Genomic DNA, 236905 nt, shown 5'->3' on the forward strand with positions numbered 1-236905 from the left:
CCGCCCCGCCTCACCCCGCCCCCTCGTGGCTAATAGTCGGCAAATTCTATGCAGTAGCGGAGGCCTGGAGGCCCCCACGGTGTGGCGAGTCCCCGCGCGCTCGCCCTTAAAGACCGCCTTCTGGAAGAGTCCACCCGTCCACCTGAAACGCCAGCCCGTTCCTCTCCTCTGGACCCTCGTGGACATTCCACCCATCCTTCAAGGCTCAGCTCAAAGGTCCCCTCCTACAGGAAGCCTTCGGTGATGGCGATGGCCCGGATGGGACTCACGGGGCGTCTGGCAGCGCTGGCAGGCAGCTCAGAGCAACCAGCAGGGTCTGCGCTCAAGTCCCAGCCGCTTAGGCCCGAGCGGTCAACGGATCTCCTGAAGCGCTCAGTGCCCCCAGGCCCTGTGCTAAGGTGGCTCCCCCCGCAGTGTTCCGTTCTTCCTCCAGCCCAGAGACCCAGGTGGGCTCTGTCCTATGCGGCTTGTTCCTCCAGCCCCCAGGCGGCCCTGGAAGCTGGCCCGCAGCAGGCACAGATCCTTGAAGGCGACTGCAAGGCTGCAACCGCAGGTTTGCAGGGCCCTGGGCCTGGGAGGGCAGCAAAAGCACCAAGAGTGCAATGACCTGCAGCTGCTCAGAGCCTTGGCCCTGGCTCTGCCTGTCACTCAGGTATGTGTGACCTGGGCAAGTCACTTCCCCTGCCTGAAAGGCAGCCTCACCTACCTCATCCGTAGAATGGGGGAAACACACTGATCTACTTTTCCGAGGGGCTGTGAGCCTTACCTGAGAGGCTGGGCCTGGGCAGCGCCTCGAGCCATCTGGAAAGCTACTCGCATCAGTTTCAGAGCTGGCTCACAGGAAGGACACCCACTTGTCCTGCGTGATAGGACCACCAGACCAGAGCTTTTCTTGCTCTTCCTTTTCTGTTGACTAACACAGTCTTTTTATGAAGAAAACAATCCCCCCTCCAGTTGAAAATAGCATTTTTGAGAGTTTTCCTGCATATAAGATAAAACATACTCATAGCAAATTTAAGCAGTAAAAGTAAAAATAGGACTGTATAAACCACCCCGAATCCCCCCCGCAAGAGGCAAACAGAATTACGATTTTGGTGAACACCCCTCCAGACATCACTCCCTGCACACAGCCCTTCTGTCTTTTGTGTGCGTGCACACACACATACACACACACAATTTTATATAAATACCACATGTGCTGCTTTGTAATGTGTATTTTTTTTTCACTCAACAAGGTGTCATGGAATTTTTTACATATAGATAAAGATTTACATTTTTAAGAGTGTTTTGAAAAATACTTTCACATTTTCATCATGTTAAAGGTTAACCTCTCCTTTCCCCACTCCCTCCCAGACCTCCTGGCTTCTCCCCTGGGGGCTGCCCCATCTCTACATCTCTGTCCCAGCCCAACAGGGCTTCACCCGTAGGGGTCCACGGGGACTCTCTGCTCCCAACTAGAGCTGAACCGAGAGGCAGGCTGGCAGGTGAAGGCAAAGCTGGGGATCCCAGGAGGCGGGCATGACCCAGGGAAGGTGGGGGAAGAGAGAAGCAGCCCATCCTCTAAGGATGGAGACCAGGTACACGACAGTGCGAACACCAGGGACTGGCACCTCCTACCCCTTTACCCACCATTTCCCCCATGCCTTAGGGAGGCAGGAAGTTTCTGCCTGCTGTTCCAAGTGAGGCAGCATTGCCTGAAAGAGATGACGACCTTGGGACCCTTGGCTACTTTTTGAGAAACATGAGAGATTTCAGTATGACTTCCCTGAATGACTAATTTCCCCAGGAGACTTGAATGCTGACATCTCTTTGGGGGGACATTTTTGCTAAGTACTTGGCTGTGGAAGGCCAAAAAGAGTCTTGTTCCTCCTTCTCTCCCCCTCCTCTTTTCCACATTAATCCTCAGATCAAGAGATCTATCCATCCCCCTGCCCCGGAACAGGATGCCCCAAGCTCCCACGCAGGTATCTAGGGCAGGGGGGATTATTAATCTCAGGATCAGATGGGCCTGGGAACACGTCCCTGGAGGAAGACAGTGGTTAGGGGCAGTCTCTCTTTAACCTGATGGGCTGTTACGGGATTGTCAACCCCAGATTCCTCACCCCCTTACTCCAATTTCTTCCACCCAAAAAAGAAAGTGCTTGTGAAAAGCGGGGGCTGAGTGGCCCTAGTGTCACCACTGCCAGTCCCACCCCTCTGCCAGCTTGGGTGAGAAGAAGAACCCTGGCAGTGACACCTCCTCCTCCTGTTGCCACCTCATCCTCTTCCCAGGCCCCAGGGCTGGAGAGGTGGGAAAGGAGGAGCAGGAGGCCAGGCCCCCTGGGATCCCTTCACTTCCCCATCACTGTCCCTCCCGGCCCCTCTCCCATCCCATCCACCTGCTGAGCTTCCAGAAGGCTGGTCCACCAGGATAAGCAACACAAGGTGTGTGTCCAGGATTTGAGAGTCATGGTCTCCAATAAATATCACACGTTATGACACAAGCTGGATAGTGAATATGGGAAACTGAATGACCCACCAATTCATGGCCACCATTCATGGCCAAGCCCAGCAGGGCTGGAACCCTGGCCTCTTGACTCTTGATCTAAGTGTTCTTCCCACAAGAATGTCTGCCTTCCATTTTGAGTCAGAACAATAATAATTAATGAAAAGTCATGCAATCCCGTTGCAAACGGTTTGGAAATCAGAAAAGAAAATTGTCCCTAACCCACCAGCTTGGACGCTAGTTTTCTTCACCCTGTTGTCCTATGTACGTTTTCAAGGTTCCTTTTCAAGCTGATTTAAGACTCAAAATGAGAGGCAGCTGAGTGGCTCAGTGGTTCAGCGTCTGCCTTTGGCTCAGGGCATGATCCTGGGATCTTGGGGTCGAGTCCTGCATTCGTCTCCCCACAGGGAGCCTGCTTTTCCGTCTGCCTATGTCTCTGCCTCTCTCTGTGTGTCTCTCATGAATAAATAAATAAAATCTTAAAAAAAAAAAAAAGAGGGGGGGTTGCCTGGGTGGCTCAGCAGTTGAGTGTCTACCTTTGGCTTGGGACGTGATCCTAGAGTTCTGGAATCAAGTCCAGCATCAGACTCCCTGAATGGAGCCTCCTTCTCCCTCTGCCTATGTCTCTGCCTCTCTCTGTGTCTCTTATGAGTAAATAAATAAAAATCTTTAAAATAAATAAATAAGGGATCCCTGGGTGGCGCAGCGGTTTGGTGCCTGCCTTTGGCCCGGGGCGCGATCCTGGAGACCCGGGATCGAGTCCCACGTCAGGCTCCCTGCTTGGAGCCTGCTTCTCCCTCTGCCTGTGTCTCTGCTTCTCTCTCTCTCTCTCTCTCTCTCTCTGTGACTGTCATGAATAAATAAATAAAATCTTTTAAAAAAATGCCTATAAAAATAAATAAATAAATAAATAAATAAATAAATAAATAAATAAATAAAAAATAATAGAATCTTAAAAAAAAAGACTCAAAATGAGTGAGGCCCCCTTGATGTCACACAGCACCTGCCACAGCTGTAGGTCACAGACTGTGCCAGAAGGCTCTTGCAATGTGGATTCCTGTGACCTGCCTCGAGGGATTCGGATTCCTAGGTCTATGGCTGGTCCCTAGAATCTGTGTGTTCAAGAAAGACTCCAGGTGACATGGGCTCCAGGGAGTACACACATCGCACTCTTGGCTCCCCTCCCATTTCACTCCTCCACCCCCGAGCCCTGGGCCATAGAGGGACCTTCAGTGTCCCTGACCTTGCTTGCTGTGTGCCTCAGTGCAGTGGATGGACAGGTTTCAAGGCTTGAGGACGGCTGCCACCCGCATGGGGAAGATTTTCTTATCGAAGCTTCAGGACCAGATAATTCCTTCCTTCCTCCAGAATCAAACAGCTACCTGGGTCTGGGTCTTCTTAAAACGTATGAAGTGTCAGGGCACCTGGGTGGCTCAGTGGATTAAACATCTGTCTTCAGCTCAGGTCGTGATCCTAAGGTCCTGGGATCAGTCTCCCTGCTCAGCGGAGAGTCAGCTTCTCCCTCTGCCCCTGCTTCCCCTGCCGTGCTCTCTCTTGCTACCTCTCTCTCTCAAATAAATTTTTATATATGGAGTGTTGAACTCCCTCAGGATCCAGAAGGCTCCTGAATGGGCTCACTCACATTGCACAATGCTGAGCAGCCAGCTGGGGGCGGGGGAGCCAAAGGTGGGGGCTGTGGAGACTCAGAGGCCCCAGGCCCCAGGCTGTTTCCCCTCCACCCTGGTGGGCCCAGCCTGAGAGGGTAGCTGGGCAAAAGAGAGAGGGACAGCACGTTGGGGATGAGGCAAGAAGGGAAAGAGAACCAGTGTGAGGCCTGGGCCCTTCTGAAGGAGGTATTTAGAGGTGGAGGGGGGCGAGGGCCTTAGTGAGGAAGTCTCAGGTGGGGCAGGAGGGGGTGCAAGACAGAAGAGAGGGAGCCTGAGTGAGAGGGAGGCCTACTGAGGCAAGACTGCCTGTGAGTGTTGAGGATAGGGCACAGGGAAAGGAGGGCGGGCTTGGAACCCCAATTCCAACCTTCACCGGCTGTGTGGCCTATTCCAGCAGCTTAATCTCTCTGGTTTCCTTGCCAGCAAGAAGAGCCAATAGACCTGCCGCAAGGACAAACTGGGTGAACTGGATCTCAGGGAGCTGTGAGGTCGTGTAAAGGTGAGGGGTTTGGCCCCAAGACAGGCCTGGATCAGAGGCATAGGCTGGGCTAAACTGCCTCTTCTCTCTCTTCCAAGCTGTCTATGTCCTACTCTCCTCCCTCCAAGGCCCACGGGGCCCTCACAAAGGGTTCTTCAAGCCAGCCTCCAGCCTTCCACGAAGGGCCCTGGGCCTCATGAGAACTTCTGTGTAAGACTCCACCTCAAAAAGTACAGGCCTCCCCCCTCCTCCCCGAAATGCCCATCCCCCATTCCCAGAGACTCATGTCTCTGAGGCGGGTGGGGAGGAGGGCGGAACTCTGGGATCACAGAGATCAATTAGGCTCAGCCCCTGCCCCTGCCCCCAAAGAGCTCCTAGCAACATGATGCCAGAGCCAGAGTTCTGGAGCCCTGCCCCTGGCAGCCCACCAGCCTGTGCATATACATGACCCACGTGTGTGCACACACAGCACACACACAGCTACGCTAGACAAACCTGTGAGCCAGTGCCCACAGGCGCACCCCTTCTCTTGTCCTACATCCAGCCTCCCTGCCTCTGCTCACCCCTCACCCGCCCTAAATGCCCTCTCCCTTGGGGCCCAGATTGCCAGTCCTTCAGAGAGCATGGCCGGAACCATTGGATTAACAGCCAGGGAGGCAGAAGGGAGGGTGACATGCACCTGTAGGATCCCCTCCCCCCATGACAGCTGCAGGAGTTCTGTGTCCCCAGCACCCAGCACCCGGTGGTCAGCGTGGGCTCATCTCAAGGTCAAAGGCTCTGGGTTCTCACACCCAGGCTGGGTCACCCTTCCCTGCCCCACACCCCTCAAGGCTGGACAGCCCTTACCCTTTGGCTCCAGGCCATGCCTGGGTCTTCCTGCATTTCAGTCCTTCCTTCACCCTCTGTGGGCACCTATCAGGGACCATCTCTTCTATTGGTCTCTGACTGTTCTCACCCCCGCCCCAGCTCTTCACACAAGACCCACACCCCACACGCCCCACATGCATCCACACAGCACCCCACCCCAGCTGTGCTCCCAGGCCAGGTCTCCTGTGTCCTCCTGAAGGGACACTAAGATACTGGGTACTTGAGCATGTCTGTAATTATGGGGGCATGCCCCAGGTTATAGATGGGCGAACCCCAGCTTTAGGGAGGCCCTGGGAAGAGGCTGTGTTCCCCCCCCCTTCCTGGGGAATCTCAGCAGACAGGCCCTTAATCTCAGGCAGGAAGCAGGGTCCGGTTACCAGGAGGGGGGGGAAACACCCTGGGCTTTGGGTGAAGGGAGCTTGGGGTGGGGGGGCAGTGTGGGGAGATGAAGGATGAAAAGAAGGGTGAGTGGGGGGGCTAATCGAGTTAACCCCTTCACAGCCAGGCTCCTGTGCTCTTGGAGACAGTGCAGTCCTGGTCAGAGTCAGGCCTGCCAGGCCAGGGGGCCTCTCTTAGAAGGCCACCCCCAGGGCCTCTGGCCACTGCTCAGCCGCCCTCTCTCCAATGCCCTCTTCTGGCTTCCTGGGAGCCACATGCATCCCTGTTTGTCCTGAGAGTCTATTAGTCTCTAGAGCTTCTGAGTCTCTGTTGCTCTGCTATGTTTGTCTGATTCTTGGCCTCTCGGGGTCTCTGTGTCTCTGCCCGTGTGTGGCGTGTCTTCTGTACATCCAGCTGTCTCTGGGATCTGTAAGAGCTCTGTGTGCTTGGCCGAGGGCAGGCTCCGTACCTACCGCATCTCCTCTCTCTGGGCCTCTGAGTCTGCTTGTCTCTACATCTCCTCAGCTCTCTTTATCAGCAACTTGAGATCTATCTCCAGCTTGGTGGACATGCTGTCTGTCTGTCTATCTGTCTGGGCCTAGGCCTCTGTCTGTGAGTCTGCACCGGGCATGTTGTCTCTGGCCTGAGGCCCTTTGGCTTGTCCCCCAGGTTAACATTGTTGGGTGGAGACGAGATGGGACAGGCTTATGGGCTGGACCAGGGATGGATTAAAGAGGGAGGGAAGAGGGGGATGTGGGCGTGGTGGGCAGAAGGGATGAAGGGACAAATCCCATTCCTAAACGGTGCCTAAAGCAAGCCAAGAGAGCCCTGGAATGCTAGATGAAGCTCCACAGGCCAAGGGAGTGGACAAGGGAAAGAGGGACATGGCAGGGAACACACCAGGGCTGGGAGCAGAGTTGCATAGAAACTGAAACAGACGTCAGTGGGGAAGGACCCAGAACAGCGAGGGAGCTCTGGATTCTGATCCTGGCTCTACCATTAGTCCCTGGTGACCCTCTCTGTGCAGGGAGTGGGGGCGAGGGGACAGAAGACTCCCCTAAACCCGGCACCGGAAGCTGCTTGTCCTCTTTCTGTCCCTGAAGGGGGATCCCAAAGTCCCATCCAGTATGGGCATCCTCTGTGTCTGTGATTGGGCTAGTGGCAGGTCAGAGCAGGGGGGGGGGGATTGGAGGTTAGACAGCAGGAAGGACTTCCTGCCAAGCAGGAGGAGGGTGAGGAGGCCCAGCTCCCCCTCCCCACTCTGGGTGATCCTGGCCCCTCTGTTGGGGCTGGGGACGGAGGGGTAGGGGGCTGGGGCTCAGCAGCTGGGTAATTAGCCCTGGCTCTCAGGTCCTGGGGGAGGGGCCGGCTGGACTGAGAAACCAACGCAAAGTGACAGGGGCAGTTTTGACACGCCGAGGAGCTGACGGGCCCAGGGGGCCAGGGCTTTGGGTTGGGGGGGGAGGTGAAATCCCATCAGATGATTAAAAAATAGGTCAGAGGGAAGAAGCGCAGCGGCACTGGGTCCGTGTGGAGAACGCCATGTAGCTTCCCCGGGGGGCTTGGGCCAAAATGGGGTGGGGGAGCTGGAGAGCATTTGTAGGGGCGGGTGAGCGAGGAGTGAGGACAAGGCCGGCAGAGGCCCTCTGTCTCCCTCAGCCCGTCTCGGGGACGCTCGGAATCCTACCTGCAGTCCACCGTCTGGCCTTCCTGCTCTGTCGGCCTTTACCCCGCCCATGATAGAGGCACAAATTCTATTCCAGAAACTGAGACTGTGGCCCCCTCTGGAAGTCCTTCGGACCTTCTTGCCTCAAGCCCTCCTGCTGCCAAGGCAGCCAACTGCAGACTTACCCTACGCTTCCCTGACCTGCTGGCCAAGCTCACCTGCCGCTGCATCCTCCTCCTCATCACCTTGACGCCTCTGCATCCTGCGTGCGGTCCACTTGGCCCGCCAGCCTGTTCGCAGAGCTTCCATTTCTCTTTTTCCCTCCTTTTTCTCCTTCTCAACTCCTGCCACGAAACACAACAGGGACCCGGGGAAAGTCTAAGACAAAGACAGGGCAAGGAGGAGCAAGGTAGGAGACCCAGGAGCCACACACTTCAGAGAAGAGGAGTGACTGCCTGAGTGGCACAGAACTCAGAGGCACCTGGCAGTGTTCTCTCCCTGGGAGCAGCGTAGAGCCACCTCTCACTTCATCTACCTGAGGTTGGGGAATTCTTTCCGTTGTCTTCCCATAGCCCCTCATCCAACAGCTCAGTCCTATTTCGTTTTCTGAGGTCCCCGGAGCCCGTGAAGATGGTAGCACCTGTGTCATGGGAATGGCAAGGCAGCTCTACAGACGGTGCTCTGTTCCTTGTAAATCCCAGGCGGAAGTCAGGCAACCGGTGTCCAAGCAGAGGGACCCACCAGGCGTTAGCAAGGCCATCTTCAGCTAAGTGGACACCTGGGTTTCTCTCGTGGCCATGGAGGACACCCAAGGCCATGCTGACATGCAAATGGATTTGGCTGGGTCTGACCTTGAGTTTAACCCCACTTACCATCCCAGACACAGATCTGCTGTGACACGCGAGTCTGAGATTTCCTCGGGAGCCTGTCGCCTGCTGCCCACCCCCCCTCAGTTACCCAGGAAGTGTCACAGGGAGTCCTGCCAGCTTCCTTCCACCGGAGCCACGGGCAGCTGGCGCTCTGTGCAGGGCCCTGAGACAGCCCCTGGACCCATGTCTCCAGCCACAGGGGGCATGAAGCTGGTGTGGCCGCCCATCACTGCCCCCCCTCCCCGTGCCTGCTTCCATTTCATTCCAATTACTGGACCAGAACCTGACATGTTGGGTGGGTTGGGGAGGGATGGCTATGGTCGGGCAAGTCCTTAGCAATAGGAGAGTGGCTACAAATGGAGATGCTGAGCCCACAATCTTCACACCTCTCTCTCTCTCTCTCTCTCTCTCTCTCTCTCTCTCTCTCTCACACACACACACAGACACACACGCCAACCTGAGGCCACCACCACCCAAGTCTCAGGGCCCCAGGAATGGGTGGGTTATGCACCAGGGTTCCCAGGCTCCCACTATCCTAGATGTAGTGCTGAGTCCAGCTTGTACACTGTCTCATCCCTGGATTTCCAGTAAGTTTGGAAGTTGGAAAAACTGGAGTGCTCCCTGATTATCCTGCTCCCCACACTGCTGTTTGGGGTGGGAAGGATGAAAAAGAGATCACCCCGAGCAATTCATACCCCTGACTTCACTAGAAGTCACAATGCTATGAGGTCACCTGGGAAGGGATCATTGTCCCCAGTCTGCAGACAAGGAAACTGAGGTAGAATTTAAGTCACTGGTTAAGGTCACAGAGCTAGTGACCCAAGGCTGAGCCCTATGCTTGCACCGTGCCTCTCCTGTAACGGCAGCCGCAAGGAGGATCCTGTTGTTCTTCCCATTTTACAGATGAGGAAACTGATGCCTAGGTTTTCCCAGGCTCTCAGTTGTTTTGATTCCCCCCTCCTTCTCTGCTCCAGGGTATCCTACCCAACCTGATTGTGACTGAGTCCCTCGCCTTCCTCTGGAGGAGGGCAAGACCCTCAGGCCTCCCCGGGTACCTGCTGAGTGCTCCCCTATACTTCGGGAAGTCATTGCTTGTATCTTTTTCTGTCTGATGACCCTGCAGAATTGAACCCCATTACTCAGCACATCCCATCCCACTTATGGTCGAGAGAGGTGGGAGGTAGGGCTTCCCCTGGACTGGCTCAGAGGCCCAGCCAAGGCCAGACTGAGCATGGTAGCAGTGGAGGAAAACAGGTCCAGACGGGAAGAATCCAGGAGTCCTCGTGGGCAGGTGCAGGGGTGGGGGGCCGGAGCACTCCTCACTTCCCTGGACTCCCTACCCCTGGCCACCGGGCTTGCTGCCAGACATCCAAGCTGTTCGACATTTCTGCCCGAGTCGGGAGGGGACCTGGGCAGCTCTTAGGAATGGGAGGAGGACGCCACAGGCCGTGCTCCCCACCAGGCCATGCAGTCTCCCGCTTTTTGGCTTTCTCTCCACGCCAAGTTCGTCACACCTTCAGCTCTGCCCTTCTGCTAACCAAACCTGCACTCACTCTCCCTCCTGCTCTCACCCTGGCACCTGTGACCCAGTGGCCAAGAAGTGGGCAGCAGAGCCAGCTGGAGCTGCCAGCTGCCCCACCCTCCAACGCCAACCCAAATGTCAACTGTCGATGGTTCTAGAGAGCTCTCCATGCCCCTGTCACAGCCTCAGCCATAGCTCTGAAGACAGCCGGTGTGGGACTTAACAACTCCTGTTCTAGGCTGAACGTAAGGAGAGGGCTTTCTTTGACAACCTATATGCGGGAATTGAGGCTCCCATCCTCTGGCCCCAGATCTTCTCAAGATCTAAAGCCCCTTGGGGCACCTGAGTGGCTCAGTGGTTGAGCATCTGCCTTTGGCTCAGGGTGTGATCCAGGGGACCTGGGATCAAGTCCTGCATCGGGCTCCCTGCAGGGAGCCTGCCTCTCTCTCTGCTTGTGTCTCTGCCTCTCTCTCTGGGTGTCTCTCATGAATCAATAAATAAATCTTAAAATTAAAAAAAAAAAAAAAAAGGATCTAAAGCCCCCTGAACCTGCCATCCTTCTCTGACAAATCCAGGGACAATTTCCAAAAAGGTCATCTGAGGCAGAGTCCCTTCTTTGCCGGGGCTATAAGTTCTTCTTCGAGTCTAACCTTGGTCCCTTTGCAGAGGGGTGGAAGGGGGCAGAGATGAATCGCAGTTTCTTATAAACGTGGTGGCTTCTTGTTCCCCGACGACAATATAGCGGAGGAGCTCTGTGGTTCTGGCTCTGAGTCAGGCCCCAGCGCCTGGGCGTCCCCAGTGCCATCTCCCTCCGCCCCGCCCCAGACTGGAAAATCAGGCTCATGCCTCTGCCCGAGTCAGTGCTTCCCCTGCTTCCCCTCACGATCTCGCTTTCCCCTAAAGGGAGGTATTTCCTCGAAGCTGGGAAAAGTCAAGGGGGCAGAGAACTCACCCGGATCCGGGGGGGAGATGGGGAGGCGGCGGACAGTGGGCAGGGGGCAGGGGTGGGGCTCCCCTGCTTCCCTGCCCTCCCCCTCCCCCATTCAGCCCAACTCCCCAGTCCTGCTCTTCTAGCTCAGGATGTGTGTGCACCAGAGTGCAGAGCTTGGTGTATGTGTGTGTGTGTGTGTGTGTGTGTATTCACACACTTAACACACATGTATGGTTGGTATTGGGGGTTGGCCCCCCAAGCCCCCAACGGTGAGGATGGGGTGGAGGAGGGGATGTGTCACACTTCTGGTGTGTGTATGAGTGGCACATATTTTTTCCACATGTGTGTTCTTTCTATGTTCCTTGTCCACATGTGCTCTGCATCCCTCCCAGGATCACAGGTCTGGTGGGTACCCACCTTCCCACCTTGCAGCCTGGCTCAGTAAACAATTCCCTTCCCCTCCTTAAGAGAGAAGAAGCCCCCTGCCTTGGGCCACCCAGAAGGTTGGGGGATTCAGGAGTCAGTGAAGAGGTAGGCACTTCCCATCTCAGAAACCTGACTCCTCTGCTACCCATGGTGGGGGGGGGCACCCCCAGCCCTCAGCCCTCAGCCACTGGGGCAGTTCGCTTCACGGACAGGTGGGCAGCTTCTGCAGAGACTCCACCTTCCCACCTGCACAAAGGCTTAAACAGATGCCAGTCCTGACACCTGTTCCCAGACCCTAGGGGAAGGCAGGGGAGTTTGGGGGAAGCGAATCCCGGGGACAGTGTGGTTAGATGGCCTGAGTCAGCAATCTAGAACTCACGTGTGCCCACCCCCAGCCCGGGGCAGGCGGGGGTAATGCGGGCACCGAAACAGAAAGAAAGATGGGGAGACAGAATGAGAGCAGGAGAGAGAGAAACTGAGACAATGGCCAGTCAGAAGGAGAGTGAGGGGCAGAACAGGGACGAGGCTGGGCACGCGGGGTAGGGGGTGGGAGGGGGGTTCTGCGAAAACCCAGGTGATGGGGTGCGGGCAGAGGGTCAAGGGTGCAGATGCCCTTTCTCTTTCTTCACTAGCAGCACAGAGGCGCCAAAGGTCAGCACTTAAAGAATCTCAAGAAGGGGAAAGGAGGCTTAATGATAAAGTCACCCAAAGGGTAAGCGGAGCAGGGGTAGGACCCACCCTCTTTCCTCCCAGAGCCGGCTCCTTTTCTAAGCCCAGGAATCAGGGAATCAAATGTGGGGAGGGGGAGACGAGGCAGGGAGGGTGCTCAGTCTCAGCCTTCTCGATGAGTGAGGCTGGAGGGAGGGGACTGGAGACTTGTCATGACATGTACTTGCATGACAAGTGCTCTTCTTCCTTTGAGATGTTACAGATCAATAAAAATAGCTAAACTTTCTAAAGGATGCTTTTAGCCCACTTTATATAATATTGAGATGAAGGGATGTGACCTCCTCCCTTGTGGATGCACAGGAAGAAGGAAGGAGGAGAGGGGGCCAGGAATGTTTTATTATCGAAAAGAAAAAAAGACGGGATGCTCTTATCCAGGCACCAGCTGGGCTGCCCAGCTGACAGGCCCTGCCCAGGGGACCCGTGGTGCCCAGTCCCACCCACAGCAGCGCTGGGTTCCTTCCTGGCTCCCTTGAGAATTGGAGCTGGAAGAGCAGATTGAGAGGAAACCCTCTGGGGCACCTGGGAGTCCTCATCCTTGGCCCCCCCCCACCCTAAGGGGTTGGACGAGGCAGTCCAGGAAGGATATTACCCCTCACCTTGGTGATCCCCCAAAGCCCGGGGCCCAGGAACAGGCTGAGACACAGTGCCTGCAACCCACACCATGTGGGATCTCAGATCCCATCCGAAACAAACCACTTTTCCATCTTTGCCTCTGACTTCTCTGAAAATTTGGGGGGCTACTATGAGGGGCTCCCAACCCCTTTAGTCATCCTAAGAGGCCAAGCTGAATAGCAGTGACTGATACTCACCCAACCACAAGCCAATTTTGTGGTTTGAGTTGTTTTCAGAGGAGCAGCAATGCAGCAGCGGGAGGCCCCGGGAAGAGGGAAGGGGGTGACTCCTGGACCCCCCCTTCCTGAGGGCCCTGCCCCCACCCCACAGATGCTTGAGGAAGGCTTTGTAGCCACCAGGAACATCTCGCTCCCTCATTCCCCCCCATGCCCGCCTGGCACCTTGACTGGAACTTGACTGGTTCGGTTGGCTGCTCCCTGCATCTAAGATGAACACTTCTCTCCCCTTTTCATTTCCTTTCACTTCAGGGTGTTCTCCCTTTCTTTCCTTCCCTTATCCTTTTCCTTTCTTCCCTCCCTCCCCCCTTCCTCCCCCTGTTTCCTCTTATATGTGTGTGGCAGGAATTATTAAGGAGCCATAGCGAACAAAGCGGAGGCTGCTAGAAGGGACCCCAAACGTACATGGCCTGCCAGACCCCCAAACCAAACCTACAGACACGCAGGCCCAGCCTCCAGCTCCTGCAGCTGTGGTACCCACTGCCCCCCAGTCCTGAGCAACATCTGTTTGCCTCCCTCAAGTGCTGGGGAAAGATCAGCATTAGCAACAAGGGATACTTCCCACAGAATAGATTTTCGAAGACTCTCAGAAATAGAGAATGCCAAAATGTCAGAGCCAAGAAGGAAATTAAAACCACCTGGTCCAGACCCTTCTTTTTTTTTTTTCTTTTTTCTTTAGATTGAGAAGCAGAAGCTCTGAGAAGTGATGCAACGTTCCCAGAGCATGGTTAGAACCGGAGGTCCTCACTCTCAGAACGCGCTCTAACCGTCTCCCCTCACCACCCTGCAAGCCGTAGCTTCTCTTGCCTGCAGTCCACAGTGTGGATCAGACTCTGTCCTGATGACCAGGGAGAAAGAATGAGCTTAGCAGGGACAGGCAAGGCACAAGGAGGCAGAGGGTTATGTTTTTTTCTGGAAATACACGGGCTTTCTCTCTTTGTCCTCTTCCTCCTGGAAGCCTGCCTAGATTAGCTATGGGCCTGTCACCCTCCACACCTGGTGGCCATTGCCACAGTAGGGCTGCAAGGGTGAAAAAAAGATGGGCCTGTGTACCAAAAGCAGCTCTAAGCTCTGAGTGACGGGGAAGGAGGAGAAGTGAGAGGGGAGGAAGTGGATCTGGACGGGAGGCGGGTAGTGAGAGAAGGTAGGGAAAGGAGGCACCCCATGGGGAAAGAAGCTGCTCAAATGAGTCACAGCTGCTCAGGTGCAGCCCTCCTGGGGGTGTCCATTTGCGTTTAAACTTTATCATGTGATTTCTACAAAGGATCATGGAGTGGCGTCTCACACCAGTTTGAAAGAGCAGATCATACTCACCTCTTTCCAGGGCTCAGTGCCACCATGATGGCAGCTCAAACTGGAGGGCCAGTTGTTAGACATTTACTGGCAACCACCGGATAATGGGGTTGACTTCCAAACCAGGAGCATACGCCTGTGTGTGCATGTTGGACTTCGTGCCTGTGTCGGTACACACCGTTCCCAAGGTCCACATGGGGTCATACGTGAATGGGAGGCAGTGCGTGACTATCCCCGTGGCACCTGGGACATACCCGTGTGTCACTGTGTTCCCAGTTCTGTGAGATTCTGTGTGTGTATGTTGTGTGTGTCAGGAGGAGTGTGTCTCTGCAGGTGGGTACCACTGGGAGCCTGGTGAGGAAGGGTGTGCGGTGTGTGTGTGTAACTAGGCCTGTCGTGTGCCTTGTGCGTCTGGGACTGAGTGTGACAGAGTGAGTCTGCTGGACGGTGGGGAAGAGACCCACATGTGCCTGCTGTGGGGGACTAGGACAGTGCCTGAGACCAGAGATGCATAAATCTCAGAGTTCTGACGATTCATGGTGAGTGGTGGCTGAGAGCCCCTCTGCCAGGTCCCCCTCGGTCCTCTGTCGCTACCAGTCCTGGAGAGAGTGCGATGCAAGGCAGGCGAGGAACTCTCTGAGCCCAGGAGGGAACTGTCCCCTTCCCTGCCCCTCACCTGTGTTTCCGGGTGAACTATCCCCTTCACACTGTCCCCTGATCTTTTCTGTCACCTCCCAGTCACAGTTTGCTTCTGCCGTTTGGGGAGCAGGAGGGGTCAGGGCCTGCAGCATCCCCAAGGCCAAGGGTCCCCAGAAGGGCGTGGGGCGAGATGGGGTGGGGGCAGGCACAATCAGCCCCATCCACCTATCTCTCTATGGGCTGAAAGACAGGGCTAGGTGTCCTGGAGCAGGGGCTCTGGCTGGAATGACACGGGCTCCCTGCATCCCTCAGGCCCTCTGCGGAGCATCTCCACCCAGCCCCTCTGCTCCAGGGAATGTGGGTGGGTTCCCACCCCTCCACCCCTCCACCCACCTTGGGTGGGTGCCGGGTCACCACAGCTGCTCCCCCTCCTCCCATCCCTCCCAGGTCTGAGGTCGGAAGAAGGAAAGCAAGACAAGACAGTGGGAGGAGGGCTGAGAGGAGAGAGTGGCTTTCTAACTCAATTCCCATACCCATTGCATGGCTTGGGGACATATGTCTCCTGCCCCTGAGCCTGCCCTTCTCCCTCCCCCTCCTCCCTGGAGTCTTCAGACCCCCCACCTCCTGCAGCAGCAGTTGGTGACCACCTGTACTGCCCCATGTGGCCCAAACCCCCAAGCCTTCCAAGGGAGGGAAGCATCTACCGTGGAAAGCATCCAAGGAACCAGGTCCCTCTGTTCACCTGGGAACTGTGCCCCAGTGTCTTCACAGGAAGTTCTTCCTAAAGTCTACCCTCACATGCCCTCTATGTGCCCTGCACTATACTGGTGGGAAATCGGGCCTTCTTTCCATCCCAGCCAGCCCTGCTCTTTCAGGTGAAGCTGGATTGTCAGCCAGAAAAGGATCAAGACTCCAAAAACGAAAACAAAAGTGTCCGCTCATCCCTGGCGCTTACCTTCTCTATACACTCCATTGGCCCCCTGCCCCCAGCTACCACAGAAACCCACAGGGCATTGGAGCCTTCATCCCAAAATGAGTCAAGGCCCCTCAGAGGGGTTGAAGTGGGGCACAGGAATTTCCCTTCATGTCAAGCGAGGGCTCTACTTAACATCAACCTCTGTCCAGCCTTCGTGGCTTGTGGGGCCAAGGTTGGCTTCTCCACCTGGAGGGGTCAGATCTCTCGCAGGCAAACCTGGCTAGTCCTGGAAACACCTTCCACCCTGGCCTCTGTGAACACCAGATTTACTCCCTAAGTTTGGTGTTAAGGCAGGAGGAGAGGATCGTAAGTATGGGGCCGGGGGTTGGGGGGCAAGAAGCGCTGAGGCCCTCTGAGCTGTACTTGGCACCTGCCTCATCGCATGTCCCACTGTACCCTCCACATCTTCTTTCCAAGGAAGCAAAGGAAATAGAAGCTTCTCCCTCTGAGGCCTCAGAGGACTCAAAGGGGTGCTAAGAGGCCAGCTGCAAATCTCCTAGCTCTTTCTCCCCTTGTGCTCAAGAGAGCAAGAAGATTTTTTCCAACAGGGAGGGAAGTGCTTGGAGCGGGGTAGAGGCTCCAGGGCCTGTGGAGATGGCTGGCAGGAGTGGAGGCAGCAGGCGGTCCGGCTGACCCCTGTGGGAGCTGGCGTTCCCCCCCTACCCTGCCCCCTGCACTGCATATATTCTCTCCCTCCAAAATAGCATCTCTGGAGGGGGGAAGTGGGGGGGAGTTCTCAGTTCACTGTTCGCTCCTTCCCACATTGTGTTCACAGCTCTCTGGGCTGTCTCTCGCGACCTGGTTTCCCTGCCAGGCCCTTCTGCTCTGCTCCACCCTCACCACTTGGCTCCTCCAGGTCCCAGGACCCCTCTGGCCCAGAGGGAGCCGCCTCTCCTAACTCAGCCCGTCTCCTGCCAGCAAGCTATGGCTGCACGACATTCCTTATCTCATCTGAGACCGAAGTGAATTCCATGCACATAGATGAGCACCACATGCATTTGCAGGAGTCTGTGTGGTAGTCACCGGGGCCGGGAAGAAATACGCCTAAATGGCACAGTCCTGGTCCTCTTCTCCAAGGAGCTCGCAAAGGAGAGGTCTGGCATGGGAACCACCTCCAAGTGAAGGCGGACCACAGGCCTTTCACAGAGCTGGAGGTCCCCTCCTTCAACCTGACCCTCCCATCGACCAAGGGCCAGAGTCTCACACTGGACCCTGGTCCACCTCATGCCACTTCTAGAATCCACTCGCAAGCTCCCCTGCTATGGTTTGGACTATTTCTCACGCAGAACGTTCCCTTGAGCAGCTCCCAGGTTGGGAAATGGCCAATCTGACAGAGCAGCAGGACACAGCCTGGAGAGAACAATGTTGGCCAGAGCTGGGGTCATGAGAGCTGTGAGAGGGCCCCCAGGGAGAGGGTTTCCCAGAGGAGAGAAGGGTGAGGGGACTCAGCTCCGAAGAAGGATTGAAGTAGCACCCGGCATCTGAGGTGTCTGAGCCAAAGGATGAGGGACATCGGGAAGGGGTGTCGACCCCAATCTGAGGAAGGAGGCTGGCAAAGACCTGAACTCCTGCGTCCCTCCTCGCACTGTGGGAGTGTTGGAGGCAAGGAAAGAACCTCCAAGAGCCCCCCAGGGAACCACCTTCCCCCCTTGTTATTTCTGGCTCCATTTTCTTGGTCAAGAAGGGTGTCAGTGGTAATGCAAATTAGGAGGTGTTGGCCAACACCCATCCTGTCCCCACTCCCAGCCTCTCCCCTCCCTCCCCCCATGCCCACACTCACACAGCCAACTGGAACATCTGCAAGGCACGCCTGGTGCCCTTGCCCTTGGCTGAACTGGCACAGAGGGTGGGTGGAGCTGTGGGTTCTCAGGGGTTTCTGCCTCTGCCACAAGGACAGGGCAGCCAGCAGATACCAGAGTCACCCCCACCTCCTTGTGCCAGCCCCTTCCAGCCCTGGACTTGGCCAGGCCTCCTGGGTCATTACCATCTCTATAGACAGTCAATGCCCCCAACCAAAGGCATCTCTGGGGCTGCCACAGACAGTCTGCGCTGCAGCAGCGCAGCGCACAGACTGGCACACTGGTGCATCCTCACCAGCACCCTCCCAGCCCTGAAGGTGTGGTTAGACCTTAAAGGCACTTGGGCAATCCAGGGGCACAGTCTCGAGAGCCTAGAATTTCTCTGGAATCAATACAGAGAAATCGGAGCAAGGGCAAGAACAGGAGCAGGGCACCGGAGGATCTATCACGGTTCCCCGACAGGAGCTGGCTTCTGCCCCCAGACACCTTGTCCCCCCTCTTCCCCATTAGGACCCTCCTGGTTCTCGACGCTTCATACTTGCGTCTGACCTCAATTCTTCCTGGGGAAGCCAAAGTTGCTCTGTTCTTGTCCTTGCTGAGGGAGAGGTGGGCCTGAGGGAGTTGTCCTGCTCCCCCCTACCCTATATAAAGATGTCACCCCCTCTGTTTTTCTTCATTAGTCCTCATCAGCAGGGTGAGTTGTTTCTCATTAACACGGCTGACTCACCCACACACCCCTCCTCTTTGTTAGCGATCAGCTTCTCCCCTGACACATACACACACACACATACACACACGGGCGCGTGCGCTCACATGCGTGAGCACCCCCCCAACTTCTGAAAGGAGCTGTTTTGCTCCTCAGCGGATCACATGATGGTCTACACAGGGACCCAGGAGAGGGGCAGAGGGCTCCATGGCCTGGAAGACCTGGCTGGAGATGCTGGCAGGAGAGGGGCAGGAATGCAGGGTCCCCAGAGATGAGGCAGCTCGTGGGTGAGGGAGAGACTGACGGCAGAGGAGCCAGAGCTGGAGAGAATGTGAATGGTGTTGACCCTTCACTGGACACTTGGAGATGGAACCATGATGTCTTGGTTCCTGTGAATCTCCTGACACCTACCTCATCTGCCCCTGGGCCTGTGCTGGCAGGAGCCAGTGGGTCCCTTGGGCGTCTTCTCCAGCCTCAACAGAGGTCTTCCCTCCACTTTGCTCCTGTGCAAGTTGTCCCAGCCTCATCTATCCAGAAGCCTAGTGATCTGGATCCCTTTGCTCCCCACACTCTCTCAGGCCCTAGTGCCCCCCACTCCCATTACTCCCACAGATAAGTTGTAGCCCGAGTAGCCACCACCTTGTCTGATCACCATCTTCCTTGGCTGGAGGACAGGAGTGTTGCCAGGGCTCCCCAGCCCTCCTCCAGCTTACCCACCTCTCTTGTTCTCTCCTTTGTGTGTGAGGAGCATTAAATGAAAGGCTGCGGTTCTGGAGGACATGGGCTGGGGATGCACAAATTCTCTCCCTTACCCCCACTTCCCTCCCAGCCCCCAGCAACTTCCCACCCTGCACCCAAGCCTCTTCTCAAGTCCCCAGAAATCAAGGAGACAAACTACCACAATATGCACCCTATGTCCCCACACACCTCTCACCCTGGTGACCGGAAAGTGTCCAGGCTGTGGGATACCTGGATTCTCCCTACCTTCAGACATGCCGAGGACCAGAAGTGGCTACCCAGGTCATGTCCCTGCCTGTAGTTCATTCCTAGGTCATCCCTTGCCCTTTTCTTAATGACTGGGATTTCTCTTTGCTTCATGTCCCTGTACCACCCCTAATTCACGTGAATGCTAGCAAATGCGTCCCGAGATCCAAAGATGACCCAAACACAGAAACCTGGGTGCTGCCTTCTTCCCCATGAGTTGACTGAGATGGAAGAGCACCAAGATGCACTGAGTGCCATGTTCCAGAACGTTCCAGAACCTTCTTTCGCATGGTTTATGAAGCCATGTCCCATAGGGATGGCTTTTCTCACCTTCCTTGGCACTCAGGATTTGGCTGCAGATGGAATCAAGGTTGGAAAAACTTTTAGAAGCCAGTTGTAGTTGTTAACTGCATAAAAAAGGGAGCAGGGGAAGCTGGAACATCTCCCTGTTGGGGTTTGGACTTGGCACTGAATGGGGAGGAATGTTTGCCCTGGATCTGGAGCTGAACCTTGGCCTTCGATGAGCAATTGCCCCGTTTTAAGTGAATCCTTGGCCTGAAGGGGTCACGTGGAAATGAAAGGCACCCAGAGTTGGTGAACAGAGCTCAGGCCTTTTCTGCAGAGGGCACAGCCCTGACTGGGGCAGAAGTCACAGGCTTATGACCTGGCTTTGACTTCCCAGGTTGTGGGGCTTTCAAGGCAGCTGCTGAGCCTGGAGGCCAGCCGCACCACTGCTCTCAGAGCCATAAGGACGTGGAACCCGGATTCTTCCTCTCTGAGGCCCAGCCTGGTTCCTGCCATGCAGAAATCACTGGATGAAGACGTAGCTGCTACTGAATCCCCAAAGCTTCAGGACCTCTACCTATCTACCAGACCTGCTGGGAGGGAAAATTCAAGAGTCCCTGACACTTGCTCAGGGCTGGTTGGTGCTCTGTCACAAAGACACCATCTACTGCTCTATACCTGTTTTATTTTATTATTTATTTATTTTTTAATATTTTTATTTAGTTATTCATGAGAGACACAGAGAGAGGCAGAGACACAGGCAGAGGGAGAAGCAGGCTCCATGCAGGGGGCCCGATGTGGGATTCAATCCCCGGACTCCAGGATCATGCCCTGGGCCAAAGGCAGGTGCCAAACCAATGAGCCACCCAGGGATCTCTCTATACCTGTTTTATTTTTTTAATTTTTATTTATTTATGATAGTCACAGAGAGAGAGAGAGAGAGGCAGAGACATAGGCAGAGGGAGAAGCAGGCTCCATGCACCGGGAGCCCGACGTGGGATTTGATCCCTGGTCTCCAGGATCGCGCCCTGGGCCAAAGGCAGGCGCCAAACCGCTGCGCCACCCAGGGATCCCCTATACCTGTTTTAAATAAGCTCCATGTCACAAGTCATTTGTGGCCACTTGCATACCCATGTCTCCACAATCACCCTAAAATATGGATGGATGGCCCATGCATCTCCTCCTTGTTCAGTGCCCACTTTGCTATGGTTGTGGTTCCTTGAGAGTTTGCAAAACCTCCTGCTACCAAGGGTTTTCTCTCCCCACCCCCACCCCCCACCTCAGCCATGGAGGGCACAGACCAAGAGCAGATGGAACAGGTAAGTTTTATTTGGATTTCAACTTGTTCAGAGAGCTCAGGGGCCCCCACCTCCCTCTCCAGGCCCCTTCCCCTTCCCCCACCCTAGGGGGACACTCAAGGTACAATGCCATGTGTCTCTGGAGTCCCTTGGCCCCTTCCTGCCTGACACACCTCTTCACTCCCCTGCGCTGAGGAGGAAGGGAGGGGTGTGAGGAGGCGGGGGAGGGGGGCCTGGAAGTGTTGGATCAGAATGGGACATGCACTGACAGTAGCGCCCACTGCCACCGGCCCCGGGGCTGAGACCTGGGAGACGCTCGCAGTGGTGGTAGTGGTGGGGGGGAGGTTGGATTCATCGTGGGGCAGCAGGCTCTTGCCGCAGGAAGCTCCCCACCTCAGCCCTGGGGACCCCCTGGCCTCCTGCTTACCCATCCTTCTGAGGGTACAACTCTGAGGTAGATTTCACAGAGGGAATGTGGGTCACTGGGGGATGGAAAAGGGGTTAGCTCTTTTGAAGTTGATCTCCAACAGCACCCTGGGCCCATCCGCAGGTTCCGGCCTGGGAGGCAGGGCTGATGACACCCACCCAAATAACAGAGGCCGAGTCACACACGGGCTCCAGGGCACCCGTGGTGTCACCTGTGGTATCAGGGACCCGACTAGGGTAAGGGTGGAGGGGGGCATCTGTCTTAACAATCTGTGTCCTGGTGCTAGTGGGATGTGGGGACCTGGGAGGCTGGCACAGATACTGCCCTGGCCTGGGGGTCACGGTGCAGGGTGTCCCCTGTGCCCCCTGCCCTCAGGGCAGCCTCTGCAGGCTGAATCCTCCCAGTCCTGCAGGGTCCTCCCTCTCCACTCCTACCCTCCCTATTCCCCAGAGGAGCAGAGCATGAGGAGAACAGGACAAGCCTGCAGGCAATGGCCAGAAACAAGATGCCTCCTTCCCCCAAGGGGGCCCTGTGCCAAGAGCCCCAAGCTGGCCGTAGGATGGAGGAACCGGTATCAGTGTACAAGGCAGGCTCCGGGCCCCCACAGGGAGGCACTCCCTGGACAGAGCACAGCCTGAGGAAGATGGACATCTGGGGAGAGGCTGGGGGAGCGCCCAGAGTCCTCTGACACCCTCCCCCTCCCCTGGGCCCAAGCACTAGACATCTTCTTGGATCCAACCCTGTCTTGAGAACGGAAAGGCAGAGGGAGAGGCTGGGTGGGGTAGGCCCCTCCCCATCCCAGCCCAGATCCCTACCTCCCCAGCAGAAGCCAGGGAGCTGGGGAGAGCCTCGGCTGGCCTTCCAGGAAGAGCCAGGGCTGAGTGGTGCCTAGACCAGGGAAGACGGCACACACATGGACTCAGTAGCTAGTGGAGGTATCTGGGGGTCGCAAGGGGCAGGGGCCCCCCACGAGATTCATGCAGCATTCAAAGTGAGTGTTTGGGGGTGATGAGAGAAGATGGAGAAACAGCCAGTGGGTGGGCGAGGCACCCTAGATCTTGCTGTTCTCCAGGTGGGAGTCAATGTGTTTGATGAGGGCATCATCTGGGTACCCGACGGGGAAACCTAGCTGGCAGAGGGGGCAGCTGCGGATATCAGAGCCCACTGTCTCCATCAGCAGCTGTGGAGAGAAAGGGGAGTCACTTATGGTCCCCAATCCTCCCTCGTGGTCCCCACAGCCCAGCCTGCCCTTTCCTGAGACCCAGGGAAGGCAGGGCTGTCACATGCAGAAAAGGTCTGCTTACCCTTTGTTGGGCACCATCCCTCCTCCACCCCCCTCCCTGCCACCTTCCACCAGTTCAGCATCCACTCCCCCAACCCAGGGCACAGGACCCCAGGAGGTGTGTATGCTCAGCCTGCCAGGGCATCTGCAATAATGAGGGAAGCCAAGACCCAGACATGCCCCCAGAATGACTAAGACACGGCTCCCAGATAACTCAAAGCAATGGATAATCCCAAACAATGTATAACCCAAAAATAATTTTCTATCTGGCTTTAGAATATATTTTGGTCCTTCCAGGTGGCAAGGGTTGGCTCTGACATTCAGGAAGCTCATTATTTCAGTGAAACGATAGAGCCCTGAGACAGACTGTCTTCTAGGACAGCCGGGAAAGAGAAGCGGCTCTGAGGCCAGATGGAGGGAACTGGATGAGCAGGCCTGTCCTCGCGTGGGCCCAAGACCTGTGGCAGTCATCACGTCCTCCATCCCTAGTGTAACAGCAGAAGGCTTTCGGCTCACTGTCTCGCTCTCAGGAACCCTCTAATGGATTTAGGGCATATAATCACTGCCCTCATTTGGCAGATAAGTAAACCGAGGATCAGAGAGGGTCAGTAACTTGTGCGCGGTCTCGCAGCTTCTAAGGGTGAGGCCCGGAATGGAACCCAGGCCCACCCACGCGAGCACCGGGGCAGAGGCAAGTGCGGCCCAGGGGAGGGAGCCCCTCGCGGGCGCCCCACTCACGTTGATGGACGGCCAGGACTGCGCGTGCTCGGCGTGGGCGTAGGCGGCGGCCGGCGCCTCGGGGATGGGGAAGCCCGCGCAGAAGGAGGCGCAGCGGATGGTGCCCGCCTCGGGGCTGGGCGGGCTGGCGGGCACGGCCCACTCCTCCTCCTCCGACGGCTGCTTCTCGAAGCGCAGCCGGATGCCCTCGAAGGCGCGCCGCGGGCTGAGCGGCCGGCCGGGCCCGTAGAGCTCGCCGTAGGCCCGCGGCTTGGGCAGCGTGGCGGCCTCGGCCTGCAGCCAGGGCGGGGGGGCGCCCGCGTAGGCCGCGCCCTCCGCCAGCTCCGAGTAGCTGCGCCGGCCCTGGAAGCCCGCCTTCACGTGGTGGCTGGGCGGCTTGGCGTAGGCGCGCTCGGCCGGCGTCCGGTCGCCCGGCGGCGGGGGCGGCGGGGGCCGCGGCTGCGGGGCCGGGCAGGCGGGGGGCCCCGGGGAGCGGCGCTGCGGGCTGGGGGGCTGGCAGGGCGGCGGCACCGGCGAGCGGCGCTGCGGGACGGGCGACGGGCAGGAGGGCGAGGCGGGCGAGCGGCGCTGCTGGGGCGAGGGGCACGGGGGCCCGGGGGAGCGGCGCTGGGGGGCGGGGGACTGGCACGGGGGGCAGGGGGGCGCGGCGCGCGCGGGCGGGGAGGGCGAGGGGCACTGGGGGGCCGGGGAGTGGCGCTGCGACAGCGGCGAGTGCCTCTGGCCTGGAAGAGAAGCGGGACGGGCGGGCGGGGGGCGGACGGTGGCGGGGGGAGAGGGCGTCAGAGGCGGGGAGCCGCGGGCCGCCAGCGCCCCGCTGCCCGCCCCCCTCGGACCCAGCTCCGGGCCTCCCCTGCCCCGCCCCACCTCAGCCCCACCTCGGCGCCATCTCACCGCCACTCCGGGCCTGCTCCTGCAGCAGAGTCCTCAAGATCCTCCCCTGCAGGGAACTCAGCTCCCGAAGCCGGCCCAGCTCCTCAGTCAGCTCCGTGTAAGCCAGCGCCAAATTCACCCTAAAAGACATCCCCAGGCAAGGCTTGACTCCAGCCTGCCCGACCCTGAGGTCAGAGGGCAGGGAGTTGAGGAAGGGAAGGGAGGTGGCTTTACTGTCGCCGCTGTGGAGGGAGAACTGGCTGTGCCCCAACCTCTGGCTCTCCTGGGGCTCTCCTACCCCAAGGGAGAAATCCTCTTGGGCTTTACGGTCTACCTCAAACACTGCCTCTTCCAGGGAGCCTCCCTCTCTTCCCAGTGAACCTTACCTTAGGCTAGGGCTGTGGCTCCCAGACCACAGGCTGGGGAGCTCAGTGATTCCAAGGGGTCCCTGAATGCGTGTGTTCACCAAGCACTGCCTGTAGCCTGAGCACATCTGATACAGGTGTATGTGAATGTGAGCACATCTGATACAGGTGAATGTGAAAACATGTGAATGTTTTTCTAATCTATGCAGAAGCTGTGGTGACAAACAGATTCACCAAAAAACGGCACTGTATTTAGAGTAGCTTTTAGTTAACTGTGAATTTTCTCAAAGAGCGAATACTAAAAGTGTGAGTACAAACTGTGTGTTGGGGGCAGGGGTCCGTGAGGAGTCCTCACCATTGAAAGGCCGGGGACCCCAGTGTTGTACCGCCTAAGAAGACCCCCTTTCGTAAGTAAAGACATGGCCTTCTGGCTCGGCAGAGGAGCCAAGTGATAAGCTTAAACCCAAGTCCACCAAGTTCTCAGTCCACCGCCTCGCATCCACGTCAGAGCTGCCCCTAAGAGTGGTGCACCTCCCGGGATCTCCAGGGAGTCCTTTACACGGAGGTCTTTGTGAGCAGCGGCTACATACCACACACCTCCAGAGGGTGCCACGCACAATAAGCACTTATCAGAAATTGCCCTGTTCTGGAACTGCATTGGCAGTTCTTCAAAAGGGAGCATTATATTCCCAGTACCTTGCCCAGGCCTGGCACCCAGAAGATGGTTGGGAAGTAAAGAATGAGTTAAGCCTCCCTATCTGTTTGCCTTTCTTCTTCCATTTCTTCCTCCCACTGCCTCCTGGGCACCCACCTGCGTGGAGCTGGAACAGGCTCTGAACTTAGCAAAGACTTCACCCACTTCCTTTTCTCTTCCTTTCTCTTTGGGTCACTCTGACCCAGGACTACAGAAGGTTCTCTCTCTCAGCACTGACCTTCCCCTCTCCCAGCCTGGGCTGTGCACCACCAGGGAGCCCTTCCTGACCTCACATGCCTCTCTGTGGTCGCCTTGGGTCACTGCTTTCATCTCTGTTTGGGGCTTGGACACACAGCCTGCGAGGCGGGGGCTTGGTTTCCTTGGATCTCCCCGCTCCCTCACCAAGTCCAGAAGGGACTCCTGAACTTTGTGGAAGGTAGGGCTGGAGGGAAGTGGCAGGGAGAGGCTCAGCCACTCTAGCGGATCTCCTCCCAGGGGATGCCCTCTTGCTCCAGGAGCTGTAGGGAGCTGGGCATGAATGGTGCTGGGGGAGGTATCTCCAAACCCTGAGGAGCCTGTCCCTATTCTGATGTAATGGTCATGGGAGAGAGGATGCGTGTGCAAGGGAGGGAGTGAAGGCTGGAGTGAGGCCAGTTGAGTGTGAGGAACAGGGTGTGTGTGTGTGTGTGTGTGTGTGTGTGTGACCCTGGAGGAGAGAAGGGGAAGTCTTGAGGTTAGGGCTTCAGAGGGCAGGAAAAGCTGAGGTGCAGAGGGTAGATAATGACTGAGCTCCTTCACTCTGCGCTCTCTGCTCACTGGCTGGTTCTCTCTTGCTAGTCCCCGGGGCAAGCTGGGTGATGGGGGAGGCAAAAGCCCCTCCCACAACAAAACTATTTTTAACCCATTTGGGCCAAAGCCAAATTATTGCAAAGAGGCTGGGATTCTGGGGGACAAGCCCACTTCCTAGGGAGAGGGCTCACTACCCATGTGGGGATGCACAGGGATGGAAGGGAGCAGAGAGGAGGAAGTCCTTTGGGGAACCCTGGCCGAGGTGCTGGAGGCTCAATCCCATCATGTCTCAGCCCTCATGTGATGTGTCCTGTGTTCCCTGAGATTAATCTCATGGGTCTTTGGGAAGAAATGGCATCTCCCCCATCAGACCAGAAGGTCCAGCCTGCATGTCCCACGTTAAACTGGGGACTCCCCAAAGACAGGCTCCCCTCTGCAGACTGGGCAAGGAGCTCTGTCTCCCCATCAGACTGGGGGCTTTAGAGCACCATGCTGACCCCTCGTTGGTGGGAGAGGAGGAGGCTCTGAGCAGGGCACTGATGGGAGCATCTCCCCTCTGACTAGCAGCCGCTAGTTTCTCTCCCCATCCGCCTATACTGCTGTATCTCAGTGACAGATACAGGTCGTTGCCTTCACACCCTGCTTTGGAGATCTCACCTGCCACACTCAGTTCCCGGGCTCCTATCTCTCCACTTGCCTTCCTCCCCTTGTCAGCAGCTACCCCAGTTCCTACTGCCCTGCTCCTGACACCCTCCTCACAGAAAAACAGACAGGCCAGCAGGAAGTAGAGGGAAGAAGCCCAGAGCCCAGAATGCCCAGCCCCTCCCCAAGCTCTGCCCAGGTACTGGGAGAGGGGGCTGGTGAGGGCAGGTGAGGATCTTCCTCCTGGAGCACCGGGCAGCCTCATGGGCAGCCTCACAAAGATGTCTAAGACTCCCCTGAGCAAGGTGGTGGGGCCTGACCTCCTGACATCCCCTGGCCCTTAGGAGCTTCAGGACCGCCCCTATCTTCAAGCATCTCTTCCCACCTCAAGATGCACAGGCCCAGGCTGCTAAATTCGCTAACGACCTGAATGACTCACATTAGAAAACACTGCCAATTCAGTGGAAAAAAATCTCAACTTCACAACACAACCAAGGCTTGCGCACATGCACCTGAATACACATTCCATTTCCTGGCTTCCCGGCCCACACCTGAATGCTAGTTCCCACCATCACGACTGTTTGGGAAGCATGGGTCAGGTGAATGGCAGCCGATGGCTGCTCTGGAGCACCTTTTTATCGCTTAAAGTATGGGGGAAAGTTCTATCTACATCTCTCAGAACCTGGGAGGGACCTAGGGAGAAAAGAATGATAGATGATCTTTATGAGTGCTTGACACGGGCCTGGCATCATTCTAAACAACATTCCTGAATCTTGCCAACAACCCCAAAGTGTTGCCACTCCTCTCTCATGTTACAGATGACAAAAGTGAGGCTTACAGAGTCATCAAGCTGAGGAGCAGTGGAGGTACTGAAACAGAGCTCTGGCCCCCAGGCCACTGACCGCTAAGCAATGTACTGCCTTCCAAGAAGATCAGGAAGGGGTGGGGGACAGGAAGGTGGCAGAAGGGAAAGATGAGGAGGCAGCGGCTGGGGAGTTCCACAATAGCCTGAGCATCACCACCCCTGCCCCCGGAGAGAAGAGGAAGGTGATAGATGTTATGGGAAGATCAAGGCTATTAAGAAGCTGGCTCAAGGTCACAGAGCCGTGGTGGCACAAAACAGGGATTCAAACCTGCTCTTGGCACCTCAGCCTGCTGAGCTGGCACCTCAGAGGAGCCAGAGTGCAAATGACAGAGCTGGCAGGAAGGAGGACTCCCTCCACTGCAGATCTTTCCATCCTTCATTGATTTATCCTTTCATTCATTCTTTCCACGAATAATTCAGGGATCTCAAAATTTCATCTAGAAATAATGATCTTTACGGTGATTGATAAAGCAATCGAGATGAGGACAGTCAGGAACATCCTCCTCTGCTGAGAGGCTCTTTCTACCCCAAACCAACTGTGAGGCACATGGATTTGGTGGTGCCTTCCAGGGAAGTTCACTGAGTGCCCGTGCTGGGTGGGCCACCATGAGGGCCAGTGCGGGGCCATGGGATTGGAACTAGGGATGGACACAAAGCCACAAGCAAGGCTGGGGTCAGGCTCAGATGAGGGCTGGGGCTGACAGTTCCATTTTCCATCAAATCAGGACTGTGGACACAGCTGGGGTCAGGACGAGGGGCAGGGTTAAAGGCAGGGCTGGGATCAGTGTCGGGGTAGGACTGGGGTCAAGATCAGACCAGAGCTGGTCCTGGGGTTAGAATAAGCAGCTGACTCAGGCTCGGGAGGCCAACAGACATCCAGCATTCCCAGCCCTTCCAGCTTTGCCCAGAGCTGCCCCCCACCCCTGCCAGCTGCTCCCAGCCAGCTCAGCCTCGTGGGGGACTTTAGGGACCAAACTTTCCACCACCCACGGGCACACCCAGCATCAGTCTTCCCGCCCGACCCTCGGGGAGGGAACCACAGGCACCCGGCCGTGGAGCGGACTTGAGGTTGCGGGCCACGGGGAGGAGGAAGTCGCTCTGCAACAACCCAGTGCTCTACCACTTCCTTTTAGGCGCCTTGAGCCCCTCCACTCTCCTCAACCAGCTATGACTCGAGGTCCACAGAGCCCCTGGCTCTTCGTGGCAGCCTTGCCACCTTCCCAGCACAGCTCGATGTTCGCTGCATCTGGAAAGCCTCCCCAGCTACCACTCAGCCCAGCAGCTCGCACTGGGCTGGGAACCAGAGGGTGGGTGTCGGGAGGGGTGGGGCACATGCATCCCAATTTGCCCAGGACTCAGGACCATCCTGGCTCACACCACTTGCCCCAGCGTAATTACTAAGGTTTTGAAATGTTTACATGTTGAAAATTTCACTTTCAGAACTGATCAGGTTTGGTCAAAAAAAATCATCTGATCATCCCTCGTCCGAGAGCCTCCTACCTGAGGAAGAACCTGAACCAGAAAGATACCACAGAGGTACTATCGGCCCATCTGCTCAGGACCCACTTTGTATTTTCACACTTAACTTCCTTGAACCTCAGTTTGCCCAGCAGTAGAAGGGGACAATGCCCCCGCCACATTCTCTGGGAGAGGATGAGTTTGTAGGTAAACTGCCTCACCTAAGGTCCTGCATGGACATGGACATGGACGAAGAATCAGGAGTGCCCAGGACACAGGTGGATGAAGACAGACATTCATTTTGATCCTTTTTTGGAGATACCAACCAGCTCAATGACTCTGGCTTAAGAATGAAGGGAGTGTACACCACTTCCCATCCAGTAGACTGTGGGGAAGAGCTGCTCTCTGCCTTCCTGGCAAGGAAAAAGTCAGAGGCAGATTCAAAGCCCACCAATCCCTCAGACCACAATGAGAGCTGCTCCCCACCCTTGGGGAGTCCCAGGGCTGCAAGTGCTCAGGGGTTAATTCCTGTGAGCACCCTTGCCCTGGCTGAAGGAGATTTGAAAGAAAGGAAGTAGGGAGGGTGAGAAGCGTGAAGGGGGAGGCCCTGGGCCTGCTGGTTCTGGGGCATGAAACTAAGTTCAGGGTACATGGGGACGGGGGTCTCCGACTTCCGTCCTGACCCACCCCACACTGCCCTTGACCTCTGTGCAGAGTTTCCATCCTCTCTCTCCGAGTTCACACTTCTCCCCCACCACTAACCGCAGCCCACGCAGAGGCTTGTGGGCGGAGAGAGGGCTGGGGGGGGGGGGGTGGCGGAAAAGAGCCAGGGCTGCAGCACTGAGCCCCCCACATCGGGGGGGAAAGCAAGCCCTATGGTTCTCTCCCTCATCGCTCACAGTGAGCCCCCATCTTCTCTCTGGGAGTCCCCCTCCGTCACTGGGCCCTCACTGTCTTCACGGGCCTGCCTACTTGAGCCCCCAGCCCCCTCAACGAACCCCAACTCCACAATTTCCCCTCCGCCCTCAGCACTAGCCACGCCCTCAGAAGGGCCACACCAGGACCTATGACTCTGAGCTGGGCTCAGAGGGGAGGCAGCTGTGGGTTCTGCGCACCCACCTTGACTGAGACCCCCCTCCTCCTACGGTCTTTACCTCTGTGCATCCTAAGGAGTAGGCTGGTCTTCACTCTCACCCTCCCTCGTCATTGCCTTTGGTCCCTGACTGACCTCCAACAGCTCTTCTTCTGGGACACTCTGTCCCTTGGGCACCAGCTACTAGGTGCTGGGCTGACCAAATAGCAGGGCAATCGTGACCGGAGGTCAGACCCGGAGGGTGGCAGAGTGGCTTGGTCTGGTCTGGACAGCCACTTTCAGAGGTACACTAATGACCAGAGCTGGCGGACTGGGGACTGGGATGGGAAGGACTGGGAATCTTTGGGGCCCAGACTGCCTCACAAGCCTGTCCCTTCAGCATGGGTAGGACCACTGCAGGGAGAGTAGAGGGAATTAATCGCAGTGGCAGTATAAGGGAGGATATTTTAACAGGACTCCCAGAGTAAAACTGGCTGCCCTAGAGGTATCCAAACTGAGACAGGTAAGCAGGAACACACAAGGCTCCCACAGATGGGCAGCCTGGATCCAGGGATTTCCCTCGCCCCCCTGTGCGTAACCTAGCCCTGCAGTCCTTTCCTAGGAAAGTCCACAGGGACAGCTCCCACTAGCCTGGACGGTCTGGACGAAGTGGAAGGAAGAGGAGGGGCTGCTGGGGGAAAGTGAGCTGAGAGCAGGTGACTGAGGCTTCAGGTGGGAGGACAGGGGAGGGAGCACTCGGGAAGCAATTACCAAAAGGAGCTGAGTTTATAAGAAAATAAAACTGCCGGGGGAGTGAGGACTTCCTCTGAGAATTAACTCTTGCCAAGCTGGGGCTGTCCAGAAATGCTCTGCTTGCAAAAAAGTGTGAAGCTTGGCAGGCAGAGCCTGGCTGGCTCTGGGGTGAGAGGTCCAGAAGGCACCGATGCAGAGTCCCAATCGTCGGGATGGAGGGGAGGAGCCAGAGGTCACCTCTGGTAAGAGTGGCTCCGGCCAGCCCCTGGGCAAAGCCAAAGCGCAGCTTCCTCAAGCCAAAGGGATGGGGTGGGAAGGGAAGGGAAGGGAAGGGAAGGGAAGGGAAGGGAAGGGAAGGGAAGGGAAGGGAAGGGGCTGTGCTGGCCACAGGGGCAGGCAGCATGGATGCTCTGATCTCTACCAGCACCTTATGGGAGGAGTTCTTTCTCTCGCTCACTTACAGCCCTGACCCCTTGGAATCCACCATTCCTTCTTTGGCCTCCCACCCTTATCACCTTCCTCTCACATCTCTCAGTAATGACTGACCTCTGAGTCTACAAGGGAAACCTGGGGTCACAGAGCTGAAGTCGGTAAAGCAAAGCCACTCAGCATCCCTGGGAGGATTCAGAGCCTGGCTGTTCAGATTCCAGCCCTGCCAAAAAAAGTCCTCTCTCTGGATTCCACCAGCTAGAGGAGCCTTCACTGCTGGTCTGCTAAGAGGGGGTTGGACTCACTGAGCCATAAAAGGCTCTGTGCTATAACTTTTGAGGCAAACTAGGCTTCTAGAATGTGTGTGTGTGTGTGTGTGTGTGTGTTCTGAGTTTGGGCACATGGGCTAGGATGGGCTCTGAGCCTCAGCCACAAGCTAGGGTGCACCACTGCACAGGCACCCCAACACCGCCTAGCAGCCTAGCTGAGGGATCCCACCTACCAGTCCCACAAATTAGGTTCTCACACCCCACTACTATCACAGCTCCACCCAGGCTCTTACCCCAGGGTGCAGAGAGAAGTGAGGGGTACCCCCAGGTGGCCAGAAGCTGGGAGGAAGGTGAGAAGGAAGCCTGCTGGAAGGAGGACCCCTGGGGTCCTATAGCTGGGGATACTGTGGGTTGGAGACTTCATTCCCATCCCTCTCTGGGCCCTGGCCCTCCCCTCCAATGAAAGTATGGAGCCTGTGCCACAGGACTGGTTTCAGGGGAGAAGGCTTAGGCGGAAGAAGGTTTGTGCTCTACTTCTCAGAAAGCGGGAGAGGGTGAGTTCAGGGTGCGGATGTGAAAAGCATCAGGCTCACTGCTATCAGGCTGCCATCGCCCTCTCCCTTGCTGCCCAGTGCTGCCCTAGAGGCCCCCACCATTCGACTCCCCACTGACGGAGCTCCATCCCTACTCCCTGCTGCCCTTCCCTCCCAGCTGGATTTCCAAGGGACACCCCAGCAGAACAGGCTCTCATTCCCCTCCCTGCAGCTACAGAACACAGTAAGCCCCTCTTCTCAGCCTCAGCTCTCTCCTGAAACAGGAAACAAGGCACCACAGATCCTGAAAGAGACCACTTTCTTCCTCCTCACCAGGGAGGGAACAGTTAACCCAACGAACTGGCCTTGTTACTGGGAGAGAAAATGGGGCCCCAGAGAGGCCTAAAAACTCACCAGGGGACACAGAACACAGCAGTAAAGCTGCTGAAAAAATCTCTCAGCCCCTGATACCTCACGGAGACATAAGTTTGGGTGCCAGAAGAAAGCAAAGGCAACATCCCAGAACTTCACCTCCTTCCTGTAAAGGATGCAAAGCCACACAAGCCAGCCAAACCCCACTGCCCTGATGCTAGAAAACAGGGCCTCTGAGCAACACAGAACAGGAGAAGTGAACCAAAAGGGGGACCTGGGAAATGCCGCCCCCAGGGCACAGAGATTATTAAGAGAGAGAGGATTTCAGATGGGACTTACTGATCATCCCCGACTCTTTTCACCCATGCCATGTCCCGCTCTGACTGATTGGAGGCGAGATCCTAGGAAGGAAGACTGAGGTCAGATGCCAGGATGCCAACGTAACCTTGCCCAGCCCTCCCCCCCACACACACACACCGCCGTTTACCATTCCCAGGGCCAGTCTATACCCAGTGAGGAAGTCCTGGGCCTCTAAAGGCTATTTGCTGCAGCCCCCAGGCCTCTATGGAGCTCTGGGCAGGGTCCTGGGTGCCAGTGCCCCTGCCCTTTACCTGGGCCCGGCTCTCTTGCAACTGCTTCAGCTCCCCCTGCAGCCGCTCGCACTCAGCCTGGAGCTGTTCCTCCCGAAGTTGAGCCCCCCGGGCCTCGCCCTGGGCAGCCTCCAGGGCCTCTTCCAGCCGCCGTCGCTCCAGCTCACTCACACTGGCTGTGGGGCCTGGCCAGCCTGCTACCAGGAGGGAGGATAAAGTCAGGCTAGGTCTGGCTGCTGGGACCCTCCACTGACTCCCAGAGCAGAAGAGATTGAAACAGGTGAGCGTGGCAGCATGAGAGATCCAAAGGGGCCAGCCAGAGGCCAGGTACCCCAAGATGCCTCTGCTGAGGGCCATAAAGAAGGAGGGCCTGAGCTGCTACTTCTAATCTTCCTGGAGGCCAGGGACAAAATAATACTGTGGCCTCGAATAGGGCTTCCCTGGCCACATTCAAATCTCCAAGCATCCTCTGGCCTCTGCTAATCAACACCTAGGACAGGATGGGGATTCTGAGTACAGGTGCCCTCTGCTGACACATACGAGAACTGCATGGGGGTAGCCAGGGAAAGCTGGTGGTAAGGGAGGGGGTGTTGATGGGAGACACTGCGTAAGGGAACAGGTGGGAAAGAGGGATACGGTAATTAGGGGAGAAATTTAAGACATTATAGTGGGGTGTCAACTATCAATCCCAGAAGGGAGAGGTGTCCAGTGATGCTGAAACAGGGGGGTAGGCTTGGGGACTCTAGGGCAGGAACATCGGGGGTCGTAGAGATCTCACCGTGACTCAAGCCAGATCCTCCTCTCAGTGCCAAGTAGTGCAGGTCCAGATCAGCACATGGTGGGCCAGGGGTGGGCGGGGGGCTGGGGCTGGGGAAGGCGGCGTCCCGGAGACTTTGCTGCTGTCGTAGCTGCTGTTCAAGGCCACAGATCTGCCGCAGGTGGGTCTCCACCAGGGCCCGCTGCGGGGAGAGACAAAGGGGTGGGGTCTGTGTGGGACCAGGGAACCCCTGAGGGCTTCACAAACCCAGGATTCCCCCACTTCTGGGAAGCCATCCCTCCTAAACTGAGCTGAGGCCCCAAGTCACACATCCCCACTGCACTGCACTCGAAGTGGCCACGAGTGTGAGGTCTTGTCTCCCAACAACTGCAATGCAGATGTTTCTGGCTGTTGCCCCTTTGCAAGGTTAGAGTTAATGCCTCTTCCCTGTCATGAACACACGGGACACTCAGAAGACCACAGGATCCCTCGGTCCAAACAGAGCCACCCCCTCAGAAGGGTAAGGACTTCTATTTCCAGATGTGACAACCATTCTGGACTTTGCCTGTCTCATCTATAACACGGGGATAACCACACTTACCTCGTAATTTTGTTATAAGCATTAAAATGAGTAAATGCATCTAAAGTGATCACATCAGTGCTTGGCACACACTAAAGGCCATGTTGAATGTTTATGATTCTTAAGGCAGAGCATTTTTACACAGATGCCCCGGAACAACCCAGCAATGCTGTTACCATGTGCCCTTTTCAGAGGAGGGACAGAGGCTAAGCGACTGGATCCAGGTCACAGGCAGGAGTTGGCAGAGACCGTGTGCTCTGACTCTGACGCCTGCCCACCTGCTCACACACGTGGCCATCCCCCTACTCAGAATCGCACACGTGCGGAGACCCATCCCAGCAGTCACAGAGACCCGATGACCTCTGCCCTCACTCACACAGCCTTCCAGGCACAGTGCCCCAGGCACAGAGTCGGCCCAGCACGAGACCCAAACATACACGGAGGCCCAGTCTGCTAGGCTGCATGGCCAGGGTGTGCTGGGAGTCACTCGCAATTTGTGTGACACGCTCAGCCCCACTCACCAGGGGGATGGGCACTCAGAGACACACAGGAACCCACAGACACACACACGTAGGGCTGCACACCGTCACACGACAAAGGTCACACCCTCAAGCACCCCCAGCTCCCTGGGCCTCACCATCTCCCCCAGCTCGGTCTCCAGGTCGCTCTTCTCCACGCAAAGTTTTTCATAAGCCTGGATCATCTCCCCAAGCTGTTCCTCCTGTTCCTTATTCTTCTGCAACTGGATGGGGCCCGGAAGGAGGGGAGGGCATGCCACGGTCAGGCCATCCTTGATGTGGGAGCCCAAGAGCTCCCCGAGCCTCCCGCCCACATGGCCAGCACCCAATGGAGGGGTGGGAGACGCCCAGCCCATTCTAGGGGAGACTGCGGCCACCTCTGATCAAGGAGACAGGGGCTGGGGTGTGGGGGAGGTGTTAGAAACACCGTGAAGCAAGGAGCTCAGGGAGCCCAGCCTGGGCTTACCTCATGCTGGAACTGGTTGAGCCGTTGCTGCAGGCTGACCTTCTCCATCTCCAGCAGGGAGCCATCCTTGATTTCATACAGGGAGAAGCCGTGCTCCTCTCCAAAGTCGTTGATCAGTGGGTACTGTGGGCAGGCAGGCCCTCAGGAGAGCTGGCACCCAGCTCCCTGGCTGGGCTTCAGCCTACGGCGGGCCCCCACCCCACAACCTGCCTTGAAGTCCTGGTCCCTCCGTCCCCTGCTCACTCGGGATCCACACAGCCTGGAGACATCTCCCACCAACCACATCTTGAGATCCAAGGTCCCACCCCTTCGGCCATCAGGATGCCTTCCTGACCCTTCCCATCCCTCATGGGAGACCCTCAAGTTCCTGAGTGTGGATCCTGGACTCTCTTTGGGATTCCTGGCCCTTGGCGGCCCCCATCCCAACACACACACAGCTAGCCACCCCCCCCCCCCCGGCTCCCCCATCTTCTCCAAGTTCTGACCTTGATCTCGTAGACTTTGAGACGGCGTCGGAGGGTGGCATTCTCCCTTTCCAGGCCTCCCAGCCGCTCCTTGATGTCCCCATAGGCTGTGATGAGGGCAAAGTGGGAGGCGGAGCACATGTCCCCCCCCAGCGAGGGGTCTCCTGGGGCATCCAGCCACACCTCACTGGGCCCCAGTGCCTCCTGGGTCAGGATGCTGATGTCATCTTCAAACATGGACTCCATGGCAAGGGCCCGTGCCTCGGCCCCCACTGGGCCTCCTGGGAGAGCAGGAGCAACGGTGGAGAGGGCAGCCTGGAGATTGTCCCTGATACCCCTGCGACCTGGGCCGAGGAACGCTGTGGCCGGGAATGCTGTGGCCCGCCGAGAGAGGCAGCTGGGGAGCTCCCATCCCATCTCCTCCCCAAACCACTAAGCCCTGTCTTTTCTGCTGCCTTTAGGGGAAGGTGCTACAACCAGCCAAAGACTTGGGGGTTAGAGGAAGGCCAAGAGGGCCAAGTAAGCCAGGCCGCCAGCAGCAGGGAAGAGTTCCTCCCAGAACTCAGGGAGACCTGTGGACAGGAAACGACTGCCTTCCTGTCAGGACCCTGCCAGGGACTGCCCTGATGTACTCCTCAGCCCCCCTTCACCCCCCCAGGCCTCAATTCCCCAAGCCCCTCCCCCAAGTACCTCCAGGCCAAGTTCATTCCCGGCCTCTGGCGCACCCCCCCCTCCTCCCTAAGCCCCAGTGCTTCTGGGAGAGTCAACCCCACCACAGCCAGGGCCGGCCTCTGTGGGGACCCCACCCAACTTCCCAGCTTCTTCCTGCAGGATCCCAGAGTTCAGGAAAAGGAAGTGCCTCCCCCACTCACAGCAGAGCTGTGGCAACCCTCCAGGCCTTCCTCGCCTCTGACCTGGGACCCACAGGAAGTCCTCCCTGACCTGGGACCCACAGGAAGTCCTCCCAGAGCGTCGGAGGGAACAACACCGTGGGGAGGAGAGGGGAGCCCTGCGAAGGGGCTGCCCAAGAATTCCCTAGCCCGCCAATGTGTTCCAACGTAGGGGAATGGGGAGCCCTGAGAGGGGGCAGGAATGACTCAGGGCTCGGAGAGAGTAGGCGAGGGGGTGCGTGTGTACTTCTCCCGGCCCTGTTTATGAATGTGTGTCTGTGGTTGGCATGTGTGGGGGGGAGTGTGTGTGTCTGTGAATGAGTGTAGGTGTGTCACAGTCAATGAGTGCCTTCGCAGGGCTGCGGCTGGGGGTCGGGAGTGGAGTTGGGAAGTGGCCCGGAGGCCGTGTGTGTGTGTTTGTGTGTGCACGCGTGCGTGAGCGTGTGTGAAGGGTGGGCACGTTCGGGGCCGTGTGTCACGTGAGGCACTATGGGAATGTCCGAGGTGTGTGTGTGCGCGCGCGCCGGAGCGTGTGTGCGCGTAGCAAAGGGGGCTCGGCTCGGCGTGGGGTGCGAGTTGAGGCAGTGGGGTCCGCGACCTCCCACGGCCCGGCGGCAGGAGCCTGGAGTGAGGAGGGCTCAGGCCTGCGCCCCCACCCCCACCCCCACCCCCACCCCCCACTAAGTACCAGGCAAACGCGTGTGACCGGGTCTGAGTAAGGAGTGTGTGCGCGTGTTTGTAGGGCCGGCCCCACCTTTAACCCCTTGCTCCCCGGGCAAATCCCCTCCCCCAACTCCGCCCGCCGGCGCTCACCACACCCCCTAGCCCCCCAGCCCGCCTCCTCGGGCCCAGCCCCACCGGCGAGGGCTCCGTGCCCGGGGCCGCCCCACAGGCGCTGCCCTCCTCCGCATTGCCCCCGGCCCGGGGCGCCGGCGGGGAGCCGCGGAGGGCGGCTGGGGAGGGAGTGCCCGCTCGGCCCCGGGCCCCTCCTGCGGCCCCTTTAAGGGCCGCCCTTTAAACCCCTTTAGCTCGGCCGACAGAAATTGTCGCCCCTCCCCTCTCGGGGGCCGAGACCACGCAGCCCCCTCCCCCACTGCCGGCCGAGCCCCGGCCCCCAGGCGGCCGTCCCCGGGCCGGGGAAGGGGGCTCCCGCGGCGGTGCGGCCTGAGGAGCGGCGGCGGAGGGGGAGAGGGAGGGCGGCGGGGGGGACGCGGGCGGCCGGCGCCGGACCCTTCCCCTCCCGGGCCCGCCGGGGCCAACTCGCGGCCGAGCGCCCGCCCCCTTCCTGCGGCCCACCCTGCGACCCCGGGGCCGGCCGGGGCGACGCTGCCCTCCCCCCGCCCCAGCCCCGCCGGGGACTCACAGCTGCTGCCGGTTCCTGCTTGTAATCGCCGCTTACCCCCTCCGCCTGCTCCCTCCCCAGACGGGCACCGGTGCCCCCACCCCCCTGGCACCGCGCTCCGCTCTCGCCCTGTCGCCGCCGCCGGGTCTCTCCCCACCCCCCACCCCTCCCCCCAGCCCCCCTCCCTCCCGCCCGCCCCGCTCCTCCTCCTCCTCCGCCGCCGCCGCTGCCTCCTCCTCCTCCCCGGCTGCTCCGGGTTTCTCCAGCTGGGAAGGCGCCCGGGACCCCGCGGCCGCCGCCACCACCACGTGGCGAGGGGCGGCCGGCCCCCGCGGTGCGGCGCGGCCTGGCAGCGCGCCCGGCGCCCCCCTCCCGGCTCCCCCCTCCCGGCTCCCCGCCGCGCCCGGCCCGCGCGCTCCGCGCCCCCTCCCCGACGCCTCCCTAACGCAGTGTGGCGTGGCGTGGCGTGTGTCGGGGGCGCCTGCGGCCGCGCAAGGGCTCGGGGACTCGTGGCGGCTTGCGTGGGGGCTGCATGGTTCGGGGCAAAGGGAAGCGATTTATTTGGGTTTGGGTTTGGGTTTTGGGCTTTGCCCTCTTGAGAAGGAAAATACTAGACTGACTCGTCGTGGCTCTTGGGGGCGGTAGCCTTGCTCTGATAATAGATACACTGAGCATAGGGTCTAATCGGAGCGATTAGAGTTAAATTTGTTAACTTCTTCGGAAGTGAGAGTGAACTAAGGAGGTCAAAGGTTCCTTAAGGAAGGGAAACCGCTTTCCTCTCCCTAACACAATCCCCGCACCCCCAGGCCAGTGAAATGAAGAAATGGCACATTTCGCCCTTCCATAAAGATTATGGGAGCACCTGCCAAACTGCTGGGCAGGAGACACAAGTTTTTTTTTTTTTTGTTGTTGTTGTTGTTTTGCCACTTTCCCACTGTGTGACCTTGGGCAAGTTACTTAACCTCTCTGAGCAAAGTTGGAGATAATTCCCAACCCAGGCAACCATGGGAGGAAGAATGGAGAATCAGAACTAAAGGTGCTCTGTGAATCCTCAGGAGGTGTTAATGAGTCATTTCGATTATTCCTTGATGGATTAAAAAACGTGGGCAGAAGCATGGTCAGCCTGGCTGCAGGTAGTGAATGATCAGGAGAAACTCCGAGGGACTCTGGCTGACTCCTGACAGGCCAACCCTGGAAGCAGGGTGTGTAGGCTTTTGGTAAGCTCAGTGTTTAGCTGTGAAGCCTCTCATCTGGAGGGAAGGTTCAGGCTGCTGGGAACCAGAGCGTACTCTTCTGGGCCCTGGAGGGAGGAGGGATGAATGTGGGAGGGGGAGAAGAGGAAAGAAAAGGCTTCTTCCTCCTGAGCTTTTGAGAAGCAGCAACAACAGCAGCTCTGTAGGGAGAAGATTGGATTTAGGGGTGAGCTTGTCCTCCTGGGAAAGCCAGCAGGGGCTGTGGACTCTACTAGGAGGGGGATTCTCAACTGGCTTCCTTCCTCCTCCTCCTACTGGGTTCCTTTTATAGTCTAGAACAGGAAGGCAGGTCAGCTACTTGCTCTCTGAGGCACAAGCTCTCAGAGCCATGTGGGACAATCCACCTTGTCCTCTGTATAGGAAGGCTACTGGGCTAGGTGTCCATCACCCCACTAATCCCGAGGGGTTGGCAGGTGTTACCTTCCTTAATGCTGCACAAGGTTCTCTTCTGAGGCAGAGGACCAGGCAAAAGATGAGAGGCTAGGCTAGAAGTTATGGGGCTGGCCATCCACTGCACCTGTGAATCTGGCAAGCCCTCCCTCACTGGAAAGGGTAATGGTTCCAGGTACCCATCTGAACACTCACTCTACAAAATAAGTTGTCCACCGTTGCTGCTCCTGGGCTGCTCGGGGTACAGGCCTAGGTCCCAGCTACATGGTTTATCCTGAGTTCTAGGTGGTTGGTGGCAAAAGCCCAACAGAGGTTAGACCTGGTTTAGGTGATCCTAAAATGCCACTGCTCCCCTATCTGGACCTGATCTCATTGCATTCTTCGTGTTAAGGTTCTGTTGTGCCAGACAGTTCTGAGAGCAGGGTCTGTATCCTATCCATCTTCATATCTCCAATGCCTTGAGAGTACCTGCTCACTACACATTTTTTCTGGAAAGACTTAAAATATATATATATATATGTAAAGTTTTGGTGCTCATTTTTAAAAAGATTTTATTTTTAAGTAATCTTTACACCCAACAGAGGGCTTGAACTCATGACCCTGAGATCAATAGTCACAGGCTCTACCGACTGAGCCAGACAGGCACCCCAAGGGTTTGGTTTTTTGGTTTGTCTCTTTCTCTCCCTTTTGTTTTTTGTTTTTCTTTGTTCATTTTTTTGAAGGTTTTTAAAAAAATTTTTTTCTTTATTTATGATAGTCACACAGAGAGAGAGAGAGAGGCAGAGACACAGGCAGAGGGAGAAGCAGGCTCCATGCACCGGGATCCCGACAGTGGGATTCGATCCTGGGTCTCCAGGATCGCGCCCTGGGCCAAAGGCAGGCGCCAAACCGCTGCGACACCCAGGGATCCCTTTTTTGAAGGTTTTATTTATTTATTTGAGAGAGAGAGAGAGAGAGAGAAGGAGCAGGGGGAGGGACAGAGGGAGAGGAAGAAGCAACTCCCCACTGAGCGGAGAGCCTAAGGTGGGGCTCAGTGTGGGGCTTGATCCTGAGACTCTAGGATCATGACTTGAGCCAAAGGAAGACAATTAACTGACTGAACCACCTGGGCACCCCTCATTTGTTTTGTTTCTTAAATTCCAGTACGAGTGAAATCACACAGTATTTGTGTTTCTCCAGTATTCTGGTTTATTTTGCTTAGCATTATACTCTTTAGATCTATCCGTGTTGCAAATGGCAAAATTTCATTCTTTTTAATGGCTGAGTAATATTTCTCTGTGTGTGTGTATCCATTCGTCTATTGATGGATGCTTGGGCTGATAAACTAAATGTTTAAGGGTAAGAAGTGCTCTTGGTTGAATGAATAAATGAATGAAGAGTATGACATAACTTTGAATTAGTTAGCTCACCTCTCCAGGCCTGTTTCTTTATTGAGAAAGCTGGGGATTGGTTTGAATTCCTTCTAAGCACCAATGATATTATCAGGGCTAATCATAATATTAGAGACAGGGAAAGGTAAAAACCTTTGATGAAGAGGGGAAGTGAGGTGGGATGAAAGTAGAGGGTGTGGTAGACAGCTGGTCAGGCCCAAATGGTAAAATATTTCTTTTTCTTTTTTTTTTAATATTTTATTTATTTATTTATTTATTTATTTATTTATTTATTTATTTATTTATTTATTTATGATAGTCACACAGAGAGAGAGAGAGAGGCAGAGACATAGGCAGAGGGAGAAGCAGGCTTCGTGCACCGGGAGCCCGACGTAGGATTCGATCCCGGGTCTCCAGGATCGCGCACTGGGCCAAAGGCAGGCGCTAAACCGCTGCGCCACCCAGGGATCCCTAATATTTTATTTTCATGTATTTTTTAATTTTTATTTATTTATGATAGTCACATACAGAGAGAGAGAGGCAGAGACACAGGGAGAGGGAGAAGCAGGCTCCATGCACCGGGAGCCCGACGTGGGATTCGATCCCGGGTCTCCAGGATCGCGCCCTGGGCCAAAGGCAGGCGCTAAACCGCTGGCCACCCAGGGATCCCCAAATATTTCTTTTTCTTTTCTTTTTATTTTTTTTTTCCAAATGGTAAAATATTTCTAAATGGCATTCAGAGGCCCAGGAGGAGAGCCCGCAGAAGCAGGGCCGATTGCCCTTGCGTGTTTCCTCCTTGGAAACTGTCAGGGAGAGCCTGTCTCCCATTCCCGGGACTTTTGCTCTGGAGGAAAACTCTGTCATTCCTGTCCTAACCTTGCCTGAAAAGACTAGGAGGAGGTGGCATGAGCAGCCAGCAAAGAGACTGAATCAAAATATAACCCAGAGGGGCATCCTGGGTGGCTCAGCGGTAGTGCCACCTTCAGATCAGGGCGTGATCCCGGGGATTCCACTCCTACGTCGGGCTCCCTGCATGGAGCCTGCTTCTCCCTCTGCCTGTGTCTCTGCCTCTCTCTCTCTCTCCGTCTCTCATGAATAAATAAATACAAAATCTTTAAAACAAAACAAAATAAAACCCAGATGACTCCAATAGAAGCAGGCGGGCAGGAAAATTGATTAGACACATGTGACAATGCAGACTCCGGGTGCCATCTCAGCCGTCCGGTGCTAAGCCTTAGAAAATTAGAGTTCTCTGCAGAGCCATCCTGGGACTCCACCTGCAGCTACTGGTCTTCCATCAAATCAGAGGTTTGGGCAATGATGGAAAGACTCATTCCTTCACCAAATTCCCAAATTCCTGTGGAGGTAGTACACATCCTCTAATCAAATTAGCAAGGCTTGGGTGGAAATAGTTTTTGTTTGGTATTTTTAAAATAACTATTTGTACTTCATATTGTCCATGACTATTTATTTCTGCTGTTTCCCAGATTGCTTTTTTTGGATTATTATTATTATTTATTTTTTTAGAGATTTTATTTATTTATTTATGAGAGGCACAGAGTGAGAGAAGCAGAGACACAGGCAGAGAGGGAGAAGCAGGCTCCATGCAGGGAGCCCGATGAGGGACTCGATCCCGGGACTTCAGGATCACAACCTGAGCCAAAGCCAGACGGATTTTCAGGATTTTTAAAAATGATTATAGTGAACTTCTGAATACTTCTGAATTCAGAACTTCTGAATATTTGTTATTAGTCATTAGACTGTGCATTCCATCAGAAGATTTGATTTACTTCATTCATTGCTCTATCCCCAGTGTCATGAACAGTGCCTCACGTACTTAATAATAGTTGTTGATAATAGTAGTTAGTAAGAGTGCCTGGCACATACTTAGTAATAGTAGTTAATTAGTGCATTTTCGTGAGGCACTGTGCTAAGAACTTCATCTGGGGTATCTTTCATTGGGATCTCTATCTTTGAACCCGAGATCAGGAAAGTTGAAGAATTTGCCCAAGGTCATACTCAAAAAATTATACAATAGGACAGTGCTCATTGCTATGGAGAGCTTTTTTTTTGGGAGAGCTTATTCACACAGAGTCATTTCTTAATTCTCTTTCCCTCAGGATGGTGACAGGCTGCCCCCTGCATCCAGAGCGCAGGCGGTCCAGTGCCAAAGCTGAGATGTACTTTCCCTTCAGACGAGGTACATTTCACATGGAGGAGAGCTCAGCTCAGGAACTTATGGCCTAGGAGCACCTGGGAGAGGGAACAGCTCAGGCTATGCTGCCCAGGACCAGCTCACAGCACCGGGGTAATTCAGATGTGGAGCTTACTCAGCAGCCCTGTGGCCTTTCTGGCTACCAGGCACCACCAATGCCCCACCCCCAGCCCTGGTTCCCAAAAAGCTTCTAGCTCAGTGGGAAGACAGAGAAGTATGAGGAGATGGTTCAAACTCCAAGTGGGAGGAACGTTGCCGTTAGGGAAAAATGCCACCCCCAACACCTAAATTGTGAGTTTGACCACTCTTGAAAGGTTTACCGTGGATCTCTTAAGGCAGAATGGCTTTGTTGTTGAATTCCAAGAATGCTTCATCCAGGGCTATCCCTGCTTGCAGTTTAAGCTCGCTGGGAGCAGAGGCTCATCGCTCATCCTCTAACCCACATCCCACGTGGTTTGTGACAGACAAGTGACAAGCACAGCCTGTGGAGTCAGCACTGCTTGCTAGCCCGCATGACTTTCAGCAAGGGTCTCAGCCCCTCTGTGGTGGTTTCTTCACCTGTAAAATGGGACTAAAATGGTACTTTTGTTACAGTGTTGATGAGGATTACTTTTACTCCTCTGTGTAAGATGTTTATTACAAGCCTGGATTGGGTAAGTGCATGAAATAGACACCATGTGAGGTCTAACTCTTGACTAATCCTGTTCCTATTCTTCCAATTAACCTAAGGCTAAGAGGCTAGGCTGAAATCATCCAGCAAATGAGGAACCGAGGAAGAGCTAGGAGCTCAGATCTCCTGGAAGCCTGCCATTCCAAGGTTTCTGGATGCTCTGCCTTTCAAAGGCTAAGTGATGCTGTGATCCCAGAACTGTACTGACAAGTATTTATTGGAGGTCTCCTATAAGGCAGGCACTGCTCTAGACTGGGCATACAGTGGTAGGACAGCCAAGGTCACTGCATGGGGGGTTACGTTATAGTTGGGAAAACTGGCAATAAGTAACAATTTAAAATACACTCTTAGGTAGTGCTGTGAAGGAATTGGATGGTGCATCATGTATATGGACAGCAGACACTTGTTTTGTGTCCCTAAAATGCTGACAGCATGTGTCTAGGGCAAGTATGAGAAAAGCTTGGGTTTTGGCATCTGACAGATGTGGCTTTGAATTCAGACTCCATGTGACCTTGGTCTGACAAATCAGTGCCTCCTTTGTCATCAGAAGAGGAACAGGGATTGGTAAAGTTGCTTGAGAATTGATACATACAACATTTTCTGTGCTTAGTGTTTTTCACTTCTGGCAAATTGGGCTGGAAACCCTGGAGCTGGAAACCCTCGATGGGGCCAGGTGGAACTGTAACTTCACTTAGTACTATGTGTTCTTTGAGTGTTTGTTGGGGAGGGGCAACATGGGACGTGGGAATGGGGAGTTACCGGGAGAACTATTGAAAAGTACAAAAAAAGTTCCAGGGAGCAGCAGCCCCTCCCTGCATTAATGAACTGATAGCACTTTTTCTCAGTGCACCTTCAGTGGAGAAATGTTCTTGGCCCACTGCCATAGCTCAGGATTTAATGCAGTCTTAGAATTACAAGTTACCCTTTATAACCCAGTAATCTCCAAAACTGGGCATAGAAATAATATATTAGAACTCCTATTTATATTGACTTTTTCATAGAATTGTTTTTTAATATCTATTTTTGTGTTTTATGTTTCACAATATAGGAGTACAGTAGTACAGGTATATAATTTATAAATACATGGGGGTATGCATGATCAAAAATTTCTGATGGGGGGTGCAATCAGAAAAGTCAAAGGCCACGTAGAGGGCTAAGGGAAGAAAATTATGGTCAGCCCTCATTTTAGTGCCCAACATAAATTAACAAAGTGCATTATTTCCAGAAAGCCTGCAGGTGCCACTATGCAACAAAATGAAGGAACAGGACCTAGTTTCTTATATCCCAAGTTAGTGTTCTTTCCATTACAAATTTCTGGGGGGAAAAGTGGAAGTAGAAATTAAATACACACTGCAAGTTATGTAAAAAGCCAATATTGGATGAGCCATTAAGCAAACCAGATTAGCCTGAAAAAATATGCACAAGACAGAGGACGATCTCCAGCAGCTTCAGAAGCACTCTGAACAGAAGCCTCCTCCACACAGCTTGCTCACTACCGCACCGAAGGCAAGTCGTTCATTCATTTCCCGTCACACCGCGAGTCCATTTTTAAGACAGACGTGTCCTTCCTTTCCCCAGCTCACACACACAGCTATCAGCATCGCACACTCCAGCTTCTTTCAAACCATTCATTTCACCTCCAAGGTGACACCATGTGGAACCAAAAATGAAGCGGCAAAATGTTGAAAATAAAAATAAAGCGGACTTTATTTAGAAGATAAAGGTGGTGGTATCAGTTTTGGTTAATAAAGTTGGGCTCAAGTGTTTTAACAGGTCTTTAATGCCATCACAGACTGGCATGCCAAGGGCATTCTGAATGCCAATTACAGACTGAAGTTGTTTCGAAACCAAGATGCTATCAAAAGCTGATGGAGTTGAGATTTCTCTTAAAAGTCAGACTAACACACTTCTTAAATATCAGAGTGACTAGATTACTTGGTTCTGAAAGTGAAAACACTACACTGAGCAATTCCCCTCCTTCTCAAGTCCCGAAGGCAACATTACAATTGCCTCCTGACAGTCAACATTTCAACATTTCAACGGGAGCTGAGGGGAACCAGGAAAATGAAAAGCAAAATTAATAAATGTAATTGTAATTGATATAGGCAGCTGCCACTTGTGGCACACCAAAGCCTAGTCTGATGCCCATTTTCTTCACATTTGCACTGACATCTTCCCAAGCAGACGGTAACTACATTCTTGAAGGAATGTGCCAAGACTAGGGTGGGGAAGGCCCAGTGAGTGCACAGAATGTGTTTTTGCATCCAGTTGCCTTAGGTGGTACAACTGATTAAGGACAAATCCCCACTCTGGAAAACCCACTGGCCAAAGGTAACTGGGAGAGAGGATTAAATGCATAGCCAGTGTGGGAAGCCTGCAAGGCACCAAGACCACAGTCCAACCAGCCCCCTTTCCTCTTCTCCATCATTGGATGGATCTGGGAGAAAGCATTAACAGCACTTGTCAACTGCTTCCCTGGAACAAAACATGACAAAACACACGGAAGGTTTTGTTTCCATTATGGTTCTCGGTGTACTTTATTCTCCTGCTGTCTAGCTAAGCAGCCCACACAGGACAGAAATGGGTAGCACTGAGGAATGATCAGATTTTTTTTCTCCCCAACATTCCTGCCCCCTCCCTAAGCCCTGACCAACCCCTACCTATCAGGAATGGTTAGTATATCATCCTCTCCTTCAAGAAACAGCTAAAATTTCAACAAGGCATTAGAGGGTCAAGTCTCTTCATTGTTGGGCTTAGGAGGTGGTGCAAACTCTATTCACAATGGAGTCTTTCCTTTAAACACTTTTTTTTTTTTTTTTGTACACTGGTTCATAGATCGGCACTTGACTTTGAACCTGGCACCAAAAGGCACAATATCTGATACCCTGTACAAGAGCTATTAGAGATGCTGCCATATGGATGAGAACTGAGCCAATCCCACTTATGAATGGAAGGCTTGGACAGGGAAGGGGAAATGGCAAAGAGAAAAACATAAGCCCACATTTTTTGCTAGAATGGAAATGAAAGTGGGAATTTAAGGTCTTGTGTTTTAATCCTCCCAATACCAGGAAGCAATTAAAAATCTTCCTTGGGTTTTTTGAAAGCAGCGTATTCAAAATGCCAGCAAAAACTCAATAACTGCAAAACCAAAAGGGGATCAAAGCTCACTTATATCCCTCCTTATTGCTGAAAGATTCTAAAACCAAAATTCAGGGTGCCCTGTTCCCTTGTAAAAGGGAAAATAACTTAGTCTCATTTATGGTTCTCATACCACATCACACTTTAAAAAATATATTAGTGTGTGTGACCAGGGGAATGTTTGACACCACTTTAAATCTTCACCTTCAGTGGAAAAATAAAACCCTTTTCAAGTGCCATTCTCATCACAAGAGTTCTAGTATATATATATGTGTGTATGTGTATATATATACTTTTTTGTTTTCTTGGTTAGTTGGTTTTGAAGTGCAGCAAGAGACCAATACCGCATTGTAGTCAATCAAATAAAAGAGAACAGAAGGCCAAGCAGTTTCCAAATGGTTATTTTATCAGATTGTTTGAACATTAAATTTATCCTCGTTTGCAATCCAAAATAGTTACCTGAAGTTTTCTGTGTGTGTGTGTGTGTGTGTGTGTGTTTACTTTTATTGTATATTTGTTTTCTAAACTCTTTGGCACAATTTTCTGGGGGTGTTCAGACTATCACGATACATATTAGGAGAGAACTTCTCTTTCATGCTGCCAATTCTGAGCATCTAAATTTTGGTTTGTTTGGATTGTGGCTTTCTTTTGTTTTTGAAGTTTGCGTTATTTTTGTAACAATTGTATTTTAATTTGTTCTAGATCCTCTAACTCCAGAGTTTTCTTTTTCTCCCCCCTCCCCCCCACTTCTACATTCACAGTTGAACCATATTATTAGGAAAGGCGCCTTGATGAAAAGATCAGGATACGGGAGCTCTGACCATTCGTCAGTGTTTTCCCTAGAAGATAATTAAAAAATAAAAACAAAAAAACAAAAAACAAAACAAAAACCTAAAGAGCGTCTTTCCTTTTTTTTCTTTTTCTTTTTTTTTTTTTTACACATCTCTTGTGCTGCATCAGTAGACAGAACTTCGGTTAGTTTTATGAAATGCAACATCTAACCCCTTTTTTCTGGGAAAAAGAAACTGCAATGACTTGAAGTTGAGAATGTGGATACCGCCTCACTCACACACACTCATTCTCAGACTGTAAAGAATCCCTCAACCCTCCTTTTAGCCGGCACGCATACAGTACCGTGTGGCAAAGGTACACCAAAGGTGGGCTTGAGACTCAGGCTCCATCTTTCTTATCAGTAGCAAAGGGCAGGCTGCCTTTTACAACAAAGCACCACAGCTGAACCCAGTCCCTCCTCCTCTCCCAAACCAGTCACTCCACTCGGCACCGGCCAAAAGACAGAAAAGCTAGTTCTAGCCTCTTCTGGGAAGAGATAACTTTCTTTTCTAAGCAAGTAAATCCATCGTTTTTCTCTTTTCCAAGATGGCCGACGTTATGGTTTTCTACGAAGTCAGTGCTTACTTAGCTCACTAACAGCGCTGCTGTTGGCGGCTGCGGCTGCTGCTGTGGCAGGATTTTCAATGTGGTGTATTTTCAAGCCTCACTCACTCATCCTCTCATTCCCAAACATTCAGCATCCGTGCACACTCCTCACTTCCGGGTTTTTCAAAAGATTGGAGATTTCCAGTGGGGGTCTCAGGTTATCATCCCAATGGTAACAGATCTAAAAACAGATGGAAAACAGGTCAACTTTTGAGATCACAGATAACCAGGAGAGCCAAATGCTTTTCTGATTCCCACAATCAAATGCTCATAAGCCCAAAATGAATCTGTCAACTTCTCAAGGATTATTTTTCTTGTATTCCTATGTGCCAACTACCTGCTCTCATTAGCACTTACATTAGAAGGTGGCAGGGACACTAAAAAGATAAAACTCAAAATAGTGTTTTACTGAGATCTATGGAGTAAGAGGATGAGCATGTGAGAGGAGAATAAATTAAAACTACATATAAAAGTAGGGGTCAGACAACTCTTGACTTGGGACATCTTCTGCAGAGCCACACAATGCCTGAAAGCATTGCAGTAAAAAAAAAAAAAAGGAAAGAGCAGGAGGAAGGGAATAGAGTAGAAAAGAGAATTCTGGGAAAATGCCATTACCAGTAACTTTATTAGGGCCCAAAATCAGTTGGGGACTTCACTGACTTCTAGTTACATAAGTTCTGTTCTTCATCACCAAGAGGAATCAAACACTTGGCTCAAGGAAATACTGAGGATGCCCAACCCCTCCACTAGTACAAGCCTAAGGAACTAAGGCTTGGCTCAAAAGCACTTATATGGGAGAGAGTACAAAACAAAACACCAAGAGAAAGGCATCCCTTGTTGGAACAGTCTGAAGAAACTGTGCCTCCTCCCCTAGAAAGTGGAAGAAAGAGGGCAGTGGGGACAAGCTCTTACCAAGCTTGGTTCTTCAGTTTCCTCAGTTCTTTTGTTGCCCATGTAGCAAGGGTTTTTGCTTTGTTAGTCTTCGATCTCCGTCCTTCTGTTAACAGTTCATGGATCATTGGCCTAGCTTCTACTAATTTCAGTACATCCTTTCCAAATGCTGTACACAAGTCCCTGTGCAAAATAAACACACCTAAATGAGCTCCTGGCCTCATCCTGCTTTCCTGTTTTGAGCCAGTGCTAAGCTAATTGTGGGTCTCCTAGGATTCGCCTAGCTTTTAAAGTTGGAAGAAATTTTAGGGAAAGTCAAGCACCTGATCTCTAAAGACGTGAAAAAGGAGGTCTAAAGAGACAGGATGACTTACCCTGAGGTCCACAACTAGTTTGTGGTTCTTTCTTCTAATGATATCTCAGAAACTTTCAATAGGGCAGGCTAAACATAGGCAATCTGTTGACCAATCTCAGAATATGGGATGGACACACATCTGATGCTACTTCTATACCTCTGAAAATTCACTTTACAGACTTTACCGAAGAGAAGTTAGAAATCTGGAGGGTCTGGGATGAGACTAGAGCTAAGGTCTAGAATGAATGATCACCTGTCAGAACTTGAAACAGGACACCATGGATTCTATTAAAGAAATAGCCATACCAAATAAGTGGGTAATTACCATTTAGGCTACTCTCAAAAGTTCTTTACCACAGGTCTTCTCATTTTCCACGAGAAGTTCTATTCAGCTGTTGGAAATAGGATATAACCTACCCTATCAGTCCAGCAGCACAAGCTACTACTCCGTCTGTATGATCCTCATCTCCAGCAATGTGGTCAATGAAAGACAGAATAAATTCTACTCTGGGTTGTACCAGCATGACATCCGCTATAATAGAAAAGAAAAGGTCTGATGAAGCTGCCCCACCTTTGGTAGGACTATATACCCCATTTCAAAATTTCCAAATATATTACCCCGATTAGGCAGGTTTAGGCTGGAGAATTAGTTGCATATAGTTATATCAAACTATTCCTCAAATCAAGAGGTCATCCTTCACGCTAACAAAAGAGGCAGATACTCCTCTTATAAGCATAGAAATAACAAATGGAACCTCTCCTCTAAGCCCATGACATCAAAAGACGTAAAGGACAAATATTTCCCCAATCAATAACAGAAACATCATGTGGGAGAGGAAATGTGCTCTCTTAATCTTTTAATTCAATTGCACTGGAAGTGTGTATGTGTGGTGTGTATACGCTCAACAACTGCCACTCAGGGCTCATGTTGATATGACTAGCACCAATAGCCTTGCTGGATCCCATTCCTTATGGTGCTCAAGAAAGGGAAGACAAAGTAGAGGAAGCGGGGCTGAAATAGCAAAGACTATCTTTGGATACTCTTCCAAAGCTACTTTCTTCATGAGGGTACTGTTCCTTCTCCTTCTCCCCTTCTTCTAAGCAATAGGTGCTAGTTCATAAGCTACAGAACCAAAGACACAGCCCATTTGGCTACATGAACTCTGGACTAAGTCCACTGGGTTTTATACTCAACGGTGCACGTTTTCCTGGTCTCCCTTCAATCCCTGGACAATTCCGGTATAGGCCTCCAAGCAGCCTTCTCTTAGTTCATTCAGGTAGTCCACCATGTCATAGTCTGACTGTAAAAGACATCATACCAAGAGCCTTTAGTTGTAGGATTGTCAGAAATCCCATTCATCCCATCAGGGCTGGACATAAAAGACAACTTTAAGCTCACCTTGTCCACCTGGGCTTGGGAGGCCTGCTGAAGAGTATTCAAGACAACCTCTAGATATTTTTTAAACTCTCCACCAATAGCAAGAGCAATATCACCAAACACTGACAGAATCTGTGGTTTCACAGACCTGTGGACATTTTCATTCTGACCGGGGGCAGGGGAGAAAAAGAGGGAAATCAAATTAATTAAAGCCAAAATATTCTGTCTAAAGGTTAAAGAAACATTTTTAAAATAATAAAACTACTAATACACTGTACAGACCTTAAGGACATACCTGTACAGACCTTAAGGACATACCCAAAAATTAACAGTGGCTATCTCTGGACAGAGGAACTACACATATATTTTACTGGCCTTCCTGCCCACCCTGTTCCACGTATTGCTCATGGCTTCCTTTAGTTAATTTTACAACCTTACTTTGTAGAATCACATTGTGAAAATGAAAATGAATAATTTTCTTCATGAGGCTAAGGCCAACATCCTGGCAACCCGTCTGTGCCCTCACTTCGTTTTTAATCATCTTTTCCAATTTCTTCAAACGCTAGTAAATTAGATTATGTGTGTAGACACTCACCCCCAGGTTTTCCAGCAGGAGCTGCATCACCTCATCACAGAAAGGTAAGATGTTGGACTGCAGAGCTCGGCATAAGTCTCCTACTAAGCCCACAGCTGCCAAACAAACCTGCAAAGAGTCAAGGAAATGATCTCCGAAACAGAAAAGGCCACCTGCAGGATAAGGCCATTATTTTTATTTGGCCACTGGTCCTTTATCACTTGAGCCTAGAGCTGAAGAAAAAAACACATCTCCTCAAATAAGTTAAGTAGGCCCCATGCACAGTGTAGAACCCATCGCAGGCTTGAACTTAAAAACCCTGAGATCAAGACTCAGATGCTTAACCAACTGAGGAGGCACCTAGGCACCCCGAGTTCATTTTAACAATCCATACAGCAGAAAAAGAGTGAAGACTCTTCAAGATATTAAGAAGGGACGGAAATGACAATATTCACTGGGAATGATGATGACAAGAGCTCAGTGGTTTAAAAAAAAAAAAGGGAAAAAAACGTTTTTTCAGGGTGCTAGGTTGAGGCATCTAATATCCTGCTTTTCATGGGCTACTTTTAGTTCCACAGCTGGGGACAATACAGAGACTACCTGGACTTTGAACCATGAGGTAGTTATCAGGAATAAATAAGAATATAAAGAATATAAATATCCTTTTAAAAAGCATAGATTACCTGGTACTCAGCATAATTTTTCAATCCAATGCCCAGGAAGGGTTTAAAGGCCTCCATGTACTTTAGGAATTCACCACCCAACACTGTAAAGAAACAAACTATTAGCATCACAGGGTATCACAGAAGTAAGCAAAAGTAACCATGCCTGCTCTCTCAAAACATATTTATTCCACTCAACAGGTTGGGCAGGTGAAGTGTAAGTTAACTGTGGATTCTATCATGAAGACAGGTTATCTCAGACAAGTCAAATTCCTAAGTGCTAGAAAGGCCTAACTCTTATGTCCTGAAGATAATGCCAAATCTCTAGAGTGGGATTTCACTTTGGCTAAACCCAACCAGCCAACCAAGGGTTTTTTTTTTCTCAAGGGTTAATTTTGAATTGGATGAGCTAATAACACTGCCTCTTTGGCTACCTCCTTCATCTGTTTACACAACATGTCTTCTCTGGCGGCCAGCTTTAAAACAGGGTCCATCCTTGGGCAATTCCATCAAGGATTTATTTAACAAGCTAGCCAGGGAAAGCAGACTGGACTTTTTGCTCAATTAGCCACTCCAGGAGCCAAAGTGAACTTCTGTGCCCTATCAGGGTAGTTACATGTGGCCAGATCAACTCTCAGTTGAACATATGCTCCTAATGCTAGAAATAGGTCTGGTCCTCAGGTAATAGCTTTGGTCATACACCATCCAGGCCAACCCTGAAGAAGCATCTCAGGTTTCTTAAGAGCTCTTTAATGTGCTTCTAATGGCCCTTCAAAGAATCTTAAGCAGACATGGATTCCCCAACGCGATTTTGTAGAGTCAAACATAGAACAACCAGAAGACCAGTTAATTCTTAGAACTCTCAGTTTTTCACTCCATCCCATATGGAGCATGAGGATGTGTCAACATGGAAGTTCAAAGTATTATAACCCAAACCAGGAGGTACCAAGTGCCAAGAAGAAAATAGAAACCTTTGTTTCCTCTATCCTTGGAAAGGAGCCAAATCTCAATAAAGCAAGTAGACTTTCAGAGGAAAAATGAACCCAACAAATAAGAGGTAGATGATAACTGTTTTCCCCAAAAAACTGGCCAATCTGAGTTGCGGCTGGCTCTCCATTTATTTCAAGGAGAGCAGCAGGGCACTTGTGCATAAATTTACACTTACATTCAATCCAATTTTGCCCTCAAGTCATGCCTCAGTAAAAGAGAAGACGGGACCATGCTTTCTGTGATCAAAAGTGCCCCATGGCTGCTGGAAACTCTTACATTCTAAAGACATTCCCTGCCCAATTTTGGCTCACTGACCTTCCACCAGTGTGCTAACTGCCATTAGGGCATCCTCTTGCACTCCCCCAGACCCAGCTGTGCTTTGGAACATCCTCAACAGGGAGGCCATGACCACATCAGAGATCTGCAAAGCATCTTGATGTTGTACTTTCCGGAGAACATTCTGTGAAGTGAACAAGAGTTCAGGATCTGTTGATTCCAAACCCTCCAATCAGAATGCTATATATATATATACCTTTCTAAAAAATCAATTAAGCCCTGTGACTTTTTTTTGGAAGGGCCAAACAAACACACTTTTTGTGCTCAAAAGCTTTCGCAGTGTAAATCTTCTGCAACAAAACATATATTTTAATACCCTTCTATTTCCCAATTCAGAATGAAGACAAGATAATCTACCATGGTACATAAAGCTATCTCTTCTCCATTTCATTTATGTCTGACACACCCATTAGCAGTCTCCATATTGTAGTCTTTTGGAAAGGCAGTTGAATTTCTTTCAGCTTTAAAGAAGGACAGGTTATATAGTTCTTACTCATAAAACAAGAAAGCAATCTTTCCTGTATCTTATTTACTTATGACGGTCAAGAAACAGTTCTGGTAAAGTAAAGCCAACCTGAATTCCCCTAATTCAATATTCCTCACACCTCCCTCCTTACTCTTTAATTTGTTTCAACTAATGTTACCAGATCATTCCTGTATTTGATGACTAAGGAAAGATCTTAACAGTCAAGATATTAAAAAAACAGACTGTTTTTTTTTTTTTTTTTTTTTTACGTTTGGGTAAGAAAGAGAAAGGAGATGTACAGGGAAGATGACCAAGTTAGCATCACTCAATACTAAAACCTAGTATCCCCCTAAGCGATAGACATGTTCTAGGGTTTCCTGATCTTTGGTAAAAAGGGGAACAGCACCTCAGTCACTCCATCCAGGAGTCCAGTCATGAATGAGGAGTGATTTTAGTTTTTCCAGCCTCCCCTCAAAAAAGTCTATTCTGAACAACAGGTACTATAAAGGATTTAAATTATAATAAAGTTTCCAGTAGGAACTGTTGTTTCAGAATATGATGATAGAAACTCAAGGCTATATTTTTAGCTGAGTGAACCGCAGCTGGAAATCAGATCTGACTGGGCTACATTTGGACAACCCAATAAAAACCAAAGACTAGAAGCTGCCAGCACAAAATAGCTGTACAGCTGGGAGGACTGTCACAAACCAAGTAGTTGCCTTCCCTACTGCAAAAGACAAAGTCTGTCTTTATGGACAAAGAAGAAAGGAAAATAAAAAATCTCTCTCCCAATCAACCACAGATGAAGACCTTTTGAGAAGAGTTTCTGATCAGCATCAGTAAGTGATAAAGCACCGTCATACCTGAAGAGTGGCACAGAGCAAAGACTGAAGGTCATTGAATTGGATCCTGTCGGATGTGCTCTGGATGTGGGACTACAAGGAAAAGAACATTGTCATATTCTGAATAAACACCCTCTAAAAGAGTTCTAAACTCCTTTAGTGCTTCTGTTTTTGCTGGGTTTGCCAGGACCATCAAATAATCTTTACTGATGCTTGTCGGAAATAAAAAACTTACATATGTGTATGGTGTGAAGCGTGTAGGAGTAAATTGGGATGAGCAAAGCAGATTTTTAGTGGTATTATTTTGTATAAGCCTTTATCTTTCTGAAAAAATACATACTTCCACGTAAACGTCAATACCACCAAGAGAGCATATGCCCCCGCCATACCAGCCTCACACCAGCCTCACCTCCATCTGAAGCACCTGCTGCAGTCGCTCCATGATAACCAGAGTAGTTTTCTGAACCGCGGGATAACAATCCTTGGCACTGTTTTTCACAATTTCCATCAGAGATTCATATGCAGAACTCCTCAGGTTGTTCTGGTGTCCATCAGGTCTGTAAAGAACACACAACAACAATCTAAAAGTCTTACCTGAAAAAGAATAGAGTTGTTATGATGTAAATCTTGTCTCACAGAAAATAAGGAATCCAGAAACCAATACGGTTGTAAATATGGTTGGAGTTTGGCAACACAATACAACCAGGAACCAAATTTTCAACTACTGAGCCAATGGCTCTATTTACTATGGATCTCCAGGCTCGGTTACACTTTAGAATGGCTCTGTGGAAATGGGACTAAAATTATGGGGGAAAAATTAGTTTAAAAAGCTGAAGCACTCATGTGGACAACCAACAAGGATGACTGACATGCTAAGAAAAAGATAGCTCAACTTTCTTCATTCATCTTTGAGATACTATTATACAGAACTTTGATCAGAGAAGTACAGATAGAACTAGTTAAGCATGAAGAGTTTATACCCAGCCTTTTTCCTAATGGTTTCTTTTGAGCCAAAACCAAAATAATTAAAGGTTGTCCCAATTTACAATCTGTTAAAACTACATTTCAGGGGCTCTTGACTGACTTAGTTGGTGGAACACATGACTCTTGATCTTGGGGCTGTGTTTGAGCCTCACACTGGGTGTAGAGATTACTTTAAAAAAAAAAAAAAAGACTCAAAAAATTTCAAAAACTCACTTACAAAATAACTGTATTTAATGCCATATTCTTCATCTATTATCAAAAGTGTTGGGGTGCTTGGGTGGCTCCGTTAGTTAAGCATCTGCTCAGGTCATAATCTCTGGGTCCTAGGATGGAGCACTGCACTGGGCTTCCTGCTCAGTGGGGGGAGTCTGCTTCTCTCTCCCTCAAATGAATAAAATCTTAAAAAATTCATGGAAGCAATTTTTCTTATACTATAATCAAATAATTCAGCTAACTGTAGACATAGCAAAATGAAGGGACCTCTCTAGATTAATCCCTCTCACCGTTTTTTTAGGAGAGAGAAGGTAGGGAGGGAACAGGGAGAGAGAATCCTAAACAGGCTCCACACTCAGCTTGGAGCCTGGTGCATGGCTTGATCCCACCACTATGAGATCATGACCTGAGCTGAAATCAAGAGCTGGAGGCTTAACCAACTGAGCCATCCAAGCACCCCAAATCAATTCCTTCTTATATAACTGTTTTCTGACTTTACTTGTATAGCTGAACATTCTTTTTTTTCCAGGATCACACCCTGGGCTGAAGGCGGCGCTAAACCACTGGGCCACTGGGGCTGCCCTAAGATGAACATTCTAATGTAGACATAGTCTATAGACTATTTTAGATTACGTGCCCCTCACACAGGGCAGAAGGAGCAGGATGCAGATACCCCCCGTTTCTGTGTAGTATCCGTCACCTGTCTGTGGTCTCCAGGAGCTTCTGAACTATGAGTTCAAAAGAAGAAGATAAGCAATAGGTAGCTGGTTCTTCCTGATCATCAGCCACATCTGCAGCTTCATAAGCAGCTTCAGCCAGACTAGAGAAGGCCTTAAATCCAGACAGAGTTATTAGTATTAGTCCTGAAAACAACCCTACCCCAGGATAACCTCATTTTTCCTTAACACTCCACGGGTAGTGTTCCTTTCCAATTGATCTATGAATAAATCAATGCTAACAAATCCTCAACTTTTTCTGTCAAGGTCATCTCAAGACCATCTCTTCACAGACATCCTTAAAATTAAGTATTTGTTTATTTATTTATATTGTTTGTCCTATCCCAACTCTCTCAGCTGCAGAGTACTTTCATCTACCACACACACTTGCCACTACTTCTTTTTCCACTTACAGAAAGGCTTTTAGCCCCACTCCCCTTCCTTATCTGAACTTCCTCGCCCACACCCACAAAGGTCCCTAGTGAACCTTCAGCCTGTACTGACTCAGCACTTGGGCCGCCTACCTTCCCTTTTGCCCCCTTCTCAGCAATGGTACTTTTTGTAGCCAGCAACCCTCTAACTTAATCAAAATTTCTTGTCCCCAGTCAACTGAAGGAAGAAAACCAGGTCCTGATGGTTTTCCCAATGGGTTAATATGACTGTTCTAAGTGGTTTGGGAACCAGTCACCATGAGTCAACAGCTCCCACTGGCTCATGCAATTGGCATTCCTCCACATTTTAAGTAAAGAAATTAGGAAGGAGATGCTATTCAGAAAAGGCCTTCCAGTGAGGTAGACCCATTTCTCTCCCAAATGTCCTATGTTCTTGCCAAGGGCTCAGCCCTGCTCCGTTATCTCAGCATGAAGAAAAGCCCTTACCCAGCACACATTTGAAGCCACTCGGGGTTCAGCACTGAGGCCCTCAATCAGACACTGCAGCAGGGGAGTCAAGTAGACATCATTGATGGCAGCTTCAGGGAGCAGTTCACAAATTCGGCCCACAGTCCACGCAGTTGTATCTCGAACAACTACACTAGGGTCTTTCATTAATTCTATTAGGGTGGGCATAGCCTGCAAATACAGCAGTTATTAGCAGAGCAAAACAAAGATTAAAATTCATGTTGACTGGAACGGAAATACTGATAGTCACGATTTCTAAAAGTTTTATTTAAATAATCTCTATACCCAATGTGGGGCTCCAACTCACAATCCCTAGACCAAGAGGTGCATGCTCTTCCAACTGAGCCGGGCCAGACGTCCCTTGATGGTTGGGTTTTAACCCAAAGCACCAATATAGTTTGTCATTTTAAAAGACTGTCATATACCCAAAAGTATAATAAAATCAAAGTGAAAAGTGAGAAGCACCTTAGTTCCAATCATGATTTCAGGGTTCTGGGACCAAGCCCTGCTATTGGGCTCCCTGGTCTGCAGGGAGCCTGTTTCTCCCTTTCCCTCTGCCTGCCAGACTCCCTCTACTTGTGTGTGTGTTTGTGCGCTCTGTCAAATAAATAAAATTGTAAAAAGTGAAAAGGTGAAACAGTCCTCTCTTCACCAAATCCCAGCATAGAATCTTATTAAGAGTCTAGTATGAATGCTTTTATCAGCCTTTTACTGAATCACTCAGGTGATGCTTCTAGATGCGGCTGTGATGGCATCTGGCTGTATTTCAAAAGGCTGAGTTCCATACACTAAACACATTACAATGGACTCTTGTAATAGTAAAATAAACATAGCATTTTCACAACAGTTTTCATTACATAGATATCATTTTGTCTTATGGACAAAACCATCACATTGCTAAGAATTATGGGGAAAGTTAATGATATAGCAGTAAGTGAAAAAATAAGTTTTAAGACTACTGGCCACTGAGAACTCTATCCTGTTGCGCATACATATATGCACACAGAACCCTGCTACACAGATAAATACTAAGAGTTAATAATGCTATTCCTAGGCAATGGGATTAAAAGTGACTTTTTCTTTTCAGCCTTTTCTGAAATTTTCAAGTCATGACTTTTGTAATAATAATTTTAAAGAGTCAAGAAATACATCTTATCATTCCTTCACTGACAGCAAATAACAATCCAAAATAAATTTGGTGCGTGATTATGTATAGTTTTGTTTTTAAAATAGAGGCACAGTTTCAAGGAAAAAGTTCAAACAACAGAAACTCCACTTTCCACCCTCAAACTTCCTCAGCTTCACCTGGATAACTAGTGGTTTGAGCTGATTGGGCTCTGGTCCTTCCAAGATACAGCCAAAAGCCATGACTGCCGCATCCCGGTACCGCCAATCAGGGTTCTTGATGTGTTCTTTAATGAAGGGGAGGACATGTGGGACAATGTCATCTTCACAGCAGGTGGCCAGGAGCATGAGGCAGACGCCTGCTGCTTTGCAGGGGTTCCAGTCATCGTCATCATCATTCTCATCCTGACAAGAAAGTTTGGCACTAGTTAAATTTATGTTCAAATAATCACTGTAATTCAAAAAAAGAGAATTACTAACTCAAAAGGTCTTCTGACTACTCCCAAATGTTATTGGAACTTGAGTTTGAGGAATATAAATATAATATAAAACCCTTATATTTTAATTTCTTCCACAAAGATTCATCACAGCATAGCCTTTGGTAAGTAAGATGCATACGGAGGCAAGTCCTACTTAGTACTATACAACGAGATGGACCAAGTTCACTATGTGCAACAAGAAGGATGAAACTTGAACATATAGAAAGCAAAAGGCAGAACAGGAAGATATGCTGTATGATTCCAGTTCTATGAAGTCCAAAATCAATAAAATAATCTGTGGTGGTAAAGGGGAGGGAATGAATGAGGAAGATGAAGGCATGAGGTGGCTCCTGGCTCCTGGTGTGCTAGTGACTTATTACAGTTCAACAGGAAGTTAAACGGAAAAAAAGATTCCATTCAGATCTCCCCTGAAACTAGAACTCAAGGTTCATCTTCCTTATTGTGGCTACCCGTATTACCTAGTAATTCAAAAGTAGGCTGCCTTGGGGTGCCTGAGTGGCTCAGTGGTTGAGCGTCTGCCTTTGGCTCAGGTCGTTATCCCAGGGTCCTGGGATTGAGTCCTGCAGCAGGCTCCCCTTGGGGAGCCTGCTTCTCCCTCTCCTTGTGTCTCTGTCTGTCTCTCTCATGAATGAATAAAATCTTTAAAAAAAAAAAAAAAGCAGGTTGCCTTATGCCGCTTCAGAATATTACATACCTAAAGAACGATTTGTTTCCAAATACGAAAACCACAATACAAAAGTGAAGATACTGAGATTGAAAGACACAAGAAATAACTGTAAAACTGAACCAGGATATGAAAATGAGAGGACACCCAGTCCATTTCAAACCAAATACATCTTTACTTATATCTTTTGAGATTGTTATACCGAAGAATCTTTCCGAACACCATACCAAGGAAAACTCTGATGCCTAAAGTCAAAAGAGAATGACAACCAAGATATACTTCACATAAAAGAATTTCTATATTTACCCATTAGACTCAAATCTTCATGAAGTCCTGTTATTTTTATTTTGTCCTGAATCTCATTGATGTTAACGATCACAGAAGAATCAGAGTAACTCTTTTTTTTTTTTGGTTTGGTTTTGTTTTTGAGACAGCGCATACCCATGTGCAGGGGGACGGGGGGTGGGGGTGGGGTAATCTCAAGCAGGTTCCACACCAAGTATGGAGCCTGACGCGGGCTTGATCTCACGACTCTGAGATCATGACCGGAGCCAAAAACCAAGAGTTCAATGCTTAACAGACTGAGCCACTCAGGCACCTCCAGAATAATTCTTCTCTAACCTCATCAAGATTTTAAATATATATACATACTGTGAACTCTTGAAAATAATCCAAATATTAGCAGATACTTGAGTGGCCTAAAACTACCACATACCTCTTGCTAACCGTTCTTTACTCCAACTTTTATAGCACATGTCTCCTGCATTATTTTGGACATGGTACAGCACTCAGGAATCAGCGTGTGTAGCTTGTTCACAACTAAGGCTGAAACATCCAGACCCAGCTCTCCTTCGCAAACAACCCAGAGCCTAGAGGATCTTAAGAGATCCAGCTCGGCTCTTCCCAGTCATCTATAACAAAACATGAACCAACTAAAGAGTTGCTGAGTTCCTTCATGGAAATTGTTCCACAGCAAACTAACCCTCAATAATATCTCATGGCTTACCCTGCTAGATTTGTGAGGTAACTCACCTGTTTAGTTAGTGTCTGTGTGAGGATTGGCACCAGGTACTGTAGTGCTCCCTTGGCATAAAACTTGCTGGTGTGCTCAGGGGGTCGTCCTTGTTCTGCTGCCTGAGGAGAAACATAAAAGCAAATTCTGGACAGCAGCAAACAGGCTGGTACTAGAGGCATACAATGAGAGCTGCCCAGGGGTTTGTACAGAAATACACAGAGCAAATGTAACATTTGCTGTGATCTTTGGAGGCGCTCATTTCTTTGGTCTACTTCAATGGGATTCTTTTAGGCCATACATATCTTCTACCTTAAAGGACCAAGGCAACCTTAAGAACTACATTCCTTTTTCACAAGCTCAATTCATATTAAGAAGCTGTCATCTAACTAACCTTTGGATCAAGAGATGTACTAAGTTTACGTAATGATGCCAAAAATAAAACTGGTTCTTAAAAGTGTGCAAGACGGTTAAGGCTGGAAAAAAAGCTTGAGTTCAAAGATTACAAAGTGCAGACCTAGCCCCTTTGTCTATAATGAATTCCTTCACCAGAGTTAGTAAGCTGTCAATTATGCATCCCATGCTTGCATGAGGACTTCCAAAAGGAAATAACTCAGCGTTGGACGTCACCTTGTTAAATTGTGACTGCCTGCTGCCCCCTTGTGTTCATGGTAGTAACATCAACATTTATAATAAATCACGTCTGGCTGATCCGTAAAGCATGAAATGCCTCATTATGGGTCTGTCTCCCTCCTGAGGGGCTCTGGCTAGCAGAGAAAGCAAAAGCTCTACAAATGGAGATGCCCTCTAAGCCCATGCAGAATAAAGCTTTCTCAGAGGAGCTGAATACCCAAAAGGGAGCTATGTCAGACAAATAATTCTCCTGCTGCACCAACTCTCTCCCAGGCTCACCTCGGAAGCCTCAATGGCCAAGTCCATTTCCTCATCACACACATTGGACCAGAATTCTATCCCTTGTAGGGCCACTTCATCAATGTCACTTTTCATTGCTTCAATTGTGATCTTTCGAGGGAAAGAAAAAAAAAAAAAATGACATACCAGACACCAAGTAAGTGCTGGTTCAAGTTAGACCTGCACTTCCAACCACAGACATTCAAGTGTCAAAAATGTACATTTATGAAAGCTAGGTCTGAATGAAAGGTAGAAACAGAAAATAGATTTTAAAAATATACTCTTCCCCACCACAAAGGAAGCCCAAGTCTTCTTGGCACATTACTGATGGCTTAAACATAACACTCAGACTCAAGGAATTTCCTTGGTTTCGTAATACTAAGTAAAAAATTACAGAAATGACAAAACATCAAGAATGATGGGCTTTGCAACTAGCTACATGCTAACATACATAAAATAGAAATACTTACAGCAAAAAGAGCAGGACCCATATACGTCTCCATATACTGATAATACAATGACATTATCTTTACCAGATTCTGTAAGGCAGCCACTCGTACCTTTTACAAAAAAAAAATAAAAAAATAAAAAAAAATAAAATAAAAAAGGATTAATAATGTAGTCTGACAAAGAGAACTACATCACACAAATGGGTCAGTAATCTAAAGGGCCAACTGAGGTACATTTGGGTTATGTCAACATTTCTTTAAAATTAATCTCTTAAAATTTTTTTCACCATCCTTGTTTATTTTTCTTTTCTCTTTAAAGGTGCCTCTGGAACCTGTGGAGGGCTAAACTCAGGAATGCTATTCAGACTAGATGTTAGTCCCATCTGTTTGGAGGATCCAGGTTTAAGTACAGCAACAGTAAACCTATTCCAATGGCTACAATGAAAAACAATCACTTGTATAACTTACAGCAATTAAGTAGCAAGGGTGATCAAAAACCATTTCTTCCTTAAATCTTTTCAGAGGACGTAACTTCCATTATGTTAACTAAGTACAATTTTCCTCTCTTTTATGAAGAACAGTATTAGTCAAACCTTATTTCTGATGTCACCTGATTCCCAGCATTTCAAACTACTATGCTAGAAATGGCATTTCCGAGAGATGGATTTTTCATATGAACTCACACTTACCCTTGTATCCGGACACTGTGTGGCTTCACAGACCACCTGCATAATAAAGTGCCTTTCGGACTGCAGGAAGAATAAAAGTAAAAGATAATAAGAAGAGTACAAACCATATATGTGAAGATTGCTAGACTATTCTCTTCAGAGAAAACCTTGCACTTCCCATCAGCCTGTAACCATGAACCAATCAAGCAGCTTTTCCCTGACACAGTCCCTACTATATGACCTGCCTTCTAAAGAGGTCCCTAATTTTTTTTTTTTTAAAGATTTTATGTATTTATTCATGAGAGATACACACAGAGAGCAGCAGTCTCCAGGCAGGGAGCCCGATGCAAGACTCGATCCTGGGAACCCGGGATCATGCCCTGAGCCGAAGGCAAACACCCAATCGCTGAGCCACCGGGCATCCCAGTCCCTAATCTTTTAATCCCCAAAATGATCTTCACTAACAAGACTCCAAGGAGGAAGTAGACAGGAAAATGTAGGTCACAGGGTTTAAATATAAATGGTTAAAAAAAAAACCCACAACCCTACATTAGGAAAACCCACTTCTTTATATTTAAAATCTAAGAGAATTCGAAACATCTGCTTTACTTAAAAATTTGTTTCCTGGGAGGTGGCAAATCCCCACCAATCATGGTAAGACACAGGAGAACACAACAATGAAGTGATTTGCTACTATCCTAAGTCTTCTGAAATCTAAAAGGAAAAAGTCTGTTTTCTAAGCAATTAGAATTACAATTTGCTTTGGCTTCTTAGACCTCCCTACTTTGTCCACAGTAAGACCAAGAAATGGCAAAAAGCACAGCTAAAGTGTCAACAAGTATACAAAAATACTTGCAGACCACATACAATCCAGTGATTCCACTTGATGATAGACCCAAGGGAACTAAAAGGAGGGCCTCAAAGATCTATTTGTCCACCTACATTCATAGCAGCATTATTCACAAGAGTCAGAAGATGAAAGGAAGCAACCCAAAAGTCCACAGACAGATGAATGGATAAACAAAATGTGGTACATACACAAAACAAAATGTTATTCAGCCTGAAAAAGGAAATTCTGACATAGGCTACATGTATGAACCCAAGATATTATGCTTTGTGAAATAAGCCAGTCATAAAAAATCAAATATTGTATGATTGCTTACACTTAAATAACGTATCTAGTGTAATCAAATTCATAGAAACAGAATGTAAAAAAGTTGCCAGGGCCTGGGAAGGGGAAAAGAGGGGAAAAGAGGGAGTTGGTTCTATGCATATAGTTTCAGTTTTACAAAATGAAAAATTTCTAGAGACTGGCTGCAAAACAACATGAATATGCTGAACACTATTGAACTATACACTTAAAAATGCTTAAAATGGTAAACTTAATATCATTGTAGATTTTAACATGAATAAGTAATAGGCGGAAATATTTTCAGACAAGATAAGCTTTGTTTATATATTAATTTTCAAAAGCATCTTCCAAGGAGTTAATTAGCCCACAACTTCTACAATTTTTTAAAAATCAAACTCTATGCCCAGGGTGCCTGGGTGGCTCAGTTGGTTAAGCATCTGCCTTTGGCTCAGGTCATGATCTCATGGTCCTGGGACCGAGCTCCACATCAGGATCCCTGCTCAGCAGGGAGCCTGCTTCTCCCTTTCACTCTGCCACCACCATCACCCCTCTTTTGCTCTGTCTAAATAAATAAATAAATAAATAAATAAATAAATAAATAAAATCTTTAAAACTAAAAAATCTATGCCCAACAAGGGACCAGAACTCAAGACCCCAACCCAAGGATCAAGTTATATGCACACCGACCAAGCCAGCCAGCCCTTTTTTATTTTTAAAAACTCTACAACTTCTGTGTTTAAGATTTTATTTAAGGGAGAAAGAGAAAATGCATGTACATAAGTGGAGAGAGGGGCAGAGGGGGGAAGGAGAGGGAGAGTCTCAAGTAGACTCCATGCACAGCTGCTGAGCACAGAGCTCTCCATGGGGCTTAATCTCACAACTCTGAGATCATGATCTGAGCCAAAACCAAGAGTCGGAAGTTCAACTGACTAAGCCACTCCAGTGCCCCAATTTGTTGGTTTTTGTTTGTTTGTTTTAAATCCCAGAGCGTACCCACACTTTGATCTGCAAGAGTAAAAACCTAAGCTTAGAAACACTTCAGATCACATTTTCCCACAAAGCCTCATGAGAAACAGCAGACACCTACTCCAGTCACTTCTCACACAACACAAATCTTAACTAGAATGGAAATGAGTGCACCTAAACCAGATGGTACTTTCTAAGCCACAAACTTAAAAAAAGCAACAACAAAATAACAACTTTCATTTAACTCTTACTCCTTACCTTCCAAACCTACGTCTTTTTGTCAAAAGAGACTTACCTCTTTGTCAAAGTTTGCTTTGGTGAACTCCAATGAGTTCAGGAGTGCATTTGTAGCCGCCAGCTTCACATTATTACTGGGCTCTTCTTTCCTCATCCCCTGGATTATGGCAGTCAGAATCTCATTGGATTTATCCTGTAGCTGCTCTGGGTCCTGAAACAAGCAGAGAAGTGCAGTGAGTAAAATAATGAGCTCATGACTAATCAGCAGTCCTTTTAACTGTGAAATCCACTAGAGTGAGTATCATGACTTTCTCTGATCTTTTTCCATATATTTCCATTTAGGGACAAACCACCTGCAAAATATCCTAGGGCCTGAAGTCCAAAATTGAACTGAAACAAGTTAAACTCATCAACTTCATCTGATTTCCTAGCATAATGACTCTGGGCATGAGGTAATGCTGGCTTTTTCTTCTCCCTTCTGTGCAAACGGAAAGGGCAGTCTGATGTTTTTTTCCAAGGCCATCTGTATCAACTGAAGTAAAGCTCCTGAAGGCCAAAGATCAATGCTTGGGCCCAACACCTAGGCAGTCTAAGTCCAGGTCAAGTGTGGACTTCTTTGCTTCATCAAGTCTATATGTGGAAACAGACACCAAGGTGGTAACCTCAGCAGCAGCCATAGTCCCAGGAGGGCTACATTTCACAAACTGCTGTGCCTCCAGTGGCTAAGCCAACTACAGCAAGAGCTGGCAAAGTGTTTCTGTGAGATAGTAAATAAAAAGGAAGACAGCATCCATGGTACCCTGAGGACCTTGAGAAAGGGATCGGGGTCAGGGATGTTCCACAACAGAACACATCTTCTTTTAGAAATCTGGAATCTATACCTCTCCAAGCATACAGATTTCTTTGTTCTGAGCTTGGGATCCTCAATTCTCTTTAGTTTAGGGCATGATTAGCAATGTGAGGATCAGTTAGCTATCCCAATACAGAAGTCTAGATTAAATAAAGCAGTCCTACTTGCAAAATACTCTGTTGTAGCTTGGTTTTCTCCATCACGTAAAAACAATCCTAATACCAGGCAAGTCACAACTAGAGGGAATCAGCTATCTAAGTTAGATACAGAAGACCGTACTTACTATATCTTGGCAAATGTAACCAATAGCTTCCAATGTCGACTCTTTCATGTGCTCTGTACTGTTGGGGTTTGTGACATTGGCCACCAGCTGAGGAATGAGTTCTGGCCACTGGTTCACCGGGATCTCTGCACAAGCAATACCAGCCACACATTGTGAGGCAGAACTAGGCCGGTAAGTTTCTGTGCCCAAAGTCTGCAAAACCTGCGCCGCACACACACACAAAATAAGATGAAAAGTATCAATTACTAATACTATTTGAACATGTTTTGCCTACCACCACATCTCTTAGATCAGTCTGAATTTTCTGCAACACACACACAAAATTAGAAAAAGGTATATACAATATAGTCCGCTATCAAAAAAAGAACCACCAGCTTCACTAACCAACACCAGCACAATGTTGCTACAGAGCCTAGAAAAGAAATCAACCACTCCCTACTACCAAAAGGACTTCTCCAAAGCCAGACATCTCACATCAATGTTCAACAAAATAAGTAGTCAGAAGGAGATAATGTTAGAAAGCAAAGAAGACAAAATTAAGCTTCTAGGCTCCTTGCTAGAGGTACAATGGAAGGATGTTCACAGCCTTGTTTTGTGGATAGAAAATGTGGGACTTCAGAATGAGGCTAACTCTGGGCATTCAAATGGGTCTGATTCACAGATCATAGTCTAGCCTGATTCAAGGAAGAGACCCGTTCCGACTTATGAAACGTGAAACAAGCCTTCTTCCCTATGGTCAATGACCAGTTAGCACCCCACAGTGACTTTCATACAAAGGCCTTGGTCAGGGAACATCACTAGATGCAGATACAAAGTTACTGATGTTACTAACACCTAAGAATGAATCCTTATTTAACTTTCAATCTGGAAGGATTTGTTCTGTTTGCCCAAGAATCAGAAAACTCTTCTCTCCACCATCAACAGATATCAAGAACTAGTTAGATATGTCAATTAAAATGAGATCCGCTTCTCATTAAGCAGGTCTTGTTTGAAGAGATAATCATACGAGGATTTATGTAAAGGGGAAAGGCACAGGTACAGATAAAGTATGAAGCCACAATTGACCCAAGGTTAATCATTACCACAATCAGCTAATTCAGTCAATGAACTAAGAATCACCAGTCCACTCAAAAGGCAAACAGTTAACTGTTCCTGGCATGAACACAGGACAAAGCGTAGCTGCCAGATATTCAGGCCAGCTCTGCTGACTGGGTCAGGTCACTTAGTAGCCTGCTTTGTAGCTAATAATAATGAACTCCCCATCTTTCCCCCATACAGTATATCATCATCCCTGCCCGCCCCCACTGACAAGAGCTCTGCCCAGTAACAAACTGTTCTGATTGATCGTAAATGAAGGTTTTGCTCTCTAGGGTTACCAGAGCCAGGATGACTCTTAAAAAAACTGTTATGTGGAAGACATGGAGCACGGAGGTAGGGATGAGATGACCAGTCTAAAACAGCAGATGCAGAACAGGTATTAACCCATGTCTGACTGAGAGCTCCAGGTCAGGGTGCCTTTATACTACATATACCACACCACCTCCTGGTACACGTGTGGATAGCACTGAACCCCACTGTATCTTTATCTTTCCTCCTTTACATTGCTTCTGGAAGACCCCTAGTTAGCATTACTTGAGGTGATTTACAGACCACAAAGGTCGGTTTTTGTTTTTTTTTTTAACCTAGGTGGTAACCCTAATGATAACAGTCAATTACCAGAAATAAGAGAAATAAAGGAGTGAACTCTAAACTGTGTCCAAGACCCACATTTCAAAAAATAAATAACCATCAGCCCTGAGAAAGTATTCATTACCAGAGCTGCTGTGAAAGGGAAAAAAGGGTATGATTAACTGCTAATTTTCTTTCGTGCAGAAGGGTTCAACAACACATACGCTAATTTATTCAAATTTTAAAAAGTCTTAAGACTGATGTGCCAAAAAGAGTCAATTACAGTTCCAATCACATCTCATCTCATTTACTATTGCATAATTTCAGCAAGATAAGAAAGTGAATGGGCACTACAAGCACCAAGATTTCCAGTAACTGACTGATGGAATAAACCTCAATCATATCAAATTACGAAGAGAAGATTAAAATGTTTTTACATAAGCAGACTCAATGTGGACAGAAATTGCTCTACATATTCCAAAGAAGATTCAAAATAAGTTGGCTTTCAAAACCTAATCATGAGTACCTTCACACAAGACTAGAGAGAGGAGTATATAACTTGAAAGAGAAGTTGTTGCCCTAAGAGGCACAAATCTACCAAACACCTGGAAATAGCAAGTATGATGTGTATAACCATGACATGTGCAACTATACATTTAGGAGTCCCCCAATTGATTTCCTCTCAAATACCAAGGATCAATTGCTTGACTTACCATTTTCTATGCCTTATGCACATAAGACAGACTGCTAAAGAACCTCATTAACTGGGGAGTGCAGAGGACATTTGTCCATGTATTCTAAGTATCTTTTCCTGTAGCTAGAATTACGGATTTTAACTCAACAACAGTCACATGACCTCCATGATACAGAGCAAGGGACATTCAATTTTCCTTAAAACTCATCAGTCCACTCTTTAAACACCCTGATTAAAAGCCAGATATTCCTAAAGAAAGTTTTTCATAATTTACTAAATAGAAAAAAGCACCATTAACATCATATTGTTATTTCACAAACTTTTTGGCTTAAAAGGCCCAAGAGATCATTTAGCTCCTCTTTAAACTCCACATAGTGCCATGCCTAAACCATTAAACAATGAAAATGATCTACAGCACAAGTTCAACAAGAGCCAGGACTGAGGAGAATGAAAAAAAAAAACATTTAGGAAGACAGGAATATTTAAAAAATATTCCCAAGCCTCACTCCAACAAAACACAATCTCTGGAGGGAGCTTGGAAATATGTTATTGTTAGCAAATACCCTAATTGATTCTCATACTTCAAGTTTGGGAACCAATTTGTATACTATTGTCAATTCACCAGAGATTCTACAAATTCTGGCAACCAATTAAAGTTCCCTAAAAAGCTGGTTTACCTTAGCTTTAAAAAAAAAAAAAAAAAGATTTTATTTGAGAGAGAAAAAGAGTGTGCACTCACGAATCAGAGAGCACTAGCACAGGGGAGGGGCAGAGGCAGAAGCAGACTTCCCACTAAGCAGGGAGCTCGATTCCAGGACCCTGTGATCATGATCTGAGCCAAAGGTAGATGCTTAACTGATGGGCCACTCAGGCGCCCCTACCTTAGTTTTCTGAAAATAATTCCAATGCATTTATTAATGGGAAATGATGGCAGAGTACAGACAAGCTGAACTGAGAAAAAAATTTAAGTCAAATACAATTTTTTTTCCTTCAAGTGAAGCTTAAGTCTCAGAATTGTATTACACTGTCAGCTCTATCCCATGTAAATGACAAAAGAACTGACCAAGATGTTTCTTTTAGGGGGTCCAGGAGAGGATGGGGAGGTGGGGTGGAAGACGAGGTTTCTAGTTCCCAGAGGCTAACAAGACTTTAAAAGAAAATAAAGTTACTTACGTAATTCTTAACTTCCCGTCGAGCATTAGCATCAATTGCAAGCCACCTCTGCTGATATTGTGCCTTGATATCTGGATCTTTAGATGTCAAAGAGTTCTTGATTTGTAGACCAGCTGCAACTCTGGCAACCTGACTGTTTCCTGGATTTGCCAGCACTCTGGACAGTTCCACAAGGAAAGTGGGCTATTAGAGAAAATGTGTTTGTGAATGAAAGTATCTTTGGAATTTCACCAATTAAGAATACCTTATAGAGCACCAAAACACTGGGGGGAAACTTAAGTTTTTTAGAACATATAACAAACATCTTGGAAAATGCTACAATATCTACTTCATAACTCCTATAAAAATGTTACATGGTACACAAGTCATCCATCTTCTCATGCAGCCTCAGCATTTAACCAGAAGGTACAGATTTTCCTATGAACATCATTTTTAGTCCTCAAATCTTCATATTAGATCTCCTAAAATAAAGTTTGACAATCTAGTAATCAAAGGATTCTTCTATTTAACAATGCCCAACAATAAATATGTTAAATGAATGACTATGTGAAGACAAGGTAGAGAGTAAAATTTTCTCGAAATTAAAAAAATTAGTCTGAAAAGAATAATAATTAGGGTGGCTTTTGATCTCATGTAGGCAGGTAATCTTTGGTAACAGAGATAAATACTTACAAACCTAAAACACAGATTTAGGAGGCTAGTCCTCTGTTTTAGCTTTAAGTGTTTAAGGAGAGAGAAACACTGAAAAAAGACTTATAGATGTGATTAATATTAGAAACAAGAGGAAGTGAGAAGATAAAAATGCCAAGACAAATTTGCCAGGAAAAAATATTTTACATTTAACAGCCAACAGTTAACACGCTAAAGGCTCCCATGCATTTTGAACTTGAGCTGTCCACTGAACATATAGTACATTTCTGAAAAACTTACTGAACCTTTCGTGATGCGCAGGTCCCCAAAAATGTTTAAAAATTTTAAGACACATTCATCTTCCCTGCAGAAAGCTCTGTCCAAATGGAAGATAACAGGAAAAACCAAAAGCAGATAGTTTCTTACCACTAACAAGTCTTGCAATCACAGAAAATAATTCTTAAAAGTTTTATTAATTATGTACCACTAAGGAATGTTAAGAATGTCAGAAGATAAAATGTTAGGAATAGAATAAACGGCTTCTTGTAAAGCCTTTGAGCAGAGGCAGAAATAGGAATATATCCCAAATAGAAATATTATTGGTCTTTACTAGCAGAAAAAATCCTTTCTACGGAAACATAAGGATAAAAAGCTAACTAGTAAAAACCAGTGCCAAAAAAAAAAAAAAAAAAAAAGGTCATTTAAGGCAGTTTGTATAAAATAAGCCTTGTCACTTTTTTGCTTACATTTCGTCTAGATAACAAAGGAACATGTTTGGTTACAATGTTATTTAGGCTTATTACCTATTACCTTTAAAAGATGTCAAATACCATCCACCCTTCCATCTCCTCCCCATCCCCTCCCCCCATAAGAGGGACATCAAAGAGAAACGACACTGGTACACAGGCTGTTTCAACCAATCCATCCCACATTTTTAAACAGAGGCCCAGTCTAGCGGATTTCTCTTCGTTTTTTTCCGTACCCCTTAAATTTGAAAATATGATAATGAGGAACTTTCCTCTGTGATTTCATCTGGAAACAGGCCCGATCAAGGAGGAGTCTCAGCCTGCTGTATGGGTATAGATTCAGTCTCTACCCATCGAAGTAAAAACCAAAAACCAAAAACTGAATAATCCTTTAAACGAATACCCAGGAAGCAAAGGGAGAAATATTGCCGGAGTGTGTTAGGAGGTACTCGGGTGCCAGGCCTGGCCATGAGCACAGTACCAAGGGGCATAGGAAAGGGTAGACTCTGGGAAGTAAGGGGGGAGAACCACAAGGGCCACGGGACAGGAAGGAGAAGCCGGCCCGGGTCAGCACAGGGCGGGTAGCTGGGCGCCGAGCTTCCACATGGCCCCTAGGCCCGGCTCCCCCACCCCCACCCTTGCTGAACACGCAGCGCCGCGCAACCTAACTTCCCTTCCCTCCCTCTTTCTCCCTCCCGCTGCACCGCCGCCCTCAAGCCGCGCGGCGATTGGGCGGCAGTCACCCCGGCGCGCCGCGCCATTGGCCAGCTGCCGGGGCCCGGGGCGGGACACACCCACCGGCTTCCCGATGGCGGGGTTAGGTTGGACCGGGGTGGGGGGGAGGGGGACGGGATGGGGCGGGGTGGGTTCCCGAGGCCTGGGCCTCCGGGAGGGCGGGAAGGCCCGCACGCAGGGGATGGGTGGCCGGCGGGCGGGATGGTGGACGGCGGGGTGGCACGCACCAGGTTTTCCACGGCCGCACGCTCCAAGAACTTCTGCGCCGCTTCCAGTTCCAGCCGATCTGGGGGGGGAGGAAAGTGGGAAGGGGACAGGGTCAGAGGGGCCAGGACTTCCCCTCCCCCCACCCGGTCACCTCAGCCCGACCCCCGGCCCCCGCGTCCTACCGGGAGACACGGTCTTCTCGAGGATGGTGATCAGCTCCATGGCGGAGGGGGTGGCGGGGACTCCTCCTAAGACGACGGTCCGGCCTCTCGGGCGGCGGCTCTAACTGGGGATGGGGGTTGGGGGTCGGGTGGGAAGGGAGGGTGGGGTGGGGGGCGGGGGTCACCACAAGCCCATTCACCGGCTCCCTCTTGGTAGTCGCCCCGGCTCCCTTTCCTTCCTCTTTTCCTTCCTTCCCCCCTCCTAATTTGTTGCTGGCGGCGGCGGCAGCAGCTGCTCCACTGGCGGCGGGGGAGGGACCCCGGGGGTAGCTCAGAGCGCGGCTGGTGCTCGGGTGGCGGAGGGAGAAAGAAGGAAGGGAGGCGGTAAGTGAACGGCGGCTCGCAGGGAGGGAGAGAGAGGGAGGGAGGAAGGCGGAGGGATATTCGGGCCGGACCTCTCCGCGGCGGCACCGCGCTCCCTGCCGATTGGCTGACGCCGTGGCCACGCGGAATCCCCAATTGGCCAGGCGGTCAGCGTTGAAGGGCCGCCCTGCGCCCATTCGCCCGCTGGTTTCAAGGCCCGGGTTGGCTGGGCGGGCAGCGGAGTGAGGTGCGCTGATTGGTCGGAGGGAGGGAGATTGGGGTGGGGCAGGCGAGAGCCGGCTGCTGATTGGGCTGGCCTGGTAAAGGCCTTGAGCGCAGACAGGCTGAGCTCCGGGGGGAGGGTGGGCCAAAGGCGAGACTCCGGGCCCGCGTGATTGGCTGGGACGCTAGACGTTGATAGGATAGGGCGCCCGGGAGAACTGGGTAGAGGAGTTCGGGGTCGGCGCCGCGGAAAGGCGGGAGGCGCCCCGCCGCTTCTGGAGCCCGGCGCGGGGCACGATGGGACGCCCCCGGGAAAGGGGCGGAGCGGTGCTCGGGCTGCGGTTGGGGAAAGCGCCGTCACTCGGAGGGGCGTGTTGAGGAGCGTTTCGCGGGCGCTAGCGGGGGAGGGGGGACCGTTAAAGCCTTGCGCCGCGCCCACAGGAAGCCGATTTCGTGGCCAGGCCTGCTTGGTACCAGGCTCTCAGCTGGGAAGGACCTTGAAGACCATGCGGCTCAACTTCCACTTTGCAGGTGTGGAAACCAGCCCAGAGAGGGTATGCAACTTGTCCGAGATTACGTGGAGCCGGTTAATGGCTTGCTCGGGACTGGCCTTAAGGCTCCTGACTGCCCTTGGCCTTCTACGCAGCTTCGGCTTCAAGGAGATGAATGCTCCTGCAGTTGTGAGGCCTAGCTGAGGTGGGGTGGGCATTTGGACGCCCCCATCCATAGCTAGAAGGTATTCAGAGGAACAGAAATGTTTCAGCCGGCGAAGGAACCTCTGTAAAAGGCACATGTGAACCAGAAAGAATGTGTCTGCAGGCGTAAAGGCTTGCCTTTTTATTTCATGTCCTGCAAGAAATTAAGGAAAGTCTTTCTGCAGTAAAATGCACATAAAGAAGATGTGCATACATTGACTTTCTCTGAGATTGGTACATGGGCTCCTCGCGAAGAATTTCCTGATTTACTACATTTTCACCATGTTAAGAGTTAATCGTATGTAGCTGGTTTATAGAGCTCTTTACCGTATAGCTTGAACTTGCAGGATAACTACCCTACTCTAACCATACTGGGAGAACCTAGGAGGGACTCTATCCTTTTTTTCTTTTCTTTTCTTTTCTTTTTTTAAAATTTATTCATGAGCGACACACACACAGAGAGGCAGAGACACAGGCAGAGGGAGAAGCAGGCTCCATGCAGGGAGCCTGACGCGGGACTCGACTCAGGGTCTCCAGGATCACACCCTGGGCTGAAGGCTGCACTGAGCCACCTGGGCTGCCCTGTCCTTTTTTTTTTTTTTTTTTTTTTAAAGATTTTACTTACTTATTCATGAGAGAGACAGAGAGACAGGCTCCATGCAGGGAGCCCGACGTGGGACTCAATACTGGGACTCCAGGATCATGCCCTTAACCCAAGGCCGTTGGTCAACCACTGAGCTACCCAGGCATCCCAGAGGGACTCTGTCCTTGCTGAGAGGTTCCACCAAGAATTGGGAAAGGTTGGCTAGCTACCTTCAATCCTTAAAAGAGGAAGAGTTTTCTCTGCTAGAGAAGTGTGGGGACCATTCTCACCCCACCTATGGCTTAGCAGCCCTACTCACCCCAGCCTTTCGCCTCACCTGTTATCTAAGAGAGAACTGTCCTGTGGGTGTAACGTTATCAGGAATCAGTGAAGGTTAAATAAGACAACATCCAAGAAAATCTTTTGAGTTTCCTCGTGTGGCCTACCCATACTCCCAATAAATAATCCATATTTCCATGTCACTCCAATCCAACTTCCTCCTGCCCCCCAGCAGTTTGCTCCACATGAGAATATTAGTGAAGGCCATTTGGCTGGAATAAAATGCTGGAAAGATAGTATGTTTTGCAGCAAAGTTCAGAAAGTCAAAAAAATATAAAGATCCTTGCCAGAACCCAAGTGAAAGGAATTTTTTTTTTTTTTAGTTGAACTAAGGTTACTGATGGTGCTGTCTAGTCTCTAGCCAAAGCACTCAGTGCTGTCCTGCGTTCAGCAAAGGCTAGTGAGGCACCATAACATGAACGTCCAGCACACAGATTCCAGAAACTGCCTGCCTATGGTTCACAATCCAGCAGTGCCACGTCTTAGCTTGCGTAATTTACTTTGCTTACACGTAAAAATGGGGCTAGGAATTGTACATATTTTATCTAGGGCTTTTGAGAGATCTTAAAGTCAATACATGTGAAGTTCTAGGAACACTGCCTGGCATGCTATATATGTCATATATACATTGGCTATTATGTCTTAACCATGTATTTTGTACTAAGTGAGTGGTTCTTGGTCTTTGGCCTGTTAGGAAAGAAATATTTTAATTCATTAATCTCGCAAGCAAATGTAAAGTTTGACAGGTGCCAAAGAGTGACCCAATCAGGGCTCAGGGAACGTTTACCTGAGAAGGGGAAGAGTTAATCAGGTGGAGAAGGGAGCATGTGCAAAGGCCCTGTGATGGGAGGGAGTACAAGGATTATAAGGAACTGCAAGAGGATCAGTAGCTCCAAAGCACAGAGAACAAAGTTGGAATGTTGAGTAGATGAAAGAGCATATGAGACTTTGCATGCCACGTGTATGATTTTGTCTGTCTATATCCTAAGAGCAAAGGCAGCTACTCAAAGGTCTTAAGATTGGTGTTATAATGTGGAGATTAGGCTGGAAGGAGGGAAGAGGAGATGAGGGAGACCATTTAGGAGGCCATTGCAATAAGAGATGACACATGTAGAAAGGAGAAAGGTAGAAGTAATAGTGGAAATGGGAATAGATATCAAAATGAATTGAACCTGGTGATTGGAGGTGGCACTCATGCCTACTGGATTCCTGGCTTGCACTATGGAATGGAGGGTAAAGTGATACCCTTGCAGTGTTTCCCAAGTAGGAGTAATAGGAGGCCACGTGGTTTGGTAGCTTGGAGAGGTACACAGGGGCTTCCAGTTATATCTCTTGAGCTGTGTATGGTGTCCATGGGTTTCAATATGTTATTCTCTGTATTTTTGAATGTCAAGAATATTCACATATAGAGGACAAATTCTGAAATTAAAGAGAAAAATTGGATTTCAGTCTTACTCTGCCGCTTCTTGCTGTATGATTTGGAACCTTTTGGGTCTGTGAAATGAGAGAATGTGTGTCCCGCCATTGGGTGATCTGAGCGTAAATGAGAGCCTCTCCATGGAGTGCTCAGCGCAAGTTGGGAGATGTTCACTGATGTCTTTGCAGCAAGTGTGTTGGTGAAGGGACAACACCTGCTGGCACCTCCCTACCCAGTTACCCATCCCACGGGCATTTGAGTGAGAAGACCCACTGCAAGGGGAGAGCAAAGCAAACGAACCCAAGAGGGGTCAAACCCTGGCCTCCTCAGTGCTGGGGAAGAATGGAGGTGAATATGACACCTGGAGAACACAGTGCCCCCCCTGCTCAGTGATTGGGCAAACTCCATTGCCATTTTTCTGACTTTCCATACCACACGCCTTTCAAGTAATTTAGAAAAGAGATCATTTTAGGGGCGCCTGGGTGGCTCAGTCAGGTAAGCATCCAACTCTTGATTTTGGTTCTGGTCTTGATCTTGGGGTCATGAGATAGAGCAGCATATTGGGCTCTGTGATCAGTGAAAAGTCTCCTGGAGGATTCTCTTCCTCCCCTCTGTCCCTCCCCTTATTCGCACACTCACACACTCTGTAAAGTAAATAAATAAAAATAAAATCTTAAAAAAAAAAAAAGGATATGATCATTTGCAGAAAAGCAGCTGAGATTTACTGCTCTTTCCTCTTCAATCCCCAGGGCAGAAATACCATCCTCATAAAGCAATCCTCTTGCTTCCCTACAGCCCTTCCCTTTGCTCACCAGGCTCTAGCCTTATTGTTCCTTGAGCACACATCGATTCGTGAGTCTCTGGGAAGTTGGTGTTTGCTGTCCCTGACGCCGATCACTCTTCCCACAGTTGTTCCTTCCCATTCCTCTTCGTTCGGATGTCGCTTCTTCAGAGAGGCGTCCCCTGAGCACCCCATCTGAGGTGGTTTCCCCAGGTGCTCCGTGTGACAGGTTGCTATTCGATGATCTTTAGAACTCCTCAATCTCCAAAATAATCTGTTGCTGGTGACTGTCCCCACTCTGGCTAGAACGCGTTTCACAAGAGCAAGATCTTGTCTGTCTTGTTTGTTGCTTAAAATTGTGCTTCACACCATAGTAGGTGCTCAAATATGTGTAAAATGGATGAAACAGTAAGCATGCAACATGTCCCTATGGCCTATGAGAAGTGACTGTCTAGTTGTGTTAAAGGTGTTTTATAATTTACCTCACCCTCTTTTCCAGTGTTATCCATACTGGCCTCCCTGTGTACCATTGGTCCAATCAAGCCAATTATGTCACAGTATCCTGCAGAAGTAGTTCATCACTCTCCTAGGCCTGTCCCCCACCTGGAATTCCCTCTTTAATCCTGTCTTCAAGGTGATACTCTTATTAATTTGTTTGTTCGACTATATTAATTTTGGGTCTCCCCTCACCCAGCCATTTCAGATATTCCAGGCGACTATGATAATGGCTGTAAGAAAGGTATGAACCTGGGGATCCCTGGGTGGCTCAGCGGTTTAGCGCCTGCCTTTGGCCCAGGGTGCGATCCTGGAGTCCCGGGATTGAGTCCTGAGTTGGGCTCCCGGCATGGAGCCTGCTTCTCCCTCCTCCTGTGTCTCTGCCTCTCTCTCTCTCTCTCTCTCTCTCTCTCTCTCTCTCATTAATGAATAAATAAATAAATCTTAAAAAAAAAAAAAGAAAGGTATGACCAAATGCTGGAACTAAATCTCAGAGTCCTGGAACTAAAATCTCAGAAGAACGGCGCCTGGGTGGCTCAGTTGGTTAAGCGCCTGCCTTGGGCTCAGGTCGTGATCCCAGAGTCCTGGGATCAAGCCCCACGTTGGGCTCCCTGCTCAGCAGGGAATCTGCTGCTCCCTCTCTGTCTGCCTCTACCCCTGTTCATCCTTGTCCATGTATGCTCTCTCTCTCAAATAAATAAAATCTTTAAAAAAATCTCAGAGGAGGAAGAGACATGTGATTCCTGGCTTAGTTAAGAGAAAGCTTAGTAGACAGAATTTGAGTTGAACCCTGGAGTATTGGAGAGGATTAAGGATTGCAGGAAGGCTTCTCCAACCCAGGTTAATCTCTCTGCTTACTCATAATGTTATCTTAGGAAGGTTTATTTGAAGCCTGTGTCTCAGTCTCCTCATCTGCAAAATGGGGAGAAGAGTCTTAGCCAGGGTTGGCTTATGGGGATGAGACCTGTACAGTCACCTAGACACTTAGAAGAGCTGGCGCCTCACTTGGTTTAGTGTTCTGTTGGCACCATATGAAGTTAAGAATTTTTGAACAAGGGGCCCTGAAAGTTGTGTTCTGATTGTGTTTCAAAGGGTTATTGAAAAGTCCTAGGAAGTTAATACATGAACGTTTTTTAGAACAGTGAGGGCCTGGCCTGTAATGAGGGTTTGGTAAGTGCTATCATTTTTGATATTGGCATTGGTGTTCTCAGAACTCTTGTAACAGTACTGCTCACAGTGCACCTCGAGTTAGCATTTGAACAACCCACAAATATTTTTGAGTGCTTGCTCTATTAAGGTACCAGATGGGTCACAAAGATGAATAGCACAGTGCTTCCTAGCCTAGCTCAAAGAACAAAGCATGTGTTTTAAACATACTAATTAGTAATAACATGTCAAATGAAGACTATAGTGATTTTAAAAGTTGGTTTTGGGGCCCTTCCTTCAGATAGTATTAGTAGTTTTGTGGGGGGAGGTATCCCAGATTCTGTACCCCAGGTGATATCAGTGAACAGGCAAGCTTTGTAACCCCTGGCATGAGCTCTAAAGAGGCCAGGTGGAACAGAAGGGAAAAGGTTGGCATTGGAGTGGATCAGACAGGGATTCAAGTGCCATCTACTAGCTCTGTTATGCTGTTTAAATTCTTTAGCCTCTCAGTTACCTCATTTGTAAACATTAAAACCATACTTTAAAGATTAAATTTTGGGGGTGCCTGGGTGGCTCAGTGTTAAGCATCTGACTCCTGATTTCGATTCAGGTCATGATCTCAGTGTCTTGAGATTGCCCTGTGTTGGGCATGGAGCTTGCTTGGGATTCTCTCTCTCCTTCTCTCCCTCTGCCTCTCCCTGCCTGCGCCACCTCCCTCCTTCCCACTGCCCATGTGCACATGCGCATGTGCTCTCTCTTTCTCTAAAAAAATAAAACTTAAAAAGATTAAATTCTTCAATGCTTGAAAAAGCTGAGAACATAGTGGATACCTAATTATGAGTTATTTCCTCTGGTAGGGAAGATGGTATCCCAGGAAGGGGCAGTCACAGAGGGCTTCCTGGAGAAGATAATTTACCCCTACAAGTAGTATATTTGGTTAGAAGAAAGGCTTCTGATCACACAGTCTAGCAACAGTCAAGATATTAGGTGGCCCTATTAGAAGAATGTTAGACCACAAAGTAATTGATGGGAGGAGTTGGTGACTGATAGATACAGAGGAAAGGAAAGGTGGAAGGTGAGGCCTGGGTCTCCAGCTTGAGTGAGAGTGGGTCATTTTGGGATGCCTGGGTGGCTCAAGGGTTGAGCGTCTGCCTTTGGCTCAGGGTGTGATCCCGGGGTCCTGGGATCAAGTCCTGCATTGGGCTCCTTTCATGGAGCCTGCTTCTCCCTCTGCCTATGTTTGCCTCTCTCTCTGTGTGTCTCTCATGAATAAATAAATAAAATCTTAAAAGAAAAAAAAGAGTGGGTCATTTAAAAAACAAGGTCAGGTATGGAAGCTCACTTGGTGCAGCAAGGTGGGGTAGAGGCTGAGGGAGGGATCCTGAATCCAGTTTTAAAAACTTTTAGTTTTTAAGGTCACAAAGAGGCATCCAAGGGAAACTAGACCCTTTTGATTGGGACTTTGGGGCAAGGCTGATGCTTTCGGAATAAGAAGTTAGAAGTGAAGAGCAACAACAAAAAAGAAGTTAGAGGTCAACAGATGGGAAACAATCATTGAGTTCCTAAGAGTACATTATGTCTTGAAGGACGTTGTATAAAGACAAAAACAAAAGGTTTGGGGAATGGAAATGGGGTTCCAAACTCATAGGCAATAAAGGAAGAGAAGGAACACCAGAAGTAGGAAAAGAAATGGGTGAGTGGACTATAGCTGAAGAGTCTGAATAATGCCCACTCTGCCACCCTGGGATGTCCATGTGCTAATCCCTGGGACCTGAAGATGTGTCACTTTATGTGACAAAAGAGACCTTGCAGATGTGGCTAAATGAAAGATATTGAGATGGGGAGATTTTCCTGGCTTATCTGGGTAGGACCCAATATAATCACAATGGTTTTCATAAGAGGGAGGTAGGAGAATGAGTCAGGGAAGGTGAAGTGATGACAGTAGAGGCCAGAGTGATGGGCCAGGAGCCAGAGTATGTGGGCAGCCTCTAGAAGCCGCAAGAGGCAAGGAGCAGCTTCTCTCCTGGGGCATCTAGAAGAAACACAGTTCTGTTGACCCATATTAGACCTCTCACTTCTGGAACCATAAGAAAATAATCTATGTTGCTTTAAGCTACTGCTTGTAGTAATTTGTTATAGCAGCAATAGGAAATGAATGCAAGAATAACAAATAGAAACAACCTAAATCTCTAACAATAATAGAGGGGTTAAATAAGTCATGCTATGTTGGTATGATGAATGCTACAATGGTAGTTAGCCATTATAAATTATGCTAGAAGATCGTCTAATCATGTAGAAAATGTTCACAATAGATTGCCAAGTACAGACAGCAAGTTATAATATTATAGGTATTTATTTTTAAACTTTAAAAAAATATTTTATTTATTTATTCATGAGAGACACACACAGAGAGGCAGAGACACAGGCAGAGGGGGAAGCAGGCTCCATGCAGGGAGCCCCATGTGGGACTCGATCCCAGGACCCCAGGATCACGCCCTGAGCCAAAGGCAGACCCTCAACCACTGAGCCACCCAGGCGTCCCAATATTGTATTTATATTAAAAATTCATCAAGCTCTACACTTAAGATTCATGCATTTTATGTACTTGACTGTAGATATATGTCAATAAAAATGTTTTACACATTGAATATATATGTCCTGTTTTGTTCAAAGAAGAGAAGCATGTATTATATCTGTGTATCCATGAATAGGAAAAAGACTGGGAATGTATAAACCAAATGTTAATAATGGATGTCTCTGGATGGTAGTACTAGAGATGATTTTTATATTCCTTTTAGAATCTTTTCTGTGCATTCCAATTTTTCTTCAGTGAACAGATGTTACTTTGATCAGAAAAAAATCTTGAAAATTGGTTTTCTTTTTTAAAGATTTAATTTATTTATTTGAGAGAGAGGGAGAGCACAAGAGCAGGGGGAGGGAGAAGCAGATTTTCTGCTGAGTGGGGAGCCAGATGCAGGCTTGATCCCAGGACCCTGAGATCATGACCTGAGCTGAAGACAGATGCTTAACCAACTGAGCCACCCAGGCACCCCTAAAATTAGTTTTTAAAACTCAAGGAAAAGGAGTAGGGAGAGTCTTTTAGTTTAGTTTTTTTTTTTTTTTTTTTTTTTTTGAGAGAGCATGAGCCAGGGTGGGGGTGGGGCAGAGGGAGAGACAGATTCCTAAGCAGGCTCTGTGCCCAGCGCAGAGCCCAGCATAGAACCTGATTTGGGGCTCGATCTCAACACCCTGAGATCATGGCCTGAGCTGAAATCAAGAGTTGGAGGTGTTTAACTGAGCCACCTAGGTGCTCCAATGGTAAGGAAAAAGTTTGAAGAGGTTATGTGTAAGCTTACGGGCAAGGCCCCTGTGCCACCTGGCGCAACTAAGCTTCTATAAACAGTTTCTGAAAATAGATGATGAATTTTTTTTAAGATTTATTTATTTATTTTTAGATAGGAACAGAGAGAGCGTGAGCACCAGTTAGAGGAGGGGCAAAAGGAGAGAGACTATCTCAAGCAGACTCTGCCTGGAGCCTGATGTGGGGCTCCATCCCAGGACCCTGAGATCATGACCTGAGCTGAAATCAAGAGTCAGTCGCTTAATCAACTGAGCCACCCAGACGGCCCTAGGTGATGACTTCTTTTGTATTCTATGCTCCCCCATCCCCAAAGCAGAAAGGGACTCAGTACCAGGGACATGGAAGGAAGGAGAAAGGCATAAATGTAGAGCTAAAAGCTTCATGAACCCCAAGTCAGGAGCCTCTGAGAGAAGCGTGGAAAGTGGAGCAAATGATTTAATCAGCCTTCCCCCTACCCCTCCTGTGTTTGTAGGCACACCAGACACCCTCAGCCACTTTCTCCTTTCATTTATTCAGTCCTCCTGTGTTCCCTTCCTTTGTTCTTTTTTTTTTTAAGTTGTTTGTCTTTTTATTGTTCGATAGCAGTTTTTTTTTAATTTTTATTTATTTATGATAGTCACAGAGAGAGAGAGAGAGAGAGGCAGAGACATAGGCAGAGGGAGAAGCAGGCTCCATGCACCGGGAGCCCGACGTGGGACTCGATCCCGGGTCTCCAGGATCACGCCCTGGGCCAAAGGCAGGCGCCAAACCGCTGCGCCACCCAGGGATCCCCTGTTCTTTTTTTTGATTACCAAAGTAATACGTGGTCCTCACTAGGGAAATTTTGAAATGCATCTAGAGATAAGAAGCATAAATCACCTATAATCCCAAATTATATCCACCATGAAAATACTGGCATATTTTTCCCAACAGTTCAATTTCAATTGAGAGCCAAAATATTACTATGTAACATTTGTTGTCACCACCTAAAAATGTACTTTAAAAATTTTTAAATTTGTTCAACTTTTTATCAGGTTGCATTTAAAAGTAGTATTAGGGATCCCTGGGTGGCTCAGTGGTTTAGCGCTTGCCTTTGGCCCAGGGTGTGATCCCGGAGTTCCGGGATTGAGTCCCACATCAGGTTCCCTGCATGGGGCCTGCTTCTCCCTTTGCCTTTGTCTCTGCCTCTTCCTTTCTCTCTCTGTCACTCATGAATAAACAAATAAAATCTTTTAAAAAATAAAATAAAATAAAAATAGTATTAATTGGGGGCATCTGGGTGGCTCAGTTGGTTAAGCATCTGCCTTCAATTCAGCTCAGGTCATGATCCCGGGGTCCTGGGATCGAGCCCCGCATCGGGCTCTCTGCTCAGTGGAGAGTCTGCTTCTCCCTCTCCCTCTGCCACTCCCCCTGGCTTATGCTCTCTCTTTCTCTCAAATAAATAAAATCTTCAAAAAAAATAGTATGAACTAAATGTATTTGAGCTGGTTCTGAATGAGTTTTGACACTAGTAGTGTAATGCAGAAGTAAATAAGCCCTTTTAACTCTGACTTAAGCTTTTAATATACCACTAGAACAACCTAAAAATTGAAGATCATTGAAGTATGCCCACTAACCCCGAAGCTCACTGAGGCTTCTCTTCCTGGCCAGGTGTTGTAGGGAATCCTGTATTCTGGGCCCAGACTCTTCTAATCTTTCTGTTCTTCTTTTCTTTATTTGGGTACATACTCAGTTTTGATGATCTGCTTTGTTGTTTGGGGGAAAACCCAGCTCTTTTCTTCCTGTATGTCTCTTTTATTCTCAAACGACTGCCACACTCACGAACTTCTAACTCCAGATGTGCACCCCCCTTCCCCCGCAGCAATTCTCTGACACCATCTGGCGGTCCTACAATCTCAGTTCTGACACTGTCTACCTGGAGACAGCGTCAGATCCCACAGGCTAAGGGCTCAGTCCCATAAGACTACCCCCACCCCACATCAGATGCCAATTGCAAGTGGTAGGTCCCCAGGTTATCCACGACTTCTGTTCTACTTGGCTACGAATCAGAGGTCCCCATGACCCCTTCTTCAGGTCACAGAACTCAGGGAAATGCATACATTAACCAGTTTATCAAAATATATGACAAAGGATACAGATGAACGGCCAGATGAAGAAGTACACAGGACGAGGTCAGGGAGGGTCACAAGTGCAGGAGTTTCTGTCCCTGTGGTTCGTGGATGTGTTCACCCACCTGGAAGCCCCCAAACTTGCTACTATTGGGATTTCTATAGAGTTTGCCTCATATGGGCATGATCAGTTATCAGCTCCATTTCCAGCCCCTCTCCCCTCTAGAGAAGGGAAAGGAGGGTGAGTCTGAAAGCTCTAACCTTATAATGGCTTGGTTTTTCTGATGACCAGCCTCCATCCCTAAGCCCATCCAGAGGTACCTCATTAGAACAAAAGATGCTTCTAGTGTTCCTATCACTTAGGAATTTACTAAGTAAATTTACTAATTTATCACTTAGGAATTTACAAGGGTTTTAGGAGCCTTATGCCAAGAACCAGGGCAGAGCCCAATATACATATTTTTTTCTATTCTCCCACATTTGTACATTCTCTATGCACACATCTATCTTTTTTCCCTGTGAGACCATAACCCAGGGTTTCCTCACACTTGGCACTATTAATATTTTGAGTGAAGTACTTCTTTGTTGGGTAGGGGGGAGCTGTCCTGTGAGTTGCAGGATTTTTTAGTAGCATCCCTGGCATCTACCCACTAGATGCCAGTAGCACACCCTTCTTGAATCATGACAATCAAAAATATCTCCAGACCTTGCCTGATGTCCCCTGATGGAAAAACCGCCCCGCCCCACCCCCTGCAGTTCGGAAATACTGCTCTAGCTCCCTGAGGTCAGAGTTCACGTCTTACAAATCCCTTTATTCCCTAAAATGCACAGCACATAGCGTTTTTATTGTCCAGCCAGTATCATTGCCTCATGAGAATAAGAGCTATTATTTATAAAGCCCTTACTATTTTTATTGTTCTAAGCTCTTCACCTATATTAACTCATTTAATCCTCATGACAACGCTATGAGAGAAGCATGGCTATTATACCCTTTCTACAGTCAAGAAACTAAGGCTCTAAGGGGTGTCTGGAGGGCTCAGTCGGTTCAGTGTTGGACTCTTGATATCAGCTCAGATCATGATCTCTGGGTTTTGAGATGGAGCCCTGCATCAGGCTGTGCGCTGAGTGTGGAGCCTGCTTAGGACTCTCTCTCTTCCTCTGCCTCTGCCCCTCCCCCATTCCCTCCCCCCTCATGCTCACTCTCTCTCTCAAATAAGCAAAATCTTAAAAAACCAAAACAACAACAACAAAAAAAGAAGGTTCCAAGAGATTAGTGCTCAGGGCCACTTAGAGAAGGGACATCTGGATTTGAACACTAACCTAGGCAGTCTCATGGAGGTTTTCAACCATTTTTCTTTTTCTTTTTTTTTTAAGATTTTATTTATTTATTCACAAGAGATACACACAGAGAGAGGCAGAGACACAGGCAGAGGGAGGAGCAGGCTCCCTGCAGGGAGCCCTACGTGGAACTCCATCCCAGGACTCCGGGGTCACGCCCTGAGCCAAAGACAAACGCTTAACCAATGAGCCACTCAGGCGTCCCTCTCAACCATTTTTCTATCTACTGCTTTTAAATACAGAAAATCAACTCAAAAAAAAAAAAAAAAAAGAAAAGAAAAGAAAGAAAGCTGGACATTATCCATCTGCCTACAGAATTTGCATAGGCAAACACATGATAAAAATAACGTTTTCTGTTCTTTTTCACAAAACACGATACAGCAAAGCATTTTGCCATGTCGCTAAAATCTTCTAAGTTGTTTGAATGGTTGCATCATAACCAGTCTCTTCTTACTGGCCTTTTGGTTGTTGTTAATATTTTATTTGAGACATTGTTATCAATTTTTTGAAGTATAATTTACATGCAGTACAGTGCACCCATTCTAAGGGTATATGTTTTGACAAGGGTATAAACCTCTGCTCCCACCCACACAATCACGATACAGAACCTTTTTTTTAAAGGTTTAATTTTAAGTCATCTCTACACCCAACGTGGGGCTTGAACTCACCACTGTGAGATCAAGAGTCACATGCCGCACTGACTGAGCCAGTCAGGCACCTCAAGATAACATTTTCATCACCTTTGTTCCTTTCTGTGTGGTGTGTCAAAACTAGCTAATAAATACCATAGTATCAGCTTGGGAGAGCCAAATTATGTACATCTCTTCTCAAAAACTACGTTTAATGACATAACATAAGTAGCTCAGAATTAGCGATGGTGGAAGTATTCCTATTCCCACCAAAGAAATCAGCAAAGTGCCACAAATCAGGGTTTCCTTTTTTTTTTTTTTTTCTTTTAAGATCTTATTTATTTATTCATGAAAGATACACAGAGAGAGGCAGAGACATAGGCAGAGGGAGAAGCAGGCTCCCTATGGGGAGCCCCACACAGGACTCGACCCCAGGACCCTGGGATCATCTGACCTGAGCCAAAGGCAGATGCTCAACCACTGAGCCACTCAGGCGTCTCTTGCTTCCTTTCTTTTTTGAGAACCAGTTTGCCAGCCAGTACCACAACGAGTACCACAATGTGCCAGCAGCACATACTTTTGTGGCTAGCTTCTTATGTTTAGCATATTTTTGAGATTGATCAATGTTGTGCTTATCAGTAGTTCATCCCTTCTTACTGTATTCCGTCCGTACAGACATACAGCAGAGCCAGAGCCTTTATTTTGGTTAACACAGGAAGGAACGGATGCGGTAGGGTAAACAGATTTAGGACTGGCTAGTTTAACAATTTCAGGGGACCCTGGGTTCTAGGGACTTTCTCTAATTGTCTACCTGGCCTTGGAATGATTAGGGCAGAGGAACAGTGACCCTTGTAGAAGCAAGGTGAAGTAAGTAGTTGAGGTAAAAAGACTTTGGATTGGTGGGTTTGTGGATAAAAGGTACACTGGACGAATAGTTTACTACCTTTAAGAATTGGCTAGCCTGGGAGGGGCAGTCTCTCCAGATTTAGCAAGGTCTCAAGATGTCAAAGCTTCAGGAAATACATTAAAAACCCCAAAAACCAAAAACCATGATTAATACGCCTCACTTTTTTTTTTAAGATTTTATTTATTTATTCATGAGAGACACAGAGAAAGAGAGGCAGAGACACAGGCAGAGGGAGAAGCAGGCTCCCTGCAGGGAGCCCGATGTAGGACTCCACCCCAGGACCGCGGGATCACGCCCTGAGCCAAAGGCAGACGCTTAACCACTGAGCCACCCAGGCATCCCTAATACACCTTCTTGAAAGGCTAATCTAGAAAAACTCTGAACTCCTGATGGTAAGCATAACTTAGATAAAGCATTGTACTGAAAAGCAAGGAACTAGGTAAGGACAACATACCAAATGGTGGGACCTCCTGGCCCCCTTGTAACCTTGGCCCTGAGATTCTCCCAGCCAAGCTAATGCCCCACAACCATTAGATTGGAGGATTTTTCTTTGGGAAAACTGACAAGCCCAGGAGAAAATACCCATGGATACTGCATTTGTTGCCTAGGGATGCTATAGCAAATTACCAAGAATTGGTGGCTTAAAACAAAAGAAATTTATTCTTTAACAGCACTGGAGGCCAGAAGTTTGAAAGCAAGGTAGCAGCAGAGCCAGGCTTCCTCTGGAGGCTTGAGGGAATATTCCTTTCCTTGCCTTTTTGAGTTTCTGGTGGCTCCAGGTACTCTTTGGCTTGTAGATGCATCCATCTTCACATAACTTTCTCTTCTCCTCTCTGGGTCTCTTATAGACTCTTGTTATTGGAGTTAGGGCCCACCCAAATAATCCATGATGGTCTTATCTCAAAATCCTTAACTTATATTTGCAAAAATTGTTTTTCCAAATAAGGTCATATTGATAGGTTATGGGGATTAGGATGTAGACATATCTTTTGGGGGGCCACCATTCAACCCACTACAGATATTAGGAGCTTAGAGTCCCCTGTGAAAATCAGCTCAGTATGGTCAGGCTCACCAACTGAGAAGCCCTGTTTCATGAACACAGAACTTTCAGACAATTTTAGTGCCTCAGTCTTAATCATGAATAGACTGTCAAGGATAACTTGGTAATTGAAGAAACTCTAACATAAAAGACAAAACTAGACAAAACTAGTTAGAAAAACTAACATAAAAGACAAAAACCAAACAAAGAAACAAGATTAAAGGGAAATTGGGGAACATGGTAATGGCACGGAGAACAGAACAAAACAAAATCTAAACTTTTTTTAAAGATTTTATTTATTTATTCATTCATGAGAGACAGAGAGAGAGAGAGAGAGGCAGAGACACAGGCTGAGGGAGAAGCAGGCTCCATGCAGGGAGCCCGATGTGGGACTTGATCCCAGGTCTCCAGGATCATGCCTTGGGCCGAAGGCAGGCGCTCAACCGCTGAGCCACCCAGGAATCCCACAAAATCTAAACTTAAAAAAAATAGATAGTGGCATGTGGGTGGCTCAGTAGGTTAAGCATCTGACTTCAGCTCAGGTCACGATCTTTGAGTCCTGGGATTGAACCTTGCATCGGGCTCCTTGCTCAGCAGGGAGTATGCTTCTCCTTCTCCCTCTTTCTCTCCCTCTACCCCTCCCCTGGCTTATGCTCTCTCTCTTTCAAATAAATAAATAAAATCTCTCTAAAGAAAGATAAATATTCTCAAAGAGAGAAGGAGATGTTGCATCCATGAAACAAGAACAGAAGGTTATTTAAAAAGAACATTAGGGGGATGCCTGGGTGGGTCAGCAGTTGAGCATCTGCCTTTGACTCAGGGCATGATCCCGGGTTCCTGGGATCAAGTCCCACATGGGCTCCCCCATGGGGAGGCTGCTTCTCCCTCTGCCTATGTCTCTACCTCTCTCTCTGTGTCTCTCATGAATAAATAAATAAAATCTTAAAAAACAAACAAATAAAGAACATTAGGGAATAAAACAGATCTAAAAATACGAAAACCAATAACTTCAATCAAAATGTTGGAAGATAAAATTGAGGAAATAGCCTTAAAAAAAAAAAAGCCAGAAAATAAACATAAGGGGCACCTGGTGGCTCAGTTGATTAAGTGTCCCACTCTCGATCTCAGCTTAGGTTTTGATCTCAGGGTCAGGATCTCAGAGTTCAAGCCCCATGCTGGGTGCAGAGGCTACTTAAAAGAAAAAAGAAAATAGTCATGAAAGGATTTTTAAAAGCTAAAGGTATTCCAGGAGGACTCATATGCAACTCAGAAGAGTTACAGAGAACAATGGAGAGAAAGCGTTGAAGGCATAATTCAAGAAACCATCTCGGAACTGAATGGTCTAGATGTCCAGAATGAGAGGCCCACTGAGTGCCCAACATAATGGATGAAAAAGAAATCATGACATTTTGGATCAGTGAGTAAATAGAGGAAGGTTATCAAAACCTCCCAGAGATAAGAAACCAGGTCACATTCAAAGGAAAAATAATCAGAATGGTGCCATGCTTCTCATCAGCCATGCTGGAAGACAGTGGAGGAACACTTTCAAATTATGTACAACCCATAATTTTACAAATGAGCCAAAGACTGGATTAGTAAAGTAAGCACATTTTCAGACACGTGAAATCTTAAAAACTTTACTTCCTACCCATGGACGCTTTCTCAGGAAACCTCTTGGAGGATATGGCACACCAAACTGAGAAAAAAAAATCAAGACACAGGAAGATGTGTGATCCTGGAAACAGAATATTCAACATAGGTGAGAAAGGAAGAGAATCCCCAAGATGATGATGAAGGGACATCCCAGGGTGACAGATGGCTTGGCAGCAGGCCTAGAGAGTAATCAGCTGAGATTGGGGCAGGAAGACAGGAGGCCCCAGAAAGGATGTCTCCAAGAATAAGATGAAATGAATAGAAGAAAAATATACCCTTTTAGTGATGGTGGAGGATGATTTCATTACAGGGACATGGAAAACTGAGCAAATATAAATGAATTTGTTTTTTTTTTTATTAATAATTAACTCAAGGAAAGTTTTTTTTTAAAGGCCTGCAAAAGAAACAAAACTTAATCATAGTAGACTAAACAGCTTGACTGGGAATAATATTTACAGAGGCATGATTGTGTAAACTGACTATACTAATCTCCACCAACCCCAACACACATGGGCTTTCCTCCTTGCAGACTGTATGCCAGCCGGCAGGAACTCTCTCTGTTCCAGGTATCCTGGGCTTCTTTTGGTTAAACAGGAATTGAGTTAGTTAATTCCAATTAGTGAATTAATACATTCACAAATTGAATCATTGAATCAAAATGGCCATCAGAAAATTGGGTCTAAGCAAAAGGCTGTGGACAAAAGTATACATACATACATACCTTTTTTTTCTTTTTAAAAACTAAACACTTGTAAAAGATTGAAGCTTTAAATTTATGTTCTGCTAACTCATTTGAGAACTTTTTTTTTTTTAGAACTTTTTTTTAAAGTAAGCTCCATGCCCAGTGTGGGGCTTGAACTCATCACCTCAAGATCGAGCATCTCCTGCTCTACCAACTCAGCCAGCCACCTCTAATTTAGGACCTTTTGATTTATCCAAACAACATATCACTGTTTATACCCAATGTTCGTCCCATTATAGGGAAGATAAGTCATATATATTTGCATTCAGCATGTTAGACTGACCCTTAACACGTTATATTGCAATTTTTTTTTCTAGTTCTGTTTTTATTTTTCTACTAGACTATGAGTGATTTGAGGGCAGCCTCTTGTTCTTTCTGTGTAAGGTTCTGGCGCCTAACACAGATCTTGGCTGGCTGGCTGGCTGGCTTGCTTGTTTTCTTCCTTTTTTAAACCTAAGATTTATTGAGTCGCCACAGAAAACACAGCTTGAGATGGTGACCATTTCTGTCCAGAATGTTTGATTATTCACACAACCCTGTCCACATCGGTCTGCCCAGCACTGAAGTTGTGTGGGTTTTTAAAAAAGATTTTATTTATTTATTCATGAGAGACACAGAGAAAGAGGCAGAGACATAGGCAGAGGGAGCGGGAGAAGCAGGACCCTGGGATTACAACCCGAGCCAAAGGCAGACTCAACCATTGAGCTACCTAGGTGCCCGAGGTTGGTGTTTTTATTATCATCTCTTCCACCCTTCCAGTTTGCCAAAAAGGATCTGAGTTCCAGAGAGTGCCTTGCTCAAGGCCATTGAAGTCAGTGTTAACGCCTCTAGTGGAACCAAGGTCTCCTGACACCCAGTGATGCACTTCCAATATTAATTAATCAATTAATTATTAATTGATTTATTATTTCATGTAAATTTTTTTAAACGTGTAATTGACACAATGTTGCATTGGTTGCAGGTGTAAAGTATAAGTATAGTGATTCGCTAATCTGTGCTCACCACAAGTGGAGGACAGCTACCACCTGTCACCACACAGCGCTACTGCAATACTACACTGACTATGCTCCCCACACTGGAACTTCAGTCCCCTCGGGGATTTATTCCATAGTTGGAAACCTGTATCTCCCACTCTCCTTCACCCATTTTGCCCATCCCCTACTGATACTACCCACCCCCCCCCGCCCCCAGCATTTATTTACTTATTTATTTGGGAGAGAGGGCTGGGGGAGGAGCAGAGAGAGAGAATCTCAAGAGAATCCCAAGCAGGATCCACCCCCAGCATGGAGTCCCATGTGGGGCTTGACCTCACACCCTGAGATCACAACCTGAGCTGAAATCAAGAGTCAGAGGCTTATTTGACTGAGCCACCCAGGCGGGGTGCCTTCCAGTGATGCATTTAAAAAAATTAATCATGGTTAAAATAATTATCATCTTAACCATTTTTAAGAATATAGCTCAGTAGTGTTAAATATATTCATACTGTTGTACAACAGATCTTTGGAACTTTTTTTCTCTTTTTTTCTTCAGGACCTTTTAATCTTGCAAAACTGAAACTGTATCTGCTAAACAACAACTCCCCATATTGCCTTCGCCCCAGCCATTGGCAACCACCACCATTCCCACTTTCTGACTTTAGATACCTGATGTAAATGAAATCATACAGTGTATGCTTTTTTGTGATTGGCTTATTTCACTTAGTATAATGTCCTCAAGGTTCATCTATGTTGTAGCCTGTGTCAGGATTTCCTTCATTTTTAAAGCTAAATAATATTCCACTGTTAATGTATATACCACATTTTGTTTATCCTTTCATCCCTCAACAGATGGGGATCAAGCCCTGCTGGTGGCCCCCTGCTCAGTAAGGAGTCTGCTTCTCCATCACTTTCCATCCTTTTTGCCAACTTGTGCACTCTCCGGCTCGTTCAAATAAATAAATAAAAAATTTTAAAAAGATTGTATTTATTTATTCATGAGAGACACACAGAGAGAAGTAGAGACATAGGCAGAGGGAGAAGCAGGCTCCTCACAGGGAGCCCTTACGTGGGACTCAATCCCTGGACTCAGGATCATGCCCTGAGCCAGACAGTCGCTCAACCACTGAGCTACCCAGGCATCCCAATAAAAAAAAAAAAATCTTAAAAAAAAAAAAAAAAACTCAAACCATCCTAAATCCTTTAAAATTTTACTGAAAGGTATTACAGAACATATGCAAATAGATATAATGTTAATTGTTAAAATACAACAAAATTATAATGCCAATATTATCCAAATTCATTATTTTACTTCAAAATAAAACTCCAGTATGTAAAGAAAAAAAAAAAAGACTCTGGGGTTGCTTTCACCTTTTGGCTATTGTGAATAATGCTGCCATGAATGAGCACGGGTGTGTACATATCTATTTCCATTCTTTTGGGTGTACAACCAAAATTGTGATTCCAGTAATGCAATTAATTAGCTAATTAATTAATTAATCTATCCATCCCATGTTGAGTTATTTTTATTAGGACAAGTGTGTATATGTAACTTATTTCCCTTGCAAGCTTGACTGCCTGGTGCAGTGTCTTCTCTCCGTCTACATGGGCTGCTCCTGGGGGCCTGGTCACAGTGTTGCCACCATAGGTGGGGCAAGTCACCTTCCTTCCCGGTGGGGGCACAGCTGCAGTGTTGGGACCACCAGGTGGGATTTCCTCCTGCAGGCACGTCACCTCTGGCTCCCAGCTCTCCTGCACCTTCTTCCACCGCTCTCTCAGCAAAGTAGCCAAGATACCTCACCTTCTGGGGGTGAGGGTGGGGGGTGGGGTTGGAGGATGCCAGTCACCCAAGCACCACTCAGGAACCTTGTGGGACTCGATCCTGGACCCTAAGATCACGCCGCGAGCCAAAGGCAGACACCCAACTGCTGAGCCACCCAGGCAACCCTCAAATGTGACTTTTTAAAAAGATTTTATTTATTTATTCATGAGAGACACATAGAGAGAGGCAGAGACATAGGCAGAGGGAGAAGCAGGCTCCCCATGAGGAGCCCGATGCGGGACTTGATCCCAGGACCCTGGGATCACGACCTGAACTGAAGGCAGACACTCAACTGCCGAGCCACCCAGGTGTCCCCCAAGTGTGAGTTTTTAAAAACTGGCATTTAAGGGACGCCTGGGTGGCTCAGTGGTTGAGTGTCTACCTTTGGCTCAGGGCGTGATCCTAGGGTCCAGGATCGAGTCCTGCATCAGGCTCCTTGTGGGGGGAGGGGCCCTGCCTCTCCCTCTCTCTATGTCTCCCATGAATAAACAAATGAAATATATTTAAAAACTTGGCATTTAAATTTTCAAAAAGATTTTAAAAAGCATTATGTAGGTCAAAGAGAAAAGACAAGTCTGCAACCTTTGGTGTGTTGTGCTGTGGAGCATTTAGGGTAGTCAGTTACCTCCAGGGAAGAGTTGTGTCTGGTTTGTCCAGCCAGAGCTGGGAAGAGATTTGTGGTAATGGGGCCTCAGCGCCTGTAGAAGCTCTGCCCTTCTGCACCTGGGTAATAGTTACTATGTTTCAGGAAGGGAAGAAATGGCCCAAAATGAACCATTAAGTCCCCCGTGGTGGTATATCAGTGCTGGGCACATTGGAGAAGTGACCCCTTTGCATCAGGCTTTGCATCCGTCCTGAGGTTTTGCTGTACCTACTTTGCAGAAGTGTCATAGGAATAAAATGTCACAGATTTGGAAAGGTGTTGAAATTTTCCTAAAATGTAACACAGGTGCTAAGTGGGATGATTATTGCCATGCTCAGAGGAGTATGATGTGTTTTAATGATAGCAGTTCCTACAGAAGCTGACCTATGAGATGCTGGACCCAAGCTCTGATTAGAAGAGGCCAGGGTGTCTGAGTGGTTCTGCTCTGGTGGGTTTGAGGAAGCAGAATGCTGATCTTTTCTGGAAGTGGTGTTGGGAGTTGGTATGGAGTTGGGAAATACACATGGCCATAAATGGTGTGATCCTGCTCCAAACAACTGAGCTCATCCCTGGGCTTCATGAACACCACGCTGGAAATTTCGACCGAAATAAACTTCTGACCTTTCCATCAGTTCCCTGAGGAAGTCAGGGTTTTATGGATTATTTCATCTTCCCACTTAGAGGGGGGGGTTTGACTATTCTATTACTGAAGAAGGTGGCCCAGCATATTATTACTACTACGGATATTATGTCAGTAGTTCTCCTACAGTACTAAAGATTTTTCACTTGTATTCTCATTTTGTTCCTTGGTGACTCTGTGAGGGAGTATTATTATTCTCATTGTACAGATGCAGAAACTCATGGTTTCTTGTTGTCCTTTACCTAAAGTATGGAATCTTTTTCCCTTTTTCTTTCCTTCCTTCCTTCCTTCCTTCCTTCCTTCCTTCCTTCCTTCCTTCCTTCCTTCCTTCCTTCCTCCCTCCCTCTTTCTTTCTTTCCTTTCTTTCTTTCTTTCTTTCTTTCTTTCTTTCTTTCTTTCTTTCTTTCTTTCTTTCTTTCTTTCTTTCTTCTTTCTTTCTTCTTTCTTTCTCTCTTTTCTTAAAGTAATCTCTATGCCCAACATGGGGCTCGAACTCATGACTCTGAGATCAAGAGCCACACACTCTACTGATGGAGCCAGCCAGGCACCCCAGTGTGGAATCTTTAATGTGGTTGGACTACCTCCCTAGTTTGGCCCGGGCCTACCTCTCCAGATTTCTCTTCCACCACCTTTCAAGAGTTCTCTTTGTTTCAGCTATTCTGGATTTCTTTTGGTTCCTTAAATAGGTCAGGTTCTTTTCAGCCACAGGCCCATTACATATGCTATTTTTTTCTGCCTAGAACACTGTTCCCTCTCCTTTTTGCCTGGCTAGCAACTCCTCATCTTCTAGGCCCCCGTTTAACATCATTTTTTTCTTTTTAAATAATTTTTTAAAGATTGTATTTATTTGACAGAAAGAGCGTAAGCAGGGGGAAAGGGCAGAGAAGAGAGAGAAGCAGGATCCTCACTAAACAATGCAGGGTTCTATCCCAGGTCCCCAGGATCATGACCTGAGCCAAAGGCAGACACTTAACCAACTGAGCCACCCTGGCGCCCCTAACATCATTTTTTCATGGGAGACTTTCCTGAGGACATTCCTAGTAATGTCCCCTTATGTCACCCTGTACTCCTGTTCCAAAGACTCATCACACTTAGTACTTTCACTGTTTCTTGTTCTTGCTAGATTGTAAGCTCTATGAGGCAGAGACCAAATTTGCCTTATTAGATTCTGTAGCCTCAGTGCCTAGTACAATATCGTTTTGAACTGAAAGCTTTTGTAACTGCTGCCTGATGTCTGGATTCCATAGCCATGGAAATAATGGATCAGAATCTTGCCTTGTTTATTGCCCTGCAGTCCAGTTCCATTGGGCTTTTCTGACAGGCTTTTTCTGCTATTTCAATAACCAATTTCACTAATATTTCAGGGTATTTCATCATTCCTTTGAGTAGGGATCAAAATGCACACCTCCCTTGAGGCACTTGGGTGGCTCAGTTGGTTGAGCGTCTGACTCTTGATCTCGGCTCAGGTCACGGTCTCAGTATCATGGCTTCAAGCCCTGCGTTGGGCTCCATGCTGGGTGTGGAGCCTACTTAAAAAAAAAAGCATATCTCCCACATCACATAGCAGGTTGTGAGGTTAGAACACAGTACCACTGTATTATTTGATAATTACTAGAAAAGGCTGGTGCTGTTCTCACCTCTTGTATTGTTTCCATGATGCTCCCATACCTCTGAGAACCCCCTGCCCAACATCGTATTTGGGGTGGGCAACTGTGGATCACCAGATGATAGGGAGATTTAAAGGTACCCAGATTGTTCCTCTCTCAGGTGTCACCTTGGTTTGGTGCACACTTGAGTCGTTTATAGATGGATGGCACATTTATTTGTTGGAAGCAGTGAGGCACAGTCAAATTAACGGTGCAAGCACAAGAGTGGAAGTAACACAGTTGCTCAGGCTCACGAGGCAGGCATTCAGCAGGTAAGCAGGGCCCAGTGGGAGGAACTCATGGCCTCATTTCAACAACTGCAGCGAGCTAAAGTCCCTGTTGGTTGCAATCTGTGAGAAGGGCACTTGTTTCTTCTTTTCCTCCCCTGCCCCCCAAGCCAGTTACATCTGTCCTCAACAAAGCTGTGAAACCCATCACTATATAACTTCCTAAATCCAGTTAATGGTGATAACCAAAATTCATAACTAAACACCCAGGCGGCAGTGGATAGGGTTGCAAATGTTAGTTCCAAATATAGTGCAGTTCATATCTCCAGTGAGGAAAGAACACCGAGTGAATTCATGAACCACTTAAACTAATTGAGCTAGGAGCTTAAAGCCACATTCCTCAAATGGGTGCATTCCACAAAACTGGCATTTAGCATTAGGCAGTCAGGCTGGAAAACACTCAGGAATCAGTGAATCTAAACAAGGAAGAAATGCTTCTCAAGGTACGCATTTGCCAACTGTTCATTTGTTCTCAAGTCATCTCTGGTGATTAGCCTCATGACTTAGAGCATAACATCACGGGTCACAGGTCTGAGCCCAGCACACTTAGCTTCCTAAGGAAAAGACTGAAAATGCATCCCCCGGGTTACAAAGGAGAACATGCAAAAGGAGCACAGGCTGTCTTCATTATTAAAAGAATTAAATGCGGGTACCTGGGTGGCTCAGTGGTTGAGTGTCTGCCTTCAGCTCAGGTCATGATCCCAGAGTCTTGGGATGGAGTCCCACGTCTGGCTCCCTGCTCTGTAGGGAGTCCCTCTGCACCCCCCTTGCTCATGCTCATGTTCTTGCTCTCTCTCTCAAATAAATATGTTTAAAAATTTTTTAAAGGTCTTATTTGTTCATGAGATACACACACACACACAGAGAGAGAGAGAGAGAGAGAGAGAGAGAGAGAGAGGCAGAGACATAGACAGAGGGAGAAGCCCGGAGCCCCATGTGGGACTCGATCCCAGGACTCCAGGATCATGTCCTGGGCCAAAAGGAGGCGCTAAACTGCTGAGCCACCCAGAGGTCCCCTAAAAATTTTTTTAAAAAATAAGAATAATTAAATGCATAAAGTAGAGTGTAAAAACATAGCTGGAAGAATATTTCCCAAACTCATCTGTAATCAGGACTGCCTTTGGGAGGCAGGTTTATAAGAAGAGGTAGTCATTTTTTTCCTTCAAAATTTATTTTTTCTTTTCTTTCTAAAAAGATTTTATTTATTTATTCATGAGAGACACAGAGAGAGAGAGAGAGGCAGAGGGAGAAGCAGGCTCCATGCAAGGAGCCCGATGTGGGACTTGATCCTGGAACTCCAAGATCACGTTTTGGGCCAAAGGCAGGCGCTAAACGGCTGAGCCACCCAGGGATCCCCTTTCCTTCAAAATTTAGAAAATGAGTATGTATTACATTTGTAAACAAAATTTTAAGTGGATAGGAGTTAGTGATACAATGTTCTTAGATGAAGAGCAATGTTACAGTGAGGCTGGTAAAGAGGAACATCTATTATGTAACTATTTTCTACCATAAACAAAAAATACACTTGCATACACTTCATGTAGAACAGGGTGGTTCAACAGAACTTTCTCCAATGATTGAATATGATGTATACCTGTGCTGCCCAATATAGTTGGCCACTAGCCATATGTGGCTAATGAATACTTGAAATGTAAAACTTAATTTTTAACTTATTTGAATTTAAACATAGTAGTTACATATGGTTAGAGGTTACTGTACTTGGACACATAGTTCTAGAACCTTCCATTTGCTGGGATGAACAGTGTCAGCAGGGGCAGGAAACAGACCAGATTTGGTAATCAAGAGAGCTTGATTAAGTCACGTCTTCACAAAGCTCATGTGTATACTCTATTACTGTTAGAGGAGTGAAGAAACTCTAAATGGTCAAAGCTATCTCAAGAAAGAACAAAGCTGAAGGCATCCTGATTTCAAACTATATTACAAAGGTATGAAAATTAAAACAATACGGTATTGGCATAAAAACAGACACACAGATCAATGAAACAAAATAAAGAGCCCAGGGATCCCTAGTGGCTCAGCGGTTTGGCGCCTGCCTTTGGCCCAGGGCGCGATCCTGGAGTCCCAGGATCGAGTCCCACGTCGGGCTCCCGGCATGGAGCCTGCTTCTCCCTCCTCCTGTGTCTCTGCCTCTCTCTCTCTCTCTCTCTGTCTGTCTATCATAAATAAATAAATAAATAAATAAATAAATAAATAAATAAATAAATAACACAAAATTAAGAGCCCAGAAATAAACCCATTTATATATGGTCAATTTATAACAAAGGAGTGAAGAATATACAATAGGGCAAGGACAGTCTGTTCAATAAACAGTTTTGGGAAAATGGTAAGCCACATGCAAAAGAATGAAATTTGATGACTTTCACCATACACCAAAATTAACTCAAAGTGGATTAAAGACTTCTTAAAGGTATAACACCTGAAACCATAAAACCAGAAGAAAACATAGTTGGCATAGGTCCTGGCAATGTTTTTTTTAACCCAACACCGAAAGCAAAAGCAAGAAAAGCAAAAATAAATAAGTGGGACTACGTCATATAAAAAACTTCTGTACAGCAAAGGAAACCAAAAAAACAAAAAGGCAAACTTTACTGAATGGAAGAAAATATCTGCAAATCATGTATTGATAAGGGGCAAAATATATAAAGAACTCATACAAATCAATAGCAAAAAGGACCTCACAAATAATCTAATTAAAAATGGGAACAAGGGCAGCCCCGATGGCTCAGCGGTTTAGCACCGCCTTCAGCCCAGGGCCTGATCCTGGAGACCCAGGATCGAGTCCATGTCAGGCTGCCCGTATGGAGCCTGCTTCTCCCTCTGCCTGTGTCTCTGCCTCTCTCTCTCCCTCATGAATAAATAAATAAAATCTTAAAAAAAATGGGAATAAGATCTGAATAGATATTTTTCCAAAGACATGCAGATGGCCAACAGACCCATGAAATGATGCTCAACATCATTAATCATCAGTAAAATACAATCAAAACCACATTGGGCTTTCACTTTACACCTGTCAGGATGCCTAGTATCAAAAAGACAAGAAATAACAAATGTTGGTGAGGGTGTGGAGAAAATTGAACCCTTGTGCACTGTTGGGAATATAAATTGGTACACCCACTATGGAAAACAGTATGGAAGTTCTTCAAGAAATTACAAATAGAACAACCATATGATCTAACAATTCCTCTTTTGGTTATTTATCTGAAGAAAATGAAAATATTAACTCCAAAAGATATGTGCACCCCGTGTTCATTGCAGCATTATTTACAACTGCCAAGATATAGAAACAATCTGTGTCCATCAATGGATGGATGAATAAATTGTAGTGTGTACACACACACACATACACACACCCCACAGAATATTACTCAGCTATAAAAAAGAATGAAATCTTGCCATTTGTGACAACATGGATGGACCTCAAAGGTATTATGCTAAGTAAAATTAAGTCAGATTGAGAAAGACAAATACTGAGTGATTCCTCTTAAATGTGAAATCTTGGGATCCTGGGTGGCGCAGCGATTTAGCGCCTGCCTTTGGCTCAGGGCGCGATCCTGGAGACCCGGGATCGAATCCCATGTCGGGCTCCCGGTGCATGGAGCCTGCTTCTCCCTCTGCCTGTGTCTCTGACTCTCTCTCTCTCTCTGTGTGACTATCGTAAATAAATAAAAATTTTTTTAAAAGTGAAATCTTAAAAAACAAAACAAAACAAAACAAAAAACAAGCTCACTGATACAGAAAACAGATTGGTGGTTGCCAGAAACCCCAAAGGGTGGTGGTGAAGGGAGTAGAAAAAAAAGAAAAGGAACAAAGTGAGAGAAGGTATTTAACGCACTGGCATTAACTTCATCCTACCACAACCCTCTATATTCCCTTGACCTTTCAGTGCTCTATTCATAGAAGAGGGAACTGACCTACTAAGAAAGCAACAATTGGGGTGCCTGGGTGGCTCAGCCAGTTAAGTATCCAACTCTTGCTATCGACTTAGGCCCTGATCTCAGGGTCATGAGATTGAACCTGTGTCAGGCTCCACACTCAGTAGGGAGTCTGCTTGAGAAGCTCTCTCCCTCTGCCTCTCCTGCTCATGCTCTCTAAAATAAATGAATCTTTTTAAAAAAGCAATAATCATCTCATTCATGTCAACTACTTTAAACGTCTTGTACTTTTTCTTTTTATTAAAAGATCTTATTTATTCATGAGGGAGGGAGAGAGAGAGAGAGAGAGAGAGAGAGAGAGGCAGAGACAGAAGCAGGTTCCATGCAGGAGCCTGACATGGGACTCGATCCCGGGTCTCCAGGATCACACCCCGGACCGAAGGCAGGCACCAAACTGCTGAGCCACCCAGGGATTCCCCGTACTTTTTCTTATAAGAAAAGTTCTATGTTCTCCTATTAAACCATTAGACCATTAGTCCATTAAACCTATTAGCCATTCAGTATAGTTTTCTTAACTTCATTTGTAGAAGTATAAATAATAGGACATTAAAAAGAGAATATCCAGGGCAGCCCCGGTGGCGCAGCGCCACCTGCAGCCAGGGGTGTGATCCTGAAGACCTGGGATCAAGTCCAATGTCGGGCTCCCTGCAAGGAGCCTGCTCCTCCCTCTGCCTGTGTCTCTGCCTCTCTCTCTCTCTCTCTGTTTCTATGAATAAATAAAATCTTTTTTTTTAAAAAAGAGAATATCCATAAGATTAGCATACATAATACAAAGTAGATAATCAACCCCTAATAGAGTGGGATGAAATTGCAGTGTAATGTAACATCCCTGCACAATTTATCAAATTAATGATAAAGGTTGGGCAGCCTGGGTGGCTCAGCGGTTTAGCGTCGCCTTCAGCCCAGGGCATGATCCTGAAGACATGGGATGGAGTGCCACATCAGGCTCCCTGCATGGAGCCTGCTTCTTCCTCTGCCGGTGTCTCTGCCTCTGTGTGTGTGTGTGTCTCTCATGAATAAATAAAATCTAAAAAAAAACCAAAAAAACAAAACCAAAAAGATAAAGGTTAAGATTGGTTGAGGGTGGAGGGAATGGCAGGTGTCTCAGAGGACCTACTGGTATGGTCAAACTATGGCAAGATTTATTTATTTTTTCTTTCTGGTAGTCATTTTAATTGGTGTATAGCATGTCTGCTGTCAGCCGCTGGCAACTTCCCTGAGAAAGCATAGATTAATAGTATGTTTCTCTTCTGTTGCTAATTCTAGCCCAATGTTGGAACCTGAAGTTCAATGGTGAAAGAAAGCTACAGCTGCCAGATACCAGCAATGGAACTGCAGGGGCCACCAGACTTGTTTTTGTTTTTGCAAGTGGCACTAACAACCCAATAAACTTTCCTTCCTCTGACCCTGCCATCTATCACATTTGCCCATCATACGTACTGGTGGAAAAACCAGTCCTCTGATTTGGTTTCTGAGGGAAAACAGTTGCTTGGCCTAATGTTTTATTAACATCAGGGTCTCCTATCTCATACTTGTGCTTGAAACCAAACACCTTGACCAGTCCGTGTCCACCAAGGGTGGTATAAGAAGGCACAGTCCATCTTGGGTAAGTTTTTGTATTATCACAAAAGAGAAGACACTCTTTTAAAAATTAAACAACTCTGAGGCCTAAAGCCAGTATGTAGTGAGAGATTTATTATCCAGTTAAAAATGAGGCTATCTCTAAGTGTAGGTTTAGTGCTAAAAATAGATTACCAAAAGCTTGTTTTTTAATTTCTGCCCTGCTAGGAAAAATAATCACTAACCCTACAAATGTGGCTCCAAATCTTTCTGATTATATTCTAGGGCCTGTTTGGGTAAAAGAATTGAAAGAATTATTTAAAGCTACAGAACTCTCATGCCCCTTAAATGGCACACTACAGAGATACATTCTTTACAATTAATTTCCAGGGGCTCCTTGCTTCCTGAAACCCATTCTTAGAAACTGTAAGTCTAAGAATTCATCCACTGCATAGTATTCTGAAAAGCTTTACTGCTTCCCATTAATACAAAATAATATAAAATTTTCTATAGGAAATATCAACACATCCATCTTTTTTTTTTTTTTCTTGAAAATAAATTTTAGGTAGGTTCTATGCAGAGCTTGAACTCATGACCCAGAGATCAAGAATCACATGCTCTACTGACTGAACCAGCCAGGTACCCCACATTTGTCTTTCTTTCCAACTTTCGGATTTCTACTAAAAATTTTAACCAAGCTTTAGGGTTAAAGGAAAATCATTCAATATCTTTAAAACTGTTGCCTGGACCCAGTCTGACTGTATGATCTTCTAATTGTGGAGACATGGTAATTGGCAAGAAGAACACAAGTTTCAGGGCCAGTGAGCTTGGGCTGACCACTGGTTCTAAGTTATTTGTTGTAGAACTTCACCTAAATTTTTTGAGCCTGCTGTCTCATCTGTAAAATGAGAGTATTACCTGGTAGGGAGCTATTTGGAACAAACAATAAATTAAAACATCTGACACCAAAAAGGTTGAATTAAGACCTTCAGAGACCCAACTCATCAGACTCCAGCGCCAGAATCAGTCAAGACATCTGTAGAAAAGACAGAACACATTCGAATTGGGTAACTTGAGGAAGGTTTGATAAAGGGACTATGTACAAAAACATGGACAGAGTTCGGGGTGGGAGGGAGGGAACAAGGAATAATGGAGTAATCCAGAGCTAGTAAGGGAATAGTCCTCTCCATCCCTAGATTTGAAGAGGCAAAGTGAAGGAGCTAGAAGCTCAAGAGGGCTGCTTAATGGGAGATGTGGTCGATGTGGTCTTTGGTAAAAGGACACAGAAAACCAGTGTTTTCTGGCGATGTCACCTGACGATGACAAAACCTGGAGAATGTGCCTTTTGAGCTTGAAGGTATTACTAATTGAATCAACACAACCCATGAAGTCAGAGGACAAAGGAGCAGTTAATGCAGTCCATATGGGCCAACTGCTTCTGGGGCACAGAACAGAATGGAGAGCAGCTCTGAAGGGGACATTGAAGATCTCCTGCACAACCTCTGCCCCAGCATAATTCAAACTACTAAACACAAAACTTGCATGGATGCTGAAACTGAAATACCTTCTTTCTAGAATTCCTTCTAGAACACTATTAAACACAAAACTTGCATGGATGCTGAAACTGAAATACCTTCTTTCTAGAACTTCTAATTATAAACTTGTGAGTTTTTTTTTTTTTAATGTTTTTTATTTTAAGAAAGATCCACACCCAACATGGAGCTTGAACACAGGACCCAGAGATCAAAAGTCACACAATCCAGCCAGGTACCTTTTGAGTTCTTTAATAAAGCAGATTTTTCCCCCCTCCATCTTTCTGGTGTCCCTCCTTTGCTCAAGCCTAGATGGCGTCCACCAGTGCTGAGAGTGGTCCCTGGACAGGAAAGCCTCAAAAATGAGTACTGGTAAGTCTCAAGTTAACTCCTGAATCCTGACTCTAAGGATCTCTAAGAGATTTCTGAGCATCCAGAATGAATTTAGAAGGAATCTTAGGATTTTTCTGTTTAGGTATTAATCATTAAGGAATTCAGAAACTGGATTTTCTTAAGACTCAAAAAAATCCTGGTGGTAAAATTTCTTATAATTCTAGTAAATGGAAGAAAAATTTATAGTTTCTTATTAAAGAGAATAAAAGAAATCAGGACATCAATTTCACATTGACATTTTTATTAACGCCAACTGTTTTTTAATTATTATTTTTTTAAAACAATAGCACAAAAATGTTTCAAGGAAGCAGTCTCACAATCTGATGACCTTCTGAAATACAGTTAAGCCACACCAAATATGAAATACCTGTTAATAACACAAAACAAATATTTTTAAAAAGAAAAATAAAAAGAAGAGGAAAAAGAAAGAAAAGGAAAAAAAGGTCGGGCAGAGGAAAGCAATGAGGTGTAGAGTTAAAACTCACTGGATCAGGTAGGCCAGGCTTGTTAGTAGGATACTCTGTTAAAGCAAAGAGTGGCACACACAGGCTGTGGTCTTTGCTGCTCTATCCAGTCACCACTAATACATGGCCCTGCAGTGGTTGCCACTGGCTTCTCACATGTCCACGATGAAGCAGGAGAAACCAGTGTTGATACTGTCACGAAGAGGTTTAACCATTGGCCTGTCGGACGACTAAGACCTTTTTTTATTTTTTATTTTTTTTTAAAAAGCAGAATAATTCCTTCAGGACAGCCTGGCTGAAAACCCTTTTGTTTCTATGTCTCACCTATCTGCATCTCAGGGTTCTTAAAAGTTATCTTAAAAAAGAAAGAAAAAATAAATGTATATCAGTTTCTCTTATTTAATGTGGCTATAAAAGATGTTTCCTTATTATTTCTTTATCTCTAAGAAGGACACCGGGGGTGGAGGTTGGGGGTGGAACTAAGAGGAGGAAAAAACCCAGACCAGGATAGGTTTGGTTTGTTTTTTTAACATTTTTTTCTTCTTTTTTTGGCCAGGGGTGGGTATCACACAGAAGGGAAGGCATGGAGAATTACGATCCTTGGTTCAGATTGAGTTATGCAGGAAAATACATCTTCCTGATCAGTCCCCATGCCAAAAAAAAAAAAAAAAAAAAAAAAAAGGACTAAACAAAACAGAACAAAAATCCCCAGGGGGAAAAAAAAAAAAAACCCCAAAACCAAAACCAAAACACTTGGATTTATGCACAGACTCTATGTTATACCAGCTATCAGCCTTTCATGTTTAACCATTCCCAGCAATGGACACTACCCTTGGCTTGCAGGCTGCTTGCAGAACCCACTTCGCAAAAAAATCTTCTTCACCCAGAAGCCTCTAGTTTCCTTTTGGTAGGTTATAAAAACAGAACATCTGTCATGAACAGGAGAGTGTTAAATACTTTTAACCACTGACAAGGCTTTGGGAAGTTTCACAGTTTCGTTATGCTCTATTTTATTACTATCATATTTACATTTTTTATTTTTTATTTGTATTTTTATTTTTTTGCTGAATTGCTGATTTTCCTTTTTTCAATAGAATTTAATTCTGGAGTGTGAGCAGGAACCAGTTAACTACATTCATTGTCCAACCCCCACTGGTTTGAAAGAAGACTCCAAATTCTCCACATGTGAATCAGCTGTTCGGTAGCCCCACCTTATCCCCCCCCACAGCCAAGCAGCAGAACCGCAGTGGTGGCGCCTAAGGGCTCACGCTGTAGGTGGTGAGGCCTTTCGCTGAAGGAGGTACTGGTGAATGCTCTCAGCATCTCGCTTTAGCCAAGCAGCATTCAGCAGGATATTTTCACAACACTGCTGGATGGTGCGTTCAGCTGAGGGAGCCGGATGACTCTCGAAGAAAGCCTGTTATAAAACAGCCCAGAATGCAGGATCATTACTAGCAATAGTAAGAATGTAATAATATCACAGGTCATGAAAAAACACTCATCTGTAAGGGATTCAAAAGCTTCAATCAGGGATCCCTGGGTGGCGCAGCGGTTTGGCGCCTGCCTTTGGCCCAGGGCACGATCCTGGAGACCCAGGATCAAATCCCACATCAGGCTCCCGGTGCATGGAGCCTGCTTCTCCCTCTGCCTATGTCTCTGCCTCTCTCTCTCTCTCTCTCTCTCTCTCTGTGACTATCATAAAAAAAAAAAAAGTTTCAATCATGAAAATATACCACTGCCATTCCAAGGCTAAAAGAAAACAAGCAGCTCCTTGGACCTGAATACAGGAATTCTTCTCCAAATATATGCTTAAAATAGAACCAAAAGTTAATAAAGAGATAGAATCTATCGCCTTTCTTTTAGATTGATTCATCATTAGTAGTTAGTGTAGGTTTTGGAATTAGGCTTGGGACTCAAATCTAGGCTCAATCATGTATTATCCTATGACTTTGAGTAAATTAACTGCTCCGTTTTCTCATTTATGAGAAAATATTTACTCCAGAAGATTTAAGAGAAACCTACACAAACTGTTAACATAATAGTTGGTAGGCAGAGTCCTTAAAGACTCAAAACACATTCAGGCTGCTTCTAATAGAGATTAATTTGTGAAGGATGATAAAACTAGAAAGGTCTGATTGCTGCTCCAGAGACTCACATTTTTCATACAATAAAACTATTTTCTAATGAAGTATACTACATTTCACAGTAAACAAAGCAACTCTTGGGACACCTGGGTGGCTCAGTTGGTTAAGTGTCTGACTCTTGATTTAGGCTCAAGTCACAATCTTGGGATTCTGGGATCAAGTCCTGAGTTGGGTTCCATGCTCAGTGGGGAGTGAGCTTGAGATTCTATTTTCTCCCTTTGCCCCTCCTCCTATACACTGTCTCACTCTCTCTCTGAAATAAATAAAATCTAAAAAAATGAAAACAAAGCAGCTTTTAAACACCAACCAGCAAAAGGATGGGGGGTCTTTACTTTGAACTAGTCATCACAGGTGTAAAAGTGAGAATGACTAATTCATCAGATTAATTAAGTCTGTAACTTTTAGAAATCAATAACCTTATTTTATTCACAAAGATGACAATGGCTCCTGCTCCAAGGCTCCTTAGAGCCTGAGTAAGATACAGGACTTCCCCTCATTCCATCTCAACAAATAGCACTACTATTTACATAATAAGAAACCTGGGAATTAGGGAATTATCCTCGACTCTTTCTTCTTCCTCTGCCAGGTATGTTCACAACACAGAGTAAATATTTGTTGAATTAAAGATTAACAAAATCAAGCCCCTGGATTTCATTACTCCATTTCCCTCAAGCTACTTTATCATTCTTGCTTGAAGAGTTAGCATCAACATCTTCCCTTCCCCATTCCACACTGCAGCCAGACTGAAATTTTTATCATACATATCACATTAACTCCTCACTGTTTATAAGTAATTCAAGGGCTTTCCACTATTAGGAAAGTTTTTTTTTTTTTTAAGATTTTATTTATTTATTCATCAGAGACAGAGAGGCAGAGACACAGGCAGAGGGAGAAGCAGGCTCCCCTCAGACAACCTGATGCAGGACTCAATCCCAGGACCCCAGGATCATTCCCCAAGCCAAAGGTAGATGCTCAACCACTGAGCCACCCAGGTGTCCCATATTAGGAAAGTTTTAATATGGATTACTAGGCCCTCCATAGTCTGGCCTCCACCTATCTAACCAGCCTCAGCTTGGCCACTCACTGCCCTTTCCATCCAAATCCAATATATATACTTCTCCTTCAGAGTATGTATATCCTTTACGATAAAGGAACTGTTTGCATAATATACGATGTAAACTAAATGAAGGCAGAGATCAAGTCTTTCACTGTTTTCTCAAGATCTGAAATCTTTTTTTTTTTTAAAGAGAGAGAATGAGAGAGAGGCAGAGACATAGGCAGAGGAAGAAGCAGGCTCCATGCAGGGAGCCCAACGTGGGACTGGATCCTGGGACTCCAGGATCATGCCCTGGGCCGAAGGCAGACACTCAACCGCTGAGCCACCCAGGCATCCCAAGATCTGAAATCTTAAAATCTTATTCCTAGCAATGGTTTGCAGAGTGAATGAAGTAACATTATAGCTCTCAGAACTTCCGAATTCACACCTCATAACCCCATTGCCTCCAAGAAGGTGAAGGCGAAAGTGACACTTCAAAAGTACTTCCCAATTAAATGCAATGGAAGGCTTAAAGTTAAGATGTTCCTAATCAGTGTAGATTTGTTCCTCAAATGCTGAACTTCATTACATAATTATTATCCTTTGTAAAGGCTAAGAGTCCCTACATAGCACCTGGTCTCCCTGTGCATATGACAGACCTATGAAGGTTATCAGAAAGGAAACAAGAACCATTATCAAGGACCTACTATTCTGTTCCAGTCCCACTATGTTAGTTACTTTAAATAACAATTTTATTATCATCTCATTTTATGGATGAGAAGACACAGGGAGCTCACAGAGGTTAAAAACTTGCTTGAAGTCACATAGTTAACATAGGGTAGGGCACAGAATCCTATTCATATCAACTGATTCCAAGGTCCACGTTCTTTCAACCATATTTCGATGCCCTCAAAGATGATTCCAAACCCATATTCTTCAAGCATTAAAGACACAACCCTATCTGTCTTTTTCCAAGCAAAAACAAGGATTAATACAACATTAGCCCAACACTGTATGATTACAATTTGGTTCATTAGTGTTTTTACTTACTAGCTTGAAAAATAAAAAGTAAACAGCACTTTGCTTACCTTAACTTCTCCAGCCATTTTATCAACTGCAAATCCCTCAACTGATAGCTGAAAAAACAACGGTGTATAGTAAATGCAAGAGGCTAGAAATTAAATTCCATTTACTCTAAAAATGAATCATTCTATTCTCTCCCAACTTTAGAATATTCTAGAGGATGCAGGATGGGTGATGGATAAGCCCATTAATAAAGCTAATAACTATTTAAAGAAACCTTTAAAAAAAAAAAAAGAAACTCTCAAACAGCAAAGAATGTAATCTATAAGCCTAGTGAATCATGGATGTCTCTAAATAACATCCATGATAAACCAGCTATTCAAAATAAAAATCTTCACATACCTTTATTAGTCTGGATATTAAGAATCCTCCCTGGTATCGATTATAAAGTTCTTCCCAGTTGTCTTTTATAAATTTCCAAGCAGCCTTCCTTCCATGCTTGCTGCCTCCAGCTACTCCACCAATTACCGATACAGTGTCCTGTGGACGTACCTCTTCCTAAAAACAGAAAGAGAACTAAAAGTCTACTTGTATTCAAAACATCTTCTGATACAAGAAAGAGCAGATGCGTTTGAGGTACCCAAGCAATTACACTGAAGACCCTCATTCTCTGTTTTAGGAATGACTAGCACCAGAAGCTTCCAGCAAAGAGGCTGATGTTTCACCTAAAGACCAGCCAAATTGAGAATGAAGCACTGAGAGAAGTATAAACAGGCTGCTCAATAGATACTTGCTTGGGTTCCTACTGGGTAAAGAAAGGAAGAGACAAAGTAGTTACAGGGATAAATAGCCTTTCCAGTTTATTTCTGCTTCCAAGTATTCTGATTCTTAACATTAGAGGGAGATAGGTCAGTAACAGAAGAACAGAAGCCCATTTCATTTTCCCCAGATGAAGAGGAAGCCTTAGTTTAAGGTTAAAGCAGATCAAGAAGACACTGAATCAAAGACAGTTGCCACAGATCAGTGGGTTACAACACCCTCCATAAGAAGTTTTCATTGTGACTTACTGAAAGTGCAAACGTGAGGACTTTCTGAATCAATTCAGGTGAAAGAGTAGCCCCAAGGACTCTTTCAATTCGGTTTTTCTCTTCTTGCATATCTGCTTGTTTGTGGAGCTACAGTGAAAAAATAAGGATAGAGACACAGTTAACTCTCCCCTAGAAGTTATGCAAATGCTTATGTGAGCTTTTCCCTCAATAAGGTGATACTTTTGCTCTATGTTCTCACTGGCTGTGACTGCAGAGTATGAAATTAACAAAATACAATAACTATTCAAGATGTTCAGGCAGGCACTATAGTTGTCATATGCCATTACAGTACGTCACTAAATGTAAGAGATGTGAATGGCTTGTCATCAGTTCTGAGCAGTTTAACATCAAGATCTGACGGGTATGATGTCTGCCTAATGTTCTATGTTAGATGAACAAACTAATCATCACTAATATCACTGAAGGTCATCAACTTAATTTCTAATAGTAAAAAATAAATGTTAATATTAATTCATTCAGTGGGATTCATTAATCCCATCTGATCAAGTGGGATTCTGTAGCATCACATTTTTAAATCAGCACATGCCAAATGCAGAAAATGAGGAAAACAGAGAAGCATAAAGAAAAAACTAAATTATTATGAGAGGTACATTACCAAATTGGAAATAAGATCATCTTATATCTGCTGTTTTGTGACCTTTAAAAAATTTTTAAATTACAGGTAAGTTTTATTTTCTTTCTACTTTTCTAGTCTCTAAATCTTCCGTAATGAATATATCAAGTCTTTTTTTTTAATCATCAGAAGCAAAACATTATACATTTAAAAATTAGAATTAGAAGGAAATATGAGATACCTTTCTAAGACAACTTAATCTATAGACTCTCTTGACCTTTTGTCCCACTGAAGATTTTAAACTGACCAGTGTCTGTAGACCCCATCACAGGTCCCAGTTTCCTCTTATTTCCTTTGGACTCTTTTGAGAAGCAGTGAAGTAAAATGAATAGGAAATCAGGAGACTTGGGTTTTCTAGTCCCAGTTTTGCCTCTAACTAGCTGTGTGATCTTGAATAAGTCCTTAACCTCTCCAGATCTCCGTTTCCCCATCTGTAAAATGAATGGGGTGGACAGATAACTTCTAAGGTCCTTTCCAGCTCCAATATTCAAGGTCTGAACTCTGGCTTTCAGGAAGCATGGTTTTCCCTGAGGAGAACCTGTTACACTAGTCCACTAGATGGCACCATAACACTATGTTCCAAATACACTTTGAAATACAGGTTATTATTTTTTTTTATCCTGCCTCATTATTCCTAAATTACCGATAGAAAACAATCCTCCTCATCTCCCATCAACTGGTTCCTTGAAGAAATCTAATTTGGCCTTCATTAGAGCTCTTCCTATAGTAAAGCAGAATTAGTAAAGCCAATTCACTTGTGTTAAATAGATGCAAACACTTATTAAATATACATACTAGTGTAAGTTCTTTAATGTATGCCAGGACATGAAAATGTCAAGGTTATTTGTCACGAGAATTCCAGAACCCCTACTTTGTTCCATAGTTTGATGGAAAAGACAAAACCCACAAATACTGATTTCATATGAATAATTTACATTGCATAGGTTCATAGAATATTAAGAATGAGAAGGGACTTCAATGTCATTTAATTGAAAGGTAAAACCAAAGTATAATTTTTATATTATTAGAAAGGAAAATCTTGTACATCAGTAGTTAAAGAGGTACATTTTGAGTTTCTTAAAGTTTTTTATTTTTCAAAATATTCTAATCATTTAAATATGTTTAAAACTAAAAAATTAGAAATTAGATTTGCAATTCTGATCCACTTGAGATTAGAAAAGTATCTTTTTTTTTCTTTTAAAGATTTTATTTATTTGAGAGAGAGAGATAATGAGAGAGCCAGCGGGAGAGATCAGTAGCAGGGGGAAGGGGCATGGGACTTGATCCTGGGACCCTGGGACCATGACCTGAGCCAAAGGCAGATGCTTAACCAACTGAACAACCCAGGCACCCCAGAAAAGTGTTCTTAATCCATTAAAGATGAAAGTAAAGAACATCCTATCCCATTTTTGTTCTGTTTGTTCCCCCTTAAACACACGTCTTTAAATGAATGGGCTTTATAGGTTTGACAGATAATTCAGGTATCTAGGCACATTTTGCAAATTTTAGTTGATGGTAATAGATTCAGCTCCCTTCATCTCTGATGCAACTAGAATAGTCAAGTGATTTCTTAGATTGGTAACTACATGGGCAGGGGGACTGGAGACAGCACTTGTTCCATAGCATTAGTATCAGAGATGATTATTAATTAATTAATTAATTAATTAAAGATTTTTATTTGAGAGAGAGAGAGTGAGGGAGCATGCATGAGTCAGGAGGAGGGGCAGAGGGAAAAGCAGACTCCTTAATGAGCAGGGAGCCCAACGTGGGACTTGATTCCAGTACCCTGGGATCAGACCTGAGCTGAAGGCAGCCGCTTAACTGACGGTGCCACCCAGGTGACCCAGTACTACAGTTTTTTTTTTAATTTTTTTTCTTTTATTTATTTTTTAAAAATTTTAAAATATTTTTTTTAGATTTTTAAAGATTTTATCTATTTATTCTATTTATTCATGAGATAGAGAGAGGCAGAGACACAGGCAGAGGGAGAAGCAGGCTCCATGCAGGGAGCCTGACGTGGGACTTGATCCCAGGTCTCCAGGATTTTGCCCTGGGCTGAAGGCGGCGCTAAACCACTGAGCCACCCGGGCTGTCCTACAGTTTAATTATATGCTGACCACACTGGGAAAACTACAGAGCCAATGCAAGCAGGTCAATTAATTTCTTGTCCATTCATAAAAGGCACTGGCAAAGCTCAAACCCTTGAGACGCCTGATCATTTATCCCCTTTCTAAGTACAGACACAAACCTTTTCTTTAAAATGGGAAGAACCCTAGTAAGTTTACACTGAAGGGAAACATTTTAAGAATGTGTTAATCAAAATGAACACTTCAGTTTTTAGATTTAAGATGCATAAACTTATGAAAGTGAAAATATTAGGTAACTTTTGGCATCATATTGATATAGTATGTATGAACAGACATTTTATATTTCTCCCATAGTTTCTTTTCTTTTTGAGAGAGAGAGAGAGAGAGAGAGAATCCTAAGCAGACTCTTGCTGAGCATAGAGCCCAACACAGGGCTCCATCTAACAACCCTGGAATCATGACCGGAGCCAAAAATCAAGAGTCAGATGTTTAACTGACTGAGCCACCCAGGTGCCCCTCCCATAGTTTCTTAGTATTTGCCTGTCTGCAATATGCATATCCGCAAGTATTTCTTTTGCTCAGCATTTTAACCACCTAAAGCTCATAATCTCTGTGTCAATCCAAGTTCAATAGGAGAAAATGGGAGCCCTTTCCAAATTTACTCACCTTTAGCATAATGTCTAAGGTAGTGCCATCACCATGCTTCAAAACAGTCAGATAGACCTACAAGAGAATACATGAACAAAAAAGAAGGCATCTGATGAAATGTATCTTGTTTCAAATAGTCTAATGTAAAGAACAGACAGAAAGCTATGTGTGGATATTACATACAAATTGTGGCAAAGAGCTTAGAGCCCACATTGAAAACCAGAAAGGTAGATGGCATGTAGAAAGTAACAGCAGCACACATCACCTCTCTCAGGGAAATGTGCACTGATGATCACCTTTCAGCACCAGAGTGTGGTCTGAAAAACTTTAAACAAATGAGAAGCTGGCTACAAACTTAAACAGCAGATATTAAATCAGAGTCAGACAAGATTTGTGGGTCAGTACTTAGGTCATTTTTGGTTACCATTAAATACATTTCACACTATACATAGAATGATGCAGTCACTTAGAAATCAAGGTTATTTATCATGAAAACCTACAGGACTCCTCAGGTCAGCGGAGAGAATCTGTTTCCCTTCTACGTGGTCCTTAAACCGACGACGGGCTTCTTCTAACGTTGCCTTATGTCCTGCTTTTCCTAGTTTGCCCAGAACCAAGCCCCTCAGGAGTGCATCTAGATGACCTGATCAAGAAGTAAAAGAGACACGAAACTGCTTAAAAATCCTGTTTTCACAAATATACCACCTGGCTATTTTATAATTGTGTTATACCATGTCTACCATTTTTTTGAAAAAGATTTATTTAATCATGAGAGACACAGAGAGGCACAGGCACAGGCAGAGGAAGAAGCAGGCTCCATGCAAGGAACCTGACGTGGGACTTGACTCTGGGCCTCCAGGATCACACCCCAGGCCGAAGGCGGCGCCAAACCGCTGAGCCACCCAGGATGCCCCATGTCTACCATCTTGAACAAACACAATCAATTACCTTAGTACTTGAGAGAACACCTGATTTACATTATTCAAGTCATAAGAGTGAAGTGCTAAACAGACTAGATAAGCAAATAAATTTGCTGACTTTGTCTATAATTGCCAACTACCTGAATTTGTCAAATGTTCACTACATCCAGGTAATGACACTGCTAAGGATTATATGTGAAAGAAACAGGTTTAGATCATGCAGTTTTGACCCAAGATTCAGAGAATACATACAGAACTAGTATGCTATGTATAATAAATTGAGATCTCAGATTTTAAAAATCAACCTCTGATGGATCTATTTACTCCAAAGATGCATAAATACACAATAAGCACACAAAGACATGTTCAGGATTGGTCATTAGGGAAACGCAAATCAAAGCCACAATGAGATGCCACTTCATAACCACTAGATGACTGAAAAAGGCAGACAACAACAAGCATTGTCAAAGATGTGGAGAAATTAGAACCCTCATACATTGCTGGTGGAAATGTAAAATGTTGGGCCCCTTTGAAAAACAACCTGGCAATTCCTAAAGAGGTTAATAATAGAGTTACCGTATGATCCAGCAATTCTGCTCTTAGGTATATACCCAAGAGAAATGAAAGCACTATGTCCACACAAAAACTTGTATACATATGTTCATAGCAGTATTCACAATTATCAAAAAGTAGAAACCATCCAAACATCCATCAAGTGATGAATACACAAAATGTGGCATATCCATACCAGAGAATATTATTCAGGTAAAAAGAAATACAGTACTGATACACATTGCAACATGGATGAACCTTGGAAACATTCTGCTAAGTGAAAAACTGAGACACAAAAAGCTACATGGGGTAGGAGTCCACTGATATGAAATGCCCAGAGTAGGTAAATCCATAGAGATAGAAAGCAGATTAGTGGTTGCCAGGGATGGAGGGAGGCTGCCAGGGAATGGGGAGTGACTACCAATGGGTATGTAGTTTCTTTTGAGGCTAAAGAAATTGTGCTGGAATTAGACGGTGGTGATGGTTGTGCAACCTTGTGAACAAACCAAAAAAGACTGAGTTATATACTTTTAAAAGGTCCATTTTATGATCTATTGATTATATCTAAAAAAAAAAAAAGTAAACAAGAAATGATGGATTGCAATACCAAAATGGACAGATGAGTCACGGTATATTCATACAATGAATACCACTATGCAGTAAAAAGGAATGAACACCTGGATGTATCTCAAGCACATTAAATTGATCAAGGGAAGCTAAATGTAAGAAAAAATATATCTATCAGGATTCCATTTATATAAAGCTCTAGAAAAGGTAATATTAATCTAGGGTGAAAGAAGGCAGAACAGTCTTTGCCTGCAGGGGATGGGTCGGGGGTTCCTGAGTGGCAGGGACTGACTGGGAAGGGGCCCTGAGGCAACCTCCTTTGGTGTATGCATTTGTCAAAAGTTGCTAAACTGTAACATTTGAATTGTGCATTTTGCTACACTTAAATCATAACTCAGTAAAAGTTTAAGAAAACCACAGGAAATCAATAGATAACACAATAGGACATTAGTGGAGAACCAAATTATAATTCTGGCTCGGGTACTGACTTGCTATGTGATGCAAGGCAATGTTTTGTTATTTTGCTGTTTGATTTTTCCATCTATAAAACTAGAAAACTAAAGATATTCTCCCTATTTAATAAAGGGTTTTTTTGAGCCCCCAAATTTTAAGTATTATCACTATAAAAAGAAGTACAACATCCAGTGTTTGCCTGTATCTGTCTCCACATATCCCCTCCTGTCTTGTTTCTAGGGATCTGTGCTCCTGTCTACAGCCAACTCCTGACTCCTCTTGGTCACTTGGCCATTGCTCTAACAATTACTCTCCCCTCTTTCATATCACGAATTTTTCTATTACTACTCCATCACTGTCATCAGCACAAAAACATGTTATAAAATCTCCCACTTCAGGTGCCTGGATGGCTCAGTCAGTTAAACATCTGTCTGCCTTTGGCTCGGGTCATGATCTTAGGGTCCACATCAAGTTCTCTGCTTAGCAGGGTCTGCTCCTCCCTCTCACTCTCCCTCTGTACTCTCTCTCTCTCTCAAATAAATAAAATAAATCTAAAAAAGAAAAAAAAAGGCCTTTTCACTTTATTAAAAAAAAAAAAAAAAAAAAAAAAAGCCTCCACTGACCCCTCTCTCTCCAGACTGTCCCCTTTTCAGCAAAACTCCTTTAAAAACTTGTTCCCCCTACAGTCTGGAGACTCACAACTGTTCTTCACCACTCCACAAAATCAGCCAATGTAATCATCAATTCTCCTTCATCTTGCCTGACTCAGAGCAGCATCTGTCATGGTGAATAACTCCTGCTGCATTGCTTCTTAAGACATTGGGGACATCTTCTCCCTCCTGACTCTCCACCTCACTGGTCAGTCAGTGTTCCCTGCTGATCCTTCCTCTTCCATCCAATCTCCAAATCCTAGTCTAGTCTAGGACCTAGTCCTCAGACCTTTCTTCTCTCCACCTGCATTCAGACCCTATATGATCTCATTCAGTCTCATGGCTGCAAATACCATCTACACATTAGCAGGATTTATTCAGCCTAGACCTCTAGGCATCATACTCTTCACCTGGATGTCTAAAAGGACCTCAAATTTCACATGTCTATAACCCAACTCCTGACTTCCTCTGCCCCCCAGCCTGCTTCTATGGCAGTCTTCCCCATTCCTGTATATGACAAATTCACTCCTCCAGTCTTCAGGCCAGAATGTGGTGGCTCCTCTTACTCCACCACACTCAGTCCCACCACTCAATAGTTCAATTCTACCTTCAAAACACACGCTAAATTTATCACCTAGTTGCAAGCCACAATTAGTGCCTCAATTGGATTACTGAAACAGCTTTGTAACTTGTCTCTCTGCTCTTCTTGTCTCCCCACTGCAGTTTGGTTTTCACACAGCTGAGTACATCCAGTCATGTTCTTCTGCTTAACTCTCAAATTTGTTTCTCACACCAGTAACTATGAAAATCCAAAATGTTGTACTAGGTCCCATAGGTCCTACAGGAGCTGAACTGCTTCCCACTCCCTGTCTCCCTCACTTACTCTGTCCTGACCTAACTAGCTAGTTGTTATTCCTTGAACAACCCAAGCATTCTTTTGCACTGGCTGCTGTCTGTCTGGACCATTTCCCTTTAGGTAGCCTTACAGCTCTCTCTCTCTCTCAAGTCTCTGTTTATGCTCATATATCACCTCATCACAAGTGACTGCTGCCCTGACCACTCTTTTTTTTTTTTAAAGATTTTATTTATTTATTCATGAGAAACACAGAGAGAGAGAGAGAGGGAGAAAGGTAGAGACACAGGCAGAGGGAGAAGCAGGCTCCATGCAGGGAGCCTGATGTGGGACCCGATCCTGGAACTCCAGGATCACACCCTGGGCTGAAGGCAGGGGCTAAACCGCTGAGCCACCCAGGGATCCCCTGCCCTGACCACTCTTGATGAGCTACAGGCCTACTCCTCTTTGCCTACCTTACCTAACTACATTTTTCTTCATGATGCCTGTTGCCACCTAAAATATCATATATTTAATAGTTTGCTGTGTCTCCCACTAGAATGTAAGCCACACAGGGCAATGCTTTCTTCACTGCTGTACCACTAGGTCCCAGAATAGTACCTGGTATTTATTAGATGCATAAATATTTGTTGAATCAATGAAGGGAAAACATAGAGCTCTAGGTAATTGTTTCTTTTTTTTTTTAATATCATTTTGGTTTCTTTTTTTTTTTTTAAGATTTATTTACTTATTCATTCAGAGAGAGAACGAAGAGAGAGACAGAGACACAGGCAGAGGGAGAAGCAGGCTCCATGCAGGAAGCCCGATGTGGGACTCGATCCCGGGTCTCCAGGATCACACCCCGGGCTGCAGGCGGCGCTAAACCGCTGCACCACAGGGGCTGCCCTGTTTCTGTTTTTCTTATTGCAAAGACTTTCTCCTAGATCAAGAATGCTCAGGAGGAAATACCATCTTTAGTTATTTGCAGATGGTAGAAAATAATTATATATAAAGCCTTAAGATCACCATTCCTAACATTTATATGACAGCAAAAGAGTAAATATATGATTACAGAAGTAATCAGAGGAAAGAACACATGTAGAAAGGAAATAACTTCCTTAGTTCAGGTACTGTCTCTCAGTATCTTTACAAGTTGTACATATAAGGTGCCTGGTATTTATGGTAATAATAAATAAAATAAGCCAAAATTCCCTTTAGCTTTTCTTAATTATAGATGGGCCTTTGGAAGTGAGTACAAGATTTTTTCCACCATTTTTTTGTTGCTTATAAATCATATTTAGCAGTGAATATACATAACCACAACTGTTTCAATGTTGTGACCCATGTAACTTTACCAGTAAACTTAAAAGCCCTAAGATTTAAATTCTAGCAAGCTAAATATTTAGTAACATCCAGCAGATACAAAGATGCTACTGATACTCTTAACCACAACTGAGTTAAAAAGGACCAATTTCTCAACAATTCTTTCCCCATTCAGTACATCCATTACCTTCTCCGGGTTTGGGGTCCCAGCCCAGTCTCTCCCCTATAGGTGAAAAGACATCTTTCACAAACTCCTGGATTTCCTCATAGAAGTCTGTGTGGGACAAGAGAGTTGAGAGAATCCCCAGGTTACAGCTCAGGTCGCTCCATACAGTATAATTGGGCTCATTCACAAAAGCCTCCATGACTTTTAGAACCTCTACAGTGCTAATGATTCCAGCTCGAGCCTGGGATAGGAAAAAACATAAATTAATCTAGTCTTCAAACAAAAACAAAACAAAACAAAACAAAACCACAAGCATGCATTTTCAGCATTATCTACTGCTAGTTACTCATCTCTTTCATTTAAAGGAAATGAAACTATATAAATTCAGGAAAATTATTAGAATAAAAATCCTATCACGACAACATTCCTTATTTACTTTTTCCCTATTTATAAAAGAGGCACGTAAAAAAGTACAGTTTGTTTGGTGACAGATGGTAGCTATACTTGTGAGCACAGCATGATGTACAGACTTGTGGAATCACTATGCTGTACACCTGGAAACTAATGTAACATTGTGTGTCAACTATACTTCAATGAGAAAGATAAAAGAAAGAAGAAAGAAGAAAAAGAAAGAAAGAAAGAAAGAAAGAAAGAAAGAAAGAAAGAAAAGAAAAGAAAGAAAAAAGAAAGAGAGAGAGAGAGAAAGGAAGGAAGGAAGGAAGGAAGGAAGGAAGGAAGGAAGAAAGGAAGAAAGAGAAAAGAAAAGAAATAAAAGAAAAGTAAAGAGAAAGAAAAGAAAAAAAATAGCTTCCTATTTCTATCCAGTTTCTGGGGCCTTTTATTTTTAAAATCCTTATACTTTCAGAAAAGATGCAAACATAGTTAGGGCTTTGGTTTTTGACAGAGGCTCTTTCAAAACTGGACCTGCAAACTGTGTCAACTTCAGCCTGTCCTTTACTCATTTCTAAAAGAAGGCAAACTGGAAGGCACTACAAATTCAGAGTCCTTTCAGAATTAACTAATAGAGCTAGGAAAAAGAACTTCTGTTACAGCAGCCAACTGCACAAACACACCACTCTCCTGGGACAGGTCTCTCTCAGCAATGAGATCAGCAGATGTGAGGTTTTGTGCATCAATGCTAATCTGTGTTTATACAAAGGAGGAATCCAAAACCAGTTACTGCAGAGGGGAGGGAAAGTTTCAAGTCCAATTTAAAGGAACACTAAGAGGAATCTGACAATTTTATCACAAAGACATCTGGAAATGATCTAACCTAAGTTGGAGTCATAAAGATACTACTATTTATTGCTGATTTAAATCCTCTCTGGAACAAAGCCAAATATAAATATAATTTTAAAGCTAATGGGTTATTATTATTTGAGTAGCAATGGAATACTAAAAAATTCTAAACATTTCCAGCAAAGTATAATCACTATTTTAGAAAAATATAAATCACTTTGAATTATTTAAAAAACCACATTAGTAGGAAATTTCTTCAAGGTTCATACCTATTTCTATTGAAAAGAATTTTTGCCTTACAAAGGATGGTTTTAGTTGCAAAACCTGGCTTAGGAGTAGTGAGATGGGATTTGTTTCTGGTAAATTATATTAAGGTTCAATCTTGTCGTGTTAATTAATAATTAGTCATTTGCTCTAGTCCCAAAAGGCATTCAACCTTCAGGAAGAACCATATTCTTCTAATTATGTTTCAGTCAGACACTCCAGGAAAAACAAAATCCTTTAATCAACAAAATCCATCATACTACTTGAGAGAGGCTCACCAAGGAGAAGAGGTCATTCTGTAATCCAAGTCGATCCACAGGGGGCAGAGAAAGGTCACGAATGCCTGGTAATAAACTTTCCAGCATGGCTGAGCTGTACTGGGTCCGATAAAACCCAACTGTTCCCAGGTTTAACTGAAAAGATACCCAAAGGGCATTATTAATAAAATCGTTGCCTTTGTATTTTTAAAGCAATCTTTAGCCTGGGTGGCTCAGTTGGTTAAGTATCTAGCTCTTGATTTCGGCTCAGGTCATGATCTCAGAGTTGTGAGATTAAGCCCCATATAAGGCTCCAAACTGAGCTTGGAGTGTTCCTAAGATTTTCTTTCCCTCTCCCCCCACCCTCTAAGAGAGAGTGTGCTCTCTCTCTAAGGAAGGAAGGAAGGAAGGAAGGAAGGAAAGAAGGAAGGAAGGAGGAAGGAAGGAAGGTGGAAGGAAGGAAAAGAAAGAAAAAAGAAATCATTGTAAAGATGAAAACAGGCAGAGGAAAGCAGAAATTTGTCATAGTGGGAGCCAGAGAGACAGACAGGAGGAGGAACATAGGGAGGAAGAGTCACATGGGCCAGTTTCTATTTCTACTCAAAGTGGACAGTTTTAAGTTTACAGAAAATATTTACTGTATGTAAGAGCACGTGGACACAGTAGAATCTATGAGGAAGACTAAGCCTTTACAAACATTCACCTATTCAGGTCAGAGTCTCAACAGAATAACAATGCTCAGGTCCTAGATTTTTAATTTTTATTCTTTATTATTATTATTTTAAGATTTTGTTTATTTATTCAGGAGAGACACAGAGAGAGAGCGAGAGCCAGAGACACAGGCAGAGGGAGAAGCTCCTGCATGGAGCCTGACACGGGAGTCGATCCCGGGACTCCAGGATCATGCCCTGGGCCGAAGCCAAACCACTGAGCCACCCAGGGATCCCCCTATTCTTTATTATTTTTTAAAGATTTTATTTATTTGAGAGAGAGGACAAGAGCAAGAGCACAAGCAGGGGGAGGGGCAGAGGGAGAAGCAGACTCCCTGCTAAGCAGGTAGCCCCGACATGGGGCTCAATCCCAGGATCCCAGGGTCTGAGCCAAAGGCAGACACTTAACGACTGAGCCACCCAGGTGCTCCTCAGGTCCTAGATTTTAAGGAATTATATGGATTTAAAAGGTAATTTCCTGTGATTTGTGGAATGAAGTAATCATGGACTGTCATTATTCTCTATAGGCTATTTATTTACCAACAATATATGTCCATATATATATACATATATATAATATATATATAAAACATTTTATTCATTTATGAGAGACACAGAGAGAGAGGCAGAGACATAGGCAGAGGGAGAAGCAGGCTCCCCTCTGGGACCACGCCCTGAGCCAAAGGAAGACACTCAACTGCTGAGCCACCCAGGTGTCCCTATTTTTGATATTTATATACAAAATGCTTTAAAGATAAAATAAGGGCATCCCTGGGTGGCTCAGCGGTTTAGCTCCTGCCTTCAGCCCAGGGCGTGATCTTGGGGCCCCAGGAAGGAGTCCCACATCAGGCTCCCTGCATGGAGCCTGCTTCTCCCTCTGCATCTCTGTCTCTGTCTCTGTCTCTCTGTCTCTCATGAATAAATAAAAAAAATCTCTTAAAAAAAAAAAAGGATGTCTTAATAAAAAAAATAAAGGTAAGGGCAGCTCCGGTGGCGCAGCAGTTTAGTGCCGCCTGCAGCCTGGGTGTGATCCTGGAGACTCGGGATCGAGTCCCGCATTGGGCTTCCTGCATGGGGCCTGCTTCTCCCTCTGCCTGTGTCTCTGCCTCTCTCTCGCTCTCTCTGAATGAATAAATAAATAAATAAATCTTTAAAAAAAATAAAATAAAGGTAAAATAATAGTATAAGATATAATTATTTTACTGTTTATATATATATATATTATTTATTAAAAATATTTTATTTATTTATTCATGAGAGACAGAGAGGTAGAGACACAGGCAGAGAGAGAAGCAGGGTCCACGCAGGGAGCCTGACGTGGGACTCGACCCCGGGTCTCCAGGATCAGACTCTGGGCCAAAGGCAGCGCTAAACCACTGAGCCACCCGGGCTGCCCTCTTTTTTTTTTTTTTAAATAAGATTTTATTTATTCATGAGCACGTATGTCTGAGACAATATATAATTCCTCTCAGGAACCTATAACTGGGAGAAAAGTGTAGGAGATACTTTCATTATGAATGGTACAGAGTACAGAATAATGAAAAATCCTCTTTACCATCTGTTATTTTTTGTGAAATGTTTTCCCAATACCAGTTATAGGAATTTCACATTTCAGTGACACAAACTTATTATTATATGTCTGCTCTCACTTGATTATAGCTGTGCATATATAATGACAAAACATCATCAAAGTTAACACCTCATTACAAACAATGATAGTGCAGTTTGAAGTTGCAAGACTACACATCTTTTGATTAATGTGACTTTACACATAATCTACTATTTTTTTCCCCTTTGATCCTACCCTTTAATACCTGCTTATCTACCACTCCCTTACCTGACACAAGGGAAGATATCTAAACCATATTATTTGAAAACTGGCCCTAAATTTCACACGGGAAAGTTTAGTAATGTTTTTGTCTTTGCAAGTCGTGGTCTAAACAAAAGCAGAATTTAGAGCCAACCATAAAGCACATAAAGGGAGTGAGAGAAATCAATTAATTTAGATCAGATAAAAACGGTTAGGCCACTTCTGGACTTACCTTTACCCACTGGTCTGGTTTGACATTTTTCAAAACCACATTCATCTCTGGCTTGTCCATCAGAATTTTCAGTTTGGCATGGTTAGGATCTTCGCTAGTAGAGATTGTGATAGGAACCATCCACTGGGGACAGTCTTCTCCTTAAGCAAGAGAAGAAATGAAGAAAAAACTTGAAAAATAATTTGTTACTAGAAGAAACAAAAGGTAAGGTGGAGAGAGAGGACTGGTGTCCCACCTATGAGCTTGAGCTTGAGTCTAACTATTAAGTATAGAGCTAATTTTCAACGGTACATAAATTCTTCTGTCATCTGAATAATATTAGTGCAAAGGAATAGAGAATTTATTTATTTATTTATTTTTTTTTTCTTTATTTATGATAGTCACACAGAGAGAGAGAGAGAGAGAGGCAGAGACACAGGCAGAGGGAGAAGCAGGCTCCATGCACCGGGAGCCCGACGTAGGATTCGATCCCGGGTCTCCAGGATCGCGCCCTGATCCAAAGGCAGGCGCCAAACCAATGCCCCACCCAGGGATCCCCAGAATAGAGAATTTATTAACAAAACCACAATAGCCTGAAAAAACAGTTTATTCAGTTGTAGTATCACAAATATAGTGATTTTAATTTAACTGTTGTTTTCCCTTTACAGAGCAATAAGGCCATAATGATTTTACTGTTAAAAGAATTTTCAAGTAGGCGAAAGCTCTCACATAGCATTCAAAAACATTCTAAGGTGCAGCCCTTAACAGATATACATACTGCTGAAACACTGAAGGGTTGATTTTATTTCTGTGATAGACATGATATTCCCTGGAGCTGATGGATTCCATCACTAAAAAGTTATAGCTAAAAGTTAAAGCTTTTGTAAGGCAGGAAGCAGACTGTCTTTAAGGTATAAGACAGCAAAAGAGACTTTTAATTAAGATGTCAAACAGAAGAGAGTCATTGCCCAATGCATTTATGTAACAATTTTATTAAGTTATATAACTTTATGCTATTAGGCTAAACCACAAATTAAAATTTCCTCCTGGGATCCCTGGGTGGCGCAGCAATTTGGCGCCTGCCTTTGGCCCAGGGTGCGATCCTGGAGACCCGGGATCGAGTCCCAGGTCGGGCTCCCGGTGCATGGAGCCTGCTTCTCCCTCTGCCTATGTCTCTGCCTCTCTCTCTCTCTCTCTCTCTCTCTCTGTGACTATCATAAATAAATAAAAATTAAAAAAAAATTAAAATTTCCTCCTAGCGGTGGGATATTTCAGGTTTTAATACTGCCTATACTGGTCACAAAGTATTTGAAAAAACTACAAACTTGTCAGTCCTACCATGCAGACTGGTATGAGGCAGCAAACAGAAACTGTGATACCTGGGGGATTTATTTTTGGATAATAAGCCTGTTATCTGATTGTCAGACATATGTAAAGAGTAATTCTAAATGCTAAGGAAGGTTAAGGATAGAAGGCTGTACCTCTGAACCCTAGGACAGAGTACCATATTTTGGATGACAGAGCATGAAAAGATACTGGTGATTCTGATATACAATTCCCTTTATTAAGAATTATTGTTTTAAAGGAGGTGAGAACGTGTAGAGAAATACTTTTAATTTCCTGAGCAATGGCCTGTAGAAATATTTGAAAAACCAGAGTTGAGTGGTGGCTAAAGGTATAAACTCATGGAATCCAACCATTTTGTGTGAATTCCCACCCTTTAGCTCATTAGATGGGTGACCCTAGCTATACCTCAACTCCCTCATTTGTAAAAAGGAAATAATACTATCTACCTAATGGGGTTGCTGAGACTGTAATAAGGATTAGTTATACTGCTTAGTACACTAGTTAGTACATAACAATGCTAAACAATCACTGGGCTTTATTTATTTACTTGTTTACTTACTTAGCACACCCAAGAATTAAAAAAATAAATTAGAAAAATTAGCCACCCACACAAATGTGCACCAAGGCTTCTTTTCGGGATTAAGGCCAAAGACATTACTTCTTGGGTGTTCCTATCGTAATTCATTCCTTATAGCTTCTAATATCACACAGAGACAAGGAATTTCAAAAATCAAAGACAAAACACTGCAAATACCTCATGAATCTCCTTTTTTGATTTCCTAGATTTCATTTATAGTTTATTACCATTTCCTTATTTTTATTTAATTCTATTAAAAATATTAAAAAATGGGGGTGCCTGGGTGGCTCAATCAGTTAGTTAAGTGTCTGCCTTTGGCTCAGGTCATGATCCCGGGGTCCTGGGATGGAGCCCCATGTCGGGCTCCCTGCACAGCACCAAAGTCTGTTTCTCCTTCTTCCTCTCTCTCTCTCTACCATTGCTCGTGTGCTCTCTCTCTTTTGCTCTCTCTCTCAAATAAATAAATAAAATCTTTAAAAAAATATATTAAAAAATGGACAATTATTAAAACACTACTCATATGGTATCCAAATTCATTCATCAGCTCCTACTTATAGCCATTTGCTTACCAACATATGGTCCGCTGGCACAGAACTTCCTTTGGGACAACCTCAATAATCTGTCATCTTCTACCTAAAGAAGGAAAACAAAAGCTAAAATAGTAGCATTGACCTGTTTTTTTTTTTTTTTTTTTTTGAGGGGGCAACACTTCTGCGACAAAGTAGAAGGTGAAATCAATACAGCCAAATGTCTCATGAGAACACAAGTGCAACAGTGATGAAGATGATGATACTACTGAATGGGAGAAAAGGCACTGCTTTTCATTTAGGCCTCAAAATAACAATACTTTAAATAACAGGCCATGTTCTATGAAATGAAGGGATATATATGTGGGTAAGAACTTTAAAGTGATAGCATTTTCACAAGGATACATTAAATTAATAATTAATAAATAATGCTATAGCAAGTTGTTTTAATCTTTATAAAGAGAGGTTATGTCTTCAGACTCTTTCACTTCTAAAAAGTAGCAACCTCAGATTAGCATGTGCACTTGATATTAGGAATCAAATTTTCAGAGTGACTGATAAACATGAGAAAGACTGATAAACATAAAAAAAGGCATACACCTTGTTTCAAAGGCTGAGTTTTGCAATGAAACACAAAAAAAGTGGCAGGGGGAAAAGCTGCAAAACACTAAAAAGCCAGAAGCAACAAAGACAAGCACATACTTAAAGGAATACTTCAACAATATAGTCATTTGTTTTCCTTATCATTTGTTAATATGTCCTAGGATATCTTAAATAACATAAGACATAACAGATTTAGCATTACCTAAATCAAATGTAAAATTAGGCCATGACCTTTATGGATAAACTGACTACACAAGACAGAATTGAAAAGCTAAAAAAATAATCTGAGTAAAGAAGCAGTAACCATTTTGATGCCACAAAGAACTTGCTAATGAACTTAAACACCTCATCACTGATTAGTTATGTGTCATAAAGATTTCCTCGAGGGGCAGCCTGGGTGGCTCAGCGGTTTAGCGCCTGCCTTCTGCCCAAGGTATGATCCTAGAGACCCGGGATCGAGTTGCTTCTTCCTCTGCCTGTGTCTCTGCCTGCCCCCCAACTTTCTGTGTCTCTCATGAATAAAATCTTAAAAAAAAAAAAAAAAGATTTCCTTGAAAAAGTTGAAAAGTGACTTTTAAGTTGATTCAGAAATAAATAAAAAATGTTTGCATTTAGGGAATATAAAATGAGAAATCAATCATAATCAAGATATTATATGTTGTAGTGCTCTTCCAGTTTTAAAGGAATTGAGAATCCTAGATAGGCTTTTTATTCTAGTATGAAATGGAAGATGAGTGTGGGTATGTCTGTGGACAAAAAACCAAAATTAAGACCTCAAAAGCAGTTTGATGGAGAAGATAAATTAGCCTCAGTAACACTAGGAGGAAGTCAGATGTTAGTTTTTTTTTTTTTTAAGATTTTATTTTTTTCATGAGAGACACACACACAACACACACACACACACACACACACAGGCGCAAAGACACAGGCAAAGGGCAGCCCGGGTGGCTCAGCGGTTTAGCACCGCCTTCAGCCCAGGTTGTGATCCTGGAGGCCTAGGATCGAGTCCCACTTAGGGCTTCCTGCATGGAGCCTGCTTCTCCCTCTGCCTGTGTCTCTGCCTCTCTCTCCTTCTGTGTCTCTCATGAATAAATAAATAAAAATCTTAAAAAAAAAAAAAAAAAAAGACACAGGCAAAGAGAGAAGCAGGCTCCACACAGGGAACCTTATACAAGGACTAGTTTAAATGTCACCTAGAATTCCGACAGTACAAAAAAACCAAATTTACTAACTTAGAATGCCATATTGAGAAAATCTTTGTAAAACATACTTAATTTTATGAACAATGCAGAACCACTATAGCAAACACATACCAAAAAAAGAGAGCTATGAATCTTCCTCTCTAAAAATGAACAGTAATTAATTCTGTATGCAGGTTAAAAAACCATGGCAAAGAAATATAAGCGAGGAATTTCACAATTTCATATAATTAAAGTAACTTAAGATAAACTTTCTGGTACACATTGAAGGTTGACATATAAACTCTCAGTCCTATTGAAAGGACAACTCATTTCAAAGTCTACTTCTCTGAATTCAGGTAACAATTCAACTAATAATAGTGCAATTCTAATCAAAATCACTCAACCAACATTAAAACTAACTTTAGGGATGCCTGGTTGGCTTAGTCACTAGAGCATATGACTCTTGGTCTCAGGGTTGTGGGTTTAAGCCCCATGTTGAATGTAGAGATTACTCAAAAATAAAATTTTAAATAACAACTAATTTTAAAGAATATTATAAATAGGTGTAGAATTTTAACAAATGCTATTTCTGCATCAATAGAAGTGATTATGTGGTTCTTCAGCCTATATTCTGTTAATGTAGTGATTATGAATCAATATAGTGATATTTATTTATTCATTCATACATACATACATACCTCCCAACTTTGTATTCCTGGAATAAACCCCACTTGTTCATTTTAGAATTATAGCAAGAGGTACCTGGCTGGCTCAGTCAGAAGAGCACACAACTCTTGATCTCAGGGTCATGAGTTCAAGCCCCACGTTGGGTATAGAGATTACTTAAATAAATAAATAAACTTTAAAAAATGAGCATTATATCAATAAGTTTACAGAGTTTTCCTTGGGGACAGTAAGAGTAGACAACATTTTGCTTTCTGCTGTAAGTATGTATGATTTTAAGGATGTGGGGGGCAAACCATTTAGTATGAGATAATAAATCACTGAGAAAATGCAAGGGATTGATTAAATGTTACCTACAAAAAACAAATTTGGTAACACTAAATTTCATTTAATATAGTAGGAGATGAACTGGAGGACTTTTATAAGGTTACCTGTTCTGCTTCCACATAAATGAGGGGGAATCCCATTTGTTTGGTCCAGGTATTCATCACTGCTGCTATAGGTTTACCACTAGCATTTTCTAAACTTTCCCAGAGATCCTCTAGAAGAGAAACACAAACAATGAAAATCTAAAATGTTTACATTTTTATTTTCCTAAACAAACCAGAAATTTTATAGAACTCCTAACACTATATTGCTAACCAGTTCTTCGGTTCTTTAGGTTCAGGAGACAAACAGGGGGTCAAACTAATGTCCCCTTGCCTCCCCATTAAATAAACTTTATTACAAAAACTGGACTTGGTCTTATAGGCTAAGATTTCCTTCATGGTTCCAATTTACTAAAAAAATCACAAATTATAGGGGTGCCTGGCTGGCTCAGTCAGTGGAGCACGTGACTCTTGATCAAGGGGTCAGGAGTTCAAGTATCACACTGGGCCTAGATTTACTTAAAAGAAAAATCACAAACCATAATAAACAAAAGATAAGCAGGTGAGTTTAAATGAGAAGAAATAGAAACAAATAGAAACATATTTAAGATCACCCCTAAACAATCATCCACAAACTTAAAACCATTATACTCACTCAATTAACACAGGTTAAAAAATACTCAGTATTCTGAGGTTGAAGTAAAACTCACGTGGTCAAATGGCACTGGTGGCCAAGTAAACAAAAGAGCAATACGATGTGATCTATACTATAATGGGGACATGGACAGAGGAAAAGCCCTTAAAGAAAAATCCAAGAAAAAAAAAAGGCTTCATATGAGTTGGCTTTTGGTCTGCACCTTGAAGAGGAGTTGTTCATTAGGCTGACCAACGGAAAAGGGTATTCCAGGTGGACAGAATAAATGGTCTATGTACAAAGATGAAAGAAAGAAAAGACAGAAAATATCAGTAATGGCAAATGTTCAACAAACTGACGACAGAGGCCCAGGTGTGGGAGCACCAGGCAATGAGCCTGAGACCGCAGGCCCAGGGCTACACTGCTAAGACTCTGTACGACCTGACTGTGGAGGGGAGTGAAGAATCTTGAGTGTTTTTAATTAGTAGGTGATGTAATCAAAGATTCGCTTTAGAAAGGTAACCCTGGCTAGCGTCAAGGTGAAAGAGAAAACCGAAGAGAATGGGGCAGGAAGAAGTACTAAGCTGGCAGGCAAGTGTGGAATTCAGGAGAGAGATCGTGAAGGCGTGAATTAAGGAAAAGGAAGTGAGGTGAGACAGAGTATCAAAACCACAGATGTACTGCCACTTGTCTTTCATCACATATACAAACCAAGAAGAGGTACATGGTAGGCCTTGCTATTTAAAGTGTAGCCTATAAACTAGTGGCACTGGCTTCAACTGGGACTGTGTTAGATAGATCTTCAGGTCTCACCCCAGACCTACCAAATTAGAATAGAAATATTTTCACAGACCCTGGGTCACTGCATGTACATTATAGTTTATGAACCATATTGTTATTTCCTCATGCATATGTATGCATGCTAAAGACTCAGAAAACTTACAAGAGCACATTTTTCTGTAGCTCTCCTTTAAGGAACAGAATAGAATGCCTCTCTCTTTTATAAACTGAGATGGAAATTTACAGTGAGGAGATGGAGGGGAGAGTGTCAGGGTTACATCATGTCCTGACACATGTCCCTACAGAGAGGGAGATATACAGTATTTTTAATTCACAGGTCACAAATCTCAGGAACAGCCCATGGCCAGGCCTCTCTGAACTTCTGTCATTCTATTAGACACTAATGATATTACACAAATCTTGTTTTTAAATTATTTTTGTTCACTGAAAAACTCAAAACTCCAACTCTGGGTCTTTTTCATATTCAATCAACTCATACCTTTATTCTTTCTTTTGACTCCCATATACGATAAATTATAGACCACTTTACACTGAAATTCTTAAACCTCCACTGAAACTCATTGAACTAGTTCCACAAGTTCACTACAAAAATGGCTAATTTGCAGGAATTTTAATGGCCAATGGTCAATTTAGGGCAATAAAACCAATGGGTCACCAAAAAGAACAAATTCTGGTAAGGTAAACAGAGCTCTTCAGACTCTCTGGTGACAGGACACTGAGCTTTGGAAAGCAGACTACTGGAGGGGGACCAGAAGGATAATGGGTTCTGATTCATGATCCATGGCTTAACACATGGCACCAAATAGGTCAACTTTACTTCCTATCTATCACACGGAAGATTAAGCATTTAGAAAATGTAAATGTTCCGCTCTGGATAGAGTGCCAACATCTTCTCTTCTACTATCTCAAGCTATTAAAGATTACCTGTGGCAGCATTCTTTTGTTGGAACTTGGTTAAATACATGTTCATTCCTTTCTTAAAGTCCTGAGAAAACACAATTTTTAAAATCCGGGAGATTAAGACCTTGGAATTTATAGTGTATTTGCATATTAGTACTCGAAAACTAATTTACTCAAATTAGTTGAGTGTCAGACTTACTGAAAAACATCTATCCTTTTAACATCTACTGTCTTTTATTTAAGAATGCATACTCTTTGCCTTCTACTTTTGCTTTCAAGTTTTATGCCAGCCGCCCACACATCCCCCAAACACATTTTCACATCATTCATCTAAGAGACAAGAGTCAATATAAAAAGAAAAGAAGATAACCCAGATCGGAGTTAATATCCTTCCAAAGTCTAGAAAAATTACTTAAGAACTCAATCTAAATAAAAGCAGACACATTTTTCCATGCAAAACACCACGATTTTACCATAAAAGAATGAAAGATTTTTTAAAATTGCTTTTTTTACCTTGTCCCCAATGTAGTCATGGAGCATTCGGATGACAGATGCACCTTTGCTATATGATATAGCATCAAATATCTCATCAACTTCAGAAGGATGGCCCACACTGACCTGGCAGACAGTGTGATTCAGGGTTATGACAGGAAGCAGACAGCCTGTAATACTGAATTACATAAAAAGCTTTCTAGGAAAACCCTCCTAACTCATAAGATACTTTTCTGCCTTTAGCTCACTCATAAATGTACTATGATGATTCTTAAAAACACTGTAGTGACTAACACTAATAAAGTAGAATATACAACATGATCCCCACCATTTCTAAGGGTCTTGGCTCAGCGTTGCTGGGAGGCAAATCACTACAGATCTTTTTATTTGGGAATTGGAGAGGGAGGAATGGAGAGATGAAAAACATTTGATTTCTTGCAATTAACTGTAATGGCCTACTTATAATTACATAGGACCCCAGTTAAATATGTCAAGTAGACTAGAAGTCTAGTCCTTTGGAGGCAAAATTTGTTCATATAAACTAGCCAAAATAAGGATAGGTTAATTCGAGAGAAATACAATATATATAAAAGCAGACAATGACAACAATAAAAGAATATGTTTAGAATTTTCTTTGAAACAAACAACAGAATCATAACGTTCTCCTGTGCATACTGCCCCAACAGGCATGGTTTTCCTATAGTATTCAATAAAAATGTATTTAGTGAATGCTTACGGTATATAGCACTTGCCTCTACAAAGATAAAATTTTTATACTGCCTACCTTAAAAAGAAACATAATTAGTATTTAGCCTTGTGACATTTTCAAGACTGAAAATATGAGCTATACAAACAGGTGAATTGCCTGTGCAATTTTCTTTCCTTTCAGGATCCTAAGTATCTGTGTAACAAATTACTTATGTCATTAAAAATGAGAGTAAAGACCAATGATTGAAAAGTATGGCTCACTTCAATAGGATGGCTGTTATCTAAAGCATCAAGTTCCTGGGCACGGGTGTAATCAGCAGATACAAACTGAGTCCAGATATCATATTCTGGGAAGCAGTGGTCTACACACAAATATTCAATCCATGATGCAAAGCCTTCATTTAACCAAAGATGAGTCCACCATTCCTAAAAACAAAAGAAAGAAATGTGTAAAGAAAACAAAATACGTATCATTCCACTAATCTGAAAAACTCACGTCCCTTCCACTATTCAATTTACAACTTAATAAGCCAAAATTCAGTGAAAAATATTTAGTAACTCACTCACATGTCCGAACAAAAAAGATGCTTAAAAGAGATGCTAAGAAAGGCCAACTGCTGACTTTGGCATCAGGCCTGAGAGACATTTCAAAACATAGCTCAGAAACTTTTTATTACCAAAGCTAGAAAAGATGGAAGGAAAAAGAGGGTGGGGGAGAAAGTCCTTATACGGAAGAGGGGAAGAGAGCAGATAAATGTAGGTGAGAACCTGTAGTGTCAGGTAAAATTTAGTTTAATAAACCAGAAAGATACCAGGACCACAAGGAAAACTGCAAAGGATGTCCAATAATGACTGGGAAAAATCACTGTTGACTGACAAGTTAAACTTTCTAAATAAACAGAAAAGCAGTACTGCTTATATAAAGACTAGGTAAAATTAACAGAATTATCATGGCAGTAAGTAGATTCAGTGATGAATGGTGTTTAAGTATCTATACAAAATTCTCACCTGCTAATAAGAATAGTAGAACGGACAAAGAATATAAATGAGCCACAGATTAAAACCAACTTTAAAAAAACCCACACATTTTTAGAAGAGATTTTAATCTAAGTTTTATTAAAGCTGACTAAATCTCTTACAAAAAGAAAGCAATATAAGAATCCAAGATAGATGCTAAAAGACTAATGCAACGGTAAAAAGCAAAAAGGAACTTAAAATTCTGAAAAGATCAAATATCTTTAATACTAAGTGATGGAAGGCTGTCTAAATGCTTTGGGCACCTACTTAACTAGTAGCTTCCACGAAGATAGGCTGGTACACAGCTAGTTTATTCACCAACCTATTATGAGTCCTTAAATTTCAGAGTTTGTTTTAAAGAAACAATTGACATCTAATAAATAGAACAGTTACTCAAATCCAGTAAAAAGATCTTTATTTTTTTGTAAAAAGTTCTTTAGAAGCTATATGAGAATATGCACATTTCCCCTATTAAAATGTATGGCTGGTAGTTTAAAAATAAAATCATAAAAAATGAAGACTGCTCAGAGCTAACAAAAATTGTTTGGTAGCAACAAACTTGCTACATTAGGAGAAGAGAATATTTCTGTACATATTTGAATACAGGTCTTAGCATACTTAATTCTACATGAAATTATATTTCAAACATTTTTTTCACACCTAAGTAAAATTTTAAACATCCAAAGCAAAAAGAAATGGTTTAATTTCAAGGGCTGGTTTCTTTAAAAACTGTCTCAGACATGTAATAGTTGCTAAATGTCTTACTTTCTTGCTTATTCCTGTGACATATGGACTCAACTAACATCCAAGTCAGGTTTTGCTCTTTGGCAGCCTAAAATGCTATCAGGGAATTTGGCTGGCTTCAGAAGCCCCAGTTCTTTCTTTGCAGAGGTATTTCTAGTTCACTCATTAAACTCTGTGCTCCCAAGCTCTAAGACAGCTAGCCGACATAAACAGTACTCATTTGGAGTAAGAAGGAAAAAAGGTCCAGGCTTAAGCAGAGATCATTCAACCATTATAATAAACAACAATTTCAATGGGAGAGCTGGAAATTTTAATATAGTTTACAGTTATTTCCTGGTTTCTTTGCTTTCATTTCTAACAAATTTCAACTTAACATTTCAGGCAATGAGAAACTGATTCCTAAAAACATTTCAAGCTAATCAAAGACCACATTGTTATTTATCAGGTTTCTTTTTAGCGACTGAACTACATAATAAATATGCTCAAGAAACTATAGTTAGCCTGAAATCTCTATACCTAATCTCTCTCACCCAAATTAGTATCAAGACTTCCCCATTTGCGGGCAAATTCTACAACAATTTAGGAAGTATTTTGTGTTGAATGGACTGTCCACATGCTCTTGACTGACACAGATTCTGATAAATACTGTTCAAAGTGGACTTTCTAAAACAAGGATTTTCTATCATTCATTTTTTAGCGCTATGTTCCAGTCAAACCTGAAACACTATGTAGCCAAAATAATGTGCAGCAGGATGAAGATAAATATATTTGAGCACTTAAAAATATTAAATACCATAGTAACAAGATTTCCAAACCATTGATGGGCGAGTTCATGTCCCACAACCAGAGCAACCCACTGGCGTGATGAAGAACAGGAGTTTTTTGGGTCAATAAGCAATGCAGTCTCCCTGTGTTTAAAAAAAAAACAAAAACAAAAAAAAAAACTTTTTAAGTAATGTTAAGTATTTCAATAAAAGCAGGCATGCACAAATGGGGAAGGGAGATTCAAACAGTAAATTAGTCAAGTAAATGGTCAAGTTAGGCTTTAGAAATGTCAAGAAAACATTTCCTCAGAGTACACAGAATAGAAAAAGTTCCAGAAAGATTAAAGACTGTTCCAACAGAATTCATACAAGAGAAGATCAAAGGTGTGATAGAAGTTTAATCATCAGTTTGTAAATAGGACAGCTGCCTGAAAGTTTTTAAAAACTTTGTCTAAGGGATTAGGGATTATTGTGCTAGACAGAGAGAGCAGACAGTCCTTCCATTAAAAGAAGGGGAGTGGCAAGTGGTGGGGGGCAGATACATTCCATAGTCCCAAAAAGAACACTGAGCAGGCTGTCCAAAATGTAACTCATCAAAGGCGGGGCAAAAACTTGTTTACAGACCCTGCTTTAAAAATTATACAACCCACATGTTTGTATTGTGGTGACAGATATGTAAAAACTTGGCTAGAAAATATTAAAGCAGAGTCAGTTCTTCAAGCTGGAAAAATAACTATGAAACTTCTGGGAGGAAGAGAAGGCACCGAAATGAGAAACTTGGCCAAAAATAGATTTAAAAATGTACTAATGCCAGATGCTCACTTTAAAATCTCACAATCTCAGATAGTAGCACCAGAGGGTGTTCATCTGCATTCCTGAAATGTGCACAGAAGTGGGGGAGGTAGGAAAATTTACAGCAGATCACAAAGCAGAAGTTACTCAACTGTGATTAGGAGTGAAGCTCTTATGAAATCAGTGATTGAAAAGATAAGGCAGGGTAATAATGTATCATTAACATACCTATATGTAACAAGGCCCCAGTTCTCCATGGCACCTTTATAAAATAAATATAAACATTTATTGATATATGTACATATTCCTTCCTCAAAATCACAAAATTCAAAAGTTATTACAATTCAGCAATAAAATGAAATTTACTTTACCAGCTGCAAAGTCTGCAATAGCAATGAGATCAATTTTAGGTAGAGGATAAGGAACATTGAAGTAGTCCTTATAAAAAGGCAGGGTTTTAGCAGCAACCTACAAAAGTATAAACAAAAGAACCATCTGATAAATATATTATTGTAATTCATATAGAAATCCACAAGGATTCCTGTTGCAAGCCAAAGCATCTCAAATTACTAGAAATCGACCCTGGGGAACCCTACCTCCAAAAGTCTTTGGCTTTTGCTGATATTGACCAAATTTTAATCCACTTATAACTCAGTATGAAAAATATATTACATCTTTTCCCACCCACTCTGTGGACAAATAAATTCCACGCTAATATTCCTTAATCATCATCTTGTAAAATACTAATGTAACACCAAGGTTGGTAGTTTCAAAATTCTATTAAAAATAAAACCGAAGTACACAACAAATTTCAGTCTAAATTATAAATAATTGTACTAATAATTGATCAGAAATGTAAATTCCCCAACCTGGAGTTATGGACTGTTGGAACAATCCTCTTCAAGTACATTTACCTCTAACGCAAATTTTCCTTGCTCTGCTTTGCCAACAGGGGTGTAAACACGGACACACACACCATCTTTTGATCTTGTTTCTACAAAGTCATATTCACCCACAACAAATGCCACCAGATATGTAGACATGACAGGCGTGCGGGCAAACTTCACTTCTACTACATTTTCATCATCAGGGTATGGTTTCCGATCAATTACATTCTTTAAAAAAAGAGAGAGAGAGAAAGAGAACATATAAACAGACTTACGTTAAATACCTTAAAGTAGATTCTAGCCAAAAACTGTGCTGCCTCTCCCTTCCCCCTCTCCAGCACTGCTTACTTATCTACCCCAATTCATTCATTCACTGCTCTTATGCTGTTAAAATCCTTCCTCTTAAGAAGGAGACATGAAGTTGAGGGCTCAAGTGTTAAAACTACCAAGTATCTGTGAGAGAAAAGACACAACTTTTCTTGAATTCCTATTACATGCTAAGCACTGGGATGTCTAAAGTAAGACCTCAATACTTTTCAAGTGAAATAAGGATAGAAGGCACTAATTATTAATAAAGGGTCATTGTGAAATCTACATGTCAAAGGGTACAGATTTCTAAATTTAGAGCACTCTCTAAACCAAGGCTGGCTCTAGGCAAATTTGTGAAGGAATCTCCACTTTACCTACAGAGTCCCTAATTACTCTTTGCTGTTACCCCTTCATTTCCTACTCAGGCTCTCTACTTCTTCAAAATCTCTGTATTCTTTCTTCCGAGGAAGACTTATTCAAAAACAAACCTGATAGATTCATTCATACTAAATTGTAAAGTAATATTTCAGTTTATTTATTAGCCTCCTTTTCAAGAATATTTGAGAAGAGAATGGCATTCTAACTATGAAATTTTCTCCACCAATAAAGGAGGCAAAGGCAGTTATTTTCAGGTTACATTAGGCTTTTCCAAGTTCTCCAGATTCATATTAGAGGTTATATAGAGTACTCTCTGTTTTAAACAATATATTTCAAGCAGTAAATGCTTCCTCTATTTATGAAAGGGATAATGACATCAAAATTTGAGGAAACGTTATATGTCTATCTTTCAGGCAGACATTATACATAAGAATACAACCAACCAAAAACCTAGATATAATTCATTATATGGCTATATCTCTATATCTTTTGGCATTTAATGAGAAAGTCAGATTTTTTTCAGACAATATTTATTAAACTTGTCACTTAGTTTTCCAAATTAAAGTTTGTATGAAATTTCTTCCACGAGGAAGGAAACTCCAGATAAGGCAATTTAAAAAAAGAGAGTTTACTGAAAATAAGAATTGTGCTAAGTGGTTTCATCCTATTACATCTAACCAGCAAACTAAATGTTCTAAACACTTATTCAAAATTTAAATATACTTACAAACACATACATACCATGTTTGATAAAGCTACTCTGTCTTTAGGAACGACCAATGAGATATCAAAAGTTGCTTTGATAGCAGGCTCATCCCAGCAAGGAAAAGCCCTCCGGGCATCAGTAGCCTTAAAAGAATATAAAAATATAAAAATAAATCCTACCGAATTAACCAACTATTTCATGAAGTAACTGTCATCGTCTTATTTCTATCATCCATTCCTTCACTTGTTTACTTCTTACTCCATGCCAGGCAACACACTAGGCAGTGACTACAGAGAAAACCTGAGGCTTACTATCCTTGCCACATCAACAATGCAAAAACAAACAAAAACAAACAATAATCCAAGAACTAGGTCTGCTGTAGATCTTAACAATATATAGTATTAGAATAATTTAGAATTACATTTTTACTTTTAACAAAACATTCCAACATTTCAAAAATTCAATGTAAATGGCTTCAGCAGTAACGTTACAAAACACAGAGCATAGGAAGGTCAACGAGTACACTGTAAGGATAGGTTGCCTCCTATCCTTACTGAGAAGGATAGCTGAGAAAATAGAATAGGTTGCCTCTCTGGCTTTTATTTCAAAAACAAAAATATTTCCAGAATCTCTGATGTACTTTGTTCTTCATCTGAAATGATAGCAAAGAAATAAAGACAGATGCTCTTTCAATTCTAAAGACATCATTTGTTTAATGGCATTTCCATATATACTACACATAAAACTATCACCACTTGACCTAAAGAGACCTCTTTTTTTTCTTTAAAAGTAAAGAAAGAGCAAACTCATTAAAGCAAAATAAAGTTTAGTGGTTCAGTAGAATACCAGTTATAAAAGAAAGAAATTTTATTTTTTTAAAGATTTCATTCATTAGAGGGAGAGCATGTGTGCACGCAATGGGGGGTGGGCAAAGGGGAAAGGGAGAGACTGAGCAGGGAGCCCCTGCAGGGCTCAATCCCAGGATCCTGGGATGATGACTTGAGCCAAAGACAGATGCTTAACTGACTGAGCCACCCAGGTTCCCCAGAAAGAAACTTAAACAAAATAGAACAAAGGAAAAAAAAAAAGAACCAATTCAAGATTCTGTACCATGAAAAGCAGGAGTAAATTATATAGAGTTAGAGGAAGCACATACTTCTGGAAAAAAGTTTCTCCTAGGAAAATGTTAGATGGCTGCCTGCACTCTCAAAGAAGTTGAATGAATAATGAATTCATTCAGAGAATACATAAAACATCTGAAAAGTAGAGTGTAAGGAAAGAAATGATAGCACAGAAAAATTGAAATTAGGAGCAGCAGCAGTAAAGAAATGAATTTATACCAAAGGAAATTAAGTGAGTAACATGGATAACAAGATTTAAAAGTATCTAAAAAAAAAGTTTCTAAGATATAAGAAGAACAGAGTGATGAAAGCCATCAAAACTTCATCTGAGCAACAGACATTAGATATACACCTATTATGAGAGAGCAGAGCACGAACCACAGTGAAAATGTAGGAGGAGAAAAAACTTGGCTATACTGAAGATCTGAATCTCAACATCAACAGGGTTCACCAATTACTATGCAGAAGCTAATGAAAAGTTAATGAAAAGTGTAAAAATTGTAAAAATTCTTAATTTTTAAGTACAAAGAAATAATATAACAAGCAATCAGGAAGAAAACACAGCAAAACAAAACAATATGTGACCCTAAAAGGGGCAAAAAGATATTCCAGTCTGATTCTTTCCCTTGACAAAATGAGGTAGGAATGACTGTGGAACAACATTCATATACGTTTAAAAGAGAAAAACTGTAAGCCAACTGTATGTACTACTCTTATGGTTGAAAAGTTGGGTTTATTACTCATTGTAGCAAAAGAAAACCCACACTAAGAAGAACCATGGGATGTGTGAGAAAGAACCTATTATGTATAATTTGGGAGTTGGCAGGATGAATTGAGGGGATTCACTCTAAATTGGGTGCTGTCATAAAATGGAGGCAATTCTGTGGGATGACATCTCAGCAAATCTTACCTATAGAGAGGAGGGCTGTTTAGCTAGACTAAACTGTAATTGGTAAAGTAGTTAGTAGTCATTCATTTTAACTAAGAGAGGAGGGTGTGTTCATTATTTCATGGGTAGCACAGTGACCTTGATTTTATGTGACCTTAGATGAAATTATGAAGCACCCTTGTTTTGTTTCACTTTATCATCGTCTCAGTAACCTTGTCTAAGGCTGGTGTTCTATGATGCTGTTTATGTCAAACAAGAGACTAGCTGGGAGTGCTAGGACAACTTTTGGATGTCAGGGGCTGCTGTTCCTTCTCCCCACCCCCCTCCAAATCTATTATACATTCAGTAAAACTGGCCATGTATTAAAGCAAATGAAAGATTTCAGATGTGCAAAGGCTCTGGTAGTATATACCACCCACATATCCTCCCTTTAAAGAAAATTATTTGGAGACATACTCCAGCCAACCATTCCAGGATGCAGAAGTGCTCAAAGGGCTAAAGATAAGCAATGAAATAACTGAAACACAGATTTAAGCCTAAACAGCTGTGGCAATACTTGTTTTATTTTTTTTAAAGACTTTATGTATTTATTTATTTGAGAGGGAGCACACAAGGGGAGGAGCAGAGGGAGAGGGACAAGCAGACTCAACATTAAGTGTGGAGTGCAATGCACGGCTCGATCCCATGACCCTGAGATCATGACCTGAGCTGAAATCAAGAGTTTGAAGCCAGGGACACCTGGATGGCTCAGTCGATTAAGCATCTGCCTTTGGCTCCGGTCATGATGCCAGAGTCCTGGGATTGAGCACTGCATAGAGCTCTCTGCTCAGTGGGAGTCTGCTTATCTCCTATATTTGTATGTATAAATATGTATGTGTATGTAACAAAGTATGTATGTAACAAAATTATATATGCATGTGTGTGTACATATATCTGTCATACATATATGTCACAGAATTTCAATACCTGAATTGCTTTTATATTATGTATCTTTCTTACTTAAAATTATACCCTTAGGGGATCCCTGGGTGGCTCAGCGGTTTAGTGCCTGCCTTTCGCCCAGGGCATGATCCTGGAGTCCCGGGATCAAGTCCCACATCGGGCTCCCTGCATGGAACCTGCTTCTCCCTCTGTGTCTCTGCCTTTCTCTTTCTCTCTGTGTCTTTCATGAATAAATAAATAAAATCTTAAAAAATAAAATAAAATTATACTCTTAGTATTTGACATCTGTGGCTTTTCCTACCAATTTTTTTTAAGATTATTTGTTTATTTATTCACGAGAGTCAGAGAGAAAGAGAGAGAGAGAGAGAGGCAGATATACAGGCAGAGGGAGAAGCAGGCTCTCCATGGGGAGCCCCATGTGGGACTCAATCCCAGGACCCTGGGATCACGACCTGAGCCAAAGGCAGAGGCTCAACCACTGAGCCACTCAGGCGTCCCTCCTACCAAATTAATAGTAATGCTATTTTGTGTGTTTGTGATGTACGTATTCATCCTCCAGTCCACTTCCCTAATTCTCTCCCTCTATTAAGGAGATAACTGGCTGAATATAAAATAAAAATTCCAAAATCATGAATATAATTACGGCCAAAGGCACCTAGCCTGAAATAATCATGCAAATAATGGAACACACTTTGTCAGAATATCTACTTTAAGATCATAACATTTTATTATTTTTTTCCTTTTTATTTTTTTAAGATCATAACATTTTAGAGAAAAATACTATACCTCAAACTGTGTGACAGCAGCATAGCGCACCTCTCCAGAAGGGGTAGTATATTTACTTCTATAGAAACCTTTCATTTTGTCATTCAGCTCTCCAACAAAATCTATCTTTAAGGTTCCTGTACCTGTGATTGAAGATGAATGAAAACCACTTTAATATAGATATTAAGTAGAAGTTATCAAAAAATATGTCCTTAAAACACTTAGTTAACTACTTAGAATATGCAAATCATTCTTTCCTTTCTCAAACACTTCTCCAAGCAATGAAGAGAATACAGTATTTACTAAAGTAAATGGCAAACTAAGCCTAAAGTAAACCTTAACATCATATTTAGGGTGACTGCTTAGAAAGTTCTTTAACTTTATGAACTTAATCTCTAATCACCAATACATAAAGATAAAAACAGGAAAGGAAATTAACATTTATTATTAAATGTATAGCATGCTACGGTACATGGTGCTTTAAAAATATTTAGAAACTTGTAAGTAGGTATGGTCTCCATTTTTTCAGATAAGGAAACTGAGGCTGAAAAGTTAAATAACTTGCTTAAGGTCACACAATTAGTAAGTAGCAAGAATGACATAAAAATTCAGGCCTGTTTAATTTTTTTTTTTTTTTTTTTTTTTTTAATTTTTATTTATTTATGATAGTCACAGAGAGAGAGAGAGAGAGAGAGAGGCAGAGACACAGGCAGAGGGAGAAGCAGGCTCCATGCACCGGGAGCCCGACGTGGGATTCAATCCCGGGTCTCCAGGATCGCGCCCTGGGCCAAAGGCAGGCGCCAAACCGCTGCGCCACCCAGGGATCCCTCAGGCCTGTTTAATCCAGAATTCATGCTCTCTGCCATGATGCCATACAAATTGGTTCATTTAGAGGACTTCATGCCAATTACTCTATGATTAGGATAAAACCTTATCTGTTCAATACAAATGGAACACTGATTCCATACTTTTGTAAGGAACCATACAGGGAAGATCAATGATTTTGCTGGCAAAGGGAAATAAAAAACTTAGTCACCTCAATCATTTGAAATGATAATATTAAAGAAATACATGTATTCAATAATTACTAAATGCAAATAAAAATGCAACCTGAATATATATTCTATTGTTGTATAAGGGCAAAACCAAACTAGACAAAAGAGGAGTTTTATGAGTATATATACCTACTTTCGTCACAGAAAAAAGATTATAATATCTATTTGTCTACTAAATTCAGATGCATGACAAAATAATAATACCATTCTAATTTTACAAATTAAATCCCCCCCTCCAAAAACAACCAGAAAAATGTTGACTTTTAACTGATCCTTTTAAAGTGCCTATTTATAACCAGGATCTAGATCATGAGAATTTAACTAATTAAAGACATAGTATGACTATAAAGTAAGTAGGCAATCATTCCAAAACTTTTATGTCCCAATATTTTAAACTGTCATTTTGGAATGCCATAAAGCAATGACACTGACACTGTTCAAAATGTTCTTGACTCTCTCTGATATATCCTTTTGGATGTTCTCAAAGTAAAATCTTCACCTTTCAAAACTGAATTGACTTTTTTGAAAAGGTCCAAAAGTCTTGAACAGTCCAAGCCTACAGAGTAAGTGAATGACAAACTGCAAACTTTCTAGATAAAACATTGTGGTCTACTAAGTATGTTAATTAAGTAATTAAACTGATTTTCATATGTGCCTCAAACTCATTCTGAAAAGTAATTTCAAGTGAAAATTTCAGACCTTTGCAGCAAAGTCATCATCACTAAAGAAAGTGCCATTTCTTTTTCTTTAAAGTAAGCTCTGCGCCCAGTGTAGGACCTGAACTCAACGCCAAGATCAAGAGTCACATGCTCTAATGGACTGAGCCAGTCAGGCACCTAAAAGTGCCAGATTCTTAATGTAATCATGCTGGGAGAAAAAAATTGAAGCTCACTTGAATAAATGTTTGTGACTCTTACTTTTAAAAAATTAGTCTGTCTGAGGGGGACGATGAATACTTTCTTAAAGAGAATGATAGATCACTGGAACAGTAAATAATATGGTAAAAGAATGTGAAAGATTTCTGAATTGATACTAAAGAATTTAGCTATAATATAAAATTTCTCCCTATTTTCTTTAGGAATTCACTAATCCTTAAAAAAAAGAAGATATATTCACATTAATAAAGTTTACAAGGAATATCTAATTATAGAAACCCACTACCTTTAAAGTGTTTGATTGAATTTTATATTGAAAATTCCACAAATGGAACTAACCAGTCTGTTTTCACTAAGTCAACTGTTAAGATATCTTTTATATAATTCATATTCCATGAGGAATCTACTTTTGCCTTTTCCTATTTGGAATAAAATGATTTAAAACTTGTAAGTAAATAAGAAAGGCTGCTTACACTTTTACTCGGTTTTAAATCTCCAAGGCCATCAAAACATAATAAGATATTGATAGTGACCACTTCCAAAAAGTGGCATACTAAACAAAATACAAAGTATTGGAAAAGGTTATTACTTGAAATTCAAACAAAACACATGTTAAAGTTTTAAAAAATCATTAATAAATTTAACTAGTGTTATATGATATGAATTATGAAATATTTACTATTAATATAGAATTTTAGGGTAAAAACAGGAGAAAAAAGACTTGTTAAATAAATGTCAATTTATCAAATTTACACCATACTGAAGAATTGATTGCCAGATTGTCTAATTTTATACCTGTTTGCCTACATAATTTACATTGCCTCCTCCCATCAGACACTTTATTTCAATACCCAATATTTATCTGCTTGGGATGGTAAACCTTTTAAAACATACAATAAGCTCTTTATAAATTAAACAACCAGAAAATTGCAACTTCTGCCTAAAACCTTATTTGTTTAAAGCTTAGGAGAGTATAATTGTTGTAAAACCTGAAGTAGATCTTGAAATACTTCAATAAAAATTTAATGAGCATACTAAATGCTAAAAAAATTAAAGACAGATTAATCTGTATATAAAGAGAATAAAGGTCTCTACCTTTGTGTCACCAGGTCCTGTGATCCTGTTTTTTCAGTCTTTGAAATGTCAGTATCACCTAGTGTTCCTCCAAATAAACACCACTCTGTAGGATCCTTAACAAATGATTCTAAAGTTTCTGTCAGCTTACAATGATCATGGTAATTTAACCACTATTCTAGAATGGTGCCAACTTCAGAAAAGAAAATGTTTTGCTTAGCTATCAAATAGTTGGCATGACTGTAAAGTCTGGGGAAGCTAAACACAAAGGTTACCAATGTTCTTTAAATATATGCTCCATATTTATTCCATTACCAGAAGACAGAATGACAACCTATTAAAACTTGAAAAAAATAAGGATGTCATTAAAAAAAAATTCATTTATTCATGAGAGACACAGAGAGAAAGGCAGAGACATACGCAGAGGGAGAAGCAGGCTTCCCAGGGGAGCCCAAAGCAGGACTTGATCCCAGGACCTCGGGATCATGCCCTGAGCCAGACAGACGCTCAACCACTCAGTTGCCCCAAGGACATCATTTTTAAAGCAAAGAATGACTGGGTAACTGTGCTCCAGAGAATCTTGGGAAAATGTGAAAGCCAATGATTTTCAAACATATTTACAGATGTTTAATAATCAATGTAGCCTCATAAATAAGAATTTCTGTTCCTAAAAAAATTTTATTTACTTATTTATTTGAGAGAGAGAGAGTGCACGAGCATGAGCAGAGGGAGAGGGACAAGCAGACTCTGCGCTGAACATAGAGTCCAAGTGGGGCTCCATCTCACAACCCCAAGATCGTGACACGAGTTAAAATCAAGAGTTAGATGCCTGAGCCACTCACGTGCCACTCAAATAAGATAATTTCTTAATTCCAATAATTATATCAGTTACTTATTTATACTGTTGTAATCATTTAAAACCCCCCAAACTTTGTCAAGTATAGTATACAAAAGGTCATAACCTTCTCTGATTTGCTCCTGCTTTTATTAGAAATGACTTCACAATTTACCACATCTGCTGTAAACAGTCCTCATCAAGGATGATGCAACTCTTATATACTGATAACTGACTTATTTTTTAAAAATATTTGAGAGAGAGAGTGACTGAACAAGAGAGAGCACAAGCAGCGGGGGAGGGAAAGAGAGAAGCAGACTCCCTGCTGAGCATGGAGCCTGACGCGGGGCTGGATCCCACAACCCTGAGATCATGACCTGTGCCGAAACCATGAGTCAAATGCTGAACCAACGGAGCCACCCAGGTGCCCTGACCTCTTTTATTTATAAACACATGTAAGGGGAAAAGAAGGGTGCAGAATATAATGCATGGCATGCTAATTTCTGTGTTCTTAAAAAGTATATGTAGAAATGCTTATAAAACTATGGAACAGGGATCCCTGGGTGGCGCAGTGGCTTAGTGCCTGCCTTTGGCCCAGGGCGCGATCCTGGAGACCCGGGATCGAGTCCCACGTCAGGCTCCCTGCATGGAGCCTGCTTCTCCCTCTGCCTATGTCTCTGCCCCCGCCCCCCCTGCGACTATCATAAATAAATAAAATTAAAAAAAATAAAAATAAAACCATGGAACAGGGCAGCCCAGGTGGCTCAGCGGTTTAGTGCAGCCTTCAGCCCAGGGTGATCCTGGAGGCCTGGGATCGAGTCCCATGTCAGGCTCCCTGCATGGAGCCTGCTTCTCCCTCTGCCTGTGTCTCTCTCTCTCTCATGAATAAAAAAACCAAAAAACAAAAAACCAAAAAAAACCCCATGGAACAGTTTTGAAAGGTTACACAGGAAACTGGTTGTTTCTGAGAAGAGCAGAGAGAAGGATTAAGATGACAAATTTTCACTATATATCATTTGAATTTTAAACCATGTATTATATGTTTACAATACAATTAAAAATATAAAAAGCATAATGTGGTGGTTAGAAGTATAGACTTGTGAATTAAACTGCTTGGGTTTGAAATCCAGGCTCTGTCACTTACTAGCTATTGACCTTGGACAAGTTATTTAATTAAACCATGTTTGTGCCTTAGTTTATTTATAAAGTGCAGATAACAGAAACTATTTCAAAAAGGATTAAATAAATTAGTATTTGTGATACAATAGATACATGCTGCATACACATATACATACACATGCATATTTACATATGCATGTATATGTATGTATATAATATACATGCACCCTCTAGGAGTTTCTGTCAATTCTTACATGCTGAATTCTAACAAGTACATTCTAGCTTCTTGTGATAAATCTAGTATCTTGAAATTTTTTACTTGATAATACTGTCATATTTTCTAATGCTGAACAATTGGATCTACTACCTTTACACACACACACACACACACACACACACGGTTTATGTATCTTTTGGGATGATTTTAAAAATCTGTTTTGAAATATTTTTTGTTCCTCTCCATTTTTTATTTAAGTTCTGCTCTTAAATTTTTGTTTCTGTCTTCTGCTTTTTTCAAGTTACCCATTTTTCTTATCTAACTTTGATCTTAATACTTAGTTCATTAATTTTCAGTCTTTCTACTTAACTAAATATGCCTTCTGAGTTGTTTTACTTGTATACTACAAGTTATATAGTAATTTAATTATCCAGTTCTAAATATTTTCTAATTTCCATAAAAGATCTTCTTTGACATTAATTTTCAGAGGTATAATTTTCCCAAATATATGAGGAGGAATTTTTTTTTGTTTCTCTTTTGCAGATTTTAATCTTCTCATAGCATTATCACATAATACAGTCTGTAATGATACAGATTTTAAATTTTAAAAAATTTTATCTTATTTCTATTAAAGTAATAGTTCGTATTTTAAAACTCACAAGGTAGTATAAAGGTTTATATATAAGCTGTAGGCCCCTGACCAATGCTATCCTACTCCTCACACCGCACCAGCAGCAACTCTGTGATTTCTAAATACTTTGCTTATATACTTATTTCTTCACTTTTCAACTTTACACATTTTCTTCTTATTACAGAAAGTGAAGTTTTAGTCAAACTATATCTCCCACTCCTACATCTTTTACAAAGAATTAAATTTTCTGTAACCTTGCAAATATGAAGATATCTTTCTTTTACCCTCTTTAAATTTATCATTTGGCTAAGCATAGAATTAATTCTAGGTTAAAAATCATATACACTCATAATTTTAAAGGAATGGATTTCATTAGAGTCTAATTTCCATTGTTCCTGATGGTTAGTCTACTGTTGTTCCTTTTTTTATTCATTCAAGTATTGTTGATACACAGTGTTACATTATTTTTAAAAAATTGTTTTAAAATTTATTTATTCATGAGAGACACAGAGAGAAAGAGAGGCAGAGACACAGGCAGAGGGAGAAGCAGGCTCCACGCAGGGAGCCTGACGTGGGACTCGATCCTAGGTCTCCAGGATCATGCCCTGGGCTGAAGGCTGCGCTAAACCGCTGAGCCACCCAGGCTGCCCCACAGTGTTACATTAGTTTCAGGTGTACAACATAGTGATTTGGCAAGTCTATACCCTTTGTTATGCTCACCATAAGTGCAGCTACCACCTGTTACCATAGCTATAATAATACCATGGACTATGTTCCTTATGCTGTACCTCTATCCCCGATTTACTCATTCCATAACCGGAAGCCTGTTTCTCCCACTTCTTTTCACCCATTTTGCCTACCTCTAACCCCACAGTCTATTCTGATCCCACAACTTTGAAGGTAATCTGCTAGTCTTCCCTCCTTCCTCCCAACTTCCTGACCTTGGGAAGAAACTCTTTGAGAGCCTGTTTGTCTGTCTGTCTTAGAAGGAGAGAGAGAGAGAGTGTGCTCACACAAGCTGGGCCGGGGGTGGGCTGGGGGTGGGGGGTGGGGAGGGTGTGCAGAGGTAGAGAAAGAATCCCAAGTAGACTTGTGCTGAGCGCAGAGCCCAATACCGGGCTCTATATCTCGACCCTGAAATCATGACTCAAGCTGAAGTCAAGAGTCAGATGCTTAACTGACTGAATCACCCAGGCTCCGCTGTCCTGTTCTTGTTTAATGAATGTGATATTGACAATATCTTTAAGGATATTAATTTGTTTTGTGGGTTTTTATTTTTTGACACTTTCTTTCCATTTGTCTTTACTTCTAACAAGTTCCTATATCTTTATTACTGTTTGGCTTTTTACTCTATCTTTCACAGTAGAAGTTTAATCAAATATCTGGTAATATCTGGTAATTGTTACCCTAGTGACTTTGGTTTGGCCATACAATTTGCTTTGGCCAGTGAAATGTGAATGGATATCAAGTATACCACCATCCATGCAGAAGCCTTAAATGTATCTTTGTGGTTGTCTCTGAACCCATCCCTGAGCTTCTGTCCTCTGCTATGTGAGAGAACAGTATGCTGTAGATAGTAGCTGCTCACTACAGGTCCTGGAATGAGAAGAGTTGTGAGCTGAGCAGAGTTCTTTTTTTTTTTTTTAATTTTTTTATTTATTTATGATAGTCACACACAGAGAGAGAGAGGCAGAGACACAGGCAGAGGGAGAAGCAGGCTCCATGCACTGGGAGCCCGACGTGGGATTCGATCTCGGGTCTCCAGGATCGCGCCCTGGGCCAAAGGCAGGCGCCAAACCGCTGCGCCACCCAGGGATCCTGCTGAGCAGAGTTCTTAGGCAAAGGTATGCCTGCAGCAGTCCTCAGTGCCAGGTGTAAGCAAGAAATATTTGTTGTAAGCCACTGAGATATGTGATCCCATTTGTGGATTAAAATGCACACATATATTTATTATATACATAGAATATTTCTGGAAGGATTCACAAGACAATGGAAGTGGCAGGAGTAGAGAAATCTTAATTTTTATGATCTATTCTTTGGTATCTTTTAATACATACTCATAGCAAAACATTTATTTTTATAATAATTTCATATAAGAAATCCTAGTCAGAAAAAGGCAAAAGAGCACTGAAATAAAAGATTAAACTCCAATCAAAATTTTTTCTAAAAATACTACTATATTAAGGCAATATATTATCAGTATAAAAATTATGAAAACTAAAAAAAGATATAAATAACAAAAATAATCAATTATGTCAACAACCAGACATATATTATTCATATCATTTTAGAGGTATGATTCATCACCCTGTATATATAATTTTGTATTCTGCTTTTCAAGTTTACATTATAATAAATACTTCACAGTGTTAAGAACTCATAAAGCTCACTTTTAATTACTATATATATATTTCCACCATACTGATATCATAATTAGCTTAATTACTCCCTTAGTGTTGGACAAATACATTCACTCTAATTTTTTACTACCTTAAGTAATGTCTCAATAGACATTTCCAGGCATAAAGTATTTCCTGCATTTATGATTTTTCCTTAGGACATATTCCTATCTCCAGAATTACTGGGTCAAAAGACATGGACATGTTTAGGCTTTTGATACATATTGCCAGATTGCCTTCCAAATACATTGCATAGATTTACATTCCCACCAATAATATCAAGGTAGTCACATCATTAAGAATCATTTTTTAACTTTAGCTTACAGAACAGGCAAAAACTGGTATATTAGTAATTGCTGTTTTCAATTTTTTTTAAGACTTTATTTATTTATTGAGACACACAGAGAGAGAGAGAGAGAAAGAGAGAGAGAGGCAGAGACACAGGCAGAGAGAGAAGCAGGCACTATGCAGAGGGCCTGACATGGGACTCAATCCAGGGTCTCCAGGATCACGCCCTGGGCTGCAGGTGGCACTAAACCACTGCGCCACTGGGGCTGCCCAGTAAGTGCTGTTTTCATATTTCTCATTACTAGGAAGCCAAGTATCTTTTCACATGTTTCCTTCATTTGCGTTTTCTTTCATACAAATTATCTGTTGCTGTTTTTTTAAAATTCTTAATTCCAGTTAGTTAATGCAAAGTGTTATTAGTTTCAGGTGTACAATATAGAGATTCAACACTTTCCATACATTACCTGGTGCTCATCATGACAAATGCACTCCACCTGTTGCTTTTCAATTGATCACTAATAAAAGTCTTAGTGCTTTACTAATTGATTTGTATATAATTTCTTACACTACATTAAGCTCAGAAAGTCTTTTTTCTTTGTGTTTTTATATCTAATAATAGTATCTGTATTATTATATTATTATTATTATTTTATTAAGTAGGCTCCACACCCAGCGTGGAGTCAGCACTGGCTTTGAAAACTTACCTGAGATCAAGACCTGAGCTGAGATCAAGAGTTGGACACTTAACCAACTGAGCCACCCAGGTGCTCCTACCTAATAATAGTATCATATCAACAAATCTTTCCTTCCATGTCCTCACTAGCATAAATTTTTATACATCAAAATCATCTGTGGGACATTCATCTCAGAGATGTGGACTCAATAACTGGAAGATGGAGTTACTGGGTCACTGTATTTTTAAAAAGCTGAGACTGAAAAAGTAAAAAACTATGTATTATGTTCCAGGGTAGAATGATTATTAGTTTTGGTCTTCTTTTTTCCTGGTGCCCCAAAAGCTGCAATGAACCTCTTTCAAAAAGCTTTGTCTTAATACTTAATCTGCTTAAAACGAGAAAAAGAAACTGGCATATGACAAATTTCTCTGGAAGAAATAAGATGTCACTATTCATCATGGAATTTTACAAAAGCCATGACTTACCTGTTTGGAGAGTACTAGGAAAAGACAAAGTGACTTTTTCATCTTCATTCTGGTAGTTAAATCCTGTAGCATGTATTTCTGGAATGGAAATTAAAAAACATTACTTCACAAATCTGACTGGACTAAGACAAAATCCAGACTGCAGCAATTAACATTTTTAAGACCCAAATCTCTATTAAAACTAAATTCTTTTTTTTAAAGTAGGCTCCAAGGGCCCCTGGGTGGCTTGGTCAGTTAAGCATCCTCCTTCGGCTCAGGTTGTGATCCCAGGGTCCTGGGATTGAGTCCTGTGTCGGGGGTCTCTCTGTTCAGTGGGGAATCTGCTTCTTCCTCTCCCACTGTCCCCACTTGTACTCTCTAGCTCACTGCCATATAAATAAATAAAATATTAAAAAAAAATAAATTAGGCTCCAAGCCCAACGTGGGGCTTGAGCTCATGACCCTGAGATCAAGAGTCATACACTCTACCAACCGAGCCAGCTTGCTGCCCCTAAAATTAAATATTCTTAATTTTAAAAATTATGTTCCTATTAACAAAAGTGTCATTTCAAACTAACCTATTTTATTCCACAGCCTAGGTTAAATATGCTCCTGAAACACAATTATACAACCTGTATTAATTCATAAAACTTTTTTTCCCCAGAAAATTTTTATGATACAAGGGAAACAGGGCTACTATAAATATGAAAAGGTTTTCTGCCAGATTCCCAACATGCTTCATTCCCACCTTTGTGCAACTAAGATGTTACTTTCTTTGTAGCAGTTTTACTCGTGAATATTTGAAAGAGAAAACTGCCAAGACTTCAGTGTTAAAGACATATCAATGAAAGTTCTGCCCCCCCAGCCAAAGACAGGTAACAATTCCAACTAAAATATGGGTCATATTTAATTCCAATAAAATTGATCATTATTGGGATCCCTGGGTGGCGCAGCAGTTTAGAGCCTGCCTTTGGCCCAGGGCGCGATCCTGGAGACACAGGATCGAATCCCACGTCGGGCTCCCGGGGCATGGAGCCTGCTTCTCCCTCTGCCTGTGTCTCTGCCTCTCTCTCTCTCTCTGTGACTATCATAAATATATATAAAAAAATTTTTAAAAAAACAGATGTATGGATTAAATAAATTATGGCTTTGATTTGCTCTCTAGCAAGAGTGAGAAGACATTGCTTATTTGATACTTCAGAATGCTCAGTTGACACTTTAGGGAAAGAGCTAAGGCAGATCGACTTCCAACCACATCACATTCACATCCCAGAAGTCAGTCAAAGAGGCAGCCGTAATAAGCACACAAACAGATGTTCAACATCCTTAACCATCAGGGAAACACAAATCAAACCACAATGAAACACCACCTCATACCCACTAGGATGACTATAATCAAAAAGCTAGATAATACTAAGTATAAGGAAGGATGTAAAGAAATTGGAACCCTCATACATGGTTGGCTGGTAGGAACGCAGAGGCTAATAGGAATGTAAAATGGTGCAGCCACTTAGGAAAACAGCCCGGAAGTTCCTCATATGATTATTAGACTTACCATAAGACCCAGAAATCCCTCTCCTATATACATATATATAGATAGATAGATATAGATATAGATATAGATATATAGATATAGATATCTAGGAGATATAAGTATATCCAAGAGAAATAAAAATGTATATCCACACAGAAACTTATACACAAATGTTCATAGAAGCATTATTCATAGTAGCCAAAAAGCTAAGCATGGACCCCATCTCAGGACTTGATCTCATAACCCTGAGATCATGACCTGAGCTGAAACCAAGAGTCAGATGCTAACCAACGGAGCCACTCATGTGCCCTGAGTTCTACACTCTTTAAAAAAATGATTTTATTTATTTATTTGAGAAACAGCATGAGTGGGGGGGGGGGGCAGAGGGGAAGCAGACTCCCCACTGAGTAGGGAACCCAACTTGAGGCTTGATCCCAGGATCCTGAGATCATGACCTGAGCTGAAGGCAGATGCTTAACTGATTGGGCCACCCAGGTGCCCCTGAATTGTACACTTTAAGTGAATGAATTGTATGGTATGTGAATTGTATCTCAATGAAACTGTTATTAAAAGAGAAAAAGGTAGCTTTATTAGTCATGGGCTTAAATTTGATATGCATAACAGTGATTCAGATTTAATAACATCCTATGAGCTAGGCAAGATGCCCACAATCAATTTCTTTTTATGAATCACCCTAATATTAAATTTTCAAGGTTTCTAATACCATTATGGTTCAAACATGTATTTATAGGGCTAAATCTTTACAAAACCAATAAAAAACTATAATTTCAGATTTTAAAAGAATTTTTAAAAGATTTTATTTATTTGAGAGAAAGAGAGAGACTGAGAGAGAGAAAGAGAGCACGAGCAAGGCAGAAGGCGAGGGACAAGCAGATTTCTCAGCTAAGAAGGGAGCCTGATGTAAGGTTTGATCCCAGGACCCTGAGATCATGACCTGAGCCTAAGGCAGACACTTAACCAATTGAGCCACCCAGATGCCCCTCAGATTTTAAAAGAACTTTAATCAATTATTCCTCATTTACAGATGAAGAAAATGAGATATATAAAGTTAATGATTTGCCTACATTCATATAGCTGGACTAGAATTCAGTTCCCATTGCCAAAATCTTTTCTACCATCATAAATTAGCTCCTATAAATTTGAAAAGAAACTCAGAACTTGGCATATATACAATAATGATGAAATCACTACTGAAACAATGACTTTTGCCTGTAAAAGCTTGAGATTTTCTCTGATTCCCACATATAGAATCATACTTAAACTATAGGGCAGTCAAGAATCACCTTAATGCTCAAGAATGTACCTTCCTGACAAAGATATAAAACAGCCTTATGGTCTATGATCCACAACCATCTCCAAAAAGGATTATTAAAACTAACTTGTTTTTATAAATGCACAAAAAAGGCTTCAAATTGGCAATGAAGGGACGCGTGGGTGGCTCAGCAGTTGAGTGCCTGTCTTCGGCCCAGGGTGTGATCCTAAGAGTCCCAGGTTCGAGTCCTGCATCAGGTTCCTCGCAGGGAGCCTGCTTCTCCTTCTGCCTACATCTCTGCCTCTCTCTGTGTTTCTCATGAATAAATAAATAAAATCTTTAAAAAAAATTACAGTAAATGAAATTTATCATGAAAAAAAAGAAACAGTCAAGTATTATATTGCTAGATTCCATTCTAGCACATGCTTTCAAATATGCATATCAATTAGACTACATGTACAAAAAAGAATAAAATTTCTTCTAAAATTCTCTTCTAGAGGGGCACCCAGATGGCTCAGTGGTTGAGTATCTGCCTTCAGATCGGGGTGTGATCCTGGGGTCCTGGGATGGAGTCCCACATCGGGGGCCTTCTCCCTCTGCCTATGTCTCTGCCCCTGTGTCTCTCATGAATAAATACATAAAATATTTTATTTTATTTTTTTTTAAGATTTTATTTATTCATGAGGGAGAGAGAGACAAGACAGAGAGAGGGAGGGAGAGAGAGAAAGACAGAGAGAGAGGCAGAGACATAGGCAGAGGGAGAAGCAGGCTCCATGCAGAGAGCCTGACACGGGACTCGATCGGGGTCTCCAGGATCAGGCCTTGGACTGAAGGTGGTACTAAACTGCTGAGCCACCTGGGCTGCCCCATAAAATATTTTAAATAAATAAATAAATAAAATTCTCTCCAGAAAAGAGGGCTGTCATCTATATGATTTTTTTAGAAAAGAGGGCTGTCATCTATATGATTTTTAAAAATATTTTATTTGAGAGTCTGCGCATGCACACCTGACCAGGGAGGGGGGCAGAGAGGGAAAAAGAGGATCAAGCAAGATTCTGCAGGGAGCACAGCACCCAACTTGGGGGCTTGATTCCATGACCAGGAGATCATGACCTGAGCTGAAACCAAGAGTTATAGACACTTAACTGACTGAGCTCACCCAGGCACCCCATAATCATATATTTGAATTTCTTAAAAAAAAAAAACAAAACTTTTCCAATTACTTTGTATTGAATAACATGCTACTTGACAAATGTATTAGGCTTTGAAATAACCTTGGTCAACTGCAGCTTTGGATATTCTGTAAATGGCACCACTATTTATCCAGTGGCTCAAACCAGAAATATGGAAATCATCCTGCTTCCCTCCATGACTATCTCTCATAATACATTCCAAATGAACAAATTCAGTAGCCTCTATCTTTAATCCCAGATTTTTCAATCCCTCCATCACTACAACCCCAGTCCAATGCACCATTATTTCTCTCCCATACCATTATAGTAGCCTCTTAACTGGTCTGTTTCTGCTCTTGCTGCTTTATAGTCTATCTTCACATGGCAGCCAGGGTAATCTTTGAGATCAAACCTCTAAGAGAGTCCCAAAATATTCAGAATGAAAAGCTAGGTCTGCTTGAGGTTGGTAAATATTTCTTAGGACCAAAAAAATACTAAGTATAAAAGAAAAAAATTGATCAGAATTCATTAATATCTAAAACTTGTGATTAACAAAAGACATTAAGAAAATTAATAGGCAATCCACAGACCAAGAGAAAATATCTTACAGAGAATATACCTAAAAACTTCTACAACACTATGATAAAAAGACAATTCTATTAAAACATGGGCAGAAGACTCAAACAGTTTCACAAAGGAAAATAGATCAGTGGCCAAAAATCAAACAAAAAATGCCCAACATCATTTGTCATCAGGGAAATGCAAATTAAAAGCACAATGACATACTATCACGCACCCACAAGAATGGATAATCTAAAAAGACTGAAAACAAAAATGTTATCGAGGATACAGAATAACTACATATTTTGCTGACAGTGCCTTTGTTGTTCCTCAAAGTCTGCAAGTATTCTCCAACCTCAGGGGTTCTACAATGGCTTAGAAGGTACTTTTCCCATGTATTTACATATTTTAGGTCAATCACTACTTTAGAGATCTGTTTCATTACCTTAAAGAACAATCCTCACTCCACATCCTATTGTGATTTCTGAGCACTTATCACAACTTTACATGTTTATTATTGTTATCTTTCCAAATCAAATATATGTATCAGGAATGTTGATTCTTGGTTTTGTCCTCTACCTCCAACGCTACAATGGTTTCTGGCTCTTAAATGTTTCACATAACCTCATTTAGAATGCATATATGTATATTAAGCATTATAAGTAGACATTTTACTATATCATTTATAAATGTTACAATTAAACTTGATCAAACTTAACCTTGATCAAAACACTATTTTTTTTTTTTTTTTAAATAATGTCTACATCTGATGTAGGGCTCAAACCCACAAGCCCAAGATCAAGAGTCACATGCTCTCCCAACTGAGCCAGCCAGGCACTCTGATCAAAAACCTGAAAAGGGATCCCTGGGTGGCGCAGCGGTTTGGCGCCTGCCTTTGGCCCAGGGCGCGATCCTGGAGACCCGGGATCGAATCCCATATCAGGCTCCCGATGCATGGAGCCTGCTTCTCCCTCTGCCTGTGTCTCTGCCTCTCTCTCTCTGTGACTATCATAAGTAAATAAATAAAAAAATAAAAAAATAAAAAAATAAAAAAAAATTAAAAACCTGAAAAATATTTTTATTTTTATTTTTATTTTTATTTTTATTTTGGGGGTGTCATATGACATATGAGTGGTCATGATCTCATGGTCCTGGGATTGAGCCCCACGTCAGGCTCTGTGTTCATCGGGGAGTCTGCTTGAGGATTCTCTTTTCCTCTCTCCTGCCCCTCCCCCTATTCACACACACTCTTTCTCTCTGTAAAATAAATAAATAAATCTTTTTAAAATATTTTAATTTTTATTTATGTTTTAAAAGCATTTTTAAAAAAGATTTTATTTATTCATGAGAAACACAGAGAGGAGAGAGAGAGAGAAGCAGAGACACAGGCAGAGGCAGAAGCAGGCACCATACAGAGAGCCTGACATGGGACTCGATCCGGGGTCTCCAGGATCAGGCCCTGGGCTGCAGGCGGTGCTAAACCACTGCGCCAGCAGGGCTGCCCTAAAAGCATTTTTTAAGTGGGAGAATAGGAGAGAATATATGGCTATTCAACAATCTGAGCCTCTCTCTTCACACATATAAAATCATTACCTATTTCTTAGTCATTTGAAGATTATACAACATTGTCTATGTAAAATGCTTAGCACAGTGTCTGGTCATAATTATTACAAAAATAAATACTCCTTTCTAGATAATATATCTAATACAATCCTTTATTAATCTAACTGCAACTAATCCATTATATATGTATACATAAGGCTCATGCTGAAATCACTTAGGGAGTGCTACATTTCAGAAAAAAAAATTCTTTTAAGTATAATTACTATTTTCAAATTTATGGATATAAATACACACATTTGGGTATAAGCATGTGCACATGCTTGCGTGTATGTTTATGTTAGTAGTATACCAAATAGAAGCAAAACTTGAATGTAACCAAAGTATATATAAATTTGTGACAAGAAAAATCTTATACTCAAAACTACTAGAAACATTCACTTTGACAATAAAAATTTATTCAAGACAATACAGACCTACAGATTTCATAACTAGATAGATCTATAAATTGAGTTTTTAAATGTCTTATTTTAAAAAAGTAAAATTTCAACTCTAAGTAAAAAAAAAACAAAACTATGTCTTATGTATACAGTTTGCTATCATTTGTGAGCACACACACATACACCCATACACATGTACGTGCGTAAATATATATATATGCCTGTGAACACAGAGAACATCTGAGTAAGGAGACTTATAGAACTGGTAACTTTATCTCCTTTACGGAGGAAAGAAAGGACGCTTAATTTGTACTGTATACACTTACTGTATACCCTCTGAATTTGACATTCTGTAAATATTCACTAGGAAAAATATTTTATTTTATTTTTTAAGATTTTATTTATTCATGAAAGACACAGAGAGAGAAAGGCAGAGATGTAGGCAGAGGGAGAAGCAAGTTCCAGGCAGGGAGCCCGATGTGGGACTTGATCCTGAGACAGCAGATCACGCCCTGAGCCAGGGGCAGGTGTTCAACCACTGAGCCACCCAGACGTCCCTAGGAAAATATTTTAAATGTTAAAAAAATCTTTTTAAAGATTACTTTTTTTAAAGATTATATTTATGTATTCATGAGAGACACAGAAAGAGAGACATAGGCAGAGGGAGAAGCAGGCTCCATGCAGGAAACCTGATGCGAGACTCCATCCTGGTACCCCAGGATCACACCCCGAGCCAAAGGCAGACAAGCTTCGCTGAGCCACCAAGGCGTCCCTAAAGATAACTTACTTTGAGGGATGTCTGAGTGGCTCAGCGGTTGAGCATCTGCCTTTGGTTCAGGTATGATCCCGAGGTCTAGGATCGAGTCCCAATCCAGCTCCTTGTAGGGAGTCTGCTTCTCCCTCCCCCTCTGTCTCTGTTTCTGTCTCTCTGTGTGTCTCTCATGAATAAATAAAATCTTTAAAAAAATAAATAAAGATACTCCTTTTGAAATCCTGGTCAAATTGTTACAGCAAACCTATTTATCAAATAAATCAAATGAGTATGTATTCCAATTCTGAGTTTTCCATGTGTGGTTTATTGACAAGGAGGCACACTTGTGTAGGTCTCTAGGATTTGGACTAGCCATAATTAAAAAAAAATACTCTTCCTTAAAGAACACAGAAGGTGAGGTGGCTCATCTTATTTGTAAAATTGGCCACTCTTTCCAGAAGGGTAACGGTCCTTGATGTGCAAAATGTTCTAACTATAACAAAAAGAAGGCGAGCACTCATAATCATTCAATCATTTAGGCCCCACAAAATTTCAGAACCTCTCTCACAGGCGTTCTTCCAGACTATAGTTTGTTTTCTATTCAACATTTATGTAACCATACTATTTGATCCAGTATATTTTTTTTAATTTTACTTATTCATGATAGTCACAGAGAGAGAGAGAGAGAGAGGTAGAGACATAGGCAGAGGGAGAAGCAGGCTCCATGAACCGGGAGCCCGATGTGGGATTCGATCCCAGGTCTCCAGGATCGCGCCCCGGGCCAAAGGCAGGCGCTAAACCGCTGTGCCACCCAGGGTTCCCGATCCAGTATATTTCTTTTAAATTACTCCCACTCCCTTCCACAAAGAATGCCAGGGTCCACAGGCACCAAATGTTTCAGCTTCCGTTGCCCCTTCAGGCATCTGCCTTACTTACTGTAATTATACCCCTCTCTGCTGACCTTTTGCAGTTTGTCACTTAGTATGTTAATTGTGGTTCTTCCCTTCTGCCATGACAGGCCTCAAGAAGAATACAATACTTTTTTTTTTGTTATTGTTATAGCACAACTTACATATTTCTATTTTTTTTAAACATTTTTTATTATTTACTTATTTATGATAGTCACACAGAGAGAGAGAGAGAGAGAGAGAGAGAGGCAGAGACACAGGCAGAGGGAGAAGCAGGCTCCATGCACCGGGAGCCCGACGTGGGATTCGATCCCGGTTCTCCAGGATCGCGCCCCGGGTCAAAGGCAGGCGCCAAACCGTTGCGCCACCCAGGGATCCCAACTTACATATTTCTAATGGAAAAAAAATAGTATCATTTACAGTATCTTAACATAAATTGCCTTTGAATAGGAGCGTTCTTTTCAATACTCTGACGTCTACAAGATGTATCTAGAAAATTTGCTATTGTGAAAATGAAGACTGCTTAAACTGAATTTTAAGGCCGCAGTTTTTCTTTCTGATCTATTGCTATAACACTGTTCTTCCAGTGGCCGAGGGAGTTTCATGTTTTCTTTAGACATCATCAGGCGCCGAAGCTCTTACAGACAACTCTGGTGCTATGTGAATGCTGATATTTTGCTAGCACTAATATGGCTCTTAGGTCCACCACTCCATTCATATTAATTTTTGTTACAAATTTTACAAATGGGGGTGCTTCTGGGTATTTATATCTACATTTTATTTTAAGGCTGTATATTCAGTTTTCATAAATTGTCTGAGCCCATGGTGGCTGCCATCTTATGTAGCTAATACCGGTTCTTTAATAAGTACACACCTCCAAGAAAGAACTTCTGTTATTATTAAAGCCAATCTGTATTATCAATGAATAACACAATTGGTAAAACAAACAAAAAACAACACAATCGGTAATTATAAGGTAACTCCTGCTTTCCTTAATAAAATCTAGCTCAGTTTTTCCTAAATGAAAATTTGATATACTTGTATATGCTAACAATCCTATATCTCAATTTAAACTTTTATTCAATCAATACTATGCTACATATAGCAATATAAAAAATAAAGAATAAATAAAACAGTATTTCCCTTCCTGTGAACCACAGGCCTCCTGTAGGTCTCACTGATTCTCTGATCTTTTGCATTCACAATGTGAGCATAAAACATTATTTACATACTGAAGTATCTCATATTTTTCTTCATTTTAAATATTAGTAGTCAAAAAAATCAAGTCTATTTTAGCTCAACACCCAAAAAACAAATAATCTAATTCAATAATGGGTAGAAGACATGAATAGACATTTCTCCAAAGAAGACATACAGATGGCCAACAGATAACATGAAAAGATGTTTAACATCCCTCATCAAAATGAGGAAATGCAAATCAAAAGTACAATGAGATGTTACCCCATACTGGTCAGAATAGCTAAAATCAAAAACAAAAGAAACAAGTGTTGTTGAGGGTGTAGAGAAAAGGGAACCCTTGTGTACTGTTGGTGGGAATGCAAAGTAGTACAGCTACTACTGAAGACAGTATGGAGGTTCCTCAAAAAGTTAAAAATAGAATTACCAAATGATCTAGTAATCACATTACTGGGTATTTACCCAACAAAAACAAAAACACGAACTTAAAGGGATACATACACTTCTATGTTTGTTGGAGCATTATTAAATAGCCAAATTATGGAAGCAGCCCAAGTGTCCATTGATGATAAATGGCTAAAGAAGGTATTATCCAGCCATAAGAAAATAATGAAATCTTGCCATTTGCAATGACACGGATGATGCTAGAGAAATAAGAGAAAGACAAATACCAAATTTCACTCATATGTGGAATTTAGGAAACAAAACAAGTGAGCAAGGGGAAAAAAAAGAGAGAGAAACCAAGAAACTGACTCTTAACTACAGAGAACAAGAGAACAAAGTGATGGTTACCAGAAGGGAAGTGAGGGGTGATGGGGATTAAAGGGTACACTTCTCATGATAAACACTGAGTAATATATAGAACTGCTGAATCACTATATTGTATACCTGAAACTAATAGAACACTGTATGTTAAGTATGTTGGAATTAAAGACTTAATTAAAAAATCAAATCTATTTTAATGTAATACTAACCTCATAGAAAGTTCACTAAAATCTTCATCAACAGATACTAGAAGTATCATTACTATTACATGAACTACCAATTAGAGAATGACAGAACAGTGGGGAAGGGATAATGTTCTAATAAGTGGTACTGGGACAGCAGAATTTCCTTTAGGGGATAAAAACCAAGCTGGACCTGGATTCACACCATACCTCAGAAGTAGATTATAAAAGTCAAAACAAAGCTTTTCAAAGATAATATAGATGATATCTTCATGATGTTGGAATAGAAAGTTTTAAGACAAAAAAAACAATAAACATGAAGAAAAAATGATAAATTAGACTTCATGAGAAATAAGAACTTTTGTACATTAAGAGGTAGCATTAAGGAAGAGAAGATGCAGAAGACATCCGTAATACACAAGTGGCAAAGAACTTGTAAATGAGAACATAAAAGGAATTCCTTTAAATCATAGGAAAATGACATAGGACCCAAAACAAAAATAAGCAAAAAATTCTGATACAATAGAGGAAATGTGCACGTGCAATATACATATAAAAAGGTAACCAACCTCATTAAAATCAGGTAGTGAAAATTAAAGCCTCAATCAGATACCAGTACGTACCTATCAGATTAGCTAACAGCAAGAAGTCTAAAACACCAAGTCTTAATTAGAATGTTGAGCAGCTGGAATTGCTTGGCAGTAGTGTAACTGCTATGCCCTGAAATACTTATGTACCCTAAAACACAATACACCTAGGCATATACTTCATGGAAAAGTATGCTTATATGTACCCAGCTGAACATTAAAAAAGTATGTAGCAGCACTGTTCCCAACAGCCCAAAACAGAAACAAATAACACCAAACTGAAACAATTCAGAAGTCCATCAATGTCCACCAATGGGAGATTGGATAAATACATTTTGGCATATTTCTATAATGGAATACAGGGTAGTAACAAAAAAAGAATAAACTCCAGCTACACAAAATAACATGGGTGAATCTAAAAACAGTACTGAGGAAAAGAAGCCAAACAGCATTTTATTGTGCAATTCCATTTATATAACCTACAAAAAAACAAAACACAAATTAAGCTATATTACTCATGAATGTGCACTTACATTGTTACACTATAACATAAAATAAAAAAAAATCAAGGCAGCCCTGGTGGCGCAGCGGTTTAGCACCGCCTGCAGCCCAGGGCATGATCCTGGAGACCCTGGATGGAGTCCCAAGTCAGGCTCTCTGCATGGGGCCTGCTTCTCCCTCTGCCCGTGTCTCTGCCTCTCTCTCTCTCTCTCTCTCTCTCTCTCTCTGCATCTCTATGAATAAATAAATAAATCTTTAAAATAAATAAATAAATAAATAATAATAAAAAAAATCATTACCTAAAAGGGAAAGATGGGATGAAATGAGAAGGGGCATGGTATGAGGTCTTCAGTATTATAACACTACAGTATTATAACACTAAACTGTACAATTGCTATCAGCACTTTTTGAGGTACACGGTGTTTTTCACAATAAAGGTTAAAAAATATTAAAAAAAAAAAGAAAGTCATACTAAAAACAAGTGAGTCATAAATAAATAAATAAATAAATAAATAAATAAATAAATAAAGTGAGTACCATCTATCTTAACTTCAAAACATTTCTTATAGTGGTTTTATTTTATTTATTTTTTATTTTTATTTATTTATTTTTTTAAAGACTCCACTCATTCATTCATGAGAGACACAGACACAGGCAGAGGGAGAAGCAGGCTCCATGCAGGGAGCCCAACACGGGACTCCAGGATCAGGCCCTGGGCTGAAGGCGGTGCTAAACCGCTGAGCCACCCGGGCTGCCCTCTTACAGTGGTTTTACTTCTCCTTTTTTTTTTTTTTTTTTTTTAATTTTTTTTTTTTTTTTTTTTTTATGATAGTCACAGAGAGAGAGAGAGAGAGAGAGAGAGGCAGAGACACAGGCAGAGGGAGAAGCAGGCTCCATGCACCGGGAGCCTGATGTGGGATTCGATCCCGGGTCTCCAGGATTGCGCCCTGGGCCAAAGGCAGGCGCCAAACCACTGCGCCACCCAGGGATCCCCCTTACAGTGGTTTTAAAAACAACTAAACCAATTCATTAAAAACTGTTAAGAGAAAAGAATAGTTCATAAATGCTGAAAACATGGTATAAGTTCATCAGCCACTCTTAATAAAAACTTACTAAGCATACATAAAAGCTCAAGGCTTGCAAGTAATGAGACTGCATTTCAGGAAAATCCAAGAGAATCAACTGAAAAACTACTAGAAATGATAATAAAATTCATTAAGGTTAACAAGATACAAAATTAACATAGAAAAAGGGTGCCTGGCTGACTCACTTGGTAGAGCATGTGACTCTTGATCTCAGAGTTGTGAGTTCAAGGCCCATACTAGGCATAAAGTTTACATTAAAAAAAAAAATTAATATGGAGAAACCAAGAGCCTTGCACATCTCATAACTAGAAGATATAATGGAAGACCTCACCTGTAACAGCAACAAGTATAAAACACCTAGAAATACATCTCATAAGATATATGTAAAATCTTTATGAAGATAATTTTATTTTCTTTTAAAGATTTTATTTATTTATTTGAGAGAGCGAGTGAAAGAGAGAGCACAGGCAGGGAGAGGGACAGAGGGAGAAGGAGCAGACTCCCCGTTGAGCAGGGAGCCTGATGTGGGGCTCAATCCCAGAACCCTGAGATCATGACCCTAGTGGAAGGCAGATGCTAAACTGACTGAGCGACCCAGGTGCCCCTCCTTTATTTTAAAGAATGAAGATAATTTTAAAAAGTACTCAACAACACAAAAGATAAATATCTAAAGGTAAATAATACTCTTAAGGGTAAATCTTAATGTTAATTGTTGTTAAGTTACACATCATATGATCCCAATAAAAATACCAACAGGAGTTTTTCTTTTTTTAATTGGATAGTCTGATGCTGATATTCATATGTAAAAATAAGTAAAAAACTCAATGAATTCTGAAAAAAGTGTAATGAGAGGGCTTGCTTTACAGATATTAAAACATATTACAAAGTTACAATAATTGTGAGTATGGAACTACACTCAGGAATATAAAACATTCAAAAAGTAAGGATAATTAAATTTATATGATTTAGTATATGATAAAGATGGCATTTTAAATGTGAGGGGAAAGAGAGATTATTCCATAAATGGTGTTGTGGCAAAAATTTAATTTGGACACTTATCTATTATGAAAATAAATTGCAGGTGGAACAAAGATTCATGTTTAAATACCAGAACTATAAATACTGATTTTTATTTTTAAAAATTTTTTTAAGATTTTATTTATTTATTAATGAGAGACACACAGAGAGAGGCAGAGACATAGGCAGAGGGAGAAGCAGACTCCTTGCACGGAGCCCAAAGCGGGACTTGATCCCCAGACCTAGGATCACGCCCTGAGCTGAAGGCAAATGCCCAACCACTGAGCCACCCAGGCATCCCAAAATACTGATTTTTAAAAGTAATCTCTGCTTGGGACAAACCTTTCTAAACATACCTTAAAATCTAGAAGTCATATAAGAAATAAATTTAATGCAGAAAGACCTTAGCAATATAAAAATGGCCATAAATAAAATCAAAGACGTATTACAAATTGGGGGGGAAATGGTGAAATGCATTTGACAGAAAAAGGATTACTTTCCCTGACATATAGACTTGTCTATCTGGGTTTTTTGGGTTTGGTTTTTTTTTTTTTTTTTTTTTTTGAGATAGAATGCGTGAGCATGGGTGGGAGGTAGGGTGTAGGGCAGGGGCAGAGGAAGAGGGAGAGATAGAATCTTTTTTTTTTTTTTTTTTAAGATAGAATCTTAAGTAGGCTCCATGCCCAGCCCACTGAGGAGCCAGACGCTGGGCTCAATCTCATAACCCTGAGATCATGACCTAAGTCAAAATTAAGAGTCAGATGCTTAACTGATGGAGCCACTCAGCTGCCCCTAGATCTGATTTTTTTTTTTAAAAATCAGTAAAAAAGGGCAGCATCCAATTAAAAATGGGCAATGACACGACCAGGCACATTACAGAAAACTCAAATACACATATTTTTTTAATAAATTTATTTTTTATTGGTGTTCAATTTACCAACATACAGAATAACACCCAGTGCTCATCCCGTCAAGTGCCCCCCTCAGTGCCCGTCACCCATTTACCCCCACCCCCCACCCTCCTTCCCTTCCACCACCCCCAAATGGTTTTTAAAATACACAGATTCTTAATTTTGTAACATAAAGAAATACAAACTAAAGGTATTAAAAGATTACCATTTTTTAACCTATCAGATTAGCAAACATAAAAATTTGAGATGAGGGGTGCCTCAATGGCTCAGTCAGTACACCATCTGCCTTAGGCTCATGATCCTGCTGTTCTGGGATCTAGCCCTGCACTGGGCTCCCTGCTGAACAGGGAGCCTCCTTCTCCCTCTCACTCTCCCCGCTCCCCCTGCTTGTGCTCTCTCACACTAGCTCTCTTTCTTGTTCTTTCAAATAAACAAAATCTTTTTTAAAAAAATTTGAGATGATATGGTACTGAATAGGGTGTTTAACAAGATTGTGGGGATTGGTACAGGCTCTATAAAGTGCAATTTGATAGTATCAATCAAAATTACAAATATACACACCTTGTGACCCAACAATTCAACTCCCAGGAATTCATCCCATATACCTTCTCATATATGAAAAATGATGTGAGACATATACAGTACTATTCACTGTAGCATTCCACTTAAATATCTACCAGTAGTGGATTGGTTTAATGCATTATGATAAATTAATTCCATGCAATACTGACTAATCATGAAAAATGAGGAAGCTTTTTATGTGCTGATTTGTAACAAATTCCAAAATAAGCAAAGTATAGTTTTTTCATCAAATGTTACATTCTTCCTCTCTCCATTTAACTTTTTTTTGAGGGAGAGAAAGAGACAGAACATTGGGGAGGAGCAAAGAGAGAAGAAGAGAGACTCTTAAGCAAGCTCAATACTCAGTGCACAGCCCAACATAAGACTCAATCTCATGACCCTGATATCATGATATGAGCAGAAATCAAGAATCCAACACAACTGACTAAGTCATCCAGGCAATTATGTGCTGTCTCTTTCTCCATCAAAAAAAATCTTCCTATATTAATATTTGAGTATCATAATCATGCACTGAAAGGTAAACCATTAATTGAGACATGAAATCTTTTTCCCTTTTTATGTTTAAGCATATGAAATTTAGTCACAGGAACGGAAGTACAGAGAAAGGCCACTTTTTAAAAAAAGTATACTCAGAAGTCTACATTTTTAAAAAGATTGAAATAGGAAAAAAATATATAAAGTCAGCCTAAGTTGTTATAGCCTACATCATTTACACAAGCTTCTAATAGATTCTGCTCTGGTATTATACTGAGATACAAATACACAACTTCTAAAAATTCTAATAACACAAGTTCTAATTCAATTGTACTTCAAAAGTTCTTTTGCAAATGGTCCATTTGGAGACATTCTTCCAAAGAAGACACACAGATGGCCAACAGACAAATGAAAAGATGCTCAACATCACTCATCATCAAAGAAATACAAATCAAAACTACAATGAGACATCACCTTACACGAATCAGAATAGATAAAATTAACAGCACAAGAAACAACAGGTGTTGACAAGGATGTGGAGAACGGGGAACCCACTCAGAACATAGGTGGGAATGCAAACTGGTACAGCCCCACTAGATAACAGTACAGAGGTTCTTCAAAAAGTTAAAAATAGAACTACCCTACCTCTCAGCAATTGCACTGCTAAGCATTATTTACCCAAAGGTAATAAAAATACTAATTTGAAGGGATACATGTACCTTGATGTTTATAAGCAGCATTATCAACAATAGTCAAATTATGGAAAGAGCCCCAAAGTCCATCAACTGATGAATGGATAAAGAAGATGTAGTGTATGTATATGTACACACACGTGTACATGTGTATGTATGCACATATGTACATATATACACATATACACATGTGCGTGTGTATACATGTGTATATGTACACACATATATACACACATACATAAATACACATTGGAATATTAGCCATAAAAAAGAATGAAATCTTGCTATTTCCTAGATGAAGCTAGAGAGTACTATGCTAAGTGATATAAGTCAATCAGAGAAAGACAAATACTCATATGTGGAATTTAAGAAACAAAACAAATATGGGGGGGGGAAAAGAGAGGAAAACAAAGAAACAGACTCTTAATAACTATAGAGAACAAACTGATGGTTACCAGAGGGCAGCTGGATGGGGATATGGGTTAAATAGGTGCTGGAAATTCTGAAGAGCACCAGGTGTTGTATGTATGTGTTGAATCACTAAATTTTACACTTGAAACTAATATTAAACTGTATGTTAACTAACTGGAATTTAAATAAAATTCTTAAAGAAAAAAGGCCTATTTAGAACTCAGAATGTCATTTCCTCTAAGCCACAGCTGTATATAACAGGCAATCTAGCCCACATAACTCCAGACAACCCACAAATGCCTGTGTTGTTCAATACTACATGAAATAAGTGATGAAATTTTGTTTTGTTTCATTTATTTAGATGGCAACCTACCTATCATAGTTTTAGATAGGAGCTCATGGTGCAATAAAAAAGAACTCAAATTTCAACAAAGGCTTGCAATAGTCACCTGCTACCTGGAATCAAAATAGTTTTGCAAAAAAAAAAAAAAAAAGTTTTGCAGTGGTAAAGAAAACACACCATTCTGGAGGAATTACAGGGAGAACATGAAACCAGGAGCTCAGAAAGTGAGGGAAGGACTGTTGCTAAAGAAATAATAACCTAGGGCTGACTCTGTAAGGGTAACAATGGAAGGAAGATGATGGTGGAATAAAATTGCCAACTTACTGAAAGAAAATAATTACCAGTCTAGAATTTTATAGCAAGGAAAAATAATCTTCAAAAATGAATGTTATGGAGCACTTGGCTGGCTAAGTTTGTATAGCGTGAGACTCTTTTGATTTTGGGTTATGAGTTTGAGTCCCATATTGGGGAATAGACTGTACTTAAAATATGAAAAAAACAGATGTTATAACACTGGTATGCACATATGTCAAAACTCACTGAAATGCAAGATGGATACTAAAAATTAATACATACTATTGTATGTGAATGATACTTCAATAAAGTTGAAATTTAAAATGAAGGCTAAAAAATAAAGATAAGCTCAAAGAAACAAAAACAGAGACTGCTGTCAAAAGACACCTACTAAACAGGATACAGAGTATTCTTCAAAAAGAATGATTTTAGCATTGTTAGAATAATGAACAAAAATAGCAAATATCTGGGTAAAGCTAAATAAAAATTATACAACACAATAATAATGTCTTATGACATAGAAGTAAAAAAAAAAATAGGGGTGCCTGGGTGGCTCAGTCAGTTAAGCATCTGCCTTCAGCTCAGGTCATGATTCCAGGGTCCTGGAATTGAGACCCAAGTTGGGCTCCTTGCTCAGTGGGAAGTCTGCTTCTCCTTCTTGCTCACCCTCTGCCCTTCCCCCCATTCATGCCCTATCTCTCTCTCAAATAAATAAAATATCAAAAAAGTAAAAATAAAAGGAAATAAAAAATAAAAATGAAAAATATATAGAAGAAAATTAAACTATACCACAAGAGCATGTAAGTCGGATGGCGATTAAGTGCTCCTAAGATCTTTATAATATCCAGAAGAAGGGTAAAATGATCAATTAGCACTGGATTTTTTTAAGTCAGAGATGGCTATTATAATTCCTGGGGTACTAACATACCTCTAAAAAAAAAGAAAACAAAAAATTGATTAAAACACTTCTAGTTAGGAGTGCCTTGGTAGCTCAGCTGGTTACACACTGAACTCTTGATTTTGGTTCAGGTCATGATCTTAGAGTTGTGACATTAAGCCTTGCATCAGGCTCTGCACTGGGTGCTGAGTCTGCTTAAGATTCTCTCTCTCTCTGTCTCCCCCCCCCGCCCCTCCTCCTCTCTGAAAGAAATAAAAATAAAACAAAAATTCTTTCTAATTAAAAGAATATGAGAAAGCACATAAAATATGGTAGATTAAAAGGCAACAGCAATTACATTAAATTTAAATGGATTAGATGCTTTATTTAGAAGACAACGATTTTCAGATTGGAACTATTAAGTTTAAAAAAAGTACAATGAGCTGTTTATAGGAGATATACCTAAAACATAATAATTCAAAAAGGTTAAAAGGTAAAGAATGAGAAAAATGTGACATGCAAACACTAGCCAATAATTCATAAAATAAGCAGGGAAAAGTTAGTAAAAATGAAGATGTAAACAAAATTAACAAACTTGATTTAGTAAGACGTATATAAAACATCACATCCAACAAATTATAAAAGCACATACAAGCATTTTTAAAATGACCAAATCTTGGGCCATAAAGCAAAAGCAAGCCTTAAATTCCAAAGGACATGGGATGCCTGGGCAGCTCACTAGTTGAGCATCTGCCTTTGGCTCAGGTCCTGATCCCTGGGTCCTGGGATCGAGTCCCACATCAGGCTTCCCCCCAGGGGAGTCTGCTTATCCTTCTGCCTTTGTGTCTGCCTCTCTCTGGGTCTCTCATGAATAAATAAATATTTTAAAATTAATTAATTAATTAATTCCAAAGGACTGAAATCATATACAGGCATACCTCATTTTATTGTGCTTCATAGATAATGTGTTTTCTTTACAAATTGAAGGTTTGTGGCAACCATGTGTCAAACAAGTCTACTGGCACCATTCTTCCCCAAAAGCATGTGCTCACTTGGTGTTTTCTATGTCACATTTTGATAATTCCCAAAATATTTCAAACTTTTTCATTATCATTATATTTGTTACACTGATCTCTGATGTTACTATGGTAATTGTTTTGGGGTACCATGAACTGTGACTAAGTAAGACTACCAACTTAATACATGCTGTATATGTTCTGAATGCAGATGTAATAGAAATAGCAAAAGAACTAAAAGTGGAGCCTTAAGATATGAATAAACTACTACAGTCTCATGAAGCAATTGTTCGTGAACAGTTGCTTCTTAGGGATAAGCAAAGAAAGTTGTTTCTTAAGTTGGAATCTACTCCTGGTGAAGACTTTGAAGACTGTTGAAATGACAACAAAGATTGAGAATATTACATAAAACTCCACTGATAAAGCAACAGGATTTGAGAGGACTCCAATTTTGAAAGAAGTTCTACTGTGGGTAAAATGCTATCAAACAGTACCACAAGCTACAAAGAAAAGTATTCATGAAAAGAAGTCAACTGATGCAGCAAACTTCATGGTTCTATTATTTTAATAAAACGCAACAGCTGGGGTGCCTGGGTGGCTCAGTCAGTTAAGTGTCCAACTCTTGACTTCCAGTCAGGTCATGATTTCAGGGTTGTGAGATCAAGACCCACATCAAGCTCTGCACTCAGCATGGAGTCTACTTGAGATTCCTCTCTCCCCTTTTCCCTTTGCCCCTCCCCCTGTTTGCACTCTCTCTTAAATAAAATAAATAAAATCTTTAAACTAGAAGAGCTCCAGATACATCTGAATATCCCCTGGATCAGAAATCAGAAAATATTTTAGACTGATTAATAAAGATATTATATATCAAAAAATGTGGCAGCAGATCAGTAGTTGCCTGGAGATGGGGGGAGAAGGGGAAGACTAGATCCCAAAGGGGCATGAGGAAACATTGTGGGGGTGATGGATATGTTCATTACCTTGGTTGTATTCATAGGTCAAAAAGTACCAAATTATACATTTTAATATATATATATAACATGTCAAATATTACATAAATCTCATAAAACTGTATTAATGAAAGGAAAGAAAAAAAGATGAGGCGGCAAGGGGCTGTAGTAGCAGCAGTCACAGCTGCTGCCTATATAATTTTCCCCTAAACAAGCCAGAAAAAGTGTGAGCTGTAGCTAAAAGTGATTTGTTTTCTGCAGATTTATAGTTTCGCTTATTTATTTTTTTTAAAGATTTTATTTGTTTATTCATGAGACAGACAGAGAGAGAGGCAGAGACACAGGCAGAGGGAAAAGCAGGCTCCATGCAGGGAGCCCAATGTGGGGACTCAATCCGGAGACTCCAGGATCATGCCCTGAGCCGAAGGCACTTAACCATTGAGCCACCTAGGCGTCCCAAAATTTTATAGTTTTAAATAAACAAACTATAGGGATGCCTGGGTGGCTCAGTGGTTGAGCATCTGTCTTCAGCTCAAGTCATGATTCCAGAATCCAGGGATCAAGTCCCACATTGGGCTCCTTGTGAGGAGCCTGGTTCTCCCTCTGTCTATGTCTTTGCTTCTCTCTCTGTACCTTTCATGAATAAATAAAATCTTTAAAAGAAATAGAAAATAAACATTCAACTGAGGATTTAACATCAAAAGTTGGTTCTTTGAAAAGACTAATAAAATTGACAATGATCTGGGGATCAAATGAGTAAAAAAGAGAAGATACAAATAAATAAAATATGCAGTTGACCCTGAACAACATAGGTTTGATCTGAGCAGGTTGATTTCTACATGGATTTTTTTTTTAATAAATACAATACAGTACTCTAAATGTATTTTCTCTTTCTTATGGTTTTCTTTTTTAAATTTATTTTTAACTTTTTAAATTTTATTTTAATTCCACTACAGTTAACACAGAGTGTTCATTAGTTTCAGGTGTATAATATAGTGATTCAGCAATTCTATACATTTCTCAGTGCTCATCAAGTTAAGTGTATTCTTTTTTTAATTAATTAATTAACTAATTAATTAATTATTTATGATAGTCACAGAGAGAGAGAGAGAGAGAGAGGCAGAGACACAGGCAGAGGGAGAAGCAGGCTCCATGCACCAGGAGCCCGACGTGGGATTCGATCCCGGGTCTCCAGGATCGTGCCCCCTGCCAAAGGCAGGCGCTAAACCGCTGTGCCACCCAGGGATCCCTGTTAAGTGTATTCTTAATCCCCTCTACCTATTTCACCCATTCCCGCATCCACCTCCCCTCTGGGAATCATGTTTGTTCTCTATAGTTAAGACTCTGTTTCTTGGTTTGTCTCCCCCCTCCTTTTTTTTTCATTCATTTTGTTTCTTTAGTTCTACATAGGAATAAAATCATATGGTATTTGTCTTTATCTCACTGACTTATTTTGCTTAGCATTATACTCTCTAGCTCCATCCATGTTGCAAAGGGCAAGATTTCATTCTTTTTTTTTTATGCCTGAGTAATTTTCCACTATAGATACATACTACATCTTCTTTATCCACTCATCTATTGATGGACACTTGCACTGCTTCCATAATTTGGCAATTGTAAATAATGCTGCAATAAATGTAAGGATGTGTATATCCTTTTGAATTAGTTTAGGTAAATACCTAGTGGTGGAATTATGGGATCATATGGTAATTCTACTTTCAATTTCTGAAAAGATTTATTTTAGAGAGAGCATGCAAGCAGGGGGAAAAGCAGAGGGAGAAGAGGGAGAGAATCTCAAGCAGGATCTCTGCTGACCATGGAGCCTAACACAGGGCTTCATCCCCCTGAGATCATGACCTGAGCCAAAATCAAGAGTTAGATGCTTAACTGACTGAGCCACCCAGGTATCCCTCCATTTTTAATTTTTAAGAAAGATTTATTTCTATTTTTAAATTTTTTATTTTTTTAAGATTTTATTTATTTATTTGACAGAGAGAGAGGGAGGGAGCATAAGCAGGGGGAGTAGCAAGCAGAGGGAGAAGGAGAAGCAGGTTCCCTGTTGAGTAAGGAGCCTGATATGGGGCTTCATCCCAGGACCCTGGGATCACGACCTGAGCCAAAGGCAGACACTTAACTGACTGAGCCATACAGGTGTCCCTATTTTTAATTTTTTGAGGAACCTCCATACTATTTTTTTTTATTTATTTATGATAGTCACACAGAGAGAGAGAGAGGCAGAGACACAGGCAGAGGGAGAAGCAAGCTCCACGCACCAGGAGCCTGACGTGGGATTTGATCCCGGGTCTCCAGGATCGTGTCCTGGGCCAAAGTCAGGCGCTAAACCGCTGCGCCACCCAGGGTTCCCAGAACCTCCATACTATTTTCCATAGTGGCTGTGCCAGATTGCATTCTTACCTTACGGTTTTCCCTCTTTTTTTTTTTTTTTTTTTTTTTTTTTAAGATTTATTTTATTTATTTGACAGAGAGAGAGCAAAGCAGAGGGAGTGGGAGAAGCAGGCTTCTCACTAAGCAGGGAGCCTGACGTGGGGCTCGCTCCCAGGACCCTGGGATCATGACCAGAGCTGAAGGCAGATTCTTAACTCACTGAGCCACCCAGACATTCCAGTTCATGGTTTTTTTAATAACATTTTCTTTTCTCTAGATTACTGTATTGCAGAAATATAGTATGTAATACATATAATGCACAAAATATGTGTTAGTTAACTCTTCATGTTATCAGTAATGCTTCCACTAAACAGTAAGCTACTAATAGTTAACTTTTGGAGAAGTCAAGTTATATACAGACTTTTTTTTATATATATATATGGACTTTTAACTACACAGGAGGTCTGTGCTCCAACCCCTACATTGTTCAAGGGTCAGCCATATATAAATAAATATAATAAACGTATAAAGTTATTATTTATATAAAAATATATATGTAAAAATAAATAAGCAATAAGCAAAATGATATTTTGTTATAAGAGATGTGGTAGCTAAAATCCTTTGTAACGCTAATATGTCAAAACTATTTACAGCAGAATTTTCCCAGTGTTCTCTGGCATCTCCAAACATGAATTACAGGTCTGCCAAGATACTGTTTCCTTGGCCTTTGGGTCAGCAAGATAGCACTTGAACAATGAGATACTTCTGTCACCTTCCCCTGTGAGGCTCTTCTTTCCAATGTACCAAGAAAACATAATTTTCTATGAATGTCTTGGGAAGAAAGTTAAGAAGTACTGATTTGGAGAATAACTCTACCAACTTTGCATTTAAGAAGAGCATATATATTATCAAAAAGAAGATAATAAACAGGGTGGCAAGGATTGTATAATGCTGGTAGGAATGTAACTGGTACAGCCATTAAGGAAAACAGTTATGAAGGTTCTTCAAAAAATTAAAAATAGCACTATTTTAGGACCCAGCAATCCCATCTCCAGATATTTACACAAAGGAAATAAAATTAGCATCTCCCACGTTCATTGCAGCATTATTTAAAATAGCTAAGACATGGAAACCATAAGTATCTGCCACTGGATAAACAGATAAAGAAAATATAGGGGTGTGAATGAATCTGTGTATACATAACAGAATATTATGCAGCCTTAAAAAAGGAAATCCTGCCATTTGTGACAACATGGATGAACCTGGAAGACATTATGCTAAGTGAAATAACCCAGACACAGAAAGACAAGTACTGCACGATTATCACTTGTACATGGAATCTAAAATAACCCAAGTACAATAACCACTCACAGAATGGTGGATGCCAAGAGCTAGGGGGATGGGGGAAATGAGGAGACATTAGTCAAAGGGTACAAAGTTTCACTTATGCAAGATGATTACTTTTGGAGATCTAATACATAGCAATGTGACTATAGTTAACAATACTGTATTGTATATTTGAAATTTGCTAAGAAAATAAATCTTAAGGTGTTCTCACCACAAAAAATAGAAAAATAAAGAAAATTAACTATGTGAGGTGACAGATATGCTAATTAGCTTGTTATGATGATTATTTCACAATGTATATGTATAGTAAAACATCAAATTGTTTATCTCAAGTACATAATTTTTATTCGTTAATTATACCTCACTAAAACTGAGGGGGGAATCTGGCACAATACAATATTATATCATGGAATCTGTTTTTCTTTTCCATTTAATCTAAAAATTACATAATTTGTAATTTTTATGCTCTTCATTTTCTTAATGCTTAAAACACTGCACAGAATCTTTACAATTAGTAAATATCTTGATTATATCCCTCACAGGGAATAAAATACAAATTAAAGTTAATGACAAAATAATCCCAACATAATACAATTTTGTTTGTTATCCATAAAAGTCAACAGGATGAGCATATGAGAAATTCAGGCTTTACAAATAGGAGAGACTAACCCCATCTCTTTAGATTTTTACTTTATTTTACTAAATAAATATTTACTGAACACCTACTCTACATCAGATACCACCAAAGACCACAGGTGAAAAAGAATGAATCATGGCTCTTCGTCCTTAGGGAACTTAGATTGTAATAAGTGTAGACACAAACAAATAATTACAATATGGTGTGGTAAAATCAGTAACAAGCAATAGGCTATGGTGATTAGCAAGTGGACCTTAGAAGCCAAACTACCTGGATTTGCATGAGTTACCACTCCTATGACTTATAGTAAAGTTACATAACCTCTCTGTACCTAAGGTTGTCGTCTATACAAGCAATATGTAATGCACTTAGTTCCTAGCAATGAATTCTTCATTATTTTTATCTTTATTATGAAACATTATCATTATTATGAAAAATGATACACAGGATTGAGACCCTAACACATCTGAAGGTTAGGGAACCTAACTTTGGAAGACCAATATATCTTCTATAATCAAATAATAAGTCATCTAAATTCGTAAAAACAATCAATAAAGCAATCCATATCATCTTAAAGCTATTTAGTGTTTAAAAACTTACTAAGTACAGGGGTGTCTGGATGGCTCAGTCAGTTAAGTGTCTGACTCTTGATTTTGGCTCAGGTCATGATCTCAGGGTCCTGGGATTGAGCCCCGAGTCAGGTTCCACACTCAGTGGGAGACCACTTGAGGTATCTCTGCCCCTCCCCCTGCTCTTCTCTCTCTAAAATAAATAAATCTTTTTAAAAACACCTTACTAAACACAAATAAGATAATTCTTAAAACCATTATACACTCATATACTTTATATTTTATATAACCTTATGGAAGTTTAACTTCCTTATCAGAATCTATTGTTATCATTCAAAATCAATTAAAGTGAAAGTAAAAGAATGCAAGCATGTACAACTGCAAACTTCATGTTATTTTTTTATCTCTGACTTGTACTAAAAAGGAATAAAAGGGCTAACAGTATCATTTGTTCCTTCTAATGCAAGGATATATTCAATCTGATGCCAGTTTGAGCTAATCATATTTATATATTTCTTAATTTAAAATGCATACATCCAGCAGCCCGGTTGGCTTGGCAGTTTGGCACCGCCTTCAGCAGAGGGTGTGATCCTGGAGACCCGGGTTCGAGTCCCACGTCAGGCTCCCTGCATGGTGCCTGCTTCTCCCTCTGCCTGTGTCTCTGCCTGCCTCTCTTTCTCTCTCTCTCTCTCATGAATAAATAAATAAAAACTTTAAATAAATAAATACATACATACATACAAACAAACAAAATGCATACATTTTGCATGGAAAGCAGCAGAGTTTCATAAACAAACTTAGAAATCCCAGTAAGATCAGGAATTAGAAATTTAAAATTTTAGTCTTATAAATTGCATCAAAAGAGTACTGTTAGGGATGCCTGGGTGGCTCAGTGGTTGAGTGTCTACCTTCAACTCAGGGCGTGATCCCAGGGTCCCGGGATCAAGTCCCACATTGGGCTCCCTGCACAGAGCCTGCTACTCCCTCTGCTTGTATTTCTGCCTCTCTCTCTCTCTCTCTCTGTCTCTCATGAACAAATAAATAAAATCTTAAAAAAAATTTTTTAAAGAGTACTGTTAAATTTTTAACACACATCAAATTATCTCTTATATATATGATTATCAAATATTCTTCCTAAAAAGTTGCATCACTTTACAAGCCCAATCAAGAGTATGAGACTGTTCTGCTTTCTATGAACTTTTTATTAATAGTGTCAAATACCTTTTCATATAGTACAGGCCTTTTACTTTTTTTGTAACAATTGTATGTTTGTAATATCTTTGTCCAATGTTACATTGCTTGGAACATACATTTTATATATTGTAGTGATACCATAACATTTTCATCTTTTTTTCTAATTTATTTAGTAAACTCTATACTCAAAGTGGGGCTCAAACTCACAACCTCAAGTTCAAGAGTCCCAAGCTCTACTTACTGAGCCAGCCAGGTGCCGGTAACATTTTCAAATAAAACAATGTATTTTTCATTTCTTAGATTAGAAAGATTGATAATAACAATGTAATGGCAGTATAGATTGATAACACCCAGTATAACTGGCAATATAAGGATATAAATAGACATATACTCTTTTTGTTTTTGTTTTTGTTTTGTTTTGAGAGAGAGTGCATGCATGTGGGGGGTAAAGGACAGAAGGAAACAGAATCTTAAGCAGATTTTAAGTCCAGCGCAGAGCCCAACACAGGGCTTGATCTGGAGACCCTGAGATCATGACCTGACCCAAAATAAAGAATCAGATGTTTAAGAGACTGAACAACTCAGGCGCCCATGAATAGTCTCATACTCTTGATGATCATGTAAAATGAGACAACTTTTTAGGAAGGATATTTGATAATCATATCTACAACAGATAATTTGATATATGTTAAAAATTTTAAATAGTACTCTCATTTTTTATGCAATTTATAACTATACTCTCATTGGTGCACAAAAGATGTCCTTTGCACTACTGCTCATAACAGTCAAAAAAGGGAGGGATAATGTACATTAGGAACTGGCTTTAGGTTGGGAAGGGCAGCCCCGGTGGCGCAGTGGTTTAGCACCGCCGGTAGCCCAGGGCATGATCCTGAAGACCCTGGATCGAGTCCCACGTCAGGCTCTCTGTATGATGCCTGCTTCTCCCTCTGCCTGTGTCTCTGCCTCTCTGTCTCTATGAATAAAAAAAAAAAAAAAAAAAAAAGAACTGGCTTTAGGGATGCCTGAATGGCTCAGCAGTTGAGCATCTGCCTTCAGCTTAAGGGGTGATCCAAGAGTGTGGGGATCAAGTCCCACATTGGGCTCCCTGCATGGAGCCTGCCTCTCCCTCTACTTGTGTCTCTGCCTCTCTGTGTCTTTCATGAATAAATAAAATCTTAAAAAAAAAAAAAAAAAAATATATATATATATATGAACTGGCTTTAAGGGAAGTAAGTGCCTGGCTGGCTCAGTTGGAAGAACCTGCTGCAACTCTTGATTTCAGGTCATGTGTTCAAGCTCCAAGCTGGGTGTAGAGATTATTAAAAAATAAATAAATAAATTTGGAAGGAAGGGAGAGGACGGGGGTGGGGGGGAGGAGGAAGGAAGAGTGGTGGGGCTTTAGGAGTGCCTGACTGGCTCAATCAGGACAGCATTCGACTCTTGATCTTGGGGTCATGAGTTCGAGACCCACCCTGGGAGTAGAGCCTACTTAAAAAAAATACAAATGGCTTTGTAAAATGACACATTTTTACTAGGTCTTTATGAGACAAATCTATGTGTACTCTCTAAAAAAAATGAATAGCACATTAGGTTAAAAAAGCAAGTTGCAAAACACTATATATCATAATTTCACTTCTGCAATTAAAGGGAGAAATCTGCATGTATGAAAGAATTCATATCAGATTATAAATAGTGACTATTTCTGGGATGCCTGAGTGACTCAGTTGAGTGTCTGCGTTCACCCTGGGTCATGATCCCAGGGTCCTGGGATCAAGCCCAGCATTGGGCTCCCTGCTCAGTGGGGAGCCAGCTTCTCCCTCTGCTGCTCCCCCTACTTGTGCTCTCTCCCTTTCTCTCTCTCAAATAATTTTTTTTTTTTAAATGGGGCACCTGAGTGGCTCAATGGTTGAGCATCTACCTCTGGCTCAGGTCGTGATCCCAGGGTCCTAGTCCCGCATCAGGCTCCCTGGGAGAGAGCAGGGAGCCTGCTTCTCCCTCTGCTTATGTCTCTGCTTCTCTCTGTGTGTCTCTCATGAATAAATAAATAAAATCTTTAAAAATAAAACACAAGGGGATCCCTGGGTGGCTCAGCGGTTTAGCGCCTGCCTTTGGCCCAGGGCGTGATCCTGGAGTCCTGGGATCAAGTCCCATATATCAAAAATGGATAAAGTCTAACATTCTTCATTCAATTTTCCCTCAAGACATTGGCTGACTCCTGGATTTCAGCAGTTTTATGATGGGAGGGAACTAAATACTGGATTTCAGGGCCCAGAAGGGAAGGGAAGACCTTAGAAAACACCCTTGACCAAGCTACATTCCAGGAATAAGAACAACTTGGAAAAAACAAATTTAACTGGATCAAGAGGATCTCACTTAGTGAAAGGCTGAAAGCTTTCCTTCCTCTTAAGATCAGGAATAAAACAGGATGCTCACTTTTGCTACTTCTATTCAACATAGGACTGGAGGTTCTAGCCAGAATAGGCAAGAAAGAGAAGAAAAAACCATTTAAATTGGAAAGGAAGAATTATCTCTGTTCATAGACAAAATGATTTTATGTGTAGTAAAACCACAAGGTTCCACAAAAAGAAAAAAAATCTGTTAAAATAAATGAATTCAGCAAAGTGGTAGGATATAAAGTCAGCATAGAGAAATCAGTTGAATTTCTATACACTAACAATGAACAATTTCAAAAGGAAATTAATGAAACTATTCCATTTGCAACAGCATCAAAAAAATAATAAAACATACTTAGGAACAAATTTAACCAAGGAAGTGAAAGACTCATACAATGAAAACAAAAAAAATGTTGCTGAAAGATCAAGTTAAAGAAGATACAAACAAATAAAAAGACATCCCTTGTTTATGGATTAGAAGTTAATATTAAGATGTTCAGGGGGACGCCTGGATGGCTCAGCGGGTTGAGCGTCTGCCTTCGGCTCAGGCCCTGATCCCGGGATCCTGGATCGAGTCCCACATCAGGTTCTTTGTGGGGAGCCTGCTTCTGTCTCTGCCTCTCTCTCTCTCTGTGTGTGTCTCTCATGAATAAATAAAATCTTACAAAAAAAAAAAAAAAGATGTTCTTCGATGCCTGGGTGGCTCAGCGGTTGAGCATCTGCCTTAGGCTCAGGTCGTGATCCTGGGGTCCTGGAATTGAGTCCCACATCGGGCTTCCCCCAAGGAGCCTGCCTCTCCTGCCTGTGTCTCTGCCTCTCTCGGTGTCTCTCATGAATAAATAAATAAAATCTTTAAGAAAAAAAAAAAGTACAGTAATTTTTTTTTAAAAAGTGTAGTACTGGCAGAAAGACAGACATACAGACCAACAGAATAAAATGGAGAGCTCAGAAATAAACTCTTACATATATTGTCAAATGATTTTCAAAGTGAATGTTAAAATCATTCAATAAGGAAAACGCAACCTTTAAAAAAGAGTGCTGGGAAAATTGGATATCCACATGCAAGAGAATAAAGTTGGATTTGTTGAATTACTATCTTGTACACATGAAACTTATATCCCCCTCCCCTGCTTTTTTTCTTCTTTGGAATCTCTACACCCGACATGGGATTCAAACTTAAAACCCTGAGATCAAGAGTCACATGTTCTTTGGACTGAGCCAGCCAGGCATCCCTATCACTGTATGTCAAAAAATTTTAAAAAATGAACTCAGGGCCGTCTGGGTGGCTCAGTCAGTTAAGCATCTGCCTTCAGCTCAGGTCATAACCTCCTAGTCCTGGGACTGAGTCCCATGTCAGGCTCCCTGCTCTACAAGGAAACTACTACTTCTGCCTCTCTCTCTGTCTCTCATGAATGAATAAATAAAATCTTTTAAAAAAACAGAATTCTTACTTTAAAAAAATGAACTCAAAATGGATCAAAGACCTAAATATGAAAACTAACACTACAAAACTCTTAAAAGAAAATGCAAAAGTTTTATGACAATTGGACTTGGCAATTATCCCTTGGATATTATAGCAAAAGCACAGGCAACAAAAGAAAAAAGTGGACAAACTGAACTTCATCAAAATTAATAACTGCACATCAAGACACAATCAACAGTGAAAAGGTAACCTACAAAATGGAAGAAAATATCTGCATAATATATCTGATAAGGGGTTAATAACCAGAATATGTTAAGAACGCCTACATTCAACCATAAAAAAGCAAAAATAAATAAATAAATAAAATACGGGCAATGGGGCATCTGGGTGGCTCAGTCGGTTAAGTGTCCAACTCTTGATTTCGGCTCAGGTTAATGATCTCAGAGAACTGTTATCCAGCCCCGTACTGGGCTCTACGGTCATCAGGGAGTCTGCTGCTTTCTCTCTGCCCCTCCCCCTGCTCCTGAGCACGCTCTCTCTCTCTCTCAAATAAATAAATCTTTTTTTTTTTTAAGTAGGCAAAGGGCTTAGACATTTCTCCTAAGATAAAGAAATGGCCAATAAGCCCATGAAAAAATGTTTAATATCACTAATCATTAGAGAAATACAAATCAAAACTACAATGAGACACCACTTCATACCCATTAGAATGGCTACTACCAAAAAAAGAAAATAACAAATTATAGTAAAGATGTGGAGAAACTGGAACCCTTCTGTACAATTGGTGGGAATATAAAAATGGTGCAGCTGCCCCACAAAACAGTATCTTTAAAAAATTAAAAATAAAATTACCATATGATCCAGCCATTCTGTTTTGGGTATATAGCCAAATGAACTGAAATAATCTCAAGGAGATATTTGTACACCAATGTTGATAGCAGCATTAATCACAACAATTAAAAGTGGAAGCAACCAGCAGTGCCTGGGTGGTGCAGCCAGGTAAGTGTCTGACTCTTAGTTTCAGTTGGGTCATGATCTCAGGGTTGTGCTCAGCAGCGCCTGCTTGAGACTCTTTCCCTCTCCTTTTGCCCCTCACCACTGTGCTCTCTCTAACATAAATAAATAAATCTTAAAAAAAGAAAAAAGGTAGAAGCAACCCAAGTGTTCCCTGACATACAAATGGATAAATGAAATACGGTATATACATACAATGGAATATTATTTAGCCTTAAAAGAGAAAGAAATTCTGAAACATACTACAACCTGGATGAATCTTGAGACCATAATGCTAAATGAAACAAGTCAACTATAAAATGGCAAGTATTGTATGATTCCACTTAAATGAGATACCTATTCATAGAAACAAAAATCGGAATGGTGAATACCAGGCACAGAGGAATGGGGAGAATTAGGTATTTTTAATGGACACAAAGTTTTGGTTTTATAAGATAAAAAGAGTTCTAGAGATGGAGAGTAGTGATGCTTGCTCAATAATGTGAATGTGTACCAATGAACTGTACAATTACAAATGGTTAAGGTGGTAAATTTTATGTTATGTGCATCTTACCACAATTTTAAAAAAATTAGTCTGTCCACTCCCCCCAAAAAAGTAGAAAATTAATTATTCTCTAGAATGTGCTAGAGTTCAGTAGAAACTCCTACTGACTGAAAGAAATGAAGAAAGATTTAAGTAGAAAAATATATATTCTTCATGAATGAGATGATTCAATGTTGCTCTCCCCAATGGAGTTGATACAACTCCCATAACAATATACATAGGCTTTTTGGGACTTGACAAGCTGATTCTAAAATTCATATGAAAATTAAAGGGACCTATAGAATAGCCAAAATCATTTCTAAAAAGAACAAAGATAGAGGACTTATATTACCTGATTTGAAGTCTTAAAATGAAACAGAATAGGAAGTGCAGAAATTCAATAAGGAAAGAGTAATCTTTGTAATACGTGGTGCTAGAAATAGTGAACAGCTATATAGCAGTAAATAAATTATTAAGAAACATAACTTCTACCTTTATATCTCATATTGTATACAAAATTTAACTCAAAATAGATCAAAGTCCTAATTGTAAAAATGTAAATCACAAAACTTCTAGAAGAACACAGAAAATAACCTTAATGTCGTTAAATTTTACAGTACCTTAAACAGTTCACAAAAAAGTATGACTATAAAAGAAAATTTCAATCAAATAGAATTCATCAGGGTGCCTGGCTGGCTCAGTCAAATAGAACATGTGACTTTTGATTTCAGGGTCGTGAGTCTGAGCCCCACAATCAGAGTAGAGTTTGCATACATACATACATAAATTAGACTTCATTGAAATTAAAAAGTTATGATCGTCAAAAAACACTGTAACAAAAATGAAAAGCAAAACACAAGACTGGGAGAGAGTATCTGCAAAACATTTGTCCAACAAAGGCTTGTACTTGGAATATATATAGAACTCTTAAAATTCAATAAGAAGATAAACAAAGCCCCCTCCACCCCCACCCCCCGGGACAAATGGCAAAGGTCTGAATAGATAGTTCACCAAGGAAAATATAAGGATGGTAAATAAGGGCATGAAAAGATGTTTGACATCACTTAGCTATTAAGGAAATGTAAATTAAAACCATAACAAGATACCACCACACAACTAATTGAATAGTTAAAATTAAAAAGTGTTATCACTTAAAGATAACAAAGATATGGAGCAACTGGAACTCTTATACATAGTTAATGAGAATATAAAACGGTAGAAACATTTTGGAAAACTGGCAGTTTCTTCAAAAATTCTCCATTTACCATATGATGCAGCCATTGTATTTTCAGGTATCTACCCAAGAGAAATGAAAGCATATGCCCACAAAAAGGCACAGATTGCTTCCATATCTTTAAAACATAACCTTTTATATTGGAAATAAAAATAAAATCACTAGGAGAATTTCTGGCCTACCATATAATAAGCCCAGAAGCTGCCACTCCATCCTAACAAGTAAAAGCTAAAGAAACTGAGAAATCAACAACTCTCCTTAGATATATTAGAGAGGTGACGTCACAGGATAAAGGATTGGAGACTGGCAGATACAAAGAATCAAAACTTACTTGGGCAAAAACCCACAATCAGACACCATCTCTAGCAACCAGTGCTGGGGTAGAAAAACTTGTGCTATAACTGGTAAAGTGCAGGAGGTTCAGTGTGGACAAGACTGAGAGCTAAAAATTTCAGGAGAACTCAATCATAGGGGTCTTGTGAGTTTTACCTCTGGGAGTTACCAGGTCCTAACAGTGAATATCAAAGAAAAATCCCCTCATGCTTCTGGCAGGGGGAGAAGAAAAGGAGCTATCTTGAAATATGCTAGAGCATTCTGTTCTTAACAAAACCAGCCCCCTAAGAGAAACTATTTTACCAGAGTTTAACCTGCTGGGTTTTATCAGAACCTAACCTAGTTGGGCTAAGCGAAAGAACAAACACCAGCCCCTCTAGGTAACCTGTCCCACCAATGAAGGAGAAAACCTGAAAGTGCTAGTGAAGTTCAGACCAGGGACACTGAAAGACTGAGACCTAGTCATAGAATTATACAATATTTTCCCTACCCCTTCACCTTACCATTGTGTTATTAAAGGCCTATTCTATTGTAGTTCCTTTAACCCAGTACATCAGATCTGCCTCTCAAAAAATGCTGGAAAGCATACTAAAGGGCAGAAAATGCAATCTGAAGACACTAAACAAGCATCAAAATCAGAGTCAGTTGTGGTGGGAATGGTAGAATTCTCAGACTAGATTTTTTAAACTATGTTTAAGGGGCACCTGGTTGGTTCAGTGGTTGAGCAGCTGCCTTTGACTCAAGTAGTGATCCCAGGGTCCTGGGATCTAGTCCTGCATCAGACTCCCTGCAGGGAACCTGCTTCTCCCTCTGCCTGTGTCTCTGCCTCTCTCTCTGTGTCTCTCATGAATAAATAAATTAAATATTTAAATAAATAAATAAAACTATGATTAATATACTAAAAGTTTTAGTGAAAAAAGTAGACACATCAAGAATAGATGGATAATGTAGAGAGACAGATATTCTAGAAAAAAATTAAAAATGACAGAAATAAAAAAATGACAGAAATTAAAAGTATAGTAACAGAAATGAAGAATGCCTTTCATGGAGTGATTGTTAGACTGGTCAAGGATGAGTAAATAATCTCTGAGCTTGCAGTAATGACAAAAGAAAGACACCTCCAAAACTGGAAAAAGAAAAAGAAAAAAGACTGAAAGAAAAAAAAACAAAAACAAAAAAAACAAAAAACCCAGAATAAAATATCCAAGAGCCATGGGAAAACTACAAAAAGTTTAATCTGTACATGATGGAAATACCAGAAGCACAAGAAAAAGAAAGGAACAAAAGCTATATTTGGAGCAATGATGGCTGAAAATTTCCCCAAATTAATGTCAGACACCAAACCATAGACCCAAGAGACTCAGAGAAGACCAATCAGGATAAATGCCAAAAACCCCCTAAACCTAGGCATATCATATTCAAACTTCAGAAAATCAAACATAAAAAGTCTTTAAAGAAGCCAGAGGGAAAAAACACTTTATAGAAAAGCAAGATAAAGATCACATTCAACTTCTCAGAAACCATGCTAGGAAGAAGACAATGGAATGAAATATTTAAAGTGTTGAGAAAGAAAAACTAACTAGAATTCTGTATCCTTCAACAAAATGATCCTTCAAAAGTGAAAGAGAGTATTCCTCTCAATCTTGCTGTGAACCTAAACTGATGTGAAAAAATTAAGTCTTAAAAAAAAGGTGGAGAGAGGGGTAACTGGGTTGCTCAGTTGGTTAAGTATCAGACTCTTGGTTTCACTCAGGTCATGATCTCAGGGTCATGAGATGGAGCCCTACATGGGACTCTGTGCTCAATGTTGAATCTGCTTAAGATTCTTTCCCTCCCTCCCCCTTTGCTCCTCTCTCTGCTCACATGTTCTCTCTCAAATAAATAAATAAAATATAAAAAAAAAGTGGGGAGAAACAACTTTTGTCAAACAAAAATTGAGAGAATTTGTTGCAAGTAGACAGGCTTTGCGAGATATGTTAAAAGACGTCTTTAGAGAAAAGGAAAATAACATAGGTCAGAAACTTGGATCTACACAAAGAAAGAGCATCAGAGAATAAATAATTGAGGGTAAAATAAAAATGTGTATTGTTATTTTTAATCTAAAAGATAACAGTTTGTTCGAAATATTAATAGTAACAATGTATTTGATTATGCTGGCTTCTGTGTATGTGTATGTATGTTTATGCATAAATGAAATTAATGACAGCAATGATACAGGGGATGGCAGGAAGGAACTGGAAATATTTTGTTATTATAAGGTACTCATACTACTTGTGAATCACTATGGTATTACTGAAAAGTGACTGAATTAGTTGTAAATATATATTGCAAACTCTAGGGCAACCACTAAAAAAACTTTACAGATTAAAAGTAAAGGGATGGAAAAAGACACACTAGTGCTAATTAAAAGAAAGTAGGAGTAGCTGTATTAATTTCACAGAACAGACTTCAAAGTGAGAAAAGTAAAAAGCAACATTACATAATGAGAATGGGGGAAGTACTTCAGCAAGACATAATTCTTAATGTGTATGTGTCTAACACCAAAGCATCAAAATATGCCAGACAAAAACTGATAGGATGGCACAAAGAAACAGATGAATCTACTATTAGAGTTGGAGACTTCAAACACCCTTCTATCAGAAGTAAACAGATTTAGCAGCAGAAAATTTGTAAGGATATAGTTGAACTCAATAGCACCATCAATCAACTGGATGTAACTGACATCTATAGACTATTTCATCAAATATTGTGTTAACAATACACAATATTGTTTTACTCGAGCTCATTTGGACCATTCACCAAGACAGACCAAATTCTTGGTCATAAAACATACTTCAACTAATTTTAAAAAACAGAAATCATAAAATGTCTGCTCCCTGAGACCACAAAGGAATTATTTTTTTTTTTAATAAAGATTTTATTTAGGGCAGCCCAGGTGGCTCAGCGGTTTAGCGCCATCTTCCGCGGAGGGCATGATCCTGGAGACCCGGGATCGAGTCCCGTGTCGGGCTTCCTGCATGGAGCCTGCTTCTCCCTCTGCCTATATCTCTGCCTCTCTCTCTCTCTCTCTCTCTGTGTGTGTGTCTTTCATGAATAAATAAATAAAATATTAAAAAAAGATTTTATTTATTCATGAGAGACATAGAAAGAGAGAGAGGCAGAGACATAGGCAGAGAGAGAAGCAGGGTCCATGCAGGGAGTCCAATGCAGGACTGGATCCTGGGATTTCAGGATCATGCCCTGGGCCGAAGGCAGACGCCTATCATTGAGCCACTCAGGCATCTCCACCACAAAGGAATTAGGACTAGAAATCAATAATGGAAAAAATAGCTGCAAAAATCCTCAAATACTTGGAAATGAAAAAATTTTAATACTTCTATATAATACCTTGGTAAAAGGGGAAACTTCAAGAGAAATCTTTAAATATTTTTAACTAAATAAAAATGAAAATACAATTTAACGAAGTTTGTGAGATTCAGTGAAAGCAGCACTTAAAAGGAAATTTATAGTACTGAAATCATATATTACAAAAGAAGATCTAAAATAAATAATCTAGGGGTGCCCAGATGGCTCAGTCAGTACAGCATGCAACTATTAATCTCAGAGTCGTGAGTTGAAGCCCCACATTCAGCACAGAGTTTACTTAAAAAAATAAATAAAATAAATCATCTAAGCTTCCACTTTAAGAAAGTAGAAAAAGAAGAACAAATTAAATCTAAAATAAGCAGAAGAAAAGTAATAATTAAAATTAGAGCAGAAATCAATGAAATTTAAAATAGAAAATCAGTAGAGAAAAATCAACAAAACCTAGATGATTCTTTGAAAAATTATAAACAAACAAGCCAAGTTAGGAGAAAAAGAGAAAAGACAGGGCAGCCCCGGTGGCTCAGTGGTTTAGCGCCGCCTTCAGCCCAGGGTATGATCCTGGAGTCCCGGGATCGAGTCCCACATCAGGCTTCCTGCGTGGGGCCTGCTTCTCCCTCTGCCTGTGTCTTTGCCTCTCTCTTTCTGTGTCTCTCATGAATAAATAAATAAAATCTTAAAAAAAAAAAAAAAGAAATTGAATCAATAATAACCTTCCAAAATATAAAGCACAGGCCCAAATAGTTCACTTGTGAATTCTCCCAAACATTTAAAAAGTTATATGCATTCTCTACATTCTGTTCCACAGCATAAAGCAGAAAGAATACTTCCTACTTCATTTTACGAAGCCTGCATTACCATATTATCAAAACAAAAGACATATAAAATTACAGACCAATAACTCTTATGAATATAAATGTAAAAATCCTCAACAAAATATTAGCAAATCAAATCCAGCAATATATCAAAAGAATTATATGCCATGACCAAGTGGGATGTATCCTAGTATGCAAGGCAGTTTTAATATTCAAAAATCAATTAATGTACTCCATCACATCAACAGTCTAAAAAAGAAAAATCACACAATTATCAGAAGATGCAGAAAAAGCATTTGACAAAATCCAATACCCATTCATTATAAAATCTCTCAGCAAAGTAGGAATAAAGATGAATTTCTTCAACTTGATAAAGAACATCTACAAAAACCCTACAGCTAACATACTTAATGGTGAGAAATTCTAAGCTTTCTAGCTGAGATGAGGAATGTAGCAAAGATGTCTCACCATTGGTTTACAATATTGCACTGAAAAGTCCTAGCTAACACAGTAAGACAAGAAAAGGAAATAAAAGTTATACATATTGGAATGGTAGAAATAAAACTGTCTTTGTTCACAGATGATGTGAACTTAAAAAAAAAAGTCTTGGGAGCATGCAGAGCAATATGAACTGCACTCATTGCTGATGGGAATGCAAAATGATACTGTTATTTTATTTTTTTATTTTTTTAAATATTTTATTTATTTATTCATGAGAGACAGAGAGAGAGAGAGAGGCAGAGACACAGGCAAAGGGAGAAGCAGGCTCCATGCAGGGAGCCCGACGTGGGACTTGATCCGGGGACTCCAGGATCACACCCCGGGCTGAAGGCGGCGCTAAACTGCTGAGCCACCAGGGCTGCCCGATACCACTATTTTAGAAGACAGTTTGGCAGTTTCTTAACAAAACTAAATGAACATTTTTTTAAAGTAATCTCTACACCCAACATGGGGTTTGAACTTACAACCCCAAGATCAAGAGTTGGATGCTCTATTGACTGAGTCAGCTAGGCAACTCTAAACACACTCCTATCATGGATGCTAATCCAGCAACCATGCTCCTTGGTATGTACCAAAAGGAACTGAAAATACATCCTCACAAAAACCTGCACATGGATATTTACACCTTTACTCATAACTGCCAAAACCTGACATAACCAAGAAGTCCTTCAATAGGTCAATGGATAAACTGGTATATACAGACAATGAAATATTATTCAGAGCTAAAAAGAAATAAGCTCTCAAGCAACGATGAAAAGACATGGAAGAAACTTAAATGCATTATTAGTAAGTGAAAGAAGCCAAATGAAAAGGCAACATATTACAGTATGACACCAACTATAGGACATTCTAGAAAAGGCAACACTATGGAGACAGTAAAAAAGATTAGTGGTTGCCAGGGGTTAGGAAGGAGGGTTGGATAAACAAAGGATCTTTAGAGCAGTGAAACAACTGTGTATGATACTGTAATGGTGAATACATCTGATTTTACATTTGCTGAATCCCAAAGATTGTATAAGACCAAGAGTGAACCTTAACGTGAATTATGGACTTTGGGGGATCCCTGGGTGGCACAGCGGTTTAGCGCCTGCCTTTGGCCCAGGGTGCGATCCTGGAGACCTGGGATCGAGTCCCACATCGGGCTCCCGGTGCATGGAGCCTGCTTCTCCCTCTGCCTATGTCTCTGCCTCTCTCTCTCTCTCTCTCTCTGTGCGACTATCATAAATAAATAAAAATTAAAAAAAAATTATGGACTTTGAGTGCTAATGAGGTGCTGATATAGGTTCACTGACTGTAACAAATGTACTCTGGTTCAGAATATTGATAATGAGGGAAGGGGAGAGGAGACAGGAAAAAGTACAGAGGTACTTTTTACTCTGAGCTGCTCTGAAAAATGAAGTTTTTAATATAAAAAATAAAATCACCATTTAATTCAAAAAACAGAAAGCCCTGAAAGTTACCAGAGACCTGGGAAAATATCTGGTTCCTCAATATAGCCTGGAATAATGGTTAACTTATGTATTAATATACCCATTTTTCAGAAGAATAATAGCACATAATAAACTTTATGTTCAAATTCCCCAAAACTCAATATACTCAGGAATTGTAAATAAAGCAGATAAAATAAAAATAAGAGCACAGAGTCACTGTAGTGCTCGAAAAACTCTAAAAGCTACCTAAAAAGAGGTATTCTGAATCTTTAAAAAGGATATACCACTGGAATATATACAGCAAGTTAAAATAATTTGCTGAATATATTTAATAGTAATATGGCATATTATACATCAGTTTCAATTAAGAATCTAGAAAAATCTCATAAGGGTTTTACTCTTTTTAACAAAACATCTAGGCTCAAGTCTTATCTTCATTTCCAAGTGATAATGAATATGCATCATACACCACAGTTCCCTGAAAGGTTACAAATTCAACTGAAATCAATACAGCTCAAAAAATTGTTCCGTTGGCTAGAGAAGTTCTTTAAAATTTGAATACATTTATGTGAGACATACACTATTCCGTCTGGTCTCTGTCCCAACCTTCTTGTTTTCCTACATCCAGTTCAATTCATTCATGTTTGTTATTTGCTTAATTCCAATAGTAACTTTGGTTTGAGGCCCCCTACTCTATATTGTTATTTGTATAGCTAAACTTATACTTTGATTCCTTTCATTTAAAATCTCCTTAAGAAATTCTGTACCGGGATCCCTGGGTGGCGCAGCGGTTTAGCGCCTGCCTTTGGCCCAGGGCGCGATCCTGGAGACCCAGGATCAAATCCCACGTCAGGCTCCCGGTGCATGGAGCCTGCTTCTCCCTCTGCCTGTGTCTCTGCCTCTCTCTCTCTCTCACTGTGTGCCTATCATAAATAAATAAAAAAATTAAAAAAAAAAAGAAATTCTGTACCATATTTCAATACATTTATATCAGAAAAGATTATTTTCGGGCAGCCTGGGTGGCTCAGTGGTTTAGTGCTGCCTTTGGCCCAGGGCATGATCCTGGAGTCCTGGGATCAAGTCCCACATCGGGCTCCTTGCATAGAGCCGGCTTCTCCCTCTGCCTGTGTCTCTGCCTCTCTCTCCCTGTGTCTCTCATGAATAAATAAATAAAATCTTTAAAAAAAAAGAAAAGATTATTTTCTCTCCTCTTCAATTTTCCAGATTTAAGGGCCAGCACTTAATTAGTCATGCATGATGACAAAAACAACTCTATTGCAAAGAGATGGTGGTTTATTAATGTTATTCCTACCCACACTTAACTGCATGACAAAATATATATCACTGATAGGTTTATAAAGCCCTACTGAAGCTTATGATAAAGACTTATGATCAAGTATGAGGAACCATTCATTTTTCTCAAATTAATAGTTTTCCTCAAAATTATTAATATTTGGCAGTATTTCTGACTAAGTGGTTTTATCCTTTCATTAAACACATACATGTGCTCATCTGCACAAGCTGAAAAATATAACTACTTCAAGAATAACCTTATTAAAATTTACATGCCTTATATGGATAAGCCAAGGAGATGCTGGTGGATCTGAAGCTATGAATTAGAACTTTGTATGAAATAGGGAAAATTTTTTCCTTCACAGCTAATGCTACAAACACACCTGACAGAGAATACTAAGGGAAAAATTGGTACAAAACTTTTCAAGTGATCATTCTCTACATGGTTATGCCCAAGCCATCTATTAATGATAAATTAAAAGTCTCTTTACCTGTCAGGACCTGAGTTCAGGCACTCTTGCAGAAGCTGGTGACAATACTAACCCCTGCACTGTGTAGGGAGGTGCACTCCTTGCACTGGGGCTTAAGTGCTAGTGATTTCACCAACCCTTGAAGTGCAGAACAGTAAAAAAACAGTTTTCAGCCGTTTTTCTTACTGAGTTCTCATTTTTTAAAAATTACAAATATCTCAATTAGGTTTTAAAATAAATTGTTTCTGTTGAAAAGGCAGTGCCTTTGTTTAAAGAGACATATGCCAATAGGTCTTTCTGGGTCACTGCACAAATCACAAGATGGTGCTTTTTCCATTAATTAAAAACTTACACAAAGCAGCAGCAATTTGGTGCTTTCGAATGATTTTCTGATTTTACCTGAAAGTACCACGATTTAGTGGCTACAGATGTGTAACTCAGTCTTGCAGAAGGCAATCATAAGTATGAATAGGTACTGTACTAGATGAGATTAGCTGGGTTAAAAAATGGTACTTTTCCTATTGACTCAATTATTCCTCTGCCAAACCATACAGCCCTGGAAGGAGCTGGCAGTCAAATTTGCAACTACTAATTTCTAAAGAAACAACACATTGTACTCTTCCATAAGGTAAAAATCAAGAAATGCTACTTTGCCCAAGGTTAAATTACACTGTGTATGTGTCTGAAGGCCAAATCTGTTTCTGACTGAAACCTTAAAATTCCACATTAATATAATTTCCCATTCTCTTATATTCTAAAATTAGATGAGCTTACACATGAATCTAGGTTTTTCCCGTTGCTACAGGAGAAATGAGTTGAAAAATATACCTTAGCTAGTTTTGAAGAAAATATTTTATGTACCTAAAAAACAGTAATGTTTTATATGAATCTCTCTAAATCCCCTTCACTTCTATAAGCTTTCATTTCTCTCCTGACCCTCTTAGTGAGAACACAAACACTGCTTCCTTGATATTCAGACTATTATGGGCTTGGCACCATTCAGTTATGCACACTCAAAGCATTTGAGTTCTCTGAATTCTTTCCTGGCATTTTAGCAGAGGAAGATAAAAACAAACCTGAGCTGAAACCATGCCAAATGGAGGGACGCACATGTATTTACTATCTTCCTATCCATACTGGGCACCATTTTAAAACTATACCAAATTTATTCTCTACCTACAACAAAGCAAGCTTGTCTTGATATGCTGGCTAAGGTGCTTGTATTTTTCTTCACAGGTAAAGAAATTAAATAATCCCTCTTTTATTACCACACAACTTTTTTAATGTTGGCACTCACTCAAAGTCCATATGAAGGATCTGTTCCTCTAACTTAAAAATCACAGCAGTTTGATCTCACAAACAATCAAACATAAGTACTTCTTGGCAATAATCTGCTCAACTGCTACTGTTTTTTGGTCTTTCTACAGACAAGATAATTTACGAAAAATTCATGAAATAAATATTGTCCAGTTACTTATATGCTTCCTTTCAGTGTAAAAGACAGGGGAAAGAGCAAATACAAAATGTGAACTAAAAGGTCAAGTTTCTAACTTATTTGATATCAAAAAGAATTTTTCTTTCTTTTCTTTCTTTTTTTCTTTCTCTCTCTCTCTCTTTTTTAAGTAAAATGTGGAGCTTGAACTCACGACCCCGAGATCAACTGTTGCATGCTGTACTAGCTAAGCCAGCCAGGCACCCTGACATCAAATGAAAAGATTTCTAAGAGAAAGTCTCAGAGTAGTGGAGCCTAACCAAAAAAATCATTTTGTCAAAAATATAAAGCAATTCCAGTTCCAATTTACTTGTAAGTTCATGCCAAACTTGACAACTTTTTAAAATGTAGCTTATATGGGAATAAGATTTCAGGCCAAAACTGACTACTCAATTTAATCCTTATTGTAATTACAAGGTCTAAAATAGTTCTCATTTTAAAGATGCTGAGTTCCCACACACTCTATGTAATGTTTCTTTTTAACATATTCTTACTATGTAACTAACTTGGTCATCTAATTTCTAACCTCCACATTCCATAAGGCAAATATTTTTTCTCGATTATAAGTAAGATTCATTCTCCCAAATTTAATCTATTGTTCAAGAAGGAAAAAACACTTTAAGAAAACCACATTTGGGGTGCCTGGGTGGCTCAGTGGTTGAGTGTCTGCCTTTGGCTCAGGTCATGATCGCGAGGTCCTGGGATGGAGCCCTGCATTGGGCTCTCTGTGGAAAGCCTGCTTCTCCCTCTGCCTATGCCTCTGCTTCTCTCTCTGTCTCTCATGAAAAAATAAATAAAATCTTTAAAAGAAAGAAAAGAAAGAAAGAAAGAAAACCTCATATGAACTAAGCCATTTGATGAACCAATCTTTCATGTTCAAAACACTTATTTTTAAAATAATTCTTCAGCTTAGGGCACCTGGGTGGCACAGTAGACTGGGTGACCAACCCTTGGTTTCAGCTCGGGTTGTGATCTCAGTGTCGTGGGATCAAGCCCTGTGTTGGGCTCCACAATCAATGTGGAGTCTGCTTGGGATTCCCTCTGCCCCTCCTGCTCATGCTCTCTCTCTCTCAAAAAAAATAAGTCTTTAAAAAAAATAACCCTCCAGCTTTATATGCATGGTATTCTATTCATTTTACATTTATGAAAATGTAATCTGCCTAGCATCACAAAATATGTTAATGTTTGAAGCAGAATTAGACTGTGGCATTTCCTTTATCTCATAGTACAGATTATTAAAATATTTCCCATGAACATCTAAAAATGCTTCCTATTTCTTTTTTTTTTTTTTGCTTCCTATTTCTAAAGCAACAAAAACTGATATCTTAATCTGCAAATGTATATATCACCACACACACATCATACACACACAGACAGCAAATTAAATGGAAAACAACTCTTACCTTCATCTCCCTCTGGTGCATATGAAGCTGTAATAATGTCAATATCAGCACAATTCATCACAATCTGATTGGTTGCCTGCCTCACCTAAGGGGAAAAGAAAAACCAGCAGTGTCAGAAATAGCCTAGGTTAATAACATGTGCATCTTCATCTTGGCCTAATGTATGTCACAGGGAATTTTTTTAGACCCAGACATCACTAAAACCTAGACTGAGTATTTATAGATCAATGGCAAAAATAAATAAGTAGTTTTAAGTATTCCAAGGTGATTCACATTTTCCAAATTATATTAAAAGCAACAATAAACACTTAAGCATTTTAAAAATTTAAAAATCTGGCCAATGAGCTAAATAAAAGCAATTTTTTCTACTTAAACTTTTATTTAAAAAATTACAAATTAATTAGGAGCATTTTTCATATGTTGCAACTAATTATGTATTTCAACCTATACATCAAACCCATCATAAGACCTTCTGTAAGAATAGAGGAAGAAAAATGATATTATAAACCATGTCAAAACTTCATAAAACATTCTTTAAATGTTTTCTCTTACCAAAGTAACATTTTGGATGTAATAGACACTAAAGACTCACTACCAAGATTAAATAAACTTTTTAAGATTTTGTATTGTTTCAGATCCCCCCGCCAAAAAAAAACAGCTGTAATGAAAGCTCCATCTTCTCTTCCTCATTCATAAAGATAACCACTCTCCGAAGGCTAATGTAGCTTTTTCTCATGTAGGTATAGTACTTTTGCTATGTGTGTATATATATATATATATATATATATATATATATATATATATAGTACTTCTGCTATATATATATATATATATCAGCAAACAATGTTTTTAATTTTATACAAATAGTATCAAGTATATATAGCCTTTGCAACCTGCTTTTTTTTTTCACCATATTTCTGAAATGGATAAATGCAGACAGATACAGATCTAATTCATTATTTTTAACTCCTATATAGAATTCCATTCTATAAGTGAACTGCATTTATCCATTTCCTTCCTAAAGGAAGTTAGATTATTTCCACTCTTTTGTTATTTAAAATAGCATTATAATAAATATCTTGGTCCATGATTTTTTGTGCACATTTTTCTTTACCAAGAATATCCCAATTATGCTCTAGTTTCAACTAACACTCCCATGAGCAAAGAATAAAGAAATCTCACTTTCATCATCCTCAAAAAGACTTGAAAAAAATTAAGATTTTATTTATTTATTCATGAGAAACAGAGAGAGAGAGAGAGAGAGAGAGAGAGAGGCAGAGGGAGAAGCAGGCTCCATGCAGGGAGCCCGACATGGGACTCGATCCTGGGTCTCCAGGATCATGCCCTGGGCTGAAGGCAGCACTAAACTACTAAGTCACCCAGGCTGCCCAAAGACTTGAAGAGTTTTGACAGTTATAAGCATTAAATGGTATTTCACTGTTGCTTTTTTTTAATTAATCTTTTTGACGATTTTATTTATTTCTTCATGAGAGACACACACACACACACAGAGGCAGAGACACAGGCAGAGGAAGAAGCAGGCTCCATGCAGGACGCGCAATGTGGGACTCGATCCCGGGATTCCAGGATCACACCCTGGGCTGAAGGCCGGTGGCGCTCAACTGCTGAGCCACCCAGGCATGCCCCACTGTTGCTTTAATTAGAATTTCCCTGATTACTAGTAACACTAGTTAAGCATCTTTCTCTTCTTTTTCATTTTTCTTTCCTTTTTTTTTTTATAGGTCATTGCTTTTCCTCTGCAAATTGTTCATTCATAACCCTTGCCTATTTTTCAATTTGGTTGTAAACTTGATTTTATATACTTGTTGCATTAAACAGAACCTCAAATTCATTTTCAGATCATTCATTTGAATGGCCTAAATTTAAAATAAAAATACTGGAGCTCCTGGGTGGCTCAGTTGGTTAAGCATCCAACTCCTGGTTTTGGCTCAGGTCATGATCTCACAGTTGTGAGATGGAGCGCTGCATCAGGCTCACTGTTCAAGATGCAGTCTGCTTCAGCTCTTTCTTCCTCTCCCTCCCCCTTACCTCTCCCTGTGCCCCTCCCTGCTCACTCGAGAGCTCTCTCTCCCCCCTCTCCAAAATAAATAAATAAACAAAATCTAAAAATTAAATAAGTACAGATGTCCTAAATCACAAACAAATGTCTACAGAAGACAGCCAAGCGGGTGAGTAGAGTAGGCTAGGTGAAGGCTACGCATAATGGAAGGGGGCGGTAACCACTGCGTGGAGCCAACCCATTATTGCTATACTTAAAAGCTGACTTAGTATGTACAGTCTTCCAATTAAAAAAAGTCAAAGGGGCTCCTGGTTGGCTCAGTTGGTAGAGCATGCAACTCTGGATCTCAGGGTCTGAGTTCAAACCCTACATCAGACAGAGAGATTGCTTTTTTAAAAAAAGTCACAAATTTCTTATTTCATTTGCAATTTTCCAAATTGTAATTGATGGTAACTAATACAAAATTTGCAATATCACTGCAGTCCGAATAAAACCCACATGTAGGTCAATAGTGCCTCAAGATCACTAAGAGAACAGAGAACTAGGTAAGGAGATAGGACTAATTTAATTTAATATATATATGAAAAAGCTATACCAAAGAGTAATCATTTTATTAATAATCAACAAATAAACATGATTAATCTCAAACTAAAATTACCCGACCTAAATTATAGACAGTATGTTAGTAAACCTGTAACTGTCAAAATCACTAACACATAACATTTGGCTCCATTAAAAAAATCCTTTCCAGGAACTTGGCTAGTTTAGTTGGTAAAGCATGAGACTCTTGATTTTGGGGACAAGCCCCACACTGAGTGTAGCGCTTAGCTTTAAAAAATAAAACCCAGAAAAAAAAATAAAAAATAACAAAATATAAAACCCAGGATGCCTGGGTGGCTCAGCGGTTGAGCACCTGCCTTCGGCCCAGGGCCTAATCCCAGGGTCCTGGGATCGAGTCTCACATCGGGCTCCCTACGGGGAGCCTGCTGCTCCCTTTGCCTGTGTCTCTACCTCTCTCTGTCTCTCATGAATAAATAAATAAAATCTTTTAAAAAATAAAAATAAAACCCTTTGGGGGATCCGTGGGTGGCTCAGCGGTTTAGTGCCTGCCTTTGGCCCAGGGCGTGATCCTGGAATCCTGGGATCGAGTCCCACATCAGGCTCCCTGCATGGAACCTCCTTCTCCCTCTGCCTGTGTCTCTGCCTCTGTGTCTCTCATGAATAAATAAATAAAATCTTTTTTAAAACTTAAAAAGTTTTCATAAATCCTTCTGTTTCTAAACAAAAATGTCATTTAAAAAAATGTCATTTAATGAACTTTAAAAAAAAATTTTTTTTAAGTGGTAAGCACACCTGGCTGCCTTAGTAGAGTATGCAACTCCTGATCTTGGGATTGCTGAATTCCAGCCCCAAGGTAAGTGTAAAGATTACTTTAAAAGAAAATCTTTAAATAAATAAATAAATAAATAAATAAATAAATAAATAAATAAATAAATTTGTTAAGTGGTAATAATCCTTCACACTGTTTATTTCACCAGGAACATTCTTAAACAGCACTAAAACTTTTCTGTCCCAATTGGATGTTTATAGCATTACATTTCAACAAACAAAAAAGTTCCCTTTGTCTATTTATAAATTCACTTTTAGAAAATTCAACAACAAAGAGAAATGAAGCACTTAATGACCCTGGGGTGGGGTGGAGGGAGGTGTCTCCAAAAAGTAAAATGAGTAAAAACCTTCCAGAGTTTGAAGTTTATGCCAACAGGATAATAGCAGTTTACTTACACATTTTCGTCTTTATCTAAGCAACCATATTTTTATCCATCAACATCTACAGTGAAGTTAATGATAGCCAAGCAGTTAATCAGTCAATGTCGAGATACCTGTACAACACATTATGCCAAATGACATTTACCTCACTACTACTGTAGCATTCTGAGGGAAAGTGTGTGTATACTTTGGAAAGGTACAGTCTACAACATCCACTTATAAGTACATTCTAATTCCTCCTGTGTTTAGGGAAAACCCACCTGTTTATACTACTGAATTAAGCTGCTTGTTGAATAGCTACTAATTTTTTTTTTCAAGATACTGCCATTTCTGGAAGGGTGGGAGGGAAGAACCAAAGGAATAAAAATACTTACCTTAATAATAGAACGCTACTCAAATTTTTTAAATCTGACAGTATACTCTGCCTTATATTAGACATGCATTTTGAACAGGATAAACGTGCTTGCTTTAGCCCTTAGTGCCTGATTCACAGTAATCAGTTAATAGATGTTGTTATTAAGACACACACACAGAAGAGCATGTGACTGGCTCAGCTGATAGAACATGCAACTATTGATCTCAGGGTTGTGAGTTCAATCCCCACGTTGGGCATAGACTTAAAAAAAAAAAAAGACATACACAGAAACTAAGATTAAACACGTTGTAATCATAAAGATGTTGCTCTGAATATCATCTAACAGCATTTATCTAACAATTTATAAAGTGCTTATCAGAATGATATAAAATTTTAAAACTATGTGCTAAAAAAAATAAAAATAAAAATAAAAATAGAATAAAACTATGTGCTATATTACATAGTACTTTGGATGTCAGCTATACATGTACAGACTTAAGATACCTACATGGACTTAAGTGCCTGACTACCACACTATAACATTGCTCTTTTGTTTTCCCAACAATAGCACTGACCTGATGATTCAGTACATGATTTCTCACATATTAACATCATCATGTTAGTGATGTGTTCCACTATCAAAAGTAATAGGGGCACCTGGGTGGCTCAGTGGTTGAGCGTCTGCCTTTGGCTCAGGTGGTGATCCTGGGGTCCTAGGATTGAGTCCCACATCAGGCTTCCTGCAGAGTCTGTTTCTCCCTCATGTCTCTGCCTCTCTCTCTGTGTCTCTCATAAATAAATTAATTAAATCTTTAAAAAATATATACAGGTAACAATTCAAAGGAATTTCAGCATTAAGATCTTCACAGTATGCAAACTTAAAGTAGAAGCAAAATGTTCGAGTTGACATGTATTTTGTGTCAACTGATACAATATATGGAATGGAATAAAATAACAGTGTTTCCTTGTTTCAAACCCAGGGTTAAGTCTTTTTGGAGCCCCAAAAAGACTGTACACTTCAACCGAACCAAACACTAAGTAATGGCTCTACTGAAGAGGCAATTTGACTATTGGTAACAATTTTACAATGGAAGTTTCCTTTGAGCTAGGAAGGCAAGAATATGAGAGAACTTTTTTTCCTGAATGAATCTTTATTACAATCACTCAGAAATACATCTACAGGTACTATCAGACCCAAGAGGTTTTTCTCTGATTGCCAAGGCCCTCAGATTTTAGTAAAAGAAAATCTCCAGTGTGACAACTCCAAATACCAGTCAGCCTGAAGCCTGAGTCACTTTGCCTTACAAGCTATTTCATCGTTAAAATTTGGTAATAATCATTGCCTTTGTGGAACAGGGCTATAATTTCTAAAGACAATAGGAGCAAATAATTAGCAGACACAAATTGAGCCAAGTTTTCTAACAAAAGAGACATTGAAAAGAGCAAGTTGCAGAAAGTCAAATGTAGTACTACTAACATAAAAATTTTAAACATACAGAACATTGCTATTTATTGTTTGTGGCTACTTATATATGCAATAAAACTTTAAAAATATAGGGGCACCTTGGTGGCTCAGCAGTTGAGCATCTGGCTTTGGCTCAGGTCACCCAGCATCCCGGGGTGCTGGGATCGAATCCCACATCAGGCTCCCCGCAGGAAGCTGCTTCTCCCTCTGCCTATGTCTCTGCCTCTGTGACTCTCTCATGAATAAGTAAATAAAATCTTAAAAAAAAAAAAAAAAACACTTTAAAACTATATATAGGAATAATACCTATACCTAAAAAGAAGCTACCTTTGGGATGGGGGTGAGAAGAGATTGAAATGGATTTTAGTGCTATCTGTGACATTTTACTGCCCAAAAAACAACAACCACAGTCTGAAACAAATGAAGGAAAACATTAATATCTATTAAACATGTGTGGTAGGTTACTTTTCTACATTTCTAAAATACTCCCTAATTTAAAGTAAAATCTTAAAGTAGTTACCAGTGGCTAAATAAACTGAGAACTACATACTCGAATGATGTTCAAAACTGAATTGCCAAGATTTGGAGAACTAATTTCAGTTAACAACAAAACAGCCACTGGAAGACTCAATCTTTTGCCACTGATTCACATACAGATTACAGTAAGATCTACCTCACAATAAGAATAGGCTCATTTATGTAGCAAAGTTCAGAGAAGTTTCATAGATAATTTACTACTCAAGATCGTATTTGTCCAGGTTGTACTGGACAATATCAATTACCTAGAACCCGGAAGTTAAAAAAAAAAAAAAAAGACTATATAAAAGCCAGAATAGATGATACAAAGTCCATACAATAAAGCTCATTCCCTTCATTCAGAAGAAAGTCCATCAAACCTTCACTTAGAAATTTCTTTTTAAGGTCAGACAAGCTTTTTATCTGGTTACTTATACCTCCTCAGATCAAGTTCAATAAGCTAGAAGAAGGAATAAATGGCACAATAGGCAGCAACAAGGCACAATAAGCTGTAAGAAGTAAAAAGCGAACGGTAAAAAAAAAAAAAAAAAAACAATAAAGAACAGATATGAAACTAATAAATTATAGTGCATAGTTTTGGGTAATCTGTGGTTACAAGTCAAGTATCAATGACAGATGTTCAGAATGATGTTCAGTATTTTAAAAAAGAAGAAACAAACCTAGATTATGAGGAATTAAAGTTTAAAAAAAATACATTTTTGGAATATTTCCAACCAAATCAGTAAATATTTTTTAAAGTCTAAGTGCCTCAAAGGGTAAGTAAGCTTCATTTATCTGGAAAATTCACTGCAAAATTCATTGCCAGATGATTGTAGATAAAGCTTAACATATAAAAGTTTATTTCTTTTTTTTAAGATTTCAGTTACATATTCAGAAAGACACAGAGAGGCAGAGACCTAGGCAGAGGGAGAAGTAGGCTCCCTTTAGGGAGCCCCATGCAGAACTTGATCCTGGAATCCCAGGATCACACTCAGACGCTCAACCACTGAGCCACCCAGGTGTCCCTAAAAGTTTCTTATATTGAGGTGTTTCTTCATATATACATAAGAAACATTAGAAGATCTGAACAAGTTCAATTTCTTATCACCAAGCTTTCAAATTTAATTTCATAAGACCATTTTGTGATCTAGCACAATACTACACAAATTATTAATTTTACCACTTATTTCAATAATGAAAAAACAACCAAAATGACTGCATAGAAAATATGCAAGGGGCACCTCAGTAGCTCAGTCTGTTAAGCATCGACTCTTGGTTTTGGCTCAGGTCATGATCATGTGATCAAGCCCCACATGGGGCTCCATGCTCAGTGTAGAGTCTGCTCAAGTTTCTCTCTCCTTCTCCCTCTGATCCTCCTCCACCCCACATACTCACACTCTCCCTCTCTCTCCATTAAATAAATAAACCATTAAAAAAAAAGATTAAAAAAAGAAGAAAATATGCAAAATTTGGGCAGAAAATTCCATAACATCGGGTTGACAATAACATCCATTTAGGTGCCAAGTTTTAGCCTGCCAAACAAACTACTATATCTGTAACTCTCCTCTAAGTGCCAATTTAGTCATCACCAACATGAATATTTTGTTGGCAAAGGCCCGGGATTGTCTACTATATCCTGACTTCTGGCCTTGAAGGATGAATTTAATTTCTTTGGCACAGATTAAATATTTCCATAAGAGAAAGCCCAATTACTGTATAAACCACAATGCACTCATAACAAGGCATTGTAGCCACTCACATAAACATCTTACCTATTTTTTAATTAATTATCCACAAAGCAAGAGAGTCACAATTCAAAACAGCTACAAAAATCCATTGCTCTCAAATGTCCTAATGTAAAGGGGGCTGCAGGGGGAGGAGTGAGAATGTCCCTTTTCTCTAGACCTATGATAACACTTCTGCAAAACCTGCTGACCTAGACCACACTCACTTATGTAAAAGGCAACTACTTTTAAAGTCAGTGCACACTGACTAATTTCTTCACCTTCCCCAGGAGTGCACACCCCAGACCAGGTTAAAAATCCACTAAGTTTCTAATATGTAACCTGTACAAATACTCTGGGCTTATCATAAAATTTTGCAACTAAAGCAACCAAGAGACTTGCATACTTTGTGTAATATGACTCCCAACTGTTAGGAAACTGATCCAGTAACAGTTATAAATCTAGATTTCTAGAGATATAGTCCTGTCCACATTTTTAGATTTCCACAATAAGATACCATCTAATGCCACAATTTAAACTTATTGCTCCAGTCCATGGATCTCAAAAACACAAATATATGCTTTTTACTACTAATGTTAACTTTTACCAACATTTGCTCCTTTACTCTTTCAAAGGCGGCAATGTATACAATTAAAAAGTCCAATTATTCTTTAATAAAATCTGTTAGAATTCACTATCGTACCATCTTTCATTTGTGTTGCCATAGCCTGAAAAGAATTTCTGAAAAGAATTGCTTTGAAAAGCTATTACTAAAAAAGATTTATTTCCTTGTATCAAATTAACAATTCCCTGTTAATACCTAGTACATTACTATGTACTCCCTCAATGACCCAAAGCAGCCGTTCACATATTTCTCATCACTTTGGAAAAACAAGTAGAAAAGGGATAAGGAGAAGCAGCATGTCACTGTATCTTGTCCTGTCCTAACACTTAAGTAAAACCGTCACTTCCTAATAATCACTTAAAAACCTGCATGGATAGTTTTTTCCTGAAAAATTTTCCCAAAAATATACAGCTCTCAAAAGTATGAACCCATGACCCCAACTAAAGAGGTAAAAAAAAAAAAAAAAAAAAAAAAAAAAAAGTTTTTTTTTTACATTTAAGTCTTCTCATATAATGCGAACTCATTCATCAGAGGTCCTTCTTCCCGCAGGTTTGCCAAGTCACAAGACACACTACTGTTTACAATCCCTCCCATCTGCCCCCTGCCAATATATATCAAACATTCTAGTCACTTGGCTTAAACAAACAGTCTCCCAAATAACACTCTCAAATCCTAATTTAGACCAAAGATACACTCATTCTGATTCATATTCTTAATGGAATTTTTTTTAAATCACTTGACTTTCCAAGGGATAAGTTTTGCCTTTTGATGCAGCCAGAACCTAGGGCCCTCATGCTTTCACACAAGCACTCCATATATGACAGCGTACTTTGTAATTCTACACTTTCAGACATATTTTCAATCTGAGTACTCAGCTTTCAAAGACAATTTCAAACTTTCAATTCATTCCAACACTGTACAGTTCTTTCATTTCGCTGCTATATATACCCTGTTTTTTACGGTTGAGGCCTACTGGTTTTTCCTCTCTGACTGCAGTAGAGAAAGAAATGAAAACAGAACAGATTGACCACTATTCTTTTAGAAAATAACTACTAAATAATTCCCATTTTTCATCACAGACTTCACATAATACATCATATAACATGGTATGTCACAGATGTCTATTGTTCGGGACCTTTGTAGGGCATCGGTACAAAGAGTCTCCAAAATCAAACAGTACTTCAGACAATGTTTGGGGGTGCGGGGGGTGGGGGGGGTGGGAAGCATGATTCACCAAAAACTGCAATGAAGAGTAATGGAATATTTTCAACAGTGGTATGCTAAAACTAGCAGCTTCTTTCAGAGGAGAGTACTGCTAAGCAACCACTGCTGTAACAATAAATCCACCTGCTTCACAGGCTGCAAAAGCCAGGAAGATGGGAGGGAAAAGCGGAGATGGGGGGTCCTCCTTCAGCTTCTCTAGAGGTTAGGAGAGAACAAAGTCACTGCTGCACTGTCACTTGAGGGGAAGGGGAAGGGGGAGGGGGCGGATCATCGTGGAAACCCAGCCCTCGGCCGGAGCAGGCGGGGAGAACTCGGCCAGGCTGCCTGGGATTAGCATTCTCCTTCTCACCCTCTCCCCCCTGGTCGAATCTCCCCTCCTCGCTAACGCGCCGCGGGGCCGGAGTCCCAGATGACCGCCCCCTTCCAGTGTGTCCTCCGTGGGGCGTAGGGGGACCCGGAGAAAAGCACTGAGTCAGGAGGTGGAGACAGAGCGTGGACGCCGATGACCCCTCTGGCCTCCCCCAGAACACTAGCAAGCCCGGGAGGGCCGGGGGCGGGGGCGGGGGCCGGGGCCGGGGCCGGGGCCCGGGGAGGGGGCCGCACAGGTGTGCTCGCCGGGGGGCGGTGGTGGAGGCGCTCTCGGGCAGGCCCGCCAGCTCCCCGGCGCTCCGCGCAGCGCGGCCCGGGCCCCAGCGCAGCCCGGCAGAGCAGCAGGACAGCGCAGCGCGGCCCCGGCGCCCCGCGGCCACCCCCCCCAGGGGCGCGCCGGCCCCCGAGCCGGCCCCCCAGCCCCGGGCCCGCAGCGCCCGGCCCGCCGGCCCGCCCGCCCTCCCCGCCGGGCCCCCAGCCCAGCCCGCGGCCTAACTGCTGGCCCCGAGGGTCGCCGTACCTGGGCGGCGGCCTCCAGCTTGCCCTCGAAGGTGAAGTCCAGCAAGTCGGGCTTGAGGCAGAGGCTGTAGTTGATGGGGGAGACGTCGGCAGGCAGCCGCTCGAAGGGCCTCTTCTCCGGCATCGCGGCGAGGCCCAGGCTGTGGAGGCGGCGGCGGCGGCGAGAGGAGCGGCTGAGGAGGAGAAGGAGGAGGGGAGGAGGCGGAGGGCCGAGGAAGAGCAGGCGGCGAGCGAGGGAGGGGGCGGCGGCGGCCAGCCACATCCACCGAGCGCGGGCGACCGCCTGCGGAGAGCGACCGGGGAGCCTGGGGGGGAGGGGGCGGGGGAGAGACCCAGCCGGAGCGCTCGGGGCCGGGAGGGAGGCAGTGCGGGCGGGCAGGCGGGCGGGCGGGCTGCCTACGGGGAAGGGGGCGGAGGGGAGGGCAGGGGAGGAGGGCCCGCAGGGAGGGAAGGAGGCGGTGGCGGCGGCGGCGGCGGCGGCGGCTGCGTGCGCGGCCCCGGCGGCCGGGCGCGCCCCCGCGGGGGGCGCGTGCGCGCCGGGGCAGGGGGCGGGGCCGCGAGGGGGCGGAGCCGCGAGGGCGCGGCCGGCTGGACGCGAGAGTGCGGGGTCGCGGGCGCGTGCTGGGGGCGGGAGGCGGCTCCGGGCGCTGCACCTGTCGGCGCCCCTGGGGAGAGCCCACTAGTGGCCAGCCGGAAGGAGCCCAGAAGGGCTCGGGAAGCGGAGGGACGGCGTGTGAGGACAACCCTCCTCCACCCCTTGCTCTATGGGGAAGTTGAAGCCTATACAATTGGCTGGTACGGTCAGGGTAAAAACGTTAAACCATCAATTCAGAGCAAAACCCCTAACTGGATTTTTACCTCCAGATCAGAGGAAAGCCCTGACTAGAGGCTCTTTTGCAGTCATTTTTCCTGTTATTTTAAGAAGCAACTTCAGGAGATGATTATGAAAAAATTTGGCAGAAAACCTTTAATAATCCAGGTTACTTAACCAATGCGATCTGGACATCTGAGGGAGTGATTTCAAAAGTTAGGCATATTTTTGTTTCCATGATTTAATGTTCAAAATAAGGTATGTTTCACCCTTTTCCCGTTTTCATCTTTGTTTCTGCTTTTTTAAGCTAAAAGACCCTTTACCGATTGTGGCCTCTTTAAAGTTAAAATTAGGGACGCCTGGGTGGCTCAGTGGTTGAGCATCTGCCTTCTGGTCAGGGCATGTTCCCCGGGGCCTGGGATGGAGAGCCCCCCGCAGGGAGCCTGCTTCTCCCTCTGCCTATGTCTCTGCCTCTCTCTCTCTCTCTGTCTCTCATGAATAAATAAGTAAAATCTTTTTTAAAAATTTAAAAATTAAAAATAAAGTTAAACTTTAACTCTGGTTTTGTCAATTCTGTAGATACCTCACAAGTTGGGGTTAGATATATTTTAATATAAATATATTGTATATACACATGTATATACCTATATATTTTTAAAGTGTCAAGGGCAAAGAGATTTATCCATTATCCCCATATTCCTTTATAAGACCTTCACATGTAGAACCCTTGAATTTCCAAAACTCAATGCTGAATGATACACTGGATGAGCACTGTACAAAGAAACATAATCAAGCCAACTAAGTAACTTTAAATTTTCTAGTAACACATCAAAAAAAAGGAAGGAAACAAGTGAAATTGATGCATCTTATTTAAGACAACATATCCAAAATATCATTGCAACATGTAATCAAATAAAAAATATTGAGATTTTTTCCCCCTACACTGAAGCTCTGAAATCCAGTGTGTAATTTACATTCATAGCACATCTCAATTCTGAGTAGCCACATTTCTGGTGCTCAGTTGCCCTGTGAGACCAGTGGCTGTTGTCTTGGACACTGGGCCTCCCCTCTAGTCCTCTGAATCCTGCATACCTTTTAGGACAAACTGAACGACTGCAGTCCTTTCAAACTAAGATGTGAGATGGAGCCTTTTGTTACATGCAGGCGTCTCTATGACCATTTATTTATAGGTCATAGAAATTATAATAATAATTTTAATAATATGTTAATAATTGAATTAATAATTGAATAGTAATATATTGAGTGTTTACTAAACTTTTTTCATACTTTAATTCATTTAATCCTTTCAACAGCTCACTTAGGTGGGTGCCATTATTCCCATTTTACAGATGAGAAAACAGGCACACATAGATTCAGTGACTTCCCCAAGATCATACAGCGAATAAATGGCAGGACTGGCATCAGGACCCACCCTTTTTTTTTTTCTCTCTCTCTCCTGAAAAATTTGGTACCAACTTCCCTATTTTTCTAACTCTCCAGTTTTGTTTTATTCCAGTCCATCTGGCAAATTTGATTTATAACCATTTAAGGCTTTCCGTGAACTGTCCTTAGACTTGTTTTTCTTAGCTTTTAACATGGATTCTCCAGTTTTAGTAAGCTAACCTGTTTACCATTCGGCCATTACAGTTTGCTCATTCTCTCTTCTCTACCATTGTCATGCATTATTGCTAGAAAGACCCTCTTATCCTCTTTGCCAAACCCATACCCCTGCCTTCAAAACTCAAAAAGCCCTCATTGACTAACTCCACTCAACTCTAACCCCTTTCCTATCAGCTCCCAAGTACTGGCTTTTGATGATTTATTTGTACTTTTTCTGTAACCTTACCTTTAATTTTTTTATATGGACATCTTTTCAAGAAGTACTTGTAATTCCTTTATAACTGTCAGAACTAAGCCCTGAACAAAGTATATCTCAATTGCTACTGACTCAACTAAACCATTGATCAAGAGAGAATATTTTACTCAGTCTGTAGCCTTTATGTACAAGATGTGTGTCCCACAGAGAAATTGTGAACCTAAGACTAGAGGTAACATTTTTAAAATATATATAAAATCACAGAAATGATTTTTTTTAATTTATTTATGATAGAGAGAGAGAGAGAGAGGCAGAGACACAGGCAGAGGGAGAAGCAGGCTCCATGCACCGGGAGCCCGATGTGGGACTCGATCCCGGGTCTTCAGGATCGCACCCTGGGCCAAAGGCAGGTGCCAAACCGCGGCGCCACCCAGGGATCCCCACAGAAATGATTTTTAAAACAGAAAGAAAACCTAGAGGCAGGCCCCTGGGTGGCTCAGTTAGTTAAATGTCTGCCTTTGGCTCAGGTCATGATCCTAGGCTCCTGGGATTGAGTCCCAATCCTGTTCCTCCCTTCTACCTGTGCTTTCTCTAGCTCTTTTACTATCTCTCAAATAAATAAATAAAATCTTTTAAAAAAATGAAAGAAAGAAGAAAGAAAAGAAAGAAAGAAAGAAGAAAGAAAGAAAGAAAGAAAGAAAGAAAGAAAGAAAGAAAGAAAGAAAGAAAGAAAGAAAACCCAGGGATAGTCGGCACAGCATGACTCTCAGTCTCAGGATTGTGAGTTCAAGCCCTGTGTTGGGTATGTAACCTACCTAAAAAACAAAAACAAAAATAATCACCAAGGCCATAGACTTCATAACAGCAGTAGTTGTCACCCTGTTGAGGAAAAAAAGGGAGAACCTTACTTGGCCCTATTTGTAGTCCCATGACCCAGGAAGTTCCATTGCAACAGGTCTGGAAGGAGCCCAGATCTACTACCTATACTTTGAAATTGGGTAATGGAAAGTTGGTTGTACATACAGTTCTCATAAAGAAGACTGACTGGCTAACAATCTAATATGCTCCAGGCAGGCTTCTCTGGAATAACTGAAATGAAGAATGAAGGGCTCTTGGAAACTCGTGTTCCAGCTTCAAAACTCGTGTTCTCCAGCTTCAAAAGGAGCTGGAGAAAGGGTACATACCTGGGTGGCTCAGTTGATGAAGGACCCACTCATGATCTCAGGGCCATGAGATTGAGCCCCAAATCAGCTCCAACTCTGCTTGAGATTCTCTCCCTCTGCCCTTCCTCCTGCTCTATCTCTCTCAAATAAATGTTTTTAAAATAAAAAAAAAGAAGCAGTGCAGGGACTGAGTACTGTCTGAAGGTCATTAGCCTTACTTCTAACAGATTTCTAGGTTTCTCTGTTTAACAAAGCCCTTGAAAATCTAAATTAAAATTCCTATGCAAATTGCATACTTCAATAGAAAGAAAGAAAAAAATTAATGAAAGTCATTCTAGGGGCACCTCCCTGGCTCAGTCAGTAGTGCATGAGACTCTTGATCCTAGGGTTGTGAGCTGGAGCCCCACGTTGGGTGTAGAGATTACTTCTATAAATAAATCTTTAAAAAATGAAGTTATTCTGATCTTAGGCACTTTTCTCTTTAGTTTTTAGGTAGTAACTAATCTGAGAGTCCCAATTTTGCTACTCCTCACTTTATCTATGGCCTAGAACAAGTCTTATCATTTCCCTGCCTCAGTTTCCCCATTGGTAAAGCAGTTAAGTGCATGATGCATGCTTTTCTCAAAGAAAAAAAATTATGTTACCTGTAGTTTAGGAATTTCTAAGTCTATCATGTTCTTAGTGTCAGAATGGGCTTCATAGCGGGAGTGTTAGATAAAGAGTTGGAGTAAAGGATATGTAGAACAAATGTAAATCATTGAAAGAGATGTTTTAAAGCAAAGAGAATATAAAGGAATTGGGACAGGAAACCAAAAAATTCAGAGAGAAGGGAAACGCATCCTGGCTGTGGCGCATTGAAAAGGGAAGAGAAAGACGCGGAAGAATTTGGGAGACCATTATAAAACCCACCATATTAGATCAAAACTAAGCATAACTGTTAATATATAGCATCCCTGACTTAGAAATTATGGCCTTCAGTGTCAATTTCAAGCATGGAAATTATAACTGTAATTTCACTAATATAAGTCTTACCTGCAGAAGATAGTGAGGATGTTCGAAAAACCAGGGATACAAAAAGCTAGAAAGCAATCCATAGGAGGCTGAAGCCATGAGATCCCAGCTTTGATTCTTTGTAACTTAAAATGGCTGTTGGAATGACTGTTGAAAAAGTAGGGAATAGATGGAATGTTGCTACCCATCCTGTATTTTTCATGAAAAGAAAGCAGATTAATTCCATATGCTTTAAAATGTATATTATACTAAAAAAATTTATATATATAAATATTTGTAAGTATATATAAATATATATTTATATTATAATATTTATATATATATACATATGGATACTATATATAACAGATGATGTGCATGTCTGCATATGTATATAAATACAGCTGACCCTTGAACAATGAATGCCGGGGATTGGGACACAGACCCCTGTAAGTTGAAAGTCTGCGTGTAACTTTTGACTCCCCCCAAACTTTTTTTTTCCCTCAAAGATTCCATTTATTTACTCATGAGAGACACAGAGAGAGAGAGAGGCAGAGACATAGGCAGAGAGAGAAGCAGGCCCCATGGCAGGGAGCCCCATGTGGGACTCCATCCAGGGATCCCAGGATCACGCCCTGGGCTGAAGGCAGACATTCAACCGCTGAGTCACCCAGGCATCCCAACTCCCCCCAAACTTAAGCAGTAATAGCCTACTGTTGCCTGGAAGCCTTACTGAGATCAGTCAACTAACATGTATTTTGTATGTTGTGTGTGTTACATATTGTAGTCTTACAGTAAAGATGGAGAAAAGAAAATGTTAAAAAAAATCATAAGAGAAAACACATTTACAGTAGGGAAAAAAATCCATGTAGGAGTAGATCCACACAGTTCAAACCTGTATTGTTCAAAGGTAAACTGTATATATATTTGAAGATGGCAATGTGACATGATGCGCATCCAAATATGGCCCCAAAAAGATCTCAGAGTCAGAAAGAATTTTGTGTCTCTTGGTATCTTTCCATCAGGAAGTTGAAAAAGTCATACATTTCCACCTTACTTCTTTCCTAGCTCCTCCTGTTTTTTTTTTGTTGTTGTTTTTTGTTTTTTTTTTCCCAGTACTTCTACTTCCTTTTCCCCAGCCACTATTCCAGGATTAATTACCAATCCTGAGTGACTGACAGCTACATGACTAAGCCCAAGCCTTTTGTTGGTGAACTTCATATTGTGATGAGCCCTTTCGGCGGTGTACTCTTATGAAGGGTTAGCCACCAGTCCCACAAGAATATGACTTAGGGAGTAAAACCTCTGAGCAGGCAAGAATGCATATGTCTGTGTCTGATGTGTGGGTCTCTGGAATGCTGCTACAATATTTCTCATGGAATCCCAAGTCTGTAAAGGTTACGGTGTTCTGGAGCTGGCGTGCTGAAATTAACTTAACAATGCTGTTGCTTTGACTTCACCTCTAGAAAAGTAAGTGAGGACTCAGCTTGAACTAGATTGGTGGAGTAGCCAAAAGGATTAAAAGCCTCAGCAGCTTGGCAATTGTCAACCTCAGTTTCTCCACCCTTGGCTCTATATCTGTTTGCTTTTCAAATCCCTGACAGAAAGAATGTACATCAGGATTGGTCCTCACTCAATACCTGATGCCATGCCTACCAAAGAGAATAATAATCTCAACCTCTGTCCAAGCCTAAATTAAGGGTGGGGTGAAGAAAAGAGACCCAAGACATTAAGGCCTGCCAACCCAGTGCAATCACATCTTATGGAGTGAGATTTTATAAGAGCGATTTGCCTTGGGGTTTTAGCCATGTATCTTAAATAAGTGAGGATGAAAAAAATCTGCTGCTGCCAGCCTCCCTACAGAACTTGCAAAGGAACCAAGATTAATAAACATTTAAAAAGTGTAGGGAGAGCTAGAAATTGGCTTGTGTCCTGCTTATGCACAGGACTGAACCGAAAGTCCTCTTGTCCCCAATAAATAAGTAATGCCAGAGCTGGAGAGAGAATGTAAGGTATGCATCTAAGCCCCTTTCATTTTTAGATATTCTGTATTTTCTGAGAAAACAATCTCAGTATGGAGACCAGACTTTGGGATATGGTGCCTTTTTCTTTCCAAATAAAATCTATATGGTAACATCTCTGTATTGTGAATTGACTCAGGAAGAAGCCAAAGAGACAAAAAGCAATTCAAACTGCTCATATTCTTTCATCCTGGGAAGCCATACCAGCAGATTTCTAGATATGATCTATTTTAGCTCAAAGTGCGATCACACTGTATAAAATATACATTCACTGAGAACGAAACGTAGCACAGATACCCTAGGGACCTGACATCAGGAATTAGGACAGGCCAAAAAAAAAAAAAAAGACAAAACTCTTTAGGCAACAAGGCACAATTCAAACATTCAACAGAGATTTATATTTTTCCTGCCCCAAACATACATTAACTTTGAAGTCGAGACCACAATTTTAGGAACTCTGCATTAGGAAACCCTGAACTCCTGCTGTGCCCTCTCCTGATGTGTCTCAGTGACAAGAGATGCTAAAATATGACATATTTGTTTAGCTCTATGTACTTTTGCTAATGTGACTCATAACTGCCTTATGTCACTTGAAGAGGACATCGATATATGAAGGGGCGGGAACAGGATCAAAGGAAATGAGGTGCAAGGGAGAGAAACAAGTCACTGTCTCACAGAAAGTACTATTCTTACTGAAAGGGTAAATCACTTTCTCTAATTTATAAGCTCCTTTTAATTTTTTCCAGGAATTAGAATACTATGGTTCTATCTAAGTTAGATCCAGACTTGAAGTTTACAAATTGCAGTCCTAAAAGCAGGCACAAGTTTCATTCTCCTAAACAAGGAAGTAAAATGGTAAAATCTTTAAGACCTTTATTTTCCATAACTTCTCCCCCTCTATAGTAAAGGGACAGAGAAACCCAGTAAACCAGGTTACGAACTCTAGGATTCAAACTTAAATTTCAAGGATATGCAAAATAGCTGGAGATGAGTTCCTTTTGTTCCATTCTATCTTTTTTTTTTTTTTTTTTGGCATGGGGGCTTCAAATAAAAGGGGATCCGAAACTGGCATGGGGAAGAGACAGGTGCAGAAGTATATGCCCAAGGTTAACTGCAAAGCAGTGATTAAAACCAAGATGAGAAGAAATCCTAACTGTCAGTCCTGTCTCCTTTCCAAATATCCTCACCATTATGGGTAATGGTCAGAGCACAAGTGTTGACATATCAGGGGGATCACATGTCCTAGATTTTATGGGACAGTCCTGATTTCACATTTTCTCTGCTGTTGTTATAGCCATGTAACTGTCCTAGAAATTCCAATATTCTGGCATTTGAGTTTAAAGAAAATGAAAGAATTGTGTGTCTGGGAGTCAAGGCGAAGAGGGCACATGATAGTGGGTGTCAAGGCCAGCTAACAGAAAGGAGACAGAAGGATCTGATTGCTAGAATAACCAGGCAGCTCAGATGAGGGTAACAGAATCCTGTGCGGCAGAGCATCAGCTGATGCTGAAAAGAATGCTCTATCCATGGACTCAGCCATGTTGCTGTTTTCAACCTACCTCTGGAGTACTAGTATTCCAGCCTCCATCAGAAGCAGGCTTCCACCTTGGAAACATAATATGTGAGACATTTCTGACATAGTCTTATAAAGTAAAACAGTGTGGGACACTCTTTAGCAGAAGGGGTGGAGGAATAACTTCATTAGAAATAAAAATATTTGCGGGGTGCCTGGGTGGCTTAAGGTCAAGCGTCTGACTTTGGCTCAGGTTATGATCCCAGGGTCCTGGGATCAAGCCCTGCTTTGGGCTCCCTGCTCAGTGGGGAGTCTACTTCTCCCTCTACCCCTCCTCCCCACTCGTGCTCTCTCTCTCTTAAATAAATAAATAAAATCTTAAAAATATATATATATTTCCATGGAGCAGTTTTGAAGTCTTCAAATTGCTTTGCAAAGCCAGGCCTATTCATTCCTCACTAGGCAAAGCAAACCTAACAAGGGAAATGAGTTCTCTGGGTTTATAAATCCATATGGTTAAAAAAATAAAATAAAATAAAACAAAATAAAATAAATCCATATGGTTAATCCTAGGCCCCTACACAAACAAACTGTAGAGTCTCAATATCAAGTATACACTTTATTTAGTTCAACTAATTCATTACCACTTTAAACAATTAGAAATACATTTAAGGGACGCCTGGGTGGTTCAGTGGTTGAGTGTCTGCCTTTGGCTCGGGTCGTGATCCTGGAGTCCCGGGATAGAATCCCACATCAGGCTCCCTGCATGGAGCCTGCTTCTCCCTCTGCCTGTGTCTCTGCCTCTCTTGTGTCTCTCATTAATAAATAAATTTAAAAATCTTTAAAAAAAAAGAAATACATTTAAACGCTTTTCACAATATTTTTCACCGTGACAGAGAGAGTAGAAATCCAGGAGCATAGGAGAGGTTCAGTTCTTCTTTTACCATAACTATTGTGAACCTTGTAATTCCATGTGGTAACATGAAAGGCACATTTGCCTCAGCCAGGTTGAGCCTCTTGTTCTGCAGAGTAGTAATGCTTTCCAGGACTAGGGGTGCCAGATAAAGTGTAGGATGTCTAGTTACACTTGATTTTCAGGGGCACCTGGGTGGCTCAGTCAGTTAAGCAGCTGCCTTCAGCTCAGATCATGATCCCAGGGTTCTGGGATGGAGCCTGCATCAGGCTCCCTGCTCAGTCAGGAGTCTTCTTCTCCCTCTCCCTCTGCCTGCTGCTCCCTTGCTTGTGCTCTCTCTCTGTCAAATAAATAAATAAAATCTTTTTTTAAAATTTGATATTCAGATAATAGTTTTTTAGTATAAACATGTCTCAAATATTTCATGAGACAGGCTCATACTAAAAATATGCAATATTTGGAGGGAATGCTTATACTAAAAACTATTCATTGTTTCATCTGAAAGTCAAATTTAATTGAACATCCTGTATTTTTCTTTGCTAAATCTGGCAACCCGACCAAGTAGTCTACTTTCAGATTTTGAAGATGGCAGCCAATGGCTTTTGAACTGTTTGGTTTTATAAAAGGGAATTTTAAAATAGCTTTGTGTGTTTGCAAAAAATCTTTTTCTTGAGAGTCGACTGGCATTCCATCATGTTTTGTTTCTTAGGCTATGAAACTCCCAAAAGGATTCTCTGTCTCCCTTCTAATTTTCCTGTACCCTAGGGTATTAACCTTTGTGGAAAACAGCATAGGTTAATACCAGCTGGCTCCATAAAAATCAATTTGTCTCTTCAAACATTTCAAATACTTTAAATACTTTTTCTGAGATTAAATACCCATGTTCAAAATAGGGTGGTGATTGTGCCATATTTTATAAGGGAAATTGCTTTGAGACTGATGTTGGCAGGATTGTGTGGAATAGCAGCCAAATGCTGATCTACCGCACTGGGAATCGGGTGATGGTTTTTGACTTCTTTCCTTCACCGCTGTTACTATCCTGATATATTTTTAGTGCTTCCACTCACCTGCGAATGATGCAGGCAGACGTTATAGACCTGATTCTGCCACTCCTGCAGCTATCAAAGCTGAACCATTTTAATGGGGGAGGGGAAAACCTGCTGTGAAGAATAAATATTCACAAGATTTTAATCAAGGAGTATCCCAAGAGACTCTCACATTTTGCCATAACTGAGGAAAAGGAAATCTTTTCTATAATTATTAATAATTTGGTTTCTTAGAAAAATCATCTCCACTTGCTTATTAAACATTTACTGAGGGACGCCTTGGGTGGCTCAGCGGTTGAGTATCTATCTATCTGCCTTTGGCTCAGGGCGTGATCCCGGATTCCAGGGATGAGTCCCGCATCCGGGTCCTTGCAGGGAGCCTGCTTCTCCCTCTGCCTGTGTCTCTGCCTCTCTTTCTGTGTCTCTCATGAATAAGTAAATAAAATCTTAAAAAAAAAAATTTTATTGAGTGTCTGTGCTACTCTTGGTGTATAGAAGCTTTGGTTGAAGTATAATTGACATACAATAAAATAGGTAAATCTTACACCTGCAGGTCTGTGCCTGTTGACAATTGTAACCAATATATAACTATCACACAAAATAAGATATAGAATCTTTTCATCACCCCAGAAAGTTTCCTCATGACCTTTTCCAGTCAAACGCCACCCCACCCCCACTTTACCCAGGCAACTACTTTCTATTTTCTATCACCATAGATTTGTTTTGCCTATTGTTATACTTTATATCAATGCAACTAGTCAGTATGTTTTTTGGGGGGATACATGCTTATGGCTTCTTTTGTACATCATGTTTTTGATCAACACATGGTACATGGATCAATGGTTCATTCCTTTATGTTTCTGAGGAGTATAATAGGACTATAATTTTTTTATTCATTCTCTTACTGATAGACATTTGGGTTATTTCCAATTTGGGGCTATTATAACTATGGCTACTTTGAGCATTCTTGTAAAACTTTTTGGCTAGATATCTTCATCTCTCTTGGGTATACACTTAAGAATGTAATTACTGGGTCATAAGTTAAATGTATATTTGAGCTTCTTTTTTTTTTAAGATTTTATTTATTTATTGAGGAGAGACACAGAGACAGAGGCAGAGACATAGGCAGAGGGAGAAGTAGGCTCACTGCAGGAATCCTTATATGGGACTTGATCCAGGACCCTGGGATCACATGAACCAAAGACAGACACTCAACCACTGAGTCACCCAGGCGTCCCTGTATTTAACATTCTAAGAAGCTACCAAACAACTCTCCGACATGACTGTAGCATTTTACATTCCCACATTAATGGACAAGAGCTCCAGTTTTCCTACATCTTCACCGACATTTGGTGTCATCAGTTTTTCTTCAAAGCTCTTCTAGGTGAGGTGAAATGGCATCTCCTTAAGGTTTTCATTTGCATTTTTCCCATGATTACTGATGGTGAGTGTTGTCACACTTTGGGTTCCCTTGGAAGTAGACTCTGAGAGGGAGCTTCGGCAGTAGATTTTTTCAGGAGTGCACTTGCGCTCAACACCTGTGGCATAGAAGACAGAAGCATGATTGGGCAGAGGAAATGCTGAGCTGTGATATAGTCTCAGAAGCTTCAGCTAACCCTACAGAGAGCACTGAAACTGGGATGACCCTTCAAAGATGTTTTGAGTTTGCGCAAGTGGCCAGGATGATAGTCATTGGATGCATGCCACTGTGTAACGAAGGAGTGACCTTAGGCAAATCAGGGCTCTTCAACTGAGACAAATCCATCTCTGAGGTGGACTGAGAGTTGAGGGCTGTCTATTGGCAGCCTTTTCAACAGCAAAGGAATAAGTCCTTCATTCCAAAAGGAAAATCAGTGTGATATAACATTTACCACAAGCACTCTTTCATGGCTGATTAGCCATTTATGTTTCTTTTTTGCGAGGTGTCTGCTTAAGTCTTTTGCCCATTTTTTAAATTGGGTAGTTTATCTTTTTGTTGTTGATTTATAGGCATTCCTTATATTATCTGGATATGAATCCTTGGTCAAGTATATAAACTATGAATGTTTTTTTCTCAGTCTCTCATTTATCTATTCATTTTCTTAATGGTGTCTTTTGATGAGTAGACATTTTTAATTTTGATGAAGTCTAATTTTTCCAATTTTTCTTTTATGGTTAGTGTTTTCAGTGTTCTGCCAAGAAATCTTTGCCTCTCTCAAGGTTGCAAAGATATTTTTCTGTATTTTTTTCTAGAAACTGTGTGTTTTTGTGCTACTCATTTTCAAAAACAAAGTTTATTGTCAGGGATTTTCTGCTTATAAAAGTATTACTTGATCAACATAGTGAATTTAGAAAATTTAGATGAGCCTTAACAAAACTAAAATGGGGTACCTGGCTGTCTCAGTTGGTTGAGCACATGACTCTTGATCTCAAGGTCTTAAGTTTGAGCTTCAAGTTAAGTAGAGATTACTTAAAAATAAATCTTTTTTCTTAAAGATTTTATTTTTATATATATGTATAATATAATATATATATACATATTTATGAGAGAGAGCACAAGGGGGACAGGGAAAGGAAGAGGGAAAGGAAGAGGAAAAGAAAAGGGGGAAAGGAAAGAATCCCAAGCAGACTCCAAGCAGAATGTGGAGCCTGATGCAGGGCTCGATCTAAACCCTGAGACCATCACCTGAGCCAAAACCAAGAGTCAGATGCCTAATCAACTGAGTCACCCAGGTGTCCCTCAAAAAAATAATCTTAAAAAAGAGAGAGAGAGAGATAGGGCACCTGGGTGGCTCAGTCATTTAAGTGTCTGCTTTTGGCTCAGGTCGTGATCCCGAGGTCTTGGGATCAAGCCCTGCATCAGGCTCTCTGCTCAGTAAGGAGCCCGCTTCTCCCTCTCCTCCCTGCTCGTGCTCTCTCTGGCTATCTTTGTCTCTCTCTCAAACAAAATCTTAGAAAGAAAGAAAGAAAGAAAGAAAGAAAGAAAGAAAGAAAGAAAGAAAGAAAGGAAGGAAGGAAGGAAGGAAGGAAGGAAGGAAGGAAGGAAGGAAGGAAGGAAGGGAGGGAAGAAAGAAGAAAGAGAAATAGGGATGCCTAGGTGGCTCTGTCAGTTGGGCATCTGCCTTTGCCTCAGGTCAGGGTCCCAGAGTCCTGGGATCCAGCCTCACATATGGCTCCCTGCTGAGCAGTGAGCCTGTTTCTTCCCCTCCCCCTCTCCCCTTCTCCCCACTCATGCATGGTCTCTCTCTCCCTCTCAAATAAATAAAATCTTGGGGAAAAAAAAACCCAAAACAAAAATAATCAGTAATTCCATAAATATGTTAACATTTGGTATACTGTCTTGTCTTTTTTCTTTGCACATATACATCACACATACATTATACACTATATGTCACATTGGGATCATAATATATTTTTTTTACATTTTTTTATTGGGACCATACTATATTAATATATCATTCAAGTACTCATGCTATTAAATATTCTTCAGTATGACTTGACTATAGATGTACTTATTTATGGATTTGTTAACTTATTTAACGAATTTCCTATTCCTGGATATTTATAATTTTTCTAATTATTTTTACTGTTTTTACTGACCTCACCTATAGCTGGGATGTACCTGGTGAGGTAGGGGGGGGTAGTTCTCCCTACTGCCCAGGCTGGAATCCAGGTGAGGGGTCTGGGGAAGAGGCTCTCTCTTCTCTACTCCCTTCCCAAATCCTGACCCTTCCTCCATCCCTCTTCCTATTTCCTTTGATGTTATTTTGTTACAGCTTTTAAAATACTCTCTAAAATTACTTAACCCCTGGGGACGGAGACTGAGGAGGGGGGAATGATAAAGGGTCCTAGACTCTGTGTGAATGAAATAAAGGTAAATAAACAACAACAACAAATCCACATAAAATCCATATAAAACCAAGCTGAGTTTTTTATTTTAAATTTTAAAAAATCCATATAAAATCCATATAAAACCAACCTGAGTTTTTAAATTTTAAATTATCTTTAAATTATTTTTAATTGTTTTAATTCAATTAGTTAACAACGTCTACTATATTATTAGTTTCAGAGGTAGAGGTTAGTGATTCATGTCTTATATAATACTCAATGCTCCTTACATCACATGCCCTCCTTAATGTCCATCACCCAGTTACCCCATCCCCTCAACCCCTCCCTTCCAGCAACCCTCAGTTTGTTTCCTATGATTAAGAGTCTTTTATGGTTTGTCTCCCTCTCTGATTTCATCTTGTTTTATTTTTTTCCTCTCTACCCCCTATGATCCTCTGTTTTGTTTCTTAAATTTCACATATGAGTGAGATGATACAATAATTGTCTTTCTCTGATTGACTTACTTTGCTTAGCATAATGCCCTCTGCATCATTGCAAATAGCAAAATTTCATTTTTTGATGGCTGAATAGTACTCCAGTGTGTGTGTGTGTGTGTGTGTGTGTGTGTGTGTATACCACATCTTCTTTATCCATTCATCTATCAGTGGACATTTGGGCTCTTGCCATAATTTGGCTATTGCTGCTATAAACATTGGGGTGCAGGTGCCCTTTCAGATCACCACATTTGTATCTTCAAGGTAAATACCTAGTAGTGCAATTACTGTATCATAGGGTAGCTCTATTTTCAACTTTTTCAGGTACTTCCATTCTATTTTCCAGGGTGGCTGCACCAGCTTGCATTTCCACCAACAGTATAAGAGGATTCCCCTTTCTCTACATCCTTACCAGCATCTGTTTTTTCCTGATTTGTTAATTTTAGCCATTCTAGTGGTGTGAGATGCTATCTCATTGTGGTTTTGATTTGTATTTCCCTGATGCAGAGTGATGTTGACCATTTTTTCATGTGTCTATTAGCCATGTGTATGTCTTCTTTGGAGAAATGTCTGTTCATGTGTTCTGCCCATTTTTTTCATTGGATTATTTGTTCTTTGGGCGTTGAACAAGTTCAACATAAGTTCTTTATAGATTTTAGATACTGGCACTTTATCTGATAAGACATGTGCAAATATCTTCTCCCATTCTGTCAGTTGTCTTTTGTTTGCATCAACTGTTTGCTGTGCAAAAGCTTTTTTTTTTTTGATGAAGTTCCAATAGTTCATTTTTACCTTTGTTTCCCTTGCCATTAGAGACATGTCTAGAAAGAATTTGCTGCAGCCAAGGTCATAATGTGTTCTCCTCTAGGATTTTGATGGATTCCTGCCTCACATTTAGGTATTTCATCCATTTTCAGTCTATTTTTATGTATAGTGTAAGGAAGTGGTCCAGTTTCAGTCTTCTGCATGTGGCTGTCCTGGCTGTCCAACACCATTTGTTGAAGAGACCATCTTTTTTTCCATTGGATATTCCTTCCTGCTTTGTTGAAGATTAGTTGACCATAGAGTGAAGGGTCCATTTCTGGGTTCTGTATTCTGTTCCATTGATCTATGTGTTTTTGTGTGAATACTACTTCCTTGATGATTACAGCTTTGTAACAGAGCTTAAAGTCCAGGACTGTGATGCCACCAGTTTTGGTTTTCTTTTTCAACATTACTTTGGCTATTTAGAGTCTTTTCTGGTTCCATACAAATTTAGGATTATTTGTTCCAGCTCAGTGAAAAAAAGTTGATGGTATTTTGACAGATATTGCATTGAATGTATAGATTGCTCTAGGTAGCACAGGCATTTTAACAATATTCTTCTAATCCATGAGCATGGAACATTTTTCCATTTCCTTGTGTCTCCCTCAATTTCTTTCATGACTGTTCTATAGTTTTCTGAGTACAGATCCTTTGCCTCTTTGGTTAGGTTTATTCCTAGGTTTTTAGTGCAATTGTAAATGGGATCAACTCCTTAATTTCTCTTTCTTCTGTCTCATTGTTAGTATATAAAAATGCAGCTGATTCCTGTGCATTGATTTTATATCCTGCCACTTTGCTGAAATCCTATATGAGTTCTAGCAATTTTAGGGTGGAGTCTTTTGGGTTTTTCATGTAGAGTATCATGTCATTTATGAAGAATGAGTGTTTGACTTCTTTGCCAATTCGGATGCCTTTTATTTCTTTTTGTTGTCTGATCACTGAGGCTAGGACTTCTAGTACTATGTTGAACAACAGTGGTTATAGTGGACATCCCTCAAGCTAAGACTTCAAAGAAACATCATTCTAGCATTTAAAAACATTTATTTATGTATTTGGGTTTTTTTAAGAAAGTTTTTTTTAAAGATTTTATTTATTTATTCGTGAAAGAGAGAGCGGCAGAGACATAGGCAGAGGGAGAAGCAGGCTCCATGCAGGGAGCCCGACGTGGGACTCGATCCCGGGACTCCAGCATCACACCCTGGGCAGAAGGCAAGCACTAAACTGCTGAGCCACTCAGGGATCCCCTCATTACAGCATTTAAAAAGAAAAAGAATAATCAAAGAGAAAGAGGAAGAGGATGAGAAGGAAGAAGAGAAGAGAGAGGGGATCCCTGTGGGAAGCTTGCTTCTCCCTTTGCCTATGTCTCTGCCTCTCTCTGTGTCTCTCATGAATAAATTAATAAAATCTTTAAAAAGAGAGAAAGAGAAGAGGGAGAGAGAGAACAAGAATAAAGAAAAAGGAAAAATAAATCTGCAGTCTCTCAAGACAAAACCAAAGGCAGGGGCACCTCACTGACTCAGACAGTTAAGCATCTGAGTCTTGATTTTGGCTCAGGTCATGATCTCAGAGTCATGAGACTGAACCCTACATAGGACCCCATGCTCAGTGCACGAGCTTGAGATTCTCTTGAGATTCTCTCTCTGCCCCTTCCTATCCCCCACTTATGTGTGTTCTCTTTCTAAAATAAGTAAATCTGGACACCTGGGTGGCTCAGTGATTGAGCGTCTGCCTTTGGCTCAGGTCATGATCCTGGGGTCCTAGGATCGAGTCCTGCATCAGGCTCCCCACAGGGAGCCTGCTTCCCTCTCTGCCTGTGTCTCTGCCTCTCTATGTGCCTCACATGAATAAATAAATAAAATCTTAAAAAAATAAGTAAATCTTTTCGAAATGTTTTGTTTACTTTATTTGAGAGAGAGAGCATGCAAGCAGGGGGAAGACACAGAGAGGGCTAGAGAGAATCCCAAGCCAACCCAGTGCTGAGCACAAAGTTGGACATGGAGATCACAACTTGAACTGAAACCAAGAGTCGGACACTTAACCAACTGAGCCACCCAGGCACCCTGAAAATAAATAAATCTTAAAAAAAAAAAAAAAGACAAAACCAAACCAGATTGCAATAATAAGACAGAGCACTTCTCAAAATCCTCTCTTCTCTTTCCTTTCTCTTAATACTTCATGCAGAGGATGAAGTTTTTCTCAATCACCTTCTTTTTTCCCACTTCGCCCTCTTTCCTTCTCCCATCATCTCTTCCTCCCTCCCAAAATGTTCTACTATGATTCCTGTCACATTTCTGTAAATATCTACCTTTTTCAATGTCAATTAAATTAAAGCTGTATCTAATTTTATCCAGGACCCTCATTTTACTCATCTAGCAGCAAAACATTCTTCTTGCCATGTGGGAGAGAGAAAAGTTGTGAAAATTCATCCTTATTGTATTTTTTCCTTGCATATAAAGCATCCATATGAGCAAACTTATAGATAGATGTATCTTCCTCCCTATATGTGATTGTTTCCTTAAGCTAAATATCTAGAGTCAAGTCCTGAATCAAAGAGCGTGAACATTCCTTTAAAATATTTTATTTGGGGCAGCCCGGGTGGCTCAGCATTTTAGCGCTGCCTTCAGCCCAGGGCCTGATCCTGGAGACCCGGGATCGAGTGCCACGTCAGGCTCTCTGCATGGAGCCTGCTTCTCCCTTTGCCTGTGTCTCTGCCTCTCTCTCTCTCTCTCTCATGAAAAAATAAATAAAATCTTTAAAAATATATTTTTTATTTGGTTTTATTTTATTTTAAGTTTATTTTTTGTAGTAATCTCTACACCCAATGTGGGACTTGATTCATGACCCGGAAATCAAGAGTCACATGCTCTTGACCTGAGCCAGCCCAGCACCCCCAGAGCATGAACATTTTTAAGGCTCTTTTTCTTGAGATTTTATTTATTTATTTATTCATGAGAGAGAGAGAAAGAGAGAAGCCGAGAGACAGAGCGTGAGCAGAGGGGGAGAGGCAGAAGAAGAGAAGCAGGGAGCCCAATGTGGGCCCCATCCCAGGACCCTGCGATCATGACTGGAGCTGAAGGCAGACACTTAACCTACTAAGCCACCCCAGGCACCCATTTTTAAGGTTCTTAATACACATTTGCCCACCTGACATCCAGAAATGTACCAATTTATACTCTTTACAGCAATATATGAGAATATCTACTTCCACACTCTCCAGTGTTATTAGCTCTGTTTTCTTTTCATCTGTGCCAGTTTGGTAGGTGAAAGCAATACCTCATCACTCTTTATTTTGCATTTCTTTGAAATGCAATCCAGGAAGAATTTTTTTTTCCTGTTGGCCATTTTTATTGCTTTGGTAAATTGCTGTGCACTTTATGCTCTGTATTCTTTCACTTACACCCCCAAGTGTCCCACGAAGCAGATGTTACAATTCTCATTCTGGAAAACTGAGAAATATGTGGATTAACTGGCTTGCCTGGGATCTCAGGGGCTGGTAACTGGCAGCACCAGGGCAAGAACCGAAGTCGGCTTGCCTTTGACCCAGCACTCTTTTCTCTTCATCTTCCCATGATCTTTTTCTGTAAACTCCAAGACTGATAGAATTCAATCCAAAGAATGGCTGGCATAACATAAGACGAGAGCTCAAGTTTCCATTTCACTTTTCCCTAACACATGCTGCATAACTTGGCCCACTGAAGAGCAGATGAGTTGTCATCACCTATTTCATTTAAATATTGAAAACTTATTAATAGACATTATTTTCTCCTGATGGTCATCAGAATTTTCTGGATTTCCAGCACTGCCACCCAAATCCTTTATCTGTCTCTAGGGCCTCTCAATGCTTTAGTTTCTTCATCAGTAAAATTAGGTGTTGGACTAGATCATCTTTAAAGTTCTTTCTAGTTCTCAGGGTGCCTGGCTGGTTCAGTGGTTCAGCGTCTGCCTTCGGCTCTGGTCATGATCCCCGGGTCGTGGGATCAAGTCCTGCATCGGGCTCCCCACTGGGAGCCTGCTTCTTCCTCTGCCTGTGTCTCTGCCTCTCTCTGTGTGTCTCTCATGAATAAATAAATAAAATCTTTAAGAATAAAGTTCTCTCTAGTTCTCTTTGTTTCCAAGATTTTATTTTTAAGTCATCTCTATTTCCAACATGGGGCTCGAACTCAAAACCCTGAGATCAAGAGTCACCTGCTCCATTGACTGAGCCAGGCAGGTGCCCCATGTTCTTTCTAGTTCTTAAATTATATTTTTCTATTAATTTTCCGTAGAAAAAAGTTAGTATGCTTCAATGTATCAGCTTTGGCTAATGAGGGCTGCATCTAACAGTTTGTGAAGTCTAGGAAATTCCCCTTAACAATAGTATACACTATAAGCATTGACAAAAACTTTGGAAGTTTCTTTCTGTGAAATATGATATACTCAGTATCTAAAGCCAAGTCAGATATGGGAGATCAGTATTTAACATTGGATGCTTTGTGTTTTATATTTTTATTATAATGTTCAAAATGCAAGTATAACATTTTAATATTTGTCAGCTTGCTTTTATAAAAGTAAATCCTAAGTTACCAAGAAAATGAATTTTTTTCCTTTCTGACCTGCCTTTCTGTCCTTCTCACTGTCTCACTGTCTTTTCCTCTTGATACGTTGCTTTATTTTTCAGAGGATGTTTCTCTCTCCCTTTGTTCCTCTGTTCCCTGGATTTGGATATCCGCTCTTCTCCATCCCAGTTTTTGTTTCCATAGTCACATTCTGTATTTCTACTTTTACCCTCTATCATTCTCTGGACTCTTTACCGTTCTCTTTGCTTTTTTTTTTTAACGTTCTTTTTTTTTTCGTTCGTTCTCTTTGCTTTACTCTTCTTCACTATTCTCTATGTTCCTCTCTGTGCAAGCTACAAGATAGCCATAAAGCCCGGAAATATAGCCAAAGCTTATTTTTTTTAACAGATTGAACCCCTTCAGTTACTTCTTTTGGGGCATAGATTTATTCAGTGAAAATGAAAATCAAAGTTAAATTACATGAGACAAGGCATCACAGACTCACTGATAGAAGCTCCATTAGCTTTGTGTGCACTGTGGACTGGCACATCATATTGAACTAAGCATTCCTAATGAGGGGTATTCTATTGACCATATGATGCAATGCTATTGAACATATCATGTATTGTGATATCCATAAGCCTTTTATTATGTATACTTGATTATGTTTCTAGATTTTATGGCCACTTGTAGTTCATCAATGTATTTTTTTGCCTTGTCTTTTCTCTGTGTTATCCATATTTGTTCCTCATTAAAACTGGACCTTGTTTTAATGATTTAACTTTGAAGACAGAACCAAATGCTTAAGTGGAATCTACTGAGAACCAGAAGTTGTAGAACAGTTCAGGTCTGTTTTGGCCCTTCTATGTGTCTCTCAACGGCCAGAATTTCTGTCCCAATTAAGAGGAGGAAGTTACTCAAGAGAGGCCCCTTAGCAACACTCAATATCCATTTAAAAAATAGAATATCAGCCATGGCCTTTTTACTTTTCTGAAACAGCCTGAGAATTTATTAAAAACAATAAAATACATCTCTACAGAGTACTATTTCCTGAGGCCTTCACATGTTTATCTGGTATTCCTTTCTTTCCTTTTCCTCAATATCACTGAGAGACAAGAATTTATTATTCCCACAGCACAAAAGAGAAGCAGTATGTACAGATAGGTTTTGAATTTCCAAAGCTTTCATTAAGTTGGGCCAGATCTGAAACCAGAAACTGGGTCTCTCTTCTGGCCAGAGTCTCTTGTCCAGGGCTTTTTATCCTCCTACAAGAAGCCGTCTGGTTGATGTAGAGGATGTGGCTTGCTTATTCATTGCTCTTGGAAAATGAATCTTTTGCCTCTTAGAAGAAGAAGAAGAAGAAGAAGAAGAAGAAGAAGAAGAAGAAGAAGCAGCTAATAATACCCTCACTTTATTAAATAAGCAGAAGAAAAAAATAAAGAATCTATAGCGGCCTGCCATCCGGAATGGCTCAGGTGATAGCCAGCCACCTAGAGGCAGGGAAATGGCTGCAGTCACTAGTGATTTCAGTGATTCTTCCCACCACCAGCTGTCATCACAATTTCCAGAAAAACTGCCAACAAAAAACAGGAATTCACATTTCATGGGGCCCCCCTCCCCCTCCCCCGCTCGCTATTATGGACCTTGGAACTTTTCCTGACTGCCCTTTGGCCTCTTGCCTTCATCCCCCCCCCCCCACCATTCCAGATAAACAGGCAAGGTATTTGACCTCACTTGCGTTTGAAGAACTCAGCACTCATGAAGGTGCGTGCCTCCCTCCTGCCAGAAATCCTTACTGAAATGGAGTTATTATTTCTTTCCCTAATCTAGGATTGTTTTCTTAAAATCAAAACTCCCAAGGATAAGCACCTTGTTCATACTTTCCCTGTCTTTTCTTGTCCTCTTTCACTCCAGACAATACACTCAGGTCTCCAGCATTGGGGCACTTATCACACTGTAGTAACTGACAATGGAAGTGCTTATCTTCACCTCTAAAGCAGGTGACTCATTTCTGTTGTACCCAAACACAGCACAGTGCCTGGCCCATTGTTGGGACTCAATGAATAATTGTTGAATGGAACTTGCCTAAATTGGACGTAGGCATCTCCTGAATTTCTCAGTGTGCTGAATTCCAGGGAAAATGAGACTCACTCAAAATGAGACTCACTCAGCCAACTGCTCCCTTCCTGTCTGAGGAGACCCACCCAGAGACCAGAACAGGGGCAGCCACACCTCTGCAAAGGGAAAGGGCCTGTCTGATGTCTCCTTCTGCCTGTGATCCCACTCCATACTTTTTTCTTTTGCTGCAGGCAAAGTTAAGCAGTCCTGAAACTTGTTTTTTCCAGGCACTCCTGTCGGGCAGAGCTGCTAATAGAACAGACTATGGGCTAGATAGGGATCAGGGTAAATACCGGAGCCTGAATTGTATCACAGGCATTGCTAAGAAAGGTTAGAATTTGATGAGGACCTATATAGAACTAATCTCCCAAGAGAGGTATCTGCCTGTAGGGGTTAAGAGCATGATCTCTAGGGACCTACTGTTGAGGTTCAAACAGTTTTTGCACTTTTTAAACTGTGTGACCTGGGAAAAGCTACTTAACTTCTCTGATCCTCAGTTTTCTCACCCATGAAGTAGGGATCAGAATGGTACCTGCATCATAAGGTTGTTGAAAAGATTAAATAGGTTACTACATGTTAGTGCTCAATATTATTATGACTAAGGAGGATGGCTTTGAATAGTAACAAGTTTACCCTGTTCAGGTTTGTGTGTATACATGCAGGGCTGGGGCAGAGCTAAGTAATGGAGTCTGGAGATAGCAGAATTACTTTGCATAAACGGATGAGAAGAATCTGGAATTCGGGGTAGAGCAGCAATCAGAAGAGAAGCATAAGGAGGAGAAATGAGGGAGACAGGAAAAATTAAAAGCATTTACAAATTTTCACTAGTACAAATTTTCATAGGGACGCCTGGGTGGCTTAGTGCCTGCCTTCGGCCCAGGGCATGATCCTGGAGTCCCAAGATCAAGTCCCACATCAAGTTCCCTGCATGGAGCCTGCTTCTTCCTCTGCCTGTGTCTCTGCTTCTGCCTGTGTCTCTCATGAATAAGTAAATTTTAAAAATCTTTAAAAAATATAAAAATAAAAATAAATTTTCACTAGTATAAAAGCAAGATATCTTTTTAAGAATGGGCATATTTGGGCATCCCAGGTGGCTCAGAGGTTTAGCGCCACCTTCGGCCCAGGGCCTGATCCTGGAGACCTGGGATTGAGTCCCCGTCGGGCTCCCTGCATGGAGCCTGCTTCTCCCTCTGCCTGTGTCTCTACCTCTCTCTTTCTCTCTGTGTCTCTCATGAATGAATAAATAAAATCTTTAGGAAAAAAAAAAAAAAAAGAATGGGCATATTTAATTTGAAACTCCTGATGTTGCTGAGATCTAAACCACCACTAAAGTAAAATGGTACAACTCCTCAGAGAGCAATTTGGTGCTATCAAAATTAAAATGTATGTATCTTGGGGCATCTTGGTGACTCAGTCGGTTAAGCCTCTGCCTTGGCTCAGGTCATGATCCCAGGGTCCTGGGATTGAGCCCAGAGTCAGACTCCTTGCTCAGCAGGGAGCCTGCTCCTCCTTCTCCCCTGCTTGTGCTCTCCCTTTCAAATAAATAAAATCTTTAAAAAAATTTACACATCTTTTGATCCTTCAGTTCTACTTCCAGGAATTTATCCTACCTTAGTTCTCATAAACAGATTCATGGCCTTTTTGTTTGTAATACCAAAAGCTTGAGAACCACCTAAGTGCCCGTCAACATAGTATATCTACACAATGGAACACTATGTAACCACCACAAAGATTGAGGCAAAGTTATAATACTATTCATGGAATAATATCCAAGCTAAAAAAGGCAGTTCTATTGTAGGCTGACGGGGAGCACCAAGAGCCAATGGGAGGAGCCATGCCAAAGTCCAAGCTAGAATCTATATTCTAGAGGAATATAGAGGTATCATGTCTGAAATGGCTGGTGGGGTAATGAGGGTTGGGAATCACAAAGCCTCCCACAAAAGCTGTGTGGAGGAAAGATCCTTGTGACAGCAGTTGGGGAATTAACAAGAGGGAGAGTGATTCCTTTATTTTTATTTTTATTTTTTTAGATTGTATTTATTTACTTGAGACATAGAGAGTGAGTGCTCAAGAGAGGGCACAAGCAGCAGGAGGGGCAGAGGGAGAAGGAGAAGCAGACTCCCCACTGAGCAGAGAGCTGGACCTGGGGCCTGAAGCCAAAGGCAGATGCTTAACCAGCTGAGCCACCCAGGCGCCCCTGATGATTCCTTTAAAAAACAGCTGGTGCTTGTGGCTTCTGTATAAAAATCTGTAGTTATGTGATGCCTGGGTAGGTTTGGTTTGCTTAATGGGCCAGGTGCAGATCAGAGAAAGATAGTAAAGGAGCAGCAAAATGGGGTTAAGAAAATGAGGCAAGGGAGTTGTGGGTAGATAATAAATTATGAAAAATTTTAACTAGCTTTTCAACTGAACTCAAAGGATATTGATTAAGATTGATATCAACAAAGAGAGTCACTGTCCTATTAAACATTTTTAAAAATCAATAACTTGCATGATGATCTAGCTGGGAAAGACAATTAGTAGAATGGATCATAGCAGCAAGATTTAAAATCATCTTGACAGATTGGAGTGAGGAGCCAAAATCAACAAGATGAAATTTGACAGCAATCAAGTGAGGACCTACATTTAGGTTTAAAAAAAAAAAAATCAATTGTATAGGAAGTAGTGGTACTGGCTTGGCAACATTTTATGTGAAAAAAGTTTAAGATTCACCAAACCCAATATGGTCACAGTCTCATGAAAAAACATAATGTCAAATCAAGAGAGATAACAGCCTCTTTGCATTTTGAACTGGCTAGTACTGAGTGCCCCATATTGAAAAAGGATCCAGTAACTTTACCAGGTGAGGAAGAATTGGTGAAGTTTAGAGATATTAGATATGTAGATAAATAATAGCTGTCCTCAGATAGCTTACATTGTATGAGACTAACAACATTAAATTGACAATGTTCAACCACTTTAATCTATAAAAATGGCAATTTCATGTGGCTCAACCTAACTAGAAGAGGATGTAGCCTCATTTTGTAATGCAGCAGAGGGCAAATGAGAATCATTGAGTGAAAGGGGGAAGCAAATAGTACATCAATATGGGAAGGAATTTGTCACAATCAGATCCTCAAGAGCAGAATGAGCTGCCTTACCCAGTTCTAGGTTCCCTTTCGCTGAGAGAGCCCAAGTAGAGCCAGGTGTCAGTCAATTGGGGATATTTATAATTTTCCATATTTAGTGGGAGACTCTCCATGATCCAACCTGAGTCTCTAACTTCTCCAGCTAGACACCACAGTACACGGACAATGCACCAGATTCCTGAGTGCCTTGGCCATCCTGCAATCTGAGTTATCCATAGGGAGAGCACAAAGTTGGAAAAGGAGGTACATTAAGAACAAAGAATAGGGGATCCCTGGGTGGCTCAGTGGTTTAGCGCCTGCATTCGGCCCAGGGCGTGATCCTGGAGTCCCTGGATCGAGTCCCACATCAGGCTCCCTGCATGGAACCTGCTTCTCCCTCTGCCTGTGTCTCTGCCTGCCCTGTGTCTCTCATGAATAAATAAATAAAATCTTAAAAAAACAAAGAATACAAGGAAAATTCTGAGTTGAGACAGCCAGGACAAATAGATACACGTGAAAGCTTCAGGAATGGGGAGAAAAATAAATCCCGTCGAGGGGTGGGAGGAAGGGGAAGGTGTGGTGCTGCTGGGCCAGGATTTTAGGCTTGCAGATCTGATAATCTTTTCAAACTGTGGAGGTTGGGGTTATAGCCCTGTAGCTTTCTTCTTCCTTCCCTATGGCTCACTCTCCCTTCCTCCCCTGTAGACAGCCCTTATGGAAACTCTGAAACTCTTTTTCTCTTTTCTTCCAGATGGGGGACTCTGGCAGAATGTTCTGGCCTGTGTGCAATGACTCCGTTCTCTCTGCCAAGGGATAAAGCTAAAATCTGCTTTCTTGGAAACCAGCTAATGTCTTTAGGAAGCATGACCCTAGTTAGGGAGAGATTGGGATCTTGAATAAAGGGGAGGGTAAGAAAACCATTTTCAGCGTCCACTGGCACAGTGATTCACAAGGATATTAGGATCTGAATGCCAAAAAATAATTTAAAAATGGAATCTTCGGTCTTGAGATCTAACCTCACACAGACAACTACATTGGTCTTCTCTGAATCTTAGATAACTCTAAAAGTGTTTTCAACAATCTGTGGAGGAGGCAACAAACATCTATCTCACATTTCCACAAGACAGATATTAGAAGGAACATATATGAAGCCCAGAAGCACATTACAATCGATTTCCTATTGGACCCTCAGGAATTTGGGGGTTATAAGAACTTTCGTAAAATCCAGAAAGCCCAGACCAGTGCTATAGCCCATCAGTAACTAGGATGAGAGAAAGAGAACAGAATTTGGGGTGAGGTTAGAAAACCTGACTTCAGCCCCTAGATAGGTCCCTGACTCACTATGTGATAATGACCAGTCACTTCCTGGCTTAGCATTCCAGTCTCCCTTCTCCCCAGCCCCTGTTGTTGTCCAAATAAAATAAAAGAATGATTTTCTTCTTTCTTGGGAAAGTGAAGCATGATTGTTTCTATAAAAGCAATCTGGAAAATAACCAACCCCTTAGTGTAGCAGTGTAAGATGATTTTGTTCATTTTATAACCACCCTCCTGGGTGGTACAGAAAGCCATGAAGATCCTAAACTTAGGATCCTCAGATGGGGATGAAATAAGTCGGTGGTCTGCTCTCCTCTTCAGTCTCTTCTGTCTTCTGGGATGACATGATCCTGTTGCTAAGGAAGGCTTCTGGAGAGAGATTTGGGAGATGACTGGGTAACACCCAACTAGGTCAGGGAATGAGTCAGGGCTCAAGGACTCGATACCAACCTCTCCCACTCCTGCCAGGAAAGCTCTGGGGTGAGACAGAGATGAGAGAGTCGCTGAGGGGCGGGCCTCACACGGCTGCCTGCCCTGAGGCCTCTGGCTTGCGGTTTCACCCTGGTTTGCCCTGCAGCTGTAACGTGTCTGCTGACACGCAAGCCCTGACAGGACTTCCCTCCCCCCTTTCCCAGACTTCTGCTCCGTCCCAGAAACAAATGGCACGTTCCACCCTACTAGAAGTGACTATGGGAGAGAAGAGAGGGAAAAGGAAGAGCAGAACCAGGTGGAGACATGATGCTTCAGAAAACACAGGGCAAAATACAAGAGACTTTTGTCTGGGAGGTGAATAGGAAATAGAAACTAAACTCACTTCCTAGGGAAAGCAGGATAAGGCAAGGGCAGAAGAGTACCTGTGGCTGGGTGGACAGGGTGGACACAGGGTGGGAGGGGATAGGTAGAACAAGACTGAGGGTTAAGCCTGAGCAGTACCCAGCAGCACCTGCCTGGAGAACTGCAGAGGTGTCAGAGCAAAATGGCAAATGGTGACATTTCTTGTTTGGAGATACCCAGCGCTTACAAATCCATCTCTCTTTCCTCAGAGCCATTTCCAGTGTGTGGCAATTCTTAGAACTCTCCTCTGGTGCAAGAACAGTTTTAGTCACCTACTGTCTACCAGCCACGTTTCCCTATATGAGGTCACTCAGTGCTCACAGCAGCCCGACGAGCTCAGTTTCTATGATCCCCATTTCCCAGATGGGTACATTGAGTTTAGAAGTAGTGGGTCCAGGCTATGTCGATTGCCAGAGCCCTCATGGATTCTGTGATTCCAAGCTGCCTTTAATTTGAAGGTAAATCAAATCAAAATGTTATCAAAGTAGTAACATATCAAAGGCTTCTTAAGCCTTCTGAGAAGCAGTCAGGAGCAGACCAGGTAAGGAACAATGAACAGAGATCTCTAACAATCTGGACGTAGGTATTTTAAAATCCTGGAATTATTAGGATTGCTAGGCCTCCCCGCAGCCTGAGATCCCAACGCAGCCTTGGTACCCTCTAGTGGAAGTTTCCCGCATTCGCATGGCTTCCCTGGCTTCAACTCCGAACTGCTGGCAGGGAAGCCCTCATTCAGTCACTGGAGAGCGTCCCAGAACGGTCAGCTGGAAGATACACATTTCTATGGCAGAGTCCATGGGGGGCAGAGGAAAGAATATAGGCTGGAGGGGAGGCGTCCAGAGCACTCGGTTCACAGGGGGCTCTAAAAGGGAATCCTTGCTGGTATGTAGATAAACTTGGGCCTTTATATTATTAATAAGAGCTCAGGGTACATCACATGTGACTTTGGCTTTTAGGGCTCTAGAGAGTGACTCTTTTGTACAGGGAAAATTCGTGATCAAAGACACAAAGTGACTTGCCTGAGGTCACGAGGGAAATCAAGGTCAGCAGTGATGGGACTACATCCTTGTCTCCTGCCTCCCCAACCCAGAGCTCTTTCTACTACATCCCCTCTTTGTGGGTTGATTGATTTTTGCTATAAGTTTGTGTGCATGTAAGAATATGAGGTTGCACATATCATCAGGGAATTGTTTTTGCCCACAATTTATTTCTAGCCCACAATCTGTACACTTTGCATTCTTTTGTCCAACACATTCAGAGTGCCTGTTATTGCCAAGCACTATTTTAGGCACTGTTTTTCAAGTTCATGGACCTTTTCTAGGGTGCCCCAGCCTAGAATAGGCTCCCAAGCTCCAGAACCCCATGCTTGCAGCTCTCTTAGGGCAGCCCTCCTGGAGTGTCTTCCCCAGGTGTCTGATGCTAAGGTGTTTGAGTTATTTCTGTCTCCCTCCTCCTGCGGAGGTAATCCCTGAGAATGGAAGTGGGTTAGAAACAGATTACTCTGATCCAGGGCCTTTGCCCTCTCCTCCTCGAATGTGGCATGGGGCCAGGGCAGGGGGAGGGCAGTGGGAAAAGGGGTATGTCACAAATAGCCTGAAATTCCCTTTTAGGATTATTGCATGATTGAGCCAGCTGGGGTGAAAGGGAAGCAAGAAGAGGCAAGAGATTAATTCTAGACTGAGCTTGAACAGCAGGATACATGGGCTTCTTTTCTGGCTGAGCCAGATGAGCGATAGCTCTTCCTAAACACACCTTTAGAAATAAGGAGTCTGAGGCAGGCAGAAAAAAGGTAAAGGAAAAGGCCTTTGTCCTCAGCAGCAGGGATGAATGGAAGGATGGGTGAGAAAGAACAGCTAGCAGAAGAAAGTTGGGCAGCACAGAAATAAAGGATCACTTGTGAGCTTGGAAATTACCTGCATTTGGGTGGTCTTAGCTTCAAACGAGGTGAAAACTGCTCCGGAGGGGAAGAGAGCTGACACACGGGGCCTCCTGAGGATTTCCAGTTCATATCCAAGTTAGGGACGTATTGTTTCATATCCTTGCTTTAGGGACACTGCACTGGGGTGGACTCTGGGGGCAGAGATATTACCTGTGTCCAGAACAAAGAGTGGTTACACTTACCAGGACTCTGCTACACTCTGTGTACACCTTCCAGGACTATTATGAGGCTTGGAAGCAGCGGCCATAACTAACTGGAGTGGATAAATACATTAATTCATTTAATGAGTTATCAACAATTCTGTGATTTAGGTATTTAATTATCCCCTTTCTTTTTTTTTTTATTTTATTTATTTATTCATGAAAGAGGCAGAAACACAGGCAGAGGGAGAAGCAGGCTCCACGCAGGGAGCCCGATGCGGGACTCTGACCGGTCCCAGGTCTCCAGGATCACACCCTGGGCTGCAGGCAGCGCTATACCGCTGCGCCACCAGGGCTGCCCAAATATCCCCTTTCTATAGGTAAGGAAAAAAGGTGGAGCCAAGAGGTAAATTCAGGCACAATAGTGTTCTTAACCACTACGTGAAAGTTATAGACAGTTAACTCTTGGAGTGACAGAAAAGCTTTGCCAACATTGTTAGCCAAAGATCAGATGGGAACATTTCTTACTAAGTCAGAATTCTTGGTTTCCTCTGTCACTTTATCTTGAACCACTCACTTATTTTGCTTTTCGTGCTTTCATTCAAGAGAAGGAAATACAATATAAACACATGGCAAGCCTATTACTTGCTTCAATCCAAGTATCACATTGTTTACTATAATCAATAAATATTATAATCAGAATCTTCCAGTTCTCCAGAAGGATTTTCTTCGTTCAAATCAACTGTGTTTCTCCTAGAATGTAGGTCACCAGGCACAATTTCAGAAGTTCCAATCTCTGAAGTCATCTGTCACTGGGAAGAGAAAAAAAATGCAAGTACCCGTCCTACTGCTCAAGGGGTATCCCATTCTCTTCGGCTCCATTTAGAAACTTCAATAGGAAAACAAGGGATTCCAGGAACTCTCTGTATTTGGAGAAACAGGAAATCAACTTTGCTTTCTGCCTCATCATATTCCTTCTGGAATTCTACTCATCCATTTATTGAATAAATAAATATTTGAGTGCAAGACTATGCTATGTGCAAGACTGCTTTTGGCAAGGCTGAGCTCCTGTCCACCTTACTCCTTCCTCTAATTGCTCTTATTTTGCCTTTTCAGAAATGTGAATTACTAGGGTTGTAGGATTCAGAAGTATCTTTTCAGTGTTTGGTGTACTTCCCCAACAGACAGCTTCCAATTTTCCTGGGAGTTAATGAAGTAGGATGATAATATGAAATTTCCAAAAGAGCTGCTATTTTAAAAAACCCACTTATGATTTATCTCAGAATGAATTAATTGACCTCAACTTCCCTTATTATTTCATCCAGACTTATATAGAACAAGTTTGCATTCCTTGAGAAACTGTTCAGAAGGGCCCCTGGCTGGCTCAGTTGGTAGAGCACATGACTCTCTTGATCTTGGGGTTGTAAGTTCAAGCCCCACGTTAGGTGTAGATATTACTTAAAAATAAAATCTTAAAAAAAAAAAAAAAGAAAAAACAGAGAGAAAAGTAGAATATTAAAAAAAAGAAAGAAAGAAATTGATCAGAGGGCAGACAGAGATGATCTGGGATGTATTGGCTACCATGTAAAGATTATCTCCTCCTCAATGGTGGAGATAGTCTTGGATAGACTATCTCAGTATTCTGTATTAATAGCCACTTATTATGGAAATGGAGTTTCCTCACTTCAGTGGGGAGACTAGTAAAAAAAAAATCACATTTTATTTTCCAATGCATAGACTAGATAGAAAAGAATCTGTTAAGAAATAATGAGCTATCTTTCATCTAAATGCTCAATAATATACATTCTTTAAATAACACATACAGGGACACCTGGGTGGCTCAGGGGTTAAGCGCCTGCCTTCAGCCCAGGGCGTGATCAATCCTGGGGGCCTGGGATCGGGTTCCACATCAGGCTCCCTGCATAGAGCCTGCTTCTCCCTCTGCCTGTGTCTATGTCTCTGCCTCTGTGTCTCTCATTAATAAATAAATTCTTTAAAAAATAAAAAAATAAAAATAAATAACACATACATATAGCACCTAGTTTCTTTTTTTAAATATTATTTGAGAGAGAAAGAGAAAAAAAAAGAGCATGAGCAGGGGGAGAGGCAGAGGGGAGAAAGAGAAGCAGACTCTCCACTGAGCAGGGAGCCCCACACAGGGCTCCCTCCCAGGATGCTGGGATCATGACCTTAGTCACCCAGGCGCCCCCATATAGCACCTAATTTCATGTCATTATTAATGTGTCATGCTACAGGTTCAATGCTGTGACTAGAATTGTGGAGATAATCTTACCCTTGAATAATTTACAGTATAAGCGAAGAGCTAAGATTTACAGCAATACAGGTGATCCGGAAAC

The 236905-nt window shown here is 42.5% G+C and overlaps 3 protein-coding genes, 1 long non-coding RNA gene and 1 pseudogene across 9 annotated transcripts; 1 reads left to right on the plus strand and 4 right to left on the minus strand.

Moving 5' to 3' along the window:
• Positions 1-20854: 20854 nt before the first annotated feature.
• Positions 20855-38286, minus strand: TBKBP1 (TBK1 binding protein 1). 4 transcript variants are annotated; one of them, XM_072780299.1, is made up of 10 exons: positions 38033-38286; positions 35801-36060; positions 35316-35438; positions 34969-35073; positions 33773-33953; positions 33016-33191; positions 32744-32805; positions 24185-24303; positions 23294-24015; positions 20855-22453 (listed from the first exon to the last, which is right to left on the minus strand). In XM_072780299.1, exons 2-10 carry the CDS (start codon positions 36023-36025, stop codon positions 22325-22327), a joined length of 1842 nt encoding a protein of 613 aa, XP_072636400.1. In that variant the 5' UTR covers positions 36026-36060; positions 38033-38286; the 3' UTR covers positions 20855-22324. The 4 variants fall into 4 exon arrangements, with proteins under 4 accessions (XP_072636400.1, XP_072636401.1, XP_072636399.1 ...); XM_072780300.1 differs by lacking the exon at positions 38033-38286 and adding an exon at positions 36470-37336; XM_072780298.1 differs by lacking the exon at positions 38033-38286 and having other exon boundaries at positions 33016-33188; positions 35801-36456.
• An 8367-nt stretch (positions 38287-46653) lies between these two features.
• KPNB1 (karyopherin subunit beta 1) lies at positions 46654-73037 on the minus strand. Its single transcript, XM_072780305.1, has 22 exons — positions 72624-73037; positions 72462-72520; positions 70124-70306; positions 66589-66789; positions 65514-65666; positions 63142-63201; positions 62474-62563; positions 62004-62114; positions 61112-61213; positions 59096-59320; positions 57770-57961; positions 56876-57006; positions 55388-55535; positions 55000-55071; positions 53650-53794; positions 52366-52448; positions 51704-51811; positions 51130-51273; positions 50926-51031; positions 50148-50262; positions 49397-49558; positions 46654-48665 (listed from the first exon to the last, which is right to left on the minus strand). Coding segments are annotated over exons 1-22 (2631 nt in total). The 5' UTR covers positions 72664-73037; the 3' UTR covers positions 46654-48664.
• A 567-nt stretch (positions 73038-73604) lies between these two features.
• Positions 73605-101769, plus strand: LOC140606630 (uncharacterized). Its single transcript, XR_012008946.1, has 2 exons — positions 73605-73741; positions 101631-101769. It is a non-coding gene; the product is annotated as an uncharacterized lncRNA (long non-coding RNA).
• A 2304-nt stretch (positions 101770-104073) lies between these two features.
• On the minus strand, positions 104074-210133 carry NPEPPS (aminopeptidase puromycin sensitive). Of its 3 annotated transcripts, none has more exons than XM_072780307.1 (23): positions 210006-210133; positions 194597-194681; positions 150716-150793; positions 141085-141206; positions 137382-137489; positions 135981-136181; positions 135438-135534; positions 135295-135328; positions 134304-134418; positions 132011-132175; positions 131063-131167; positions 130574-130634; positions 128278-128387; positions 125421-125484; positions 122949-123088; positions 120218-120352; positions 118458-118677; positions 113474-113616; positions 112992-113048; positions 109584-109691; positions 108919-109074; positions 108582-108629; positions 104074-105730 (listed from the first exon to the last, which is right to left on the minus strand). In XM_072780307.1, exons 1-23 carry the CDS (start codon positions 210081-210083, stop codon positions 105578-105580), a joined length of 2583 nt encoding a protein of 860 aa, XP_072636408.1. In that variant the 5' UTR covers positions 210084-210133; the 3' UTR covers positions 104074-105577. The 3 variants fall into 3 exon arrangements, with proteins under 3 accessions (XP_072636408.1, XP_072636407.1, XP_072636409.1); XM_072780306.1 differs by lacking the exon at positions 210006-210133 and adding an exon at positions 205185-205601; XM_072780308.1 differs by lacking the exon at positions 210006-210133 and adding an exon at positions 191723-191839 and having other exon boundaries at positions 194597-194669.
• On the minus strand, positions 159258-161114 carry LOC140605618 (ubiquitin-conjugating enzyme E2 variant 1 pseudogene; annotated as a pseudogene).
• Positions 210134-236905: the final 26772 nt, after the last annotated feature.

This window comes from Canis lupus, chromosome 16 (genome assembly GCF_048164855.1).
Source record: "Canis lupus baileyi chromosome 16, mCanLup2.hap1, whole genome shotgun sequence".
Taxonomy (NCBI): domain Eukaryota; kingdom Metazoa; phylum Chordata; class Mammalia; order Carnivora; family Canidae; genus Canis; species Canis lupus.

What these genes read in the sequence shown, in the direction of transcription:
- TBKBP1 (XM_072780297.1), bottom strand. Translation starts at nt 36,196, where the DNA reads ATGGGATGGGAGCTCCCCAGCTGCCTCTCTCGGCGGGCCACAGCATTC. An exon ending in TCAACCAGTTCCAGCATGAG is followed by an intron (nt 35,074 to 35,315) that starts GTAAGCCCAGGC and finishes GGCCCCATCCAG; the next exon opens with TTGCAGAAGAATAAGGAACA. An exon ending in GGAGCAGGCCCGGAGTGGCG is followed by an intron (nt 24,016 to 24,184) that starts GTGAGATGGCGC and finishes CTTCTCTTCCAG; the next exon opens with GCCAGAGGCACTCGCCGCTG.
- KPNB1 (XM_072780305.1), bottom strand. Translation starts at nt 72,663, where the DNA reads ATGGAGCTGATCACCATCCTCGAGAAGACCGTGTCTCCCG. An exon ending in CACAGACACTAACTAAACAG is followed by an intron (nt 59,321 to 61,111) that starts GTGAGTTACCTC and finishes CTTTCTTGTCAG; the next exon opens with GATGAGAATGATGATGACGA. An exon ending in AGCAGGTGCTTCAGATGGAG is followed by an intron (nt 55,072 to 55,387) that starts GTGAGGCTGGTG and finishes TTTTCCTTGTAG; the next exon opens with TCCCACATCCAGAGCACATC.
- NPEPPS (XM_072780306.1), bottom strand. Translation starts at nt 205,445, where the DNA reads ATGTGGCTGGCCGCCGCCGCCCCCTCCCTCGCTCGCCGCCTGCTCTTC. An exon ending in TGCACCAGAGGGAGATGAAG is followed by an intron (nt 150,794 to 194,596) that starts GTAAGAGTTGTT and finishes TTTCCATTCCAG; the next exon opens with AAATACATGCTACAGGATTT. An exon ending in ACAAAAGAATGCTGCCACAG is followed by an intron (nt 128,388 to 130,573) that starts GTAATCTTTAAT and finishes TTTCTCTTCTAG; the next exon opens with AGGATCTCTGGGAAAGTTTA.